The sequence below is a fragment of the Hyperoodon ampullatus genome (assembly GCF_949752795.1).
Source record: "Hyperoodon ampullatus genome assembly, chromosome: 1".
Classification (NCBI taxonomy): domain Eukaryota; kingdom Metazoa; phylum Chordata; class Mammalia; order Artiodactyla; family Ziphiidae; genus Hyperoodon; species Hyperoodon ampullatus.
In genome coordinates, this window is record NC_136914.1 from 182,969,686 (window position 1) to 183,244,578 (window position 274,893).

The window sequence follows — 274,893 nt, forward strand, 5'->3', positions numbered from 1 at the left end:
ACCTGCTATACTGGGTGTAGACTCCGCCTGGTAGGCCTCTGGCCGGCAAACCACTGTCTTTCCGGATGATCTCAGGGAGGCCGCTTGCGTGCTGGCCTTCGGTGCGCCAGCCGGTATCAGTCGGTGGAAGCGGGAGCTTGGGGAGTCCCTCGTGGGATGGGGTGGGGAGGTAAGAGGGCCTTTGGGCTGGGGCCTTGAACCATGAGTAACAGTTTTACAGACCGTGGACTTGGTGAGCAAGAAGAAGCAGCAAGAGAGAAAGCGCCTGGGCGGCGACCTTGCCTGGCTGTTTAAGGGATGCAGGGTCGCTTTCTGGAGCGTGGGTTCTGGAGAAGGTAGAGAAGGGAGGGGAGGCTGCACAGGCAGGTTGGGGCCAGACATCCCTTCCCCACGCGTGTGGAGGGACGCGATCCCAGAACACAGCTGCACGAGGACCCAGCAGCGGGGACCTGGGCCAGAGCCCCGCACAACCGCTGGGGCACTGCGTGGGGCCGGCCTCGGGCTCCCCCTGGCGGTGACGCCCCGCGGTGCGCCTCAGGGGTGACCCAACGTCTGGGCTAAAAAAGACCCTTTCCACATTTCCGTGTCCGCCTCTCCCCCCTCCTCACTCCGCCCCCACCAAGCGCGCCGGGCCGAGAACTCCCGTCTGAGGAGGCTCTGAGCCCGGGCACAGCCTTGCTGCAGACGCTCGGCTAAGCAGCCTCGTGTCTCTCCCGCCAGAGCCGGCCCCCGCGCCACACTTGTTCTGAACTGTAGGACGCCGAGCTCTTTGGAGGTGGGGGCAGGAAGGCGCCAATCCTTTGCTGAAATGGGCGCCTGGGGGGCGGGCGTGCGCCCACTCCTAATGAACTTCATCAAGGATTATCCCGGGAAATCCAGTCCAGGCCCCTGATGTGGGGAGACAAGGCCAGCGCCGAGGGAAAGCCGCGACTCTCTCAAGAGGGGCCACAGTTTCCTGTAAAATGGAGACAAGCAGCTTGAAATCCCACACACCAGGTGAGCACTTGCGTATGCGGGTCCCTCCCAGGCAGAGAAAAAAACAGCCTGACCGTCAAGCTCGCCCTCTTGGGGACTCGGGTGGAGGACGGATGTATCAGGGAGGGCTTCCTGGACAAGAAGGAAAGAATGTTGGAGTGAAGGGGAGTGTTGTGGGCAAAGGCTTGGAGGGCGAGTAAGAGTCGGGCAGGTCTGGGGAGATGGTGGGGGGTTGGTGCTCCGCGGTGGGGCATCTAGTGCTCCAGAGCAGGAGTCAGAAGGGAGACCTCAGACGGGCCCGAGGGAAGAGCCTCTAAGGTTCTAGCTGATATTTGAGTCCTCAGTGCTCTGGGGAGCCTCTTCAGGGTTCAAGTAGGGGACGTGGTCAGATTTTTTATACAAAAAAATCATTCTGGAAGGTGGTGGAGGACTGGTAGGAAACAAGGCAGAGGCAAGAAAAAGCCCCCCAATCAAGGAGAGAACCGGTGAGGCCTCTGTGAACTGCGGTTGTACCAGTGGGGCCTCGGGAAGAGCAACCCGTGGCAGAGTATTATGGGAGTGGGATCAGCTGGGCTGCGGGCAGTGGATAGTGATGGAGGAAGAGTCAGGTGTGCATCCCAGGCCCCTGGAGGTCTCCCCAAGTCCCCTCATGCTTCTCTGAGAGACGGTTACCACCTCTTAGGAAGCCCTGCCTCATGCCCCTCTCGGCCATAATATTCTTTGAGGCCAAGAGAATTGTGTTTTCTCATTACCCTTGGAGAACGACTATGAGCTCAGTGGGGGGAGAGACCCAAGCAGTCCCTGCCTTCATGGTGGTTTCAGAATGTATAGGTCACTCTCAGCAGGTTCATAGAGCCCTCAGCCCTGAATATGCAGAGAAGGCAAAACAGAGAAACCAAAAGAATAAAACAGAAAGACATAACACTGAAGTGGTTAACAAATTAGAAGGCAGACACTCTTAACTTAGTTGCTTTTTAGAGTCGAGGTTTTTTTTTTAATTGCGGTGTCAGTAAATACTCATTATAGAAAAGTTTGAAAGAACAAAATTATAAGAGGAAGAATATTCATATCCTTTCACTCAAACTTAACCACTTAGTTGAGTTTATCATTTAGAGTTTTCCTTTCTTCCTTATATAGTTTTCAAACTTCTAACACAATTGTGGTTAGATTGTCTTCACAACTTGCAGAGTGTCTTCTCACTTAAGAATATCTCTAAGGGATCTTTGTTTTGTTGCTTCCTTAATCCCCACCTACAGATTTCTTAAAGCTTTTAAATGGTATCATCTCATTCTATGTAGGATCTGAATATTAAAATGTTCTCACTTTCTTAAACCTCTAGTAACCAACAGGAATTGTGCTACTGAACACACAGAAGAGACTCTCTTTATACAATGCAAAAATGATTAGAAAAAAAGAATGATGACAGTTTGGCCATGACAACATCACCCAAGTTCTGCTTCCAGATGTCAGATAGACACTGATCTACTCCATGCAATTGATCTGAATGAATCTTCAATGTACATTATGATCAACTAATTGTTTCCATTGCTACCTTGCCATTTAATCTTGTTTTTAGCTGAAAATTCATCTTCAAAAGGACACATTATTTGCGATTCATAAGCTGCTTATAATAGCAAAAGGAGATACAGCACTCTTAGCTAATTTCTGGGTGAAATCCTTAACTAAGGGATTCTTCCCAAATGCTGAAGTATTTAGGCTTCTTCTTGGAAAGAAAAAAAGCAAAAAGAAACAATGTACTCCTAAAGAACTTAGGTTTAGTGTGTGTGTGTGTGTGTGTGTGTGTGTGTGTGTGGTGTGTTTTCCCTAATGTGGATCATAAATGATTATCTGTTTTCTTTATTTGGACCTCAGGTGTACAGAACTGGATTAATCACAACCCTTGGTCCATAACACAGTCTCATTTTGGCAAACTCTTTGTTTGGATATTTAATTTAGCTATTTTTATTTTACTTTTTGGCCATACCACACGTCATGCAGGATCTTAGTTCCCCAACCAGGGATTGAACCTGTGCCCCCGGTAGTGGAAGTGCAGAGTCTTAACCACTGGACCACAACAGAAGTCCCAATTTAGTTATTTTTAACATTGTGAAAAGCAAACTAAAAGCTAAGACCTTGACAAAAACTTATTTCTAACCATACAGTCTCTGCCTCCTTCACCCTCTCTCCGTTTCTGTAACTTCCAAAATTATTATGCTCAACCATGTTTCATTATTCCCTTGTTTTTCTTTTTATAGTTTTTTCCTGCATTTATATGTAATCCTTATATTTTTATTTTTTATTTTTATTTTTGAAGGGTATTTTAGTTTTATGAAAAGGCTATCATGCAGAATGGACCTTTTGGGACTTATTTTTTCACTTAGTCTCATCCACAACGTTATATATCTTTGTGGTTTATTCTGTTGTATATAACACTTCGTTGTTTTGCTTTTCAAAAATCTGTTCCCGTTGACGAGTTAAAAAAAAAACCAAAAAGAATATCTCTAAGGCATTTCCCATTATATAACAAACTTTCCCAGGTCACCTTAAATATCGCAGGGTTGAACAGGTCACCCCAATCCTGGCCTGCCAGGTTCAGCTTAATCCCTGACCCCTAAACTCCAGTAAATCTACAAATTATGAATTCAGTGCCACTTGGTTTACTTGTGTTTTGCATTATAACAGAAGTTAAGAAACCTGGCTTCCAAATGCTCATTAATCCTTGTTTTTTTCCTGGAAAAGATCTGGGCAACTCTAAGCACAGTGACTTAGAAACTACAGCAGTATAAATAACTTCCAGTGGAAGCAAGGATGAAGTATGGACTGAGGTTAGTTAATAAGATCGGGATAGTGTCCTGTATTATATGAAGTGTGTGGTTTAGAGATGGTGACCCTAGGGAATAATCAGTGCCATTCTAGGTTGTGTTCACATTGATCTCATAAGGAAGAACTGAGCTAGTGAGACATGGTTGGATAGAGACATTGTCTCATTATTTGAACTCCACCAAAAAGAAGAGTTTGCAGCATACTCTCAGTGGTTGACCCAGGAAAGGGAAGGAGGTATTTGTCATTATTCACACTGTGAATCACAGCTAGAAAGAGGGGCTCTGCTGACCTTTAAGGAAACCTTAGGAACAGGCCTTATGTTTTGAGCTCAGAGACCCAGGAGCACAAGTGTTCAACATCTTCCAGGAATTGGGCTCCATCATTGCCTGGGTCCTTGCTCTTCAGGGTGGGGTCTACAAACCTATTGGCATCACCTGGGAGCTTATTAGTAGCCCCTACCCAGATCTACTGAATCAGAATCTGTATTTAAAGAATCCCCAGGTGATATGCACATTCAGTTTGAGAAACACTGCTCTCTGTAACATCTAGAATCCTACAGCTTTTTTCCTTCAGAAAAATTAGACCCTGGGTAAGGCTGTCAATAAAAAGGATGTTTAAAGGGGACCAACTTTGTGGCTTAACTTTTTTTTTAATTGAAGTATGGTTGATATACAGTGTTGTGCTAGTTTTGGGTGTACAACAAAGTGATTGAGTTATATGTACATATACATATATCTTTTTTTTCAAATTATTTTCCCTTATAGATTATTACAAAGTGTTGAGTATACTTCCCTGTGCTATACAGGAGGTCCTTGTTGGTTATCTATTTTATATATAGTAGTGTGTATCTGTTAATCCCAAACTCCTAATTTATCCCTCCCTGCCCCCTTCCCCCATTCTCCTTTGGTAACCATAAGTGTGTTTTCTATGTGGGTCTATTTCTGTTTTGTCTGTAAGTTCATTTGTATATATTTTTTTAGATTCCACATATAAGCGATGTCATATGATATTTGTCTTTCCCTGTCTAGCTTACTTCACTTAGTATGATAATCTCTAGGTCCATCCATGTTGCTGCAGATGGCATTATTTCATTCATATATATGATGGAATATTGGATAAAGAGGTATTCTTTATACATTCATCTGTTGATGGACATTTAGGTTGCTTCCATGTCTTGGCTATTGTAAATAGTGCTGCCGTGAACATTGGGGTGCAAGTATCTTTTCGAATTATGGTTTTCTCTGGGTATATGCCCAGGAGTGGGATTGCAGGATCATAGGGTAGCTCTATTTTTAGTTTTTTAAGGGACCTCCACTGTCCTCCATAGTGGCTGCACCAATTTACATTCCCACGAACAGTGTAGGAGGGTTCCTTTTTCTATACGCCCTCTCCAGCATTTATTAGTTGTAGACTTTTTTATGATGACCTTTCAGACCGGTGTGAGGTGATACCTCATTGTGATTTTAATTTGTATTTCTCTAATAATTTGTGATGTGGAGCATCTTTTCTTGTGCATTTAGGCCACCTGTATGTCTTCTCTGGAGAAATGTCTATTTAGATCTTCTGTCCATTTTTTGATTGGGTTTTTTTTTTTTGATATTGAGCTGTAAGAGCTGTTTGTATATTTTGGAGATTAATCCCTTGTCGGTCTGATCATTCACAAATATTTTCTCCCATTCTGTAGGTTGTCTTTTTCCATTTTGTTTATGGTTTCCTTTGCTGTGCAAAAGCTTTTAAGTTTAATTAGGTCTCATTTATTTTTGTTTTTATTTCCATTACTCTAGGAGACAGATCCAAAAAGATATTGCTGTGATTTATGTCAGAGTATTCTGCCTATGTTTTCCTCTAGAAGTTTTATAGTATTTGGTCTTACATTTAGGTCTTTAATCCATTTTGGGTATATTTTTTTGTATGGTGTTAGAGAATGTTCTAATTTCATTCTTTTACGTGTAGCTGTCCCATTTTCCCAGCACCACTTATTGAAGACACTGTCTTTTCTCCACTGTATATTCTTGCCTCCTTTGTCACAGATTAATTGACCATAGGTGCATGGGTATATTTTTGGGCTTTCTATCCTGTTCCATTGATCTATATGTCTGTTTTTGTGCCAGTACCAGGGTGTTTTTATGACTGTAGTTGTTTGTACTGTAGTCTGAAGTCAGGGAGCCTGATTCCTCCAGCTCCGTTTCTCTTAAGATTGCTTTGGCTATTTGGGGTCTTTTGTGTTTCCATATAAATTATAATATTTTGTGTTCTAGTTCTGTGAAAAATGCCATTGATAATTTGATAGGGATTGCATTGAGTCTGTGGATTGCCTTGGGTAGTATAGTCATTTTGACAAAATTAATTCTTCTAATCCAAGAACATGGTGTATCTTTCCATCTGTGTCATTTTTTATTTTTTTCATCAGTGTCTCATAGTTTTCAGAGTACAGGTCTTTTGTCTCCTTATGTAGGTTTATTCTTAGGTATTTTATTCTTTTTGAAGCGAAGGTAAGTGGGATTGTTTCCTTAATTTCTCTTTCTGATCTTTTGTTGTTAATGTATGGAAATGCAACAGATTTCTGTGTATTAATTTTGTATCCTGTACCTTTACTGAATTCATTGATGAGGCCTAGTAGTTTTCTGGTAGCATCTTTAGGATTTCTATGTATTTTCTATAGTATCATGTCATCTGCAAACAGTGACAGTTTTACTTCTTCTTTTCCAATTTGGATTCCTCTTGTTTCTTTTTCTTCTCTGATTGGTATGGCTAGAACTTCCAAAACTATGTTGAATAAAAGTGGCGAGAGTGGACATCCTTGTCTTGTTCCTGATCTTAGAGGAGATGCTTTCAGCTTTTCACAGTTGAGAATGATGTTAGCTGTGGGTTTGTCATATGTGGCCTTTATTATGTTGAGGTATGTTCCCTCTGTGCTGACTTTCTGGAGAGTTTTTATCATAAATGGAGGTTGGATTTTTCAAAAGCTTTTTCTGCATCTATTGAGATGAGCATATGGTTTTTATTCTTCAATTTGTTAATGTGGTGTATCATGCTGATTGATTGGTGGATATTGAAAAATCCTTGTATCCCTGGGATAAATCCCACTTGATCATGGTGTATGATCCTTCTAATGTATTGTTGGATTCGGTTTGCTAGTATTTTGTTGAAGATTTTTGCATCTATGTTTATCAGTGATATTGACCTGTAATTTTCCTCTTCTGTGGTACCTTTGTCTGGTTTTTGTATCAGGGTGATGGTGGCATCATAGAGTGAGTTTGGAAGTGTTCCTTCCTCTGCAATTTTTTGGAATAGCTTCAGAAGGATAGGTGTTGACTCTTCTCTAAACATTTGATAGAATTTGCCTGTGAAGGCACCTGGTCCTGGACTTTTGTTTGTTGGGAGTTTTTTAATGACAGATTCCATTTCAGTACCTGTAATTGATCAGTTCATATTTATTTCTTCCTAGTTCAGTTTTGGGAGGTTGTACCTTTCTAAGAATTTGTCCATTTCTTCTAGATTGTCCATTTTATTGGCATATAGTTGGTTGTAGTAGTCTCTTATGGTCCTTTCTATTTCTGTGGTGTCCATTGTAACTTCTTTTTCATCTCTAATTTTATTGATTTGGGCTTTTTTAAAAAATTAAAAGCTGTACATGGGCTTTCTCTAGTTGCGGCAAGCGGGAGCTACTCTTCATTGCGGTGGCTTCTCTTGTTGTGGAGCATGGGCTCTAGGCACATGGGCTTCAGTAGTTGGGGCTTTGGGCTCTAGAGCGCAGTCTCAGTAGTTGTGGCACATGGGCTTAGTTGCTCCGCGGCATGTGGTATCTTCCCGGACCAAGGATCGAACCTATGTCCCCTGCACTGGCAGGTAGATTCTTATCCACTGCACCACCAGGGAAGTCCTCCCTTTCTTTTTCTTGATGAGTATGCCTAAAGGTTTATCAGTTTTGCTTATCTTTTCAAAGTACCAACTTTTAGTTTAATTGATCTTTTCTATTGTTTTCTTAGTCTTTATTTCTATTCTGATCTTTTTCATTTCTTTCTACTAACTTTGCGTTTTATTCGTTCTTCTTTCTTTAGTTGCTTTTGGTGTAAGGTTAGGTTGTTTATATGAAATTTTTCTTGTTTCTTGAGGTAAGCTTGTATCACTGTCAACTTCCCTCTTAGAACTGCCTTTGCCATGTCCCATAGGTTTTGGATCATCATGTTTTCATTTTCATTTGTCTCTAGGTATATTTTTAAATTTCCTCTTTTATTTCTTCAGTGATCCATTGGTTGCTTAGTAGCATATTGTTTAGTCTCCATGTGTTTGTGATTTTTGCAGTTTTTTTCTTGTGGTTGACTTCTGATCTCATAGGATTGTGGTTGGAAAGGATGCTTGATATGATTTCAGTTTTCTTAAATTTACTGAGGCTTGCTTTGTGGCCCTGCATCATGTGAGCTATCCTGGAAAATGTTCCATGTGCACTTGAAAAGAAAGTGCATATGCTGCTCTTAGATGGAATGCTCTGTAAATATCAATGAAGTCCATCTGGTCTGGTGTCTCTTTTAAGGCCTGTGTTTCCTTGTAGATTTTCCGTCTGGTTGATCTGTCCATTGATGTAACTGGGGTGTTAAAGTCCTCCACTATTTTGTGTTACTGTCAATTTCTCCTTTTATGGCTGTTAATATTTGCCTTATATATTGACGTGCTTCTGTGTTGGGTGCATATATATTTACAATTATTATGTCTTCTTCTTGGATTGATCCCTTGATAGTTATGTAGTGTCCTTCTTTGTCTTTTGTAACAGTCTTTGTTTAAAGTCTATTTTGTCTGATATGAGTATTGCTACTCCAGCTTTCTTTTGATTTCCATTTGCATGGAGTACCTTTTTCCATCCCCTCACTTTCAGTCTGTGTATGTCTCTTTTAGACAGCATATATACGGGTCTGTTTTTGTATCCATTCAGTCCATCTATGTCTTTTGGTTGGAGCATTTAATCCGTTTACATTTAAGATAATTATAGATATGTATGCCATTTGGTTGATTGTTTTGGGTTTTTTTTTTTTTTGTAGGTCTTTTTTCTTTCCTCTTTTGTTCTCTTGTGATTTGATGACTATCTTTAGTGTTGTGCTTGGATTCCTTTTTCTTTTTTGTGTATATATCTATTGTAGATTTTTGGCTTGTGGTTACCCTGAGGTTTTGATATAGCAGTCTATACGTAAACAAAATTGTTTTAACTTGCTGATCTCCTAATTTCAAATGCATTTTAAGTATCCTGCATTTGTACTTGCTTCCTTTCACAATTACTGGTTTTGATATCATATTTATGTGTGGATGTGATTTCCTACCTTTACTGTATGTTTGCCTTTACCAGTGAGCTTTCCCATTTCGTAATTTTCTTGTTTCTAGTTGTGGCCTTTTCTATTCTGCCTAGAGAAGTTCCTTTACCATTTGTTGTAAAGCTGGTATGGTGGTGCTGAATTCTTTTACCTTTTTCTTGCCTGTAAAACTTTTGATTTCTCTGTCAAATTTGAACAAGAGCCTTGCTGGATAGAGGATTCTTGGTTGTAGGTTTTTCCCTCATCACTTTAAATATATCATGCCACTCCCTTCTGGCCTACAGAGTTTCTGCTAAAAAAATCAGCTGATAGCCTTATAGGGATTCCCTTGTATGTTATTTGTTGCTTTTCCCTTATTGCTTTTAATATTTTCTCTTTATTTTTAATTTTGTCAACTTGATTACTATGTGTCTTGGTGTGTTCCTCCTTGGGTTACTCCTGTATGGGACTCTCTGCACTTTCCAGACTTGGGTGACTGTTTCCTTTCCCAGGTTAGGGAAGTTTTCAGCTATTATCTCTTAAACTATTTTCTCAGGCGCTCTCTCTCTCTCTCTTTTCCTTCTGGGACCCCTATAATGTGGATGTCATTTGTGATTGATGTTGTCCCAGAGGTCTCTTAAAATGTCCTCATTTCTTTTTTTTTTTCTTTTTTTTTTAAAGAAGATGTTGGGGGTAGGGGTTTATTAATTAGTTAATTTTGCTGTGTTGGGTCTTCGTTTCTGTGCGAGGGCTTTCTCTAGTTGTGGCAAGCGGGGGCCACTCTTCATCGCGGTGTGCAGGCCTTTCACTATTGCGGCCTCTCTCGTTGCGGAGCACAGGCTCCAGTTGCGCAGGCTCAGTAGTTGTGGCTCACGGGCCTAGTTGCTCCACGGCATGTGGGACCTTCCCATACCAGAGCTCGAACCTGTGTCCCCTGCATTAGCAGGCAGATTCTCAACCACTGCACCACCAGGGAAGCCCCCTCATTTCTTTTCATTCTTTTTTCTTTATTCTGTTCCTTGGCAGTGATTTCTACCGCTCTGTCTTCCAGCTCGTTCTTCTGCCTTATTTATTCTGCTATTGATTCCTTCTAGTGTATTCTTCATTTCACTTACTATATTCTTTACCTCTAGCTGTTCTTTATATTTTCTAACTATTTGTTGAAAACTTCTTGTAACTTCTCACTCTTTGCATCCATTCTTTTCCTGAGTTCTTGGATCATCTACGATCATTGCTCTGAACTCTTTCTCAGATAGATTTGCCTATCTCCACTTTACCTAGTTATTCTACTGGGGTTTTATCTTGTTTCTTTGTCTGGAACATATTCCTCTGCCATCTCGTCTTGTCTAAATTTCTGTTTGTATTTTTTTTTTAAGATTTTTTGTTGCTTTTGTTGTGGACCATTTTTAAAGTCTTTATTGAATTGTTATAGTATTACTTCTGTTTTATGGGGGTTTTTTGGCTGTGAAGCATGTGAGATCTTAGCTCCCCAACCACGGATGGAACCTGAACCCCCTTCATTAGAAGGTGAAGTCTTAACAACTGGACTGCTAGGGAAGTCCCACTGTTTGTATTTTTATGTATGCAGCAGGTTAGTTATGTTTCTCGACTTTAGAGAAGTGGTCTTCTGTAGGGGATTTCCTCTGTGTCCCAGCAGTACACTCCCCTCTCATCACACAAGGGCGAATGACCAGCTGATCCCAGGGGAATGTCTGACTTGTGTTTGCATATTCAGGTCCGCAGGCTGCAGTATTGTAGTTTTCTTGCTTCTGTTGTCTGCCCCCTGGTGGGTGAGCCTGGTTTAGAGGCTCGTGCAGCCTTCCTGGTAGGAGGACCCAGTGCCTGCCCACTGTTGGTCTTAGCTGGGTCTTGGCCATCTGGTGGGGCAGGGCTGTGTCAACTGCTGTGTCTAGAGGTTGCTGTGGGCTCAGGAAGTCCTTAGGCAGCCTGTCTGCTGGTGGGTGGGGCAGTGTTCCTGCCCTGTTGATTGTTTGGTCCCAGCACTGGAGCCACAGGCTGTTGGGTGGGGCCAGGTCTTGGTGCCAAAATGTCGGCCTCTAGGAGAGCTCACACTGATGAATACTCCCTGATACTTCTGCCACCAGGTCCTTGTGCCCAGAGTGAGTCACAGCAGCCCCTCGCCTCCCACAGAGACCCTCCAAGACCAGCAGGTAGGTCTGGCCCAGGCTCCCATGAAGTCACCACTCTTTCCCTGGGTCCCAGTGCACATGAGACCTCACGTTCACCCTCCAAGAGTGGAGTCTCTGCCTTCCCCAGTTCTGTGGAGTGCCTGCAATCAAGCCCTGCTGGCTTTCAAAGCCAAATGCTCTGGGGGCTCCTCCTGACAATGCTAGACCCTCAGGCTGTGGAACCTGACATGGGGCTCAGAACTCTGACTCCTGTGGGAGAACTTCTGCGATATTATTATTTTCCAGTTTGTGGGTCACCTCCTGGGGGCTTATGGGATTTGATTATATCGTGAGCACACACCTCCTATCATCTCATTATGGGATCTTCTTTATGTATTTGGATGTAGACTTTCTTTTTTTTGTTAGACTCCAGTCTTTTTTATCAATTGTTGTTCAGCAGTTAGTTGTAATTTTGGTGTGCTCATTAGAGGAGGTGAGCTCAAGGTCATTCTACTCCACCATCTTGTTCAGAAAGCTGTGGCTTAACTTTTGATTATTAAATAGATTAAATAAAAACATGACTGTATGTTCAAGAATTCCAATCTCTGGGAATGTCTTTCTTTTTCATCTTTCCAAGAGGCAATTATTTTTCTCCCAAGTGCTGCTGGGGAGTGTTCTCTACTGTGACTTTTCTGGGATTCCACAGAAATATAAAATGTGAGGGCTTTGCCTGAGTGTGATTCATAGGCAAGCCATGTCTCCTTAGGAAGGTTTGAATCATGTTTTCAATATACATTTTTAAAAACTTTTATTATTGTTAAGCATTTACGGCTGGCTCTGTTTCTTCTCGTCAGCTTCTCATCCTTTCAAGGTGATATCATGTACCAGACCCCAATTCAGAGAGAGGGGCCAGGCTGCAGTTGGAGGTGGACAGTCCCCCTGTTGAGGGCACGGCTGAAGAAACAAATCTCTGGAGAGGCTGAGGAACTGTGCTTTTAACTCCTTGGTAGTTAAGGATATACTGCACTTATTACCTCCAAACTTCTGGAAGCCCTGTCCTTTACCACAGTGCCCTATTGCTTTATCATAGGAGAAAAGCTATGATAAAGGAGGTGACTGAGGACTTAAGTCTAAGCCCCAGAACTGTTGCTGAGTCAGCTTGGTTAAGTCACAACCTCTAGAATATAAACTGTGGGAAGAAACAACCCAATGTGAAGTATTTTCTATGCCTAGGGAGTGGGATAAAGTTGTGCAGTGGTCTTACAAGATGCTATCTTTAGTCATTAAGATCCGATCACTTCTGCAGTGAATGGGTAGTAGATGTATGATGGCTTTTGCTTTGATGAATTATGGTTTTCTTTGCTGTTTCTGAGAATGTTGTAGCTTAGCTGTGTCTGAACACGAACACCAATTTACAAGGTACATGAGTCATCATGGAAGAGCCCCTTCCAGCATCCTTCTCCAAAGGGCCGGGCCAAGCCTGCAGCCAGACATTAGTCAGTGATTGTCAGAGACCCGCATGCAAAATGTAATGCCACCTGAATGTACTCTTGTTCTCTTTTTCCTGACGAGTAGATTCTCACGTCACTGAGACTCTACTGTGTGTCAGATAGTGTGCTAAGGACAGTGAACAGGACATGATCCCCTGCCCCCAAGAGGCTCACAGTCTGTACAGTGGAGACACATAAGCAAACAGGAAATTATGGCCCAGCGTGGATAAGCCACGTCTGGTGGAAAGTGCCAGGCCCAGAGCCTGAGAAGAGAGAAGTTAATGCTGGAGTTAGAGCTGGCATAAGATGAGTCAAGAGGAAGAAGAACAATGGAAATCTACAGTAAATAGTGAGGCACCTGTATCCTAAAGAAGAAAAATTAGCTCACAGAGGTCAAAAGGCGCCCCAGAGTCCCCTGTACACCAGAAGTGTTTTGCAGGGGGCTGGCCCTTACTATCAGGTTCAGGAGCAAGGGCTTCCAGATGCAAGAGAGGAGCTAGTGCGAGTCCTGGTTTCTGCTCCTAGCTTGGATGCTCTCTGCCTATTTTCTCAGACTCAGTTTCCCTATCTGAAAATAGGTTTAGAACAGATGATCTCTGCAAGCTTTCTTCTGGATGGGACATCCTATGTCTGCTTAATATTTGAAAGTAGTACAAAACTGCATCACCTCAAATGTTCACTGCAGGTTATCTCCCGGTATATGTTGTTGTATCACTTTATGATATAATTTAGTTTTGCTTGTGTACCCATTGTAAACAGCAGAGTACGAAGGGGGTGGATGTAAAAAAAAAAAAAAAAGAGGGCAAGCCAGAGAGAAAAACAAAAAAGAGAATGGATTGGGAGTGTGTGACTTGGGGTGGAAAATGACACCTCTTTTAACTCTTGACTACTTATCATGCCAAGGCAACCCAATACTGTCCTGGGATGGGCTGGATGAGGGCCACTCATCCTTCACAAATTTTATACTTCTTCCATCATCCTCAGTGTACAACATCTAAAACAAGGATGCGCATTAGTTAACTGGAATCTGATGAGGATGAACTCCAAGTCCCACTTCCACTGGATCTGAGCCACACTCACTAAGCAATGACACAAGACATGAAGCTTGTGGAGTGAGAATCGAGTGCATAAACAAGGCACTGGAATCTTGAAGGATCTCAGTGAAAGAAGCTGCCAGCCTCGTCACCTTAATAAAGCCAGCTAGACCAGGTGAGGGTGGGGGTGTGTGCATGTGTTTTTTCTCTAAGTATCTGTTTTGTTCCTTGAGTTAAAAAGCAACCAACAGCCTGTGTCTGTCTTAAAAATAAAGAGAACACCAACAATGAAAGACGTGCCAAAAAGAAAAAGAAGAGACAGTAGCATAAAAATCTATGAAGTGGTTGTGTAGATGGAGGAGCGGAAGCTGATGTCAGTGAGGGTGATGGGGAGGAATCCTCATTCAACAAATATTCAGAGTTTCACAGTTGGCTTTGCACTCACTGCTGGACACTCAGAGATGAAACAGTCAGTCACTGTCCTGCTAAAGCAGAAGGAGGAGACAGAGATAACACACAAGTAAGAACCAAACCCTGTGCTGTGAACGCTACATTCTTACCACTTGGAGTGTTGCCATGGACCAGCAGCAGCAGCAGCAGCAGCATCTGAGTGTTTGTTAGAAATGCACAGTCCTTGGCTCCAGAATCAGTATCTACATTTTAATAGGAATGCAAAAGTTTTAGAAGCACTGCTCTATGTGGTGAGGGGCTGTGGGTAGCATGGGGTTAGGAGGAGAAGGACTGACTGGCTTAGAAGGTCAGGGAAGGCTTCCCAGAGGAAGTGACATTTGTGCCAGATCTTTAAAGATGAGTAGGAACTTACTGTTTTGAAAAGAGGGGGAAGGAAATTCCTAGTAGAGGAAGCGGTAGGATGAAAAAGTAGCTGACTGAGAGGGGAGGCTGAACTGGAAACATAGGCTGGAATCTGACTTCGACAGTAAGTATCTGCCATATTAAGGAACTTATATTTCTTTGTTTCCTAAGCATGGAAATCGAGGAAGGAGGGAGAATATTCTCCAGGCACCATGCTGATATTTAATCAGTGGCAGGGTGTTCAGTGCACATTAGAGTTACTGATGACCTTGTTCACAGTGGAAATATGTTTTTGGGGATGACTAGTGATCTCCAGGTTTGCTCACCAAGGGTGGGAGTTTCCATGAATTTGAAAGGAAACAAAAGAAAATTTCAATCTAAGGGCACTTTTTTTTTTCTGAAAATTAATTTTTCTTAGAGGCAAAGTAGCAACTGTTTAATCTTTTAAACAACCTCATGAAAAGCCAAGGCAGATAGAGAATACCTGCCACACTTTAACTAAAACTCAGTTCTAACTCAGGATCAACGGTCTGGTGTTCTGATAACGACTGTTGATCAGTGTGCCAGATCAGCAGGATGTTGAATTTGCCCAGGATCCTGGCTCTGGGTGTGATTACCGTCGTCGTGCAGTCCTAGGCCTTCCTTTGTCTTCCAGCTGGCTGGATCCGTTCAGTGGTGAGCTAGAGAAACCCACAGGGCTTTTAAAAGTGGCAGAAAACATTTGTCCTACTCTACTATTATAATGATTATTGATTTCTTAAGTGGTCTTGTGTGTGTGAAATAAGACAGTGCATCAGATCTAGTATGGATAATTCAGGCACCTCTTACTTTTACAGATAAACTTGTCCTGGCACCTAAAGGTGCCTTATTGTATCAAAAGTCCTTGGGCCATTGGGACTATTAACTGGAGGGTAAAGTGTGTGAGAAGTAAAAAGCAGAGCATTAGCAGGGAGGAGAAAATCATGCTGCAGTGTGCAGAAGTGGGGGAAAAAAAGTGGAGGCTTCTATACCAGCACCCACTAGATGCTGGCACCATGATGAATGCTTTACAGCGCTCTCCTCTTATTCGTTCCATAGCCCTACAAGATAGCTGTCCTTGGCCCCAGTTTCAAAGGAGGAACCTGGGGCTCAGTGAAGGTGGTTGTTAGGATCCCACAGCCAGGATGCGCAGAGCTTGGATTCAAGTCTACATCAGACTTACTGTTGACCACAGTCCACTGCCCCCCACTTCCTGGAGTAGACTGCACTGTCACTCAGAAGTGTCTAATAGCCTGCAAGTTTGTCTAGCCTTCGGAAGATTGACCAGAACAGCAGAAGACACAAAATCCACATAGATAAGAGATTATTGAACAGTGATGGTTAAATTATATAAAATTTATAAATTATATAAGCATATATAATAATGATTGTTTTCCTTTAAAAAAGCTTCACTGTACAAGAGCCTCAGCATAGTTTTCACACATCCAGCTTTTTTTTTTTTTTTTTTTGGCTGCATTGGGTCTTTGTTGCTGCATGCGGGCTTTTCTCTAGTTGTGGAGAGCAGGGGCTACTCTTTGTTGCGGTGCTCGGGCTTCTCATTGTGGTGGCTTGTCTTGTTGCAGACCACGGGATCTAGGCACACGGGCTTCTGTAGTTGTGGCACGTGAGCTCAGTAGTTGTGGCTCGTGGGCTTTAGAGCGCAGGCTCAGTAGTTGTGGCACATGGGCTTAGTTGCTCCATGGCATGTAGGATCTTCCCAGACCAGGAATTGAACCCATGTCCCCCGCATAAGCAGGCAGATTCTTAACTACTGCACCACCAGGGAAGTTCCCACATCCAGCTTTTAAATGCACTTAAGATGATCTGTTTAGATGTTTAGTTTGTAGTTTTTCCAGAACACAGTTTCCATGTCTCCATTTTACAGATGAATGAGTATTTCACATAAAGGCAAATCTATGGATCCATTTGGTTCCTTGAGACACTGGTAATAGTAGATCAATGAGCATCTATCACTTATTTGTTAAAGATGCTGTGGATCTAAATCCTGGAAGAGAAACAATGAGGGACCCAGGTCCTGCTCTAAAGAGGTCTCTGTCCAGCAGGGAGATAAATCAAACAAGTGAAGAATTAAGTAAAAGAGAGGTTTTTTGGTTTGTTTAATGTTAGTGACAATAGGAAAAAATTAGAGAGATAAAGGTTTTACCAGCCTAAATAGTATTCAGATGATACTTACTATAAAGACTCAGAAAGGAGTTACGGGATAAGGTACAGAAAGGTTAGGCAAAGCTTTGCAAAGCCAAACTTGTCACTGAGTTTAAAAGGGAGATAAATGTTGAAATGAAAAAAGGTTGTATTTATTAAGCCCAAACAAAGGTATAGAGGGAGACGTATTTAGAGAAGAGTAAGTGGATTAATTTGAATTTGAAGAAACATTTGCAACAGGAGTACAGATTGTTAAATCAGAAGATGCAAACCGGAGCCAAACTATGAAGAAAGCCTTGAAAGACCTATGCAGCAATTCTACTGTCTCTAAGTATGGCAGCCACCAAAGGTTTTTGTATTTCCCCAAACCATCCCAGTTTACCCCTTAACCCATTCCTTAGTTTGTTTATCATCTTTAAGTGGGACATATCTGAGGGGGGGTTGTTTTCTCTCTTTTTTCTCTCTTTCCACATATCTAGAATATAATACCTTAAACTAAGGGGAGAAAAGGAAATATTATCAACAGTAACAATCTAAAGTTTTTTCTAAGACAAACTTTGTAGTAGCCTTCCATGAATAGATTTTTGTTCTTGTTTATGACTTTTCAGAATTACATTGATCTTTTCCTTAGGTTACCAAGATGTCTCAAGCATTGCATCTGTTTCATTTCGGATAACCTCTCTTTGCTTCCCTGTGTTGGATTTCTACGTTGCATCTGATGCTTCTGTCTGATTTTGTCACACAGATTCTTTCATATGAATCAAGAAATGTAGAGTTGACAACTATAAACCACATATATTTTGGATGGAAAATAAAATTATCATGTAACTAATTTTAAATGAGTCTTTGAGGTTTGGGATAACTGTAGGTTAACCTACAATTGCAGAATAACCTACAGTTATCCCAAAGGTTTTTGATCTGCTTGAAACTCTTCCTTCGTTTTCAACAGTTGGTGCTGGAACAACTGGATATCACCATGCAAAAAAAGAATTTGGATTCCCTAACTCACTCCATAGGCAAAAATTAACTCAAAATGAATCACAGACCTAAATGTAAGTGATATAACTATAAAACTCTTAGAACAAATCATAGGAGTAAATCTTTGTGATCTTGGGTTAAGCAGTTATTTCTTAGGTGCAACATCAAAAGCACAAATGATATTGCACAGCAAAGGAAACCATAAACAAGACCAAAAGATAACCCTCAGAATGGGAGAAAATATTTGCAAATGAAGCAACTGACAAAGGATTAATCTCCAAAATTTACAAGCAGCTCATGCAGCTCAATATCAAAAAAACAAACAACCCAATCCAAAAATGGGCAGAAGACCTAAATAGACATTTCTCCAAAGAAGATATACAGATTGCCAACAAACACATGAAAGAATGCTCAACATCATTAATCATTAGAGAAATGCAAATCAAAACTACAATGGGATATCATCTCACACCAGTTAGAATGGCCATCATCAAAAAATCTACAAACAACAAATGCTGGACAGGGTGTGGAGAAAAGGGAACCTTCTTGCACTGTTGTTGGGAATGTAAATTGATACAGCCACTATGGAGAACAGTATGGAGGTTCCTTTAAAAACTAAAAATAGAACTACCATACAACCCAGCAATCCCACTACTGGTCATATACCCTGAGAAAACCATAATTCAAAAAGTGTCATGTACCACAATGTTCATTGCAGCTCTATTTACAATAGCCAGGACATGGAAGCAACCTAAGTGCCCATCAACAGATGAATGGATAAAGAAGATGTGGCACATATATACAATGGAATATTACTCAGCCATAAAAAGGAACAAAATTGAGTTATTTGTAGTGAGGTGGATGGACGTAGAGTCTGTCATACAGAGTGAAGTAAGTCAGAAAGAGAAAAACAAATACCGTATGCTAACACATACATATGGAATCTAAGAAGAAAATAAAAATTTAAAAAAAGGTCATGAAGAACCTAGGGGTAAGACGGGAATAAAGATGCAGACCTACTAGAGAATGGACTTGAGGATATGGGGAGGGGGAAGGGTAAGCTGGGACAAAGTGAGAGAGTGGCATAGACATATATACACTACCAAACCTAAAATAGATAGCTAGTGGGAAGTAGCCACATAGCACAGGGAGATCAGCTAGGTGGTTTGTGACCACCTAGAGGGGTGGGATAAGGAGGGTGGGAGGGAGGGAGACGCAAGAGGGAAGAGATATGGGAACGTATGTATATGTATAACTGATTCACTTTGTTATAAAGCAGAAACTAACACACTGTTGTAAAGCAATTATACTCCAATGAAGATGTTAAAAAAAAAACCACAGAGGCTTCTCTGGTGGTGCAGTGGTTGAGAGTCCACCTGCCGATGCAGGAGACACAGGTTCGTGCCCCAGTCTGGGAAGATCCCACATGCCGCGTAGCGGCTGGGCCCATGAGCCATGGCCACTGAGCCTGCGCGTTCGGAGCCTGTGCTCCGCAACGGGAGAGGCCACAACAGTGAGAGGCCTGCGTACAGCAAAAAAAAAAAAAAAAAAAGAAAAAACAAATCACAGTGATATACCACTTCACACACACTAGAATAGCTATTACAAAAAAACAGTCAGGTTTTCACCATTGATTATGATGTTAGCTGTGGGTTTGTCACATATGGCCTTTATTATGTTGAGGTATGTTCCCTGTATGCCCACTTTCTGGAGAGTTTTTGTCATAAATGGATGTTGAGTTTTATCAAAAGCTTTTTCTGCATGTATTGAGATGATTATATGGTTTTTATTCTCCAGTTTGTTAATGTGGTGTATCACACTGATTGATTTAAGGATATTGAAAAATCCTTGCATCCTTGGGATAAACCCCACTTGATCATGGTGTATGATTCTTTTAATGTATTTTTGGATTCAGTTTGCTAGTATTTTGTTGAAGATTTTTGCATCTATGTTTGTCAGTGATACTGGCCTGTAATTTTTTTGTGTGTGTGAGTGGTATCTTTGTCTGGTTTTGGTATCAGGGCGATGGTGACCTCACAGAATGAGTTTGGAAGTGTTCCTTCCTCTGCAATTGTTTGGAATAGTTTCAGAAGGATGGGTATTGACTCTTCTCTAAATGTTTGATAGAATTTGCCTGTGAAGCCATCTGGTCCTGGACTTTTGTTTGTTGGGAGTTTTTTAATCACAAGTTCAATTTCAGTACTTGTAGTTGGTCTGTTCATATTTTCTATTTCTTCCTGGTTCAGTTTTGGGAGATTGTACCTTTCTAAGAATTTCTCCGTTTCTTCTAGGTTTTCCATTTTATTGGCATATAGTTGGTTGTAGTAGTCTCTTATGGTCCTTTGTATTTCTGTGGTGTCCGTTGTAACTTCTTCTTCATCTCTAATTTTATTGATTTGGGCTCTGTCCCTTTTTTTTCCCTTGATGAGTCTGCCTAAAGATTTATCAATTTTGTTTTTTTTCAGAGAACCAGCTTTTAGTTTCATTGATGTTTTCTATTGTTTTCTTAGTCTCTATTTCATTTATTTCTACTCAGATCTTTATGGTTTCTTTCCTTCTACTAACTTCGGGTTTTATTTGTTTTTCTTTGTCTTGTTACTTTAGGGATATGGTTAGGTTGTTTATTTGAGATTTTTCTTCTTTCCTGAGGCAAGTTTGTATCACTATCAACTTCCCTCTTAGAACTGCCTTTGCCATGTCCCATAGGTTTTGGATCATTGTGTTTTCATTTTCATTTGTCTCTTGGTGTTTTTTGCTTTCCTCTTTGATTTCTTCAGTGATCCATTGGTTATTTAGTAGCATATTATTTAGCCTCCATGTGTTTGTTTTTTGCAGTTGTTTTCTTGTAGTTGATTTCTAATCTCATAGTATTGTGGTCAGAAAAGATGCTTGATATGATTTCAGTTTTCTTAAATTTACTGAGGCTTACTATGTGGCCCAGTATGTGATCTATCCTGGAGAATGTTCCATGCACACTTGAAAAGAATGTATACTCTGCTGCTTTCAGATGGAATGCTCTCTAAATATCAGTGAAGTCCATCTGGTCTAGTGTGTCATTTAAGGTTTGTGTTTCCTTATTGGTTTTCTGTCTGGATGATCTGTCCATTGATATAAGTGGGGTGTTAAAGTCCCCCACTATTATTGTGTTACTTTCAATTTCTCCTTATGTTTGTTAACATGTGCCTTATATACTGACGTGCTTCTATGTTGGGTTCATATATATTTACAGTGATCATATCTTCTTCTTGGATTGACCCCTTGATCATCATGTGTTGTCCTTCTTTGCCTCTTGTAACAGTCTTTGTTTTAAAGTCTATTTTGTCTGATATGTGTATTGCTACTCCAGCTTTCTTTTGATTTCCATTTGCATGGAGTACCTTTTTCCTTCCCCACACTTTCAGTCTCTAGATCTGAAGTGGGTCTTTTGTAGACAATATACATATGTCTTGTTTTTGTATCGATTCAGCCAGTCTAGGTCTTTTGGATGGAGCATTTAATCCATTTATATTTAAGGTGATTATCAGTATGTGTGTTCTTATTGCCATTTTGTTAATTGTTTTGGATTTGTTTTTGAAAGTCTTTATTTTCCTTTCTTTTCTCTTTGTTCTTTTGTCTTCTGATTTTATGACTATCATTAATGTTGTATTTGGATTCCTTTTTCTTTTTGTGTGTATATCTATTACAGATTTTTGTTTGCAATTGCCATGAGGTTTGATATAGCAGACTATACATATACGTGATTGTTTTAAGTTGTTGATCTCTTAATTTCAAATGCATTTCAAATATCCTGCATTTGTACTCTCCTTCTCTCATGATTACTGGATTAGATATCATATATTACATCTAATTGTTTTTTTTTTTTTTTTTTTTTTTTTGCGGTACGCAGGCCTCTCACTGCCGTGGCCTCTCCCATTGCAGAGCACAGGCTCCGGACGCACAGGCTTAGCAGCCATGGCTCACGGGCCCAGCCACTCCGCAGCATGCGGGATCCTCCTGGACCAGGGCAAGAACCCCTGTCCCCTGCATTGGCAGGAGGACTCTCAACCACTGCGCCACCAGGGAAGCCCCGTCTAATTGTTTTGTGTATCCCTTAACTGCTTATTGTGGATATAGATGATTTTATTACTTTCATCTTTTGACCTTCCTACTAGTTTCTGTGTGGACAAAAAGCATTTCCTCTAAGATCAGGAACAAGACAAGGATGTCCACTATCACCACTTTTATTCAATATAGTTTTGGAAGTCTTAGGCACAGCAATCAGAGAAGAAAAAGAAATAAAAGGAATCCAAATTGGAAAAGAAGTAAAACTGTCACTGTTTGCAGAGTACATGATGCTATACTTAGAAAATCCTAAAGATGTTACCAGAACTTCTAGGTCTCATCAATGAATTCAGTAAAGATGCAGTATACAAAATTAATACACAGAAATCTGTTGCATTTCTATTAAAGATCTGAAAGAGAAATTAAGGGAATAATCCCATTTACCTTCACATCAAGAAGAATAAAATACCTAGGAATAAACCTACGTAAGGAGGCAAAAGATCTGTACTTTGAAAACTATAAGACACTAATGAAAGAAATTGAAGACAACACAAACAGATGGAAAGATATACTGTGTTCGTGGACTGTTAGAATCAACAGTGGTCAATGTTAAAATGACTATTCTACTCAAGGCAATCTACAGATAAAATGTTACGCCTATCAAATTACCAATGGCATTTTTCACAGAACTAGAACAAAAAATCTTAAATTTGTATGGAAACACAAAAGACCCTGAGTAACCAAAGCAGTCTCGAGAAAGAAAAATAGCGCTGGAGGAATCAGGCTTCCTGACTTCAGACTGTACTACAAAGCTACACTCATCAAAACAGTATGGTACTGGCATAAAAACAAATATAGATCAATGAACAGGATAGAAGTTCCAGAAATAATCCCACACACCTATGGTCAGTTAATTTACAACAAAGGTGACAAGAATACACAGTGGAAAAAAGACATTCTTTTCAGTAACTGGCGCTGGGGAAACTGGGCAGCTACATGTAAAAAAATGAAGTTAGAACATTCTCTAACACCATATACAAAAATAAACTCAAAATGTATTAAAGACCTAAATGTAAGAAAGGGTACTATAAAATTCCTAGAGGAAAACATAGGCAGAACACTCTTTGATACAGTTTGCAACAATACCTTTTAGGATCTGTCTCCTAGAGTAATGGAAATAAAAACAAAAGTAAACAAGGACCTAATTAAACTTAAAAGCTTTTTCACAGCAAGGGAAACCATAATCAAAACAAAAAGATAACGTACAGAATGGGAGAAAATATTTGCAAATGATATGACTGACAAAGGATTAATTTCCAAACTATACAAACAGCTCATACAGCTCAATATCAAAAAAACAACCCAATCAAAAAATGGGCAGAAGATCTAAATAGACATTTCTCCAAAGAAGACATACAGATGGCCAAAAGGCATATGAAAAGGTGCTCAACATCCCTTATCAGAGAAATTCAAATCAAAACCACAATGAGGTATCACCTCACACTGGTCAGCATCAACATCATTAAAAAGTCTACAAGTAACAAATGCTGAAGAAGGTGTGTAGAAAAAGGAACCCTTGTACACTGTTGGAGGGAATGTAAATTGGTGCAGCCACTATGGAGCAACAGTATGGAGGTTACTTAAAAAACTAAAAATAGAGTTACCATATGATCCAGTGATCTGCTCCTGAGCATATATCCAGAGAAAACTAATTCAGAAAGATACATGCACCCCAATGTTCATTGCAAGCAACCTAAATGTCCATCGACAAATGAATGGATAAAGAAGATGTGGTATATATACACAATGGAATATTACGCAGCCATAAAAAATAATGAAGTAATGCCATTTGCAGCAACATGAATGGACCTAGAGATTATCATACTGAGTGAAGTAAGCCAGACAGAGAAGGAAACATATCCATATGATATCACTTATGTGGAATCCAAAAAGTGGATTACACTTGTATCCAAAAAGTGGATACAAGTGAACTTATGTACAAAACAGAAATAGACCCACAGACATAGAATGCAAACTTATGGTTACCAAAGGGGAAAGGGTGGGATAAGGAGTTTGGGATCAACAATATACTGCTATATATAAAATAGATAACCAACAATGACCTACTGTTGCACAGGGAACTATACTTATTTTTTTGTAATAACCTATAAGGGAAAAGAATCTGAAAAAGAATACTTATGTATATATATGTATAACTGAATCACATTGCTGTATACCTGACACTAATACAACATTGTAAATCAACTATACTTCAATTAAAAAGAAAGTCAATAACAAGTGGTGAAGATATGGAGAAACTGAAATGCTCATACACTGCTGGTGGGATTTTAAAATGGTCAGCCACTTTGGAAAACAGTTTGGCATTTCCTCAAAATGTTAAACATAGAGTTGCCATACTATCCTGGAATTTCTTTCCTAGAAAAATTCTCCAAGAGAAATAAAAATATATGTTTATACAAAGACTTGAAGGTGAGTATTCATTGCAGCATTATTTACAATAGCCAAAATAGTGGAAACAACCCAAGTGTCCACCAACTGTTGAACAAATAAACAAAATATTGTATATCCTTACAGTGGAATATTATTCAGCCACGAGAGGGAAATAAGTACTATGCATGCTATACCATGGATGAACCTCAAAAATATTATGCACAGTTAAGGAAGCCAGACACAAAGACCACATATTTGGCCAAGAAGTTCATTTGGGTTTTTCATAAGATCTTAGGGAAAAACCCAAATGAACTTTTTGGCCAACTCAGTATATGATTTCATTGGTATGAATTGTCCAGAGAAGTCACTGATCTAGAGACAGGGCACTGGAAGTGAGAGTTGAGTACATGGTCATGATGTTTCCTTTGGGGTGATGGAAATATTTAAAATTAAATTGTGGTGATGGTTGCACACCTCTGTAAATATACTAAAAAATTATTGAAGTGTACACTTAAAACAGGTGAGTTTTACTGTATGTAAATTATATCTCAGGAAGCTGTTTTTTCAAAAATTGTCTTTCATTTCTCCTTTTCTCCCTTTTTTCCTCCTTTCCTGCTTTCTTTTCTTCCCTTTCTTACTTTTTCTTTTCTCCTTACTCTTTCCCCAACTCTTAAACACAGATGAGCATTTAAAACATTGATGTTCAGCAAGCATCCATGCTACTACTCCTCGGGTCATACATTGAATATTTCTAGCTGCTCAGAGGGCTCCCAACATACAAATGCCAGCTATCCTCACTTCTATGGGAGCCACTTTCTCACTTTTTAAAAAAATATTCTTAACACTGTGTGTTTATGACTCTATTTCTGGGTCTGTTCTCACAACCATGATGTTGAATGAAAGAAACCAGACACAGAAATATACATAATGTGTGAATAGCTGTATCTATACCTATCTATTTCAAAAACAAGCAAACATAACATTAAGTATTTAGGGATGCACACAGTGAAAGTGTCTTAGAGTTGATCTTTCTAGGGCAATTTTACATGGTAACCAGTGGGCCTTTTCGATGTGTAAATTCAAGCCTTAATTTATCTCTGGAAAGTTGTCTTGGATTATACTTTTAAATATTTGTTCTGTTCCTTTGTTTTGTTTTTCTTCTTCAGGGATTCCTAGTATATGTATGTTGGCTCTTCTTTGCCTATCTCCTGTTTAAACCATTTTCTCTCTGTCCTTTTATAGTATTTTCTTAATCTCATTTAAATTTTTTCTTTGTTATTTTCCTGCTTTTCTTTGATCGTCCTTATAAAATTTCTATTTGGTTGTATTCCCCTTTGGGCATTTAGAAATTTACTAGTCTTTATTTCTGATATGAGTTTATATTTTGCTTCCTTTCCATTCTTCAATCAACTCATGTTTTATTTCTTATTCCTTTGCCCATTTCTTTTTTTTAATTATTATTTTTTTATTAGTTTCTGCTTTATAACAAAGTGAATCAGTCATACATATACATCAGTTCCCACATCCCTTCTCTCATGCATCTCCCTCCCTCCCACCCTCCCCATCCCACCCCTCCAGGCGGTCACAAAGCACCGAGCTGATCTCCCTGTGCTCTGCGGCTGCTTCCCACTATCTATCTACCTTAGGTTTGGTGGTGTATATATGTCCATGCCTCTCTTTCGCTTTGTCACAGCTTACCCTTCCCCCTCCCCATATCCTCAAGTCCATTCTCAAGTAGGTCTGTGTCTTTATTCCCGTTTTACCCCTAGGTTCTTCATGACATTTTTTTTTAAATTCCATATATATGTGTTAGCATACAGTATTTGTCTTTCTCTTTCTGACTTACTTCACTCTGTATGACAGACTCTAGGTCTATCTACCTCATTACAAATAGCTCAATTTCGTTTCTTTTTTTTATGATTATTGCTATTTTATTTTATTTTATTTTATTTTAATTTTTTTATTAGTTTCTGCTTTATAACAAAGTGAATCAGTCATACATATACATCTGTTCCCATATCCCTTCCCTCATGCATCTCCCTCCCTCCCACCCTCCCCATCCCACTCATTTCTTTTTATGGCTGAGTAATATTCCATTGTATATATGTGCCACATCTTCTTTATCCATTCATCCGATGATGGACACTTAGGTTCTTTCCAGCTCCGGGCTATTGTGAATAGAGCTGCAATGAACATTTTGGTACATGTCTCTTTTTGAATTATGGTTTTCTCAGGGTATATGCCTAGTAGTGGGATTGCTGGGTCATATGGTAGTTCTATTTTTAGTTTTTTAAGGAACCTCCATACTGTTCTCCATAGTGGCTGTACCAATTCACATTCCCACCAGCAGTGCAAGAGTGTTCCCTTTTCTCCACACCCTCTCCAGCATTTATTGTTTCTAGATTTCTTGATGATGGCCATTCTGACTGGTGTGAGATGATATCTCATTGTAGTTTTGATTTGCATTTCTCTAATGATTAATGATGTTGAGCATTCTTTCATGTGTTTGTTGGCAGTCTGTATATCTTCTTTGGAGAAATGCCTATTTAAGTCTTCTGCCCATTTTTGGATTCGGTTGTTTGTTTTTTTGCTATTGAGCTGCATGAGCTGTTTATAAATTTTGGAGATTAATGCCTTGTCAGTTGCTTCATTTGCAAATATTTTCTCCCATTCTGTGGGTTGTCTTTTGGTCTTGTTTATGGTTTCCTTTGCTGTGCAAAAGCTTTGAAGTTTCATTAGGTCCCATTTGTTTATCCTTGTTTTTATTTCCATTTCTCTAGGAGGTAGGTCCAAAAGGATCTTGCTGTGATTTATGTCGTAGAGTGTTCTGCCTATGTTTTCCTCTAAGAGTTTGATAGTTTCTGGCCTTACATTTAGGTCTTTAATCCATTTTGAGCTTATTTTTGTGTATGGTGTTAGGGAATGATCTAATCTCATACTTTTACATGTCCCTGTCCAGTTTTCCCAGCACCACTTATTGAAGAGGCTGTCCTTTCTCCACTGTACATTCCTGCCTCCTTTATCAAAGATAAGGTGACCATATGTGCGTGGGTTTATCTCTGGGCTTTCTATCCTGTTCCATTGATCTATCTTTCTGTTTTTGTGCCAGTACCACACTGTCTTGATTACTGTAGCTTTGTAGTATAGTCTGAAGTCAGGGAGCCTGATTCCTCCAGCTCCGTTTTTCGTTCTCAAGATTGCTTTGGCTATTCGGGGTCTTTTGTTTTTCCAAACAAATTTTGAAATTTTTTGTTCTAGTTCTGTGAAAAATGCCAGTGGTAGTTTGATAGGGATTGCATTGAATCTGTAGATTGCTTTGGGTAGTAGAGTCATTTTCACAATATTGATTCTTCCAATCCAGGAGCATGGTATATCTCTCCATCTATTTGTGTCATCTTTAATTTCTTTCATCAGTGTCATAATTTTCTGCATACAGGTCTTTTGTCTCCTTAGGTAGGTTTATTCCTAGATATTTTATTCTTTTTGTTGCAGTGGTAAATGGGAGTGTTTTCTTGATTTCATTTTCAGATTTTTCATCATTAGTGTACAGGAATGCCAGAGATTTCTGTGCATTAATTTTGTATCCTGCTATTTTACCAAATTCATTGATTAGCTCTAGTAGTTTTCTGGTAGCATCTTTAGGATTCTCTATGTATAGTACCATGTCATCTGCAAACAGTGACAGCTTTACTTCTTCTTTTCCAATTTGGATTCCTTTTATTTCCTTTTCTTCTCTGATTGCTGTGGCTAAAACTTCCAAAACTACGTTGAATAAGAGTGGTGAGAGTGGGCAGCCTTGTCTTGTTCCTGATCTTAGTGGAAATGGTTTCAGTTTTTCACCATTGAGGACAATGTTGGCTGTGGGTTTGTCATATATGGCCTTTATTATGTTGAGGAAAGTTCCCTCTATGCCTACTTTCTGCAGGGTTTTTATCAGAAATGGGTGTTGAATTTTGTCGAAAGCTTTCTCTGCATCTATGGAGATGATCATATGGTTTTTCTCCTTCAATTTGTTAATATGGTGTATCACATTGATTGATTTGCGTATATTGAAGAATCCTTGCATTCCTGGAATAAACCCCACTTGATCATGGTGTATGATCCTTTTAATGTGCTGTTGGATTCTGTTTGCTAGTATTTTGTTGAGGATTTTTGCATCTATGTTCATCAGTGATATTGGCCTGTAGTTTTCTTTCTTTGTGACATCCTTGCCTGGTTTTGGTATCAAGGTGATGGTGGCCTCGTAGAATGAGTTTGGGAGTGTTCCTTCCTCTGAAATTGTTTGGAAGAGTTTGAGAAGGATGGGTGTTAGCTCTTCTCTAAATGTTTGATAGAATTCGCCTGTGAAGCCACCTGGTCCTGGGCTTTTGTTTGTTGGAAGATTTTGAATCACAGTTTCAATTTCAGTGCTTGTGATTGGTCTATTCATATTTTCTATTTCTTCCTGATTCAGTCTTGGCAGGTTGTGCATTTCTAAGAATTTGTCCATTTCTTCCAGGTTGTCCATTTTATTGGCATAGAGTTTCTTGTAGTAATCTCTCATGATCTTTTGTATTTCTGCAGTGTCAGTTGTTACTTCTCCTTTTTCATTTCTAATTGTATTGATTTGAGTCTTCTCCCTTTTTTTCTTGATGAGTTTGGCTAATGGTTTGTCAATTTTGTTTATCTTCTCAAAGAACCAGCTTTTAGTTTTATTGATCTTTGCTATCGTTTCCTTCATTTCTTTTTCATTTATTTCTGATCTGATCTTTATGATTTCTTTCCTTCTGCTAGCTTTGGGGTTTTTTTGTTCTTCTTTCTCTAATTGCTTTAGGTGCAGGGTCAGGTTGTTTACTCGAGATGTTTCCTGTTTCTTAAGGTGGGATTGTATTGCTATAAACTTCCCCCTTAGAACTGCTTTTGCTGCGTCCCATAGGTTTTGGTTCGTCGTGTCTCCATTGTCATTTGTTTCTAGGTATTTTTTAATTTCCTCTTTGATTTCTTCAGTGATCACTTCGTTATTGAGTAGTGTATTGTTTAGCCTCCATGTGTTTGTATTTTTTACAGATCTTTTCCTGTAATTGATGTCTAGTCTCATAGCATTGTGGTCGGAAAAGATACTTGATACAATTTCAATTTTCTTAAATTTACCAAGGCTTGATTTGTGACCCAAGATATGATCTATCCTGGAGAATGTTCCATGAGCACTTGAGAAAAATGTGTATTCTGTTGTTTTTGGATGGAATGTCCTATAAATATCAATTAAGTCCATCTTGTTTAATGTATCATTTAAAGCTTGTGTTTCCTTATTTATTTTCATTTTGGATGATCTGTCCATTGGTGAAAGTAGGGTGTTAAAGTCCCCTACTATGATTGTGTTACTGTCGATTTCCCCTTTTATGGCTGTTAGTATTTGCCTTATGTATTGAGGTGCTCCTATGTTGGGTGCATAAATATTTACAATTGTTATATCTTCTTCTTGGATCGATCCCTTTATCATTATGTAGTGTCCTTCTTTGTCTCTTCTAATAGTTTTTATTTTAAAGTCTATTTTGTCTGATATAAGAATTGCTACTCCAGCTTTCTTTTGATTTCCATTTGCATGGAATATCTTTTTCCATCCCCTTACTTTCAATCTGTATGTGTCCCTAGGTCTGAAGTGGGTCTCTTGTAGACAGCATATATATGGGTCTTGTTTTTGTATCCATTCAGCCAATCTGTGTTTTTTGGTGGGAGCATTTTGTCCATTTACATTTAAGGTAATTATCGATATGTATGTTCCTATTCCCATTTCCTTAATTGTTTTGGGTTCGTTATTGTAGGTATATTCCTTCTGTTGTGTTTCTTGCCTAGAGAAGTTCCTTTAGCATTTGTTGTAAAGCTGGTTTGGTGGTGCTGAACTCTCTCAGCTTTTGCTTGTCTGTAAACGTTTTAATTTCTCCATCAAATCTGAATGAGATCCTTGCTGGGTAGAGTAATCTTGGTTGCAGTTTTCTCTCCTTCATCACTTTAATTATGTCCTGCCACTCCCTTCTGGCTTGTAGAGTTTCTGCTGAGAGATCAGCTGTTAACCTTATGGGGATTCCCTTGTGTGTTATTTGTTGTTTTTCCCTTGCTGCTTTTAATATGATTTCTTTGTGTTTAATTTTTGACAGTTTGATTAATATGTGTCTTGGCATATTTCTCCTTGGATTTATTCTGTATGGGACTCTCTGTGCCTCCTGGACTTGATTAACTATTTCCTTTCCCATATTAGAGAAGTTTTCAACTATAATCTCTTCAAATATTTTCTCAGTCCCTTTCTTTTTCTCTTCTTCTTCTGGAACCCCTATAATTCGAATGTTGGTGCGTTTAATGTTGTCCCAGAGGTCTCTGAGACTGTCTTCTGTTCTTTTCATTCTTTTTTCTTTATTTTGCTCTGCAGCAGTTATTTCCACTATTTTATCTTCCACCTCACTTATCCGTTCTTCTGCCTCAGTTATTCTGCTATTGATCCCATCTAGAGTATTTTTCATTTCATTTATTGTGTTTTTAATTGATGCTTGATTCATCTTTAGTTCTTCTAGGTCCTTGTTAATAACTGTTTCTTGCATTTTGTCTATTCTATTTCCAAGATTTTGGATCTTGGAAATAGAATCTTGGATCATCTTTACTATCATTATTCTGAATTCTTTTTCAGGTAGACTGCCTATTACCTCTTCATTTGTTAGGTCTGGTAGGTTTTTATCTTGTTCCTTCACCTGCTGTGTGTTTTTCTGTCTTCTCATTTTGCTTATGTTACTGTGTTTGGGGTCTCCTTTTTGCAGGGTGCAGATTCGTAGTTCCCGTTGTTTTTGGTGTCTGTCCCCAGTGGCTAAGGTTGTTTCAGTAGGTTGTGTAGGCTTCCTGGTGGGGGGGACTAGTGCCTGTGTTCTGGTGGTTGAGGCTCGATCTTGTCTTTCTGGTGGACAGGTCCACGTCTGGTGGTGTGTTTTGGGGTGCCTGTGGCCTTATTATGTTTTTAGGCAGCCTCTCTGTTAATCGGTGGGGTTGAGTTCCTGCCTTGCTAGTTGCTTGGCATAGGGTGACCAGCACTGTAGTTTGCTGGTCGTTGACTGAAGCTGGGTGCTGGTGTTGAGATGGAGATCTCTGGGAGATTTTCACTGCTTGATATTATGTGGAACTGGGAGGTCTCTTGTGGACCCGTGTCCTGAAGTTGGCTCTCTCACTTCAGAGGCACAGCACTGACTCCTGGCTGCAGCACCAAGAGCCTTTCATCTACCTGGCTCAGAATAAAAGGGAGAAAAAGTAGAAAGAAAGAATTAGTAGAAGAAAGAAAGAGAGAGAGAAAGAAAGGAAGAAGGAAAGAAAGGAAGGAAGGAAGAAAGAAAGAAAGGAGGGAGGGAGGAAGGATGGAAAGAAAGAAAGAAGAGAGGGAGGAAGGAAAGAAAAAGAGTGAATTGAAGAAGGGAGGGAGGAAGGAAAGAAAGAAAGACAGGAGGGAGGGAGGGAGGAAGGAAAGAAAAAGAGTGAAAGGAAGAAGGGAGGGAGGAAGGAAAGAAAGAGAGGAGGGAGGGAGGGAGGAAGGAAAGAAAAAGTGAAAGGAAGAAGGGAGGGAGGGAGGAAGGAAAGAAAGAGAGAAAGAAGGAAAGGAGGGGTGGAGGGAGGGAGGGAGGAAGGGAAGGTAGGAAAAAAAGAAAGAGCAGGTAAAGTAAAGTAGAATAAACTATGAAATATAGTAGCGTTATTAAAATTAAAAAGTAATTATTGAAAAAAAAACGGATAGAACCCTGGGACATATGGTGGAAGCAAAGCTATACAGAGAGAATCTTACACAGAAGAATACACATACACATTCACAAAAAGAGAGCAGGGGGAAAAATCAAAAATCTTGCTCTCCAAGTCCACCTCCTCAATTTGGGATAATTCGTTGTAAAAAGAGGAAAAGGGTGAGAAGCCTGAAATCTTGCTAAGTCCACCTCCTTAATTTGGGATAATTCGTTGTAAAAAGAGGAAAAGGGGGGAGAGTCTTAAATCTTGTCCTCAAAGTCCACTTCCTCAATTTGGGGTGATTCGCTGTCCATTCATGCACTCCACAGACGCAGGGCACATCAAGTGGACCGTGGAGCTTTAACCCGCTGCCTCCGAGGCTGCACAGAGAGATTTCCCTGTCTCTTCTCTGCTCTCACAGCTCCCGGGTCTCAGCCTTGGACCTGGCCCCGCCTCTGCGCGTAGGTCGCCGGAGGGCGTCCGTTCTTCGCTCAGACAGGACGGGTTTAAAGGAGCCGCTGATTCGGGAGCTCTGGCTCACTCAGGCAGAGGGGAGGGAGGGGTGCGCAGTGTGGGGCGGGCCTGCGGCGTCAGAGGCCAGCGTGACGTTGCACCAGACCGAGGCGCTCCGTGCGGTTTCCCGGGCAAGCCGTCCCCGGGTCCCGGGACCCCGGCAGTGGCGGGGTGCACAGGCCCCCCGGAAGGCGGGGCGGACAGTGACCCGCGCTCGCACACAGGCCTCGCGGCGGCGGCAGCAGCAACCCCAGCGTCCCACGCCCGTCTCCAGGGTCCGCACCTTTAGCCGCGGCTCGCGCCCGTCTCCGGCGCTTCCCCAAGCAGCCCTCTTAATGCCCTCTCCTCGCGCACCAGGAAACAAAAGGGAAGAAAAAGTCTCTTGCCTCTTCGGCAGCTCCAGACCCTTTCCCCGGACTCTCTCCGGGCTAGCCGTGGTGCACTAACCCCTTCAGGCTCTCTTCCTGCCGCCAGCCCCAGTCCTCTCCCTGCGCTCCGACTGAAAGCCGATACCCGAGCCTCAGTTCCCAGCCCCGCCCGCCCCGGCAGACAAGCCTCTCGGGCTGGTGTGTGCCTGAGGGCACCGATCCTCTGTGCCGGAATCTGTCTGCTTTGCCCTCCACACCCCTGTTGCTGTGCTCTCCTCCGCTACCCCGAAGCTTTCCCCCTCCGCCACCTGCAGTCTCCGCCCGCGAAGGGGCTTGTAGTGTGTGGAAACCTTTCCTCCTTCACGGCTCCCTCCCACTGGTGCAGGTCCCGTCCCTATCCTTTTGTCTCTGTTTATTCTTTTTTCTTTTGCCCTACCCAGGTATGTGGGGAGTTTCTTGCCTTTTGGGGGGGTCTGAGGTCTTCTGTCAGCGTTCAGTAGGTGTTCTGTAGGAGTTGTTCCACGTGTAGATGAATTTCTGATGTATCTGTGGAGAGGAAGGTGATCTCCGTGTCTTACTCTTCCGCCATCTTCCTCCGGGGTTTCTGCCCATTTCTTTTAAGTTTTGAATTTTTGATCCAAGGTGTTTTTCAAATCTTTATGCACTTGTTTTAGGCTAATACAGATTGGACTGTTGTGTTACAGTTTTCTTCTGTTTTATGGTTTTAGGGAGGTTTTCATCAGCTGAAATGTTCTGAGTCCTCTTTTCTGTTTTCTTCTCATTTTAGCTTTTTATAGATTAAAACTACATATGTATGCATTCCATGAACAATATTGGTACATTTGGTGAGTTACAAAATTCACACTTTAGGGCTTCCCTGGTGGCGCAGTTGTTGAGAGTCCGCCTGCCGATGCAGGGGACATGGGTTCATGCCCCGGTCTGGGAAGATCCCACATGCTGCAGAGTGGCTGGGCCTGTGAGCCATGGCCACTGAGCCTGCGCGTCCAGAGCCTGTGCTCCGCAACGGGAGAGGCCACAACAGTGAGAGGCCCGCGTACCACAAAAAAAAAAAAAAAAAAAAATTCACACTTTAAGAATCCCCTCTCTCTCTTCTGGCAATGTAGCTAAGTGCATTTTCCTTAATAGACGGCTTGGGGGAAGGATATACATGTGAGGGGGAATTTTATGCATCCTTTGACTTTTTGTCTTTTTTCTCTTCTAAGGTGCTATGTTTCCCTCTCTTGTATATATATATTTTCCTTTTACCATCCAGGCTTCAAAAGTGATTCCTCCTCTTTTTTTCTAGCATTTTTTTGTGAGGATGTTCAAATATACAGAAAAGTTTAAGTAATTTTCCAGCCAACACACATATACTTATCACTTAGATTTTACAGCTAACATTTTACAGTTTTCACTTATCATATTGGTGAAACTATTCCTCTATCCATCCATTAATCCATTTTATTTTTGATGCATTTCAAGGTAAACTGTCCACCTTACTGCATTTCCCCTTAAATGCTTTATCATGAATATCATTAAATAGAACACAATATTTTTTTTACAATTGCTAACGTAAAATATACATACAAAGAAATGCACAAATATTTAGTACATATTTGCTAAGTTTTAATAATTGCATACATCTGTGTAACCCAAACTATTATCAAGATATAGAACACCACCAGCACCCTAGACAGTTTCCTTATTCCACTTCCCAGTAAATCCTCTACCCCATACTGACAGAGACAGCATCATTCTGATTTTTCCACCGTGGATTAGTTTTGCTTATTCTAGAATTTCATATTAATGAAACCATACAGTATGTATGTTTTTGTGTAGGCTTATTTCACTCAGCATGTTTTTTTTGTTTTTTGTTTTTTGTTTTGCGGTACGTGGGCCTCTCACTGTTGTGGCCTCTCCCGTTGCGGAGCACAGGCTCCGGACATGCAGGCTCCACGGCCATGGCTCATAGGCCCAGCCGCTCCGCGGCATGCGGGATCTTCCCAGACCAGGGCACGAACCCGTGTCCCCTGCATTGGCAGGCGGACTCCCAGCCACTGCGCCCCCAGGGAAGCCCCACTCAACATGCTTTTGAGATTCATCCATTGCTGTTTTTGTTTTGTCAGTAATTCATTCCTTTTTATTTCTGAGTAGTAGTCTGTTGTGTGAATATAGCAAAGATTGCTTATTTATTCTCATGGCCTTTTGTATTGTTTCCAATTTGAGGCTATTAGGAAAAAGCTGCTATGAACATTCTTGTGCATGTATTTTTGCATGCATGTGTTCCATTTCTGTTAGGTAAAGTGAGGTATGGAATTGATGAGACATAGGGTATCGAGCTTTACAGGAAACTGGCTGACCTTTATCCAAAGTAGTTGTACAATTTTACACTCCTATCAAAAATGTTAAAGGATTCTATTGGTCTGCAACATTGCCAAGATTTACTTTTGTCATCTTTTTAATTTTAGCCATTTGTAAGCCTTCTTTTATGAAGTTCAAAACTTCTGCCCAATTTCCTTGAGTTATTTCTCTTTATCCTATTGAGTTGTAGGAATTCATACGTTTTGGTACCATTCCTTTGTCAGATATAGGTTTGCAAACGTTTATTCCTAGTCTGTGGCTTACCTATTAAATTTATATATGTACCTTTGAAGAGCATAAACTTAACTGTGATAGTCTAATTAATCCATTTTATCTCTGATGCTTAATGTTTCCTTGACCTGCCTAGGAGATTTTTGCCTACATTCAAGTCATGAAGATATTCTAAGTTTTCCTTTAAAAGCTTTATGATTGTAACTTTTATGTTTAGATCTACAATCCATCTCAAGTTAAATTTTATGTATACTGGAGATAGGGGTTGATGTTCTTTCTTCTTTCCTATGGGCATCCAGTTAGTCCAACAATATCTGTTGGAAACCTTTCCTTTCCCCATTGGATTTTTCAGGCAACTTTGTTGAAAATCAAATGACAATATAAGTTAGGGGTCTGTTTCTGGCTCTCTATTCTGGTCCATTGATCTATTGCTTTATACTTATATACACTATATGTACTATATACTGTAGTATCAAACTGTCTTGATTTCTGTAATGTTCTAGTAACTCTTGAGATTGAGTAGTTAATTCCTTCAAGTGTATCTTTCTTCAACTTTACTTTGTATATTATAGGTTCTTTGCACCTCCACATACATTTTAGAATCAGCTGGTTAATTTCTGCAGTATGGCTGGTGGGATTTTCATTAGGATTATGTTGAATCTATGAATCAATTTGAGGAAAATGGATATCAACAATATTGAACCCTCCAACCCATGAGCATGGTATATCTCTCATATTATTTAGATCTCCTTTAGTTTCTCTCAGCAAGGATTTATGGGTTTTAGTGTACAGGTCTTTAGTTAATTTATTCCAAAGTAGTTTGTGTTTTTGTTGCTGTTGTTGTAAGTGCAGTTTTTAAAATTTCATTGCTAATTATTAGCTGCTGGTGCGTAAAACACAATTGAGTTTTTAAAATATTAATCTTACATACTATGACTGAAAAATTCACTCATTAATTTTGTTAGTTTTTTTGTAGATTCCTTAGGATTTTCTGTGTAAATAATCATGCCATTTGAAAATGGAAACAGATTTACTTTTTCCTTTCTGATCTTTATATCTTTCATTTCATTTTCTTGCCTTATTAGAATGGCTAGGACTTCCAGTTCCAATAGAAGTAGTATGAGTGAACAACTTTGCCTTGTTTCTGATCTTAGGGGGAAATATTAAATATTTCATCATTAATATGATATTAGTTGTACGTTATTTGGAGATGCCCTTGATCACTCTGAAGAAGTTTCCTGTATTCCTAGCTTGCTGAGAGTTTTTGTCATGGAAGGGTGTTGCTTTTCTTCCCCCTCCCTAAAAAATAATCCTTCTCTCCTAGAAGCAATGCCTTTCAAAGCTGCCACTTGAGTCCCATAAACCTTAATGTCCCTTCCTTTTGGTTATATTACTCTGATCTGTAAAACTGTTTTTCAGAATTTTAAATTATTTAACAGCTTCACTGACATGTAATTCACATACCATATAATTCACCCATTTAAATTGTTCAATTTAGTGGTTGTTAGTATATTCACAGACAAGTACAACCATTACCACAGACAATTTTAGAACATTTTCATCACCTTAAGAAGAAACATGATATACTTTAGCTATCACACTTATCCCTACATTCCTTGTCCCCAGCCCTAAGCAACAACTAATCTACTTTCTGTCTCCATAGATATCCCTATTCTGGACTTTCTCATGAATGAAACACAGTGTGGTCTTTTGTGACTTGCTTCTTTCTCTTAGCATAGTGTTTCCAAGGGTCATCTATACTGTAGCATATATCAGTACTCCATTCCTTTTAATGGCCACATAATATTTCATTGTATGAATATACCACATTTTGTTAATCCATTCATCCACTGATGGACATTGGGTTGTTTCTACCTTTTGACTATTGTGGATAATGCTGCTCTAAACATTCATGTAGAAATTTCTGTGTGGACATGTATTTTTACTTCTCTTGTTCTGTTTCCTAGAGTGGAATCCTGGGTGATATGGTAATCTTCTGTTTAATTGTTTGAGGAAATACCAGACTGTTTTCCTAAGTGTTGGGCTACTTTTACACTCCCACTGGCAGTGTATCAGAGTTCCAATTTCTCCACAACCTCACCAACAATTATTATCTGACTTTTCAATTCTAGTCATCCTACTGGGCACAAAGTGGTATCTCATTGTGATTTTGATTTGCATTTTCTTTATGACTAATGATGTTGAGCATTGTTTCATGTGCTTGTTTGCCACTTGTGTCTCTTCTTTGGAGAAATGTCTATTCAGATCATTTGCCCATTTTAAAAACTGCATTGGGGGAGGATCTTCAAGATGGTGGAAGAATAAGACGCGGAGATCACCTTCCTCCCCACAAATACATCAGAAATATATATGCATGTGGAACAACTCCTACAGAACACCTACTGAATGCTGGCAGAAGACCTCAGACCTCCCAAAAGGCAAGAAACTCCCCACATACCTGGGTAGGGCAAAAATACAAAAAACAGAGACAAAAGAATAGGCACGGGACCTGCACCAGTGGGAGGGAGCTGTGAAGGAGGAAAGGTTTCCACACACTGGGAAGCCCCTTCGTGGGCGGAGACTGCGGGAGGCGGAGGGGGGAAGCTTCAGAGCCATGGAGGAGAGCACAGCAACGGGTGCGGACAGCAAAGTGGAGAGATTCCCGCACAGAGGATCGGTGCCGACCAGCGCTCACCAGCCCAAGAGGCTTGTCTGCTCACCCGCCAGGACGGGTGGGGGCTGGGAGCTGAGGCTCGGGCTTCAGTCGGATCCCAGGGAGAGGACTGGGGTTGGCTGTGTGAACAGAGCCTGAAGGAGGCTAGTGCACCGCAGCTAGCTGGGAGGGGGTCCGGGAAAAAGTCTGGACCTGCCTAAGAGGCAAGAGATTTTTTCTTGCCTCTTTGTTTCCTGGTGCTGAGGAGAGGGGATTCAGAGCGCCACTTAAAGGAGCTCCAGGAATGGGCGTGAGCCGCGGCTATCAGCGTGGACCCCAGAGACAGGCATGAGACGCTAAGACTGCTGCTGCCACCACCAAGAAGCCTGTGTGCAAGCACAGGTCACTCTCCACACCTCCCCTCTCAGGAGCCTGTGCAGCCCACCACTGCCAGAGTCCCGTTATCCAGGGACAACTTCTCTGGGAGAATGCACAGCATGCCTCAGGCTGGAGCAACGTCACACCGGCCTCTGCCGCTGCAGGCTCACCCCGCATCCGTACCCCTCCCTCCCCCTGGCCTGAGTGAGCCAGAGTACCCGAATGAGCTGCTCCTTTAATCCCGTCCTGTCTGAGCGAAGAACAGACGCCCTCAGGGAACCTACATGCAGAGGTGGGTCCATATCCAAAGCTGAGCCCTGGGAGCTGTGCGAACAAAGAAGAGAAAGGGAAGTTTCTCCCAGCAGCCTCAGGAGCAGCAGATTAAATCTCCACAATGAACTTGATGTACCCTGCATCTGTGGAATACCTGAATAGACAACGAATCATCCCAAATTGAGGAGGTGATCTTTGGGAGCAATGATATATATATATTTTTCCCTTATTCTCTTTTTGTGAGTGCGTATGTGTATGCTTCTGTGTGTGATTTTGTCCATATAGCTTTGCTTTTACCACTTGTCCTAGGGTTCTGTCTGACCTTTTTTTTTATTACTTAAAAAATTGTTTTTTCTTAATAATTATTTTTTATTTTAATAACTTTATTTTATTTTATTTTATTTTATTTTATCTTATCTTCTTTCTTTCTTTCTTTTCTCCCTTTTATTCTGAGCCGTCTGGAGGACAGGCTCTTGGTGCTCCAGCCAGGCGTCAGGGCTCTGCCACTGAAGTGGGAGAACCAAGTTCAGGACACTGGTCCACAAGAGACCTCCCAGCTCCACATAATATCAAATGGCAAAACTCTCCCAGAGATCTCCATCTCAACGCCAAGACCCAGCTCAACTCAACAACCAGCAAGCTACAGTGCAGGACACCCTCTGCCAAAAAACTAGCAAGACAAGAACACAACCCCGTCCATTAGCACAGAGGCTGCCTAAAACCATAATAAGGCCACAGACACCCCAAAACAGACCACCAGACGTGGACCTGCCCACAAGAAAGACAAGATGCAGCCTCATCCACCAGAACACAGGTACAAGTCTCCTCCACCAGGAAGCCTACACAACCCACTGAACCAACCTTAGCCACTGGGGACAGACACCCAAAACAACAGAAACTACGAACCTGCAGTCTGCAAAAAGGAGACCCCAAACACAGTAGTTAAGCAAAATGAGAAGACATAGAAACACACAGCAGATGAAGGAGCAAGGCAAAAACCCACCAGACCTAACAAATGAAGAGGAAATAGGCAGTCTACCTGAAAAAGAATTCAGAATAATGATGGTAAAGTGATCCAAAATCTTGGAAATAGAATGGAGAAAATACAAGAAACATTTAACAAGGACCTCAAAGAACTAAAGAGCAAACAAACAATGATGAACAACCCAATAAATGAAATTAAAACTTCTCTAGAAGGAATCAATAGCAGAATAACTGAGGCAGAAGAATGGATAAGTGACCTGGAAGATAAAATAGTGGAAATAACTACTGCAGAGCAGAATAAAGTAAAAAGAATGAAAAGAATTGAGGACAGTCTCAGAGACCTCTGGGAAAACATTAAACGCAGCAACATTCGAATTATAGGGGTCCCAGAAGAAGAAGAAAAAAAGAAAGGGACTGAGAAAATACTTGAAGAGATTACAGTTGAAAACTTCCTTAATATGGGAAAAGAAATAGTTAATCAAGTCCAGGAAGCACAGAGAATCCCATACAGGATAAATCCAAGGAGAAACATGCCAAGACACATATTAATCAAACTATCAAAAATTAAATACAAAGAACAAATATTAAAAGCGGCAAGGGAAAAACAACAAATAACACATAAGGGAATCCCCATAAGGTTAACAGCTGATCTTTCAGCAGAAACTCTGCAAGCCAGAAGGGAGTGGCAGGACATATTTAAAGTGATGAAGGAGAAAAACCTATAACCAAGATTACCCAGCAAAGATCTCATTCAGATTTGATGGAGAAATTAAAAACTTTACAGACAATCAAAAGCTAAGAGAATTCAGCACCACCAAACCAGCTTTACAAGTGCTAAAGGAACTTCTCTAGGCAGGAAACACAAGAGAAGGAAAAGACCTACAATAATAAACACAAAACAATTAACAAGATGGTAATAGGAACATACATATTGATAATTACCTTAAAAGTAAGTGGATTAAATGCTCCAACTAAAAGACACAGACTGGCTGAATGGATACAAAAACAAGACCTGTATATATGCTGTCTACAAGAGACCCACTTCAGACCTAGGGACACATACAGACTGAAAGTGAGGGGATGGAAAAAGATATTCCATGCAAATGGAAATCAAAAGAAAGCTGGAGTAGCAATTCTCATATCAGACAAAATAGACTTTAAAACAAAGACTATTACAAGAGACAAAGAAGGACACTACATAATGATCAAGGGATCAATCCAAGAAGAAGATATAACAATTGTAAATATTTATGCACTCAACATAGGAGCACCTCAATACATAAGGCAAATACTAACAGCCATAAAAGGGGAAATCGACAGTAACACAATCATAGTAGCGGACTTTAACACCCACTTTCACCAATGGACTGATCATCCAAAATGAAAATAAATAAGGAAACACAAGCTTTAAATGATACATTAAACAAGATGGACTTAATTGATGTTTATAGGACATTCCGTCCAACAACAACAGAATACACATTCTTAAGTGCTCATGGAACATTCTCCAGGATAGATCATATCTTGGGTCACAAATCAAGCCTTGGTAAATTTAAGAAAATTGAAATTTTATCAAGTATCTTTTTCCGACCACAGTGCTATGAGACTAGATATCAATTATAGGGAAAAATCTGTAAGAAATACAAACACATGGAGGCTAAACAACACACTACTTAATAACCGAGAGATCACTGAAGAAATCAAAGAGGAAATCAAAGAATACATAGAAACAAATGACAGTGAAAACACAACGACCCAAAACCTATGGGACGCAGCAAAAGCAGTTCTAAGAGGGAAGTTTACAGCTATACAAGCCTACCTTAAGAAACAAGAAACATCTCAAATAAACAACCTAACCTTACACCTGAAGCAATTAGAGAAAGAAGAACAAAAAAACCCCAAAGTTAGCAGAAGGAAAGAAATCATAAAGATCAGATCAGAAATAAATGAAAAAGAAATGAAGGAAACTGTAGTAAAGATCAATAAAACTAAAAGCTGGTTCTTTGAGAACATAAACAAAATTGATAAACCATTAGCCAGACTCATCAAGAAAAAAAGGGAGAAGACTCAAATCAATAGAATTAGAAATGAAAAAGGAAAAGTAACAACTGACACTGCAGAAATACAAATGATCATGAGAGATTACTGCAAGCAACTCTATGCCAATAAAATGGACAACCTGGAAGAAATGGACAAATTCTTAGAAATGCACAATCTTCCGAGACTGAACCAGGAAGAAATAGAAAATATGAACAGACCAATCACAAGCACTGAAATTGAAACTGTGATTCAAAATCTTCCAACAAACAAAAGCCCAGGACCAGATGGCTTCACAGGCGAATTCTATCAAACGTTTAGAGAAGAGCTAACACCTATCCTTCTCAAACTCTTCCAAAATATAGCAGAGGGAGCAACACTCCCAAACTCATTCTACGAGGCCACCATCACTGTGCTACCAAAACCAGATAAAGATGTCACAAAGAAAGAAAACTACAGGCCAATATCACTGATGAACATAGATGCAAAAATCCTCAACAAAATGCTAGCAAACAGAACCCAACAGCACATTAAAAGGATCATACACCATGATCAAGTGGGGTTTATTCCAGGAATGCAAGGATTCTTCAATATACGCAAATCAATCAATGTGATACACCATATTAACAAATTGAAGGAGAAAAACCATTTGATCATCTCAATAGATGCAGAGAAAGCTTTCAACAAAATTCAACACCCATTTATGATAAAAACCCTGCAGAAAGTAGGCATAGAGGGAACTTTCCTCAACATAATAAAGGCCATATATGACAAACCCACAGCCGACATCATCCTCAATAGTGAAAAAACTGAAAGCATTTCCACTAAGATCAGGAACAAGACAAGGTTGCCCACTCTCACCACTCTTAAACATAGTTTTGGAAGTTTTAGCCAGAGCAATCAGAGAAGAAAAAGAAATAAAATGAATCCAAATTGAAAAAGAAGAAGTAAAGCTGTCACTGTTTGCAGATGACATGATACTATACATAGAGAATCCTAAAGATGCTACCAGAAAACTCCTAGAGCTAATCAATGAATTTGGTAAAGTAGCAGGATACAAAATTAATGCACAGAAATCTCTTGCATTCCTATACACTAATGATGAAAAATCTGAAAGTGAAATTAAGAAAACATTCCCATTTACCATTGTAACAACAAAAATAAAATATCTAGGAATAAACCTACCTAAGGAGACAAAAGACCTGTATGCAGAAAATTATAAGACACTGATGAAAGAAAGATGATGCAAATAGATGGAGCGATATACCACGTTCTTGGATTGGAAGAATCAATATTGTGAAAATGACTCTACTACCCAAAGCAATCTACAGATTCAGTGCAATCCCTATCAAACTACCACTGGCATTTTTTCACAGAACTAGAACAAAAAATTTCACAATTTGTATGGAAACATGAAAGACCCCGAGTAGCCAAAGCAATGTTGAGAAAGAAAAACGGAGCTGGAGGAATCAGGCTCCCTGACTTCAGACTATACTACAAAGCTATAGTAATCAAGACAGTGTGGTACTGGCACAAAAACAGAAATATACATCAATGGAACAGGATAGAAAGCCCAGAGATAAACCCATGCACATATGGTCACCTTATCTTTGATAAAGGAGGCAAGAATATACAGTGGAGAAAAGACAGTCTCTTCTATAAGTGGTGCTGGGAAAACTGGACAGCTACATGTAAAACAATGAAATTAGAACACTCTCTAACACCATACACAAAAATAAGCTCAAAATGGATTAAAGACCTAAATGTAAGGCCAGACACTACCAAACTCTTAGAGGAAAACATAGGCAGAACACTCTATGACATAAATCACAACAAGATCGTTTTTGACCCACCTCTTAGAGAAATGGAAATAAAAACAAAAATAAACAAATGGGACCTAATGAAACTTCAAAGCTTTTGCACAGTAAAGGAAACCATAAAAAAGATGAAAAGACAACCCTCAGAATGGGAGAAAATATTTGCAAATGAAGCAACTGACAAAGGATTAATCTCCAAAACATACAAGCAACTCATGCAGTTCAATGTCAAAAAAAAACCCAATCCAAAAATGGGCAGAAGACCTAAATAGACATTTCTCCAAAGAAGATATACAGATTGCCAACAAACACATGAAAGAATGCTCAACATCATTAATCATTAGAGAAATGCAAATCAAAACTACAATGGGATATCACCTCACACCAGTTAGAATGGCCATCATCAAAAAATCTACAAACAACAAATGCTGGACAGGGTGTGGAGAAAAGGGAACCTTCTTGCACTGTTGTTGGGAATGTAAATTGATACAGCCATTGTGGAGAACAGTATGGAGGTTCCTTTAAAAACTAAAAATAGAACTACCATATGACCCAGCAATCCCACTACTGGTCATATACCCTGAGAAAACCATAATTCAAAAAGTGTCATGTACCAAAATGTTCATTGCAGCTCTATTTACAATAGCCAGGACATGGAAGCAACCTAAGTGTCCATGAACAGATGAATGGATAAAGAAGATGTGGCACATATATCTCAGCCATAAAAAGGAACGAAACTGAGTTATTTCTAGTGAAGTGGATGGACCTAGAGACTGTCATACAGATTGAAGTAAGTCAGAAAGAGAAAACCAAATACCATATGCTAACACATATATCTGGAATCTAAAAAAAAAAGGTCAGAAGAACCTAGGGGCAAGATGGGAATAAAGATGCAGACCTACTAGAGAATGGAGTTGAGGATATGGGGAGGGTAAGCTGGGACAAAGTGAGAGAGTGGCATGGACATATATGCACTACCAAACGTAAAATAGATAGCTATTGGGAAGCAGCCGCATAGCACAGGGAGATCAGCTTGGTGCTTTGTGACCACCTAGACGGGTGGGATAGGGAGGGTCGGAGGGAGGGAGATACAAGAGGGAAGAGATATGGGGACATATGTATATGTATGACTGATTCACTTTTGTTATAAAGCAGAAAGTAACACACCATTGTAAAGCAATTATACTCTAATAAAGATGTTTAAAAGAAAAAAGAAAAAAACTGGATTTTTTAATAGTTATTTATGTATTCTAAATACAAATCCCTTGTTAGATATATGCAAAAATGTTCTCCCGTTTTGTGGGTTGTCTTTTCACTCTTGTTTCTTTTGAAACACAAACCTTTTAAATTTTTATAGAGTCCAACTTCCCTGTTTTTTCTTTTACCATTTTTACTTTTATTGCCATAGCTAAGAATCTCTTACCAAGTCCAAGGTCATGAAGAATTTTTTAATTTTATTTTTTATTGTGGTAAATTATACATAACATAAAATTTTAAACATTTTAAGTGGACTTTTCAGTGGCATTATGTACATCCACATTGTTGTACAACCATCACCATTACCCATCTCCAGAACTTTTTCATCAAACCAAACAGAAACTCTGTCCCCATTAAACAGTAACTCCCTATACTCCACTCCCCCATCCCTGGTAAACACTGTTCTACTTTTTGTCTCTATGCATTTAACTGTTCTAGGTACCTCAGATAGGTAGAATTTTACAATATGTGTCCTTTTTTATCTGGCTTATTTCACTTAGTATTATGTCTTCAAGCCTTATCTATGTTGTAGCATATATTAGAATTTCCTTATTTCTTAAAGCTGAATAATATTCCAGTGTATGCATATCACATTTTGTTGATCAGTTCATCTGTTGATAGATATTTGTGTTGTTTCTTCCTTTTGGCTATTTTGAATAATGCTGCTATGAACATTGTTGTACAAATAACTGTTTGAGTCCCAGGTTTCAAGTCTTTTGTATATATACCCAAAGTAGAATTGCTGGATCAAATGGTAAATCAATGTTTAATCTTTTGAGGAACTGCAAGGTCATCAGGATTTACATCTCCATTTTGTTCTTGGAGTTTTATAGTTTTGCTCTTACATTTAGGTCTTTGATCCATTTTCAGTTAACTTATATGTATACATGTTATGAGGTCAAGTTCTAATTTCATTCTTTTGCATGTGGCTATCCAGTTGTCCTATTACCATTTTTGAAAAGACTATTCTATCCCCACTGAATGGTGTTGGCAACCTTACAGAAAATCAGTTGACCACAGATGTATGAGTTTATTTCTAGACACACAATCTGTTACATTGATCTATATATCTATCCTGGTACTAGTTTTGAAACTGGGAAATGTGAGTCCTTTTACTTTATTCTCTATTTTCAGGATTATTTTGGCTCTTCTGGTTCCTTTGCAATACCATGTGAATTTTAGCATCACCTCATCATTTGTATAAAGAAGTCAGCTGGAGTTCTCTTAGGGATTGCACTGAATCTGGAGATCAGTTTGGGGAATACTGCTATCTTAACAATATTGTCTTTTGATCCTTTAAAGTGGGAAGCTTTTCCGTTTATTTAGATCTTCTTTAACTGCTTTCGACAATGCATTGTATTTTTCAGAGTATAAATTTTGCACTTCTTTTGTTAAATTTATTCCCAAGTACCTTATTGTTTTTGATGCTGTTATAAAAGAAATTCCTTTCATAATTTCATTTTCAAATAGACCATTGCAAGTGTATAGAAATACAGTTAATTTTTGTACATGATCTTGTATCCTGCAACCTTGCTGAACTCATTTCTTAGTTCTAAAAGTTGTCAGTGCGTTCCTTAGAATTTTCTGTTTACAGGATCATACCATCTGTGAATAGAAATACTTTCATTTCTTCCTTTCTAAACTAAATGTCTATTCCTTACTTTTCCTGTTTAATTGCCCAGGGTAGAACCTCGTGTACAATGTTGAATAGAAGTGGTGAAATCATAAATCCCTGTCTCCTTCTTGATCTTACGGGAAATGACACAGTCTTTCATCAAGTATGATGTTACCTGAGGGTTTTTTGTAGATGTTGAAGAAATTCCCTTGTATTTCTAGTTTGTTGAGTACTTTCAATCATGAAAGGATGTTCAATTTTGTCAAATGCTTTTTCTACATCTATTGAGATTATAAGGTGATTTTTGTTTTTATTCCATTGACATGATGCATTACATTAATTGATTTTCAGATGTTAACCAAACCTTGCATTCCTGGGATAAATCCCACTTTGTCAAGGTGTATAATTTATTTTATATGTTTGCTGAATTTAGTTTGCTAGTGTGTTCTAGAGGATTTTGCTTCCATATTCATAAGAGATATTGGTGTGAAGTTTTCTTGTACCGTCTTTGTCTACTCTTATTATTGGAATAATACTTGTTTCAGAAGGATTTGGGATGTTTTACTGCCTCTTCTATGTTTGGAAGACTTTGTGAAGAATTGGTTGGTATTAATTCTTGGCATGTTTGGTAGAATTTAGCAGTGAAGCCATATCAGCCTAGGCTTATCTTTGTGGTTAGTTTTCAAAAATTATCTATTCAGTATTTCTACTTGCTATAGGTCTATTCAGATTGTCTATTTCTTCTTGAGTCAGTTTCAGTAACTTGGGTCTTCCTAAGAATTTGTCCATTTCACCTAAGTTAGTTAATTTGTTGGCAAATAATTGTTCATGGTATTCCTTTATAATTATTTTTACATCTGTAAGATTAGTACGAATGTCCCTCTTTCTATTCCGATTCTAGTAATTTGATTCTTCTCTTTTCTTCTTTGTCAAACTACCTAAAGGTATATCAGTTATTTGACCTTTTCAAAGAGCCAGATTTTTGTTTCATTAATTATCTCTATTGCTTTCTGTTTGCTGTTTCATTTTTTCCTGCTCTAATCTTTATTGTTTCCTTTCTTCTATTTGTAGGTTTAATTTGTTCTGCTTTTTTCCAGTGTCTTAGGGTGGAAGGTTAAGTTATTGATTTGAGATCTTTCGTTTTCCTTAGTGTAGGCATTTACAGATACAAATTTTTCTCTAAGAACTGCTTTAGCTGCATCTCATAAGATTTGGTATATTGTGTCTTCATTTTTATTCATTGCAAAGTATTTTCTGATTTTCTGTTTGATTTCTTCTTTGACCCATTGGTTATTTAGGACCACTAATCATTAGAATATATATGTTAGAATATATATACATACACATACATATATATATTTCCATTCATATTTCTGTTCTTTGAATGATTACTCATGAAATTTTTAACATCCATATTAAACATTTATATTTAACAATGACTTATACCTCCACTTGAAAAATACAAGAATGTGAAAACATTATTTCTGATCACTTGCCTCTAAAATTCCATGCTATTATTACCCATTATTTTACTTTAGTCCTTATTTTTAACTTCATGAATTAGGTATTAATGTTTTTCTTGTTTTTAAAATTATATTTACATATACATGACTTTTATTTTTTCATCACTCTTCCTAAAGTATATCCTTTTAGAGTTTGCTTTAGTAAATGCTTGATATGATAAACACTTAATTTTTGTTTTACCTAAAAATGTCTTTATTTTCATTCTTGAAATGTGGTCAAGTGGGTTAACAACTATTCTTCCAGCATGTAAAGATGTTATTTCATAAATTTTATTCACTAATGTATTATTTTTATTAATTTCCAATGAATAAAAGTCACACAATATACAAAAATTTATGATTATAGTAATATAATTATATTTGTTATAATAACATTCTTATTTCATTAATTTTTTTTAACAGAGTATCACTCCTTTCTATTTTCCTGCTTTTAAGATTTGCTTTTAGTCTCTGCTTCAGTTTTGCAGTTTCACTCTGATGTTTTTAGGAAAGTATTTCATTAGTCCTAGAAAATGATCTTCAAGTATTGCCTTTGCCCCACTGTCCCTATTCTTTTCTGGGACTCCGATCAGACCCATTTAAATCTGAGTCTATCCTCCACTTCTCTTAGTTAGGTTTTTTTAAATTATTTATTTATTTATTTATTTATTTATTTATTTAACATCTTTATTGGAGTATAATTGCTTTACAATGGTGTGTTAGTTTCTGCTTTATAACAAAGTGAATCAGCTATACATATATCCCCATATCTCCTCCCTCTTGCGTCTCCCTCCCACCCTCCCTATCCCACCCCTCTAGGTGGTCACAAACCACCGAGCTGATTTCCCTGTGCTATGCGGCTGCTTCCCACTAGCTGTCTGTTTTACATTTGGTAGTATATATAAGTCCATGCCACTCTCTTTAGTTATTTTAAATTTAAACTTTTTCCATGTTAAAAAGAAAAATCTTTATTGTTTCCACCTTGTTCACAGCTTGGAAAAGTGTCTGGAGGAGTATTTAAACAACGGCCCTTGGGATGGGAGCAAAAGTTCAGGTGGAGTCCCTGACGCCAGGGGAATGTAAGAGTGCCCCTCAAGGGCCACTGAATTCAGGAGGCCTCTAGTCATGCTTGAGTGTGAGTCTTTCAAAGAGGTACTACCCGAGCCTGACCTGTAGAAGTTGATCAGGTGGAAGCACATCTTCTTGATGCGTTTCACTTCCTGCCTTAGGAAGTGGTGCTTTCAGAAGTCACAGACATGAGGAGCTGTGCTGTCAGAGCCCAGAGGATCCAGATCTATTAGGGCCAGCTTCAGTCCTCCTCTAAGGCATCCAAGGTGTAACCTGATTCATCTTGAGATGGCTTCTGTTTATCCTCAAAGAAGGCACCATCACTAAACTAGTTTTGCAAGGAGGCATTTGGTGCCATTGTGTTTCTACCTTGACAGCTTCCAGAAGTGGCACACACCCTTTAGAGGGCCACATTGTTGCAATTAAAATAGTAGCCCAGGGACTTCCCTTGTGGTGCAGTGGTTAAGAATCCGCCTGCCAATGCAGGGGACGTAGGTTTGATCCCTGGTCCAGGAACATCCCACATGCTGCGGAGCAACTAAGCCCATGCACCACAACTACTGAGCCTGCACTCCAGTGCCTGCGTGCCACAACTACTGAGCCTGCGTGCGCTAGAGCCCATGCGCTGCAACTACCAAGCCCGCACGCCTAGAGCCTGTGCTCTGCAACAAGAGAAGCCACTGCAATGAGAAGCCCATGTACCGCAGCGAAGAGTAGCCCCCACTCGCTGCAACTAGAGAAAGCCCATGCGCAGCAATGAAGACCCAACATGGCATAAATAAGAAAGAAAGAGAGAAAGAAAGAAGGAAAGAAAGAAAGAGAAAGGAAGAAAGGAAGAGAAATGAAGAAAGGAAGAGAAAGGAAGGAAGAAAGAAGCCCAGAGAGAGTCAGGTGTTAGAGATTCACAAATGCAGCTTCGCCAGATAGTGGATACTGAGTGGCCTTGGCCTTATGTGAATAATTCTGAAGGATCTGGGAGCTCTTGTTGGAGACAAGGCACTGGCCACAAAATACAGTGTTAGCTGGTCTTGGAGGCATGAGACATGAGCTGGTTCAGAGGTACTTTGGAGGCTGAGGTTGGACAGAACATTGAAGTGTGGTCAGAGCCTAGAAGGAGAATAGTCCTGGGTTATCTTCCATCCAAATACTGTTGAATCAAAAGACAGATCTGTGAAGGCTGTCAAATGAACCATCTCATTTAATTTTTATCCATTGACTTGCCTCTCTATATCTCACTTTGAGTAACTGCCAGATATAGCTGCCAATCTCAAACCTTCTCTTCAACTGTGTCTAATCCGCCATTTAACCAATTTTATTTTCCATTTCTTTTGGTTTTAGTTGATTCTTCTTCTAATCTGCCTAGTCATTCCCTTCTTTATTGGCCCAAAGTATAGTAATACAAGTTATAGTGCAATTTTTGGCACCCACCCTCAGGACAACCCTTTCTCTCCCCTTTGCTTACCATTTACTATTCCTAGATTTAGTTTTAATTCACTTGGGGGGAGGCTGAAGGGAGGGGGACTTTTCAAGAACAAAAAAATCCATAAAGATATGTTATATCTAGAGTATAGTTGGGTTTTTAAATTTTATTTTATTTATTTATTTTTGGCTGCATTGGGTCTTTGTTGCTGCGCGCGGGCTTTCTCTAGTTGTGGCGAGCGGGGGCTATTCTTCATTGTGGTGCACGGGCTTCTCATTGCGGTGGCTTCCCTTGTTGCGGAACACCGGCTCTAGGTGTGCAGGCTTCAGTAGTTGTGGCTTGCAGGCTCTGGAGCGCAGGCTCAGTAATTGTGGCACACAGGCTTAGTTGCTCCGCGGCATGTGGCATCTTCCCGGACCAGGGATTGAACCCATGTCCTCTGCACTGGCAGGCGGATTCTTAACCACTGCGCCACCAGGGAAGCCCTGGGGTTTTTTTAAAAATCATTTACTCTACCTTACTGATAGAAGTAGAATTCTCTGGGCCCCTTCATATCCTCAAGGACTGATAAACTCTTAAAATTCCAGTATATGGAGCAAATGTTTGTTGAATTTAGGCTTACTATTTAATAAAAGGAAGGGGGAGTTGGTATGTTCATAGACACATGAAGGTACAGAGAATTACATTCCAATAGACTAGTGAACAAGTCTCAAGACCTCCATCATCAACAAGAGGCCTGGAAATAGCAGATGTTCAACCCTAAACCTTGACACTAGGTACCTGAGTCCTATCAGTGGCACCCCATTGTTTTTAGACAGTGAAATCTTCAGTGCAGCTCAAAGCCATGCGAAGTCCGGCCCCACAATCAACTCATACTATTCTCTCTCTTTGCCTCCCCCCGCCTCCCTCCCCCTCTTTTAAAAGAGTTTATTTTTTAGAGAAATTTTGTCTTTACAGAAAGTTCACAAGATAGTATGTGTAGTTCCTAAACACTCCCTCTTCCCCAGAGTTTCCCCTATTCTTAACTTATTGTATTAGTGTGGTACATTTGTAACTGGTAAGTCAATATTGCTACTTATTTTTTTTAAATTAATTAATTAATTTTTGGCTGCATTGCGTCTTCATTGCTGTGAGCAGGCTTTCCCTAGTTGTGGCAAGAGGAGTCTACTCTTCGTTGTGGCGCGCAGGCTTCTCTTTGCAGTGGCTTCTCTTGTTGCAGAGCATGGGCTCTAGGCATGCGGGCTTCAGTAGTTGTGGCTCGCGGGCTCTAGAGTGCAGGCTCAGTAGTTGTGGCACATGGGCTTAGTTGCTCTGCGGCATGTGGGATCTTCCCAGACCAGGGCTCGAACCCATGTCCCCTGCATTGGCAGGCGTATTCTTAACCACTGCGCCACCAGGGAAGTCCCAGTATTGCTACTTATTATTAAAGTCCTTAGTTCACTTTGGTGTTCACTGCTTGTGTTGTACAGTTCTATGGGTTTTCACAAGTGCATAATGTCATGTATCTAACATTACATTATCATATAGTCTGATCACTCTAAAAATTCCATGCTCCAACTTTTCACTCCTTCCCCCATCTCTGTTCCCCACTCCAAACTCCTGGCAACCACTGCTCTTCTTACTATCTTTGTAGTTTTACCTTTTCCAGAAGTCATATAGTTAGAATCATACAATATGTAGCCTTTTCAGACTGACTTCTTTCACTTAGCAATGTGAATTTGAGGTTCTCCCATGTCTTTTTGTGGTTTGATATTTCATTTGTTTTTATCACTGAATAATATTCCAGTGTATGGATATTCCACAGTCTATTCACCGACCAGAGGAGCTCTTGATTGCTTCCAGTTTTGACAATCATAAATGAAGCCACTGTATATTTTCTGTGGACATAAGTTTTCATCTCACTTGGGTAAATATATAGGAATGTGATTGCTGGATCATATGATAAGATTAAGTTTACTTTTGTAAGAAACTACCAAACTGTCTTCCAAAGTGGCTGTACTATTTTCCATTTCTACTAGAAATGACTGAGAGTTCCTTTATTTCCATACCCTCGCCAACATTTGATATTGTTAGTGCTGCAGATTTTAACCATTCTAATACATGTGTAGCAGTTCTCTTGTCTATTTTTAAATTGGATTGTTATTGTTCAGTTTTTAAGAGTACTTCATACATTTTGGAATGTACAAGTCTTTTATCAAGTGTGTGTTTCACAAACATTTTCTTCCAGTCTGTAGCTTGCCTTTTCATTTCATTTATAGTGTCTTTTGCAGAGGAGGAGTTATTCGTTTTAACCTATTTTTTCTTTCATGGATGATGCTTTTGGTGTTGTATCTAAAAACTCATCACCTAGCCCAAGTCGCCTAGATTTTGGCTTGTGTTAGCCTCAAGAAATTTTAGTTTTGTGTTTTACATTTAGCCTATGACCTATTTTTAGTTAATTTTTGTGAAAGGTGTAAGGTCTGGATTAATTTTTTTGCATGTGGATGTCCAGTTTGAACATCTGTTGAAAAGGCTATCCTTTCTCCATTGAATGGCCTTTGCTCTTTTGCCAAAGATCAATTGGCTGTATTTATGTGGTTCTATCTCTGGGCTCTTTATTCTGTTCCATTGATCTGTTAGTCTATACTTTTGGCAATACCACACTGTCTTGATTACTGTAGTTTATAGTAAGACTTGAAGTCAGGTAATGTAAGCCTGCTGGTGGTGCTTTTCTTGTTTTGTATTATGTTGGCCATTCTGGGTCTTTTGCCTTTCCATATAAACTTTAGAATCAGTTTGTCTATATCCAAAAATAACTTGCTGGGATTTTGACTGAGATTGCATTGAAATCTATGGATCAATGCATATTGTGCCATCCTAACAATATTCATGAACATGGATTATGTCTCCATTCATTTAGATCATCTTTGATTTGTTTAATCAGTTTTGTAGTTTTCCTCAGATCCTGTACATATTTTGTGACATACCTAATGATTTTATTTTGGGGATATTAATGTAAATGTCATTATATTTTAAATTTCACATTCCAATTGTTTATTGCTGGTATATAGCAAAGGAATTGATTTTTTTAAATTTATTTATTTTATTTTTGGCTGCGTTGGGTATTCGTTGCTGTATGCGGGCTTTCTCTAATTGCGGTGAGCAGGGGCTACTCTTTGTTGCCGTGCATGGGCTTCTCATTGCGGTGGCTTGTTGCAGAGCACGGGCTCTAGGCACGCGAGCTTCAGTAGTTGTGGCACACAGGCTCAGTAGTTGTGGCTCGTGGGCTCTAGAGTGCAGGCTCAGTAGTTGTGGCTTGCGGGCCCTAGAGTGCAGGCTCAGTAGTTGTGGCACAAGGGCTTAGTTGCTCCATGGCATGTGGAATCTTCCCAGACCAGGGCTTGAACCCATGTCACCTGCACTGGCAGGCGGATTCTTAACCACTGCGCCACCAGGGAAGTCCCAAAGTAATTGATTTTTGTGTATTAACCTTGTATCCTGAAACCTTCATACAATGGCTTATTAGTTCAGGAGTTTTTTGTTCATCTTTGGGATTTTCTACAACAATAATCATGTAACTAGGAACAAAATCAGTTTTATTTCCTCCTTCCCAACCTACCTATGTACCTTTTACTGTTATACCACATTAGCTAGAACTTCCAGTATGATGTGGGATAGACGTAGTGAGAGATCCTTGCCTTGTTCCTGATCTTAGGAAGAAATCATCTAGTTTCTAAACATTGAGCACAGTGTTAACTGTAGACTTTTGTAGATTTTGTGTGTGTATGTCATGTTGAGGAAGTTCCCCTGTATTCTAGTTTGCTGAGTGTTTATCATGAATATGTCTTGGATTTTGTCAAATGCTTTTTCTGCATCTTTTGATATGATCATATGACTTCTTTAGCCTATTGCTATGATTACGTTAATTGAACCAGCCTTGCATACCTGGGATAAATCCCACTTGGTCATGGTGTATAATTTTTTTTACTATATTGCTGAATTCTATTTGCTAACACTTTGTTAAGAATCTTTCTATCTCTAATCATGAGAGAGATTGGTCTGCAGTTCTGTTTGTGTTTTTACTGTCTTTGGCTTTGGTATCAAGGTAATAAAACAAATGTGGACATTTTCCCTCCTCTTCTATTTCAGAAAGAGTTTTTATAGACATGTTAATTCTTCTTTAAACAGCTGGTAGAATTCTCCAATGAAACCATGTAGGTGTGAAGATTGCTTTGTGAGAGTTACAAAATTACAAACTCAATTTCCATAATAGTTATATGGTTATTCAAATTATACATTTTATATTTGATGAGTTATAGTAGTTTGTACTTTTTGAGGAATTGCTCCATATAATCAAAGTTGTCAGATATATGTGTAGAGTTGTTTGTGGTATTCCATTATTATATTTTTAATGTCTGCAGGGTCTATAGTAATATCCCTTATTTTATTTTTGATGTTAGTAACTTGTCTTCTCTATTTTTCCCTTTCAGTCTTGTGAGAGGTTTGTCAATTTGATTGAACATTTCAAAGCTTTTTGTTTCATTTGTGTTTCTCAATTAACTTTTTTCTATCCCATTCATTTCAGCTCTTTATTTTTGCATTCTGCTTGAGTTTATTTTGCTTTTTTCCCCCTAGTTTCTTGAGGTAGTAGCCTTGATTGATTTGCGATCTTTCCTCTTTTTAATTGAAATATAGTTGGTTTCAGGTGTACAGCAGTGGTTCAGATATATATATATATATAATTTTTTTTCAGATTATTTTCCCTTATTGGTTATTACAAAATATTGAGTATATTTCTCTGTGCTATACAGTAGGTCCTTGTTGGTTTTCTGTTTTATATACAGTAGTGTGTATATATTTTCATTTTCATTCTGTTAAACATATATCTTAAAATTTTCCTTGAGACTTAACCCATGAATTATTTAGAAGTGTGTTGTTTAGTTTCTAAGTGTTTGGAAATTTTCCTTTTAGCTTTCTGTTATTGATTTCTAATTGATTCCATTGTGGCCAGAGGACACATTTTATATTATTTCAATTCTTTTCAATTTGTTGAGGTTTGTTTTATAGCTTAGGAATGGTCTATCTTGGCATATATTCCCCAGGTACTTGAAAAGATTGTGCATTCCATCACTGTTGAGTGGAGTGTTTTTTAAGTGTTTAGATCATGTTGATTGATTGATGGGATGATGTTGAGTTCTATATCCTTGCCTTTTTTTTTTTTTTTTTTTGGCCACACCACATGGCTTGTGGGATCTCAGTTCACCGACCAGGGATTGAACCCGTGGCCTCAGCAGTGAAAGTGCAGAGTCCTAACAATTGGACCACCAGGGAATTCCCTTTGCTGATTTTCTATCAAATTGTTCTATCAGTTGTTGAGAGAGGGATGTTTAAGTCATTAACTATAATTTTATATTTGTCTGTTTCCATTCATTTCTGTCAGTTTTTGCTTCACATATTTTGCATCCTTATTACTTTGTACATAAAAATTTAAGATTACTGTCTTCTTAGTGGATTGACCCTTTTATCACTATGAAACATCCCTCCCTATCCCTAAATTTCTTGCTCTAAAGTCTACATTATTTGATACCAGTATAACCACTCCTGCTTTTGATTAATGTTTCAAAGTATATCTTTTATTCCATCCTTTCACTTTCAACCTCCCTTTATCATTATATTTGAAGTGAGTTTCTTACAGACAGCATATAGTTCATATAATTGGGTCATATTTTTAATGCACTGCCAATCTCTGTCTTTAATACTTAGTGTCTTGTTATTTAATGTAATTATGATGTATGCATATTTAAGTCTGCCATTATTTTTTATTTTCTGGTTCTCTATGTTTAACATTTTTCTGTTTTCCTGCCAATCTGTGGATTAATTGAACATTTTTTAAAATTCCATTTTGATGTATCTATCGCATTTTTGAGTGTACCTCTTTCTATAGCTTTCGGAGTGGTTGCTCTAGGTATTACCTTATAAATACATAATTTGTCACTGTCTACTGGTGTCAATATTTTACCAGTTTGAGCAAAGTATAAAAAACTTACCTCTCTTTATGCCCTTGACCCTCCCATTTATAATTGTCTTATTTCCTTTATATACATTGAAAACCACAATAGACAGCTATAATTTTTGCTTCAACAAACGTAATTTAGAAAACTCAAGAAAAATACAGTGTACTGTATCCATATTTTTACTCTTTCTGTTCTTCCTGATGTTTCAAGATTCCTTCTTTTATCATTTCCTTTCTGTTTCAAGAACTTCCTTTAGTCATTCTTTTAGGGCAGGTATGCTGGAAACAAGTTCTCTTAGTTTTCCTTCATCTGAGAATGCCTTGATTTTCCCCCTTCATCCCTGAAGCATATTTTTACTAGATATAGAATTCTGCGTTGGCAGTTCTTTTCTTTCAGAATTTGAAAAGTGTTGTGCCATTTCCTTCTGGCCTTCATTGTTCCTGATGAGAAACCAATTGTAATTTTCTTTTACACACATAAAATGAGAATTTATTAAGCCAAAGAATGGGCTTTATTTTTCATTTTCCCAAAACACTAAAATAGCACACGGCATAGTAATTTAGCACACAGTATAAACTAATATATGCAGTCAAATAATTCTGAAATTGGTTAAGTCTTACTTTGGGGCTGCTTAAAAACTTACACTCTTAAGTGCCTTTTATCAAAGTTATCAACACACAACAAAAGGAGTTAACCCAGAAAAAAATCTAAGTGTAAGAGATACCTTGACTCCTATAAACTGGAAACCTTCTATAAGGGAAATACTTGATTTGCCTCTCTATAACTGAGCAATGACAGATAGCCTCAAGCTCATTTTTATTTCAAATAACACTGCTAGGGTTCTTAATTAGAGAAAGGTTTATCTAAAGGTAAGGTTAATGTTGCAACTTTCACTGTAGGGCCTCCATTTATTGCATTTGAAGTGGAAGGAAAGGCATGTGAGAAGAGAAATCAAACTTTGTTGACCAAAATTATTCTACAAAATGCAGAAATGGTAACAGCTTAGCATCAACTCAGCCTGGCTCAGAGCAAGTACAGGGGGGTTGATTTTACAAATATCTACTTCCATTAGGTGGTCAGAGACAGTCTGGAGAGACAGTATCTGGGACCATAGCCCTTTAGAATGGGTGTTGAAGGCATATTAAAGGCTTCATGTTAAATCTTTAGGGCTTAATCTGATATTTATATAGGATATATCAATATTCTCCTTGAAATGGTTTCCCAATCCTGAATGTCTTTCAAGCACAATTTAAAAGTCAAAAATTTCCTTCCATATCAACCAGCTTTCCATGAATTTGAATTCCACTTACTTTAAGTCTATCTGGTCATACAAACCAAAGCAGGAGCTTCATGGCTGCATGGTTTGCATCCAGACTTAATGCAAAAGAAATTATTTAGGACAACTTTTAAAATTATCTTTATTGTTCTGCTTGTACCTTAATTATGACATAACAGATTTGCAAATTCAAAAGCTTGTAGAGCCAGTAATGCCAGTGTTACCTGCAGATCATTTGAGGTACTTTTTTTCACATGAAAGCATTTTCTTGTATTCTAGTGTTTGCTCTGAAAACATGAGCTTTGAATGGCTAGGGAAAACACATTTTGTCTCATCATTCAAGAATATTTGGGAATGTGCTGCAGCAGTGTAGACAGGATGGAATGCAAGCAAGACAGTTCCAACTCAGAGTCTAGCCTCTCCAGAAAAGCACTTGGTGGTTCATCCTCACAAATCCCCACTTCTGACCATTTTTGAGAGGATGGTAGTCCTGACTCCCCAGGCTCTCCTTTGTGGCTCTGTCCTCTGTGGCTCTCAGTGGCTGTGGGCCCTCCTCCCAGCCAGTGCCTCACCTGAGCTTCTCCAGTGCCACAGGACACCCCAGCAAAACACTCTTTTGCAGGAGCAAAGAACAGATCCAGTCTTCCTCTGAGCAGCTGCTGAAGCTGAATTTCTTCTTATTGATTCTTGCAAACATGGAAGTGCTTTGTTGCCATCGTGAAGCAAGAAGCTGACCTCACTCAGATCATTTTCATTTCCAATGTTAACTCCTCATTTTGTGAATTACCATTTACATCAACTGCAAGCTTATTCGTCCTGGAAGTTATATCTTATGGGCAAGGGCTCTCCTTCTGCGTTCTGTTAAGTCTATACAGTATTTTGTCTGAGTCATCACCTGCTCTCTTCTCTTCTGTGAGGCGGATGCTGAGAGTCCCTCATGCTAGGTGTTCTCTGATGCCCTGAGCCTAAGGACACGTCTGTCAGTCCGAGGAAGGCCTTCGATGGATCTCAGTATGAACCTGCATGTGGACTTTGAGCGTCACGGAAGCTATGATGAAGCCGTAGGGGAAGTTGATGCGCAACTACCAGGCCAGGTCTAAGACGAGCAGTATTTGGGTCAGCCCCTTGCAGAAGACCCTGTAGGAGCCGGTGGCGGCTGAGTGTAAGAGCCAGACAGCCCCACAGAGCTGCCGCCATATAGACCCACCACCGTGATGTCTCCTGGCCTCTGCCCTGGCAGGTAAGATGTCATTTCTGACTGCTTTCAATAATTTTTCTTTTTTGGTTCCAGAAGTTTGACTATGATGTGCTTTTGGTGTGGATTTTTTTTAGTTTATCCTGTTTGGAGTTCATTCAGCTTTTTGAATCTATAGGTTTTTATGTCTTTTGATAAATTTGGGAAATTTTTTTAGAAACTATTTCTTTGAACACTTCTTCATCCCACACCATCTTTCTCCTCTCTTCTGGAATTCCAATGATATGAATGTTATATCATATGTTATAGTCTCAGATTTTCCTGAGGCCCTATTTTTTATTATTTTTCAGTCTATTTTTATCAGTGTTCAAATTGGCTAATTTCTATGGTTCCATTTTCAAGTTCACTGATTCTTTACTCTATCCTCTTTATTCTGTTGTTGAGCTCATTCTTGGAGGGTTTTTTAAATTTCAGTTATTGTATGTTTTTAGCTTTAAAATTGGTTTTCTTATATATCCTACCTCTTTGTTGAGACTTTCTACTTCCTTGCTGAGACTTTTTCATTTATTTCAAGTGTTCATAATTGTTTGTTGAAGCATTTTTATGATGGCTGCTTTAAAATCCTCGTCAGGTAATTCTAACATTTGTGTCATCGCCGTATTGCTGTTTGTTGGTTGCCTTTTGTCACTCAAGTTCAGATCTTCCTGGTTCTTGGTATGATAAGTGATTTTTCATTCAAAGTGATTTTTCATTGAACATTTTGGATATTATGAGACTCTGGATCTCATTAAATCTTGTGTTTTATCAGGCCTCCTCTGATACCTGTTTTAGCTGGCCTCAGGTACTGCTCCAGCTGGGGAACAAGACACTGCCTCATTACAGCCAGATGGAGATGGATGTTCAGGTTCTCCTCTCTGCCTCAGTTGACACACACAGGGGAGGGCTCCTTATCACTGCTGGGTAGAAACTGGAGTTCAGGCTCCACTGTAGGCTATGCTGACATAATTCTGGCTAGGAAGGGGAGCACCCTGATGCTCTTCATGTATTCTCCATTGACAATGCAGAATGGTAGATGGAAGTGCATGAATGGCCTCAGTTCTGCTGAGAAGTGGGAAAAAGTTCTGTCAGTTAGGCTTCCTCTGACACTTCCTAGTGGAAGGGGCAGGGCACCTAACAGGAAATGGGAGAGGAGCCATGTTAGCCCAGGTGGAGATAGAAGTCCAGTGTTCGCATGTGTTCTCCACTCACAGTGCATTGAGAGAGACCCCCTTTACCACCTGACCTACTGGAGCATTTTGTTATAACCTGGAAAGGGTGAAAGTCTAGGCTGTATACATTATCTTTGCTTGTAGGGTCTTAGTTTTGTTGTTGTTGTTGTTGTTGTGTGTTTGGCTTGAATAGAGGGTTTATTACATAAAAGTTTCTGTCTTGTAGGCTGCCCCTTTCCTGGTCCGTTGGCTAAAGAGAGTAGGCTTTTCTTGGGCCTTTCTTTATCTGCACTCAGAATTTCCAGGTGGCTGCCTTTTCCAGTAATCACTATAGGATATACGACCAATAAAAAAATCCAGGGAACTTACCACTGTCTTGTTCTTTGGTTCCCAGGATTCCCCTAGCCAGTCTGCCTTCTCTCTTCCCCCTTTCAGAATTTTATATTTGTTTTATATGTCATGTTCATGGTTTTTAGCTGTACTTAGCAGGAAGAATAGGGAAATGTTTGTGTACTCCATCTTTTGGAATAAGAAGTCCTTTCTCTTTTATTTTAGTGTGATGATATTGTGGCATAGTCTTTAAAGACATATATTATGTCTGGGGTGAACTTCAAAAAATTGGGGTGGGTAATAGGTAGGAATATGGAGCAAACGAGATTAGCTATGAATTGATCATTGTTGAAGATGGGTGATAATACATATATGGAGGTTTATTATCCTACTTTTTTTGGTATATGTCTGAAATTCCCCTTAAAAAGAAAACCATTTCCTGACTACCCAGTCTAAGTCATGTTACAAGCTCTTGTCTGTGTTCTCCACTACAGTGTAAACTTGATAACAAGAACCCAGTCTATCTTGGTCACAATTACAGCTCCAAAGCTTAAAACTGACTGCTATATGGTTGGCATTCTAATTACCATGTTTCCTCAAATATAAGATTCCATAGATTATAAAATACATTTATTTTATGTACCATCAAAAAATACTGCAAATTAAATTATGATATACCACCAAGTTTTAGAAGTATTTGGATTTCAGATGCTACAATGTGAAAAAAATGTTTTAGAATTAATGAAATATGATATCTGTGGAATAAATGAATACTCTAAAATACTGCAAGGTCAAGATTCTGATGACGATGCTTCATACATGTTCAAGAGCAGATCAGGGTATATTTTTGAGAGTATTATCAATTCTACAGTGAGTATATTTCTTCCCAAATATTGAAATTTTTTATGCCCAACTTTATAGGTTCTTGTTACAAATCTTAATAGAAAATGCAACACTCTGCCATGGTCTCCCATCTTTTCACCACCAAGGACCCTTTTATTATTTTATCCCCAAGGTTCCCATATTTTGAAATATTTTGATGCCAAGTAAAATTTATTTTTTCCTTGATATCAAGTAAAAGCTAATTTTCATTTTTCACCTATTAAATGTATAGTATTCAAACTGAGGCAATATAATTCCAGCTAAAATAAGCGTGACCTTCTACCTACCCTGTGTGGACTCACCATAGGGAAAAGTAACATTTCTATTAGGAAATCTACTTTTTAGTGTCCAGTGCCACTTTCTCGGAATCCAAGAACCAGAGATGGCAGGCACTTGAAATGATAGGAATCAAGATGGCAAGAAGCCACATGCCAGCTCCTATATTAAGTCAAGAAAGGGCATTTAGGTAGCCCATCTTAACGTTTTTAGTTAGGCCATTTGTTTATGCAACTCTCCAACAGAGAAAGTTGTGTAAGGGCATTAAACACTCTGGTGAACTGACATGGTCCAGGGGCCTATTCGAATTTCTAAATTGTTAGCATAAAAATTCGTTTTTCTAGGTTGAATTGCAACACAGTAGTGCAAAGAAAATGATATTTGTGGGGTTTTTTGTATCACCCTCTCTCTGTGCCTCAGTTTAGATCTGAGTGCAGAGGACAAGTCATTCATCTTTGCATCCCTGAGCAGACAGTTCAATGGTTGCCCAGAGAAGGCACTTGTAAGTGTCTGTGAATATGTGAATGAATGGAAGGACGGTGGTCCTCAGAACCTTCAAGACATCTTCTTATTTGAGCTCTCTTGAGGGAAGATGGAAACTAGGAAAAGGAAATGAACAGGAAACGTGACCTCAGGAACCTGGCAAGGAAGAAAAACTAATGCAGCCTGAATTCTCTTTACCTTTGGAAAGTTCCTTATGCCCGTGACCGTTTCTACATGCCTAACACCTAATGTGGAATAACAAATCTATATGCAAAAACTTTAACCAAATACCTAAGACACACAATACATTTTTAAAATGAGAGCATGTGGCTTCCCTGGTGGTTGCAGTGGTTGGGAATCCGCCTGCCAATGCAGGGGACACAGGTTCGAGCCCTGGTCCAGGAAGATCCCACATGCCACGGAGCAACTAGGCCTGTGCACCAAAACTACTGAGCCTGTGCTCTAGAGCCCACGAGCCACAACTACTGAGCCCGCGTGCCACAACTACTGAAGCCCACGCACCTAGAACCTGTGCTCTGCAACAAGAGAAGCCACTGCAGTGAGAAGCCCGCACATTGCAACAAAGAGTAGCCCCTGCTCTCTGCAACTAGAGAAAGCCCGTCCGGAGCAATGAAGATCCAACGGAGTCAAAAATAAATAAGTTAAATAAATTTAAAAACAAATAAAATAAAATGAGAGTATGTATATTAGGTGGTACCAAGGGGATCAAAATTTCTTTATTCTCTTCCTAGAAAAATCATGTAAACATTAGCACAGATCTCTCCTTATCCCCAGGTTCAAAATCATCATGACCTGTTAGCCCTACATTTAAAATAAACAGGAAAAATAAAACCAGTTATCAGATGAACAGTTTTGGTTGTCTTCTTTGGGAAACCTTCCACTCTAAAGGCTCAGTAGATCTGTGTGAATCTGGTGAGGAGGGACTAAGGGGACTCCAATGGGCACAGAGAACAGCAGTGGGTCAGTGGATTCTGGCAGTTTGTTCTAATAAGTATCACATTAGGACCCACTTCCAGTCCCCAAAGGACAGGATTAAATATTCGGAGCTCACGTTCCAGGAATGGCTGGTCTTTCCCTTCCCTCCAGAAAAAGGACTGGGGCAGGTCCACAGGGTTGAGAGGAGGAAGGACACGCCTTCTTAACCTTTGTTTGTCTTTAAAGCAGACATCCTAGGATGCACTTCTTCCTTACATCAGAAAAAAGCCATGAATATGCAGCCACATGGATTGGAGAAGACAGAAGAAAACAGGTGAGAATCTATGCAATTGCTTCTCTTCCTGTTGAAGTGTTAAAGAATATAATCCAGTGACTTCTTTGTTCCATCATATTCTTGGAGTGGGGCAACTTAACGCTTGGTTTCCAAAGCAATATATTATTGGCTAAGTACCTGACATAGCAATCCTGGAGCTTGGTTAGATCTTCTTTTCAATCTCGCTTTCAAATACCTATCTTCTTGCCTTTAGTGTCACTTCAACCAGGAAGAAAAGAGGTAAGTCTCTCAGAGACCATTTAATATACCCCACTGATAACTAGTTATTCATGATGAAGAATAAGCTGTACTACGAACTTGGTAGAGAACAAGAGTGTCAGAACCTTTGCTCTGTCAGGTTACAAAGTAAGTCTCCTTTCATAATCAACTCCTGGAAGTTGAGATGGTATTCCCTAACATCTGGGCATCTGTTAGCCCATGGGTAAAATAGGCTAAAATATATAAAGCAATGAGCACAATCCCTAATGTACAGTAGTAGGTGCCCCATACATGTTTCTGTTCAACTAAAATAGTTGGCATTTATTAAGGACCAACTAAGTGCCAGACCCTATGTTCGTTGCTTTATATACAGTATTTCTTGGTAGGTGCTAATAACCCATTTTCTAAATGAGTTAAGTAAGGCTCATCAATTCAGTTTATCCAAAGAAGGTTAAAATGTTAGCTGGGGATACAGTTAGCATTTGAATCCAGCTGGTCTGATTTTAAATCTCACGCCCTTTCCATTAGTCCACATTGTTTCCTTAAACTGTTATTGTACATTTGAGTGAGCTAGATAGAAAGTGAAAAGCAAGTGAGTTATATTAAAAACCTAAGAATTCTAAACTGAAAATATCCTTTCATGCCTCAATAGATTAAAGAAGGGAAGGGTAAACAACATGTAATAAAAGAAACCCTAAATGAAAGAGAACAAAAAGGTGCTGTTAAATGTCTTAAAATAGATACAAATGTTAGTTCAATGTCTGACTTTGTCCCTCTTTTTACAGAGGGCCTTTAGGAACAAAGTAATCATGTTCTCTCCACCACGCTCCCCACCACAAAAAATGGACATTATTTCTCTCTATACATTCCACATGATTAAACCATCCCAATTCAAGAATGTACTGGAACAAAGAAGTAGCAGGTTTTTATTCCTGAAAACCCCTCAATAGAAGAAAGGCAGTCAGGAAGATGGCCTGGTCACCAACCTGTTCAGTACTAAGAGCTGAGTCTTAGATTCTGTATTCTGTAATATTAGGCTGGGGGTCTTCTTACCTGGACTCAGTGATTTCTCTACCACATGAACCTCCTAAACTGTTCATGCAACATTTTAAGAACTGTTTACTTAGTCTTGGGGCTAGATAAGAGGGAAAGAATACAGAGATAGATAAAAAGAAATGAAATATACCATGAATGCTTAACCAAAGCATGGAATGGGTTGGGAAGGAAAGAGAAGACTTTAGTACCAGTAGAAATAAAGCCAGACACCTTGGACTCAGAGATGATGAAAAATCTTTAAAAACTTCATCGGTGACAAGTGGCTGCCTTCAGGTGCCAAATTCCACTAACCTCTCAATCTCTATATAAACAAAAAGAGTTACAGATGCTGGCCAAGGCCCCATTTTTTCCCTGCCAATATTGATACGAGGTATGTGGACCATCTACTTAAAACTCCTTATTAATAGGATTTGACCACCAATAGCTTTCCCTGACAGTTGACTATAAACTAGAACTTCAACAGTATGGTTTAGAATTACTTTAGAAATATAAATAAGTGCTTTAGTGATTAAACTCTACTCTCAGTTAACACAGAATTGACATTGGCTTTAACTTCTGAGAGACATTTTTATGTTTGTTGCCCATTTTAAATGGACACAACTGTAAATAAAGGATTTTAAACAGAGCCCCTAATAAAGCCTAAACCTAATCATTTCCACAATTCCAGTTTTATTCAGATTTTTTTTTTTTTTTTTTTTTTTTTTTTTTTTTTTTTTTTTTGTGGTACGCGGGCCTCTCACTGTTGTGGCCTCTCCCGTTGCGGAGCACAGGCTCCGGATGCGCAGGCTCAGCAGCCATGGCTCACGGGCCCAGCCGCTCCGCGGCATATGGGATCCTCCCAGACCGGGGCACGAACCCGTATCCCCTGCATCGGCAGGCGGACTCTCAACCACTGCGCCACCAGGGAGGCCCTATTCAGATTTTATGTGCTTGCATGTAGACACACTTAAAGAACATATATTTTTATATATATATGAAATATAGATGATATGGGAGTTTGACAAATCATTTGTTAATGAAAATTTATTAACTATATAACCTTTGAGTACCAGAGAAACTTCACTATGTACAGATCACCATGAAGTTCCCAGTTTCTAAACTTTGGTTATATGAATATGCCTCAAGCACCAAGGAACAAACAATAATCCTAATTCAAAAACGAAATAAAGAAAAAAAAAAAAACCCAAGAAACAAAAGATCCTTCAAGTCTCTTGAATCTGTTTGTTTTTTAAACACCATTTGGGAAACTCTTTTATTCTACATTTCCTTCCATTTAGGTCAGTTTCCAAAAACAGTATCAATAAAAATTGATCGGGGAAAAAGGACAGACAAACCATTACAGATAAAGGTGATGTCACTAAATAACTTTCTGGAAATTATTCTGCCTTAAATACAAAACTTTTAATGTAGGGGATCTGCATTATGTAACATGTATGAAAAAAAAACCCAACTCTTAATTTTCAAAAATCAAAAACTCCAGCAATGCAATCATAACAAGAGTAGGAGGTGAAAGGCTCACAGGGAGATCTTTAGCACACCCAGTTAGTTAAACAGATTCTAGGATTTCACCTTCTTCCCTGGCATCTGCTAGCTGCAGAGGCAATTTGTATAATATACAGGCATCAAAAAAGAGACCTGACAGGCTGAGCACGAACTTTCATGAAATTTCACAAGAAATCTGATGGGCAAAAGAAAGAAAAATCAAAGAATGAAGACTGAAATAGAAAAAAATGGAAACAAAATATGTCTGAGTCTATGTTTGTGGAAGGGACTGCATCCTTGCCTACAAATGTGGATTATATACACATTTATATTAAGTCAGTTCATATGTTACACCTGACAATTCAGAAAGGATGTTTCTCATGAGAGGTGGAAGGAGGTTCTATTCACTTGGATCCTCAGGCCCCAGTCCTTTGTCCTGGCTGGTTGGTGGTCTCCGCATAAGACTCAACAGCATGGTATATGAATGGATAAAGCTTGATGTCTGGTCCAGGGGTGGAACAGTTTCTACATTCTTCATTGTAATATCGTAGCAACAGCTTATATACTTCTCCTGAAGAGTAGAAAGCCAGACCAATTTGCACATTAAGGTATGCAGATGGATAAAACTACTACAGAACACTTCAGTTTTATCTTAATCTAAATAATATGTGCTCACGTTTGGCTTTTGAAAATAGAGCACAAAGGCTTTACTTAAAAAAAAAAGCCTGGAAGGCTTTCCTGATATAAAGTTAAAAATTTTTAGAATACCTTAAACTACTTATTAGTCATTACAGCAGGCTATACATGGTACATCATCCATGCATTGTTTTGGGAGTTCGTGGCAACTCTAATTTTACATTTAGCTCCCATGATAGCAAGGCCTTTCAAGTCCAGCTGAAACAGTAGATGGAGGATGCTGGCATGTCTGATAAACATGACTCAGAGTGAGGCCGCTTAGGTTTTAACTTACCCGCCAATACCTTCCCTCTTTCAGTTTTCTATACACACAAAAGTAAAAAATGGACACTAACTCCGACGTCTTGGCCTTAAATTAATAAGCTGACATACTCATTCAAGACTGAGGATGCAAGTTTGCCAGAAAAAGATTCTGCAAGTGTTGCCCCTCTAAGACCTTGTCCCCCCATCAAAGTCACACTTCCATTTTTTCTTATCCACTATGATCTATCCAGATTTAGCAAGTGCTCCTCCTGGATGGTGTACAATCCATCTAGATACCAAGTGTCAAGACTATCCCCTACTTACCAACAGTCAGTTTCCTTTCAGTAAGGAACGTGTGCATGCTGTAAATGTCTCTCATCAATTCTGAGTCCCCAAAGGTGAAATAAACCACATCTCGCTCAGCTACAGCAGCTGCCAGTATCTGTATTAAGGCTGTAGCAAAGAGAAGAAACACAACTATATTATGACACTTCACATCAAGATACCTTCTGTTCTTTCAACCAGGTAAATTATAGCTGGTGTGTCATAGCTTTATCCTGGATTAAAGATTTATAAACCTAATATACACGTTATTAGCAATGGCAAATACAGGATGAATATAAATCATCTAGTTGTGTGACTTTCCAGACATGCTGCTGAGAATATCATCAAGCCACAGAATTCCCACGTAAGTAAGCACCTTTGTGGGAAAACAAAGGAAGGTGCATCTGAGGCAGCACAGTTAAGGCACTGAAGTGTGGTTTTTTTTTTTTTTTTTTTCACTTACACTAATCTGGAACTAAAATTTTTGTGTTTGCTTGCTTGATTTAATTATTTTATCTTATACATAGTCATTGTTTTTTTTCTGTCAAAGGAGTCTCTGTGATTTTCCGTGACCAATATACTTGGGAGGTTCTACTGTTCTCATTAACCCTACAGCAAGCAAGCATTCTCAAAAATGGGTTAGAGAAGACACCCTTATCCCTCCTGCACTCCCACCTCCACCCAATCACTACAGCATGGAGAGAATGTTACTGAAAACATTGGACAGTAACTCTGGTGTACTGGAAAAGGAAAATCATTGAGAACCACTGTCCCCACAAATCAGAGTTACAAATCACTCAGCCTGGAGTATATTTCCAAAAGTTAAATTCCTTTATAATCTTAATCTCAATAGACAAAATTTATTTATTTATTTATTTTTTTTTTTATTTTTTTTTTTTTGTGGTATGTGGGCCTCTCACTGTTGTGGCCTTTCCCGTTGCGGAGCACAGGCTCCGGACGCGCAGGCTCAGCGGCCATAGCCCACGGGCCCAGCCGCTCCGCGGCACGTGGGATCCTCCCAGACCGGGGTACGAACCCGCGTCCCCTGCATCGGCAGGCGGACTCTCAACCTCCGCGCCACCAGGGAAGCCCAAAATTTATTTTTTTTAATTATTTTTTAAAATAAATTTATTTATTCTATGTATTTTTGGCTGCATTGGGTCTTTGTCGCTACACGTGGGCTTTTCTCTAGTTGCAGAGAGCGGGGGCTACTCTGTTGCTATGTGCAGGCTTCTCACTGTGGTGGCTTCTCTTGTTGCGGAGCACGGGCTCTAGGCACGTGGGCTCAGTAGTTGTGGTGCAGGGGCTTAGTTGCTCCACGGCGTGTGGGATCTTCCTGGACCCAGGCTCCAACCCGTGTCCCCAGCATTGGCAGGCAGATTCTTAACCACTGCACCAGGGAAGCCTGACAAAATTTACTTTAAATAACAAAAATGAACAAAGGTACAATAAATGCCCTTTTGCTAGTAACATATCTTCCTTCATAAAAGAGGAGGTGGGAATCAAACTAAAACACTATGGAGGATAAATATAGTTTTGATTTTTTGAGAGCATGTTAATATTCTACATATTCAAAACAAAATTAAAACAGTAAGAATGGGAATGGGGAGGAACCTATAACTGAAAGCAAACTAAAACAAATGAGCCTAATTTTATTTCAAAAGAATAGCACTACAGGGAAAGGAAAAAGGAAAGGATGAAAGTAAGAACTAATCCAAGTAACTTATGAACACAATATTTGACTAATATGCCTTCAGTCTTGGGCAAGGAGGAAAGAATTGCAAACAATCCCCGAACTCTTTTTACTAGATTTGCTTACCATAGTAGTACAGGTGAAGCAATTCTGAAACTATTTTAAAATATATTTCAGGATTGAACAAATGAGTTAATTTGTTGATGTTGCTGGGAGCTGTAGTTCTCAGTATGGAAGAGGGAATAAACAAACACAGAATGGGAAAAGACAAAAAAGAACTCTGTGGTGATTGACAGATTGAAATGGAAGGCACTGGTATGTACTCATGACTTCTAAAATAGGTACATTTGTGTGTGTGTGAGTGAGTGAGGGGAGAGAGAGAGAGTGTGTGTGTGTGTGTGTGTGTGTGTGTGTGTGTGTGCATTTCTTAGTTTTGTCTGCTGAAAGGGCCAAAAAGAAGACATCTTAGTAGCAATGAGCACATCTAGTGCCCAGATCTTGGTCTCTAATACCATTCCACCTAAACAGAGTTGTATTCCTCAGGGAATACCTGATTCCATGGTCAGGACAGGAAAGGTACAAGATGAACCCAGAATGTTTTATTATACCAGAAAGTGAAGAAGTGCTCAAAAACAGGAAAATTGATGGATGTTTGTCACAAGGATATAGGAGCCAGTTTGAAGGAGCTCCTACTAGCCAAATCTGGACAAGCTAAGCACCAAAATATTATGTACGGTAATAACTTACAAATCACTAAAAAAATATAAATTCCTGAGTTCACAATGATAACATATAATAAATAGAGAGAAAGAAGGGCTTTTACTCACAGGAGAAAGCCAAAGACTAACTGGTTAAGTCGGGAGGGAGTGCTAGAACGAGATAATCCTCTTTTTGCAACCATCATGGTAAAGACTGGATCAGGCAAAGATCAATAAAGGATGCTAAACCTAAGGGAAATTCTGTCTCAAAGTGTCTTCCTACAGACTACTTAATTAACTACAAGAGAGGGAAAAAACTCTTCAACAGTGGAAAAATCAGATAACACCTTGACTGGGTGATCAAAATTAATATCACTATTGGGGTCAGATGACTACTAAGTGCCTCCAGACACTATCACCTACGTACTGCTCTGATCAAGAATGCATAATATAACCCTAATTATGAGGAAACAGCAGATAAACTCAAGGAATGTTGTATTCTTCAAACATGTCAATGTCATAAAAGAAAGACAAAGACTGTGGAAATACTCCAGATTCAAAAGGAGGCTCAAAGACATTAACTAAATGCAATACCTGAACCTGGACCCTGTATTGGAGGGCAAAATGGCTACAGCGGGTTTGATTAGGGCACCTGATAAAATTGCAACACAGATGAGAAGATAAAAATATTATATCAATGTACATTTATGAATTTATAACTGTAATGTGTTTATATAAGAGAATAGGAAAAACACACTGAAGTATTTAGGAAAGGGGGTATAATGTATGTAACTTAAGCTCAAATCGTTCAGAAAAAAATTGTATATAATACACAAGCATATATGTACATAAACATACACAGAGTTTAACTTTTTGTAAATTTGAAATTAAAAAATTATGTAGGAAGGAAAAATATTTTTAAGATGAACTAGTAAATTTGATATAGCTGAGTATCCCCAAATCTGGGAAACAATCTAAGACATTAGAATACATATGAGATTCTAAAATACCAAAGTATTTCCTAATTTCCAAACTAATATTTATTGAGTGTCCCCAACATGTGAGGTACCATGACTAGGCCTCATTAATTTTGGAGTGTTGAAAGTAATTTTCTCAAAATAGAGATACGTTTTAATTAAAACCACTCAACCAACTTGTACATACATTAAAGCTTCAGTGCACTCAATTTTAAAAGGTTCCTAATTAACCTAAACTACATATAAAAAGGGAAACCAATGAATCATCTTCTTCTTCTACCAAGAGGTATCATTTTTTTATCTTTTGGTTTGAATGAAATTTGGCTTTAAGTATTTCCTATTTAAGAGACAGAGAGGAGAGAGACCCAAAGAAAAGTCCTTTTAGTCCTACTTCCTCCTTACATACAGAAATATTAGATCACTAGTCATTTGCCATTTATAAAATAAAATATTAATAAAAACATTTAAAATGTATCTCCCTATAGAGTTTAAGTTTTAAATGCTTCACAGGCCATTTTGTCCCTGTGGATAGGCTCCTGGAGCTAAGCTTGACAGATCTACCAAAAAAGAGGCTGGATCCTAATAAGAGAACCAGTTCACATTACATTCTTGATTTCACATCCATTTCTGTTTGGGTACACATGGTAACAAAAGCTGGGACTGGAGACTGAAGACCTGAGCTCAGGCCTTGCCCTTCTGCTAGCTATCTAAGCTCTATTGGCTAAGTCACTTAACTCTCCTGCCTGCATTTTCCCCATCTGTGCAATGAAGAAGTTTAATCAGATGATCCCTAAAGACTCTTTCAGAGTATAATTCCATAATCTGTTATAATTTTTCTCCTTGCATTGGATGTTAGACTATAAATACACAAAGGAAATTTTCAGAAATTTAAATTAATCTTGACCTTAAATTCACCAGTAATCACTAACAAAAGATCATTTTAAACAGAACTGTCTTCAGACCTCACTACATCCCCAAGATCTTTGCAAATCTAGACAATTATGTCTCACAATTTAAGTGAACTCTCCTGTATCACAAGTTAGATGAGAATAAATCACAAATCTAATAGGGTGTATGGACTGACTCCAAGTATGATATAAAACCATCAAATTCTAACTTCAAGCACAACTAGGTGCCAAAATAATCACTTAAATTAACCTGCAGGGAGCTTGGTTTTAATTTTCTTTTTGGCATCAATGTTAAGCTGTGAAAATTCTTCAAATAAATATGAATAATGTCAAAAAACAATTCACAGTGTCCTCATGAGTAGAACCATGGATACTTTATACCACAGGTATGGTCTGAGGCCATTAGCATGTAACATTAGTAACAACTGCTAACACTGAGCTCTATATTGTAGCATGCTGAACGTTCTAGCAGCTTTTTTTAAAGGACAAACTAAAGATTCACAAGGATTAACTCAATCCTTACAAAAACTGAATAAATGTTAGTATTATTTCCATTTTGAAAATCAGGAAATAAAGGCACCAAAAGATTAATTAACCTGTCTAAGGTCACAGACCCAGAAAGTGGTGGAGCTGAAATTTCTATTTGTCAAATAGAAATTCATTAAGCTTATTTTATTTGCAAGTCACTTTTAGGTAGTGAAGGTAGGGAATGGGGATAGAAAAGAAAATGCACAGGACTGCATCAAGATAGCTTCAAATTATGGTAAACTAGCAATGGCATAATCTTTCACAAGTCAGATAACACAGTATGGAGAGGTACAAAAAATAAACACTGAGGATGTGCAATGAGAAACTGACAAAAACACAATAGAAAGAACTTTAGAGCACCATTTGATTCCTTCGGAAAGCAGGCAGACAAAACTAGAAAAATATAGGGTCTGATCTAATAGGTATAGAATCTAACAAAGTATAAATTCTATACCCTTCAGAGACATCTTTTCAAATGCCAACATAATATATACAACAATTATGTTAGGCCACAAGTAAAAGCTCAAAAAACTCTTAAAAAGTAGAGATAATTTTATCTATACTCTGATTACAATGCAATAAAATTAGAAATAAGAGATGAAACAAACATAATTTGCTTTAAAAACCATTTAGAAATGGTTTCAAGTTATCTCCTAAAAATCTCATGGGTGCCTGGTGGTATACTTAGGGGGCAGGAGCCCACTCAACAGTCTCTACTGAGATGGGATAAATAATGCTGCAAAAAAACAAAAAAAGCAAAAAACAGTGCTTCTACTCTAACAATGAGAAAAGGCCAAGTAATCTACAGAATCATAACTTTTCCTGAGTCTACCAGAGAGCTGAGTTTTCAGGGCAACCAAAGTACAACAAGCTCTACCAAGAAGAGACAAAACACATGAACTATTATCTTGAAAGAACACAGGAGAAAGAGGTAGCTACCACAGAAATGGGTGAGAAAAAAATTTTGAAAGCCAGGTGTGAACTGGAGGTGGGGTAGTGTCACTTTGGAATAGCCCCAGAAAGGAGAATTCACATTCACTCAAAAGCTCTTTTCCATGGGCCTCCAGAGGGTCCTCGGAAAGATGAGGGGCCAGGCAGGAGGACAGAGCCCCTTTGGTTCCACAAGCCTGCAGGAGGTAACTGGCTGCTGCTGAGGACAGGCATCAAGCCCCTCTTCCCTATGTCCCTTCTTTCCTACCCTCTGGCTCATAGGGCCATTGGCTGCCTGGGGCAGAAAGCTGTTAATCAATGTCTGTTGAATGAATGAATATATGAAAAATATTCTCTTACTAGTTGTTAGCATAACGTACAATGAAAGCCGTTCAAAATTAAATTGTTACAAATTGAAAAACTCATGCACAGTTAGGCAACAAGCATGTTAAAATATATTTAGCCTTATTTCTAATCAAAGAAATGTACGTTTAAGGGTTTATTATATGCCCATGTTCTCCCTCCATGAAGTTTTTTGTTTGCTTGTTTTAACTGTCCTTCCTCCCTTCTTTCTTATAGGGTAGAGATAGCATCTGATGGTTCAGATGAGTCTTCCTGAAACATTACTAAGACCTAGGGACAGATAAAGATGGCCAGTTCAGAGAAGTTAATATTGGCCCTGTCTTTCTCTGCTCTCAAAGGGTTTTTATTTACCAACTTTATTTAATCTATCAATACTTTGAACTGCACCATAGCTTCTGATTCTTCTCTGTGCACCCGCTCTGCCTCCCTAATGTTGGTTCATCAGTGAACATCTCTTTCTTAATGCTGTCTTCTCTTGGAAATTAATCTAAGATTTAAATGCTCCCTTGCTCATGTCTGCTATGTGGCTAATGAGAAAGTGGGCTTATAAAAGGGGTTTATACAGTTCTGACGGCTGACTTTTTCTTTTTATACAATCGGAATATAATTGACATATAGCATTATATTCATTTCAGGTGTACAACATAATGATTAGATATTTGTATGTATATATTGCAAAATTATCACCACAATAAATGTAGTTAACATCCACCACCACACATAGCTACATATTTTTTTGTGATGAGAACTTGCAAGATTTACTCTTTTAGCAACTTTCAAATATACAATACAGTATTATTAACTATAATCACCATGTTGCACATTACATCCCCACGATTTATTCATTTTATAACTGGAAGTCTGTACCTTTTGACCTCTTTCACACATTTTGTGCACTCTCCATCCTATACCTCTGGCAACCACTGATCTGTTCTGTGTATCTATGAGCTTTTTTTTTTTTAAGGTTCCACATATAAGTGAGATCCTATGGTATCTATCTCACTTAGCATCATTCTTTCAAGGTCATCCATGTTGTTGAGAACATTTTTAATAAGATTTTTAAAAATTACAAAAACAGTAACAGATTTGATGCAATCTCTATCAAAATATCAATGGCATTTTTCACAGAAATAAAATAATTCTAAAATTTGTATGGAAACACAAAAGACCCTGAATAGCCAAAGCAATTTTTGACAAAGAATAACAAAGCTGGACAAATCACACTCCCTGATTTCAAACTCTACTACAAAGCTACAGTAGTCAATACAGTATGGTACTGGAACAAAAACACACAGATCAATGGAACTGAATAGAGAGCCCAGAAATGAACCCATATTTATATGGGCAATTAATCTATAACAAAGGAGGCAAGAATACACAATGGGGAAAAGACAGCCTCTTCAATAAATGATGTTGGGAAAACTGGACAGCTACATGCAAAAGAATTAAACTGGACCACTTTCACATACCATATACAAAAATAAATTCAAAATGGATTAAAAGTAACACCTAAAACCACGAAACTTCTAGAAGAAAACATAGGCAGTATGCTCTTTGACATAAGTCTTAGCAATATTTTTTGGATATGTCTCCTGAGACAATGAAAACAGAAGCAAAAATCAACAAATGGAACTACAGTAAACAAAAAAGCTTTTGCACAGTGAAGGAAACCAACAAAACAAAAAGGGCCACCTACTGAATGGGACAAGATATTTGCAAATGATATATCCAAAAAGGGGTTAATATCCAAAATATATGAAGAACCCATACATCTCAACGCCAAAAAAACAAACAACCAGATTAAAAACTGGCCAGAGGACCTAGATAGACATTTTTCCAAAGAAGACATATAGATGGCCAAGAGGCACATGAAAATATGCTCAACATCACTAATCATCAGGGAAATGCAAGTCAAAACCACAATGAAATTGCACCTCACACCTTTCAGAATGGCTATTATCAAAAGACAACAAATAAGTGTTGGTGAGGATGTGGAGAAAAGGGAACCCTTGTGTACTGCTGATGAGAATATATATTGATGCAATATGTATGGAATATAGTATGAAGGTTCCTCAAAAAATTAAAACTAGAACTACCATACAATCCAGCAATTCCACTTCTGGGTATTTATCTGAAGAAAATTAAAACACTAATTAGGAAAGATATATGTACCCCTATGTTCACTGCAGCATTATTTACAATAGCAAGATATGGAAGCAATCTAAGTGCCCATCAATAGATAAGTGGATAAAGATGTGGTGTATATATACAACGAAATACTACTTGGCCATAAAAAAGAATGAAATCTTGCCATCTGCAACAACATGGATGGACCTAAAGGGTATTATGCTAAGTGGAATAGAAAGACAAATACTATATGATTTCACTTATGGGTGCAATCTAAAAACAAATCAAAATAAATGAACAAACATAACCAAACAGAAACAGAGTAATAGATACAGAGAACAAAGAGGTGGCTGCCAGAAGGGAGGGGGTAGGGAGGAGGAGAGAAATAGGTGAAGGGGAAGAGGTATAAACTTCCAGTTGCAAAATAAATGAGTCATGGGTATGAAATGTACAGTGTAGGGAATACAGTCAGTAATTACATAAGATCTTTGCATGGTGACAGAAGACAACTAGACTTATCATGGAGATCATTTTGAAATATACAGAAATATAGAATCACTATGTTGTATACCAGGAGCTAACGTAGTGTAAGTAGGTCAATTATACTTCAAAAACAAATAAACAAACAAACTCATAGGAAAATATGATCAGATTTCTGGCTATCAGAGGCAGGAGGTTGGGGGAAAGGGAATTAGATGAAGGTAGTCAAAAGGTACAAACCTCCAGTTATAAGATAAGTAAGTACTAGGAATGTAATGTACAACATGATAAAGATAATTAACACTGCTGTACATTATAAATGAAAGTTGCTAAGGGAGTAAAGCCTGAGAATTCTCATCACAAGGAAAAGTTTTTTTCTACTTTAATGTTGTATCTATATGAGATGATAGATGTTCACTAAACCTACTTGATATTCATTTCATGATGTATGTAAGTCAAATCATTATGTTGTACACCTTAAAATTATATAGTTCTGTATGTCAATTATATTTCAGTAAAGCTGGAAAAAACCAACAAAACAATATATGCTCACAACAGAAAAATAATCTCGATAATTGGGAAAATTACACAATGAGAATCTTGTGTATACTATACTACCCTTAATAGTCACCAGAGCAAGCAAAGCCGCAGTCTGAGAGAAAGGCTTTTATGCCATGAAGAAAAGAAACAAAATGAACACATTTATAAAGCTTCCCAAATTGTCCATCACAAATGACCAAGGCTTATGGTAGACTTGGTTTCTGGATTGATGATATGAATCTACTCATTTATTTTACTTAAGAGAAAAACAGAAAAAAGTGTCTGTCATAAGATCAATAAGCCCAGAGTGAAAAACAGGTTTCCTCAAACAAATTCAGGATGATAAAGAATTTCATAAAATAAAACCCAGAAATTCCTTCTTCTATAGACCTTCAAAACACCAAAACTGACAACATGTGGTTTTTGTTTTTGAATATGAAGAAAATATGGGTGAAAGCCTTTAGAATAAAGGAATAGAGAAGATTTTTCTAAGCATGCCACAAAAATGTAAACACATAAAACATAACTCCATGTGACAACAACTCAACAGGCTGAAATACATAAACCCTATGAGTATCCTTTGTAGTAAAATTATAATAGTACCTTCCTGGGTTCTGTGAGTCATTCTAATGAATTATCAAATTATCAACCCCTTAGAGGGGTTGGTTGTGGAAAACTCCCAAGACTGGTAGCCAGCTGATAAGAGGTGCAGGTGGACGGGGGGACACCCCCTCCCCAGACTTGCGGCTAGAGTCCGCAGTAGAGGCAGCCTTGTGGAGGATGGGTGTCCTTAACCCGAGGGTCTGTACTAACTCCAGGGAGTTAGGGTCAAGACTGTACTGTAGCACACCCAGCTCATGTCACCAGCTGGGTTGACAAAGAATAGTAACCATGCTAAGTAATAATATAATAATATTCTCTATAACTGACACTCCTGAGAGGAAAGCAAACGTCATAATACGGTAAACGACCAACAGCTTTGTTGATAGGTTTGTGATTTTTCTACTATAAACAATAAAGGGCAAGAAATGTTTATCCTTCTTGAGTACCCAAATGCCTCCTTATCTGTGCCATTCATGCAGCTCTCCCAAGCTATAGTCCCCCACACTGTGTACCTCTATTAAAGCACTCATTACTATGTGCTGCATTTGTCTATGCCTCTCTCCCATATGCTAGACTGTGAATTCCAAAGCAGGGACTACATCTTATTCACCTTTGTATTCTCAGAGCCTACCACAGTGCCTAGACAGTGGCAGATGTGCCGTAAGTTTGGTGAATGAACGAGTCAGTCATCAAATAGCTCTGTCCATAAAAAATCACTTCTGTAAAGGAACGTGCTTGAATGGGTGCTTTGGCTTGAAACTTCATAGTAATTTTGGCCTCTTCCCTCTCTTTATTCAACTAAATACTGTGTCTTATAGATCAGAGAGATAAGTGACCTCTGCAGGTAAATAGTAAATAAAAATACGGATTCCTTCATATACAATAAGAAAAAAAAGGATGGTGTCAAATATTCTTTTTCTCTTCTTTTAGATCTTTGTGGTTTGTGGTTAGAAATCCGGTTTGAAGGACTAACTTCTCCTTAGTCAAAATACTATTATCCTTCTTATAACAACTGATTCACTCACCTTTTAATCTAGCATCGCCCCCAAAGGCACCACAGCCCCAGTTTCCTGTAGCCACTGCAGAAAGATTCTCTGAAGAAACTCCAGGACGAAGAAATCCACAGTAAGCCTACAGGATGAAAGAAATATCAAAGCACGTGAATGACTAGACACTAACAGTATTTCTGACTGATGTACTAGGATCAGTATCCATTATCAAGCTTATGTTATCTCTCTCTCCTCTTTTTTTCCTAGGGGCCAAAGTACAGGGGAAAAAGAGAAAATCCTGGAATTACACAAGGAGAGGGTAAGAAATGATCAGTTCTATTATTTATTTGCTTTGATGCTGGGCAAATCAAAGCCCTTAAACCATTACAGGTCTCAGTTTCTTTTTCCAATTCAAACAAATATAAAGGAAAATATCAGAGATATTTTAAGAACTAATGGAATCCCAATCACAAACCACAAGGGACTAAAGGATAGAAAGGCATTTAAGACACTGTTTTATTTGAAAACTTTTGATTACCATTTTTTTCAGTAAGGTAAAGAGTTACTACTATTATGCTTCCTCACGACTCTCTCTCTCTGAATTATTGGGACTTAGATTAATAACTGTGATTAGCTTTTAAATGTGCTTCCTGCCACTGAAATGCTTAAACAACTATATATAAAATGAGCAAGTAACTATATATAAAAAGGATTCCTATACCTGGTTACAAGATAACCTTTAATATCCCTTCCAGCTCCAAGATTCTCTAGTTTCACAGCTCTGTTTTAAGTTAGAATATTTTAAAATTTGCCAGTAACCTGAGAAAAGTACAATATATCCTGAGGATGCTAAGTTTTAATTAAATGAACAGCTCATTTTGTATATGAGAAGACTGCAGTTTAAGGTCCCAGAGTTTCTGATTTCTATTTCTTTGCTGTCAGACAAGTTGGTCTTTCTGCCTCCAAAGGGTTCTTAGTTTTCTGAAACTATCAGACTATATTAAGAGGTTTAAAATAATAGCAAAGCAAATCTCCCCTGGGCTTTCTCAAGTACCAAAGCCTAAAATACAGCTTATTTATAATAGTAAATAAAATAGAAAGAATGACGTGTGACAAATGTTCCCAGAGAAAAACCAAGGATAAAGAAAGATGCTTCTATGAAACCCACACATAGAAATACTGTAAATTGCTCTCTGAAGTTGCTACAAGGGTATAAAAATGTATTTTATACCTGTCTGGGTGGATTAACAAGGCTATTCCTTCCACCCACTCCTAGGCTGTAAATCCTGACAGATATTAATTATAAGTTGGTACCAGACCATTACTCAACACTGTGGTACAGAGCTTACACTAGAATTCACAAATTACCTGTATAATCAGATGCATGGAGCATCTGAAAATCTCTTTCAGGTCAAAACTATCAAAGAGCTCAATTTTTTTGAGTAGGTTCTTGAAACATACAGTCTCTGCCTTTATGCCAACAAGGGGGTGAACAGACTTTCTGTCAGAATAGACATAACTTTGCCACTTGCTTTCCTGTCAAATTCTCCAAATATGCCTAGAAGAAGAGGAAGATTTCTTAGCCTCCTAGTGTGTGTCGCCTCTGTTTTATACCATCAGAATGGTTTTAGTTTCTTTCACACTGCTATCTCTACATATCTGGGCTAACTTTTCTTTAATGAGCAAAAACAGCTTAGTAAGACTAAGGCCTAACAACAGAGAATTTGAAATATTTAGATTATTTAGAAGCAAAATCTAACCAATTTTACTTTAAAAAAATCTATCTTGAAAAATGACCATAACAAAAAAAAAACTATAAAACTGAAATTAACCTGCATTTGGTGTTCTGATTAAGTAAAATAAAATGAAACTTTAAAAATGTAATCAGATAGAAATTAAATGATATAAAATACTTACATAGTAATTAGGTATAAAGAATAACTGTGATGATTAAATACAAAATTCTTTTTTTATTGAAGTATAATTGATTTACAATATTATATTAGTTTCAGGTGTACAGAGTGATTCAGTATTTTTACAGAATATACTCAATTAAAAGTTATTACAAGATAATGGCTGTAACTCCCTGTGCTATACAATATATCCTTGATGCTTATCTATTTTATACATAGTAGTTTGTATCTCTTAATCCCATACCCCTAATATGCCCCTCCCCGCCTTCCCTCTCCCCTTTGGTAACCACTAGTTTGTTTTCTGTATCTGTGAGACTGTTTCTGTTTTGCATATACATTCATTTGTATTATTTTTTAGATTCCACATGTAAGTGATATATAGTATTTGTCTTTCTCTGTCTAACTCATTTCACCAAGCATAATATTCTCTAGGTCCATCCACTTTGCTATAAAAGGCAGAATTTCATTCTTTTTTATGGCTGAGAAATATTTCATTGTATACATTATCCATTTGTCTATTGATGGGCAGGGCACTTGGGTTGCTTCCATATCTTGGCTACTGTTACAAGATTCTTTTATTCTGTTTGAACCAACCATTTCTCTATGATGGCCTAGTGGGATGGGATGGGGCGGCGGAGGGAGGGAGGACATTATATAATGTAAATACATTATACTGTTTGCTAAATTAATAATTTAACAATTTTTGTCCTAAAGAGTTGTTCATGACTTCCCTGGTGGTGTGGTGGTTAAGAATCCGCCTGCCAATGCAGGGGACACGGGTTCGAGCCCTGGTCTGGGAAGATCCCACATGCCGCGGAGCAACTAAGCCCGTGCACAACAACTACTGAGCCTGTGCTCTAGAGTCCGCGAGCTACAACTACTGAGACACGTGCCAAAACAACTGAAGCCCGCGTGCCTAGAGCCCATGCTCCACAACAAGAGAAGCCACCACGTTGAGAAGCCCACGCACTGCAACGAAGAGTAGCCCCTGCCCTCTGCAACTACAGAAAGCCTGCGTGCAGCAACAAAGACCCAACGCAGCCAAAAATAAAATAAATTAATTTAAAAAAAAGAGTTGTTTATATGAAATCAATCTACCGTAGTCGTCGTCTAACTTAAACTAATACATAGTTGGTATTGATAATGATTTTCTGATGTTTTAGAACACTGTGATTTCTTAAAAACAAACATAACATAAAAAGTTCCGTAAGAATCTTTTGGAAGAGAATAAAATAATATTAATTAAGACTCTTAAAATTATACTTAGATTCAGTAACAGTAATTTTATAAATTTCTTCTTTTGTAAATTTCTTTTATTTGATTAAATAACAACTGTACAAAGATGTTTACTACATTATACATAATAGAGAAAAACTTGGGACCACCTATTAATTCAAAAACAGTAGCTAAGTCCTAGTATATCAATCCAACCAATTTTATGGCCATTACACATATTATTATGGGGATTTCCCTGTCAGTCCAATGGTTAAGACTCTGTGCTTCCCCTGCAAGGGGCACTGGTTCAATCCCTGGTCAGGGAACTAAGATCCCTCATGCCATGTGGTGCAGCCAAAAATAGATAGATAGATAGATAGATAGATAAAAAAAGATCAAATTTATTTAAAAAAACATCATGAAGATTAGTAAGTATGAAAAATACAATTTATGGATAAATAAATACAATATTATAGGTAACTTTTGCACACATTTATATGAAAATTAGTATTCATGTGGAAAGACCTACAAAAATGAAAACAATTATTTGAAAGGTAAAATTATAGATGATTTTTTATCTTTCAAATAATTGTAACATTAGTAAATTGATTTTGCCTTTTTAAGATGCAATATAGGGACCTCCCTGGTGGCACAGTGGTTAAGAATCCGCCTGCTAATTCAGGGGGACACGGGTTTGAACCCTGGTCCAGGAAGACCCCACATGCCACAGAGCAACTAAGCCCACGCACCATAACTACTGAGCCTGTGCTCTAGAGCCCACGAGCCACAACTACTGAAGCCCGTGCACTGCAACAAAGAGTAGCCCCCGCTCGCCGCAACTACAGAAAAGCCCGCGCACAGCAACAAAGACCCAACGCAGCCAAAGATAAATTAAAAAAAAAAGTATAAATAAATAAAAGCTTTTTAAAAAGATGCAATATAAAATGAAAACACCATGTAGACCTTAGATTTCTCATATGTGAAATCAAAGATTAGATTAGGTTTCTCTATGGTTATCCTGATTCTATACATTGAGAAACTTAAGGGAGAGCTCATGAAAAATGATACATTTTGAACTAATATTCCTGAAAGGTAACACAGACTTCAAGAAAAGATTATAAATGATCAAATGTTGAGTTTCCTAGAAATATCAGCAGCAAGTATTGATCAGTTGTGTTAATCAAGCTTTGATTTAATAACAATCCCCTTCCAAATTTGGTGATAACAACAAAAAAAATCTGACTTGAATGAAATAAAACTTCTATTGCCAGGTTATTTAAAGACTCAGTCTTTTTCTATAAAGTATGTCTCATAAGGACTCTATATTGTACAAATAAATGTTTTTCAGTGTTGGTAATACTTACAACTAACTTAACCTATTCACATATACCAAGGCTTCACATCTTTAAAATTTCTGGTGTCTTTGAGGAGGGGAAACTGAAGGTTAGTGCTATCCAAGTAAACGTAGAGAGTATCAGTTAGCCATGGGCAATTTAAAAAGAGAAGATTTACTTATGTCCAGTGTTATCTTTTAAAAAGATCATATTTATAGATAATTTCTAAAAGTGAATGATCTAGCTCCTCCAGGAAAGTATTTGTGGGAATATAAATGTTATCATGAAAAAAAAGGGAACCTTTATGACTTCCCTAGTGGCGCAGTGGTTAAGAATCTGCCTGCCAATGCAGGCGACACGCTTTCGAGCCCTGGTCCAGGAAGATCCCACATGCCGCAGAGCAACTAAGCTCGTGCGCCACAACTACTGAGCCTGCGCTCTAGAGCCTGCAAGCCACAACTACTGAGCCCACGTGCCGCAACTTCTGAAGCCCATGCGCCTAGAGCCCATGCTCTGCAACAAGAGAAGCCACCGCAATGAGAAGCCCACGCACCGCAACGAAGAGTAGCCCCTGCTTGCTGCAACTAGATAGCCTGCGTGCAGCAACAAAGACCCAACGCAGCCAAAAATAAATAAATAAATACTTTTAAAAAAATGTTAAAAAAAAGGGAGCCTTTAAATGTGTGTTAATGTATGATAATGGTTAAATACATTTACTTTTCATATGCTTCTCTCCAAACTTTTCATGTATTTCTCTGCCATAACAAAATACCATGGACTGAGTGACTTAAATAATAGACATTAATTTTCTCACAGTTTTGGAGACTAGAAGTTCAAGATCAAGGTGTCAGCATGTTTGAATTCATTTGAGACCTTTCTCCTTGGCTTGCAGATGGTCACCTTCATGCTCTGCCCTCACATGATCTTTATTCTGTGGGCATGCACCCCTGATTTTTTTTTGTATGCCCTAATCTCCTCTTCTTATTCGGATACTAGTTAGATTGGATTAGGGCGCTCCCTGGCATCATTTTAACTTAATCACATCTCTATATATTCTGACCTACTCGGGTAAGGGCTTCAACATATGAATTGTGGGCAGGCGGGGGGGGGACCCATACCTACTGCTTATATAAATGTCTTCTAGTATCAGTGATCATGTGACAAATTCACATACACATCTGATGAAAAGCTAAATGTAAATCTTCTTATTCTACTTGATATGCTTGCTATGTAATGAAAACATCATGTGCTTGGAGACAACTGCTTTAAGTCAACAGTTTAGAACAGTGAAAGCAAGCTCACAATTAAAAGGTACCCAATATAATAAAAGATATTCCTCAGTAATATCAGGTAAAAGAGAAATTATATCTGTTGATATAGCAAAGAACAGTCTTTTTGGATAGCTTTTATGAGGAATTACTTAAAAGAAAATTGGAATATGTGTGTAAGTTGAACTTTGGAAAATAGCGCATTTACTCTTCAAACTTTTATGAGATTCCTTTGAGAACTTCAAACATTAAAATAACCTAATAAATTATATATTAAAAAACATGTTTAACAGTAAATTAGATTCTTGAATACATTAGAATATGATAATAAATGTAATTATATTTGAAATATCCACTAAGTTTTAAGTGTACTAAAGTCTTTCTGGATTATTTGGTTATTTTACTAACAATCTGAGAGGCAAGGCGGTTGAGCTGGGATATGCAGAACACCACAGAGAGGCCATTCCTGTGGTAAGACCCAGGGAAAAGATGTGAAGATGATATACTGAACGCCACACATGCCAATCCAAGGGCAGTCCCAGTCCACCTGCAATGGTACACCTAGTCTGCTGTCATTGCCAGAAGTCTGTGTAGGGATTGGCACATGGGTAGTCATGCAAAACCACAACCTCATTATCTTTATAATGAATTTCATGACCAAATCCTACTCATGGAAGTTAAAACAATGGTTTTCAGAACTGGGTCAGTCTTCTTGGCTGTGAGAGTAATTTGAGGAACTAAAGACATCAACTGTTTTGGTAAGGCCCTATCTATCTAGAGAATAGACTTAGAACACTATTGTATGACAGTTTATTTACTATGGTTAACAGTAGTAAAAATTTAAACTAACAATGGGTCTGGCTCATTTTTCTATTTCTGTAACACAATGAAAAAAAAAGAAAATGACTATAGGAGACAAAACTAAGTAGCACAGAAAACCACAGATTCCATCATAAATATGTCAAATTACCAAATAAATAAATAATTTACATGTCAGTCTTACCCATACTAGAACAATAGTGACTTGACTTTCATGTTTTATCTGTTTTAATCCTGATAAGCACACCTTGTAGCGAAAAATGTCATTGGGCAGGTCTGATAAAAACTTTCAGGGTTCATTCATTTCTATATGGTTTTACAATGATAATGTTCCAAAGCAACTAAATGTACTTGATGAGATAAATGCATGTGTGGGGCTTAATATCAAGCAACAGTCTATCTGGCATCAGTAATCAAACAATTACGAAATGGAAAGTACATCCTGTACAAGCTGACAGACCCATTAAATCAGGAGAACTGTGGGCAGACGTACTGACACTGCAAGAATTACCAGAAAGCATTAATTTCAGCATTAATAAAATGGCAGTAAATAGATGACAGCTGCCAGATGAACAAAGAAATAAGGTTACTGGCCTTGTTAAGCTCGCGCCTGATTTTCTCAGGCACAAACTGGTCGAGGTAGCGTCTGAAGTGAAGGGCATCGATGGCGACGATTTCAGTGCCGCGCCGCTGCCAGTCGTCCCTGGGGCAGGACAGATGGGGGAAAATGAGGAATGGGGAAAGGTACTCACAAAATAAAACCCTCACAAGGGTCAGGTTTCTGAGACTTTGGCAGGGTTAATACATCACGAACAAACCAGTGGGTATATATCTCAGCAAATCAGGAGGGTAGAAAAACACCATTTTATTTTTAAATTCCAAGGGATACATATTGTGGACTGCCAGGCATTAAACAGTAAAATGAAAAAATAGTATGTATTATATACAGACACATCATTAACAATGAATCTTCGAGGTTAAAAGATTTCGGGGGCGGGCTTCCCTGGTGGCGCAGTGGTTGAGAGTCCGCCTGCCGATGCAGGGGAAACGGGTTCGTGCCCCGTTCCGGGAAGACCCCACATGCCGTGGAGTGGCTGGGCCTGTGAGCCATGGCCGCTGAGCCTGTGCGTCCGGAGCCTGTGCTCCACAACGGGAGAAGCCACAACAGTGAGAAGCCCGCGTACCGCAAAAAAAAAAAAAAAAAAAAGATTTCGGGGGCAAACGAAAGGAATTTAGTTCTTTGTTTTCCTCCAATACTAAAGACATGGCCTTTGTATCTCAACAAGAGCTCATTCCTCCTTTGTTCTGAAAGAACTGCTCTAAGTCACTGAGTTTGTAACATGACCATTTATTGTCCAAAAACGAATCCCAAGAAGTTCTGTAAAAAAATGTGTAATAATTCAGTACAAAATTCTACCTACTGTGCTCAGTTGCTGACTGGGCAAAACTATTTTTAAAAAGGCAAAGAAATCAAAGCAGACGATAACAATTTGCCCAAGGAGACAGGAAAAACTGGCTGAGATGGTGATTCTGGAAATGTGAAATTCCAAATATTTCATCTCTTTACAAACATGCATATACTGATATGGCAGTCAACTTTTCACATTGAAGAGTACCCACAGAAACCTTCATGTTAGTCTGTAAATAATTATCAGGAATTAAACATTCACACAGATAATTGTTGCAACCACATATTTTAACCAAAACAAAGGGAAAGAGACTAGGGACTGGACTTGAGATATTACAAAGATAAGGTTGTTTGGCTACATGGGCAATAGCTGATTCTTTCTGCCACAATGGTTCTTTTGCATTGAAACACACATACATAGGCCACACACATTTTCTGTAAAAATTTACCTCTGGTAAACCAACTTAGTGGGAAAGCAAAAATGTCAAAGTGTAAAAATATATTTCAATAAACTAGGAGACTGCAGCAGCAAAATTCAACATAGGTTCTGCTATCAACTGTTTGTGGCATCAGGCAAATTGTCCCAGCATAGGTTTCCCCCACTTAACCTAATCTCACAGAAAAGGTAAGGATAACTAAATAAGCTGTTTAAAGGCTTTAAGCTCTAATTAGTTCGACCTTGGAAGTTAATCTCCACTGGCTGCTTACAATTAGCAGCTGAGCTGTGCCCTTCTTCTTGGTTTAGACATTTGGCTTTTCTCTGTTGTTCCCTTTGGCATATGGAGATGGTGATACTGTTTTAACTACTAATGAAACTGTGCTATTGAATTTAAGAAGAAAATTATATTTCTGAAATAAGAATAGATGGGAGACAGACTGTATCAGGGTCAAACCCACATTCCTTAGCTTTTGGTCACGAGATGCTAACGTCAGAAATGAACTCACCTTTCACTCCTGTCTTCATGGCTCCGGGCCCAACGGTATGTTTCGGCATAGCCTGTGTATTCACTGTACTGTTCAGTACCTGAAACAAATAATTTTTTTTCAGAAAAAATTTTTTTTCTTTTTGAATTTTATTTTATTTTTTTTATACAGCAGGTTCTTATTAGTTATTTGTTTTATACATCTTAGCGTATGTATGTCAATCCCAATCTCCCAATTCATCCCACCACCAATGCCCCCAGAAAAAAATTTCTTAAGAACTGCACCTTCTAAACAGTCTCTGTTAAGAAACAAACAAATAAAAAACCCCGCTGGTCTTAATGACTTGTTATTACTTCCCATAAAGAAAAAAACAATGCCTTCAAATGCCACCGCAATTATCATACAGTGAATCAATGTCCCAATCAACAAAGAAAACAAAATGTCTGTCACACTCATTTTTTTCTTTTATAAGGAGTACATAAAGATTGTGTTTTATAAAAGTCCACTGTCGGGCTTCCCTGGTGGCGCAGTGGTTGAGAGTCCGCCTGCCAATGCAGGGGACACGGGATTGTGCCCCGGTCCGGGAAGATCCCACATGCTGCGGAGCGGCTGGGCCCGTGAGCCATGGCTGCTGAGCCTGCGCGTCCAGAGCCTGTGCTCCGCAACGGGAGAGGCCACAACAGTGAGAGGCCCGCATACCGCAAAAAAAAAAAAAAAAAAAGTCCACTGTCTTCAATGTCAGTGATCAGATGGTTTTTTATTTGTGTTTTGAAAAAATAAATTTTACATAAAAACGTTCTCTAAGAAAAGTGTCAATAAAATTAAATTTAGGATTTGCCTATCAACAGGCAAGGTACCTCAAAGGAGTTTGTAAAACTAGGATATTATGCCTGAGAAGACAGGGAGGGAAAAAAGCATAATTAACATTCATCTGATGAGAAGATGTACCAAGCTTGGCATAAAACATAGATTTCTAATTCACTGGACCTGAACATATCAAAAGGGATGGTGTCAAAAGTGTTCTGTTTAACTAAGTAAATAAGCTCATTCCAACTCCTAGGGTCAACTCAATAATTACTTGACCTGATAAGAATCAACAAAACAGTAAAATCAAAAGCTGAAAACTTGAGCAAGATTATACTTTTCACATATTAAAAAAGGAAATAGAAACAAGACAACATTGAGAACTAAGATTAATAATATTTTTAGTACAGTTGACTCTCAAACAAATGGGTTTGAACTGCACGGGTTCCCTTACACTGTAGATTTTTTTCAATAGTAAATACTACAGTACTAGACAATCTGCAGTTGGTTGAATCCACAGAGGTGGTCCCCAGAGATGAAGGAAATATATATTCAAAGGGCTGACTGAAGTTATATACACATATAAGTTATATGCGAATTTTACGGTACTACTTTTCTCTTCAAAAGATACACTTCACTGGGATTCCTACCAAAATGAATAAACTGAATCTAGTTATGAAAAAACACTGGGCAAACCCCCCAAAAGAGATATTCTACCAAGTAACTGGCTTCAATGTTTTAAAAATATCAAGGTGAACAAACACAAGGTTGAGAAACTGTCCCAGTTTAAAGGATACATGACAAGTCTATTCAAGGTCTGATCCTGGACTGGACTGTAGACTGGGTGGGGGGAAAGCTACAAAAGATATAATTAGGATAATTGATAGAATATTGACTAGGGATTAGCTAATAGTATTTTATCAATGTTAAATTTCCTAATTTTGATTAACTATGCTGTGCTAATGTAAGAGAATGTCCTAGTTCTTAGGAAATATACAATAAAATATTTGGGGTAAAAGGGCAGAATGTCTCCAATATACTCCTAGTTCAGGAAAAGAAAATAGAGAAAGAATGATATAGCAGATGGGGCAGAAATGTAAACTGGTGAATCTGGGTGAAAATTATATGGAAATTCCTTGTATTATTCTTGCAACTTTTCTGGTAGATCTGAAAATTTGCATACATATACAAATATAAACATAGATATACAATATAAGTAAATATTAAATAAAGCTATGAAAAATACTATTCTATTTTTATAAATGATTAAAATATTCCATAATAAAAACTTAAAAGATTTAATCTCAATACTAGTTTCTAGTCTATTACTGAGCACACTGTTTCTTAAAAATAATTTTTCAAAATTTTAAATAATTTACAGTTTAATTACTATAAATTCACCTAGTATTTTGGGTAAGATAGTCTGCTACAAATCAAGAAAATAACTACAAAATTAATGTTGTTTCTGTCAGGCTTCCTTGACACTGTAAGTACAGTTGGTTGTTCCTTCTTTGTGCTCTGCAGTACTCTGCATACAGCATCAGCAGAGCAATTAACATATTAAATTGCAATCTGCAAATCAATTATATTTCTACACAGTATCAACGAGCAGTCAAAAACTGAAATTTTAAAACTACATTTACAATAACAAAAAATATGAAATACTTAGAGGTAAGTCTGAGAAAATGTAAAAGAAGTATACAATAAAAAGTATGTAATATGACTGAGAGAAATTAAATAAGACCTAAATAAATATAAAGATACCTCATTCATGTGTCAAAGACTAAATATTGTTAAGAAGTCAAGTTTTCCCACGGCTAATAGGCACACGAAAAGATGCTCAACATTGCTAATTATAAGAGAAATGCAAATCAAAACTACAATGAGGTACCACCTCACAATGGTCAGAATGGCCATCATTAAAAACGTCTACAAATAACAAATGCTGGAGAGGGTGTGGAAAAAAGAGAACCCTCTAACACTGTTGGTGGGAATGTAAACTGGTGCAGCCACTATGGAGAACAGTATGGAAGTTCCTCAAAAAAATAAAAATAGAGTTGCCATATGATCTAGCAATCCCACTCCTGGGCATATACCCAGACAAAACTATAATTCAAAACGATGTATGCACCCCTATGTTCATCGCAGCACTATTTACAATAGCCAAGACATGGAAACAACCAAAATGTCCATTGACAGATGAATGGATAAAGAAGATGTGATATGTATATATCGTCCATTTATATATAATGGACTATTACTCAGCCATCAAAAAGAATGATATAATGCCATTTGCAGCAACATGGATGGACCTAGAGATTATCATACTAAGTGAAGTAAGTCAGAGAAAGACAAATACTGTATGATATCACATATATGTGGAATCTAAAATATGACACAAATGAACATATCTACAAAACAGAAACAGACTCTATGGAGAACAGACTGTAGTTGTCAAGGGTAAGGGAGGGTAGAAGAGGGAAGGAATGGGAGTTTGGGATTAGCAGAGGCAAACTATTATATGTAGGATGGATAAACAACAAGGTCCTATTGTATAGCACAGGGAATTATATTCAATATCCTCTGACAAACCATAATGGAAAAGAATATGAAAATATGTGTGTGTGTGTGTGTGTGTGTATATAACTGAGTCACTTTGCTGTACAGAAGAAATTAATACAACATTGTAAATCAACTATACTTCAATACAATTGTTTAAAAAAGTCATCTTCCCAAATTGATCTATAGATTCAAAACAATCTTAATTAAAATTCAGCAAGCTTTTCTGTAGATATTGACAAACTCATTCTAAAATTCAACAAACAACTCTGAAGAAGAACAAAGTTAGAGGACTCACTCTGCCTGATTTCAAGAATTATTATAAAGCTACAGTAATCAAACCAGAAAGAACCAAAAAAACCAAAACCCAAATTAATAAATTGGACTTCAAAATTAGAAACTTCTGTTTTTCAAAAGTCATTGTTAAGATAATGAAAAGACATACTTCATATGTCTGATAAAAGACTTACCTAAAATATATAAAGCACTTCCAAACTCAAGAATAAAAAAACAAACAACCCAATTAAAACATAGGCAAAAAGATGGCTTCATGAGCATAGCCATATGTCAAAACTTACCTAATTGCACACTTTCAATATATACGGTTTGTTGTATGTCAATTATACCTCAATAATCTGATTCCTTCACTAGACTGACAGCTTCTCAAGGGCAGGGATTATATATTATTAACATGTGTGCCTACATTAGCATCTTGTAATGCAAAAATATAGAAGCAGTTGAGTAAGTACTTGCTGCATAAACATAATTAAGGACCGAAACAGGAAGAACACTGAGGTTAAAATAATGAGAAATACTTAATACAGAAATACTTAATACAGAAATACTTAATCTGGACTAAGTATTATATAATTGACATATTAAAAAATTCATTTACAAAGACAGTGTGGCATGGCAAAAAGAGCATCACACTGAGATTAAGAGTCACGAGGAACCCAAAGTGAATCCTTAAGTAACCAAATCTCACTGGACTTCATCTCAACGTCTAAAAATTAGGCTTGTCAATAATTCTTATATTGTTTACCTCATAGAATAGCTTAGAAAACCAAATAAGACGAGTTTAAAATCCTTCAATACCATACACAGGTTGGTATTGGTGTCATCAGACTTAACTTTGTAAGGGAGTAGAGAAACCAAAGATATATGACTCTATTTATGTGGGGTTTAAAAGATATGTGGTCTACTGGCCTGACTGGGAATAAAGACAGCCGGGAATAATCCTGTTCTTTTGCTTTTTGCCCTGCAGTGAACAAGCCTCATTTTCCCTGTTTATTATTATTATTATTAATAATAACAATAATAACGCCTACTCTGATCTCTTAATTATGAAAATAAACACCTCTTCTGTCTTTTGAAAAGTGGTTGAAAGATATAAAATATCAATGATCAACTTCTATTTCAAATTAGGATGTTTTTTGTCTTCTTTCCTAACAGAAACAAGGTTAGGTTTATTTCCTTCAGGTTTGGGAAATCAAAAATGCACATACAGATGCTTTTGCTCTAAAATTAAATCCTGAGTTTTCTAAGTAAACATCTTTCAAAATTATGTTGTTCTGAAAAACAAATGCCCTTAGCTTGCTTTAAATTTAAATTTACTGATAAACTTTTCTGAAAATGCAAAGGTGAACAGTGATAACAGCAAAGAAGAGACAGAAGACAATGACCGTTGTGGTAGCTCTCTCTAGGGATATAGCCTTAAGACTTCATACTCAAAGGCAAACCTTCACCTAAGTTAAAAACTTTTAAGGAACCCATTTAAATCTTTTCAAGAGCTCATTACAACCTTATGAGTTCTTAGACTTTATAGTAGTAAGAAAAATTCTTATTTTCTTTTACTAGTAATGAAAGTTTAGGATGAACACAGCAAAACATATTTGGAGATTAAAGAAATTCTACTTACTAATGGGTTATGCCCTTAGAAAGAAGATTTATACAAAAACCATCTACCCCACTTTTATTAGTATCATTAAAACAGTGGTGATGATGCAGCAGAAAAAAACACTCTGGCCTTTCATTCCCATGATTAATAAAAATTAAGAAAAGCCAAACTCCAACTTTATTTGGATCTTTCCCAATGAGCTGGTGTCAGTTAGTAAGCACTGGGCTGTTGTTGTAGTGATGGGCACCTCTAGTGTTGTTAACTCTATGAAAAATACCAGTACTATAAGCAATGGTGTCTGCTTTTGTCTTTTCTATCAGTTCTGCTGACACTCACAAAAGATTTAAGGACCTGTGGTGTTTGGGACGATTTGATTCACTAGAGGGCAGGTTTTATATTAAATGTGTCAACATTCTGCTCAGTAAGTTTCATGTCTAGGCATCTGCTTTATGTTCTCACCACACAGAAACAACAAAATAATCTCCCAGCACCACAATAACACCTTTTAGCATTGAAGCTTTTACTGGACGTTGTGAAGGAACACGAGAGAGGGGAAAAAGGGGAAAGATTGGAGCTTTAATTCTTTTCCTCAATCTATACTTACTGAAAGGTTTTAACTCATGACTGCTCCAGGGAGGATCACAGCAAGTAGAGGGATAACACTGTTTGGATAAAAGTATTTGCCTGTTTGCATGACCTGTTTCATATTCATTTAAAAGTCTGATACCAACCAGATGCCCCACAATGATGATAAATTTAATTTATTTCCAATTTCTCAAACTCTTCTACAGATTCAGGCAGCACAGCCACAGCCATTAGCTCACTGAGCCTGGGTGAATCATTGAAGGAATGGAATTGATCAGGCAGATAGACTGCAGTGCATAGTTAAGAGTCTCCTAAGAAGGGAGATGGCAGAAATCCAACATCAAATAGATGATGAAATGGCCATTTCCATTAAGGAAACATCACATCACAGATATTAATTAGGAGGCACTATAATAGAGTTAAGTGGATATGGGGAAAAATGCTGAGTTAAAAGTCACCCCGGGTGTCCTTAGCCTGAGGTAATTACAGGTGTGAAGGTGAGTCATGGATCTGCAACTTTCCATCTATTTTACAATGGCTGCAGGTAAGTTAGAGACCAGATATAACTCCAGAGTGATGATGCTTTTTTAGATTGGGGACAAACTATGCTTAAAAAAGAAAAAAAGTCCAATGTTTTCCTTTTACTATTCCCAAGGAAATTACATTCTTTATTTACAGAAACATTAATGGGAGATGACAAGGGACTACTTCCCTAGTACAACAGAAGTGAAGCAAATGAAACAAATTAGCTTTGAGTTAAAATGCCCTGCATTCTACCAACTTTTTTATTTCAAGAATGTAAATTCATCCTAAAAAATTGATGGGATTTTTTGTTCTCAGTCTTCTTCAAATCTAGCTTAACCGCTAAAAATTAAAACTCTTTTAAAGTATTATTTGAGGGGCTTCCCTGGTGGCACAGTGGTTGAGAGTCTGCCTGCCGATGCAGGGGACACGGGTTCGTGCCCTGGTCCAGGAAGATCCCACATGCCACGGAGCGGCTGGGCCCGTGAGCCATGGCCGCTGAGCCTGCGCGTCCGGAGCCTTTGCTCCGCAACGGCAGAGGCCACAGTGGTGAGAGGCCCGCGCACCACAAAAAAAAAAAAAAAAAAAAAAAAAAAAAGTATTATTTGATACACCCAAATGCTGGAGACGGTCACATTCCAGAACTTCAGTGCTCTCTAAAACAGTCTGAGATCAATATTCAAAGTATTCATTTGCCCAACAATGGATTTATGACAGTTTAATTTTTTTGTTCTGTAATTCCTTATACTCTTTTCTCCCCTAACAACTTCTAACTACACCCTTCTTATCTGCATACATAATAAACAACAAATGCAGATAGACAACCAATATGTGAGTTGAGACAATGCTGAGAATAAAAGGGTTTTATCTTTCTATTTCAGTACAGTTTGGATCACAACCTCAGAATTCTGGATGAAATACTTCAGGTTATTAACTTCAAAGAGCTGCAGTTCTATCAAAGAAGAAATTCCTTTGCTGAAGTTCTAAACTTCCTACATAAACTCAAACAACAATTTTTATTTTTTGCCTTATCTCACCAAAACAGCAGAATCAAAAGGATATTATAAGAAATAATATAGGATTATCTAAAAGATGTGGAATAACTCCTTGAAAGCCCTTTTATCCACAAGCACTTACAAAAGATACAGACACATCAACAAAAACAATGGAGTAAAAATCTCAGAGCACTCTTTCTTCCATAAAAATAATGAGAACACTGGCAAAACTTGTAAGAATCATCTTTTTCTGAACTGTGGGAATTAACCAAAGGCTTGCAGCAGTCTGAGGAGTGTTTATTAAAGAAAAATTGGCTAAATATTGGTAAACACAGTGATTTGTATAGTGTTTTAACTTGCCCTGTTCCTATTCCACTTTCCCAAGCTCCGTCGTAGCCTTAGAAACCAACAGCCTGTAATCAAAACAGCCTGGTTGCCACCAGAGGGGGCAGAGAAGGGTTGAAGCTCCTTCAAAGCCCCATTCTCAGAGAACTGTAATCATCTGACCTGTCTGGTAGTTAGTTCCCTGGAAGACCTCACTCACAAGGCTGTCTTTATTTGACCAGACTTGGACTTTGTCCAGGGTGAAAAGCCTAATTCCCAGGGGTGTTTGTTGAAAACAATTATAGTCAATTGTTTAACAGTGTAGCTGCCTGAGGCATTAGATTACAGTTGGGGTAAATAGGCTAACCAAAAAGCTTCAGAGGAAAAGCTAAGGAATGAGAAGTACTTACGGGACTTTGAAAAGTTCTAAGTATCCTTGGGAATCTAGACGTCTACACACATGCCCATAGCTGTACACAGGCTCAAGAAAGATCTGAGAAGGTCCTAACCTCTCCCCTCACTCTGATCTTGAGGCTCTGTGTAAGCAGGAAGGAAGTGTCAACTGCCTGGTGGAGTGTTGAGGGTAAGCCCCAACATATAGTCAGAGCCCTTTGGCAAAGACTGACTTACTGACTCTAGGCATTTAAGAAAATCTCTGTCCAATCATTAGGTAACTACTAATCTAACCAAGCAGAGACTTTAGTGGCTACACATGAAAAAGAATACAGTCTTCACAGAACTAGATTAGGAAAGTCACTAAACAAACAGCAACAAAAACATACTCTGGGAAAAGGAGAAAATCTGATTTCAAGAGTTGCCCCATTTAAAATGTCCAGTTTTCAACAAAAAAATTGAGACATGCAAAGAAACGAGAAAGTAGGGTCCATACTCAGGGAAAAAAAGTATTCATTAGTAACTGACCCACCCTGAGGAACCCAGATGTTGGACTTACTAAACAGAAACTTTAAGTCAGCTGTTTTACATCCATTAAAAAAAATTAAAGCAAATTATATCTAAAGAACTAAATGAAAATATGAGAATAATGCCTCACAAATAGAGAATCTCAATAGAGATAAAAATTATTTTTAAAAAGAATCAAATAGAAATTCTATAGTTGAAAAGCATAATAACTGGAATAAAAATTTCACTGAGGGGATTAAAAAGCAGATTAGAGCAGACAGAAGAATCAGTGAACCTAACGATAGGTCAGTGGAAATTATCCAGTCTGAGAAACAAAAAGAATGAAGAAAAAAGAACAGAGCTTCAGAGACCAATGGACATCACCAAATGTACCAACACATGCATAACAGGAGTCTCAGAAGGAGAGAAGAGAAAGGGACAGAAAGAATACTTGAAGAAATAATGGCCAAAAATTTACCAAATGTATCTAAACATTCAAGACATTCAATGAACCCAAACAGGATAAAGTTAAAGAGATCCACACCTATACACATCATAAACAGTTGAAAGACAAAGAGGGAATCCTGAAAGCAAAACATAAGGGACAAAATTTAGATGTTCTCCTGAAGGTTGCCTACAAATGTATCTGAGATGTGTGGTCTCAGAGTCTTAATTCTGTCATGTACCTCTTTGGACATAAATTAGTTGAGTTATACATTTGATAAAACTAACAGAGGATGGTTTTCATCCCATTGTAATCTTTGAAAATAACAATCAACCAAATTCTCCTACACTTAGCCTGTTAGTCTCCTATACTAATCTCAAAGTGGCAACAGATTCAAAGGAGAAATAAGAAATCCTCCTTTGCAGAAAGAAAAAAACATCAGCAATTGATGGTTGATTACGGCTTTTATATGGGAATGTTTTGTTTTGTTTTGTTTTGTTTTGTTGGGTATGTTCTTTTAGGTACCTGAATAAAAGGCTTAACTTCCCTACAGTGGCTGATTAAGAGTTTCTTAAGAGTTATGAGTTAATCATCAATTTTTTTTGGGTAGCTTATACACAAGAAAATACTGTGACATAGTGATATTGCAATCTAAAGAAACTTAAGGGAAAATAAATGTAAATCTTGATTAATAGGCCTAAAGTATAAATCTGACTATGTTTCCTTCTCTCCTCCTCCCATAATAACTTAAATCAAAGAGAGGCACTAAGATAATCACACTTTTTCTCTTAGGATTAGAAATTAGAATAAACATAAGGCTACTGATTTATTTCCCTTCTATAAAGCTCACTGTTTTACTGACTCTCTCCAAACACTGTAACTGTTTTTTATACTTACATAGTGTGTTCATGCTGAAGTACAACAAATCACTTTGGAAATATAATGGAAGAATAATAATAGGATACATGCTCAAAGACATATCACTATCTTCTTTTTAAGGACACCATATCATAAAATTTCAAACTGGAGAGTAGTTTAATCATTTTTTACCCTTGTTCCTCAGATAAAGATACCAAGAAAGAAAAAGTGGGGATAAAATGTCTTACTCAAGATTATGAAAATGAAACTGTAACAATTTAATAAGAACAAGTATAAATTAATGAATTAAAATATTGGGACTAATGCCCACGGTAGAGAAAAGCTACTATCTGAGTGGCCTCTCGTCTTCATGATAGATCATCACAGATGGGGAACACTACCCCATTGTCCAGACTTCTCAAAACTAACCTGTGATGATAAGACATTCATTGTGATCCAGCACCTCAGTGAAGAGCCGTGAAACAATCAACTCAGGGTTGATTAAAAAGCGGATTTCTTCTTGTACAAGTCCTGCACTGGTTACACCACCTCCAACAAAACGGTTTGCAAAATCCACCTATTTGGGAAAATGTGGCATGTTAAATGACAATTTAAAATACCTACATATATAATAAAGAAGTATACTCCCTCTAAGCTCTGATCTTCCTTTCCTTTCCCACATAAATCAATCCCCAAATTAGTGATCTTCCCAGGGAGAACAGATTGTGGTTGACTGCACCCTTTCCACCTCACTGCAGTTAACATCTCTGAATATTTCTTTGGATTCCAAAATGTTAGAAGGAACATGGAAAATAGAGCTTTTAGGCAAAAGCCTCAATGTAATTATATGGACTCTTGTTTATAAACCTTACCTGTGCTCCGAGGGCCACAAATCAAGGGAGGTTTTTATCTGGAAAGGTTTCAAGATCACTTCTCCACCACTCTCTACTCCATTTCCATTTATGTACTTCATATGACTTCAATATAATTATACAGGCATACCTCATTTTATTGCACTTTGCTTTACTGCACTTCACAGATATTGCATTTTTTACAAATTGAATGTTAATGGCAACCCTGCATCTAGCAAGGCTATTGGTGCCATTTTTCCAATACCATTTTCTCACTTTGTGTCTCTGTGTCATATTTTGGTAATTCTTGCGATATTTCAAACCCTCGACCAGCAAAAAAAATTCCGACCTGAAGGCTCAGATGATGGTTGGCATTTTTTTAGCAATAAAGTACTTTTTAATTAAGGCATGACATTTTCTTAGACATAATGCTATTGGACACTTAAAAGACTACAGTATAGTATAAACATAACTTTTATATGCACTGGGAAACCAAAAAAATTCATGTGACTTGCTTTTTTGCAATGGTCTGGAAACAAACGCATGGTATCTCCAAACTATATAGCCTGTACCTTTCTTATATAATATAGAAATCAAACACTTGTCCTTAAAGGTTTGAAAAGTTTAGGATTTAACCTTTTTGGTAACTTTTTTCTTTTGTGAAAGAATAAAGGGATGAAAATTTCTTCCTTCTAAATTCAACTGCAAACCCGAAACTGCAAAAACATTACAAACTTTAAAAAAAAAAAATACACCTAAGGGGAAGAAAAATGAAGACAAAAAAATCTAGTTTAACAACATTCAATAAATTAATATTTCCAATTTAGTTTAAAACTATATGTAAGTTTTCTATGGAGTACTATGATGGTGGCATCCCCAAGCTCCTATTGATAAAAGTGAGTTACACAATCCTCAAGAGAAAGCAAACTCAACTTGCCAGAATTATTTGTTTGTCTTAAACTTACTATGCACTCCAATGTGTCCAACAGTATGCTAGGCTCTATGGAGCAATATGTAAGAAACAGTTTCTGACTTTGTCTTAGATTTTTCTATTTGGGGAGTTAGATTACACACATACACACAACTTGTGTACACATGCAGTCATACACAACCCCCTCCCGCCCCCTGCCAGAATTTAGTAAGTAACGTAAGAGAGGCTTCTATACTATTTAGGAAAAACACAATCCTGTGTCTCTTCTTTACTCTCACACTACTACCACACTCTCGACACTTCTGACACCAGATGTGTGGATTTTCCACACATCAAGCAATTCTGCAATACCAGCTAGGTGTCCTACAATCCAGTTCAGTTCTGACACTGTCTACCTGGAGTTAGTGAAAAATCCCACAGGCTAAGGATTCAGTCCTACAAGACTGCCCCAGTTCAGATGACAATCTCAAGTCCCAGGTTGTCACCTGTACTTCTAGTTGACCAGCTATAAATTGGGGTTCCCATGACCCCACCCAGGGCTTGATGATTTGCTAGACCAGCTCAAAGAATTCAGGGTAACACTTACGTACATTTACTGATTTATTAAAAAGGATGTAAGAAAGGATACAGATGAACAGCCAGATGCAGAGACACACAGGGCAAGGTATGTGGGAAGGGGCACAGAGCTTCCACGCCCTTTCCAAACAAGTCATCTCCCAGCACCTCCGCATGTTCACCAACCCCAAAGCTCTCCAAATCCTATACTTCTGAAATTTTTATGGAAGCTTCATCACATTCTCATGACCGATCATTAACTGAGTCTCCAGTCCCTCCCCCCTTTCCCAGAGGATGGGAGGTGGGGCAGAAAGTTCCAAACTTCTAATCATGGCTTAGTCTTTCTGGTGACCATCCCCATCCTGAAGCTACCCAGGAGCCCACCAAGAGCTGCATCATTAGAACAAAAGACATGCCTATCACTCAGGAAATTCCAAGGGGTTTAGGAGCTCTGAGTCAGGAATTGGGGTCAAAGACCAAATATTAGAACAAAAGATGCTCCTAGTGCTCTTACCACTCAGGAGATTACAAGGGTTTTAGGAGCTCTGTGCCAAGAACAGGTTGTAGAGACTAATATATATATTTCCTATTATTTCATATATACTTTCAGACTATTGTCAAGTATGATATTTCGTAAAACTTGTTTGTGATCTCTAAAGCAATTATAAGAAATGGTAATGTGAAGCCTGTTTTACAAAAGAGTAAAACAAGAATATGAATCTTTTGACACGTAAAAATATTATATGTGAAAAGAGAGAAATTAATAGAAGATAAAGTAGTCTTCTTTCACTACAGAAGAACTTAGAAAATACTGAAAAATATGACTGGACAAGTTCTTGAAATGAGTTACCAAAGTGAATCATTTGGGTTTATATTCTGGCATAATAAATCAACACTAAAACTTTAGCTTATATAGAAAAATAATTTTGGTTAAACTAGTCCACTGATTAGAAATAGTTACCTACTACATATGAAGTCTTTATACATTGGGTGATTTATAGCTTAAATTGTTCAATTAAACAAGTATTGATGAAATATTATGCTGTGAACCATGGAATACAAAGATGAATAAGATGTGGTTTCTGGTTTCATAGCATTTACAGTCTAGATGAGAGTGAGGCACATAAGTAGAATGATAAGATGATTATTAGAGAACCTATTAGGATGTATTTGATGCTTTTCAAATAATACAATTAACTAAAATTGGCACATGGGGAGGATACGGGAGCATTACAAAAGGATGTGGCATTCAATTGAGATTTTGCTGACAATCAGGCTAAGGGAATAGCTGCAAAAGGACACAGGAAAAACCAATGTAAAGAGCTGTATGAGGAGAGTGGTAAGCAGATTCCTCATGCCTGTCTGCAGTGTACAGTATGTGGAGAGTTAAAGTTGGTAATGAGCTGGTCTGGGGTCCAAGAAATTTTTACTTAATTCTGAGGATTCTGGGAAAGATTCTCTGAAGAAAAGGAACAAATGTATCTGTGTTTTAGGAAGATAATTCAGACTAAAGTTTAAAGAATGAACTGGAAAAGTAAAAGCAGAAAGGCTGGCTAGGTAAATACTGAATAGTTTAGACAAGCACTACTAGGGCCTCAAATAAGTCAGTGGGGAAAGAAGTGAGACCCAGCAAGGAAATAAAATGGGCAGCTCTTGAAAACTGAGAGACTGGCTAAGTATCATGGTATTCGGAATACAAATGAGAAACAAAGAAGGCCTGAGATCAGCTAAACTTAATTGTTACTGGAACAAGATACATAACTAAATTTAAAAGATAAGCTCTATCTAATCTATGTACTACTTGGAAATGATAAATGAAATACATTCAATGTGCATGCTACTGTTCATTCTTTGAATAAAAGGCCAACATTTATTACTTAAAAGGTATGCACAGAAACAAATACACTAACTCAATATGCCTCTGAAAGCAGGGGTCTTTTAGAAAATCAGTTTCTACTGCTTAAAAAAGTTCTTAATAAAAGGCTTTCTATTGCAGGTAAGAAACCTGTTCCAGTACATGAAAACAAGCATATGAGTGCTTCCTTATTTTTAGCCATTTTCTAACTCACTTTACTTTAAAGCTACTTGTTCAGCTTACTCAGTTCTGAATTATAACTTGATGAAAAGAGAGAAATGATAACACTCCTTAGAGAGGTTTTGTTGTTGTTGCCACTCAGCATAATGTAATTTATATGCTACACAAGGAGATTTGGAGCACTGCAATACAATATTCCCTATCTCCTGGGGATACCTGGCATGGGTAGAGAGAAAAATAAACAGAAGCCTTTATGGTATTCTTTTAATCTACTGAGGTTTCACATTTCATCTATAATATATTCCAGGGAAGTGGGGAGAATCTCAACCTTGAATGTTGTTGAATAACTCCTTGCTGAATTGTACTGTAATGAAAGGTCAGCATTCCTGTGGTGCTAACCACCAGTAGCTTTGTTTATTTCATGTGTATTACGCTTCCCTCAGTTAATCCAAGATGTTAATGTAGGAAACAACCTTGTCAAGATGGAAATGTGGGGGAAAAAGTGATAGTCATTCGAAACAAATTTTAGCCTTATTTCAAAATTATTGTTTTAAATAGAAGAAAAAGGACTTGTTAAATATAAATATTAAAAAAATTTAAGTACAGGACAAATATTAATTCAGTTATCCTAATTATTTTTGTCTATAATTTTAATCACTGGGAGGTGATTTAAAACAAAACATGGTTTGCCTCTTTGAAAATTTTAAATACAAATATGTCTAAATAAAAGGCCATTCTAAAACAAATGTAGGCACTTAGAGCATACGTATATAATAACTAGCCAAATGCAAATCAGTCTAGTCATTTTATAATAAAAATTGTTATTCACACAAATAGTCCATTATCAGGCAACTGCTTTATTTAACTTCTGAACCTATATAAGCATTTAGTAATGATCTAAGAAAAAAATCAGCTAGTCTCAGTATAAACAAGATGGTGTACAAGCTTCTTTCAAAGAAAATTAGGATTACAATGCTCTTCTAAATAGGAACACAAAACACTAACATTTCGTCTCTGATTAGTGATTTTTTTTAAAAAGATCACTATAAAGCAAAAGGAAAGCACATGTTCAGGTTAGGTGTTATAACAAGTTAAAGCTAGATACAGTGTTTTATTTGTTAACTCCTTTTTCCAAAATATTTTTTTTTTACATAATGGCAGGAACACAGATTAATAACAAAGATTGCAGATGGACAAAATTACTTGCTCTAAAACAGGGAAGAGTTGGCAAGTATATTTGGCTCATGTGCCTAAAACTATTACACATGGGAGAGAGATGTTTTAGATGTCTGCCTCCTAGACCTAAACAAAGTTGGTGACAGAAAAACATCTCAAGCTGGTCATTTTTTAGGGCAGAGCAAGAGCCTTTAAAGAAAGAGAACAAAACTGCCTGGTGACAGCTTGTCAAGATCATACCCTGGGAACTTCCCCCACTGTCAATCTACAAGCTATATCTGAACCATGAGGCCTGATGTTGTCCAGATCTTGGATTTTCTGTCAAAGGCTTTTTAAAGAGGCACACGTAAGAAACAGAGAACGTACATCGGCAGATAAAAGTATTACCAAGCCTGTCAAGGTGATCTGTTCGGTGTTTTTTCCATTCTGCTATTATGCTTCATTGCATTAAATCAGCTTAGAAGATAAATAAACAGCTTTTCATATTTCCTTTGCTGTCGGAAGCTTGACAACAGACAGTCGTCCCTTCCCCCCATGCCCTCACTGCTGTAATTCTCCTACCTGTAGCATGCCTTGACCATTTCCTTCTATGGTACCTTCGTAAGTGACATGCAATCGAGTCAGGAGTTTTTCACATCTACGATTTAAAAAGATATTTCCTTATTTATTTTTTTAATGGTAAGTATTTCACTACAGAAAAGTCTGAAAATACAGATTAAGTATAAAAGAAAAATTGACACTATTCCAAATCTCAAAAGTCAGAAACAGATGCTTATTTACTCAACATTCTTGGGATAGTCTCCCCCAATTTTTCTTATTCAAATATAAAAATACACATATTTAAATTAAAATGGGATAACATACTGTTTTAAAAATTGTTTTGCCCCTACAAAATATCAGTTTCTCCTCTTTTTTAAAACATATTTTATACAATTTTTAAAGGTTACTTTCCATTTACAGTTATTATAAAATACGGGCTACACTCCCCATGTTGTACAATACATCCTTGAGCCTATATAACACCCAACAGTGTGTACCTCCCACTGCTCCACACCCACCACCACCGGTAACCACCCGTTTGTTCCCTGTATCTGTGAGTATCCTTCTTGTTATACCCAGTAGTTTGTTGTACTTTTTAGATTCCACATGTAAGTGATATCATACAGTCTTTCTCTGACTTCTTTCACTTAGCATAATGCCCTCCCAGTCCATCCATGTTGATGTAAATGGCAAAATTTTGTTCTTTTTTTATGGCCGAGTAGTATTCCACTGTACATATATACCACATCTTCTTTATCCATTCATCTGTTGATGGACACTTAGGTTGCTTCCATATCTTGGCAACTATAAATAATGCTGCCAAGAACACTGGGGTGCATGTATCTTTTCGAATTATTTTTCAGATATATGCCCAGGAGTGGAATTACTGGGTCATATGGTAGTTCTATTTTCAGTTTTTTGAGAAACTCCATATTGTTTTCCATAGTGGCTGCACCAGTTTAAGTTTCTCCTCTTTAAAAGTTGAAAAACTTCTCAAAATATTTTAAAAAATTAAGATCTATGAAATTTTATTATTATGCTAGAGTTGGCAACCTAAGGAAAAATATAGAAAAATTTTACAAAAAAGTATATATGATTCTCAGAGGGGCTCTATTTTCACTAGTTTGGAAACCGTATATGTGTGTGGGGTGTCTTGATGAAAATACATGCTACAGAAATCCTGATCTATGTATTTTTATATTAATAAAATTGATAGGTAAGTCTAGTACCTGTAAGTCACAATTATTTTCTTTCCTTTTCATAAACCATGGTCACTGAGGTGTTTATGGGGTTCAGATAAACTACCCCCAAATTTGGCATCTTGGCATAGTGAATATTTTAAGCTGAAGAAGTTTGAGAAAATGGCAGAAGCAGAAAGGTCACTCTGACCTCCTCACCCTCTCCCCCTTCTTACCTGAAACAAGCCATAAAACCCTCACATGAGGGACCCTACCTATACCTGGAGGAAAGGAGAATTATTATCTCTGAAGACAAAAAGATGCCAAGAAGAATTCCAACAACCAGAACTTGCTGTTTCCCCCAGTTTACTTCAATCACCTCATACTCTTTTACATATCACATTCCTCCATGACTGTCTATTCTTCATCAAACCTAGCATAAAAGTACATAGATCTGTTTCTTTGGGTCTTCATTTCCTCATAAAGGCTCCTTATCATGCAAAACTTATATAAAATAAATTTGTATGCTTTTCTCCTGTTAATCTTTCTCAGTTTAATTTTCATACCCAGCCAGGGACCCTAAGAGGATTGAGGAAAAACTTTTTCCTGCCCTAGCGTTTACCTGCTTAAATCATATTAAAAAAACAATTCCTGGGCGCGGACGACGACGGCGGCGCTGGGGCCGCGGCGCGGTCTCGAGGGGGCAGTCCCCGAGGGGATGGCTTCGCCCCGTCTGCGCTGGGCACCCGAGAGCATTGGGATGCTGTCTATAAGAGAGAACTGCAAACTTTCCAAGAATATGGAGATACAGGAGAAATCTGGTTTGGAGAAGAGAGTATGACTCGACTAATAAGGTGGATGCAGAAACACAAGATTCCATTGGATGCTTCAGTGCTTGATATTGGAACTGGAAATGGTGTTTTCCTGGTTGAACTTGTTGGTACTATTAGTATTCATGTGTTAGAACCAAATTTAAAAATGAAATTAAGAAAAAAATCTTGCAATTGAGGATACTAGCTATCTAAATCCAAAGCAGTAAAGCAGTCGTACCACTTACCTTGAGAAGTCACATGGTACAAAAGGGAGGCTGCATGGGCTATGAGAAAGCACTAAATGAGAAGCCAGGGGACCTGAGTCCTAGTCTTGGCCCTTCTTGCTATTGTCTCAACCTTGAACAAGCCACTTTTTTTTACGGACTTCAGTTCTTTCCTAAAGATTTTGACTAGGTGATTTCTGTTGGTTTCTTCTAGCTCAAAACTCTGGAAATCTGTATGTATAAAAGGAAGATGATTTTTTTTTACATTTCCAGTAGGACATATATCCCTTTTCTTAGGTGAGCATATGGTTTTTGAAGAGTGTTTTGCATATGGTTTGAAAAGAGCATTTTGTCCATGGAACTGAGTTTTGGTACAAGTTCTACTACTAGCTAAACCATCACTGTTAATGCCTGTAGTGTATCATTGCTCTGCCGACTGCTGTGGAGGAGGTGTAAGACTTAGGCTTCATCCTAGATGGTTTTACTGTTTCAGTTTGTAAGGTTATATACGTAACAGTGAAACTTGCTAAGTGACTACCACCTGTCAAGCCTTGTGGTAGGCACTGGCAGTATGAAAATTTAGACCTTGTGCTTGAGTTGTTCACAGTACAATAGAGGATAGACTGACACAGACATAAATAGCTAATGCTGTAGCTTGGTGTATGCAATAATAGATATACTGAGTATAGGAAAGGGAGTGATTTGGGGAAGAGGGGTAAGAAGGGTCTTAGAGGAGCTAATATCCAAGTTGGGTGGAAATTGTGTTGAGTGTGGGTAGAGTGTAAAGAGGGAGAGAATTTCAAGAAGTGGAAACATTATCTAAAGTCATGAAGGTTCTGGCCCTATAAATAATTTGGTAAATTAGAATATAAAGTGCATGTGTGAGATAGACAGAGATGAGGTTTAGATTAAAGGTAGGAGCCATATCATATGCCATGCCTAAGAGCTTAGATTTTACTCTAAGTCTATGGGGAGCCATTAAAATGTTTGAAGCAGTGAAATGTGATTAGAAAAAATTGTAATAAATTTTTTTGAAACGAGGTGCAGCATAAGTACATTAAAGTGTGCAAACCAAAAGAAAAAAATTCCTTTTTATTAATAGCAGTTGATGATGACATTTTTCCTTAGATTTTTTCTCCTGATTACTTACTGAATAAGAATAAATAAATTATAATAAATGTAACAGATAGTAAACCCCTAACTTATACAGAGTGGCATGAATTTTTGGAGGGAGGGGAATTATATATTTTTTAAAACAATTATATTAAAAAAAATTTAGCTGGGAAGCACTATTTATTTATTGGGATTTGCTTTTATCCTGGTATCAATGAGTCCAAATACATTTCTGGTAAAGCTCCAGTCCAACAGACTGACCTTACTCAGAAGGTAAAATAATTCAGTACAGATTCTGTTCTAAAAGCTTCATTTGTATTAATTTATTTAATCTTCACAACATCCCTATTACTATCTCCTTTTACAGATGGGAAAATAAAGCACAAAAAGCATTTAAGTAAACTGTCCAAGACTAGTAAATGAAGCAACAAAGATTTGAACCCAGAAAGCCTAAGGTAATGGCTTAAGCTCCTAACCAGTAAGCTATGCTTTTAGAAAAATTACTTTCTAAATCTCTTGGAGAAAGTTAGTACCATAAGTTTGATTTTTTTAACTTCCCTTTTTTGCAAAATCCTACTTCCTAGCTATTTTATTCCAAGGGAGACTACCTGTGAGGATACTATTGAAAAGATAAAGAAGCATGATCCAGAAGTCTCATCTGCTGTCAACTATTCTCTGTGACTGTAGTTGTCGCCTTATAGTACACTTCTCAAAATTATGAAATTGCTAGAAACAATTTTTTTAAAATAAGCATCCTCCAACTTCCTAATAGGTTTCCCCTTCTGGCCCCAGCAAATTCTTCATACCACTGCCCCAGGAATCAAAGACAGATTATTCTGGTTCTCTGTGATTAACTAAGCTTGGCTAAGGTATTTATTGATAGTCACAGGGTTAACTATAATGCCAGAATCTTGAAACTCAGAAAAGCCTCTAACTTCCTGGCATCCATTTAGTCCCTTACTCTTGGGAATACCAACAATCCTCATCTCTTCTTCATCCTCTCTCTTTAAATGAACACATGTTTCTGGTTCTGTGGAATCTGGGAGATGGACTTTAATTGCATTCTGCAACTCACTTAAGAAGCAGCTAAAACAAAAAAGAGATCAATGAAATTAAAAAAAAAGTATGAAAAATTTCAAGTTAAATTCTGCCTATCTAGGTTAAGGGGAATATCTTGATCTTATTTAAAGAGCAAAATTATCTTACTGACACAGCAGCCTCACCAATCTCTGCATTTTGACCTATCCCTTCTCTCCCAGATGGTGTACAAATAGGTGTCCTTTCACATTAGTGCCAAATGAATGCCAGATGCAGAGTAGAGATCCTGAGCTGAATTAAAAACAATCCCTCTGAATTATCTATAAAATCTACACAAAAGCAACATGAACAAAAACATCTGTGTTCCTATTAGAGACTAATAGAAGAGCTAAGAAAAGCAGCCTTCTGTACTCTAGTCTGGGCAGATAACATAGCAGATTGTTACTTTAGTTCTAGGCACCATATTTTTTTTTTTTTTTTTTTTTTTTATTGCGGTACGCGGGCCTCTCACTGTTGTGGCCTCTCCCGTTGCGGAGCACAGGCTCTGGACGCGCAGGCTCAGCAGCCATGGCTCACGGGCCCAGCCGCTCCGCGGCATGTGGGATCTTCCTGGACCGGGGCACGAACCTGTGTCCCCTGCATCAGCAGGCGGACTCTCAACCACTGCGCCACCAGGGAAGCCCCTAGGCACCATATTTTAAGAGGGACCAATGGCCTAGGGTACATCAACAGCAGAGTTAAAGGGTTTACAATCCATATTATATGTGAAACAGAAGAAATGAGTAGTTTAGTATGGACCTGTGTGTATACTGTTAGAGGTGGGGGTGGATCAAGAAGGCATTAAAATACATGAAGGAGGGTCAAATGTTAAAGAAAATTAGTTTTATTTATTGTAGTTCCAGAAGGAAGAACGAGGAATGGGATTTGGCAGGGTGAGGAGATTTTTGGAAGACAGACTTTTTTTAGTAAATGAAAGTATTAGACAATAACACAAGCAGCCAACAGTGGGATAGACTGCGGCCAAACAGTGAATTTCCCATCACCAGGGCTGCCTAGTCTCCATCTGTTATAGGTATTACAGAGCTGATTAATTTTAGTAGGCAGCTGGACCAGATGACTTCCTGGGGTCCCTTTAATTTCTAATATGCCATGATTCTGAAATGCTGTACATGTTTCTCTTCCTTTCTGACTCAATTTTGTTCTTGTTTTTGTATTTCTTTTGGTTGCTTAACCTTTTATCCGCTTCCCTCTGCTAATAATCATCTCAGCCATGGAGTCAGCCTCTTAAAGTAAGTTTGTTTTTCTTTCACCTCACAAATAAACATCTTTGATGGATGAAAACACAGGAAAGCCATCTAAGCATAGTGTGCTTTCTCAAGTTAATTCCTTTAAGAGTGAGTCCCTTTCATCACTAATTCTAAACAAAACAATTACAAACTATGATAAAAATTATTAGAAAGCGAAAATGAAGAGGCACTGATTAACATGAATGCACATCCAAAATATGCATTTAGCATGTTTAATCATGTCCTCACATGCACTGAAAAAGTAGATACATTCTTCTCTAAGTGCTTTGGGGATTTGTTCCAGGTTAGAAAATGTGTTGACTATTTCAAGGCACTAAATGAACTTACATATCTGAATAAACTCAGATTGCTTATTATTCTCCTCAGTATTTGCAGGTAAATAAGAAAAAACCCTAGTAAATTAGCAACTTCCACAAAATTGCCAATAGTACATGTTGACAGCCAAACTTCAAAACTCTTGTCACTCAGACAAATACTAAGTAATTACGATTTACATTTTAGTTTAGTTAAAAAGAAACTTCCTAATCTTGTCCTCCAGAAAGCAAAGCAATAAAATACAAATATTAACCATAAAACCAAGGGTAAGGAGGAACATTAAATATTGGTGTTTAATGTTAGTGTCTTCACACAGAAAATTCCTAAATTCTTAATAGGACTTTGTTTCAGAAGACAAAACTAAGGCAAAAGAGTAGAAGTGAAAGGGTTGCAGACTGATTCAAAAGGCATGACCTTTTTAACAATGAGAGCTATCAATTGATCATTTTAAGAAACTCCCTGGTACTAGGGCAATTAGGAGGTTGGGAAACCATCTTTTCAGGGGCTGTAAAATACAATCATCTCATGGTAAAAGAGTCCTTCTAATTCTAAGATTCCAGGATTATTTACATTATTACCTTTCCCACTCTGGAAAATCTTCAAGACTCTGCCTTGTAAATGTCACCAACCCAGTAGGTTCTACAAAAGCAATAAAAGAGAAACACACCCAAAATAAGTATTGAGTTTGAAAAGATTATATATATTCAGTAAAAGAATAGGTCTAACACTGGCTGTAAAGCTAATCAGGGAAAACCAAGCTTGGTGCTGGAATACAACAGAAGATTGATTTAAAATAATATTATCCTTACAATAGGAATTATTTCTACAAAATAGTAAATAAGCCCTCCCTAAGACACAAAACTATACAGAAAACAGCACGACAGTAGGATGTGCATGCTGGTACTTTTTGGTTAAGTTTTCCAAACTGAATATACTTTTAAAAAATCCTTGGGGGAAAAAAAGATGCATAATGGATATAGTTTATACAACAAAGACAAACTAAATTTTAATTTGTAAATTCCTCAACAAAAAAGCCTTAACCCTACACCTAAAGACTGGTAAATGTATACACATTTATGTGTTTTATAATAAAATAATATGTCTAAGATTAAAAAAGAAAATTGTTGGCATGTCTTTTGAGGTTGACACAGCTAAACCGAGGGCTTAGACGATATGCAGGTGCTCTATTTAAAGGCACCTTTGCCAGAAGGAGGAATTACTGTATTCTAAGAGGTTAGAGAAGAATGATGACATAGTTTTCAAGGAGCAATAGATATGAGAGGATCAAAATGCAGTAAATTTTAGAGGAGAAGATTCTTTTTTGTTAGATTTACTTTCTTTTTTTTTAAATAGTGGCAAAAGCAAAAAATAAATCATCTGGCCAAAAGAAATTTGTTTGATTCAAATCAAAGAACAAACTAAAAAGGCCAGGCCATTTCTGTTTTCTTCTGTTTAAAAAAAAAAAATGTTCTTAAGCAGAGAGAGCTATGTCAGGAACTATTAGTGATAATGGTGGTAGAGTCCCAGTGAAAGCTTGGCAATCATTTCATTCCTTCGCATGATTCCACATTTCTCTGCTCTCAGTCACAAGCAGCGACAATCCAAAAATCATATGGAGTAGTTACAGTAGAAAACAGAATTTTGTTAACATGAGTTACAAAATATTCTTTAGATGTCTAACTTTCTTTAAGACAAATGGATAGCATAGTTAAAATTCACAAGTCAAATAATTCAAACACTAGAGAAGCAATTCTATTAATAGGAAACTAATGTCTGTGTCATCATTCAATAATTTAGCAGAAAAGTAAGAACATTAAATGTCTCTCATATATACTAGGAGAGACCAAGAGAAATTAAAAAATGAAAATTTCTGGCAAAGCAAGAGAAAAGGAAGAAGAACATGGCTCTTTAGATATAATTAATAACAAAAAAAAAAACCCCTTGAGAATATGCCTACTAACTTTCTTCCATAAAAAGGCACCTTTCACACCAGAATAGGTTATTTTGGTTAATCAAATATTTCCTTTAATAAAATCACAATATATACTGCATATGAGTCATCACTTTTTTTTAAGAACACCCAAATATTTTTTTAATCTTTTATTTATTTTTAATTTTTTCACCACACTGTACAGCATGTGGGATCTTAGTTCCCTGACTAGGGATTGAACCCACACCCCCTGCATTGGAAGTGCAGAGTCTTAACCACTGGACCGCCAGGGAAGTCCCAAGCCATCACTTTTTAAATATTCCATTTATAAGATAGTTTTATCTAAAATTATATTGAAAATAATTCAGAAAGTTCTTTAAAATCTTTCAGTCTCAAGAGCCTCACTACAAATATAAAATATATACTGACATCCTTGAAAAGGTGGTCCTGATGAAATTATATTTTATCAATTCTAAAAAGCATATTTTTCACGTATTAAGTTTCTGAAACTAGGACATATCTCACATAGTCAAAGGTATCTAGCCATTGCTATTGGTCTGCATTAAAGCTGAATTTTTCCAGAGATGTGCATCTGATTCTACCATCATCTGGGGCCACCACCAACCTGAAATCAGTCTGAATTAAATCTTCCATTGTAGGCTTCTGTGGATCACACTGGTAATATGACTTCAGACCTCAGACTTGCGGCTTGTGGTTCAAATTCTGAGGGACGATTTTGTGGGCGCCCTCTCTACCTAGGTTGACACTTGCAGTTTCTTTGTTGTCCCCTTTCTGCATGGCCAAGTTAATTTCTCACTTACTCTTAGACTAAAGGCACAGACTTCTGGTATACCAGCTTTGTAAGAGATATCTCCTACAACTCCCCATCCTGAGTGTTTTTTCCTTTGTAGTGGTACCTAACATAATGAAACTTCTTACCATATATCATGTCCTAGAGTTGATGAAATATGGTACTTTAAATAGGTTTCTATAGTTTCTATTCAGTAGACTCTAGAACTTTCTATAGAAAGTAATTATTAAATTGCAAACCTCTTTTATTCTATTTAGTATTTCCTCCTTAAGCCTGTAGCTTTACATCCTAAAAACCTATAGCATGTCTTACTATATTTCTACAAAGAACCAAATTACCATGTACAGTGAAAAAGTCAGAAAATAAAATGTCTAATTACAATTTATTTGTTCAGCCTAATTCCCAATACTTATGATGATTTAGGGACTTCCCTGGTGGTCCAGTGGTTAAGACTACATGCTCCCAATGCAGGGGCCCAGTGTTCGATGCTGGTCAGGGAACTAGATCCCGCATGCTGCAACTAAAGATCCTGCATGCCACAACTAAAGATCCCGCATGCCACAACCAAAGATCCTGCATGCCACAACTAAAGATCCCGCATGCCACAACCAAAGATCCTGCATGACATAACCAAAGATCCCACGTGCTGCAACTAAAGACCCAGAGCAGCCAAATAAACAAATATTTTTAAAAAATATGTATGATGATTTATAAATTTCTAGTTAAAAAAACAAAATTTTAGCTTTTTCTCTCAAAGTGTTTAAAATCCTAAAATTTGGAAAGGCAAGCTGGCTTTTAGAGCAGACATGCAGGATTTGACTTAACGGACACAAAAGTAAACCCTGAATTACTTAGAAACAGTAATGGAACTCATTCTATTTAGATTTAGAATAGCAAAAAATATACTCATCTTTCTAACAAATTAGTACAAATTCTAATTAGATTTCATGTCTCATAAGCCCCAGTGAGCCTTCACTTTCCTTACTATTTCATTCAGTACAGAGCACAAAACAAAAAATGATAAGCTAAGAAATAACTCCCTGCATGCTGCAACAAAGATCCACGTGCCACAACTAAGACCCGACGCAGCCAAATAAACAAAAACAAACAAAAAACAAAACAGGAAAAAAAAAGAAATAGCCCTCTATCAAAAGAAGCCTATGAATTTTCCCCTTAAATTATCAAAATCCTGATCATTGATTTCTTTTCCCCAAATTTGAACAATGTCCAATAGCAATACATTCAAAAGGAAAAGAATGCCAAGTACACTAGGATGTGAGATTACTTACTAAGGGAAGGATATGAGAAAAATGACCTTAAAATAATTCAGTGATATATTTTAAGACAAACCCACAACTTGGACAACCAGAACTGAAAAGAACTCATTTCACTTGACCTGTTCTACTTAGCAAAAGCAAACTTTTGAGATGTCTGGTTTCCTTTATAATTGATTTGCAGGAAAGGCTACTCATGATAATAGCTAACATTTATTAAGCATGTAACTTCTGATTTAATAGTTACAACTACCCTATGAGGTAAGTTATCATTATTCTTTTATTTTACAGATGAAGAAACTGAGGCTTAGAGATGTTAAGAAACTTGTCTGTGGGTCTGTGATCACCCAGCTCCTAGGATAAGGGTGGCAACACCCATCTATTATTAGCTGGTCACTACCAGCATTGGCTAGACATTTACCACTACTGCCTCAGGTGCTATGATTAGCCTCTGGGAAAAGAAGATGGCTGAGGTACAACAGAGGAAGAAAGACATGTAAACTCTAAGTACAAATACTGTTTTATAAGAATTCTACAAAGGGCATAAAGGAGGCACAAAAGAGAGGGGTGAGTAGGAAGGCAATGAATTGGTTAACCTCTGCAAATAAACTAATTGTAATAGTCAATGTTTCTTTAAATAAAGAATACCTAAAATGTATCTCCTAGTCAATATACTTTCTTTTGAAAGTATTAATTTACTATTTTTATTCATGAACATCCATCAGCGTATGTAACGCTAGTCTAATTTCAGAGTATATAAAAGCCACACACATTCATAGCACACATTTACATATACACACAACAAATGCATAAAATCTAGATATTGAATTATTATTGTTTTAATGTGGTTTGGGCAGGAAAGTGTACTTTAAACACAAAATGTTTTTGACCTGTCTGAACTGTCCCCCTCAGTGACAAAAATTACAGTAAGAATGAAAGGAATGTACTTTTCTCTGTGACTCTTCTAAAGTAGCAGAAGAGTGTTTTAAGCTTCTCTGGTTTCCTTGATGAACGTCCTTCAAATAACCTGAAAGAGATCGAAAATAAAAGAGGGTAAGGATGATTCTAAATGACTTAATGATTCACAGAAAACTAAATCTATACTGCTACCAAGTAATAAAAGAAGTAATTCTTCCAGAAGGCAATTCTGTAATGACAGAAAACTGGGAAACTGTTTGGATTCAAACAGCATCTGGAGAGGACTGAGACCAACTAGAACCAGGCTTCTTCAAAGTTGTTCATGTCAGATGGCACTCTCTACTAACAACCACGTTCCTCTTTCTGTGGGGCACCATCTGGTCCCCCAAAGTCAATTAGGCCAGTGAGTTAATGCTTGATCATGGCAAATACTATATATAATTCATAATATTACCAGGTAGTTAAATGATTGAACGAAAATGGTATCTGAAAAAAAATCCACATGACTGTTTGGGAGTGGGGTGCGGCTAGGACAACAACAAGCAGGTATGACAAGATACTGGCGGACTGACCAATCCTTGGTGATTAAACACATATACCCTTCGTAAGGTAACCAAAACAATGCCTACCCTTTGTCATCCAGTTTCCAGCAACCTGGACTTGCACTACTTAATTTAGTTTTCTTTGAAATGACATGGCATTGTTATTGGTAACACATAATGCAATTTACCCTGAGGAAAGAAAAGCAAGGCTTTGAAAGCATATGACCTGAGTAAGTAGTTCACCAAAAGATTTCTAACACAAAAGCATGCTTTCAGGCACAAGATCTAGCTTTACAAAAGCATTTAAAAATTGCAAAGAAATTCTGTGGCTATAAACAATGAAGTATTAGTCATCTGCTTCTAGTCATATATTCTTGCTCTAAAACCAGAAACCCTTCAAGTAAAAGTCCACTTTAATAAGTGCTGAAATGGGTAAAAATTTTCATGATTAGAAAATCAAGCTTATGCAACTGTGCAGAGAGGGAAAAGTTAATTCTATGAGAAAATCCTATTGAGCAAATGAAATGAATTAGGAAAAGGGAAGGAAATGTAGATTTCAAATGATCCTGTTTCCAATGATCTGAAATTCTTTATTCAGGGTCAATTTCTGAGAAAACAATTTACATGAATACTTATTTCCTGAAAAGAATGCTAATTGTCAGAAAGCATTTTAACAAAATCTGAAATCTAATTAATGTTTAAAAGTAGTCTGAGTGCCTATGTGAAAATTTTTTCTCATCTAAAAAACTGTATTTTCTAAAATGTTTATAACAAATACTCTTAAAATCCAGCTGCCTGCTGAAAGAAAGAATCTTTGAGAACACAGGTTTCAGTTCGGTTTCTTCTGCAAAATGTCAGCCAGAATAGAGCTTGTTTAAATCAAAATGACCGTCAAAATGAAGAAGCCACTTGGCAGTTTAATTAAACATCCTGTATCAAATAAATATGATTTACCGAATGAATACCTTGGGATCCATTGCAAAATCCCTTTCTAGGTTTACTACTTAGTAGAGGGAATCAGGATAAATACAAAGGCAGCTATCACCTTTTTTTAGAGATGAACTGATGTACTTACTATACAACTCAATTAAGGGGAAAAAGTTCCTCTTCCGTAGAACTGTTGCATAATGAGTGAAAATGGCTATTGCCCTTAAGAAATAATTCCCCCAAACGTAAAAAGCATCCCTAGCTTCAGCATGTGATCATTTATTTATAAAATCACACAAAAGTTAACATATTTAATAACCATGATGGCAAATTATTAACCTTAGGAGACTCCTGGGACTACATATTTATTACCTTAGCAATATGGACCTTCCTGGAAAGATTATATGTCTGTTATTATCACTCACTACAAATGAGCACTACTGTTTATTTTACAGGTCCAAATCTTATAGGTACAAATCAAGCAGAATCTCAATGCATTCTCTTTCTTCATTGCTCCAAGTCTAATTTCAAGTCACTATGCAACCAAATATGCTTTCCATCTTCCTGATGGAGAGTGTGTGTGGGGTGGCGTCTGGGACACAACAGGGAGGTAGAAAATAAGGCAAGATGAAGCAGGTTTAAAACCTTTGCATCAATTCTCAGATTTCGCTTTGTAAAATTTTAAAGTACCACGAATAGCCACCTAAATAAAATGAGTTATTCTGGTATGGAAGCAAGTGAAAATAACATAAAAACACAGGCAATCTGCATGAGAGAAAGCCACAAGAGTGATGTACTATCTGAAGGACAGCGTTTGGGGTGGCGGCGGGGGAAGGGGTGGTGGTGGTGGGGAGATAGACAAAGGGACTGAGGACAGAGCCCAAGAAAGGAAGAGACAGAAAGATGGGGCTGGAAAGACAGAGAGAAGAGAAAGAGAAGACAGAAGGAGGGTATGAGAGACAGAAACTCGCAGAGAAAGACACTCAGAGAGACGAACAGAAAAAGACAGAGACTCAGAGAGAATAAGACCTTCTCATAATAATCAAGCACCATCCAATTTTTTTTTAACCCCTCAACACCATTTTTTGTTGTTGTTGTTAATATAGATTTTCAAGTCCTGGGTATTTTTTTTTTTTGGCCGTGCTGCACGGCATGTGGGATCTGTTTCAAGACCATGGATCAAACCTGCACCCCCTGCAGTAGAAGCATGGAGTCTTAACCACTGGACCGCCAGGGAAGTCCCTGGATCCCTGGGTATGTATATTTGAAGGCATATTTTGAGTCAGCAGGCGTGCATGTAAACATGCACATAAACTAGGCCATAATAACCCCTCCACATGTAGGGGAGACATTTTAGCATTTAACCGAATGATAATTACAGATTATTAAAGAAAATAAACAGAAAAAGCCAGTTGGGCAACCTCACTCTTGTTCTAAACAAAACTTTTATTTTCAAGGGAATAAGTCAATCAAGGGTCAGCTACTTATTAACTGGTGTTTTTCTTTCCATACATATAAAGAGAAACATAGTTTAATAAAATCTTTCCCTGAATGGAATATTGATAACATTACCAGAATTGGATTCTAGACACACACATACTCCCATGTGAGTTCAAGTTAAGGATTAATCCTATTAGTATACAGTAAATCAAACCTAAAGCACTATAACCTCCACTTTAAAGTGGAAGCAAATGATAATCCGGAACCCAGCCAGAAAGTCATTCTTGGCTTTTCTGTGAAGCACTGTGCCATATGGCCCTGACAGCATTTTCAATCCACGGAACAGACAGATGTAAAAGCCTCCTGGGCTGACCACTGCTGCAACCCACAATTAATCTCTGACCATCAGTTTCTAAGCAATCTCAGAAGCATCGATGCTAATCACATTGGAAGCCTTTATAAGAATGTTTAGGCCCAGAAAGGCAAGCAGGGGAAAAGGTCAGGGGTATTTAACATAACTAAGCAGGGCTGGAAGAACACAACGATAAATAAAAAAGGGAAGACTTATTCAATTTATTGACGTCAGCTTGCCACCACAAACTCTTACCATTTTTCTTATTCAATCAACTGGCTAGCCTTTTGAGACTAAATACACTCACACACACACACACAACTCCTAACTGGCAGAAACTATAATCATAAACAGCAATTATGCAAAAGAAAACATGACAACAACAAAATGCTCCATAATCTGCTTACCAAATGGCTCATCAAATTAGGTAGTTGATCTTTCATAAACCACACGAAAAAGGGGAACTATTGGTTGTTTTTCATTTCTGGAGTACACACAGAGCATTTTGCTCTTGAGAGGAAGTGAGACATAACGAAACAGCAATGAGTTTGAACAGAAGACAGTGTTCAAGTCCCACTTCTGCTACAGGTCATTTACTCTCACTGAACCTATTAGTATAGAAGCTTCCCAACTAGAAACTTCCAGAGATAGAATCAAAGTGAGCTGCCAATAGACAGCATCAATGATCGCGAATAGTTGCGGTTGTTGGCTGTTTTCGGCTTATGAAAACACATTCATCTCACTGAGAGACAAGTGCAGACATCCTGACTGCTGAGGATTCCCTAAAACAATTGTGGAAACTACCACAGGTTTCACCTGCCTTAATTAATTTTCAGTGTTCTGGTGACCAAAAGAACATCCATCAGCCAGGAAGACAAGAGCATGCCTGGTTTCAAATCTTCAACAGACCTACCTACTTAAACTTTTATTTGGTAAAAATGCTACCGGGATATTGCAAGCTTAAATCCCTCATGGTCATTCTGGACTGGAAATAATTCTTACAGATCAAGGATTATCTCTAGGGATAATTCTAATTTCCGACTACCTATGATGTAAAAAACTATTAATCTGATTCATTCAAAAAGAGGCTATAGGGCTTCCCTGGTGGCGCAGGGGTTAAGAATCCGCCTGCCAACGCAGCAGACACGGGTTTGAACCCTGGTCCAGGAAGATCCCACATGCCGCGGAGCGACTAAGCCCGTGTGCCACAACTACTGAGCCTGCGCTCTAGAGCCCGTGAGCCACAACTACTGAGCCCACGTGCCACAACTACTGAAGCCCATGCTCTGCAACAAGAGAAGCTACCGCAATGAGAAGCCTGCTCACTGCAACGAAGAGTAGCCCCCGCTTGCTCCAACCAGAGAAAAGCCCGCACACAGCAACGAAGACCCAACACAGCCAAAGATAGATAAATAAACAAAATTATTTATTTATTTATTTATTTTAAAAAGAGTCCACTGATATGATGCACCGAAAAGGACACAAAATCAGTTCTCTGCTATTTCTGTCAAAAATTCAGTGACCTCCATTTGTGAAAAAAATGTCAGTCAAAACCAGACTGAAGAACATACTACAAAATAACTGACGAGTAGTCTTCAAAAGTATCAAAGTCATGAAAGAAAAGGTAAAACGAAATAAAAGGGTAGAGGAGACTTAGAAAACTACAGTGTCCCTCCTTACCTGTAGGAAATCCAAGACTCCCCGGTGGCTGCCTAAAACCTCGGACAATATGGAACCCTATGTATACTATGTTTTTCCCTATAGATATATACCTAATGATAAAGTTTAATTTATAAATTAGGCAAAGTAAGACATTAACAACAATAACTAATAATAAAGTAGAACAATTATACTAATATACTGTAATAAAAGTTATGTGAATGTGGTCTCTAGCTTTCAAAATATCCTATTGTACATATTTAATGCCTTTTCCATCTTAACTAAGCACTTATCACACATATTGGCCATAACTTGTGCAGTTTGAGGTGTAACAGCAAAACTACCATTAATTTCTTTTCCTTCTTCTTAATTCCATGGACAGAAGCACTTCACAGCTTTTCTTTGTCATATCCCAACTGCCATCATCACTACTCCTCTGCTTGGGGTCCATTATTAAGTAAAATAAGGGTTACTTGAACACAAGCACTGTGATGCCTCAATAGCTGATCTGATAACCAAGATAGGCTACTAAGTGACTAACAGGTGGGATACGCTGGACAAAGGGATGATTCATGTCCTGGATGGGAAGGAGTGGGACAGTACAAGATTCCATCATGCTACTCAGAATGGTGTGCAATTTAAAACTTACAAATTGTTTGGAATTCTCCATTTAATATTTTCAGACTGTGGTTGACTGTAGGTAACTGAAACCATGGAAAGCGAGCCACAGATAAGAAGGGACTACTGTAGGGGCTTCCCTGGTGGTGTAGTGGATAAGACTCCACGCTCCCAGTGCAGTGGGCCCAGGTTCAATACCTGGTCAGGGAACTAGATCCCACATGCATGCCGCAACTAAGAGTATGCATGCCACAACCAAGAAGCCCACATGCCACAACTAAGGAGACCATGTGCTGCAACTAAGGAGCCTGCCTGTTGCAACTAACACCCCACACAACCAAATAAATAAATAAATATAAAAAATTTTAAAAATAAATTAAATAAATGGTCTTTAAAAAAAAAAGAGGGGACTACTGTAAACACAGTGTGGGATACTGGGAGGATTCTGGATCAGAAAAATACAGTACAAAAACTCTTGGAATTCAAATAAGGTCTGTAGTTCAGTTAACAGTATTATACCAATGTTGATTTCCTGGTTTTGATAACTTTACTATGGTTACAAAGTATGGTTACATAGTAATATTAACATAAGGGGAAGTTAGGAGAGTTGTATTCAAGAACTCTCAGTACTATTTCTGCAACTTTTTTACACATCTAAAATTCATTAGAAATAAAGTTTTTAACGAGACAACATTAAAAAGGTAAACTAAAATAAGTGGCATTACCATACCCATCAACTTTGAACACAAAAACAGAATGGCAAACAGAACTTTGTCAACTTTGAGCAAAGTCATGTGACTTTGCTCCATCACTACATCTCCTTCTCTGTACCCTGTCCACACTGCCCCACCCCTCAGAGGCAGGAGATGGGGATTAGAGGAAGGTAATGGAGGAGGACATTACACACAGTCTACTGGGAAAGAGGAGCATATACTGGAACAATTTTCTGAAGGCCCGCTCCTGACATTAGAGGAAAAACCCCTCACATTTTACTCACAGATCCCATAAAGATAATTCTCAGGTGAAAAACAGAGATGGGGGGGTGGAGGGTGGGGTTGGAAGGAGGGAAAAAACAATATTCATTTGCCAAGAAGATTTTACAATGTTTTTGTTTGTGTAAATAATGGAGAAAGTAATAATGTGGGAAAATAGCTAGAATCTAAAACTTTATCAACCTTCATAATACGTTACTTTAATCAAATAATTTAAACATTATTTTGTCTTTTAAAAAATATTAGATTAATAAATTAATCACGTCTATAAAAAGTCAAAGTCAACTTTCACTTTTGCTTTTTGTCTTAAGAACTGTATTTTCAAGTCTCATAAGACAGTCAGTCTCATGACTCTAAACTCACTCTTCACAGAAAGGAGTACTCGTACTCCAGCTTTAACATTATTTCAGCATACAAAGAATATAATGTACAACAAATGTTCTGTGACTAAATAATCACACCGAACAGGCATAAGGAATTCAGGGCACTTAGAGGAGGAGGACAACCTGACAGGGTGGAAAGAACATGTGCCTTGGAGTAAGACAGACCTGAGACTAAACATTAGCTCTGTGACTTACTGGCTCCTGGACCCAAAGCAAGTTTTGTTAACCATGAACTTTAATTATCTTGCCTGCAAAACAGCAAAAATGTCACTTAACTCACTGTATTGTAAAGATTAAATTAGATAATTGTACATAAAATGTTTGGCAAATCACTCAATGCCAACCTTCTCCATTTTAATGTTAAAAAGGTGTTCGCTGAAAACATACCGATTGAAGTTAATATCTGGATAACTAGAATACTCCGATTTCATCTTAGCATTGCGCCGTGGAAACGTGCAGAAGAAAGCATTAGCTAAAAGACTAGCAATCTGTTCCTGTGACATTGTGATGGAATGATTCATCTTCTGTTTCAGGAGCGGTATTGGCTGATAGAGGAAACACAAATACAGACAAGAAGAGCAATAATTAGTTTAGCAATTTCAAAAGCAGAGGCACCAAATTGCATTTGCTAAATTAAGGTAGGAATAATTTCAGGCCACTCTTGAATCCTTAAATCAGCAATAGTGTTGAAGTCAAGAGCAGTTCATCAAGGATGATTGGGAAAATGTACTTGTTTGACAAAGTGCAGATTTCTAATCAATAATAATGATAGCGAGAGAACACAAAACATTACTGGTATTAGTGAAAAACGAGATTCCTTTAGCAAGTAAGAAATAAAAACACATTACACATGTAATGAAAAATTAAAACAAAGGATGGAACAGAAATATGTAATGTTGAGTTTAGCTACTACTGCATATGCTAAATTTTGTTCTCACTTATATTAAAGATTATTGGACAGAGCAATTTTTCTATTTCAGTCCCAAAGAAAATGATCTAAGGAAAATAATTCAATAAATAAGTCTTTTCCTTCTAATTTTGAATCACACTTCTCATTGACAATTTATAAGACCCAAATCTAATTTTATTAAAGCAATTAATGGAACATGTGTACACAGACTTATTTATGTATAACCTGTAAGAATACAGGCATTTCCTACATAATCATTTCAAGTCAAGGAAGATGCAGGACGTTTCTCCCTCAAGTTTTTTACATCTGAAATGTCTTCAAGTTATACCAAACCCAAATTGACTAACCTTTTATTTTTAGTATATTCCACAGGACCTGAGTATTGTGTTCAGTGAGTTTTATTCTATTTTAAATGTTTAAACTGTATGTTTTTAAAGACATGCTGGGAAAGCCAAAGACCAACTGCCAACTTACATCAGTTGTTAAATTTCAAAATGCTCCAACATAAAATTTAGAGACGCTTTTCCTATTCCCTTTAATAAGACCCACAACTAAGAATCCTGGATATCTACTTTAATTCAAAACAGTCTGCATAGAGAACTGTCCTGATCATATCTCAGGAATCAACACTCAAAACGAAACTGAGGAAAGGCAGGCAAGACAAATCAACTATAACAATTAGCTTTTCTCTAAGTAACAGAAAACATACATCATTGCTAGAATAAGAGTTTGCTAGAAAAAGAAAATGCTAAACTTACAGTTCAACTATTTGCCTTGGGAAAATACAAAAGTAAACAAACAGGAAGTATCAAGAATTTATTTTCATTAGGGTATCCAAAATTCTCTCCTTTTAGGCCTTAGCAAACACCAGTTCTAAGAAAGAAGCAATAGAGAGCTCACATTGATCTTCATTTTCCTTCCTATACATTTATTTACAGCCCAGCCATGAGTCTAGAAAAGGTGACAAAGTATCAATGGCTTAAAGCACACTGTTCCTTGGTTTTAGTAAGAAATGAGTTTTTAACTACCATTTACCAGGTTATCCACAAAAATGATTTTAGGCTTAATGGACTTTAAACACAAACATTTCTTGTTTCCCAAATAACTAAATAAGTATAATTTAAAATATAATAAGTTATTTTTTCTCCTGGTGAGGAGAAATGCCTGAAAGTTAATACTTGGGGAAAACTAGAGGATGTAAATCTTATCATCGAGTACTCAGCTAGGTAAAATAAGACAATGGTTAATATGAATGAAGACCTCTCATCAGAAAGAGAAATTAAGGAAACAATCCCACTCACCCTTGCAACAAAAAGAATAAAATACCTAGGAATAAACCCACCTAGGGAGGTAAAAGACCTGTACTCAGAAAACTATAAGACACTGATGAAAGAAATCAAAGATGACACAAACAGATGGAGAGATATACCGTGTTCTTAGATTGGAAGAATCAATATTGTGAAAATGACCATACCGAAAGCAATCTACAGATTCAATGCAATCCCTATCAAATTACCAATGGCAATTTTTACAGAACTTGAACAAAAAAATCTTAAAATTTGTATGGAGACACAAAAGACCCCTAATAGCCAAAGCAATCTTGAGGAAAAAATATGGAGCTGGAGGAATCAGACTCCCTGACTTCAGACTACACTACAAAGCTACAGTAATCAAGACAATATGGTACTGGCACAAAAACAGAAATATAGATCAATGGAACAGGATAGAGAACCCAGAGGTAAACCCACTCACCTATGGTCAACTAATCTATGACAAAGGAGGCAAGGATATACAATGGAGAAAAGAGGGTCTCTTCAATAAGTGGTGCTAGGAAAACTGGACAGCTACATGTAAAAGAATGAAATTAGAACACTCCCTAACACCATACACAAAAATAAACTCAAAATGGATTTGAGACCTAAATGTAAGACCGGACACTATAAAACTCTTAGAGGAAAACATTGGAAGAACACTCTTTGACATAAATCACAGCAAGATCTTTTTTGATCCACCTCCTAGAGTAATGGAAATAAAAACAAAACAAAAAAAAACAAATGGGACCTAATGAAACTTCAAAGCTTTTGCACAGTAAAGGAAACCATAAACAAGATGAAAAGACAACACTCAGAATGGGAGAAAATATTTGCAAACGAATCAACAGACAAAGGATTAATCTCCAAAATATATAAACAGCTCATGCGGCTCAATATTAAAGAAACAAACAACCCAATCCAAAAATGGGCAGAAGACCTAAATAGACATTTCTCCAAAGAAGACATACAGATGGCCAAGAAGCACATGAAAACCTGCTCAACATCACTAATTATTCGAGAAATGCAAATCCAAACTACAAGGAGGCATCACCTCACACCAGTCAGAATAGGCATCTTCAGAAAATCTAAAAACGACAAATGCTGGAGAGGGTGTGGAGAAAAGGGAACCCTCTTGTGCTGTTGGTGAGAATGTAAACTGATACAGCCACTATGGAGAACAATATGGAGGTTCCTTAAAAAACCAAAAATAGAATTACCATATGGCCCAGCAATCCCACTACTGGGCATATACCCTGAGAAAACCATAATTCAAAAAGACACATGCACCCCAATGTTCATTGCAGCACTATTTACAATAGTCAGGTCATGGAAGCAACCTAAATGCCCGTTGACAGACGAATGGATAAGAAGATGTGGTAAATATATACAGTGGAATATTAGCCATAAAAAGGAACGAAATTGGGTCATCTGTGGAGATGTGGATGGACCTAGAGACTGTCATACAGAGTGAAGTAAGTCAGAAAGAGGAAAACAAACATCATATATTAATGTGTATATGTGGAATCTAGAAAAATGGCACAGATGAACCAGTTTGCAAGGCAGAAATAGAGACACAAATGTAGCAAACAAACGTAGGGACACCTGGGGGGAAAGGAGTGGGAGGGTGGGATCAACTGGGAGATTGGGATTGACATATATACACTAATATGTATAAAATAGATAACTAATAAGGACCTGCTGTATAAAAAATTAATTAATTTAAAAAAGCATGAATGAAGATCTTTCAAAAAGTTCATGTCCAAAATTTGTTTCCTTTAATTTTTTTTTTTTTTTTTTTGCAGTACACGGGCCTCTCACTGTTGTGGCGTCTCGTTGCGGAGCACAGGCTCCGGACGTGCAGGCTCAGCGGCCATGGCTCACGGGCCTAGCCGCTCCACGGCACGTGGGATCTTCCGGGACCGGGGCACAAACCCGTGTCCCCTGCATCGGCAGATGGACTCTCAACCACTGTGCCACCAGGGAAGCCCCCTTTAATTTAATTTTTATAAATCTAAAATTTACCTTTTAGATTTGGCCTAGAGAACATTAATATGATAAATCATTAAATAATAACATATGCAATTTAACTTGCCAAAGATATATTTCGATAACAAATTGAAATGTTAACTTTCACAGCAGAGTTTTACCTTTTAGTCGAGGGCAGAGGACAAAATTAAAATGTTCTCCCATTAGTACACTAATGGGAGGACAAAGTTGTTTTAAGCCAGGAAAAAGAGATGGGCGCCGTGAATCTGATTTTGGTTCCACCCACTGACTTGTTATAGATTACAAACTTGGGTGCTTTTGAATACACATCTCATTAAGTACAACAGGGAAACCTTCTCTATAAAGCATGAAAGGAAGAGAAGAGGAAAAAGTGATTCCTATCTAAAGGCTATATTCGGTTAATTATGAACTACAGTGAATTAAAAAAGCATTTAATTAAGCACTATGTTAGACCTGGGGACACAAAGATGATCCCCCTTCAGGGAGAATATAATCTAGGGGAGGAGACATATAAAAACATAAATTACAAAATAATGTGCTACTAAGTATGATTCGAGTGCTACAGGAGTGATAAACTTTGGCTGGGAGAGGTAGGAAAGGCTTCACAAGGGGCAGAACCTAAGAGGTAGTGAGAAATTTTACTACATAAGGAAAAAAGCAAGGAGAAAAAGAGAAAAGAATGAACATGAAACATAAGCAAGCAAATAACTTCCAAAATAAACAACAAGAAGTTGAGTTTTAAAACATTTTCTCTGCCCAGTAGAAAAACTTATTTCAGACACAATGAATTAATGAGGTGAAATTACAGTTACCTAAAATTGGAAATATCACAGTACAATGCTAACAAATATGGCACACGGAAAAACATTAGTGGTTCTCAGCATTTGGACTCAGGCATTCAGACACGGCTTTTGGTTGCTCCAATGACCATGCTTGTGTTTTTTGTGCTGTTCCAATGACAGACTGCAATGTGTGGGACCATCCTACACATTCAGAAATTGCTCTGCCCCAAATGTCCCTAGGGCCCCTGTGGATCAACAGTGTTAGGAGAAACTTGGCTAGCATCCATGCAGCCAGGGGGCTGGCCCTAGAAATAAATGACAGAGGCGAATTCAAGCTACTGTTGTGAGAAACACAGGAAAAAGATTATGAAGAACAAACCAACAACCTCTTATAATTACATCTACAAATTCTTTGATACTCTCCCCCCTTGAGAGGCAGAGTCTAATTAGCCTCTCCTTGAGTATGAGCTAGATTTATTGACTAAATTCTAATGCAGAGAAAGAATAGTGAAAGCGATAGTGTGTGCCTTCAGAAACGAGGTCAAAAAGGCACTGGCCTCTTCCTGTCTCTCTCCTTTGGGTGGTTTTTTCTGGGGAAGTTAGCAACCATGTCACGAGGATACCCCAACAGCCTACAGAGAGCCCCACAGCAAGGAGCTGAGGCATTCTGCCAGCAGCCATGTGAGTGAGCCAACTGAGAAGTGGCTCCTCCAGCTTCAGTCAAACCTTCAGATGACTGCAGCCCTGGCCAACACCCTGACTGCAACCACAAGAGAGATCCCGAGCCAGAACCAGTCAGCTAAGCTGCTCCCAAATTCCCAACAGAAACTGAGATAATAAATGTTTCCTGTTTTAAACCACTAAATTTTGAGGTAGTTTGTTATGTAGCAATAAATAATACACTCCCACACAAAACAAAATAATACCAGATTCTTTCTTTTATTTTTAAAAGTTAAGAATGTATCATGAACTCATTTCTTATACAATACACTACTTTGGGGGAGAGGGGAGGAAGGAGTAGGTATTAAGCCATTTTGAAGATAAAATGTTCTAAATCCATTAGTATGCTTCGAAATAATAACTATCCTTTTTTGAAAGTCAGAGATTGTTTTAAAAAAAGAGAAAAAGAAGTATGAGTAAGCAAACATCAACACTGTAAACTGAAGCTCAGAAATTGAATGCTGCATTTTTAATGTCCACTCGCAGTGTTCTCTGTAGCCTCTAACCTTTTCCTTAGTATAGCAAAATCATCATACTCTGGCAAAAACTGTTTCCCATCTCTCTGTTTGACCTTGACAATTAGAGTTTAAATGAAATTCAACTGTGAGTCTCAAGAAAGTTACTGAGGAAGAAGTTATTTCCACCAACCTGGGTGCAAATATTTGGCAGACAGAGTGCAACTTTCACCATATCAGGCAAAATGGACTGATATAAGTGTTGAGCTTCTGCTTCTTCTAGTACCTGAAAACCAATAAAATGTTATCAGTGAATAATAACCAATGAACAAATATTTGTTATTAAATTACATATCTGCTTTATATAGGACCCCATAAGAAGGCATATTATCAGCATCATTGAACACATGCACAAGTACAACAGGTGAAGTAAGGAACTTACAAATTCATTTCCAAATGTATGTAATTCATCTAAATGCCCTCTGAAAATGAATCGAGTATCCCAAATATGAAATATCTATCATATCACATTCACAACTAAATAAATGCTTGCATACGAAAAACAGTACCTTCTGACCTCGGTTACACCAACTAAAAACTATTAGACCACCAAGAACTCTCTCAGAAGCCCTCAAGCTTTTACAGTCGGTAATTTAAAGAAATCACCATAAAAGCCACCCTAATCATTTCAGAGCATATTATATGTGTCAAATCCAACCTACTGGGTAGTAAACAATGAAGTTCCAGGTGACTTACAATTTCCTTTTCTAGGCACCTTTAGGAAGTTAAAACCATGATTCCCATATCATAATTTGAAGTACAAGAAAGACGACATTCATGGCCTATTTCTGTCTTTTGTAATTTCCCATCTCTTCAATGCTTTAGAAATTACTTTAGGCCATTTAATCCAATTTCTCTCTAAACATCAAAGTATTTCTTTTAAAATACTGAAAATGAAAACACTCTTAATCTAGAGATTCTATATATACAGTCAGGATTAAAGTAAATCATGTATCTATCTGAAATCACATCTGAACTAGATAGATGAGGTCTCAGTTATAATCCAGTCTGATTCTGTCATTATTAAACAGAAAAGAAAACTGAAGCCAAGGAGGTTACCTGATTATCCTAGACTGGAAATGTCAATTAGCAACTAAATCAGAACTAGAACCCAAGTATTCTGGCCTATACTCCACAGCTCTCCCCACTTCTCTATGTGACCAATGTTTGGGATTGATGAGGATACAGACTCTTTACAAATATCTATAGATTCCCTTTGCTATCAGGAGCTAAGCTGAAATAAAGGAATATCCATTTGTCTATCTACAGCTGGGCACAGAATGTGTATAAATAGAAAAAGTAGCAAGATAATTTACATTCACTCTGGTTTTACAAGAAAGTTCTAACACTAAGAATTTTCTTTATACCAAAGCTCTAAAATCCAAACCTATGCCCACCTCCCTCTTTAAATTAGGAAAATGGGAAAATTGATATTCAGAATGAACAGAAAGATATTTGCAATTCAGAGAGTGTGGGATCCAATTAATCATAGGTATATAAAAAACAAGCAAGTGAAGAACACAAGACAATTATTAATTCTGGGGAAAAAAAGTTGTACAAGAGTAGAAAAGGAATCAGATCTCAGATATGAACAGTGTTTTTACCATCCTACTAAAAAACCAGAATACTGATCTAATTGAAATGAATATGATATCTATAGTGGAAATGTGGGGAAACATAAATAAGGCTGTTAGTGGTGACAGGGTTAAGTAAACAATAGCTAAATCCTAATCTTCTATAATGGGAAGTTAACACACTAAAAAATAAATAAATAAAGGCTAAAAGGTTCAAAGCCTCTTTAATGCTAATAAAAAGAAAAAGTAAATTTAAAAAAATCATACACAGAAGGCATTCTGCTATTTTAGAATTTTATTGTATATATTAAAGATACTTGCTTTCCTGTGCCTGAAAATGCATAAAACATATTAATGTATTTATTTAAGATATTCAAATTCTTATTCATAATTTATCTTTTTGTTTTTTAAAACATTTTATTTTGAAATAATTACAGATTCACAGAAAGCTGCAAAAATAATATATGGAGGTCCGGTTTACCCCTCACCAAGTTTCCCTTAAAGGTTACATTTCAGATTAACCATAACACAATATCAAAACCAGGAAATTAATATTGGTATAGTATGTGTGTATTGTTCTATGCTATTTTATCACATACATTTGTGTAACCAAAATCAAGATGCAGAAGTGTCCCACTATAACAAAAGTCTCTTTTGTGCTACTAATTTATAGTCACACCCTCCTTCCAACCATCCCTAAGCCCTAGAAAGCACCAATCTGTTTTCCATCTCTGTAATTCTGTTGTTATACAAATGGAATCATATGGTATGTGTCCTTTTAAGATAGACTTTTTTTTCACCCAGTGTAACGTCTTTGACATCTATTCAAGTTCATGCATGTATCAACAGTTAATTCCTACTGCTGAGTAGTATTCCATAGTATGAATATACCACAGTTTGTTTAACCATTTACCTACTGAGGGGCATTTTGGTTGTTTCAAGTTTTTGGCTATTACAAACAAAGCTGCCTTTTACTTTCAACCTGCCTATACTGTTATGCCTGAAATAATTTCTTGCAAGCAGCATATAATGTGTCAGGTTTTTTTAATCTACTCTGTAAATCGCTGTCTTTTAATTGGTGAACTTTGACATTTACATTTAATCATTGATAAGTTAGAACATATTCATTTTTAATTTTCTCTTCCTTTTACCTGTTTTCTTTTCCTTCATTCCTATGGGTTACTTGAACATATTTTAGAATTCCATTTTTATTTATCTAAAGTATATTTGAACACCTCTCTTGGAACAGATTTTTTTTTAATTGGCTGCTCTAGGCATTCGTTATATATAACTTATCACTGTTTCCTGGTGTCAACATTTCACATGTTGCAGTAAAGTATAGAAACTTTACCTTTAAGGCTCTTTACCCACCCCCATTATAATTTTCTTTAATATTTCTCCACATACATTGAGAACCACATTTGATAGTGTTATAATGTGTGAAAATAGTGAAACAGAAAATGTCAAACACTATTTAGAATACTCAAGAAGAAAAGTCTACTATATTTTTACTCTTTCTACTGTTCTTTCTTCTCTCCTGGTGTTCCAAGATTCCATTTTATCATTTCCTTTCTGTTTCAAGAAATTCCTTTAGACATTCTTTTAGGATAGGTCTATTAATGACAAATTCTCTTCCTTTCCTTCATCTGAGAATGTCACCGTTTCTCCTACAGTCCTGAAGGATATTTTCAATGGATATACACTTCTCTGTTGACAGTTCTTTTCTCTTACTCCTTCAAAAATATTATGTCACTTCTTTCTGGCTTCCATATTTTCTGATGAGAAATCCAACAACATTCAAACTGTTTCTCCCCTATAGGCAATGTGTTATTTCTTTCTGGATGCTTTCAAAATTTTTTTCTTTGCCTTTAATTTGAGGAAGTTTGACTATGATATGTCTTGGTATGGATTTCTTTGGGTTTATCCTGTAAGAGATTTGCTCAGCTTCTTGATGTCTTCTGTCAAATTTGGGAAATTTTCAGCTATTATTTCTAGTTTTCAGCTGCTATTTTTTGTTGTTGAGTATTTTTTCATCCTTGCCCCTTTTCTCCTCTCCCTCCAGTACTAAAAAGGCATGACTGTTAAATATTTTTAATAGTTCCATAGGTCCCTACACTTTTATAAATTTTAATGTTTCTTGGATGTAATGTTTGCTTGTTTGACCAGTACAACCAGTATAGGAAATTTAGGAATTTAATTCAGATTTTCAAGCCAATATAAACCCTAAAATTATATATACTAGACCATTATGCTATTATTATTTTCTACATTATAAGAAAATCTGAAAGGAAATATATAGTCACTTTTAGACCAAAATTATTAAACCATTCTAACTTTTCTGAGTCACCTCAGAAAACAATGACATAAAAGTTTATTTTCTTTCTGCTGTTCAGACTAATTCCTTTGTTCTTCTTCAAGTTCTCCAATTCTTTCTTCTGTCACTCCCACTCCCCATTGAGCCCATGCATTGCATTAAAAAAAAAATCAGGTATTGTATTTTTCATTTCTAAAATTTCCATTTGGTTCTTCTTTATAGCTTCTATTTCTTTGCTGGGACTGTCTATTTTTCATTTGTTTCAAGGAGCTGTAATTGCTTACTGAAGCCTTTTTATGACGGCTGCTTTAAAGCCCTTGTTAGATAATTCTAACATCTGTGTTATCTCAGGGTTGGTATCTATTGATTGTCTTCACATTTCAGCTGAGATTTTCCTGGTTCTTTGTGGAGCGATTTTTTATTGAAACCTGGATTTTATGTTATGAGACTTTGGATCTTATTTAAATCTTGTTTTAGCAGGTCTTCTGTGACACAGGAAGGGAGAGCTGCCTCATTACTACCAGTCAGGAGTGAAAATTCTACTGTCCTTGTTGACTCCCAGGGCAGGGAGGGGGAAAGGCATCTTGATACCTTTGGGTTGGTGTGTGGGGGTGGGGGGCGGGTGCAGAGGATGAAAGTTCAGGCTCCCCACCAGGCCTCCGCTGATACCACCCAGGTGCCATATTTTTCCAACAGCCCCACAGACCCTAGCTGGTCAGTCTTTTCTCCACCTTTCAGAGTCTTCTTATTCTTTTATAGTGTCCTGGGTTTTCAGCTGTATTTAGTAGGAGGGATAAGGAGAAGTGTCTATCCAAACATTTTTAACCTAAAGACATTTAACCTTAAGTGTCTAAATAGGCTGACAGCTTCTTCTCCTTTGGGTACCTGTCCTTGTCTTTTAAAATTGACATACAAGTAGCTGCTGCCATGCTCTGCTGACCGTCACAAGCTTTAAAATATCACTTATTTATCTGATGAAGCATTATTGCACTGGATTTCTGTCAACGCTTCAGACCTATGTCTAATGTAGCTTTGAAAACACTAAAGAGAAGATATAAAATATCGTTTGAGAACATAACCAACCCAACTACCATTTGAGATGGAATGCATAATTTAAAAAACTAGTATAATCTTATGCCCTCTCATATATTATTAGCATCTTTAAGCAAATCTTACCTTTTACAAATTATTTACTACTATATTAATCTGCACAATTTATTAATCTATACAATGCAAACCAAGGCATTAGTATTAAAACGTTTTTAAAATGTAAATCATTGCCTAACTTCAAGGGAAGAAGAGCCTTAAATAATAAATATTTATTTATAATATATCATATATTATTTATAACGATGATGATGATTATAAGGAAATTAAGCATTTACATGATGATTAAATTCTCCCTGCCCTCTATTGGAGGGTCTGCATAATTATATATGGCAAGTGTTTGTGTGTGTGTGCATGTGTGTACAAACCATCCTTTTATTCTCATCCCAAAAGTTGATTATGTACATGTTTCACTCAGAACTGATACAAAGGTTTTCCAAATTATAATGCTATTTTACCCATTTCCTCTCTTTAGACTATAGAGTTGTTCATCCATTCAACTAACCAGTAAATTTAAGTATCTATTATATGCCAGACACTGTGCCAGGACTGACGACAGAACTGTAAACAATAACAGACATGATCACTGACCTCATGAATCTCAAAGCAGAAAGTCCTATCTATGCTCTTTCTGTGATCCCCTCAATATATCAGCCTTCACCTTAAAGGATAGTAATTATTGCAATTTCATCACAGTGGTCATGGAGAAGCTATCTTTCTTCCTTAGCAGATGGAAGCATTAACAAACTACTAAAATAGAGCAACTTAATTTGTCAAATGTCAAAACATGATGAATGATTTAAATATCTAGAAGCGTACATATAGAAAAGAGATTTTTACTTATTTCTTCTTTCTTACAGTACTTAATCAACTAAAACTAAATCTGTGAACTGTGCTCTAATACTAAAGGCATATTCATGCATGACTAAGTACAATGCCTGGCACACAGACAGTACTAAATAAATAATACTACTGAACTTTGAATGGGGAAGTGAAATCTGTAGCTGGTAAAATCAGAAAACTAATGATATTTTAATAAAGGAGAAAATTTCCATAGATCTACTTCTTCAAAGAGTTCATAGGAAACAGCTTTTTAATCAGTCACAAATCAACAAATATAATAAACACTTCAAGTCACTCCATGTTATCTATTGATGTAAACCTAGGTAGATCCTAGTAAAAATTTTAAAAGTTACTAATACACTTCTTTAATAACAAATTTCAAAAAAGTTTATACAAAAGGTCTAGAACATTAAATTTTATGAAACAATTTTTTAATATAAAACATATATCATCCCCAAATCTAAACAGACAAGGTGAAAAACCTCATAGTCCTATGATCCTAAAGTTAATATAACCATTTAAGTGTTTGTTACACTTAGGCATTTGTTTTCCTTCTCACACAGAAAAAAATTACTTAAAATCACGTTACTCTAACAATTCTGTATAATTTTTTCATTAGACAAAAGAATTTTCCACTTTGCTGTATAGTCTTCATAAACATCACTAGCAACAAAATGTTTTTTAAAAGTCATGTATTTTCACTGTAGCAAATTAACATAAACAAAAAGAAAATAAACACCACCCACAAACCCACTATCAATATATATACTGTTAACATTTTGGCATATATCCTTCCAGTCTGTATTTTGTTTTCATTTACATAGTGGACATTTTCCCATGTAAATAAATATAATCCTATATCACCATTTTCAATAGCTGAGTATTATTAACAATTTGGACACACCACACCTTATTTCCCTACCTAATTCTGTTATGATAGATTTACAGGTTGTTGCCAATTTTCCACTCTTAAAATTACCATTGCAATGAATATCCTTGTACATACATCTTTCTGCAACTATTTGAATATCTCTATAAGTGAAAGTGCTATATCAAAAAGCATAGGCTTTTTTTTTTTTTAAGGTTTTTAATACATGCTATCTAATCACCTTCCAGAAAGGTTCTATCAATTTATATTCTGGTGCTATATATGAAAGTACTCAACTCCATACCTTACTAATACTGTGAATTCTCATATTCTTGTTTTATACACAATTTGATAGACTAAATTGACACCACTATTATTTTATGTTTATTTAATTACTAATGACGTTGAACTTTTTATCCCCAGGTATACAAACTCCTCTGTGATGAGCCTTAACCCTTCTTTTCTATTAATTTTTAAGTAATACATGGATACATTCTTGCCTTAAAAATGTCAAACCATTCAGATGAAGTCAAAGCTCTTCTTAACCACAAATCCCCAATTCCAAACTACTTCTCAGACAAACAGATGCTTGTCTCCTTCCCAAACTACTTCTAAGCATTTCTACAGATGTGCATACAGAAATTTAGCTTTCTGTTACATTAATTTTTAAACTAAATGGTATATTATATTTTTTTGCAACTTGTTTTTTGCCTTAAGAGAAAGCCTTAGAAGTCTTTCCACATAAATAGAATGATAAATGCTATACAGTATTTTCCACAGTATGGATATACAATTTTAACCATTCCTTATTGATGGCAATTAACTTTCCCAGCATTATGAAAAATTTCAAAAATACAGCAAAGCTAAAATAACTATACACTGAACACCCATAAACTCAAGGTTTCTACAGTTAACATTTTACTCTATTTATTTTTGTCGCATATCTATCCATCCATCAATCCATTTTTTTTAATGCATTTTGAAGTAAGTTGGGGGCATCAGTACATTTCACCCTGACCACTTCAGCCTCCATATAAATATAATTTAACATTTGTTTACAGGTTTTTTCATTTTGAGGTAAAATTTACATTCAATGAAATGAACTAACCCTAAGTGTACCATTCAATGACATTTTACAAATGCATACACCTGCATAAACTAAATCCCTATCAAGATACAGGATATTATTATAGTATCACCCTAGAAGGTTCCCTCATGCCCCTTCCCAGGCAACTTTCCCACATTTGAGAGACTACCACTGTTCTAAATTTTCTTCTACCATAGATTAGTTTTGTCTCTTGTAAAACTTCATATATTGGAAACAGGTGACATGTATTGTATTGTGTAAGGCTTTTTTTTTTCCCCTCAGCACTGTGCTTTTGAGATGCATCTATGTTGTGTGTATCAGTGACTTTGTTCCCTTCTATTATTTTATTCTATTGTATAATTATACCACAATTTGTTTATTCATTCTCTTGTTGACAGACAACTGCACTATTTCCAGGATTTGGCTATTATAAGTAAAGCTGCTATAAACATTCTTCTATAAACACAGGATTTTTTTGTGTACACATATATTAATTTCTCTTGGGTAGGTTTAGAAAGGAAATGAAATGCATAGGTCATAGAGCAGGTATATGTTTAGTTTTCTAAAGAACTGTGAGACCTTTTTCCAACGTGGTAGTACCATTTTACAAACCCAACAACAAAGTATGAGAGTTCCAGTTGCTCCACATCTCCAACTACATCTATTCATTTTAGTTTTAGCCCTTCTAGTGCCTGTGCACTAATACCTCATTCTAGTTTTAACTGGCATTTCCCCAATGACCAATGACACTGAGAATTTTTTAATGTGCTAATTGGTCATTTGTATAACTTTCTTTGTGACCTGTCTTTTAAACTCTTTTGTTTAATTTTTTTTAACGGGGTGGTTTGTCTTATTTTTAAATTGAGTTCTTTATATATTCTAAACATAAATCCTTTGTCAGATAAATATATATGCTTTGCAAATATTTTCTCCTTGTCTTTAGCTTGTCTATTCATTTTCTTAATGTCTTTTGATAAGTATTTATTAATTTTTTTCTTTTATGCTTAATGCTTTCTGTGTCCTAAGAAATCTTTGCCTATCCTTAAGTCACAAAGATGCTTTCTTCTAGAATCTTTATGGTTTTAGCTTTTGCATTTAGTTATTTTCTATGTATGCTGTATACAAAGAGTTGAAGTTCATTTTTTTTCCCCATAAAGAAACCCAGTTTTCCCAGCACCGTTTGTTGAAAGATGCTTCTTTCCCCCATCGATTGCTTTGGCAACTTTGTTGAAAATCAAATGATTGTATAAGTATGGGTCTATTTCTGGGTTTTATGGGTTTTCTAGTGCTCAATTTGATTCTTATGCCAGGACCACACTATATTAGTTTCCTTGGGCTGCTGTAACTATCACAAACTGGGTGGCTTAGAAAAACAAAGATTCATTCTCTCACAGTTCTGGAGGCTAGAATTCTGAAACCAAGGTGCTAACAGAGTCATGTTCCCTCTGAAGGCTCTCAGAAAGAATTCTTCCTTGCCTCTCCCAAGCTTCTGGTGCCTATGGGCAATCCTTGGAATTCCTTGGCTTTCAGAAGCTTTCAACAAATAGTGGCTACTATTATGGTGATGATGCATATTGTACCCTCTGCCTTGTTTAACCTTTTACTACAGTTAAACCACTAATTATGTGTCAAGACTAAGTTCACATCTCCTAGGGAAGCCTCCCTTGACTTTCCTAATTCCTTCTTCCTCATGTGACTCTATTTCACATGCACATACCTGTAGTATAGCACTTATAATGGTTTATTATAATTACTTATTTACATGTTCTTCTCCTCTCCTTCTCTAATCTGTGACACTGCAAAAGCAAGGACTGTATTTTATACATCTTGTATTCTAGTACCAAGCATAATATTTAGTACTCATTATTATTTGCTGAATAGAGTTGATGAAAATTTTAAAATTACATTTTATCCTGCAAGCATCCCTGCAAAACAGAAAGCAGAAGGACATCTGGAGAAACTGAAGCTCAAAGAAGGTAAAGCCAATTTCCCACATTCAAACTTAATGGCATACATCGGGACTAGATGCCAGGACTTTTCTTCCCAGATTCACAAGGAAGGGTATTTTAGAGAATGGAGCACTTGGCCAAGAAACTGGAATGGAATAATAAGGATAATTTGAACTCTGTTTACCTTACAGAGTTAGGAACACTCAGCTATAACCGTGTTTTATGAATTCTAAAGCCCCATATATAAATGCAAAGTATTATTATCTACTGGGCCAGTAATTTATGACCTCTCTGGAGCCTCCTCTTTCTTTCAACACCCCCCATATCAATTAACTGCCAGTCCTACTGATTGACCCAGCAGGGCGTCACATATTCATTACCTCCTCTTAATCACTACTAAACTACCCTGACTCAGCCCCTCATCCAGTCTCACCAAGATTACTACAGTAATCTAACTGTTGCCCTGCCCACCTTCAGTTTTAGCTCAAGTACACCCTGAGTGTGTCCCTGTTCCACTTGAAAGCTTTCAATGGCTTTTCCTTGCCTTTTCAGTACAGCACAAATCCTTCAATTAATAACCAAGCTATCTGGCCCTAGATGCTTATCTAGTCTTATTTAGGCCTCTCTCTGTCTCTCAAACTACCTTCTGTGCATTTTACATACTAGACATTTCAGCAATTTACTCTTCTCTAGCACCTACCTGTGCTTCCACAAATACAATCTGTGCTACGCCCGGAATATCTTTCCTACTCTAAAACTTACCTAACCTTTTAATGTCTTAAACAATACACTGCTTCAAAGTCTATCCAAATGGACTCACCAGCTAGAAGGTAACTCTTCCTTCCTCTTATAATTTTTTTTTCTTTTTTTTTTTTTTGCGGTACGCAGGCCTCTCACTGTTGTGGCCTCTCCCGCCGCAGAGCACAGGCCCCGGACGCGCAGGCTCAGCGGCCATGGCTCACGGGCCTAGCCGCTCCACGGTACGTGGGATCCTCCCGGACCGGGGCAGGAACCCGTGTCCCCTGCATCGGCAGGCGGACTCTCAACCACTGCACCACCAGGGAAGCCCTCTTCCTCTTATAATTTAATTGTCTGTTTTTTCACAAGACACTTAAGACTTCCTGCTTTATGTTGTAGTTATTTATGGACATGCATTCTAGAGTTTACTAGAAGTTCCTTTCATACAAGATTGACATTGATTCACTATGCTAGAACATACTCATATGTAATGTTCTCAATAAAAATATTTGTTAAATTAACTGACACTTTCTACCACAGCTAGGTAATTTTACCAAGCTCTCCCTCTTCCTTCTCTCTACTGCCTATCAGAATCTCCCTGGACAGGTTTTTGATTTTTTTTTTTTTTTTTTTTTTTAGTAAATTAAACTGTATATGAACTGAGTTTTCTATAATACACCTAAAAAAATTACTGGAACTACCTCCAGAGCTTCCCAAGTTCGAGAGACAGGTTCATGTTACAAAGATTAAAAAGAAAGAACATAAGTCAGAATTATTAAGATCTTTCAGATCCACCTCTTCTTCAGACATGTTTTTAGACTACAAAAATTAAACATTAGAGGAAAAAAATAATTATAGCACTAAGTTATGTAAGGATAAAAAAATCAACTGGAGAAGGTGAATGTTTCTAACATTTACTTGTGCACGATTCAGGCTGACACTTTGAAGAGAAGAATGTGACAGCTTACAAGAAAACAAACTCACTCATTCCCCTTAATTTCTGAAAGCTCATGCAAGTCTGACAAGCCAACCACAGGGTGATCTCTCATGTGTATCACCCATGACAATTATGGCTTTAATAAAAATGTTCTCCAAATTTTAATAAAGTCCAATTGATTTTCAGGAAATAGCCAGTCTAATATTTTCATATTTAAGAAGGCACATTTCACAAATTAGTGAGCTAATTTCTGGACTTAAATAAGACTTCCAAAAATTTTACATTACGGCAACAAAAGAGGTACAAAATGAATATGGTGGTGAGGGCAAGGTGATGTGCTGAGAAGCCACCTTGTCTCTCTATTGTCCCTTGGTTTGGTTTTCTCTTCAAACAGCTATTAAGAGCTTCCTAAGTAATTTTCAAAATGCTATGACTCAAACCTGAGAAGCACTGATAAAGATCACTACTCATTATAAGCATTTGAAATGATCTGTTTTAAGGATAATACAAAAGATCCTTTGAAGTATTTGCCCTGTAACTTACACTAGAAATAATCTGTATTTGTCATTAAATTAACAGTTGTTTAATATGGGATAAATCAGGTTTCTATACACTTCCTTTTTCTCCCCATCAATGGGTGCCAGCAGGAGTAAAAGAGTGCCAAGCATTAGGATCTCCTTTTATTCTTTTCTTCCCCACCCCCCGACCCCGGGGAATGAAGGACTTATTATTACTTGCAGCAAGTAAGGAGAACATCGGGATCTTTCCCAAAGCAGTGTCTCTAGAATCAAAGAGATTCTTAACCTCCAATCCCATAGCCAAACTCTTATTAGCCAGTAAAGGGAAGAGGAAGTAAGGATGAAGTGAGAAAGAGCCCTTCGGCAGGTCACCTCAACTCCACTTCCACTCTCCCAATCCTTGTTCGGTTTCTCAGGACAGAACTATGAACTAGTTTCTCACTTCAGGAAACAAGCCATTAGTGGCTTAAAATTCACAGACTTTTGTAGATGGGTGTGGAAATTTCACCATCATATACTCCAAAACCCAAAAAAGTGACAACTAATTTGGGAACACAATCACTTTAGGAAGAACACCATCATCCAGTTCTTGAAACAAAATATGCCTCCAATCAAAACCAGTCACACTATTTCCTATACAAATTTCATTAGATTAAACATGAAGAACAAAATTGTGTAGGTTTATGACACATGAAGGAAGCTCTTCTCTAAACAGTAATCATTATCTTTTTTCATGCTAATAATAAAATGCACAAATTATTTTTGCCTTAGAAGGATAAAACATAATAACACACCCTCATTATCCTCTGTCTCCTAGAAGAATTTACTACTCAATACCGTTATGGTAAATGATTATTCTTTAGGGAATGATCTCAGACTAGCAGAAGATGCTCTGATAGGTCTTTCTCATCTCTCACTCCTATTACTGTATGACTACATGGCCATAACTATCAATCACTCTAGCAAACAGCACCAAACCACAATGCTATTACACACAAGCCAACAGATATTTTCAATACGATATAGTCACACTATTATCCATCTTTTATAGACAGGCAATCAAACTCAGCATGACAAGATTTCAGAGAAATAGCTAATGGTTAATGGAAGTTTTCTAGTCCTCGAAGCAAAATGGACTTAATTTGTCTAAGAAATATAAGTGAACAATAACTTCATTCTTTTACTATAGTTAACAGTTTTAAATTTAATAAAAATATTTCTGAACTGTAAGAAATACTTTAAAATTACTTATTTTTACTTTTACCTAATTTTTAAGATAGTTCAATGACAGCTTCTCGTACTCACACCACTAGGAAAGTAATTTGCCATGCGAATCAAGTAATGTGCATACCTACATATTATAACGCTTAATTCTTAATTTAATTCTTAAATTATCCAGTATGAATAGTCAATATTATAGTCCAAACTTCACTCTTATTAATAAGGCTGAAACAAACATATTTCCCAAAGGTTTGAGGGCACCCCCTGGTGGCAGACTTTTGGGAGGGGGAAAAAACCCCACAAATACCATTACAATGAAAATATCTTTTTAAGAAATTGACCAAGTTCTACTCAGCAACTCAATTATTACAGGTAACATCCAATCTAGAAAAAATTCAAAATGTGATCAAAGAATGTTGGGAAATCTCTGAAGTTCCCTGTGAGGAGATCTGACCAGTAGCAGCTCCTAGGTAGCAGGACTAGCAAGATGTCTGATGCAGAAGAAGCCTTAGAGATGATCTCGTCCAGGGCAGAACAGAACTTTCTACACTGTCCAAGACGGTAGCCACCTGCCACATGTGTTGACTGAGCATGTGAAATGTGGCCTGTGTGACTGAGCAACTGCATTTCAAATTTTATTTCATTTTAATTAATTTCCATGTAAATAGCCACATATCGCTATTGGCTTATTGTCTGGACAACACAAGTCTAGTCCTACTCTTTACTCCACTCCAATGAAATAGAAATAGTCACCAGAGCAATCCAAGGAAGAGCCAAAGGTTCCCAGACACATGTACAGCTGGATGGTGCAAATACATATAATTAGACCTGCACCATTTTGTTTAGGGATTCTTAAATGCACCTAATTTTATTCCATTGCATTGGATTACTTTTTGGTAACTGCAATTCATTTGAAAATACAGATGAGTTTGAAAATGGTAAAATATCCCTTTTGAAATAATTTTTGGCTTTATAGCCTATAAAAACTGAAGACATGTGACGACTGGTACACCATTTAGCTACATCAAATATAACGGATTACGAGCTCAGGTTCAATCTATCATCTGGGGCATTCATTCTTTTCTCACATACAGAGAATAAAAAGGTAAACGAGCCCCTGAACTGTGAATTAGCTAAGCTCAGGAATCCAAGAAAGAGAACAGCCCAATTGATCCAGCCTCTACTTTATACTTAACTCAAGTTAGGCATATTGTTAGTAGTATGTTGACATTCAGTTCAAGCATATATTGAGTGTCCACTTTGCCCAGGATGTCATATTGAGCACTGTGAGGAATAAACACAAAGGTAAACAACGCAAAGCAAGGTCTCTGTCCTCCAGAAACTTACTACTTTTTAGGGTAAAAATGCCATATAAACAGACATAAGGGTTATGTGTACATGACTCATCTTTTCTACCAACTGCCAATCTCAAATGGTCAACTGTCACTTTACACAAATAATTCCTAAATCTTTCAGTAAGAGACTGTGGCTTAAGACCCACATTTCTGTGTGCTGATCTACTCTCCTTAAGTATACTGAAGTTAGTTCAAGAAATACTTACTGAGCACCAGCCATAAGCTAGAAAACACTAAGATGCCCTGGAGAGGTTCAGCCTCATGAAGGATGCAGACATTTTATAGAAAGATCATGCATTATGTAGCAAGTGCATGGAGGCAGGCACAGTACTACTGTGAGCACAGAGTGGAGTCTTTAGTAGAGGCTGGGAGGACAGAAAAGAGTTCCCAGAGGAGATAAAGACTGAGCTAAGTCTGGAAGGATGGATTAAGAACAAGCCAACAGCATGCCAGAGAACCATAAGGAATTCAGTCATTAGAATATCAGGTGTGGAGAAGCTCAGTATCAAGAAGTGATGCTGGAGAAATGGGTAGAGGCAAGGCCAGGGAATACCATAAACATCATCCAATAGAACTGAAAATAGATGAGGTGCCACATAGGGTTTGAAGATATATGCTTCAGATAGCTCACTGTGGGTGAGCAGCATGAAGGATGGATTTGAAGGGAGTGCCACTGAACATGGGGGTCAGCTGGATGACTGTTGCAATATACCATCTGAGTTATGATGACAGCATGGATTAGACAACAGAAATAGAGGTGAGCCTCAAGAAGTGTTTAGGAAGTAAAATTATTATGTCTTAATATAAGAAGCTGACAGAGAGAAGGAGCTTAAGATAAAGATTTGAGTGTGCCCAAGTGGTATTTAAAGCTCCTGGCACTATGTTAAGTGCCAAGGAGTAACTAGATTTAAAAGGTAGACTACAGTTGACCCTTGAACAACACAGGAGTTAGAGGCACCGACCCTCCATACAGCCGAAAACCTGCATATAATTTATACTTGGCCCTGTGTATCCACGGTTCCCCCATATCCATGGTTCTGGAATAGTACCTGTCCCTCAACTTTTTACCTTGCCTGAAGGAGTTTTTCCTCTTGGCAATTCTTCCTTCTCAAGTAGAACCTGTTAGAATGAAGAGGAGGAGCTGTTATTCTCCTCAGCCCCCACCGCTAATTCCTTCAGATTCAACGAACTGTGGATCGCCCAGCACTGTAGTACTTACTATTGAAAAAAACACACATATCAGTGGACCCATGCAGTTCAAACCCATGTTGTTCAAGGGTCAAATGTGCAGGTACCAGGCTGGGCAGGAAAAGATAGGAAGGCAGGAAAAAGCCAATAGATTACAACTGTTTTGCAAGGTGTGTTCCATGGGACATTAGCTACGAGGGGTATCATAAGCCATTACACAGAAGGGGGCTTTGTTTATAAATAAGTTTGGGGAAAATGTTTAGTTAACCAAAACTAAACAGATTTCTTCACTATAAGACTCCTCAGAACTATTCCCAGTAGGAGGACATAACGTGTAGCAAACTAACTTGACCATTCAACCCTTTATTTAAAAGTATTAGAACAACACAACCTGGAAAACAGTGGCCCAAAAGAAAAGGGATGGAAGCAGTAGCCTTAAAAACAGGAAGTGCTATAGGAATAAGTGAGTAGAAAACTAGCAGGCTATGGTAGGAAAGAAATGCAGAACTAATGATGTTAGAGAAGGAACTGGCCCAGGGCATAACCAGATCCAATTTGTGATCATAAGTTAATACAGTAGAGAGTTTCACATACAGGTTTGAGTCAGACTAGTTCATAGGTCATCAACATGATTACCAACCGAACAAAGGCTGTTGGATGTTGGTAGGTACCCTCCCTAAGTCAGTGCTTTTAATGATGCCAGATCTAAGGCCATAGGCCACTAAAGCCACCTTTTTTAAAGAGGATTTTTCCCAGGCTCCTCTTCTTTCTACTTATAATTCAAATCTTTGACCTTTTCAGGCCTCCCTAGATTTAGTTAATTGGTTTCTAGGACCATTCTGTCCCTTAACTGAATCATTTCCAGCTGATCTAATGTCTGGGCAGTATGTTTGACTGACTCAGTTCCTCTCTAGGTGCTAAATCAAAGGCTAGCTCTGATGGCATGCACCACAGGGCACAGATAAGAGGAGACCCACCTCAGCCCAGCTCTACAGGTATCAGCCTGGGTTTTCACAGATCTAGGTCATGGCCAAACGATTCAACAATGGACAGGAATCAGCAGTGGGGGCTGAGGAGAAAAACAACTCCTCCTCTTCATTCCAGCAAGTTCTACTTGAGAAGGAAAAACTGCCAATAGGAAAAGCTCCTTTAGCCAAGGTAAAAAGTTGAGGAACAGGCACTCTTCAAGGAGAGGTTTGAGAAAGATGGTACAGTAGAGCAGTTCTCAAACTTTCACATCTATCAGAATTAGCTAGGGGATTGTTAAAGCAAAGATGGCTGGGCCTCACCCCCAGAGTTTCTAATTTGCAAGGTTCAGGGTAGGGCAGGAGAATTTATATTCCTAACAAGTTCCCAGGTGATACTGCTGGTTCAGGGACCAAACCTCGAAAACCACTGCAGAAGAGCAGGGTTTCCTGATCTAGGAACTACTGACCTTTTGGGTTGCATAATTCTTTGTTACCGGGAGTGTCATCCTGTTCATTGTAGGATGTTTAGTGGCATCCATGCCCTCTACCCACCAGAAGCCAGTAGCACCTCCCCCCAGCTGTGAGAATGAAAAATGTCTCCAGACCTTGCCAAAGGTCCCCTGGGAAGCAGAATAACTCACAGATGAGAACTACCACAACAGATTATAGTCGTTAAGAGTAAGACTCTGGAGTGACTGGCACCTGGGTTGAAATCCTGCCTTCATCACTTGAACAAATGACTTAAACTCTCTAAGCCTTGAATTTTTAGTTGTTCATTTGTAAAATACAGTGTCTATATAATGGGGTATTTGTGAGAATCAAATGAGATAAAATATTCTGCTTACACTGTACTTAGTACATAGTAAAGCTGTCAATAATAAGCACCACCACTGTCTCTACCACAGATAACCAAGTAGGATGTCACATCAAACACTCAGGAGATTATCTACAAGGTGAACTTTGTAGAAGGGGTAAGTCCAGGAGGAGACAGGGTTAAGCCTGGAATGGATAAGGGTTTGCATGTGACGTGAAGATAAAATGGTCTGCAGCTTAAGCAGTTGGCTTAAGGAAAAAGGAAAGGGTTGAAAAGGGAGCCAAAAGTCAACCATGGGGAAAGAGGCTATTTATACGGCTGCTCAACCCAGTGTACTGCGACAGTAAGTACTTTTAAATTCCACTCCCAATGGAAGAAGATGCTCTGGTTCTATAGATAGAATGTTTTGTCCCCCCAAAATTCGTATGCTGAAACCTATTCCTCCAATGTGGTAGTATTTGGAGGTGGGGCGGGGCCTTGGGGTGATTAGGTTATGAAGGTGAGGCCATCTTAAATGGGATTGAGTGCCCTTATAAAAGAGACCTCAGAGAGCTTTCTTGCTCCTTCTACCTTGTGAGGACTCAGCAAGAAGACAGCCATCTATGAATCAGGAAGCAGGTCCTCACCAGACACTGAATCTGCCAATACCTTGATCTTGAACTTGCCAGCGTCCAGAAATGTGAGAAATAAATCAACCACCCAGTCTATTCTGTTAAAACAGCCTGAATGGATTAAGACACCTTGTTTATATCTGAGCTGGGCTTCCCAGGGCTAAGGCAGATTAGACCAATAGCATAGCTTGGGAGTGCATTTGAAAATATTCCACATTACACTATGCTGGAAATGGTTCTTCTTGCAGAAAATGTTTTTGTAGTGCTTTTCATGTAATCAAAGAGCAACTGAGGCAACAAGGTACCATGCCACTCAGCTTACTAAAAACTTCTTTAACACTGTAAAGAATAATTGCTCAGACAGCTTAGAATCTGACTGCCCTGTGCAGTTAATCATTACTTGTCATTACCATAGCAATAAATCATGGATAAGTATTTTTCACAATTAGTACCAAAAGTAAAATGTGGAAAGAGCTATTGGCTCAGTCCTCTAAGATGCAGCCACCAGGCGGCTACCATGGCACTAATGGTGTACCACTCCCTGCATCACGAGGACAATGGACCTATTCAATGGACCTATTTAGTCTTTACTACCGAGTTTACTGCACTGTTTATACAGGCTACACATGGAAACAGTATATAAATTTGAAAAACAGATTTATATTGTTTTCATTTCCTCTTACTATTTTTATCTTCAGGTAATATATACTACGAAAATCCTTCTAGTGTTAAATATGAGATCTTACATGTGGTTAAAAGTGTTACGAGGAGCTTAACCAAAAGGAATACAGAATTTATTTTTAATGACTAGGAGTATAAGATGAGTAAATAACCTGAGAAGTAATCTAACAGGAATTATAAATCAAGGCATGGTGTCAAATTGCATTAAAAAAAGAAAACAGCTCAGAGCTAGTTGATAGAGATATAAATCACAGGAGAGATTAGAACATGAAATTATTATCACCCCTCCAACAGAGTAGATTTCTAGATAATGAAATCAATGACACAGCAACAGTTAAAAGTAATGGCTTCCATAGCTATTTGAACAGAGTAGGTAGGGTTGCAGTTACAGGACATTAATATACTAGATTAATTTCATTATTAGAATACAGGAGGAATTCTACTAAATAAATTTTCACTTTTGGATGTCTATAATTTCCATCCTCCTTGTCCTCCACACACGTAAATACAACACAGTGTTTCACAAACACATAGTAACAACTCTAATTTCATCAATGATCTAGTGCATAGAGGGCTCAACTAAAACTAATTATCCATTATACCTCAGCAAGTTTATAAAGCAAGGTGCCTAGTTCCAATTGGAGCAATTAATTCTATGAGAGGTGCACTATTTAAAATAAATCATGAATGAGACCCTCAACATATGCTCCAACCCAAAGGATACATTAACCAAACCAAGGAGGAAGTCCACATACTTCATACAAATCTAAAATTTAATATTTTGCTGACTCTGATGAGCTTTCTTTTGGCTCCTACAGTTCTCATGAATTAAATTAAGTCAAGCTGTAAAAGTAATGCAGACCTTATTGATTCTAGAGACTGTGAGTCACTAAGGGAAGAAGTCCAAAAAGGTTAAATTTCCACTGAACTCCAAATCAGAGGTTCAAAAGCTAGAGGAATAAAGGCACTAGCTGTAGTCCAGTGAAACATTCAAGGCTGCTTTCATTTGAATAGGAATTTGTTACAGGCTCTTTATGACAAAAATAACAAGGATACTTTAAATCTTTTAAGTTTTGAAAAAAGGTCCAGAAATAGATTCGTTACGAAGAATTCCACTTGGAACTGGAAGCTAAGGAGTAATGTGTTTATATACATTCAGAAACTTACTTCTGCACTATTAAAAAAAAAAGGCTATTGTGAAAGCCCACAATTTTTACTGGTTATTGGTTAATGACATTTGTTCTGATTTGAAACAGTGGTTAACAACATGTTGCCTTACCTCAGCTTTTCCAAAACTAGTCTAAAAAACACTAATGTTCCATGAAACGTTTATAGAGATTGTGGTGGGGGGTGGGTGGGGGTAGGGGTGAGGGAATGGAGAGAGAAAAAAGAAAAAAATCCTCTAATATTTTTGTTCTAAAATTTTTTTCTTATATATATGTGTATATACATATTTTTTGGCTGCATTGGGTCTTCGTTGCTGTGCATGGGCCTTCTCTAGTTGCTGCAAGCAGGGGCTACTCTTCGTTGTGGTGTGCAGGCTTCTTCTGTGGTGCGCAAGGACTTCAGTAGCTGTGGTACGTGGCTCAGTAGTTGTGGCTTGCCTGCTCTAGAGCACAGGCTCAGTAGTTGTGGCGCACGGGCTTAGTTGCTCCGTGGCATGTGGGATCTTCCTGGACCAGGGACCGAACCCGTGTCCCCTGCATTGGCAGGCGGATCCTTAACCACTGTGGTTAAGAGCACCTAGAGCCTGCACACCTAGAGCCCATGCCACACAACAAGAGAAGCTACCGCAGTGAGAAGCCAGTGCACCGCAGCAAAGAGTAGCCCCCGCTCACCTCAACTAGAGAAAAGCCCAGATACAGCAACGAAGACCTACTGCAGCCAAAAATAAAATAAACAAAATAAATAAATTTTAAAAAATATTTTAACATACAAAAAAGTACTAAGTACATTCGATATAGTTATTATTAGATAAGCTGCCCATAATAGTATGGCACGCACCAGGAGGCCAGGAAGTCTGAAAGACACCACTTATGTATGAACGCACATATGATGCCCAAGTGATGCATAAACATACAACTATTGCGTTTTACGCTATTTAATGACAGGTGACTTACACTATGATTTCTGCCTAATAATTTCAATATATTATATTTTAACTTTTTATCCCATAATAAAGATATGAGTCAAAACAATTCCTTCTAGCCATTACTTTATATACACGAGATAACTTTCTTGGTAATCTATTTTAATACAAGCTTATATTTGTTTTCCCTGAGTTTCTACTGTTGTTCTGTCAATAATGATAATTTTTAAGGTTTCTCATGGTCACATGAGTTCAAAAATGTCATTTTAGTTAACCATGGCTATAACAGCACACGTCTCAATTTCTGGGACAAAGAATTCTGATAAACCTGTTTTTTAAAGGTAAAACTACACAAAAAGAACTCTGAAGGAAAAGATGACTTAGCATAATAGTTTGCTCCACTTAGTGCACATCCTTCAAAACTCAATACGACACCTATTTACCTTTTAAAATTAAGTACTACATAAGCAAGAATGCAAGTTCATTATGGATAGATTTACACATCCTCATTTACAGGAAAAGAGGCTTTACACAACCTTCCTCTGACAAGTCATAGGACACGAGCAGACAGGACAATACATACTCAATATTTTAATAACTACAGCAAAGGCAAGAGATGCACAATTACTGAGTTGCCATAAAGAATTTACTGTGTACGTATGACTTGAGGTATAAACTTCATGTTGTATTTATTTAAAAAAAATAGTGGCTTCCAAAGAGGGATATATTTCTAGCCTAATGACAACAACAAAACCTTTGAACTTTAAAGTTTAAATTTTTCCATTTTTTTATTTTAAATGACCTCCCATTCCAGTACTCCTATCTCTCACTCTCCACTTTTAGCAATCACAGATGTAAAAACAACAACAACAACAACAAAAAAACCCCCTGATTTTGGTACTTATGGAAGCCTTTATGGATAAACTAACTAACATAAGTGAGGAAATAAGAGACCTATTCATTCCTATCTTTTCTATTCCAGACGTAAAACTAAACATGGAAAGGAAGATGAAACAGTCACCAAAAACCTTAGGTTTCTTTTCAACAACTATTCCATTTACTGAAAAGGTTCACTATACAAACCAATTTTAGAATTTAAAGTTCTGGCCTAATGAATAATTATAAGGCAAACATCCATTTTTTAACTAGCATCCAAGTCCAGAAATAGAAGCCAGAATCACAGAAACATAAGTAACCGCTCTTAACATACGCCATCCCTACACCCCTCTTCCATCACTATGGCCATAATGTGCTATGTAAATTTCACAAGTTAATTCACTGAGAATGAAAAGAAATAGTGCCACAGTTGTTCTAAGAGGGAAGTATTTAAAATATGTCTAAAATGTATTAATAGAGAAACTTTATTAATATATAGGACATTTTGTTAAACTTTCCTGTGAAAAATGTCAGCAATAAGTATATCGATTCAGTTAGAATACGAATTATAGAAGTGTTTGAATTTAATTTTGTGGAACACCACCCAGGAGGGCCATAAAACACAGATTATTTGTTCCTAGCACTTCCAACAGCTGGCAGGGAGGAAAACTAATATTAGCATTCAAGATGCAAAAAACACTAAATAACGGCCATTTCAACTCAGTAGCACCTAAATATTTAACTATGAATTACAAAATAACAGGTTGATTTCTGTGATCTTTGCTGGTCTCTGAAAAATTTTTTTAAAAAGCTTAGGCAGTACTCCTTGCTTTTATCCTAAATAAGGATGCTCAAAGGATTACCAGGATTCTGGGTCTCTTACTTCTTGCTCTAAATACTAGCATTTAGGTAATAACTGTAACATGGAACCACACTAAATGACTGTTGATATTAACACCTCCTGTTCTAAAGTAGTATGGGTTACAAAACCTATTACTCACAGAACCAGCCAAAGCAAGGTTTTAAGGAGATAAATGTTAACAGCCCCAAAATCAACTTAACTGTAAAATATTAAAATTGATATGATGTTAAATTTAAACTTCATTTTTTTCCTTAGCAAAACAAGTTACTCAGAGCTGGGTGTGACATTTAAGTAAAGAATTCCCAAACACTGTTAATAAGCAACATTTAAGAGCCCTTTTAAAAGAAGCATTCTTACTCCAAAATGTGGACACAGACAATGCAAAGCAAATAGAATTCATTTATAATTTAAAACCTAGCCAAACAACTGCTTCCCTTGCACTAAAGATCTCTTTTTACTCCTGCAATCCCACCACATATGTATCTAATACTTACTTCTCAATAACCCCTGTAATCCTGGGCAATGTTATCCCTGTGGGCTGTGACATGGTAAAGTTCTATATTAATACCTTTGGAGATTTGAAGGACAGAAAAACACACAACTGTATTAAATATCCAAGGTCTACTGTTAAGTACATTGACAATGTACGAACAGACAGTCATAGGGAAGAACACCCTTAAATCTCTAGACGTGCTTTACACAAAGAGACTTCCTTAAATCTCTAACACTGGAATGGCTAAGCAAATGACATATCATTTGATGGAATATTATGCAACCATTAAGACTAAAATGATAAAGCTATGTAACACAGCTTTATAATATATCATAAAATATTTAAAATATACTTTTATATCTAGATATAACTATAAAAAATAGAGAGAGACAAAAACTTGAAGAAAACAATAAGAAATGAATATTTGGTACAATTGTGAGGACTCCCCCAACCCTCCCGTATGTTTACAAAGTAAATAAAAATCAGAAGGTCAAAAATGCAATGACTCCTCTCTCTAGAGAACTGTAAAACTATCATCAGCACCTTGGTAATCACCTCATATTTATGATCTACACTAAACACACCAAAACTTGCTATATATTACTCTTACAGGAATGTTTCTGGGCAAGGTCACCAGATAAAAGGGAAACAAGGTCCTGTCTGAGTAGAGTGATTAAGAAGAGAGGAAAAGACGACCACTTTACCTCATAGCAAGGTGACAGGGGTATTTTAACCAATGGCATGTTTTACTGCCATCACAAGGTATCAAATGTACCTACCCAAATTAACAACTGTAACTAGTTTAAGGCATGAAAATTACAAAACGCAAATAGACCATCTATATACTATAACTTAAGTGACAAAGATTTTATCAGTTTGGTCAACTTTTCATTGCATCAAAAATTACAACTGTTTAAAAGTGAAAGACATCTAGATACAAAGATATTCTGACATAGCCATAAGGCTTCCATTATTTTATGCCTACCTTTAAACATCATATGGTTCAAAAGCTCAATAAGGTAACCCTGAAATTGACTGGTCCTGCCTCAAGATGCAGAATTAGTATGGATTCTATTAATATGATTATAGAAATTACCCTTCACAGCTAACTTTTTTCAGAAATTAATAAGCTGACCCTAAAATTCACATGAAAGCACAAAAGATCCCAAACTGCCAAAACAAATTGGAAAAAGAACAAAGCTGGAGGACTCATACTTCTCAATTTAAAACTTACTACAAAGCTACAGTAGTCAAGATTGTGTGGAAGTGGCATAAAGGCAGACATATAGAGTGGTGGAATAGAATTGAGAGGCCAGAAATAAACCCTCACATGTATGGTCAATTGGTTTTTGCAGGGTGCCAAGACATTTCAATAGGGATAGAAGTCTTTTCCACAAATGGTGCTGGGACAACCTGATATCCATCCATATAAAAAATAATGAAATCAGACCTCTATCTCACATCATATGTGAAAATTAACACAGAATGGCTACTCACAAGCAAAAAAATAAAACTTGACCCCTAATTCACACCATATACAAAAATCAATTCAAAATAAGTCATGAACCTAAAAGTAAGAGCTAAAACCATAAAATTCTTAGAAGAAAACACAGGAGTAAATGTTTGCAACCTTGGATTAGCTTCTTAGATATGACACCAAAAATAGAAAAAATTAATTTAGGCTTTATCAAAATTAAAAACTTTTGTGCTTCCCAAGACACCACCAGACGTACAGAATGGACTTGAGGACATGGGGAAGGGGAAGGGTAAACTAGGACGAAGTGAGAGTGGCAATATATACTACTAAATGTAAAATAGCTAGTGGGAAGCAGCTGCACAGCACAGGGAGATCAGCTCAGTGCTTTGTGACCACCTAGAGGGGTGGGATAGGGAGGGTGGGAGGGAGGGAGATGCAAGAGGGAAGAGATAGGGAAACATATGTATATGTATAACTGATTCACTTTGTTATAAAGCAGAAACTAACACACCATTGTAAAGCAATTTTACTCCAATAAAGATGTTAAAAAAATTTTTTTTAATTAAAAAAAAAAAGCCATCTGACAGGCAAAGACTTTAAAGCCTGACAATATCAACCAAGCATTGGCCAGGGTGTGAAAAATAAAGTACAACTAACTATCTTGGAGAGTTCTTTGTCGATACCTGGGGAACCTCCAACATGCCTGCCCTACCCTGCAGCCTATCACAAGGGCACAAAGACAGCCATAGGTTGTGTCCATCACAGCACTGCTTGTGACAGCAAAACATTAGAAACTCCCCAACATCCAGCAGTACGGGCACAGGAAGGTAAGCTATTCATACAAGGAATCTAATCAGCATTAAAATGAGACAATTCTGTGTATATTCAGAATCGTTAGATCCCAATGACATACTGCTGAGTAAAAATAAAGCAAGTTACAGAATATTATGTACACTATGATACCATATTCCATCATTTGAAATGCAGAAAACACTGCTATCTCTTGTTAATGGATATGTAGTTAAAATGTAGAAAAAAAAATAACTGCCAAATCAGATGCCACACTTAGGACAACGCTGCCTTCAATGAAGGAGAAAGGGAAAAGAACTTGCAGAGAGAAACAAAGGAGGTTTTAACTATATATATTATTTTTCATTAAAATATTTGGCAGAAATATATCATATCATGATGTTTAAATGTATTAACTCTAGAAGGTGAGTGATAAAAATGGCCAGGTATCAGGCACTGATCTATGCTTTGCATACATCACATCATTTAACCCTCACTACAACTCTCTAAGGGAGATGTACTATTTACCCCCATTTCCCAATGGGGAAACTGATGCACTGAGAGGATGCCTCAGGTTACCCACCCAGGATCCAAACCCAGGCCATGTGGACCCCTATCTGTGCTCCTATCTCTGTGGAATGGACGTGGAGGCACATTGCAAATCTTCCTGATGTTTATGTATGTTCAAACAATGTAATTACAGAAGAAGAGGGAGAAGTGCTACAAGAAAGAGATCTCCAAAGCCCCTGTGTGATGGTTCATTTTGTTTCAACCTGGTTGGGCCACAGTGGCCAGATATTTGATCAGACGTTATCCTGGATGTTTCTGTGAGGATGTTTTACATTTAAATCAATGGATGAGATTTACATTTAAATCAATGGACTCTTAGTAAGGCAGACTGCCCTCCATAAGGTGGATGGGCCTCATCCAATCAGTTGAAGGCCTGGATAGAATGAAAGGCTGACCTACCTCAGCAAAAGAGAATTCTGCCAGCAGGCTGCCTTTGGACATCATCTGCAACATCAGCTCATCCCTGGGTCTCCAGCCTGCCAGCCCATCCTGCAGATTTTAGACTTGCCAGCCCCCCATAATTGTGTGAACCAATTCCTCCTTAAAATCGTCCTCTCTCTCTCCCCCACATATATATATAGATGATAGATAGATATAGATAGATAAATATCTCTCTCTCCCATTGGTGCTGTTTCCCTGACTAATTATTAGTCAGTCTCTAATTACAGAGAAAATGAGCGGCAAGTAGGAAGGGAGGGTGTGTGCAGAGGGACATCAGACTGTGATCGCAGGCAATAGGGGAAGGAACACTAATTGGGTTACACTGTCCTACCAGGGACAAACTATGTCACTTTGGCCAAGAAAGTTCATTTCTAAATCATAACTACTCATTTACGATAGGAATGATAATTATTGTCTTATTTATCTCACAGTTATTTATCTGAAAAAAAGACCAGAGAGGGAAAGGCCACAATTAAAAAAAACATAGGACATGTTTAAAGTTCAATAATTATTCTCTATCAGGTAAGTTAAAGTTGTGTAATATTGAAAATATTTCAATTCAAAACGTTTCCATTTCAAAAATTACTTTCAGTTTCTAGTATTAGTAAATGAATCATATATAACATGGATAATTAAACTGTGGGCAGCAAAATCAAATTATAAAAAAACTTTTAAACAGATTGTATATTAAAGTATCATTCTTTGGGAAGGCTTACTTACCTAGCAAAAGTATACTGGCAGTTTCTTCTAAAACTAAAAATACATTTATCAAACAATTCAACAATCGCTCTCTTGGGGATTTATCCCAGTGAAATAAAAACTTATGTTTATGCAAACAACTGTATACGAAAGTTCACAGCAGCTTTAGTTCTAACAGCTAAAAACTAGAAACAACTCAAATGTCCTGAAATGCATTTACAGTGAAATTATGATACATCAATCTCACAGAACACTACTCAGCAATAAAAAGGAACCAAAAGGCAATATGAAAAGGTTACAAACTATAACCTTTCTGAAGTAACAATATTATGCACAGGGAGAACAGATTAGTGGTTGCCAGAAGTTAGGAAGGAGTTTGTGTGGCTATAATGGGCAGCACCAGTGAGCACTGTGGTGATGGAACAGTTCTGTATCTTGACTGTGGTGGTGGTTACATGAAGACACAGTTACATAACTACACACACAAATGAGTACAGGTATAACTGGTAAAATCTAAATAAGGTCTAGTGTCAGTTTTCTAGTTTTGATATTGTATTATACTTATTTAAGCAATCAACATTGGGGGAGATAGGATGAAGTGCGCACGGGACCTTCCCTGTACATTTCTTTACAATTTCTTGTGAATCTATCATTATATCAAAATAAAGTGTTTTTTTTTTAAGAGGTATACTGCCAGTTTTTCAAAATGGATGATACCTATTCTTCTAACAGTACTATGAAAGTGGTATTCTTACCCATTGCTGATAGCATACTAAACTGCTACAGTCCCTTGAGGAAAAATGATTTTACAGCATAAATCCAGGGCCATAAAAGTTTTGTGCCTTTTGACCTAGCCATCTAACTTCTGGGAATCACCTAAAGAAACAATATTAAATTTGGGAAAACATATACATGTATTTATTCACATACATTATAAAGATGTTACTACAGTGTAATTGAGAAGGGAGTAAAACTTATGCAACCTAAATGTCTGAGAATATGGGAATCATTAAATTCTCAAAATCTAGACATGAAATACTATGCAGCCATTTTATAATACTGAAAATGGTACAACAATACAACAGAAAATGCATATCATGAGAGACTAAAGCAAAATTCAAAATTAGCTGCATATAAAATAACAGGAAATATTTCTCACAAAAATAAAAGATGATAATGGTGTTAGTGTGACAGAATTATACATATTTTTCTCAAACTTTTCCATTAGAGTTGTCATATTAGTTTCACAGTTTAAGAAATAAGCATACTTCTACCTTATCCCAGAAATCAACCAAAGCTGTAAAGTCCCATTTCTTAGAATATGCCACATTGTATTTCAGAATAGCATCCTATGGAAAAAGCATAAACAAAATGTCATGATATAGTAAAGTGAATTATCTATGAACAGCCTGTCTCCTTTATGAACTATTTCCAGTGTATTTCTTAATGTTGGGCAAGCTTCTCCTACCATTAGCTACTCCACATCAGTAACTATGAACAAAAAGAGCGCATACTAATTTATCATTCACTTAAGAAAAATGAGATTAGAAAGCTCAAGTAACAGGGGGAAAAACATAAGTACTCTAAAACATGCTCTGTAAACAGAGGCGATATAATCCAACTGGACAAAAATTGGATCTTAGGGATAAAAAAAGTAAATTTCTTTTTTGTTTGTTTTAATAAGGATCTTTTATTTAAGTAGTCAAATCCAACTTCAGAAGAGAGTAGAGTTCTACCTAAATGGGTGTCCAGTGGGTTTTCCTTTGAATGGAGGGTTGTTTTTTTTTTTTTAATTTTTATTCCGAGAAAATAGACTTTAGAGAGTAGTAGAAACTTACTATCACCCTTACTCAGTTTTACTGGACTTTGTCCCGAACTTAAAGCTGAAGGAGTTGATTAAGTCACCATCTGGGTCCAAATTGGGTCCCCTTTACTGGGAAAGAAGACAAACAAGTTCAAGCAGTACCCCCTTCTGGCTTTGGGGGTAGCCTGGGGAAGAAACCTGAATACACTTTCTTTTTAAAAAAGTAAATATTGTAGTGACTTTGGTCTTCAACAGGGTCACACTACATGTACAGATACACTGCACATCAGCATTAAGATTTCATTAGGAGAGTAAATTAGGAAAAAATATCTAAAAAGGCTCCCTGGGGAAGAGAGCAATAATGAAAAAAAGTGAGAAACATTAGCTTAAAGCCTAAATGGTCTTTTTTCCTTTACTATTAGCTATTTTTATAAGCTACATAAATGGTTATCTTTCCCCATTAGTCCATGTGAAGTACGTATTTTGTAAAAAGTTAGACTAGTGCGCCATCTACTGGTGTAATTTTCAACTGTCTGAACAGGCAGTACTTCCTGGTTACCAGAGTGGGGTAGGCATACAACAATCCATTAGTTATGCAAAAAGAACAATTATTTACAATTATATTTTATCTCATCCTTTAAAATTTCTATTTTTATTATCTTTTATAATATATATTAAATTACTAAAGTAATAAATACATAGAATTTATAAAGAACCATTTATGACTGTAATACACACCCCCAAATTTTTTTTACTGAAGGCATATTAAGTCTGAAAGACACTGTGTTAGATTATTACTATAAACCTTCCAAATTTCCTCAGAATTGATGAAGTCTTAAAAAATTAACACTCTGCCAAAGAGCTTCCTGAAAAAATACTTCATGCCACATAAATTATTACCAAGCAGCTAGGTTAAATAATGAGCCAACAAAATGTCTTGTATCTACTTGGAATAAGAAGATGCCCAAGTTCTGGGGCTTCCCTGGTAGCGCAGTGGTTGAGAATCTGCCCCCCAATGCAGGGGGCACGGGTTCAAGCCCTGGTCTGGGAAGATCCCACATGCCGCAGAGCAACTAAGCCCATGCACCACAACTACTGAGCCTGTGCTCTAGAGCCTGCGAGCCACAACTACTGAGCCCACGTGCCACAAGTACTGAAGCCCGTGCACCTAGAGCCTGTGCTCTGCAATGAGAGAAGCCACCGCAATGAGAAGCCCACGCACCGCAAGAAAGAATAGCCCCCACTCGCCGCAACTAGAGAAAGCCCGCATGCAGCAACGAAGACCGAATGCAGCCAAAAATAAATAAAAAATAAATAAATTTATTAAAAAAAATAGCAATGTCTATCAACGGGTGAATGGACAAACAATGCTTATACTGGAAAAAGCTACTGATACATTCAACAACACGGATGACTCTCAAAGATATTCACCTAAGTGTAAGAAGCCAGACACGTTAGCATACATAACACATCATTCCATTCATATAAAATGTAAACCGATCTATAGTTTAAAAAAAAAAGGAAAAAGAAGAAGCAGATCAATAGTTGCCTGGGGTCAATACAGAAAGAGGAAACTGACTGCAAATGAGTAAGAAGAATCTTTGCAGGGTGACAGGAATGTTCTGTATCTTTTCTGTAGTGGGGGCTTCAAGTGTATATGCAAATGTCAAACCTCATCAAATTACATTCTTTAAAAGGATGTACTTTCTTATATGTAAGTTATTCCTCAAAGTTGGTAAGGAAAAACATTCTAAATAGCATTTATGCGCTAATTCTTTAATGGAGTTGTGTAATTAGCATTAACTCCTAACTAATATTTACTTTTACTTCAGTCTTCAAGTCTCAGAAGTAGTCCACCATGAGATCTCCTATCACCAGAAAAGCTGGATGCTACTCTATACAGTATTCTTAGCTGAGTGACTTTTTTTCAGTTCATAATTCATAATAAGCACAATGAGTTAAAGCAGAAAGAAGTCCATTCTTTACAAAATACCAGACACATCATTCATAGAAATATTACAGTGTAGATCAATTTTTGAGGACACTGTTCCTTTTTTACATTTTTAACATCTCTAATCCCTCTTAATTCAACATCAAATGGCATAAACACAGCAAAAATATTATTATATTCAATAAGAAGGATTTAATGTTTCCCCCTCCCTCTCGTAGTGTTCTTTCAGCAAAGGAAACAATTACCATAAACAGAAGAAAATCTCAGTGGATTACTGTTCTGTTGAATCTACCATAAAATAAACAAGAAAGGGAAATTCAGATTAAAGCAATTACCCCTTCCTAAGGTAATCATGGCACACTAAGGAATTGCTAACAGAGGCAAGCAGCAATGTAATTTAGAACACTATGATTATTCTGCATTTGTGTTTAAAGAAAAAATATGTAAATTCTTAAATAATCCTGTTTGTAAGGCCATAAAGGCCCTAAGTCAGTGTTTTTCAAATGGAGTCTGGATAGTATTCTTGATTGGCCTGCTTGTGTTTGTGAGTATATAATTGTGGTTTTGGAATGAATACAAAGGCCAAAAAACAACACACTGTAGAAATGAAAGCTGGTACTTCAAATACATAAAAATGGTGGAGAGAGAGAGCGATCCTAAGATGCACTGCAGTATAGGAATGCCAAAGTCATAAAAACCTGGACCAAAGTGGTCACCATCATACTTATTCGTAAGCTGATGTTCTGCGTACGGATCCCATCTTTGCCTCTACCAACATCCACCAACTGTTTGTGATTGGTTAAAAAAAAAAAAGTAGTAAATACAAAACAAAGAATGTTTTCTTTATACAGTATTTTTTTTAAGTTGCTCAGCATACTATTTTAAGGCTCAGATCAGTGTTTAAAAATCTGTGCAAAAAGGAAATGCTGATTACAAATTGTTTTGACTGTGATGATGAACACAACTCAAACCATGGGTCATAATGCTTAAAATGGAAAAACATTAAATTGATGTAGCTGGATACTATAAAGAGTTTATATTTAGCTTTACGTTTGTACATACGTAATTAAAATATTAACAATAAGTAAAGTCTGGCAGACCCTGAGAATTTCTCCCATTTAAAAGAAGTAATTACAAGACTGAGAAACACTGTCCCTAAGAAATAAAATTTTCAAAATATATTATGGTACAACTTATCACTGTTTTTCATGTTAAGGAAAAAAAGAGCTAAGGGAAAAAAAAGGAGCTACAGGAAAGGTATAGAAAGTTTAAGAATAACTTGTAAGTATGTAACAGGGAAGAGCCAAATCTGACTACCTGTTGGATCTGTTTCTTTTATTTTAACCTTTGCTTTCCAGCTGCTTTTGTTCACTAAAAGGATACTGTCTATACATAATGGCTGGCTCAGGGAACCGTGCCCCTCTGCCTGAATGTTAAACCAAAGTGCCTTTGTTCAGGGAAGCATCCTGACCCTGTCCACCTGTGAATGTCTGCAAGAAAGAAGAAATTAACACATCTCCTCCCCGAGGCTGGCCATTCCAGGGGATATCTGCAAAACTTATGGCCTTTTTACTATACTTCCTCATCTCCTCCCCCTCTCTGTACTATAAAAGAAACTGACATCCAAATCCCGATAAGATGGTTTTTTTGGAGACATTAGTCTGCCATCTTCTTGGTCTGCCGGCTTTCCGAATAATTCCAAATAAAGTCATATTCCTTGCCTCAACACCTGTCTTCTGATTTATTTGCCTGTCATAAGGCGAGCAGAGTGAGCCTGGACTCGTTAACAATAAATAAATGAAAAAAACAGTATTAAACCTGAGAAAATGTACACAACAAATTAAGTCTCTCAAAGAAAATGAAACCCATTTTCACAGAAGTATAAAAAAATCTGTTTATGGTTATAAAAACTTTAAAAGTTTATATAAGGCTATAGTGCCAAAAATAAACATATACTCTCACTCATATTTTAAATATTAGAAAAAACAATCTAATGGTTGCCCTTACAGTCTTGAATGAAATATTTTTTAAATCAAAAATTGAATTATTGCCGAAATATAAGATTAATAAATTATGAAACTGCTAGAAGCTATATTAAGAGCAATAAAAAGTAGAATGCTTAATGTATACTTTAATCATTAGGAAACCCAGCTTCCCTTCGGGCAAACAATGCTGAAGTCATAATTCTTCCCTGATTTACTTTTAAAGACATTTCAGAAGTATGATAATTCCAAAACAAAAAATAAAAGAGAAGCCAGGACCAAAGGAAACTGGATGGGGAATCAAGAAACAGAAGTCTTATTCCTGGTTCTCCAAATAATTCTTTGTGGCTCCAGGCAAGTCATTTACAACTCTCAATTCTTCTACTCATTTCCTAGTGATGGAGTGTAAACCAAGAATGTCTCTAAAGAGAGTTCCTCAGGAAGCAAGCACTTACCATATAAATAATGCTGTTACCTGAGTCTATTAAAGATCAAAAACTTTCTCTGAGGGAGGACACCAGGGCCCACCTCTAAGAACTACATGTAAGAGACAAGAATAGCAAAAGAACACACCTTCAGGTTTTGGGGTCGACTGAATTTGTTGAGAAGTGCAGTCTGAATGAGCTCCCACCGGCTCCCTGCTGTTCGCTCACCATTCTTTAAGGAAAAGAAAAACATGAGGAAACTATTCCAAGTTCTTTTACATGGTAGAATCAGAAGTCAAAGAGCAAGTATTAAAATACCTTTCAGAGACTAAAAGAACATCAGTTCTGTTCAGTTTTGTTCTTACCTCATCTTCCACAGGGTACAAGTTTTGTTCTGAACAAGGCATCTTAACATGCTTGTTGTCCCACAAATCTTTAAAATGTGTTGGGAAAGGTTTAGGAACTTCTCCTGCTCGCAGAAGATCTACCTGAAATACAAGAAAACTGTAAGTGCATAAAAACTAGGCATATCTCTTATACAAAATAATCCAAAGAAAGCAGCCAAAGCAAATGTTATAAAATACAGAACAGCTCCTAGGCAAGAAATCTCATGTCTTTTTCAGTTGTTCCCACTCCTTACCTCCAGTTAATCAGTTTCCAAGTCACCATGTCCTGGGCATTCTATCTTCATCCCATCCAGCCCCCACCGCCACCCCCATCCTCAATATTCATTGCCTGAATTTCTGGTAACAGCTTTCTATCCCTCTCCCTAACTCCAACTACTCCCAGACACATTGATCCCCCATAAAACCCTTATCCCCACTTGGGAATAACAGTATGTTTCTAAAGTATCCCCAAGCTTCTAATCCTATAATGGCTCCCCTCTGCCTATACTTTGATTCTAAATGATTCCAGTTTTTAACATCCTCTCTTACTGCAAACACTATCTGGGTAAACATCTATTCTGACCTTCAAGACTCAGCTCAATCTTCATTTCCTCGAAGAAGTCTTTAAAAACTTTCTAATAGGCAGTAAGTGTATTCTCTCTTGTTTTATTAGATCATTATCATACTAGAGCACACTTTTTCCCTTCCCCCACTAGCCTCTAAACTTCTTGAGAATAGTAATTATATTAACTTTGTATTTTGAATATTTACAACAGAGCCTGACACGTGTGTTTCTAATACGTATAAGTGTTTACATACATACAGTTGACCCTTGAACAACACGGGTTTGAACTGCATGGGTCCACTTATACAACGATCTTTTTCAATGAATACGTACTACAGTACCACACAATCAGCAGTTGATTGAATCTGTGGTTGTGGAACCTCGGTAGAGGGCCAACTGTAAAGTTATACTTGGATTTTGGACTGCCCAGAGGGTCGGCACCCCTAACCCTCGAGTTGTTCAAGGGTCAACTGTATATGTAAATATACACATATATGTATATGTATGTATGTGTGTATATGTATGCATATATATACACATGCTACTTATAATAAGCATTAAGTAAATGTTTGAGGAAAAAGATACAACAAAATAGCTTTACATTTTGCCTAATCTGGACATTTCATATAAATGGAATCATACAAAATGTGACCTTTTGTGCCGGGCCTCCCACTTAGCATAATGTTTTCAAGGTTCATCCATGCTATAGCATAAATCAGAATTTCACTGTAGATCATCAAATAATCACATAAATAAATATAAAATTTCAACTGTAAGATGGTATAAATGAGAGGTTCATAGTGTCATAAGAACCTTCCTAGATAATTTTAACTTATCTGGTAAGCTTAGGGAAGGCTTCAAGGAAGTAGCAATTGAGCTCAACTCCAAAGGATAAAAAGAAGTAGGAAAAGGCGGAAGAAACGAGAAAAGGGAACAGCCTTGAAAAGGGAAAGCTGCTGTCAAATAGGCAGCTTCCTTAAAAGTCTGCAACCCAAGATAAATAAATTTATAGGCCATTTATACAGATAACCATTAAAACCATGAGTGTGTATAAGACTACCCCGAGAGAGAAGGAGAAGAGAACCTATGAAAAAGCTTTGGGGAACTCCAACGACGTTTAAGGGCCACATATAGAAAAAAAGCTAAAAGGAACATAAGAAGTGGCTTAAGGAGGTAGGAAGAAAATCACGATTATATGGTGTCAAGGAATCCAAAGGATGAGAATATTCCAAGGAGGAAAGAATAAAGAATGGTCAAAAGTGGCTGAGTCATCAATCATGCCAAAAGTATTTTCACCTCCATATGAGGATCCCAAAAGTGATTCTGTAAAGATGTTCCATGTAATCTGAGGTGACAAAAACAGGTACCAGTAGAGGTTCACACATAGGGGAACATATATATAAGGATATGCTTTGGATGTCTGTCTGTCTAAATGTGTGTGTGCGTGTGTGTAGTGCATGCACCTACATGTGTTTGCCTTATGTGTGTACATGTTGGTGTGTGAATGTGTGTGTGCATGCGTGCGTTTACAGATAATCAAGCACTGACTATTATGTCCATGCAATTTCAGATTGCCTTACATTTCTAACGCTAAATATCAGCTTTACTTTATTACTTCACATTCTGTAACTATTAATATCTGGCATCTTAGAAATGTAACTAAGGACTGTCTATTTAATAACTAACTATTAATTATACATATATCATATTACCATATTCAGAAAAAAGAATCTAGAAGAAAATACACCAAATTGTTAAACTCTGGGAATAGGACTGAGAGACACTTGGGTTTTCTGAGGTATACACTTTCACATAACAGTTGTTTTTTTTTTTTTCCCATTGAGCCTATATTACTTTTGTAATAAAATAAAACTTTTATAAATTCATTGGATGTCTAACAATAAATAAACAGTAGTTACAGAGATTAGGTAATGATGGTATAAGATGCTTCAGGTTTCCTTTGTGGGTAGTGGGAGAGAGGAAGCAGGAAAAGTCAAAATATCACTTACTTCCCCCGATCAACCTTTTCTCCAAATCTTCACCATTAACATCTTGTCAGTCATCCAAGTCTTTTCTTAATTTTACACACATTATCAATGGCTCCTTTTCCCTTATCACCCATACTTAAGAATTCACCATGTCCTATCAATATTACCTCAAAACAATGCAACCGTTTATTCTTTTTTATTCCCACGGTTATTACCCCATCTCAGTTATTTCCAAACTTTTAAAAATAGCAAAACTCTTTTTTTCCCTAAGAAATCTGATACAAAATCATTATATTTAAACATAAGCTATTTAAATAAATATAATTTTTACAGTAACTTTACATATTCTAACATCAATAGCAATGAGGTTACTTTAAGGACTATAAAATCTGAAATCAGGAGTTAGGAGATGACAGCTAAAGCTTACATCAACCTACTATTTATATCTCTTATCCAGTATTAAGAAAATCCTATTCACACACCAAAATAGTTGCAAATGGTAACCTTTTTTAACTGATATTTTGATGCTTAAGGAAATTCTTCAAACAGCAGTGGCAAGAGAACCTTGATTCTATGATCTGCATAAAAATGAGTTCTCTTGGTAAAATCTGCTGGTTAAAATATGGTATTAAGCATGTTAAAATTTGAGTGCAGTTGTTAGTTCTTTTACTACAGGTTTTTCATAGCTAAAAATATAATTTAGAAAAGAAACGAGAGTCAATTTCAAAAGAACCCCTGAACCACTTCCATGCAGCACAATTTGATAATTACTGTTTCTTTACTTTCCATCTCTTATCTGAGCTCTTACATTACCTTCCCCTGTTTCCAATGTATCTTCACTTCAGTTTTCCTTACCTATACCTGTCTGATCAATCTTGCTATACACACAGTACAACTATTGTCTACACAGACATTTTAATGAGTTCCAATTCCTACAGACTCAAGTCCAGTTCCTGGCACCTGAAGCCCTCTACAATATGGACCCAATCCACTCTTCAAGTCTTCTCTTCCACCATTTCCCATCCAAATTCTCAGTTCTAGCAAATCAATTGTTTTTCATTTCTAAAACAAATAGTTTTTAACTACACAGCCTTTGCCTATACAGATTATGTATCTGTCTGGAATTCCCTTGCCTTACTAAATGAACTCCACCTCAGAAATTTCTGCTCATCTTTAGGAGCTCAGTCAAACCCCACCACCCTGCTCAATGTTGCTGCTACCTATGTTAATAAATTCTATACTTCAAAATATTTAATCACATGTAGACTAAGTTGTACAAGAAAAGGGATTTTTTTTAAGTAGCCCCTGTGAAATCTAATACAGCATCTGACTAATAAATGGGATGAATATTTAATCCTCTATGGGGTATTTTTGCTTTTTGTTTTGGCCACGCCACACGGCTTGTAGGATCTTAGTTCCCTGACCAGGGATCAAACCCAGGCCCACAGCGGTGAAAGCGCTGAGTCCTAACCATCCTAACCACTGGACCACCAGAGAGTTCCCAAGAGATGAATATTTAAAACTATTCTATGAGTGGTAGAAATCTTCTAAAATTGGATTATGGTGATGGTTGCCTAAGTCTGTAAATTAACTAAATATGGGCTTCCCTGGTGGCACAGTGGTTAAGAATCTGCCTGCCAATGCAGGAGGGACAGGGGTTCGAGCCCTGGTCTGGGAAGATCCCACATGCTGCGGAGCAACTAAACCCATGCACCAAAACTACTGAGCCTGAGCTCTAGAGCCCACGAGTCACAACTACTGAGCTCCTGTGCCACAACTACTAGAGCCCGCGCACCTAGAGCCCGTGCTCCGCAACAAGAGAAGCCACCGCAATGAGAAGCCTGAGCACCACAACAAAGAGTAGTTCCCGCTCACTGCAACTAGAGAAAGTCCATGCGAAGCAACAAAGACCCAATGCAGCCAAAAATAAATAAATAAATAAAATTTTTAAATTAACTAAATATCACTGAATTGAGTACTTAAAATGGGTTAATTTTATATACCTCAATAAAGTTGTTGTTGTTGTTGTTTTTTTAAAAAAAAAAAAGAACCCATGGACAGTGTGAAAGAGGTTACCAGGGGTTAGTTAGGTATGGGAAGTTATTGTTTAGTAGGCAGAGTTTCTGTGTGGGAAGATGAAAAATTTCTGGAAATGAATAGCGGTAATGGTTGCACAACATTGTGAATGGACTGAATGACAATGAAACGTACACTTAAAAATGGTTAAGATGGTATATGTATAACCACAATTTTTTAAAATAAGGTTTGTTTTTAAAATGTTGAGTTTGAGACACCTGTGGGACAGTGATGGAGATGTCTAGAAGAATCTAAAGCTCAGAAAAGAGGGTAAAACTGAAGGATGATTTGAGGATATTGAACCACATACAACTTTGAATTTTAGTACCTAATGTGTAGCGGGTACTCAATAAATATTGTCAATTGAATTTTTTTTTTAATCTAATAAATTTTCTTAAAAATACAGAAAAATTCAATTTTCGCACCAGCTAACAATGATTCATCTTATGGATTTGTTAAGTACCGTGTTAAGTAAGCTATCGTTATATTTCTCCATCCTGTAGAATTCTCAGTACTTTATTTGTTTTTTTTTTTTTTTTTTTTTTTTTTTTTTTTTTTTGCGGTAGGCGGGCCTCTCACTGTTGTGGCCTCTCCCCTTGCGGAGCACAGGCTCCGGAGCGCAGGCTCAGCAGCCATGGCTCACGGGTCTAGCCGCTCTGCGGCATGTGGGATCTTCCCAGACCGGGGCACGAACCCGTGTCTCCTGCATCGGCAGGCGGACTCTCAACCACTGCGCCACCAGGGAAGCCCCTCAGTACTTTATATATGCAGAAAAGAGAAGCACTTTCTATGCTTCCGTCTGTTTTTCACATTTATAAGTATCAGAATAAATTAAGACTTAGCATCTTCTCTCTTTTAGGTAAGAGGTAACACCTACCCGAACAGTCACTGTGTGATTGGCAGATGGTCTCAATGGAGGCAGCCGAATCCCACACCTTGGCATTCTTCTCATCTCCTCAATAGGAGTTCCAAGCCATTTCTTATCTGGAGAAAGGTGAGGTGGAATGTATTTAGGGATCTTCCTTTCTGTTCTTTGATGTTTGATTTCACATTGTTCTTTTCTAAGATCAAAACAAATGTATTCAGTCACAAACCACTTACCGTTTAAATTTACTTAGATACACAAGTGAAAAAACTTACCCAGAATGTTATTGTTTAAAATGTGCCAAACTTGCTCTTTCTCCTTAGTATTTAGGAAAAAAACAAAACAAAACAACAAAAAAACCTTATAAGGTTTACAGTAAAACCCAAGAGCTTATTTTTAATAGTCTGTGGAAGGAATTTCCAAACACACGTAAACCACCTTCTGAAAAAAGGGACCATGTAAAACTATGTACACTGCCAAATGAGTCATGATTCACAGTATCAGCTACTTCTCAGGACTCTAGACAGTAATTTTCAATGAAGTGAACTTACTATGGCACGCTTGCCATAAAGATCGCAAAAATTACGGAGTAGGCTTTAAGATATCATATGAGATGATTGCATAAATAAATAAAATTTTTACATTTACATTTTTTTTGTAATCAGACCGGGATTTAAATCCCAGCTTTACTACCCACAAGTTACATAATTTCAGTGAATTCTCTAACCCAAATCTCAATTTTCTCATTTGTGAAGTGAGTACAATAACACCTGCCTGCCTGTTACAGCATTAGAGAAGGTGCATGTACAATGGCCTAAGAAAACAGCAGTTACTATCATATTTATGTTCTAGTAATTCCCATAAATCTCAGAAGGAAGTTCATGAAACTAAAGTCTGATTATTTACCTCTTGTTTTCTGTTTCTGGGATTTTTAGAATTTAACATTTTGAACCTAGGTTTAAATTTAGCATAAACAGTTAACAAGAAAGACAACTATTTCTTTGCTTCAGTGTAAACCACAACTTTGTTAACCCCCCCCCCCTTACAAAATTATAAAACATCTTACACTATTGAAGATACTCTTGATGGCAAAAATTACCTTTTGTCCTCTGCTTTCGGCATTCTCATGAAATGATCTGTGATTTTAGAATCCTTTTTCCCATGTTGCTTAGAATTTCTGCACTCTACATTCAGGCTAGAAGTACTTCCAGGTAGTTTGACATTTAAATCATTCATTCCAGCGCGACTCTCTCCTTCAAATTGGAAATGTAATCGAATCTCACCTCCCTTAGCAGAGGACCGTTTCCTCAATTCAGTGTCAGCTTCTCTTACTTGGAACCTTGAAGGTTTATTTGCTGTTTGGGCAGAACTATCTTCCTGTTCATCAAAACCTGGACTTGTCTCTTCATCTGCTTCTGAGTCCTGACAACTATTTTTGGAATTATCTACATCCATTGGTGACTCGGGTTCACTTTCTTTCTCAAATGCAGGAGAATTTCCTAGGCTACTTTCTTGTCTACTCAATTTGTTGGCATTTTTCAGTCCAGTACCAACATCCTCAGAGCCGATATCTGACAAGGGGCTCTCTGGCACCACGTCTGTCTCTTCCTGCTGACACCCTGCACAGTCTTCAGTGGGATGGCAAGCCTTGCTGCACTTCTGGTGGCTTCTGGCTTCTACACCCTGTTCATCTTCTGTTGTCTGTTTTGCATTCGCAAGCTTTATAGTTGTCAAAAATTGTTGATTATCTCTACTGTCCTCACTATTTGTGTTGCTGTGATCATCATTTTGGGGTGACTGATCAATGTTAGCATTACTGAACTGCTCTGGTACCAGAGTTACTATTGCAGGTTCACTTTCCAAAAGCCGCTCTGAATGTTTCCCTTCCTTTTGCCACTTACAGATAGCTGCAGTCTGATGCTGGTTCAAATATTGTGTACTTTTTTCAACTGGTGATTTAGCAAAACCTAGCTGAGAAACATTTTCTAATTTTTCCATGTTATGTTGATAAAAGTTATCTTTCTGCACAGAACTCATCATGGATTCTTCTCTTGTATTGTTGTTTTCTTTACTATGCAAACTACAAAAGAAGAGAAAGAATGATACAACAGAACTTATGATACAACAGAAAGAATTTATGATGCAAAAAAATCACTTACCTGAACACATTCCTACAATGTCACAGCATTAATTAAACTACTTGTGATTACCTGAGCATACAGCATGCTCTTTCATGGGTCCATGTCTTTGCGCATATGCCTATAATGCCCTTTCCCCAGTTGTGTGCCTGGCAAACACCTGCCACAGTGCAGTGTTAAACTTCACTCACCTCCTGTGCAGTCTTTCCCGTAAAGGTAAAGCTGACGGTTTTATATGCTAACCACCACTGTACCTTGTTTAAACCTTTACTGTTGCATTGATCACACCATATAATCATCATGTGTTTTGGGGTCTGTCAGCATCACTACACTATACGTATCTCAAAGACAGAGACTATTCCTCTTTCATCTCTGTATCTCAAGTATATTGGACCAGCCCTGGCACATAAGAGACTCTAAAAAATTATTATTTATTAAATGAAATGTAGATAAAGAAAAATGGGAAAGCAAAAAGAAAACAGCATGAAGCACAATAAAACATCCATATATCATGTTATTCACTTCTCTATATAGGCATGGTTCTTTACCTTTCGGATTCAGCTGTCTTGAGTCCTTTCGTGTCCATCCAACTGGTAATAGTCTTCTGTTTGAAAACTGTAAAAAAAAAAAAAAAATTAATGTATGTGCATGCATACCTTCAAAGAGAAAATACCTACAGCAGCATATATGCATGTAAGGCATTATGACAGGTTCTGTGGTTTAAACAACGATTAATCACTCCTTCCCCACTCAGGCAATGGGAGATAATACATTTGGCATAGAAGAGAAAGTGACCAGACCCTAAAAGAATTGGTATGGCCTAATGGATGAGAGTATATGCTCTGAAATCAGATTACCTAGATCCAAATCCTGGCTCTTCTACTGGATTCCTGTATGATTTTGTGAAGAGCCATTTCTCTGTGTCTCTGATTCCTTATTAGTAAACATGTAAATTAATAGTATCTCTCCTGGGGTTATTGTGAGGTTTAAATTAAATAATAACCATTGCAAAGTGTTTAGGGCACTATCTGATACATATTCAGTAAATATTAGTTCTTAATTATCATTAGTATCAAAAAAGACGCTGAGGGAGTTCCCTGGTGGTCTAGTGATTAGGATTTGGTGTTTTCACTGCCATGGCCCAGGTTTAATCCCTGGTTGGGGAACTGAGACCCTGCAATCTGTGTGGCACGGCCAAAATAATAATGATAATAAATTAAAAAAATAAAATAAATTAAAAAGATCCTGATAAGAAATTAAGATATTTCTGAGGAAAAGACTACTTTAGGGAACTGAAGTAAATGGGATCATCTGATAAGTAGTGCTTGAATTGTGTCTTGAAGAATAAACATGTCATCACATAAAGGGAAAATCAGAAGCAACGGAACCAATGGCAGAAAAATATAAAGAAAGCAACAGAAAATATGGCTTAAAAGTCAGCTAGGACCATATCATAGAGATCCCTGAATAACCACAAAGAGAGGTACAAAAAAGTGTCAAAAGTCACACTCAGAGTTATAATGCCAGAGTTCAAATCTAGGAGGCTCCAAGTCAGGCAGGATACATAGCCTGGAGGGCAGATGTGAAGGGGCAAGAAAGGAACAGCCTGTCAGTAGAAGCCATTGAGGAAGGTATTGGTCTAGGTCAGTGGTTCCCAAACCATCTGAATCATCAGGAGGCTGACAACAAATGGATCCAAGGGCCACACCTAGACCTTCTGAATCAAAATCTATATGTGATGATGGAGGTATGAGGGAAGCTGGAATCTGTATTTTTTTTTCAAAAAATGATTTTGTTGATCAGCAAGGTTGAAGAACTATTGGTCAAGATCTAAAAATAGCCCTTGTAAGGACAGAGAATAAAAAGTTGAGAAGTGAGAGTCATTACAGACTTCACAACGATAGGAGAAATTAAAGGTGACACTAAGCTTTAATGCTTGAGACTTGAAAGATGATGACAACATTAAATAGAAATGTAGAATATAAAAGAACTGGATTTAGGGGAAAAATATGATTGGGTCAATACTGAACACACGAAATCTGAAATGCCAAAAAGATAACTAGACAGAAATGAACAGCAGACAGTAGCAAAAGTAGAATTGATGGTTTAGTAAGGGACATGTAACATAAATAAATTCAAACCACAATTTATATAAACATTAGAAATTTAAGCATGCTTTCAAAATTTAATGTACTGCATATGGATTACATGTATATAACATTTTAGTATAAGAAAATCTTGAACATTCTCAACTACTGTCTAAACTGCAATGTAAGAATCTAGGTACCTTAGGTCATAAACTCCTCTTATTTACCTATGTCCCCTCAAACACCATAACATGAGATGCCATCCCAAATATAAGAAAACCAACAATTTATTTACCACTGCATTTGAGTGCCATATAATTTATACTTTCCACAATATCTTTTATTAGCATTTTTAAAATCATTTCTTTCACAAAAAATTATATATACATTTGATATTTCTTATTAAACACCACTACTTTCATGACTTTATTAAGTTACTACTTCTAGAGCAAATCAGGCTTCAGAGAAAAAATTAGATTCAGTCACAAGGGAGTAAGAGGATGATCCACTTGGTTCTGAGACTTTTTCTACAGTTCCATCTTCTCTATTTCATTTCCTTATATCAAACACAGCAAGTATAGAAAATCCTCAAAGTACAAATCAGCAATGAGCCAAAAAATTCATTTTGGGGGTCAGTGTAGAATTTAAAATACCTTTTTCCATAAATGTAAAGATTCAGTGGTATGCAATGGCTAGGTTCCTATAACACACATGAAGCATGGCACTATGATGACAAGTCTACAGAACCTAAAGAGTGCATGCATCATTTCCTAAAAAACTAGGAAGAGTTGTTCCAGTGCAGTTGAAGGAGAGGTCTCCCTCCTGCAGCTCTGACGTGAGAATGTGTTCTCTCTCTAGCTTCAGGCTTCCTATCATAATTCCTGAAGCCTGAGAACAGGGTGAAGGAGGAGAAGCAAGAGGTGAGGAACTGACATTTCCTGCTAATAAAATGGTCTTCAGTCCTTCTCATGGCCCCAGAGAAAGGACAGCCTACTTCTCTTTCCAATACCACTACTTCTGTCTTCAAAAGGTTTCTTTCACAACACATCACAGGACTGTATCAGTTGTACCCCTCTTGGTCCTGACGTAAGCATAAAATGATGTGTCCTGGGTTCTGGGGAATTTCTTTTAACTGGAAGTAATCACAGCAAACAAAAAGGGAGGCAATAGAAGGTGATGAAATATCAATAGATACGAGATCTGGAGTCAAACAAAATCCTGGGCTGAGCTCTTTGCTCAGTCACTTACTAGCATGTACTTCCATTTCTTTAAGCCTTTATTTCTTCACCTGCAAAATGGGGTTAACAATACCTATTTCCAAGGCTTATGTGGATCAATGAGAGAAAATATTGTGCCAGTCTCACAAAGCAGAAACTCAACAAAGGTATTCTCTACCAACACTTCCACCCAATCTCATTTTTCACTGAGATCAGTAGTTCTCCAACTTTACTGTAACTGCACACCATTTACATAATTTCATAAGTAACCTCACTCAGTAACCAGCAAATTTCAATGAGCAAATCATTCAATTAGGTGCTAGAGATACCAGCAAAAGGCACAAAATGCAGTAAAATTCACCTGCATTTAAAGGAACACCCAGACCTTCACAAAAAGCCTCTTTCCTCCAGCAGCAGCAAGATAAGGCATGGGAAGGAAGGGTGTGGTGAGACCTAAGAGCAATGGACAGTGGGAGAGTTTTGAGGTGAGGAAAGAGGTTCGAAGGTGCTTTTGACAGCACTGAGGCTGAAAGAATGATAAGGGGGATGGGGGACAAGGCAGCTCCAGTCTCCCACCCACCCACCACTGACCTACACTCGGATCATCCCTGGAGCGAGGAGAGAAACTCTAGGTAGTTATAACAGGCAGAAAAGGGGAGCTCCTACAGCAACACAAGTGGATAAACCATTCACCATCAGAGTGTGAATAGCATGCTGAGTTCTACCTATATGCAGATTTGCACATTTCAATCAGTATAAGAAATGTGCCCAGGAAGATAAATAACACAAAATTTAAAGATACTGAATATCCATTTCCCTATCTCACTTCTCCTATGATAACTATATATATACATTTTAAATACCAAGTTCCTAAAAGAATTCCAAAATCTCAAACAATAGATTTTGACACAAGTTTAGATTTTGAACATTTTGTTAATTGGTGTCCTGTGCCAGGTATACAGAAAACATTTACACACATGCACAAGTACAGCCCAAGTATTAATTCACTCCCTCTTCTGCAGAAAATTAGGAGATCCAATTAGTGAGGACTGACAGCACCCCCAACTCACTCCTTCTCCTTTACATGCAGATAAAGTTAATAGGACCACAAATTAGGCTGTCACAGAAGTCAGATACAGTACTTGGAGGTCACCCTTAGTTCCTCTCCCCTCCACTCTCCTTCAACAAATTCTCTGAAATCTACATCCTAAATCTTAAACCCATCCCTTCCTCCCCATTTCAAAATAGCACCAATATTAAAAGAACAGTTACATCACTCACTGGGCAACTGCACTTGTTTCCTGCAACTGGTCTCCTTGTCTACAGTCTTGACTTTCTCTAACCCAGCATTTCACAAACTACAAATGACCAACATTTTTTAATGAAATAATACAGACAACAAGATAATGCGGCATACATTGTAAAGTATTATTTCATGAAACATTTGTTATAAATATGACCTATTTACCAGGAGACAGAGAGAGAGAGAGATTGCTTACTTTGTGTACCAGATGAAATTTATACTGTGGGTTGCAGTCAGAAAGGTCCAAAGATCACTGCCTAAGCCATCTTTTCTAAAATATTAACCAAATGATATCGCTTTTCTTACAAGCTTTTTAGTGGCTCCCCGTTAACCACAGATCAAGTCCAAACTCCTTGAAATGGCACTTGAGTTTGTCCATAAATAAGCTCTTGCTCCCCTTCCCAGCCTCAGCTGAGTCTTGTCATTCTGGCCTCCTGTCAAGCCACCTTTTGTACATGCTGCTCCCTCTGCCTATATAATTTTTTCTTTCCTTGGTTTATACAGCAAATCCTGCTCATCCTTCAATACTAAGTGCAGGTCTGCCCCTCATTGCCTCTAAGTCCTGAGAGAACTAAGTGTACACCATTCATCAGAGGACTTCCTAACCTGTGCCCATTCTCTTATACTGCTGACCAACACATCCTTTTTGAAATGCTCCCGTCCTTGCATGACACAACAAAAGCAGGCTTTCCTCCTACTTCTCTGCCTGCTTCTCTTCAGTCTACTCTTACATGGTGGTGTCTGTCCTAGGTCGCCTTTATTTTCACTACATGCTTTATACTAATCTACTACCATCGTTATCAATTATGGTGTATGTGACAATAACTCCCAAACCTGTATTTCCAGCACAGATATATTTCTTATGCGGTACAAACCCACATAACCCATTCCCTCCTAAATCCATCCACTTTTCCCCTTTCCTACCTACTGCCTGCAACCAACTATTAACCATCATTATCTCCCATCTAGACTAACTCCTTAACTATCTTGGGCCTGCACTTCTGCTCCCTTTCAATCTATTCTTCATTTTCCACACACCAGCCACAAGGACCTTTAAAGTATATATTTTAAAATATACATATATTTAAAAATATATATCCAATCAAGTCACTCCCCTACTGAAATCCTTTAATAGTTTCACATTGCCCTTAGAAATAAAGTTCAAAACCCTTAGCATTGCCCAGTATGATCTGATCTTTGCCTACCTCTCTGCAACCTCATCTCTCACTACGCTCCCCTGCTGACAATATGAATCAGCTGCACTTTGGAATCACTTCATTAACTTCTCTTCATCTAGCTAACTCATCACTCTTCAGTCCTCGGAATAAGGTTCTTATCTTCTGGCTGGGAGATTATCTTTGAGCCCACAAACTGGATTAGGTACAGCTGACTTCTACCATAACGCTCTGTTCCTTCATGAATTGGAACACCCATTACCCTTTATTATGTTAACTTCCCTAACTGTCTATCTATCCTGATAGATTTTAGGGTCTGAAGACAGAGACCAAGTTACTTTTGTTCAACACTGTACACCAGAAACAAGCATAATGCAAGCTAAGAATAATAGCTCTGTACCCAGGGACTTAGAATGTAAACTGAGATAAGCTGTGATTTTCCTTGCAGCTTTCTTTCCATCTAGAGGCTGAAGCGTCACATACACAATTAAACCTCCTTAACGACTAAGGCAATTTCTCAGTCAAACCCGAAGAAAGCAAACAAGTGGAGTATCCTACCACTTCCCTCCCTGTGAGTGACTACTCAACAGGGTTTCTCACACCACCAATCGCCACGGGAAAAATCCGGCCCCATTCTCCAACTAGTAGCCTTGGTGGCTCAGCAAGGGGACCTCAGAGTTCAGAGTGGTGCACACAAGACCAGAAAAGGGGGGGGGGGTGCTGGAGTCCCTGGCTCCTCAGAGACCAAGAAAAGGTTTGGGCCGAGGCGAAGGACAAAGAGCTTTATTTCCCCCACGTACCAAGCGAGGTGGCGCTGCCTCTGTGTGGTCCCGCCCGCCCCGGGACGCAGCCTGACGAGGACGGCGGGACCCTGAACTGCACCGGAGCGTCCTTGGGATCGAGGACGCGCCTCTGCCTGCCGGGGAAGCTCCGGGCGTCCGAGGCGGCCGGCGGAGAAGTTGCAGCGGCGCCCCAGCGGGGTCGCTTGGTGCAGGGCTCACAGCCGGGGCCCGCACTCATGCTGGGACCCGCAGCGCACAGTCCCCGGGCTAGCCCGGGCGGAGAGCCTCATTCACTAACCCTGGGAGGGACGGACTGCGCCTCCTTCTCGGCGCCTCCCGACACCATGCCCTCTCTGCCGCTGCCTGCTTCTGCAGCTGCTGCTCTGCCGGCCTCCCGAGCCAGACCCTATCCAGTCGCCTGCCTTCCCTCTTCCACAGGAACCCCACCTTCCTCAAGATGCGCCGCTTTGATTCTAGCTTCGTTCACTTTCCCACCACCGGAAAGCTGCCGTCAGGCGCTTCCGGCTTCCGGGTCGTACGCTGTCGCAAAGCGGAAGTGCGAGGTTCCGCGGGCGCCGGCGCCCGGAAGGTCAGTGTGTGAAGGAGGTGGTGGTTACGCGGGTCTCCCCACTATTCCAGAGGAGAAACGGCCGAGCACGCGATCTCGGCCTGAGACGGGGAGAAGCAGACGGGCAGTTTGCTGCGATACCATGGAGGGCGGCGGCGGAAGCGGCAACAAAACCACTGGGGGGTTGGCCGGCTTTTTCGGAGCCGGTGGAGCAGGCTATTCGCACGCGGATTTGGCCGGAGTCCCGCGTAAGTATTGGGCCTAGCTCACGAACATTTCTGACTGGTTCTTGCGGCCACGCTACACATGCGATGTGCCCTGTTCTCTCTTTGTTTTTTTTTTTTTTGCTGGTGGTCACAAGCTTCAGTAACAGTGGTGGGGTTAGTGTGTCTGAGCGGCCGCTCTTTCAGCACGGAACGAGCGTTTGGAGCCATGGATTCCGAGAAGCTCTCTGTGGTTGACCTGGACCCAGGAGATGTTGCATGTTTTCTTCCTTTTATATTCAAGCTTCGTGTCTTATCGTTCCTCCCACAAATTCCTTGTGTGTTGGGCTGTGTGCTTGGCCCTAAGTGCAGAAGAGTGCCCAGTTTTGCAAGTAAATGCATTCCACGTATCGAGCCCATACATAACTTTTTAGCACAAAGTCACATTTTAAACCACGAAGTAGCCGTCAAGGTAAAACACTCATTACTAATGCATACACGAGAGAAAGAAATACGTCTCGAGACAACTGGAGGAACTTGGAAGAGAACTTTTTATAGACATGAAGAAAGAAGCCGATAAGAATTTTAGGAAAGGAATTATTCAAGATCTAGGGTGCCGAAGCACGAATACCCTGCCTGTGCCCTCTCCTAAGTAGTGTGAATACGTATTCCAGATCTTTGGAACTTTCTAACTGTGATATTCAACTGGATGAACAGAACTTGGAGTTAAAGTTAGTGGGAAGTTGGTGAAGGATAAGCGCTTCATAAAACTGATTTCTCTTGAGAATCTTTGTACTATTTCTTTAGGTCTCTTATGCTCAAAAAGAAAAACGCCCTTTAAAGTTCCTAGTGTCACCTGTGTCAGAACTGCATCTAGGACTTCCCTGGTCGCGCAGTGGTTGAGAATCCGTCTGCCACAACTACTGAAGCCTGCGAGCCCGTGCTCCGCAACGAGAAGCCACCGCGATGAGAAGCCCGCACATCGCAACAAAGAGTAGCCCCCCTCTTCACAACTAGAGAAAGCCTGCGTGCAGCAACGAAGACCCAGTGCGGCCAAAAATAAATAATAGATAAATTTAGTTTAAAAAAAACTGAATCTAGAACATAGTTTGTATGTAATAAGTTATAGGATATGACTGTATGTAGTTTGTATATTAGTCTCAGGACCTTTGAGTTTTGGAGCACAAAGGGCACTGCCTTAATGTGACGAAGCATTGTTACGTTCATTAAGATTTGAAGGTAAATTAAGAGATCAAGAGGTGAACACCATTCACTGAGTACTTGAGATGGACTTTTCTGGGTGCAGGACTACAGCAGTTAAATTTTAAAAGATGAGTGCTGTTTTCACGGAGCTTACATCCTGTTGAAGTGAGCCAAGTAACATAAGTAAAAAATATTTCAGTTAGTGATAAGTGTGTAAAGGCAATAAAAGGATCCTGAGATGGTGATGGGAGCCGAAGCCATTTAAGAATGGTCCAGGGAAAGCAACTCAGGGGTGTTGACCTTTGAGCTGTGACCTGAATACAGTACAAATGCCTGGGGGGAGGCAAATGTTTGAGGATCAGCTGTTAGGCCATTGTATCTACAGAGCTATTGGTTTGGTGGGAGATAATGAGATTAGAAGGGCAAGGAATGGCAGCTAAGGTAGTGTTGTGTAAGCCTTTTGTAAGGAGTTTGGATTTGGTTACAGGTGTAAATGGAAGCCATTAAGGCTGATTTCCTTTTCTTAAAAAAAATCACTTTAATTGCCATTTAGAAAGTGAATTGGAGGGACTAGAGCAAGTAAGGAGTCCGGTTAGGTAGGAGATAGTTACTACAGTCTCCGTGAGATTTAGTGGTTGGCCTAGGGTGGTAGCAATAAAGATGGTAAGTAACACAATTCAGGATAGATATTGGATATAGAACTAATAGGACATTGAATTGATGAAAAGATCAGAGTCCTGGGTAATGGATAGGTTTGTGAACAATCAGCTGAGATACAAAAGGATCCAAAGATTAAATTTAAAATGTGAGAAAGTTGATTTTCCTTGATAGATTTTTCTATCTTCAAAGGTAGTAGAATTCCAGTCTGGCCCTATGAGAGTGCCCATTTCTTTTGCCCTGACCCCTTCCTTCTGGTGATGACCTAAGAATTCTCTACCCTGTAAATCAAATCTGTCAACAACTGTCAACACTAAGATCTGAAGGAATTGCCTTAGAATATTTATACACAACACATAACCCAAACAATGTTTTTCTCATAAAATTGATTGGTCTCTGGTCAATTTTATTTTGTAATCTGTATAGTTGTCAAGCATTTTTGTAGTAAAGTAGAAAGAAATCAGCACTATTATTGATCTGGGCTATGCTTCCTGCTACTTTGATTATTTGATCCACATCACTGCCAATATCTTGTAGATATGAGATCCTGAGACACCAGTGCAAGATTGAGGGCACCAGGAAGAGGCAACCTCTAAACTGCCAGACAGGAAGGATAAGACTAAGAAAGTGGTAGAAAAATTCACATTCATTGAGCCTGTGCATCAAAATTGCAAAACACACAAAACGAGCAAAATTAATGCTAAATGAAATAACTTTTTAAAATTTTATTGCAATATAATGCTTTGTTTTCTCTCTAGTAACTGGTATGAACCCTCTGTCTCCTTATTTAAATGTGGATCCACGGTATCTCGTGCAGGTAAGATTAAGACTAGTCCTTTTATTATTTTACTAATTTGGTCCTTTATCTTACCATTTAAAAAAATAACCCCAAGTACCTATGTTGACTTGATCTGTGATATGTGCATCTGGAGGCACCAAGTCTCTGGTCTTCGTTCACCCTTTTTTCCCTCACAAACTCTGGGGATTTGGCTTGCATCTCTTCCTGATACTAGTTTTTTTTTGCAATTTTTATTTTGTATTTATTTATTATTTATTTATGGCTGTGTTGGGTCTTCGTTTCTGTGCGAGGGCTTTCTCTAGTTGTGGCAAGCAGGGGCCACTCTTCATCGCGGTGCGCGGGCCTCTCACTATCGCGGCCTCTCTTGTTGTGGAGCACAGGCTCCAGACGCGCAGGCTCAGTAATTGTGGCTCACGGGCCCAGTTGCTCCGCGCCATGTGGGATCTTCCCAGACCAGGGCTCGAACCTGTGTCCTCTGCGTTGGCAGGCAGATTCTCAACCACTGCGCCACCAGGGAAGCCCCCTGATACTAGTTGATTAAAGGATTTTGGGGTTTGGTTGTTTTTTTCCATTTTTTAAAGTTGTGATAAAATACACTAACAAAATATACTATCTCTAACTGTACAGTTCAGTGGTATTTAATGCATTCCTAATATTGTAGCATCACCACCTACCAGCTCCATGCTTTTCATCTTGTAAAACTGAAACTCTACACCCATTAAGCAATAACTCCTTTTTCCACCCTCCCCCCAGCTCCTGGCAACCCTTCTGCTTTCTGTCTGATTTTTGAATACTCTTAAGTACCTCAAATAACTGGAATCATACAGTATTTATTTTTCTGTGACTGGTTTGGTTCATTTAGCATAATGTCCTCAAGGCTCATCTGTATTGTAGTGTGTGTCAGAATCTCCTTCCTTTTTAAAGCTAGATAATATTCCATTGAATAATATTCCATTTTGCTTATCTGTCCAATGGACACTTGGATTGCTTCCATGTTTTAGCTATCGTGAATAGTGCTGCTGTGAACTTTGGTGTATAAATATCTCTTCCGGACTCTCATTTCAATTCTTTTGATTATATATCCAAAAGTAGAATTGCTGGATCATATATGGTAATTGTATTTTTAATTTTTTGAGGAACTGCCATACTGTTTTCCACGGCAGCTGTACCATTTTACATTCCCACCAACAGTGCACAAGGGTTCCAGTTTCTTCACATTCTCACCAACACTTGTTGTTATCTGGGTTTTTTTGGTAATAGCTATTCTAATGAGTGTGAAGTGGCAACTCATTATAGTTTTGAGTCGTATTTCCCTAATGATTAGCCATGTTGAGCAACTTTTCATGTGCTTCTTGGCCGTTTGTGTATTTTCTTTGGAAAGATGTCTATTCAAGTCCTTTGTCCAGTTTTGAATCAGTTCATTTGGTTTTTTGTTGTTGAATTTTAGGAGTTCTCTATAGATTCTAATTATTAACCCCTTATCAGATACGTGATTTGCAATTATTTTCTCCCATTCTGTGGGTTGCCTTTTTACTCTGTTGTCTTTTGGTGCACAAAAGTTTTAAATTTTCATGAAGGCCAGTATTTGTATTTTTTCTTTTGTTGCCTTTGCCTTTGGTGTCATATCCAAGAAATCATTGCCAAATCCATTGTCACAAAGCTTTTCCCCTGTGTTTTCTTCTAAGAGTTTTACAGTTTTACGTCTTACGTTTAGGTCTTTGATCCATTTTGAGTTAATTTTTGTATATGGTGTTAGGTAAAGGTCCAACTTCACTCTTTTTCATGTGTATATACAGTTTTCACAGTACTGTTTGCTGAAAAGACTGTCTTTTCCCCTTGGAGTGGTCTTGGCATTCTTGCCAGAAATCGTTTGACCATATGTACAAGGGTTTATTTCTGGGCTCCCTCTTCCATTTCATTGGTCTACATCGTAGTACCACACTGTTTTGATTATTGTAGCTTTGGTAAGTTTTGAAATTCGCAAGTGTGAGTCCTCCAGAATTGTTCTTTTTCAAGATTATTTTAGCTATTTGGGGTTTGTTGAAATTCCATATGAATTTTGAGATGGGTTCTTCTATTTCTGCAAAAATGTCAATTCCTATTTTGATAGGAATTGTATTGAATCTATAGACTGTTTTGGGTAATACTGACATCATAACAGTATTAAGTCTCTGATCCATAAATATGGGATATGTTTTCATTTCTTTATGTCTTTTTAAGTTACTTCCAGCAAGTTTTGTAGTTTTCTTGTACAAGACTTTTACCTCCTTGGTTAAATTAATTTCTAAGTATTTTATTCTTTTTGATTCTATTGTAAATAGAATCTTTTTGATTCTATTGTAAGTGGAATTGTTTTCATCATTTCCTTTTCAGATTGTTCATTGTTAGTTTGTAGACGTGCATCTGATTTTTTGCGTTGACTTTGTATCCTGCTACTCTGCTGAATTCACTTATTAGTTGTAACAGGGTTTTTTTGGTGCAGTCTTTAGGATTTTCTACATATAAGATTACCTGTGAAAAAAGAAAATTTTATTTCTTTCTAGTTTGGATGCCTTTTATTTCTTCTTGCCTAATTGCTCCAACTAGAACGTCTAATACTGTGTTGAATAGAAGTGGCAAAAAAAACGGGCATCCTTTGCTTTGTTCCTGATCTTAGAGGAAAAGCTTTCAGTCTTTCATCTTTGGGTATGGTATTTGCTGTGGGTTTTTCATATATGGCTTTTATTATGTTGAGGTAGTTTCCTTCTGTTCCTAGTTTGTTGAGTGTTTTTATCAATGAAAGTATGTTGGATTTTGTCAAATACTATTTCTGCATCAATTGAGGTGATCATGTGGGGTTTTTTCCCTTCATTCTGTTAATATGATCTATTACATTGATAGTTTTCATTTGTTGGAACATCCTGCATCCCAGGAATAAATCCCACTTGGTCATGATGTATGACCCTTTTAATATGCTGTGGGATTTGGTTTCCTAGAGTTTTGTTGAAGATTTTGCATCATTGATCATAAGGGGTATTGGTCTGTAGTTTTCTTTTCTTGTAGTGTCTTTGTCTGGCTTTGGTATGATAATGCTGGCCTCATACAAAGAGTTATGAAGTGTTCCAAGTATTCCCTGCACTTCAGTTTTTTGGAAAAGTTTGAGAAGAATTGGTGTTAGTCCTTTTTTTTTTTTTTTTTTTTGGCTGTGCTGCCACACAGCTTTTGGGATCTCAGTTCCCTGACTAGGGATTGAACTGGGCCACAGCAGTGAATGCCCAGAATCCTAAGCACTAGGCCACCAGGGAACCCCCAGATTGGTGTTAGTTTTTTTGGTGGTACACGGGCCTCTCACTGTTGTGGCCTCTCCCATTGCGGAGTGCAGGCTCAGCGGCCGTGGCTCACGGGCCCAGCCACTCCGCGGCATGTGGGATCTTCCCGGACCAGGGCACGAACCCGTGACCCCTGCATCGGCAGGCGGACTCTCAACCACTGCGCCACCAGGGAAGCCCGGTGTTAGTTCTTTAAATGTTTGGTAAAATTTACCAGTGAAGCCATGAGATCCAGGGCTTTGGGGCTTTTTGGCTTTTTCTTTGTTGTGAGTTTTTTTATAAGTGATTCAGTCTCCTTACTAGTATGGGTCTCTTCTGATATTCTGTTTCTTGATGAGTTTTGTTTCTAGGAATTTGTACATTTCATCAAGGGCATCCAGTTTGTTGGCATACAGTTGTTAATAACATTTTCTTATAATCCTTTTTAATTCTGTAGAATCAGTAGTGATGTCCTCACTTTTATTTCTGATTCTAGTAATTTATTTCATTTATCCCTGCTCTAATCTTTAATATGTCCTTCCTTCTGCTAGCTTTGGGTTTAGTTTCTTCTTTTTCTAGTTCCTTAAGTTGTAAAGTTAGATTTTTGATTTGAGATCTTTCTTATTTTTTAATGTGGGCATTTATAGCTATAAATGTCCCGCTTAGCACCACTGAGTTTCACAAGTTTTGGTATGTTGTGTTTCTTTTTTGCTCATCTCTTAAGTATTTTCTAATTTCCCTTGTGATTTCTTCCTTGATCCATGGATTATTTAAAGAGGTGTTTTTTTTTAATTTCCACGAATTTGTGAATTTTCCAGTTTTACTTCTGTTATTGATTTCTAACTCATCCCATTGTGGTTGGAAAAGGTGCTTCGTATTGTGTCTTTTAAAAGCTATTGAGACTTAACTTGTGGCCTAACATATGGTCTATCCTAAAAAATGACTTCTGTGCACTTGAGAAAAATGTGTACATTGTTGGGTAGAGTGTTTTGCATATGTCTGTTAGATCTAGTTGACTTAATGTGTTAACTCCTCTACTTCCTTATTTTCTGTCTGGTTATAACAGTTTCTATTCATTATTGAGAGTGGAATTTTGAAATCACCAACTGTTACTGTAGAACTTTCTAGTCTTCCCTTTAATTCCATCACTTTTGCCTAATATATTTTGATGGTCTGTTACTAGGTAAGTAAATGTTTATAATTGTTACATTTTCTTGCTATGTTGATAATTTTATTGATATAATGTTCTTCTTTGTCTCTTGTAACCTTTTTTTGCTGTAAAGTCTATATTTTCTGATGTTAGTATAGCCACCCTGCTCTTTTTTGGTTATTATTTGTGTGGAATATCTTTTTCCATACTTTCACTTTCAATCTTTGTGTCTTTGGCTGTAAAGTGAATCTGTTGTAGACAGCATATAAATGGATCATGTTTTTTAGTCCATTGTGCTAATCTCTGTCTTTTGGCCTAGAGAGTTGAATCCATTTATATTTAAAGTGTTTACTGATAAGGAGAGATTTCTGGCATTTTGCTATTCATTTTCTATAAGCCTTTTAGCTTTTTTGTCCCTCCCTTCCTGCATTAATATCTTCGTTTGTGTTTATTTGATTTTTTTGTAGGGAATTGTTTAAATTCCTTTCTCATAACCTTTTTTTAAAATGTATTCTTTAGCTGTTTTCTAAAGTTATAACACTAATTTGAATTTATACCAGTTTAACTTCAGTAACATACAAAAATGCTGCTCCTTTACCAGCTGTCCCTGCCCCTCTCAATTGTTGATGTCACAAAATTATATCTTTATACATCATGTGGTCAAAAACATCTAATAATTCTTTTAAATGCTTTAAACTTTTTGTAGAAAACAAAGGTGGAGTCAAAAGCATAAGTTACAGTAATACTTTTATAATTGTCCATGTATTTGCCTTTATTAATATCTTTATCCCTTCATAAGGCTTTGAGTTACTGTCTAGTGTCCTTTCATTTTACTTTGTAGGAGTCCCTTGATCATATCTTGCAGGGCAGGTCTAGTGGTCATGAACTCTCTCAGCTTTTGTTCATCTGGGAATTTCTTAATATCTCCTTCACTTTTGAAGGACAGTTTTGCTGAATATGGGGTTCTTGGTGGACAGTTTTTTCTTTTAGCACTTCAAATATGTCAGCACACTGTCTAGTGGCCTCCAAAGTTTCTCTTGAGAAATCGGCTGTTAATCTTATTGAGGATCCTTGTATGTGATAAGTTGCTTCTCTCTTGCTGCTTTCAAGATTCTCTCTTTGTCTTTAGCTTTCGAAAGTTTGATTTTAACATGTCTCAGTATGGGTGTCTTTGAATGTATCTTACTTGGTGTTTATTGAGCTTCTTGAATGTTCATATGCATCTCTTTCATCAAATTTGGCGAGTTTTCAGCCATTGTTTCTTCAAACATTCTCTTTCTCTCCTTCTATAACTCATGGTCTGTATGTTAGTCTGCTTTGTGGTATCCCACATAGCCCTTAGGCTCTGTTCACTTCTGTTCAATCATTTTTCCTCCTTTTCCTAAGACTCAATAATTTCTATTCTGTATTCAAGTTCGGTGAATACACCCAGAACTTGAAACACCCAGAATTTACATATCTATGTATAATAAATATATTTAGACACTGAATTTTTCAGAGTTTGCTTATCATTGCCCAACAGACCATTTCTGTGTGATGAGAGTACGTGGGCTTGTTTATTGTACAGTTTTTGGTAAGAACGTGTGCGCAAGCCAGAAATCAAAAATCAGTGCAGAGGTACAGTTTTCCTAATCAGGAATGCATTTACCAAAGGTCAGTATTTTGCCAAAGGGATGTTTACTTGTTAGTGTTTTTTGCTAAGTGTGTGTGCTATCCTTCAGGGGCTCATTTTAACCATTTTTGTATGGAAAGTTTGGCAAAAATGTATTTGTTCATCATAAAAAAGTGGATTGTATTGTGAAATCAATCCTATATTGTGCTCTTACAGTAGCACTTCTCAACCTAGGATTCTTGGCTGACCTTCAGGGGGTTCATACCAAATTTTGTGTATGCATTTACTAGAAGGTGGATCTAGTAAGCTTTCTAAGATTATCAAAGGAATATATGCCCTGCAAACAACTAGTTAAGAATTGTTAAGGAGGTGATTTTTGCCCTTGTGTAAGTGATCCAAACTGTTGTACTTTTATAGTTTCTGCTCATTTTTTATGATCATTGGTCTTACATATAGTAAAATGGTGCTGGATAAATAGTAGCTACAGAGTGAAAGTTATTTTCTCCTTCCAGACTGGTATTCTGTTATCTCTCATAGCTTTCAGTTTACCTTTCTCTAGAGATGGCCTTCCTAAACTTTCAAATTTATCATGAAGGCAAATTTCCTATAATCTATCAAACTTACATTAAGATGCAAAGTTCTGGGCAAGAATCTCTCCTAAGAACTAATGAGCATAACTATATATGTTGTATATTTCATTTCATTTTGATTTACATGTTCCTTTTGTTGCAGAAAGTTTTACTTTTGTTTGACTAAGTATAGTTGAGTTTTAGTTAATTTACGGATTTACATTCTGTGAAAAACTCCTTTGAAAAATTAAACACTTTGCAAGTACTATGTCTTAAGGGGAGCTCAACTTGGTTTTCATTGTTATCCCTGTAGGATACAGATGAGTTTATTTTACCAACTGGAGCTAATAAAACCCGGGGCAGATTTGAACTGGCCTTCTTTACCATTGGAGGATGTTGTATGACAGGTTGGTATTTATATATGTTTTTTTAAGTATCCTCAGTCCAAGTAGTCAGAGGTGCTTAAAAGCAAAGGCAATTAAAATATCACCTTCAGGGTTGTTTTTTTGAAAATCATTATTTACATTTTTCTTATTATTAAACAAAAATGAAAAAGAATCAGAAGTATAGTTGTTCTTTAATATATAGATGATTATTTGAATGAATTGTTATTATGATTTGCCAGGGGCTGCATTTGGGGCAATGAATGGTCTACGGCTAGGACTGAAGGAAACCCAGAACATGGCCTGGTCCAAACCAAGAAATGTACAGTAAGTCTCATGTAATGATGTAGTGATGTTTGAATATTAATCTCTACTTTGTTGGCTTGATGAGCACACCTTGAGATTACAGTTGTTTAGAGTATTGGTATACTTTTTGGTCAGTTTTTTTTTTTTTTCCTGTGTTTTGTTTTGTTTTTCCCTTATTCAAAATAAAAGGAATTTAGGAATTAAGTCCTGGGTCTGAGCTTTTAGATGGAGTGATTTTTGAGTCAGTGTCCCTCAGTCAGCTGGTGCTATCCTAACCTAACTTCTCAGCTACACCTGTTCCATTTTGCAGGCCTATATAACATGCTTTTCAAATTGTTGAATTACTAGTACATTATTTGGATTGTTCAGGGGTGTGCAAAACCATAGGACATCATAAGTGAAGAAATAAGCACATAAGAGTAATTGCTAACTCTGCCGACATTTGACTTGAGCTCTCATTGACTTCACTCTCCTTTTCTTAAGTGCAAAGGTGCAGAAAATTTAAATGAAATCCCTAGAACTTAGAGGTGGTTCCAAAAGGAGTAAGACAATGTTCTCTTAGGAAACTGAAGTTTGCAAAGAAGGGAAAGTGCAATTAAGGTCAGAAAGTGTATATAACATGTATCTTCACCCTGCTTAAGGAATAAACATGACCAGTTCCTGTTGCTGTTCCCTAAATAATATATTGTTTAGTTTTTCATGTTTTTATGCTTCATATGAGTGGAATCACCCAGTATGTGTTCTTCAGTGGCTCGTGGTTTTTATTTTAGGACCCTTTAAGCTCCATTTTCCTTCTATGTTTCTTAGCCAGCAGATGGCAGCAGTGTGTTAGAATCGGACCTTGGGAAACCTGAAGGCCTGTCAAGTTTTTCATATTTCTACTACTGTATGGATCACTGCCCTTGCTTTACAAGCTCAGATCCTTGAATATTTTTGTATTTATATTCTTAATATTTGTTCTTTACTCCAATTTTTTTTTACTTTTTGTATTATGGATAATTTTGAATCTATACAAAAGTAGACAAAGTAGTACAGTGAACATCTATGAACTATAACGCAAGCTCAACAACCATCAACCAGCACCAGGACCAGTTATGTCCCACCTCCTTCTTCCCTTCCATATTATTTTGAAACAAATCCCCAGCATCATATTACTGAACACCAATTTGAAAGTGGAAGTTCTCTTAGAAAAGATAATCTTTGTTTCTTAAAACCATCATAGTTACTAATTTTGGGGGAGAGTCAAATTGATTTGCATTTCTGAAGTCAGATTTTTTAAATCTTACTTACCATTTTTTAGTATAATAATTCTCATCTTTCAAATAGAGAGACAGCATTTTAAAAATGGAAAGGTAATTGGGTTTCAGGCCAGACAAATCTATGTAGTTTCAAAGCCCAGTTCCATTGCTTACTGTTTTGGGATCTTGGGTAAGTTTCCTTACTTTCTGCCTTTAATCTATTGAGAGAGGGTTAAAGTGGGAAGTAGGCAAGGGCCCAGTTAAGTGGACGTATGTTGCCCGATCACATTCCAAAGGACTTTGGCAATTTGCAGTGCCACCAGCAATACAGTAATGAAAATTAATAGTTTTAGATGCTTGTTATAAATGAAAAACAATTAAGTGCTAAACTTAATATATTAGTAAATATGTACCATAATTAGATTAATTAAATGTGTAACATAATATTTGTAATCATTACTAATTTTTTAAATCCTTTAAAAGTAACACAGATTTTTGTTATTACTGAGCATTAATTTAAATGAGTGCTTTAATTAAATGAGTTCTTTTACTGTTTGTTGTTGTGATTCTATAATCTCCAGCAGTAGTCAGCTGTCAGGACAGAACCATTCCTGTGACAGTGTTACACTGCTGGGAGAGCAGTGTTCTGTCTTCTTCCTCCAGTTGCCTCCGTCACTGTTCTGGTGACGTCTGGCACTGGATGAGGGCAGCGCTGTGCTTCCTTGAGAGTGTGCTAAGCATTCACTTTGGCTGCTTAGTTCTAGTCTGGGAGCAGACACAGAGTGCACTTTCTTCATGTATTCTAGTTGGATGACTTTTTCCTTTGAGTATTTGTCTTTAATTTTGCTTTATATTCCATGATATTCCACACTCTGATTCTACTTAACTTTCTAAGTATGCATATTACCCCCCACACATAAGAAACTTAATTATAAGCTAGTTTGTCTGTTATGTCATTTTTTTTTTAACATAGATCAGTTTCTTGTAAACTTCTTTATAAAATACATTCCAGGATATCATTCAAACCTTTTATATATTTAATAGTTTTACACATTTAATAATTAGAATTTTCTTTACTTGTTGCCCAAAAATGTTGGAGTTTTTAATCTAATCTTCATTTATATTTATATAAAGTAAAAGCTATCCTAATTGAATTCTGAGGAGGTGTTAAGTTTTAAAATTAAGAAAACTTTGTGTATTGCGTTTATACATTTAAAATTGCTATTATTGTGGTTTTTCTAAATACTAAAGGAATACTGGTTCTAAATACAGATTCTATCTCTTTCTGCCCTGGTAGGATCTTGAATATGGTGACCAGGCAAGGGGCACTTTGGGCTAATACTCTAGGTTCTCTGGGTAAGTAGATATCTCACTTTTTAATAAATTATTATTACTGCGAAGAAAGAATGTACATGTATTATGAACAGTTTGATCAACTAAAATCCTGGTCCTGGGATGTTAAAAATTATGTTTAAATCCACTCTGGTGAGTAGTATAGATACTACTTAGGAGAAGACCATAAACTGTATAACAAAAGAATCCCAGCTGCTAATATCATTGTGAAATACGTTCATTTCTAAATGCTTTAAGCCCTGCATACTCTCCTGTCTCAGCAAGACACCAAATAAAATCATGTTTTAACTAAATGCAATTAAAATAATTTAGGTTCAAGGCAAATGGTTTTGTTTGTTAGGAGAGGTTCAAGATCCTGTAGTAAGATATGATAGATTAATCCAGCCGTCCTGATGTTTTCCTAATAGACCATTCATCATTCTATTTACCTAATTAGATTTCCCAGACTTAATTGCCAGAATTGTAATAGGGCCTTTGTAGACATTGAAAACATTTGCAGTTCTAAGGAAGGGATAATTTAGTAGTACTTAGGACCAAATGCTTTCATACTGTAATGTTTATGAATGATTGACTCTTTTGATTACTCATGACTTATAATAAGCCTACTTATGGCACTTATGCCCTAATCCAAAGTTTACTTTATTTGAAAGTCTGAAAATCTTTTACTTGTGGCAGATTAAGTAAGAGAAAATGTAGGCATCTTGTTGAAAAAATAGGAAAAGCCTCTGTGTAACAGAGTGAGATCCTAGCCTTGTCATGGGCTTTGGAAGCAGTACATTTTCACACTGTAATAGCAAATGGCTGCTTCCATATGCTGCCCATGACCCCAGTGCCCTTCCACCAAGTACAGTCACCCTCCTTTGTACCTGTGTGCCCAGAGTAATCAGTCGTGCTGGTCTCCCCAGGACTTTCTCAGTTGTAGCACTTCAAGTCCATGTTCCAGGAAACCCTCAATTCTGGGCAGACTGGGGGTGGCCAGTCACCCTGTATGTTTCCCTTGTAATGTGACCAGTCACAATGTTCTGCTCAAGTTTAGTTTCAGTTAAATAAATTGAAATGGGAAGAAGAACCCTTATAGAAGAATAAAAACATCACAGCAGAGGAGTTGTAAGGCTGAGTTTGGTATAATTTTGAGGGGTCAAATGTGGCTATAATTTTGAGAAAGGGTAAGGAGAAGGGTTAATGCATTCATGGCTAATCAGTCTTTACAGGCATAAGAGAATGGTAGTTTGGGGGAAGATCTTGTTAAAACTAAATAGTGCTAGTGTTAGGGTTTTTACATGTGCAGGAACCAGATCTCACATTTCTGGAAGTCATGTTTTTCTTAGAATAGAAATACATGTGTTTTGTTTTTGTTTCTAAACCCAAACTACAGCTGTTACTAATAAAATGGAAGTGAAAATTAAAGATATTCTTCCTGGGACTCCCCAGTAGTACTTTCCATAAATAGCTAATAAATTTCTTCTGAATCTCTCCAAACATTTTCTTGCATATCCAGAGTCATACACACATGTGCCTGCTTTACATATTAGTGAATAGAGCTCTTCCTGCGTTTTAAGTGAGTACATAGTATTCCATTACGTAGAAAGTCTCTTTCTGGATCAGTCCCCTCTTGAAGGTCATTTTATTTGTTGCTAGGCCTTTTTTATTACAAACAGTGTTCCAGTGATCATTGTTTATATGTCTGTGAATACTTATAATGCCTGTAGAATACATTTATCTAAATATAATTGCCACACTGACTTTCAGTTTACTTTTTTATTACTGATCAGTTCCATTTCCCCTATAGCTTTGCTCTATAGTGCATTTGGTGTCATCATTGAAAAAACACGAGGTGCAGAAGATGACCTCAACACAGTAGCAGCTGGAACCATGACGGGCATGTTGTATAAATGTACAGGTAGGTACTATTAAATGGTGAAGCTGTCTCTTAATATAGTTGAAGTATGCTTTTTATCCATACTGTAGTTTAAAAGGAAACGTTATACTTTTTTTTTGTAGTATAATGTTCTCTGCCATCTCGTGGTTTGGGATTTCGGTTTTTATTTTTTGTAAAATACACATAACATAAAATTGACCATCCGAACCGTTTAAGTGTACAGTTCAATAATGTTAAGTATGTTTACATTGTTGTGCAGCTAATCTCCAGAACTTTTCTTCATCTTGCAAAACTGAAACCCTATACCCATTAAACAAGAACTCTGCATTTCCCCCTTCTAAAGCCCCTGGCAACCACCATTCTACTTTCTATATCTGAATTTGACTACTTTAGGTACCTCACGTAAGTGGAATCATGTAGTATTTTTCTTTTTGTGACTGGCTTTTTTCATTTAGCATAATGACCTCAAGGTTTATCCATGTTGTAGCATGTGTTAGAATTTCCTTCCTTTTTAAGGCTGAATAATACCCCATTGTATGTATGTCCCACCCACGTTTTGTTTATTCATTCATCTGTCAACGGACACTTGTGTTTCTTCCACTTTGGCTACTGTGCATAATGCTGTTATGAACATGGGTGGACTAAATACTGTTCAGTTTTGGAAAAAAAAAAAAATCAAAACCCTGAGAGTTGAGTCAAAATTAACTGGATGAAGATCAAATATCAAATTCTCCTCTAAGATGGAAAAGAAATTAACATTCACTGAGTTACGATTACACTCTCAGCAATAATCAGTTAATATAACTTGTTTTATTTAAAACTTTGTGAAGTGATAATCATCACACCCCAATTTTATAGATGAGTATGGTATTAAGATGATCTTTCTTAAAAGATCATATAACTAGTGACAGCCCCAGATTTTTCTCACATTTCTGTTTTAAATTGCCTAAACTACATATGTTCTATACTCAAGCCTCTGAAAAGTACTTTTATTTGATTGCTTTATTATGCTTTTAGACACTTAACTGAGTGATTTCGTTTTTATGTAATTCCTCTATCACAAATATCAAGTAGTATTTTGGCCTCATTTTCCTGGAAAGAAATAAGAGAAGTCTCAACAGAATTGTAAAATCCAAAATTTCCTGATATAACTGAGAGTAAGAGGCTTTTTTAATTTTGAAAATGGATCACATTGGGAATTTTCTTCTTAAGAGCTCGCAATACTTTCTGCAACACGTGCGTGTGCTTACACACATCAACAGAGCTGCCAGGTAGAATAAGACAGTAAATACCTTTTATGTCCATGAAAGTGTTACCTTGGCATAGAAGAACCTTGTTAAAAACCTAAAAATACTTCCACATTGAAAATCTTTGGGATCAGACAAAGGAATTGAAAACCCTAATTGGCACCACAAGGGTGGCACTCAGCCATCAAGAGTTTAGTTGGCCCAAACTATGCTTATTAAAAATCAAATTAAAATTTAAAAAACAGTAGATTTCACACGAAAGTCTGGAAATTTTAGCTTCTTTTGAACAAATGGAAGGCACTAAGCTCACATTATGTGTGGTGGCAGATGGCTGGAGCTGAGGTTGAGGAGCAGCTACCCCAGTGGATGGCACTGAAGCTCCAGCTCAGTTCCCACCAATCCCAGTTTTCTTGCTCAGGGTAAGCCATTATGGCATTTCCTGTGTCGAGGGCAGCCCTGAGTATAAAAATGTACTGAATTACCATCTCATTTAAGACATATTACACGTATTTTAAAGATAAAAAGGGAAAGGCTGAATACTTGGTATTATCCAGAAAAGGAGAGCCTAGCTTTCTGTTTCCAGAACTTCCTTGCGGGAGTAGCATTTATAACACCACCTGGGACACCTCCAACATCAATTATGGAAGAATAGGCTCTTGGCTCAGAAGAGAAAGGGCAAAAAAGAATATTCATTAATTCTATGTCAGGTGACAAGTAGATTTCAGTTTCCACTGCAATTGGGAAACATAGAAGAGGTAAATAATCTGCTGACCCAGAATTCCAACATTGGTTCGTAGTTCCTGGCTGAACAATTTAACTCAGCGCATCAAAATTGCTCTAACAAAGGCAAATCGGTGTCTTATTGATTTCTGGTTTACACTCTACTTAAGACAGAGCACAGAATTATGAGTTTTGTGTGGCAGGAATATTTGTAAAACTTATAGATTCAAGGATTTAGAAAAGAGTTTAGGCACACTTTAGTCTAGAATCAGCATAAACCATTGAGGAAAGAAGTTTACATTTAGAGAATGGTTAATTCCTGTTGACCTAAAATCTTTCCAATCCCCAGTTTACGCTTCTAAAATAGGGATTTTTTTTTTTAAAGGAAGGAGTTTAGAATGAAAGCAATATGATTCAATTTAGGTATGGAAGCTACTTTTGTAGAAAGAAAAACCATGAGGGAAAATACATGAGAAGGTGGGTAGTTGTCAGACCAAAAAGAGGCTAAAGGAATAATTCTGATGGTGTGGCTTTACTTCAGATCTAATGCTTTATTTAATGAACTCTGTAAATATTTTTCAGAGGGTGTGAAATGTCATTATTAGGTTTCCTATACCACGTGAAAATCTAATGACCAGTATTTTACCAGAATGAGAACAGCTGTAGTTTTGCTATCATGCGTAAGTTGAGGAATGTTGAAGAGACCTGATCACTTATCTTCAGGAAACAAGGCCTCAGAAACCCAAAAATATGGGTGCCCCTTTCCCCCTCGCAGAAAATTCCTTACCTGTTAATCCTGTGCCTCCCATGAGAAAGTCACCTTATAAAAGCAAGCTAAGTAAAAGTAAGAAGATAAACAAATACAGTTCTTCAAATTAAGCAATTATCAGGGTTATTGTTAAAAGGTACTACTTCTCAATGAATGCCAGGCCTTCAAAATTAAACTTCATATGCCACAAACAGCCTCTTGATGACTTCTTTATTTCTGTTACTGGCATCAACATTCTTCCAAAGAGCTAACTGCCATAATGTATAAAACATTTCAACAAATCACTTAAACCAACAACCCGGTAAAAAGTGGAGTAAGGATATGACAAAGCCCTTCAGGAGGAAAGACAAACGACCACTAAACAGTTGAAGTTTGCTCACAAGCAATCAGGGAAAAGCAAAATAAAACATTAAGGTAATATTTTTCACAACCTGGCTTTTAAAAAGTGATGGTAGATGATGCTTATTGGCAAAGGTAAGCAAGTACTTTAAGAGCAATGTTGGCATTAGTTATTACTATTTTAAATATGTAGATCCTTTGCTCAAGTCATCTAATTTTCAGCAATTTATCCCACAGCACACAAAGGCATACATGCAAAACTGTATGTACCAAGGTGTTTTAAGACACCCTTCAAGGAAAAGGTGATATCTGACCAAAGATGGACAGATGAGGGAGCGTGAAGTGGATGTCTGGAGGGTGCAGTTTAGGTAACAGCAAGAACAAAGGCCCTGAAGTGGGAGTTAAAAGGCAATGGGAGGGCTTCCCTGGTGGCGCAGTGGTTGAGAGTCCGCCTGCCGATGCAGGGGACACGGGTTCGTGCCCCGGTCCGGGAAGATCCCACATGCCGTGGAGTGGCTGGGCCCGTGAGCCATGGCCACTGAGCCTGCGTGTCCGGAGCCTGTGCTCCGCAACGGGAGAGGCCACAACAGCGAGAGGAAAGAAAGGCAATAGGAGAGTAATAGAATCTGGAGTGATAAAAGTGGGAAGGGACCAAATCATATAGATGATAGAACTTCATAGGCCAGTGTAAAGACTTGGCTTACCTGGACTTTAATTCTTACCATCTAAGTACTAGGGCATTTCCATTTACTTACAAGCCTTAAATTGTTTATTGTAACTTCCAGAGAGTTAAACTTTCACCCTTCTCCTGAGTACATAGTTTACACCAGGAGATGTTAAGTCAGGGTTTCCAAATCCTCTAAAACTTACATAAGGTTCTCAGAGGGGTCTGGGACACTCCCTACCACCTGCAGAAAAACAGCCACCGAAAGACTAGTTCTAAAAGGACACTGTAACATGGGGGCTCAAAAATAGCTGGGATATTTTAGTGAGTTTGGTCCTGCATGGAAGCGCTGGCATTGCAAGGAAGGACTGGATGGGGCAGTGGTTCGGGAAGCCCAGGAAAGCCCAGAAGTGCAGTTCAAAGTCCCACCTACTGCTTCCACTCTGTTACAAAACCAAGAAAGAAAAAACAAGAAGCAGGAAGCAGGCCTAATCACCTTTGATTTCTGCCTTTCTTTCTCTGTCCCCTCATTCCATCAGTTATGAAGTTTACCACATGCATCACCTGAGAGCTGAGGCCCTTATCACAAGCCCTGAACTTCTCTAACAGTATTTTCCGTTGACCATTTTGACATTAGACTTCTACCTCCAGTCTCTTACCTACTTACTATTTCTAGCTTAATCTTCCTCAAGGAAGGTTCTAATTCTAATACTCCCTACCCAGGAGCCTGTGATGATGACACACTTCCTTTCTATCTTAATTCAAATTTCTCACCCTAGCCTTCCATGTTCTAATCTTAACCTATCTTCCCAGCCTTTTCTCCCACAGCTTTCTCATGCATGTCGTATGATCAAACAGATAAATTTGAAATCCAGTCCATCCTTAAGGCCCAGCTCAATTGTTAGTACCCCTTTCAAGAAATTTCCCTGATAATCTCCTTTCTCTATGCTGGAGGCAATTTGGTATGCTGAAAAAAACAGTGGGCTTTGGAGTCAGACTGAGTTTGACTAGCACTGGATCCCTAAATAAATGTGTACATAGGAGAATAACTTGTCTGAATTTGAGTTTCTTTGTCTATAAAACAAGGGTGACTATTCCCTTCAGAGAGTTGTAAATGAGATAACATATAAACCTTTCTGCCATAAGCATATTTTGTACAATTCTTACAAGACTTGACACAGTTTTCCTAGTAGGAAATCAATAGACAATATCTAGTATTGAAATACCAAGAAGTAGCAAGATAAAGATGTTCTTTAGAAACATGCAGGTAAAAAGCAAAGAATTAAAGTAGTTGCTTTTGGGAACTGGGAATTAGGGTAAGAATGATGAGTACACCAGACTGTTGTGCATCACTAAAATCTTGTACTATCTTGACTTCTAAAATTATCTATATGGACTACTTTGATAATAAAAATTAAAATGAGCAAAGATGTATCAATGTAATAAAATTAAATTAGGCATTAGATTGGGAAGGGGAGGAGGGAATTGTTGTTTAATGGGCACAGAGTTTTGGTTTTGTAAGATGAAAAAAGTTCTCTGGAGATGGATGATGGTAGCCCAATGCCAGTGTACTTAATGCTACTGAGCTGTACACTTAATAATGGTAAATTTTATGTTATGTGTATTTTATCACAGTTTTAAAGAATAGTTTTAACAAAAAAATTTAAGTAGTACAAACATTTGTTGAATGGAATTTGTAGCCCCCTCTGTATGTAAGGCTGTTCCTCTAAAGCAAGGGCCATAGCCTCCTGCTGGCCAGATACCTGTCTCTTCACTGAATGTATTTTACATGTTTAAATAGTTAACATTTTTAATGGTTATATAAGTACCTACATAGCCTTTGCACTCTCAAAGCCTAAAATATTTACTTTCTGGCCATTTCAAGAAAAATGTGCTGACCCTTGTGCTAAAATAGTTACCAGTTCAGTGTGTTAGCTCTGCCAGTGATCAGCTCTATACCCCATAAACCAGGCGTTTAAATATTCTGGGCCTCATTTTCCCACGTTTAGAAGAGGTGATATTTGCCCTTTCTGGAAGAGTTGTATAAGTATCCAAAAGATAGAAGATAAAACTGTGACACACAAGTCTCATGTTTGTTCTGCTTTATAGAGATTAACCATTGGCCTCATTTGGTTACTCTGTGTTCAAAGCAAGTTTATTTGCTAATCGACTTCCTGTGTTCAGTTGGGCAAAAGTTGTTTTATTACAGAAAGCCTAAAGCCAAGGCTGTCAAACTTTTAACAGATCAACCAGCTGGAAAACCCTGAAATTAATGGAAAGAATTAAAACTAAAACATGTAATAAAAGGCTACCCTTGAGTCAGGGTTACTGTGATTATTAGTAAATCAAGCACTTAACGTATATTTGGTGTCTTACTAGAAACAACTTTTTTCTAGTCTTCAGAGAAGTAACATAATTGATTTGAACTTAGTTTGTTTCATTTTGGTCAGAAAGTAGGCGGCTTTCTAGGGGATAAATTTTTCTTGAGGGATACAGTGTGCCACTTATGTCCCCAGAATCTTAAATCCTTATAGTTCCCAATTTCATTATTACCCCTAGTACCTATATCCAGGGAGGCTTGCTATCTGATAGATGAGTAGTGTGAAGATCCTTCTAAAATGGCCAAGTAGAAACCATGTTCCTAGGACACTCAAAGCAAAAGGCCAACTGAAAGTAACAGTTTGCAGCCAATTCCAAACCAGTGGGCAGACTTCAGAGTCCTGTGGACTTCTAATCGGCCAAAGGTCCAGGGGAGTTAGTCTGAAGTTGAATGTATGGTCCCAGGAAATGGTGTCTGCGAAATTATTGTGCTTTCAATTACCTCCCCTATATCATTTTTCTAATTTTTCAACCACACTGAATACAGTTGCAAATTCAACTGTCATGCCTAGTCTGTGTGGCAAGATATAAAGAGATGATGTAGACTTCTAGGAGATATCTCCCATTTACTTTGATTAATTTTTTTTTATGTTTCTGATCCTCCTTCCCACATATTTGACAGCTGTTTACAGATGATGCCTGCAGTTTCTGTTTGGGTCTGTTTAAGAGATAATTAGGGCACTTCATAGTTGAAGCTTAAGCAGGTCAGCTATCTTAAGTCTTCAGGCTAGAGAGCCTCCTAGAGGGAGTGGCCCTTTAATTTATCATCTGAAGCCATCTGGCAAGACATTCATTGCAGAAAGGGTTGGTCTGAAGCATTCTAACTCAGCAGTGTCATGAATTTCACGGAATTTACTGGCTCGTAGCTAAAGAGCCTATAATAAGGTATAACCACTGGACCTTTGCCTTCCTAACATGTGACTTGGAACAAATACTCCATAGGTACAATATAGGCTACGCCTGAAGTTTGTGATCCCTACTTATTTGATATTCTCTTACAGTTTCACTATTTCTTAAAAGCTTCTTTGGGTACCCCCATTCCTCTTATTAGACTTGGGGACTATTTTCAAGTAACTGACTGAAACATTTTTGTTTCTGCATTTCAAATGAAAATATCTATTCCTAATCTTTTTCCACATGAAAAATTGTTCTTTTGTTGTTAAGCAGAAACAGTTCAAAGTCTAATCCTTGAATGTTTTTCAACTAGTATGATGATAAGTGCCTCACTGCTCATTAGTTGAGATTTTCTGACACATCAAGGTAGGAATAGGCAACAGGGGAGTTGGTGCTTCATCAGCATCTAACTCAAAGCTTGATTATAGCCATCTTATCACCATTCTGTCTTGAGTCTTCAAAGTTAATATTTAGAGGACCTGTGCAGAGTCCAAAGGCTGTTAATACTGTTTTCAAAGAGGGTGTCACTGTGTTTACATACAGCCTTACATCAGTTGACAGTGCCAGTTAAGTTCTTCATTTATTTATTTGGTTGTGCCGGGTCTTCGTTGCAGCAGGCAGGCTCCTTAGTTACAGCCAGCGGGCTGCTCCTTAGTTATGGCTTACCGGCTTCTTAGTTGCAGTATGCATGTGGGATCTAGTTCCTTCACCAGGGATCGAACCTGGGCCCCCTGCATTGGGAGCTTGGAGTCTTAACCATTGTGCTACCAGGGAAGTCCCAAGTTCTAAATGATATCACTAGCAGGGAATTACTGATCTGGCTGCGACTTCAATGATAAGCATAAGATCTTGTCCAGAAGTGTTCTAGGATCAAGTCAGATTGAGAAAAGTCAAGAAATTATGCTGATGATCTTAGATACAAATTGTGAAATTAAAAGTGAAAAAAACATTGTGAATATGAAAGTATAGTTTATGTATTAAACAAGTGATTTAGGGAATCTCTCTCTCCTGAACTTCAGTCTTGGTTTCTTTTATTACTTTTACAGCTTATTCTCCTGTTTGGGATGGAATCTGCATAAACATGAATGGAGTGTCTCAGCTTTAGGAAACTCTTAGTTAACCCTGTGATGCTATGACAGTATGCAATACAAGGCTGTTATTTTCTTGTTTTTCCTCTGCAGGTGGTCTTCGAGGGGTGGCACGAGGCGGCCTGGCAGGACTAACCCTTACGAGCCTCTACGCAGTATATAATAACTGGGAGCACATGAGAGGCTCCTTGCTCCAACAGTCTCTCTGAAGAGTACTAGCTGGTGAACGGAGGACACTTTAGTAGTCATCCAGATCAATTTATAAGTCAGTCTGGAGTCATTTACTCTTTTACCTGCAACTAGTTTGAAAAAGGAGATTCCAGTTTGCTGTGATGAAGATCATGGATGGTTGACCAGGACTGGCACTCCTTCCAGCCATTAATGAGTTGAAGCCAAAACCCTTTGGTGGCTGAGTAATGTGGCTCTCTTCTTTAAAGAAGATCTTGCACCTGTTTTTTCTCCTACCCCCTGAACTGGAAAACCACTTACTCCCAGAATTCAGGTCATGCTTGTCAATGCTGTATCACCACATTTGTTCATTTAATAATCCAAGACTGTAATACTGCCCTGTATTCCCAATAAAGGGTAAAAACAGAACCAAAGTCATAACTCCAACATAAAACATAGTGGGTGTCTCCAAAGTTACTCTTGGCATTTGTTTCTGCCCTTCTAGGCTAAAACATGTTTTCATGTTTGTGTTGAAATGAAGGGCTACTGGCAGCATTAGCAACTAGGTTAAAATTTTTCTCCAATAGAGTTGACACTACACAACCTCAAGATATTTCAGATTAACCGTTATACCATTAGTGTACTGTGCTAGAACAATCTGCAACAATCGTGATTCTGTACGTGTTAACTCATCTTACTGGGGATAATTCGAAAAAGTGATGACGTAGACACAAGCTGTAAGTTTTTAGGAAGCCTTGGGAAAGCAAGCTAAAGAAAATAAGGACAAGTTATTTAATTTCTGAGTTTGTCTTCTCATCTTTGAAATGAAGTTAAACAAGATTGCACTGCACGTTATACATATACATAATGAATACTAAACAACTGGTGGCTATTGTGATTGATTAGAGAAAGTAAAGGGCCTTTCTGAATGCATCTAGTTAGAAGGAATTTGGCAGAAAAGCACTGAACTTCAGCTGAAGTCCTCTAGTTTAAAAAAAAAAAAGAAAAAGTTTAATATCTTACCTGCAACAGCAGATTAAAAATTAAAAGTAGATTATGAAGAGTGTATAAGAAAGACAAAATGGAAGTTAGTAATAACCTATTTGCTAATTCAAGAATCATAAAATACATTGATATTTAAGTGAATATAAAAACACTTTTTATGTTCAAGTGTTTCTCAACTGTATTCCTAACCAAAGGATATCGCATTCATATAATTTTATGACAAGGTGTTTTACAAATCACAGGACAACTATATGGCTGTTATGCTTTTAATGGAGGGAGGCACAAAATCCATCAGTGCAGAAGAATGTTTTACACTCATTAGCACAGTGATTGTTAATTTAGGGATACACAATGTGTTAAACCTCAAAAACTACAAAGTTTCCTGCAACCTAAGATAATGGAAAGGCTCCGTAAGTTTTTACCCACCACCTTTAAAGTTCTAAATGGTATTGGGGAACTAAAAGATAATAGGCTCGTTTCAGCTGTGGGTCAAGAATTCTAATGAAGTTGTATGGCAATGACACTGGGAATGTGAAGTTTTCCCAAAAGGGCTTTCTAGATGACCACATCACAAACTTTAAAAGTATTTCCAATAACATAGGCAAGTTGAGTGGCTTAATAGTGTGAAAGCCTGGAAAGCAGCTAAGATGTCTCATCTTACAGAATTTTAAAACATGGTATAAATACCATTTCTCTCCTACAGAGAAACTTTTTAAAGCATGGACATAACTTTAGGGATGCTAAGGAAACATCAATACTTTTCATAAAGCTTCAATAAACACCCCAAGGCACAGTGTTCAAAACGGCCTATTCACTAAAATGTCACTGCGTTATAAGCTATAGGTATGCTATGCTTGCAGTGAGAGGACATTTAATTTATGCCTAGTTAAAAGCACCAGGTATCCAGTTCAGCCTCCATTTACACAGGATGCACCAGTAACATTTAGGATAGTGAATAGTTCAAGTACTACATTTCCAACATGTCTTGCCTTTTGCTTTTTGATTAGTCAGCACTGGGGCTCTTCTGCCTGTAGTTCTTCAGAATATATTGAAAGAGGCTAGGATTACCCTGAATATAGTCTTCAAGCAATATGGAGCCCTTCTGAAAGAGCTGTCTAGATACTTCAATAATAACATTTAGAGAAGGGAATAAAGATAAAACTTGAAATAGTTGAGTTTGTTTCAAAAAAAAAATAATGTAGAATCTGGCATGTAAGCTAAAATGTTTTGTAATTAATGTCAAAAATTGCTAAGATTGTTAATACATGTTTTGGTAAGAAAAAACCACTATATTGGCAAGGTTAATTATTTGTGTGAAATAATACTGTACATTAATTAAACAGAAGAATTCACCGTTAATGGAAGAAAACCCACAAGAAGGGGAAGCATCCAAAGAAGGGCAATCAAAAGGTTAGGTAAGTTTACTAGTTTCAGAATACATCAACACACCGTGATTATAAAACTATTTCATTTTTAAAACTACAGTGCTTTAATGTACCTCTAATAACAACCCAAACTAAGGAGCCGTGGAGGCTTATGAAAAAGACCTACCCACAACGATGCTGTGTTTCTAGTGTAGGGGTGAATTAATACTTCTGTAAGAAGGAACTGAATCACCTCAACATCAACAAACAGCCTTTTTCTTTTACACAGTAACTCATAATTTGATGTAATATTTCTCTTCACTAGTTCAAAATTAGGCAGAAAAGGAAGTACATCAGACCCAGAAACGCAATGATTTGGCAAGCCGCAGTTACTCAGCTCATGGATTTGTGCTAATCTGCAGAAAATTTGCTTGACTCTAGTACTCCATTCCTTCACATCTGTAAAGAAAAGCCCATAGATAAGAAGTCACTTCACTGCAGGATAAAAAGCAAGTTTCTTCCCACCCCGAAGCTCTCACTTCTCAATAAGCTACTACAATCCACACAGGCTCCAAAAATTCTCCCAACAGCTACATCATCTTGAAAGGTCACTTTCAAGTATGTCCTCGTTACTTCATGGAGCAAGTTCAAGTGAAATACATGAAATTTTTGTGATCTTTTTCCCACTTCACCTAACATAGAAACTATTAATAGGAATACAGTTCAGTGGGCAAAGTATGAATTCATATATAAGGCAAAATATCTTTGAGCAGCTAAAACTAATATTTGCACTAGTGGCATGTACCCACCTGTAGAGGAGTTCGATACAACCATTTTTCTTTATCAACTTTAAGCTGCATACAGGCAAAGAGATCACAAACTGCTGGGAGACCGTAACGGTCTGGGGGAAAGCTGTGTTCCTCCTGTAGGGGCGAATTAAGTAATACTTCCTGCAAGAAGACAAAAGGTGGATTGCTACGTGACAACTGGGAGGCGTGAGACCAACAATTCATCTTCAAATAGTGTAGTGTCTATAAAGAATGATGTAAATGTTGGGCACTCTAATAATGAGCAAAGGGGACAACTATTTTCTCTACCCCTAATCTTTTCCATAAGTAGCAATAAAATAGGCCAGATGGGGATTTGGGGCCTAGAAAATGCACAGAAATTTCAGTCTGAATAATCATAAATCCTCCATTCTGTTGCTAACATGGCACCAAAATTAATACTTAAGCCATATTTAACAGTTAAGATATTTAAGGATCTGGCCCATTTGCAAGGTTTGGGATTAAGAAAGTAAAAATGTATTAAATATACTTCAAAAGGTGCTATTTTAATGTGTTGTGCTCACCTTGGCCTTTCGAAGTAGCCATTTGTCTTCTCCTGAGGATAACTGGCTAAGATTTCCTGTCTTCTTTCCTGGCAAGACCCAGTCAGCTGTGTTAAAGGGACACCAGGAAGTGGCCAAGTGGCTTGTAAGCTTTGGTATGCCAGCTCTGTCCTCTCTAAGAGGCACTTCCTTGGGACATTCTTCTTTGCATGAGGGGGTAATAAGCCACTCTGACAAGGGACTGTTCCTTATGACTTGGAAGGAATCAGCAATTCTAGAAGAAGCCATTGCCTTTGGTGACTTAGCTTGTTCTGTTGCCTCTCTTCTGGATGGACAGAGCCACATATTCAGGGAATCTTTATGTTTCTCAGGTTCAGGTTTTGGTTCCACAGGCATACCATTTTTATCCTTTCCTTCTTTCTTCAGAAGCCATTTACACAGAGCTTCCTTCTCACAATTTTCATCACACACACACTCTGCAAAGCTTGTACAGGGCTCATTGGCTTTGCAGACCTCCTCTACTTTATATGGGTCTTGATGATTCTGGACAAGCCAATCCTCAGTAATCACGCTGGGAGTGGACAAGGGTTTCTTGGCCTCCAAGTGGTCATTCAGGCACTTCAGATTGCCCAGGTTCTCAATCTCCACACCTTTGGGCTGGTTACCCTGACAATTGGTACAGGAATCAGGCTTGACAAGCCAATCATTCACACTATAGGACTCCTGGAACACCTGGAACAAGAGCTTAAACTTCTCACTGGTTTCACAGCTGCCATTCCCAGGCTTCTCAAGCTTATGGGATTCCTGGGGAGTCACCAGCCAATCAGAAAGCTCCATCTCATCTTGATCAAGAAGCTCTAGATCTCCAACCTTTTCAATTTCAGTGGAGTAAGAACTGGTAGTAGAATGGCTGTTACACTTCTGGTAACTTGGTTTTTCAGAAACTTCTTGTTGCTGACTCTTGTGGAGCCAATTTTCCAAGCCCTTTAGGTTACCCCAGACTTTACTGAAGAAATTGCAGGCTCTGGCAGAAGTCTACATAAGAAGTACACAATATTAGTTTGCGAGAATATTATGACTGCTTTGGGATTCGACGATAAGACTTCTACTTACATTTACCACACTGCCCAATGTTTCTAAATTTAAGTATATACATAGCCAAAAGGGATGGGATTTCTCTATTAAGATATTAAAATATATGGTTACATTAAAACTTAATTTTCTGCAGTTTTAAAATAAACAAGGCAAACTAGGAGGAAGCATTTGTAGCAGTTTATAGAAAAGAGACTAGTACTTCTATATGTGACTTTATGAATAAAGAAGACAAAAATGAGCCATGGATATGATGAGACAAGTCATCAAAGAAGGCTAATAAACATGAAAAATACTCAACCTCCTTAGTAATCTAAGAAACTGAAAACAAAAGTTTTTACTGTTACTTTGTGTCAAATTCAGAGAAATAAACTTGTAAATGACTACCACTATTAGAGAAGTTTCAGGGAAGCAGGTCTCTTCAATACTCTGCTGGTGGGAATATAAACTGGTATCAACTTCCTGCAAAGCCTAATTGGCAATCTGTAGCAAAAGTCTAAAATGGTCTGCAGAACTATAATCTAGGAATGCCATGTCTAAGAATTTATTCCTAAAGAACTAATCAAGAATGTACGCAAATAATTAGCTCCTGGACATGCAGAGGAAATGTATTTATATTCAGAAAAACTGAAGTTTAGAGCCAATCAATGAAATATTATATACTGTGAAGGATTTTATGGAAGAAATTAAATGACAGGGAAATATATTCATGCTCTATTAGTAAAAAAAAATCTGCTAGCCAAAACAAAAGTTACAGAATGATTTTTTTTTAAAGTATATGTATGCATAAACAAAAATGTTACAGTGGTTGTTTCTGCATGTGGGATTATGGGCTTGTATTTCTTTGCACAGTTTTTTCCTAAGTTTTTTATCTACAGTGTAGAGGTGTCACTATTGTAATAAAAAGTTATTAAAAGATATATGTTTCCCAGACTAGAACTAAAAACCAAACAAAGACATACACTATCAGTTAATAACTAGCCCCATCTATTACTTCATCTATCTCAGAAACAATAAAGGCAGCAACAAACCTGACTATTCTCCAAGGTCTGCTTTTGGGTGAGCCAGTCCTGCAGATTGGTACTGGGTATGTAAGGAGCCTGGCGACTGCTGGCAGGTTTGCTTCCAAGGAGCCATTCGCTGAGAGGGACAGCTGTGGTGCTGGATGCTGATTTCTGCTAATCACATAATACTTTGCTGCTTAACAAGGCAATGTCAAATGCAGTAGAAAGTTTGCCAGAAAAGCAGGAGACCCAAGTTCTCTAATTTTGGCTTGGTGCTGACCCTGCACAAGTCAAATGACTTCCCTAAGCCTCCATTTTCACAATTACAAAACAAGGAGTATAGCTGATCTTCAGGGTTCTTCTCAACTCAAAACTTCTAGGATCCTGGGCTTCCCTGGTGGCGCAGTGGTTGAGAGTCCGCCTGCCGATGCAGGGGACACGGGTTCGTGCCCCAGTCTGGGAAGATCCCACATGCCGCAGAGCAGCTGGGCCCGTGAGCCATGGCCGCTGAGCCTGCGCGTCCGGAGCCTGTGCTCCGCAATGGGAGAGGCCACAACAGTGAGAGGCCCTAGGATCCTATATTCACATTGCCTTTAGAAGTAAATCACCTCTGTGGATGATAAAGAGAAGAATCCCTAAGAGAGAACCAACCCAATCAGAGCTAATGATAATTCCTATGAACTAACTGATAATTACTTTCTTACTCAACACCTCTAAAACCTCTAAATTTCTGACATTCAGTCTCAAGGGAAGCATTTAATTGCATAAACTAATTTATTACCACTGGTGCCTATTTACAAATAAATGGTAGCCAAAAAAAAAAAAAGTGATATAATCAAAACCCAAAAGAAATATAAGCCAAGTAATAACTCAGTTACAAGAAACAAAATGACATTTTACCTGCTCTGGCAATGTGATATAGCCTCTTTTCTCCAGGAAGGGCCCAATATTTGATGAACTAGCATGAGCCATCAGGTGCTCAGGAATTTGCTATAAGATAAAAGCAAATTAATCATGTTTACTAATGTTATGCTTTCATACCAAAAAAGTGAAATTGTAATCCCTAAATTTCAAAAGTATTAAGCAAAGTGTTACATTTCACTAGAATAAATATTCTTTACACTAAATTCACTGACCTATGAAGTAGTTATAAAATCTGAGAGTTCCCTATCTATTGTACTACACAACTATCTTCATGTAAGAAACCTTCACCAGAATTGGTAGTATTACTACTTTTAACAAGACCCAAATGAGACCATATTTGACTCTATATTAAAGACCATTCAAGTCATAAATTTCATAAGAAAGAAGTCAAAGGTATTTAAAGAGATACAAGATGAATTCTAGAGATGATCAATGAGTCAATACCACATTCCAAGCACTACCAGCCTAATGCTCTATAAATTTAATCAGAAAATGAAATTTCTGAAGCTTATCAAATTCTCAAGAAAGCCACTATTCACAGTGAAAATGTGTTATTTTTAAGACCACCTGTGAGGCCACAGACCTGAGAAGCTCACTATGAACCTTCTGAGATGAACACTACTCACAATGGTCTTAAGAGACCCAAACGTGGTGATTGCCTGGCGCAGGGCAGTTATATCGGCTTCAAAGAGTAGAACAGTCGAATCTTCAGGTTTGAGGGTCAAACTGCCCAGTCTGGAGAAAAAAAAAAAAAAAAACTGTCTATTTTAAAGAAACATCTATTTCAAATTCATCCAAAATAAAAACCAAATTGTGAGTTATTTTAAATGATTGTACTTTTCTAAGAAACTCAACCAAAGATAGAGGACTTAACCATGTACCACCAAGTATGATATTAAATATATAAAGCAGGACGATCTTATCCAAGGAACAGAGACATCAAGTTAAATCCAAATCATGCAATGAGTTACAAAGTGACTCTTTTTTAATACACCGAAGTCAAAGAGCCAAAGTCAAAACAAGCAAAAAGGGTCTTTACCTCTCCAGGCACACGGAGACTTGATTGGCTAGATCTTTGTTCTGGGTGCACTCCAGCTGATGAATAAGACAATTGAACTGACCCAGCAACTGTAAGAAAAATGAAACCATCTAGCCACAATGATACTAAAAGCACCAAGTGTATCCAAGTTAACAAATAGCAAATAGCACTTGAGATTAAATTTTTATCTGATCTGTATTAATGCTGCATTACGGGAAAAAGTCTCTGAAAACCAGAAACCATATTCAAACCAATCATGGCCTTGCAGTCATCTTACCCAGTAGAGCTGTTGGGCCTGCTGCTGTAGCGTCTCCTCTTTAAGCTGATAGATAAGATCTACCTGTTCATACAGCCACACCTCACGGCTTCGAAGACATTCCAGGTGACGACTTATGCAGCTGTGAATCTGGGCTTTGACCTAGAAAACATATATATGTTAGCTTCACTAGTGCTATAAGCTCAAAGAATGGTGTTTCCCACAGAATGGTGAGGTCCCTAAACTTCTGGGGGTCACAAATCCTTTTGATTATCCAATGATTTATGGAGTGTCTCCCCAGAAAAATGCACATTCAAAATTTTGCCTATAATTTCAGCGTTGAGTCCTGAATCCCATCCATGGAACCACCAAAGCCCCATGGACCTAGTTTAAGAATCCCAGCCATAAATGCGTATCTAAGCTCCAAAATCCTCCTTCAATACTCCTTCTTCTAAAAGGATCAGGTTTATTTTGGGTGTCCTAAAGGAGTCAAGAGAAAATACAAGGATATGTCATGCAATACTGATGCCCCTAAGTTTTCCACATAATTTGAAAACCTATAGTTTTACAAATTCATCAGTGGAAGAAGACAAGAATATTAACTTAATAACTAGCCCTTACCTCTTTTCTCACCCTACAAATGAGCAACACATTTACAGTAGGCCAATTTAGTAAAGAGATGTGTCACTACATGTCAACAGCCAGAAGACCATTAGGGTAGACAGTTTATGTAAAATTATAACCTAAATGTCTCTGGAAGCATAAAGAATGATTCAAAAGAGGGATAAGTATAAAAATTCTAAGGAAGAAAATCATAACAGCTATAAATTATCCAGGAGAATCCACATAAGAAACTATATATATATTTTTTTGCGGTACGCGGGCCTCTCACTGTTGCAGCCTCTCCCGTTGTGGAGCACAGGCTCCAGACACACAGACTCAGCGGCCATGGCTCACGGGCCTAGCCACTTCGTGGCATGTGGTATCTTCCCAGACCGGGGCACGAACCCATGTCCCCTGCATCAGCAGGTGGATTCTCAACCACTGCGCCACCAGGGAAGCCCCAAGAAACTATATTTTAAAACACCTTTTTCTGGATAGTAAAGTGGTATTTCAAAGTCATGTAACACTTGGTCTACCCACTCACCAGCAGAACACTACTAGGCCAACAGAAGGAACAGATTTCGTTCTGGCTAGCTCTAACAATTAAGTCATTTATAGAACCATGCCACCACCAAAACCATGCCAATACCAAATTAACAGATGGTAGGGGACATGCTGAAGTGCCATCCTTTATGCATTAAGAACACAACTGACCAGTTCAATAAGCTGAGCTCATTCACTTTGTTACTTTTTAGCGGATGGCAGTGCTTGGCACAGGGACCATACACAGAAGCAATCAAAAATGCACGCTGGGGCTTCCCTGATGGTGCAGTGGTTGAGGGTTTGCCTGCCGATGCAGGGGACACAGGTTGGTGCCCCAGTCCGGGAAGATCCCACATGCCGTGGGGCGGCTGGGCCCGTGAGCCATGGGCGCTGAGCCTGCGCGTCCGGAGCCTGTGTTCCACAACGGGAGAGGCCACAACAGTGAGAGGCCCGCGTACCGCAAAAAAAAAAAAAAAAAAAAATGCACGCTGGACTGAATTCTCTAAGGTGGTGCAGGAGTTTCCAGACTCTTCTAACATCTGTTTTATTTTCCCTTTGGAATCAAAGGCACCAACATTTCAGGCAGACCATGCAAGGCATGGGGTAAAACTTTTGGGTTTGGAGAAGCCAATCCCTTCGCCATGCTCTAACCAGCCCTGTAATAAGAGTTCAGACAAGGGAAGAGAAAAGCACGTCACACCTCTCGCAAGTTATCTTTAATTTGCTGTTCAGCCCGGAGAACTCCACCAATAGCAAGCTCCAAGTCCCTCCGTGCATCACAACACCTCAAATGGGGTTCTTTATTACTGGAGCAGCCACTCTGGTCCTGTGAGGTACTCATTCTGCTCCCTGTTCCTTTAAAAGAAAAAAAAGAAGAAGAACAATCCAAATTGCACCATAATTACAACCAAAAACCACGCTGCAATCATCCCCCAAATGATTATTCCAACCAGCTCCCAGTTACTAATTACTTAGATTACTTCTGACATAGGACTTGGTACATAGTATACCCTTAATAAATATTACCTCCTCTTCCCCACCCACCACTACTGTGTTCCTGCCCAAAAATCCTATGCATCTACTTTAGTTACACTTTACATGGGAACAGATATTTCTGAAAAAATACACTAAATTGCCTGAATTGGTAGGGCATATAGCCTCCACAGAGTTAAAAGAACACTAGATTGTTTCTATTTACATACCTGAAGTCATAGGGGGGATGTGTTCTCGTTTTACAGATTTAGAGCTGAAGACTAAAAGGTCTAGAAGGACCCATAATTACTTTGGAAAGAAGCTGCAAACCAATAACCTAATACACAGAGTTTAGAACATTGTTTAGATCTGGCATTAACCTAAATTTATTGGGAGGATTAAATTTTTTATTCCCCCCTTTTTTATTTAGAAAGAACTCAGGGATGCCTTCATAGCTAGGAAGCTCTCAGGAATGTAAATCCGACAAAATAATTTCATGGGATTCTGCTATAAGGGAGGTACTTAGAGAAACTGGTGTGGGAAACTACAGAGAGTTTTCTAATAAGCATAGGAGAAGAAACAGAAGTGGAAAAATACCACATAACCCAAGATATAATCATATGAGACTGGGACAGAAGACTGTCAGAAAAGCAATGAAGCAAAGCTTGACAAAAACTGCTGGAAGAACAGTCTGATGTCTATCTTGGATAGATGTAGAATCAGAGATGGTTTATAAATACTTACAAAAAGAAAGCAGTGATCACAGTAGCCCAGCATGGATCCACTAAGCCCTGTGACACCAAAATTATTTCCTTCTTGGGTAGTTTTACTAAACTGGCCAGTCAACGTAATCCTTTAGACACGATATATTTGGACAATAGTAAGACTTGTGACAAGGTTGTATACCATCTCTGTGGACAAAGTGAACATGGGCAAAACAGGCCAACTAAATTGAATCATAAAATTATTTTTTACAAAGTACTCAAAGGATAATGAATTGAAACCAGTCTGTTAAGTATTTAGAGGTATGCCCCTGTTTTCCCCAATTACTCAACTGTTTTCCCTAATTGCCTGGATGAAAACACAGAAGGCAGACATTAAAGTTGGAGATAACACGGGGCTGTTACAAAAACAGATTCCAAACAATCTCTACATAGCTGTTAAATCTTATAAAACAAAAATGTAGATTTTTTTTTACTTGAACGGGGGAGGGCAAAGTGGAAGAGAATAAATGTAAAAAAGGATGGAGATTTTTAATTGAAAGCAAGCTCTATATGAGTTAGCAGTGTGCTGGATCTCAGGGGAAAATTACTTACATGCTATCTGACTACATTTACCAAAAGTATAGCGTTTGCCACTAATCAGTTCCATGTTTATTAGACTGATTTTGAAATTTCTTTCTGACTAACAAACTTCAGAAAGAGGCATTTAGAAAAAAAAAGAAAGGGGCCTCAAAACCACGAAAACTTTCTCCAGGAAGGGAAGCTGTTTAGTCTAGATAAGAGAAGTCTCTGGGAGGACAAGATCACTATTCTGGAATACTTGGAGGCCTGTCAAATAGAATTAGACCTGTTCAGAATGACCCAAAGGAGCAGAGGAGGATTAACAGGAGATATCTGAGGCAACATATAAAAGAACTTCCTAACAGTCCTGAAGGAAACAACCTCCTCAGAGAAGCAAGCCAGCTTTTGGCTGAACAGCAGTCTACACAGTGCAAATGGCTGACTGCTCATCCGAGACACAGGGAACTCTGGCCTACACTGCATCTTTAAGCCGAGGTTTAGGGCCAGGTGGCTAGCTAGAAGCTGAAACGGGCGAACACTGTGATTCCCCACCCTCAGAAATAAGACAGCAGGAGGAAGAAGCCCAGTAGGCTTTCTTTTGACCATCTCAGCAGAAAATTCACATTCAGGAACTAGAGTTCCTGAAAGATTCAGGAAATTTTCTAACTTCCCCCTGCTATTTTGTTGCCACAGTGTTTCCCCATAATGATCTCTAAAATGGAAGGGCTTCATTAACTGGATTCGACAGGAATCCCCTTGGAGATTGTTTTCCAACCCTTGAAACACCAGCTGCACCTACTTTGCTACCTTCTTTCTCACACTGTAAGCTGCCCTGTTTTAAGCACACCATTAGTGTGCACTTAGTGCACACTGTAGGAAATTTGAACAATACCTGCATAACGAGTGAAATGCTGGCTCATATTCAGAGAGTGGAATGTCACCTCATTACCACAAGTTGCTTCACTTTTCACTTAAGTTACTTATATGCAAAGCATGTTTAGCTGTCTTTCAAATGTATTAACCAACTTTCACCTGTGCCATATTTCCCATTCTCAGGTCCTCACCATGTGTGTGCAATGCCACAATGCCTGGCACAGTGTAAAACTTAAACAATAACATTAAGTCAAAATGTTGCTTCACAATGTCAAAAACCCTAGAACTCTAGATCTCGTGGGAGACAAATTCAAATGCATACAGTGCTGACTTAGAGAAGTCTTCTCAAGTCCATCACAAATACTATACAACTGCCTAACAAGACTAGAATATGGCAAAAGTACACAAATTGGACTTTCCCCTTATCAGCTATGGATAGAAAAGAGAATGAGATTTAAAAGTTACAAAATTGATTTCCCCCACATATTTATCCCTTGTTTTCAAATTAAAGTGAGTGTTATCCTTCAAAACAGTAACCTTGTTAGAGTAGGGGTCTTTAAAGCCATTAAGAAAACCTGTTTCATTCCTTTACGGCCAGCCCCAGGGATGTCTGTCCCTTCGCTGCCCTTGGCTCTGACCCTCCTCCTCCCTGTGGAGCAGTCAAGGGGCAGTCAGCTTCCATAGCTTAAATCCCAAGAAAGAAGTTGTGCAAAGGTTTGCCTTCTTGTACTGCAGTGAGGAGAGAGCCCTCAGAGCTGAAATCAAGAACTCCACCACATGGGTGAATTCAAACCACAATAAGGTGAAGCCTGAGCTAGCTTTATGAAATGTCCCATCCAAAGAGACGTGTATGAGTTATCTAGCTCATATGGTCAATTTCAAAAATTCACCATTCCTTTCAGGTTGGAGAGCCAATGTAGCAAGCATGATGTTTAAGAGATTACTATGAGGCCTGACAAACCAGAATTCCAGCTCCATCTGCAACCTTCAGACCCATGAGCGAGTTAACTTCTCTGGACCTCCGTTTCCTCTAGAAAAATGTGGACGATGACAGTAGCTACGAAGTGCTGCAATGAAGTTAAAGTGAGACAGTACCTGCCTTTAGGCACTTAACCCAGGCCCTGCACACTGCACTTTTTAACGCTTTGGTTGTTTTTGGTTAGCTGGATTATGGGGACCTTAAGAATCTCCACCTATGGACTATATAGAAAGCAGCACTGAAGCTAGAAAAGGCTTTGAAGTGAGGAGGCCCTGACTTAGAATCATTTAGCCATTAATCAATGCTATGACCTTGGACCATCTGCCCTTTTTGAACCTAATGTCCTAATTAAATAAGTGAGGATAACAATACTTACCTCATAGACTTAGGGGTGAGGATGTGGTACTTGTTTAATAAATATAGCTCCCCATATACTCTCTCACTATAAAACACAGCAAAAGGCAAGTTGTTTTTATGGCAAAAACTCAGCAGTCTAAACTCTCTAATACATACCAAGTGTACACACACTTTTGCCTGTTTTCTTACCTGTAAAAAGATTAGACCAAATCAGCTCTAATTCTAAAATCCAGAGCAATGAAAGACTACTAAAAATGTCTTTTTCTCTTCACCTTTATAATCCAAACTACTGCCCTACCACCTTCAACAGAGGATGGCCTTAAATGTGTATTTTTTTTTTTTTTTGAGACAAGTTAAAAGTTTAAGTGCTTTCTAAAACTTCCCTGCCTCTAGGGTTCCTTCCTGTTCTAGGTTTTGGAGGAGGAGAGAGATCGAGGGGGAAACACACACATCCCTCAAACAAATGAATAAGGCTCCAGGAAAACCTGGAGCTTTCCTCAAAGAAGAGTTCCACAAACTATATATGCCATATTTGCACAATGCTTTGCACAAATCTAGTTATGAAATCCAAAGATCATGGAACCAGAATTGAGCAACTAAACCACAAATGAAGCTAAGTCCTTATAATATGGTTTAACCATAAAATTTCCAAAGAGCCATAACCCTCTTGTGACCGACACAAACCACAATTTAAAGTTGGAAAAGGGCCTCCCTGGTGGCGCAGTGGTTGAGAGTCCGCCTGCCGATGCAGGGGATGCGGGTTCGTGCCCCGGTCTGGGAGGATCCCATATGCCGCGGAGCGGCTGGGCCCGTGAGCCATGGCTGCTGAGCCTGCGCATCCGGAGCCTGTGCTCCGCAACGGGAGAGGCCACAACAGTGAGAGGCCCGCGTACCACAAAAAAAAAAAAAATAAAGTTGGAAAAACCTTAGCCATCTCTTTAGTAGACTACTCTCATTATAAAGATGAAGCCACAAAGCCCCAGAGAGTTTAAATGACCCATCCACAGCCATTACATGCAGATTTGGGTTTAGAACTAGGGTTCCTAGGGTCTAGTCCTGGATTCTCTCCCTCTGACCAGCTTGTTCTTCCTTTAGGGTATTATCACCCATAAATTCTTTTTATTTGCCAACACTAAAGATTAAAATTAACAGTCCAATGGGTTACTAATGGAACATCTTCCATTAAGAATCTCAGTCCATTCTCATAGTCCTCAATAAATTATAACAATTTTTCAGAACCGTCTTCCTTAGATAATGCTAACAAAAATAAACAGCAAATCATGATAGACTCAGAATAATCAAAACACTTCCAAGATGAAGGACAGGAGCAAGAGCCCTGGGTTCTGATCTCACATCTTATCACAACCATTCCGCATTCCATTCCTCTGTCTGAATGAAGGCTTATATCATTTCTAACTGCACCTTCCAGGTCTCACTGCTTGTCCCCCCTTCCCAAATGGCCCTCCTCTCCAAAAAAGGCGTCCACTTTTCACTTATTTTCCTAGCATCTAAATCATTGTGAAAAGACCAAGTCCTTAAAAAACAGACCCATAAGATACTTACTATGTTCTATGAATTACTAAATTCGAAACACTAACTGCCCATTTGGTTATCTTCGATAAGACAATATATATCAGAACACCTGTACAAATTTTCAGGAAAAAAAATTATAGTAATAGTCCGCATGCAATTTTACCTTGAGACATTTCTTAACATGTTCTTTCTTCTTACTGTCAGTTTTAAAAAACAAAAGGTTTTTTTATATCACAATTCATTAACTCAAAGGTTATCTATACGTATCTTATCCTAACCCTTTAATTCTTTAATAGTTTCTGAAATTCAAGATCTGATTCTTCGTAATTTTTTAAAAAAACCATGTAAATAAAGGTTAATTCCTGAAGAAACAAACAAAATAAGGTAATAAATTCACGATAGCACATTTTAAGATCGTTTAACACTTCAGACCTTACTGCGCTCAGATCTACTTTTATACATGTAACTACGAGCAATCAATTCCAGCACTTCAACTTTCCGAAGCAGTAACTGAAAACTGACCATAATATTGGTCATTACCATCTAATGCCAAGTAAAGCGTTTCTAGTTCAAAAGCAACAGTGACTCATGCGACTTTCCAGGTTCCCCAACACTTTCTAGGAGCACAGTCGCCCTAAGAAGCCTGGGTCCCGTCCTCCCTGGAAGCCGCAGCCGCCCGTTCACGCTCTGCTTACGAGCGGGCACGAGCACCGCTCATGCGTACCCGTCCGCAGGGCCTGTTCCCAGCCCAAGGGGAGCCCACCCCGAGGGCTCCCGCTGCGGCCCTGCGCTGCCAGACGTATCTCCTTGCAAGCCAGGTCCCCGCCGTGCGAGCTGCCCGTCAAGCAGAACGCTGCTTTATCCGCGACCAGGGTGACAAAGGTTACCTGAACCCTCATGCCGCGCCCCGCCCCCCCGCCTGGCAGCGCCCCACGGGCGGGCGGGAGCGCGCACGTCGGCGCCGGGGTGGGGCCGGAGGCTCCGCCCACCCGGGCGGCTCGCGAGACCCTCCAGCTGCCAGAGGACCCTCCGCAGCCTCCCGCAAGGTTCCCGCGTGGCTCCAAGCAGCTTGGGCTCCCGGCTGGACGCCACCATCCCCGCCCGACCGCTCAGAGCGAAGCCAGCTCGCAGAGCCCCGAGGGACGCCAGGGGCTCCTCTCCAGCCTCTCCTCGGCCCACCTGCTCCAGCGATTAGCCTGTGCCCACCCCGATCCGCGCCCCAAATCGTCAAGACGTCTTTGATTTAAGGATTTTGCTGCTAATCACTACAAAGAAATAACAAACGTGGGTTAGTCAGAAGGCTTCCGGAGTTATTACTGGAATGTTCCTGGCCAGTAGCTCCTGACTCCCTCTGAGATTACCACTGTCAGCCTGAGGTTCAAGCTCCGGCTTTTGTTTCAGGCTCTGACATCTCACTTCTGTGACATACCTCTACCTATACCCCAGCGTCCCTCTGTCTCTCTCTCAAACACACTCCCACACGGCTTCAATCCAGTGCTGCATTTAACACTCATGGATGCTTCTCATTCAACAAGCTGACTGAGCACCAACCAGATGCCAAGCTCTATTCTAGGTGCTGGGAATACAATAGTGAAATGAAAGCTCCACCAGGACAGACAATAATACAAAGTAGTTAAGAGGATGAACTCTGGAGCTAGACCGTTTCCATACAAAACCTGGCTCTGCCACTTAGATGCGGTGTAACCTCAGGCAAGTCACTTAACCAATCTGTGCCTCAGTTTCCCCATCTGTAAAATGAGGACAATAATAATGGGCCCAACTCAATGAGAATTACATGAATTAATATACAAAAAAATGTTTAAGACAGTACCTGGCACATAGTTAAGTACTTCCTGTCTGATGATTATCACGCTCATGGTACTCTACTTTGATGCCCTTTTCTCCGAAAATAATCCTCAAAGTCTGCATATCCCATCAGGCCAGAGACAGAATTCTATACAGCCTTGTCATTCCCTTCAATTTTTTTAATGTAAAATACTTACTCTCATCTATGCATATGAAGCTATTTTCATAAACAGTAAGAGTAAAGCAAAACCACTTGACAAAAAGCAAAGGCCAGTGGACACTGAAGACTATCACCCTCAATTAAGCATCCCTCAGATTTCAGATGAATAGAGTTTATGGAAGTGCCTGCTTTATCTGTGTTGCACAGTTTCTGGGATCCCACTTCAGACATTCACTACCAAAAATAATGAGAAAACAACTTATCTCTGAATTCAAATTTTCTTCATTGGGGAACATATTTTGTGAAGATACATACCTCTGAATGATGTAAGTTAAAATTTGATAGCCCTTTGTATTTATACTTTAAGTCAATGGCTAGAAGAAAGGAATTCTCAGTCTGTAAAAATATGACTAATGTCAAGAATTTTCACCTCTCTTTTATATGCCACTAAAAAATAAATACAGTAGGAACTTTGTGGACCATCACCTACATAACCAGTGGTCTCTATGCCCTCTCTAAAGGATCCTGGCCAATGCCTCAGCACACTAAATGCTGCAGCTCTTCTTCACTTGAACTTACACAGTTACTGAGAGTCAGTGTTATTCTGTTTATGACAGCTTTAGTTGTTACTATAATGATGTGATTTACTAAAGAGTATATAAATATAAAAAGACCGGGGAGAGAAAAAATCATGAAAATCTACAAGAATTCTGCATTCAGACTTTGCAGGCACCTCTTTACTCCCTTAAGCTTTGTTATTTGCCCTGGCATATTTATGAAATGTTTAAGTTCTAAAGGGGAAAAAGTCATAAGGCATTTTACCTCTCTTATGTTTCAAGATTTCTACGGTGTCTCACAACAAGAGAACCATCTATTTCCTGGTAGATTAGTAGGTCATCTCATCTAAAGAGAGCATAAACTATAACTCTCTAATGGTTCCCCCCCCTGCCTACAGGATAAAGTCCAAATTTCTTTAATAAATAAAGTTCTCTGTCTTCTGGCTTCAGCCTGACTCTCCTGCTGTCTCCCCAGAGCAGCGCCCACACCGTGATCTTCCAAACAGCAGTTCCATACATAGACCAGGCTGGTTTGCCTTGTACAGCTTGGCTCTCCCAGCTCTCTCTGCCAGCAAAGCCAGTTCCTCCCCTTCTCCCACCTGTCTGCTTTTCTGACTATGCTTAAGTCACCAACACTATTAAGCCTTTCCTGACCAAGCATCCCATTCCTCAATAGTTTTGACCTAGAGAGTTAACTGCTGCCTCCTCTGGGCTCACTGTAATCTGTATAAGTTTCCAGCATGACACCTGTAACACATGTTATCCTTACTGTTACATGTCTGCCTCCTTAGCCTGAGAGGTCCCCAAGAGAAGGGACCACATATTATTTGGCTTTGTACATCCTAGTGCTGAACAGACTGGCTGCTATCGGTATCATGGCATTACCAACCCCCCTTTACATTCTATGTGCTCTATTGAATTGACATAAAGAGAATGGTGTCCCTGGAGTTGTGCAGTGCTGTAGCCCTCAACTCAACAGAGGCTTAATACATGTTTGATAAATGGATGGATGAATAAATGATAAATGAATGCTCAATTTCAGACCAGCCACAATAACTATGGTAGAATTCTGCTTCAAACGTAAGTAATCAACTTGATGTCCCACTAAGGCCTGCATTAATTCAGGAGGGAAATGTTTCAGAAGTGGAATGTTTCTACCATAACTATTACTTTTTGTTCTCTTTCGAACAAGACAAAACTAGCAAGGATATTGCTACAGAAACTATGATTCCAGGATAGGCACTGATAAAATGTGTCTTTCCTGATGCCAAGCCCATCAAAGCCCAGCTATATAGATTCACAAGCACCAGCTGATTTGTGAGTTAAAGGGGAAACATTACTGTATTTACAGTCAACTCTGGATTTTTTTCTCTGATTTTGCAGTACCACAGAAATTCCAGCTGACATCACAGAAGTTTGGTAAGCTTTCAGAAGTAGGGCTGTGCCCTATCTTCAACTTGAAACTTCCCGCAATATAGCCAAGGTTAGGAAAACATGTTATTTATCCACCATCACAGTAATAATATCATTTTATCCCTGATTTTATATGGTAAACACCTTGCATTTTTCCCCACAGAAGTAAGCAAGTTATAAAATATTTTCCCTCCTCTAAAGCCTGGGGGACTAGAAAATATGCCAAAATAAAACTCGAAATATACCTGAGATCATGTTCTTATGAAATCTGTAATTGTCCAAGTATTAAAAGACCTACCTTCTTGTCTATGAGCAACTGACAAGCAAAAAGCCTTTCAACCTATGTTGCCAGTTACTCACTCCTTCACTGAACCAAATTGTTACATTTGTAAAGGACTCAAGGCAATGCTAGATAAGAGGAATATTTAGCACCCAAACATACTCCTTCCCTCAAAAAGAACATCTTGATTCCACTGCATAATTGAGCCAAGCAAAATCAGGGATGACGACTTGGAATAAGAATGGCTAAGTGAGTTAGAATGAGCATTCATGTCAGTAGTAAAAAAAAAAGCACCCTCAAGATAACTTTTTGTTCACTTGCCAGTGAATCTATTTAATTCAGAGTAAGGATGACTTGCTAGAATTTGAGGTATGGTCGGCTAGGTGGGAAGTTTACAAATTATGACTGTAATGTTATGATTTAACAAGCAAAGAAGACAAGCTGAGAAGGACTCTATGGCAGCTCCTCTAACTGACAAGCATAGATAGAAACACTATTAAAACAATTCACCAGAGCAAAAGTTGTCAACTTGGCCTCCTTATCAGCTTAGGCCATCTACATTGTTTACATCTTGTATGTCATAACAATGTATTTAGACATACCTATACTGGAAATAAAGCCAAAGTGAAAACCTGGAGCAAAATTTTAGGAGGGCCAAAAAGCAGCAGGAAGAATAATAAAACTGCCATGGAAATCTATAGTTCCTTCATGAAATGAACTTAATCCAGTATATACATATTGGTTGGTCCCTTATCATAATCACTTTAGACTTGCAACCTAACTAGTAAGTATACAGAGACACTGAATTCACTGATTTCAGTAACACTCATAAGGTGCTCTCTGACCCAGAAGCACATTCCACTGTGTATCCTGCATAGTGAACGGTCTTCATTCTCTGAGGCTGGAGCTGCTCCTCCAGCATGCCTCAGGGCCCTTGCATTTATCCTCTAGATATCGTGCCCACTCCTCTTCCTTAGTGTCATCTTCCTCACTACCCTATGTAAAATAAGTCTTCCTTCCACACACTCCCCCTTAATATATTTTATTTTTAAATTATCTCCATAGTATTTATCTGTATCTGACACGTAGAAACCATTTATTTTCTGATCCCACTTCAGAAAACACACTAGAAGATATACGTTCCACACAGGCAGGGACTTTGTCTTTTTGTTCACTGTTATACAATAGATGTTCAATAAATATTCGCTGGAAGAAAGGATTCAGGGACTTCCCTGGTGGCGCAGTGGTTAAGAATCCGCCTGCCAATGTAGGGGACATGGGTTCAAGCCCTGGTCCGGGAAGATCCCACATGCCACGGAGCAACTAAGCCCGTGCACCACAACTACTGAGCCTGCACTCTAGAGCCCGTGAGCCACAACTACTGAGCCCCCGTGCCACAACAACTGAAGCCCACGCAACTAGAGCCTGTGCTCCATGACAAGAGAAGCCACCGCAATGAGAAGCATGGGCACAGCAACAAAAGAGTAGCCCCAGCTCGCTGCAACTAGAGAAAGCCTACGTGCAGCAACAAAAGACCCAACGTAGCCAAAAATAAAAAAAATAAAAAAAAAAAAAGAATGGCTTCGGTAAGTATTTAATATATCTATGTGCCAAGACTTTTATTTTTACACATTATCTCATTTAGTCCTCAGAAAACTTTAAGGTACGTACGCACTATCAACACAATTTATTTATTTTAACATATTTATTGGAGTATAATTGCTTTACAATGTTGTTAGTTTCTGCTGTATAACAAAGTGAATCAGCTATATGTATACATATATCCCCATATCCCCTCCCTCTTGCATCTCCCTCTCACCCTCCCTATCCCACCCCTCTAGGTGGTCACAAAGCACCGAGCTGATCTCCCTGTGCTATGCAGCTACTTCCCACTAGCTATCTATTTTTACATTTGGTAGTGTCTATATGTCAATGCTACTCTCTCACTTCGTCCCAGCTTACCCATCCCCCTCTCCATGTCCTTAAGTCCATACCCTACGTCTGCATCACTATTCCCGTCTTCTTGCCCCTAGGTTCATCAGAACTTTTTTTTTTTTTTTTAGATTCCATATATATGTGTTAGCATACTGTATTTGTTTTTCTCTTTCTGACTTACTTCACTCTGTATGACAGACTCTAGGTCCATCCACCTCACTACAAATAACTCTATATCATTTCTTTTCATGGCTGAGTAATATTCCATTGTATATATGTGCCACATCTTCTTTATCCATTCATCTGTCGATGGACACTTAGGTTGCTTCCATGTCCTGGCTATTGTAAACAGTGCTGCAATGAACACTGTGGTACATGTCTCTTTTTGAACTATGGTTTTCTCACGGTATATGTCAGTAGTGGGATTGCTGGGTCATATGGTAGCTCTATTTGTAGTTTTTTAAGGAACCTCCATACTGTTCTCCATAGTGGCTGTATCAATTTACATTCCCACCAATAGTGAAAGAGGGTTCCCTTTCCTCCACACCCTCTCCAGCATTTATTGTTTGTAGATTTCTTGATGATGGCCATTCTGACTGGTGTGAGGTAATACCTCATTGTGGTTTTGACTTGCATTTCTCTAATGATTAGTGATGTATCAACACAATTTTAAAAACAGAGAAACTAAGGCTTGACAAGGTTAGATATATTACCTACAGTCACAGGATTCCAAGTAAAAGAACCAAGATTTAATGCCAGATGAGTCTAAGGTCTCCAACCACACAATGTATGTTGAAGGGATCATTTAGGTGTCAAGATTTTATTATCTCTTTTTATTCATTCAACAAATATTTATTGAGTGTCTAAGCTGACACATACTGTGATAGTCCCCAAGGACACAATGGTAAACTTGCCATCTAGAGGAAAATTTGTGCCATTGAGTCACCGAAAACTAAGAAAATAAGGAAACTTTGAAAGAGACTGTGATTTAGAAGTCCATCAGCAGCAAACACTGCTCTGAATGCCTTCCAGTATGCCAACACTTACTCTAGGAGGGAAATGATCATAAAACACTAGCCAGGAAGCTAGTGGGGGAGGGATATGTATCAGAATCGCCTGTGCAGTTTTATGAAGCCCCTACACAGGCTCCTGAGATTCTGGCACAGCTGAACCAACTGAATCTTAATAAAATGTGGGTGGGGTGGGGAAACCTATATAATTCTAAAATAAGATACCTCCTCCCTCTTTGAGAATCACATCTTACTTTCCCTGCAGAGCTCACCAGGCTTCTCCACTTTTGAAAGACCTCTTTGCCCAAAAGTAATAATTGTAGAAGTTTATTTAAACACAAAATACAGTTATCATAAAACTTTAGACCACTAGGTTTTCCCTGGGGACCCAAGGACAATAGAAAAGGAGGAAGGAATATTAAAATGTAAGAAATGTTACCGTGCTAGACTTTACATATACCATCTCACTTACTTAACAAATCTGCAAGCTAGCAAACCGTCAAAGAGCAAACCAAGTGACTTGCCTCAAAGGTACATGCACCACACCCCCCAACCTCCATTGCAGCATTTGGGTGTGTCTTCCTCAAAGGCTCTGAGGTTCTTTAAAGTTCAGAAATGTCACATTAGTACCCCTGTGCAGAAATGAGCCAGCTATGATTACCTGCCCCGTTCTCACCCAGGAAGTAACTCAATAGTCCCTACAGCCATATTTCCATATTACCAAGTAGGCGGTTCAAATAGTTATGCTATGGTGAACCTTACCCTGATTAGAAAACAACACAAAATGGTATGGTGAAAAAAGCTCTGCCTTTGGGGTCAGACACTAGCACTCCGCCTTCTGCCATTCTTGATAGCATCACCCCTGTTACATCACGTGACACTTAAGACTATATGATCATTGTTGCTCCTGCCACAAGAATTTAGTTCCATGAAAATAAGGGCTGTGCCCATTTTCTTTCATCGCTATATCCTCAACATCCTGAACATATAGGCACTGAATTAAATAATTGTTGGTGGAATGAGTCAATGAACTAGCAAGCCTCGCTTTTCTCATCTGTAAAAAGGAGATAATGGAACTACCTCTCGGGACTGTTGGGAGAACTACAAGCACTTTACGGTAAGTGACGCTGTGTCGGCGGTTAGAGGGCCGGAAAAAACGTTATCTTCTTCGCGTTTCCACCCAACAGGCTAGGAATGTATATACTCTGGGCCCGTTCGGGAAAACAGGCCCCTCCTTGCTCCAAGTGACCTCGGCAACAGGGAGCAAAAACTTGGAGCTGTCACAGCCGGGGCCGGGGGGCGGGCGGGCAGACACCGTTGGTGGTCCCCAAGCCAGAGTGTCTAAGGACGAAGAAGGGAGAACAGGCCGGACAGGGAGAAAGAGGTGGCCCTCAGGCCGAGAGTCTAGGGCCAGAGAGAGGAGGGCAGGCCCAGGCCGGCGGGTAGGCAGGAGGAGGCCGCCCTCGAGGCAAGCGGGTCGAGGGAGAGGCCGGCCTCGAAAGGCAGGCCCAGACAGGCCCGGTCCGGTCCGGTACGCGGCCATGGCGCCCCAGACCGACCCGCGGCGTTGAGAGAGGGAGGAGGCACGCCCGCCCCGCTGGCCCTCCCGGTTCTTACCACCTCCGAGTGCAGCTCCCGGCGTTCTGAGGAGACCTTCGCGTACAGAGGCACTGCCCGACACAAGCCAAGGGCCGAAAAGGCAGACTTCTCGCGAGAACACAACCTTCCTCCCACTCCTCTTACCATGTTTGACAGTCTCGCGAGATCTCAAGTCGAGTCGGCCGAAGGTCCTTGCCTACCCTCCAGAGGGCGAGAGTGCCGGCGCACAAGTTTACCTGGGACGCAGATCAGGGTCCTTTCGCTGTTTAGGAATAAATAAGGTTAAAGGAAAGAAACATTTGTCGAAGGCAAGCTCTGTAACGAGGACTATCCTAAGTGATTCTCTCACACCACATGTCCTCACAAGGCAGATATTATTTAGGCTTAACGTACAGATGAAAAAATAAAAGTCAGAACACACAAAGGACAAAGTATGATTCCATACATATGAGGTACCTACAACAGCCATATTTATAGAGACAGAAAATAGAATGGTGGTTGCCGCAGACTTGGGGAAGGGAAGTTATTGTTTAATGAGTACAGAGTTTCAGTTTGGGATGATGGGAAGTTCTGGATATGGGTGGTGGTGATGGTCGCACAGCAATGGGAGTATACTAAATGCCGCTCAATTGTTCACAAAAATGGTTAAAATGATAAATTTTGTTATGTATATCTTGCCACAATTTTTTTTAATTCAGTAAATAAATAAATGTCAGAGCCCAGGTTCCAAATTACACCATCTGACTTCAAAGCATTTTCTTGTTGGCACCATATCACACACCACACAGTTTTCTGCCCTCCACATTCCACCACTCTGTACCTCCCCTCACATTTTGGCATTAATTATCCACACTGGAATTTTATTTAGTTGTTTGTTTATTACCAGATGTTAAAATAAGAATCTTTCTTAGTTCTGACAGAGGTCCCCAATACTAGCTGCTAACTGCTCCCCAGATTTCCCATCTAAGTAGGATTTGCAAAGGAAATGATTGTAATTGGGCTTTATGCATCTCATCCAAGAATAACAAGGGGCAGGGCTATCTCAGCAGACAGCAACAGGAAACGTAGGTTCAGATGCAGAAGCTAAAAGGGCTCTCATGGCCTATTAGGAGCGGAGCTGTGGAGAAAGAGGAGCTGTAGGGAATATCAGAAAGGCCCACAAAAGCCTCATGAGGAAGTAAATCATCTTAAACACTGCCACAGGCAGACGGAGCCAAGATGGCATCATACTGTCCCTCATTCTCTCTTCAATTCAGAGGCAGATTCTGGATTGAGACTTTTTTTGTAACTAAAAGTGACCAAGACACTTTTTTATTATCTTAGGGTGACCCAAATCTAGGACCTGTCTAGATTGCTCAACTAGTCCACATAGTATGTTTGCACAGGTGGGGTTAGGGGGCAGAGGGGAAATAAAGCTCTTTACTGATTGCCCATGGATTGGAAGGCTCTTTGCTTGTTTGTGATCTGTCACGTACACACACACCCAACTCTAAGCCCCAAGAAAGCAGGGACCTGATCTCTCTGGTTCACTACTGTATCCCCAGGCCCAGAGCACTGCCAGGCACTCAGTAAGGACCTGTTGACTGAACAAATGTTCTGTAACACAGAAACAGCAAGAGATGATCAGCATTGTCACCGTTTTAAGTCCCTAAGTTTTGAGTACTGATACTGTAGCCCTGCACCCAAGCCATTCCCCATCTACAGGGCAGGACTCCTGGCCTCTTAACACCCCACTGGGCTGCAAGTGGGCTTAGAGGCACTTCTTCCAAGCTATCCTGCTCTAACTTGCTCTAACCTCAGGCAAACACAGATTTATATGAGGGACACAGCAGATACTCTCTGAAGAACAGGAAGGAAGGATAAACATGAAAAACTCAAAGAAAATAAAGGATCTGATTTCATCTTTAAGACACATTTATATTATGAATTTTTCAACAGATAGTGGGACACTGGGGCAGCAGAGCACAGATCTATCAGAAGCAAGAGAAGCAGCAGTGCTCCCCTGAGTAAGGGATGCACAATGATCTATGGGAGTGGAGGGAAAATAACTTTTATTCATATTTATTTTTGCCTCCTTTAAATGTTTACATGCTTTGTAATGTGTGTATTATCAATGCATACATAATTTATAAACTAAAAGTATACACATATTCAAGTGTTTGCTCAAAACATATTTGACTGATAGGTGGGGTTACACAATCACAGACTATTAGAGGCCATAGGAGAATGACGCCTGGCCTGGGAGAACCTGGGCGCCCCCAGCAGCCTGGGAACTCCGGGCCCATGAGAAGAACATTATAACACCCATCCACTGACAGCACAAGTCTTTTCTGGGTCCTCCTGTTCCACCGCTACATAGGTGCAGGTCTCCTTGTTGAAGATTATCTGGCACTTGTTTGTGTCATAATCCACAGGTACAGCAGCACTGTCACTGAGGCAAGAACAAGGCCTGTTAGAAGGAATAGGATGTCCAGCCTCCCCAGGGCCAGCTTTGTGCTGGAAGCAGCCCGCACTCCAGGTGTCTGGGGTGCCCCTCACCTATTTAAGGTCATCTCTTGTCTGGGAACCCCAAAATGCCACCTTCAGGAATCTGCACCCATATATATATAGGACCTAGACTATGAACACAGACCATCCCTGACATTGTTGCTAAATTCCATCCCGCTCACACAGTACCACAGCAACTTCCAACAGGCCCAGAGGCAGGTCTGGACTCCTCTGAGGCCAGGCAGCTTGCTTCAGCCTGGCTCTTCTTGTCCTCCCTGCTCAAGAAGTAGCCAGCAGTACTGCTGCTTGAATGTGGGAAGGGAATAGTTTTCCCAAGCCTGGCATAGAGGCTTGTTAAGCCAAGAGCTGGCTCAGCCAACAGAAATGGGTCACTCCAGGCAGGGACCATGGAGCCCTGGGAAAAGCTGATGAAAACTGGAAACAATCTCCCCGGGGAAAATCCACCCACACATTCAAGGGTGCCAACAATTTTAGGGCTCATTGCCCTCTTGAAACCCAACTGTAAACCCCAGATTTAAATTGCCCATCCCCAAGGTGTACACAGAACAGCCATCCCCAGGGCCATTTGTGACAATGTTTCCTTCCACAAGGTGACCCTTGACTTATTTTAACAAAAGAGGACATTTCAATCCTCTTCCCAAAGGGTGATCTGGAAACCAAAGGTAAGACTGGAAGAAGTTTTGCCCAAGGCACCTGGGGTAGGTGGCCTGGGTAGTGGGGAGGCCAGAGCAGCCTGGGCCACCAACTTCAGCCTCAACTGCCACTAAGCAGCTTCAGATCTGGACAACGGCCCCTAGGGCAGGGGTCCCCGACGCCCGGGGCCAAGGACCAGTATTGGTCCACGGCCTGTTAGGAACCGGGCCACACAGCAGGAGGTGAGCGGTGGGCGAGTGAGCGAAGCTTCATCTGTGGCTCCCCATTGCTTGCATTACCACCTGAACCATCCCCCACCACCCCGCCGCCCCCACCATGGAAAAATTGTCTTTCACAAAACCGGTCCCTGGTGCTAAAAAGGTTGGGGACCACTGCCTTAGAGAGTGCAATGGGTTAAAAAATTCTCCTAGAGAAAATTTAATCAAAACGTGTATTTTGCTATCACAAAAAAAAAGTTCAGGAGGGCTTCCCTGGTGGCGCAGTGGTTGAGAGTCCGCCTGCTGATGCAGGGGACGCGGGTTCGTGCCCCGGTCTGGGAAGATCCCACATGCCGCGGAGCGGCTGGGCCCAGAGGCCACAACAGTGAGAGGCCCACGTACCGCAAAAAAAAAAAAAAAGTTCATGAGAGAAATTTCATAGGCGGCGAGATAATTATAGGGGAAAGGAGTTGGCGGCTCTGAGCAGGAGAGAAAATATGCCCCTTTCCTCCACGTGGAGCGCTGTGCTAAGTGGGATAGGCAACGTGGCAGGAAAGAGGGAAGGGGCTCTGTGGGCCCTGACTCGGAGTCAGTTACTGTCCCAGGCTTGAGGGACACATAACTGGCATAGAGAAGGCATTAAATCTGTTTTAAGTTAATGAATTTATATGCAGAATCTCATTTAACTAATTAATTTATTTTTTTGGCCACACTCGTGGCTTGCGGGATCTTAGTTCCCCAACCAGAGATTGAACCCAGACACTCAGCAGCGAAAGCACCGAGTCCTAACCACTGGACTGCCAGGAGCCCCCTCATTTAATTATCATCTCCACCTGATGATCCCTATTTTACAGTGAGGAAACTGAGGCTCAGAGAGATTAAGAAACTTATACAGGGCACACAACTGGTATACAAAGGAATGGAGATTCAGACTCAGTTACTTTGGCTCCAGCACCGAGCCTCTTCCCACTTCACTGTTTTCCACACTAGGTCCACAGGACCCCTAGAAGAGCGTCATATTGATGTGGCTGTGATGATGCATCACTGAGTGGGGTGGGAGGGTGTCAAATTCAGTTGATAAGGGTGCTTTGGCCAATCTGGAGGTGCACTCTGATGTCAGAGAGGAAGAGCTCACTAGGCCTTAACCTTGCTGATACAATTGCACTCCAGAATCACATTGACACTCTGATACAAAGACAATATCAAATTTCAGGAGCACAAAATCAAGGTTCAGTTGTAATACGCAGTGACCCAGCCAAGCCTATATCTGCAAACCTGCTTCGGGCAGCCAGACATGCAGTCTCTGGATCTGATATTCCTCTTGTTCCATTTAGCACTTAGCATGGGGCACGCTCAACAAATGTATTCAGAACTTTCCAGATACTTAAACTTCAGTAGCATTCAGATGTTCTAAGTCAAGTGCTTGTTCTTCTACTTCCTGGTGGTATGGTAAGACTCTCTGAGGCACTTGTTAAAATTCAAATTGCATGGCCTCCTATAAATTCTGATTTGGTAGGTTTGGGGGTGGGCCCCAGGAATCTGTATTTCATCAAGCCTCTCAGAGGAGTCTGTGATCAGGCAAGTTTGGGAAACACTACTTTATGCCAATGCTTCTATCATCAAAGCCACTCCTGTTCTTGCAAAACACTATAGGGCCAAGGCTGATGTGAAGACATCAGATGGATGGGGGGGTGGGGGAGTGGAGGTGGAGTGGCTGATTTGGATGTAACTATGGAGGAAACAGGGCCATGCTGCAGATATTCTGTTTTATTGGCCCAAGTACCAGAACTTTGGAGTCCACAGTAACCCAGCAGAAAACATCTGCACGACCTTTGGGCTGACGTGAGTTAAACTTGAGCAGTGAAGCAACTTCAGGTTTAGAGTTTAGGTTCACTACAGATCATCCTTTACTCCCCACATCCATTCCCTCTGCCTGTGTTCAGAGCCACTCCTGTTCCTGCAAATTGTCACGGTCCAAGCAAGACTGAATTGAAAACCAGCTCACTTCTAGAATAGCTTCAGACTACTGGGTACACTATCCTGTCTTCAGCAACCCATATGGATTTAGATATTTAATAATGAAGGTTATTTATCAAGATTCAAAAACAACTTAAAAGAAATAAGACTGAGGTAGAAGCAACCCATTAACAGATGTATGGATAAACAAAATGTGAGATATATAATATATATAATTTAATATATTTAATATAATTTTTTTTTTTACTTTTTAGGGCTGAATAATGTTCACTGTATATACAGTGAACATTATTCAGCCCTAAAAAGGAAGGAAATTCTAAGACATGCTACAACATGGGTGATTCTAGAGGATGTTACAGTGATATAAGCCAGTGTAGGGGTTCAGGACAAGCCTCCCCTAAATGTGCCACTTTTGCATGAGGATTATTCTGAGCTAAAGGCAACAGACACCTTGCAGGTTCAAGAGAAACTACTGCCCCACTAACTACCTAGGTAGTATTAAATTGAGGATTCTTCCCAGAGAAGAGTTATTACCAGAGATAAATTTTATTTAAGTGACCCCGTTTATATGTCACGGTAAACATCTAATTACCAAACATATACTCTTATTCTTATCATCCTGTAAATGACTCTCCTGCCCTTGGAAGCCCCAAGCCCCTATCCCATTCCTTAGCTCAGGATGGCACATATACCTCATTTTACCTGCCTTTAGGTTTCTCTCTCTAAACCTCTCATGTATGTGGGTTTCCCGTATATATAAAATTAAATTTGACTTTTTTCCTGTTAATCTGTCTCATGTCAATTGAATTCTTAACCAGAAGAACCTAGAATGGTGGAGGAAAGTTTTCTTCCTTCCCAATACCAGTCATAAAAGGACAAATACTGTACAATTCCACTTAGGGTTGTCGAATTCATAGAAACAGAGAGTAGATGGTGGTTGCCAGGAGCTGGGGGGAGGAGGAGATGGGGTGTTATTGTTTAATGGATAGGAGTTTCAGTTGGGAAGATGAAAAATTTCTGGAGATGGATGGTGGAGACGGTTGTACAAAATTGTGAATGTACTTAATGCCACTGAACATAACTTTTTAAATGGTTAGGGACTTCCCTGGTGGTCCAGTGGTTAAGACCCTGCACTCTCAATGCAGGGGGCACAGGTTCAATCCTTGATCAGGAAACTAAGATCCCACATGCCACACGGTGAAGCCAAAAAACCCAAACAAACAAACAAAAACCAAAAAAGTGGATAAAATTCTAAATTTTATGTTATGTATATTTTATCACAGTTTTAAAAAAAGGAAAAAAAAGAAAGGAAAAGAAATAGGACTGAAAACTAAACCCCCTTCGGGATATGATTTTGAAAGAGGGAGTAGCTGTTCCTCAGACAGCACAGCAGCTGCCTCCGCCTCTCAGCCCTGTTGGCTTGAGACTTACGTGTTGCAACAGTTAATTCCACCTCGGTCACAAGTACACTCCTCACAGTTCTCAGTGTTCCACTTTGAGTTCAGCGGGTGCATGACTCCATCGAGATCCTTGCATTCTAAAATAATACATGTGGTATCATCAGCACGGTCCCAAAGTCATGCACCCAGAACAAGGCTTGTAGGACACTGGGGCCAGCCCATGCCCTCTGCACACCACCCAGAGAGGGAGAATCTCAGTGACTTTAAAGGCATATAAGAAATGTGCTCAGGTGTTCACTTGTGGCTAAATTCCAGTACTATCCAACTCATGCCACTGATCATGTTTTCTTACAGCAAGATTAAATCTATCCAGAGTTTGTTTCAGAACAGACATTTCAAGAAAATATAAGCCCCTCTCTCTTTAATCAGAGAGCTATTATGAGCCTAGGGGTACTTAGGGTGAATTTTTTTCTGCTTTATTATGTCTGGATAAACGCCTCATTTCTCCTCTTCCCTTTGCTTTGCTTTTCCACCCCCAATGCACATGTGAAACATCTTGGGCATTAAAAAAAAAAATCTATGCCTGGGTCCCAACCCAGAACCATGAAATCAGAATCTCTGGACATGGGGTCCAGGCTGCCATATTTTTTAGAAAGCTCCCCCAACAGGTTCAAATGTTCAACCAAGAATGAGAACCACTGCTCTAGATCCATGGTGGTCCATATGTACTTGAGGGACGAGCAACATCAGCACCACCTGAGGCCATGAGACATGAAGACTCTCAGTCCACTCCATGCACACAGAATCAGAATCCATACTTTAACAAGATTCCCAGAGGGTTTGCATGCACATTTAGAGTTTGAGAAGTACTAGAATAATCAATGACTCTTAACCCTAACTGCATGTAGGAGTCAATCAAGAAGCTTCTAAATGTGTAGCTCCTATCCCAGTGATTCTGATTTACCTGGTCTTGAATGGAAACCATCTGAGCATTAGTAAGCTTCAAAAGCCCTCCAGGCAATTCTCGTATAGCTAAGATTGAGAACCACTATCCTATTCAAATGGCAAGCTGAAGTCCCTCATTTTACTCCATTTATGTATCTGCCCTAACCTTCTATCTCATGTAGATTTAAGGGCATTCATGTGCCAACAGGTTATATCTACCAAGATGCAGTCAAATAACATTGAAAAGCCAGGACTTACTATTAGGTGTAGAGTTCTGATTAGATATGATATAGCACTGGGCATTGCATAAAGTCACGAAGGTGGCTAAAACCACGAGGCTACCCAGAAGAGCATTCTGTAATGTAAAGAAGGGTCAGGGAAGAAGAATGAATGAATTCAGTTGTAATCATTGACTGCGTATCCTGTATGGAGGTCCCTGCTAGGCTCTGACAAGTGGTTTGAAGGTAGAGCTTCTACCTTCAGAGAATCTAGCAGAGGAACAAGATCTATATAAGTTACTAAAATAAACTGGGGAAAAAGCAAAATGTGAGTGAAAAGTCATAGAGCAATAAGGTTAGTGTTCTATTTTATTACAGAGGAGGTTCAGGAAACCCTTGTGGATAAGAGATTTTTAGCTATTTGCAGAGCATGTATAATTTAAAGGACAGAAATGAGGGAGTGAGAAGAGTTTCAGGAAGATAATAAAACATTGACAAAGATACGGAGACAAAGAAAACGCAATTGGAGACTTGCTGGAGCTAACTGGGTTAATTAGAGTTCTTAGACCACAAGGGAGAGAACTTCATTTTCCAGATGATAAAGGCATCGTTGATGGCTGATGAACATATCAGCTCCTCTATGCTGATACTGGATCTGTAGGACAAAGGAAAGTATCAAGCTGCTCTTGTCATCATTTTGAGATGAGCGAGCAAAACATAGAAACAAACTTTATGGTGGGGATTTCCAAGAACCTTTTAAAAAGGAAGATGTGGTGAGACAGTCTTTGGGACGGTGTGATAAGCGGGTCTCACCTGCTCATTTGCAGCTGTTTCCTTCAAATGGGATGCGGTGTTACAGCACAGTGGTTGCTGGGCAGGTACCACCTGGCTTTGAATTCCAGCTCAGCCCACAACTAGCCATGTGAATATCTAACCATTCTAAGCCTCAGTTACCTGCTCTGTAAAGTGGAGATAAAAAGAGTCCTGTGGGAGATCTAGAGAGTGAACTAGCAGTTACCAATGGGGAGAGGGAATGGGAGAGGGGCAATACAGGGGTAGGGGAGTAAGAGGTACAAACTATTAGGTATAAAATAAGCTACAAGGTTATATTATACAACATGAGGAATATAGCCAATATTTTATAATAACTATAAATGGAGTATAACCTTTAAGATTGTGAACCACTAAACTGTATACCTGTAACATATAATATTGTACAGCAACTATACTTTAATTTAAAAAGATAATCCTGTGGGGAGGATGGAGCGATGCATGTAATATGCATGATGAATGAGACATGTGCTACACACACACTCTCCTAGACCCAGATTTTGACACCACCCCCCTGCAAAACACATACACAATTTTGTGGTGAGTAAAGCAAATAGCAGGATAAACTTTTGGGAGGAAGTCATGGAATTCATAAAAACATGTTCCAAGCAATGATTAATTAATGTGGCAATATGAAGACAATTTGGAAAATGGTTACAAAGCAAAGTAATATGATACTGTGATTTTAAAAAAATATTGAATCTAAAAAAAGATGTGGTGAGAGTACTTATTCTGTAAGATGTCTAAAATTAATTATGAGCTGATGCTACTTGAAGTAGTGTGTTACTGATATAAGAATAGAAAGACAAATAAAGGGAACAAAATAGAAAACCCAGAAAAAATATATATTTATTTATAAATAAATATATATATAAATTTACTATAAAATAAACTTAGTCTTTGAAATCTGTAGAGAATGATTATTCAATAAATGGTATTAGAACAAGCGGTGAACTATTTGAGGAAGAAATGAAGTTAATTTTCTACTTTAGTTCCCACAATAAAATACATTCTAAAAGGATTCAAAGGTTACATTTTTACAATAAGATCATAAACTAATCACAGAAATATAGGCAAATATCTTATTCTAAGCATAAAAGGAAAAGAAAAGAAATAGATTTGAATATGTAAAATTTGTAAGTCATAAACAAAATTAAAAAGCAAATTTGGAGAACAACATCAATGTATGAAGAGTTTCTACATATCAACAGGAAAAAGAGAAGAATCCTTAGTTGAAAAATGATAAAACAGAATCAAAATGGGACGGCAAGAATAATTATTTAAGTTCTAATACCCAAAGGGAAATAGAGGCATATATGGGAAGTAAAATGCACAAGAATGGGGACTTCCCTGGTGGCGCAGTGGTTAGGAATCCTTCTGCCAATGCAGGGGACAGGGGTTTGATCTCTGCTCCAGGAAGATCCCATATGCCGAGGAGCAACTTAAGCCCATGTGCCACAACTACTGAGCCCACGTGTTGCAACTAATGAAGCCTGTGCACCTAGAGCCCGTGCTCCACAGCAAGAGAAGCCGCTGCAATGAGAAGCCGGCACACCAAAGAGTATACCGCAACAAAGAGTAGCCCCCGCTCACAACTAGAGAAAGCCCGAGTGCAGCAATGAAGACCCAACGCAGCCCAAAAAAATAAAATAAATTTAAAAAATTGGGCTTCCCTGGTGGCGCAGTGGTTGAGAGTCCGCCTGCTATAGACTGAACGGGCCTTTATTTATTTATTTTAGACTTTCACACACACACACACACACACACACACACACACACACACACACGCACAGTGGTAGAAAAAAAGAGAACATGGAGATAAGCAAAAGAAATTCTGTGAAAAAATAATTTTTTTTTTTGGCCATGCCATGAGGCATGTGGGATATTAGTTCCCCGACCAGGGATCAAACCCAGACCCTTGGCAATGAGAGTGCAGAGTCCTAACCACTGGACCGCCAAGGAATTCCCTCTGTGAAGTTTTTAGAAAAAATTCTGTGGTTGTCCTGTCAAAGAGAGCTACTGTCAACATTTTGGAGGCTTTCCTTTAAGAGCTTTCTAGGTATATTTTCATTTAGGAAAGGAAAAATCATAAGCACTTTTTTCCACAATAGAACATTGTACATAATACTATACATAGGCTATAGAACGTTGTTATATAATCTGCTTTTCTCATTTAGCAATGCTATGAGCATCTTTGCATATCAATAAATATAGGTCTGATCACTATTTTAATGTCTACATTTTATTTTATGGAATGGCTGGGCTCTCATTTACTTAATTAACCTCCTCTTGTTGAACACTCAGGTTGTTTCTGACTTTTTTAAAAATTAGGAACACCAAACTAGGAATTTTATCCTTTAGATAAAAATTTCCCCACACTTACGTTACTTTACTTAGGGCATATTTATAAAGGTAGAAATTCTGGGTTGGAGGTATTATTATTTTATTATTTGCTAATCTGAAAGGTGGGAAATGTTACTTTGTTTTAATTTTCGCTGATAATCGGCAAGATTGGACATTTTTGGTATATTTATTTGCTGTATTTCTGCTTTTGTGGGTAGCCCATTCACTTGTAATTTTACCTATTTTTCTGTTTTGATGGTATTTATATATTTTTTCTGAATGAGTAAATAGGCTCTTAATATATTAAAGATATTAATCTTCAACTGTCACAAATGTTACAAATATTTTCCTCACTTTTTCATAGTCAGAACACTGCCTCTGGAGATTGAACTAAGGAATGAGACATTTTCCTCATTTCTAATTTTACCTTTAAAGTGATATTTTGACATATAGAGATTTTAAACTTTTTACTTAGATCTATCAAGTATTTACTATACAGTTTCTGCTTTTATTTATGTATGATTAATAACTAGAAAGGTCATGAGGACTCTTTTGGGGGTGTACCACATTTGAGAACATTTTACTTTTAAATAGATAACACCTGTATCTGATAAAAACATTATTTTAAAAAAACACTCTTTCACTTGTCTCCCAGTCGCTCAGTTCCTCTAGCTAGAACTCCTGGTTATTACCGATTTCTTAAATATCCATCTTCCTAGAGATGGTCTATACATACACGTGTGTGTGCACATGCATTTTGGAACACCATTCATAGCATATTGCACACACTGTCCTGCATTTTGCTTTTTCAAAAAGCAAAGTGCTGTATTCTTTTTAATACCTGCCTAATATCCTACAGTCTGGCTGTAGGATACCCAGTCTCCTATTGATGAGATGGCTATTTAAGTTGCTTCCAAGTTTTGCTTTTACTAACCATGCTGCTACAAATCTGCCTCTGAGCCCCATTCCCATTAAAAACAAAAAACAAAAAAAACCCTTTTTTATCTTTAAATAATTTAAGACTCAGAAGAAGTTGCAAAAGTAGTACAGAGAGTTTCTGTGTATCATCAGGCAGCTTCTGCCAATGATAACATCTTAAATAACCATGGAACATTTTCAAACCCACAAGAAATTGACATTGGTACAATGTACAATACTAAAACTAAACTATAACTTTATTCTGATTTTATCAGTTTTTATATGCACTTTTTGGTGTGTCCAGTTCCCATTTAACATCATTCCACTTGGCTTTCTGGGCCTTTTCTACCCATGTTACTTTCGAAGCTGGGTGGGGTAAGTGGAGGCACCCTGACACACATGACATCTCACACTGGCTTTGTCACTTGCCCAAAGTAACACTAGACATTGCCTAACCTCTTCATAATTGACAATCTCCACTAGATGGCTTTTATAAAGGTCTTCAATACATTTTCTATTTATTTCTCTCTCTCTGTGTGTGTGTGTCTGGTATAGTAGGAAAAGTCAAGGATTCATACCACTTTAAAAATATTTTACAAATTTGATCCATACCTTTCCCTGTAAAAGTGGAAATGATAAAATACAAACAAATATAACAGATTGGTCCAAGGGAAAAAAGATTTCAACTAGGCCAATGACTGAACAGCTGCCTGGGTGTGTGATCCTGGGCAACAAACTTGAAAGGAGTGGCACAAGCTTCATAGTGCTTGAACGTATCGCTTAGGGAAGCTTAGGATCATGGGCTCTGCAGGCAGACAGACCAGGCCTGTGATCCGGATTCCAAAATGTTTACTATGTGATCTTGGGCAAGTTACTTTACCTCTCTGTGATTAACCCTTCATCGAAAATGGGGATTATAATAGCACCTACTCTGTCGAGTTGTTCTGAAAATTAAATGAGGTAAAAGTACTAAAAGTGGGGCTTCCCTGGTGGCGCAGTGGTTGAGAGTCCGCCTGCAGATGCAGGGGACACGGGTTCGTGTCCCGGTCCGGGAGGATCCCACATGCCGCAGAGCGGCTGAGCCCGTGAGCCATGGCCGCTGAGCCTGCACATCCGGAGCCTGTGCTCCACAATGGGAGAGGCCACAACAGTGAGAGGCCCGCGTACCGCAAAAAAAAAAAAAAAAAAAAAAAAAAGTACTGAAAGTAAAGTCAGATCAGGTCACTCCTCCAGCAGCTTCTCATCCTGCTCAGAGTCCAGGCTGGAGTCCTTCAGGGCCTGTCAGCTCCTCCATGACCCTCGCCCCTCGCCCCTCTGGCCTTGTCTTCCCTACAGGCCACTCCCAGGCTCCATTCTGCTGGCCTCACCCTCCTTGCTAACCCCCAGACGCCTACAGATCTTTGCCCAAATGTTACCTTCTTAGGAGGTCCTTCCCTGAGCGAATACAGACCATCTCACCCATAGGCCTGTCCTCACACTCCCCTCCTCCCCACCTTCCCTGCTTTATTTCTCTGCGAGGCACTGATCATTGCCCCACCTAAGACATAGTTACCTGTTTGTCATTGTCTGCCTCCCCCAGAGAGAATATCAGCTCCTTTACAGCTGACACTTTAACTCTTTTGTTCATGGCTTTATTCCCAACACTCAGAAAAGTGCCCGGCACAGAGTAGGGGCTCAACAATACATGTTGAGGGATTGAATAACAAAAAAGTGCTTTCACAATTCCTGACACCCAGCACGTCCTCTATAAATGGAGCCACAGCTGTGCTGCTGCTGTTGTATAAACCGAGAACGGTGATAAACAGCCACCGGGCCTGCCATGAGATTTAAATTAAACCATGTATGTGGAAGGGGTTGTAGAAACCGTAAAGTGCTATGCAAATAGGGGGGTGAGAGTTTTTATTACAAGGCTGTTTACTGATAAGCCTTTTACTCATTAGAGACTCTGTTCATTGTTTGGACTGATCCTTGGGTCTCAACAGAGCTCACAGCCTGTCAGAGAATAACCACATACAGATTAGTTTGTCCCCAACAGTGTGCAAAGCTTCTGCTTCATGTTCTGCCTGTCCACCTTGCCGTCATAAACACTTGGCGAAGGGCATGCCTGCTCTCCACCTTGCCCCAGGAATGTGTGTCAGCCTCTTTCTCCACCCAAGTCACTACTGGCCTCTGGGGGCATTTGCCATGCCATCCCAGGCTCCAACTATCCAGAGAGAAAATATTTCATTACTCTCCTTTGAAATGGATCTTCAAGGCAAGGAGTGTTGTGCCAGCATATTTAATATTGCTGTAGTTAAAAAGGACAATGTGAAACACTGTCGGGGAAGCTGGCTTGCTTGGCAGACAGGTCTTATGGGGAGTAATGTCCTGCTGGGGTTGCAGTGTTCTAGGCTGTGAAGCTCTGCAGAGAAAGTTGGGTCTCTGGACAAACCCATTGCATGTTCTGATCTGTGAACCCACATGCTTGTACCAAACTCCCAAGAAGCCCATATACGAATGCTGACCTAACAAGGTCCGTTTATCACACTGGGCAGCACAAAAGGGAAAAGGAACTACACGTGTGGGGAGGCTGCCCTGTGGCAACACTCCAGTGGCCCAGTCAGAGGGGTTCCCTGTGAGGTCTCTAAGTATCCCCACTCTGCAGATGAGGACAGAAGGCCCTCTCACTATCCCACAGCTTGTAAACGGGAGTACCTGGAATGGAACTCAGATCTGCTGGCTCCCAACCTCACTCTCTCCTGTATCTCACTGCATCTGTTGGCCACAGTCTCTTCCTTTAGAAAATGCAGCCTGGGGAGCTGGTGAGTGCAGAATAAGAGCAAGGAGATTTAGTGTAGAGGCTAAGACAGAAGTAGGCTCTAATCCAAGTTCTGTCTCCAAAACATGGGGCAAATTTCTTAACATCTCTGATCCTTATTTTCCTCATTTATTAAGTAGGTATGATGATCTCCACCTCAAAGGATTGGCCTGAAAAAATAATGAGCAATGTGTCTGAAGTGTTCAACCCAGTGCCAGATAAAGGGTGATGTCATCTTTTTTGTTATGGAAGTATAATTAATGTACAATATTATGTTAGTTTCAGGTGTACAACATAGTAATTCAACATTTAAATACATTATAAAACAATCACCACAATAAGTCTAGTAACCATCTGTCTCCATACAGTTATTAGTTTTATTGACATATTCCTTATGTTGTATATTACATCCCTTTGATTTATTTATTTTATAACTGAAAGTTTGTACTTCTTAATCCCTTTCACCTGTTTCATCCAAGCCCCCACCTCCCTTCCCTCTGGTAACCACTGGTCTTTTCTCTGCATCTATGAGTCTGTTTTCTTTTTCTTTGTTCATTTGTTTTGCGTTTTCATATGTTCCACATATAAGTGAAATAATATGGTATTGGTCTTTCCCTGACTTATTTCACTTAGCGTAATACCCTCTAGATCCATCCATGTTGTTGCAAATGGCAAGATTTCATTCTTTTTCATGGCTGAGTAATATTCCATCATATACCACATCTTTTTTATCCATTCATCTATCAATGGACACTTAGGTTGCTTCCATATCTTGGCTATTGTAAATAATGCAGCAATGAACAGAGAGGTGTATATATCTTTTTGAGTTAATGTTTTCATTTTCTTCAGGTAAATACTCAGAAGTGGAATTATGGGATTGTATGGTAGTTCTATTTTTAATTTTTGGGGGAACCTCCACACTCTTCTCCATAGTCACTGCACCAATTTACATTTCCACCAACAGTGCACAAGGGTTTCCTTTTCTCCACATCCTCATCGATGCTTCTTATATGTTGCCTTTATGATGATAGCCATTCCGACAGGTGTAAGGTGATTTCTCATTGTGGTTTTGATTTGCATTTCCCTGATGATTAGTTGAGCCTCTTTTCGTGTGGCTGTTGGCATCTGTATGTCTTCTTTGGAAGCTTTTGCACGGCGAAGGAAACCATCAACAAAACAAAAAGGCAACCTACTGAATGGGAGAAGATAGGTGCAAACAATACATCCTATAATGGTTAATGTCCAAAATATATAAAGATCTTAAGCCACTCAATTACAAAAAAACAAACAATCTGATTTAAAAATGGGCAGAGGATCTGAGTAGACATTTTTCCAAAGAAGACATACAAGTGGCCAACAGACACATGTCATAATTTTTAATAATGGCTGGTGCCACCAAGCAACAGCAGCTTGCTGCATCTTTCTCCCCTGGGAATCTGGTGGCCAACGCCTTCTCTACTCTGGGAAGCGTCAGTGATGCCCCTCCCAGTTCTGTCTCTGTAATGTCCCATATGCCTTAAGCTGGGGATGGTACCACGAGCCACAAGCATGAAGCCACACTTTACTGGGAACTCACCCATCCCATCATGTGGTCTGTAGCTGGTGATTCTGGAGAAGAGAAGAGATGGAAGCAGCTACCTTCTATAGGTGGGTGATCTCTGTACACATAGGCTTTTACTTGCTAATTTCCTCTCAGAGGTAGCCTCAACTTCACATTTTATGAGATACCTCATTATAGTGAAATCTCATTATATGTGCTGGGTAAACACCTTTTCTGTGAGGTAAAAACCTTACTTCCCTATAGTTTGGTGCTTTTCTGTAACTTCACAGATGGGCCTTTGAGAAAAGGTGGGTAAAGTATTGGCACATGCAAGAGTTTTGATGTATTTGTTTGATAAATATTGGCTGAGTGCCTGTTTAATGTCTTCTGACTGTACAGCAAACATTTTAAGTCTCAATCCAGGATTATCTTATTTTCAGAGATACAGGTTTCCTTAACTTAACCCAGGGGGATTCATGTTTGCCAAACTGATAAATGGCTGGGGACTTCCCTGATGGCTCAGTAGTTAGGAATCAGCCTGCCAATGCAGGGGGCACGGGTTTGAGCCCTGGTCCGGGAAGATCCCACGTGCCACGGAGCAACTGAGCCCGTGCGCCACAACTGCTGAGACTGCGCTCTAGAGCCCGCAAGCCACAGCTACTGAAACCCATGTGCCTAGAGCCCGTGCTCTGCAACAAGAGAAGCCAGCGCAACGAGAAGCCCGCGCACTGCAACAAAGAGTAGCCCCCGCTTGCCACAACGAAAGCCCGCGTGCAGCAACAAAGACCCAACACAGCCAAAAATAAATAAATAAGAAATTGATAGATGGCTGGCCTTTTAAATAAATTAACATAGATTCCTGCCTGGAATGGGAGAGAGATGTTGCAAAAAGAAAAAAAAAAGCAACCATTGCTGGCTCTTTATGGGTATCCCAGTCGATTTTACAAGTGAGCCTTTAAAATGTTTCATTGTAACAAACTGCATTATATCTGTTAAACAGAAACTGTTGTAATGAGCAGAACTAGAGGGACCCTCTAAGGATTGTGTGCTTTGACTTTATGGACAAGGACTGAGACTGGGGGAGTCCAGTGACTAGCTAGTGAATTGCAGAGCTCAATGTCAGAGGGAGACGGCTAGAGTCTCAGGCAGCAGAGCAAAGGACAGATGAAGAATGAAAGTGGGTCACCTCAGGTCTATCTGAAGCATAGAAATAATAGGACCAGCCTGCTTATCTCCCAGGGTGATCGTGAAGACTGAGGGAATTGACAGATGGCAAGGAACAAATATAAAACACCCTACAAACTAGGCTTTTCTTGCTATAATCATAGCAAAGAATGTTCAGGACTTCCTGATGGACAACTATTGGTCTAATTTTTAATCTCTTGGGATGAGCCATCTTTGAAGTGGGAAATATTGCTTTGCCAGCAGAAGCTCAGTCCTGCTGACATTTGATTGAGCAGGTGGTAATGGGAGAGAATATGCCATCCTCTATCACCACCTAAAACCTGATAGGCTGTTTTAAGATGGCCTTGGGAAACCAGGCTTTGAAATAGAGTCTCCATAATAGACATTGTTCCTGTAGATAATTTCTCATGGAGCCTATACAGCCAGAGAAGAATGATCAAGGCACATTTCCTGCTCAGTCTCAGCCACATTCTTGTGTCTTCTAAGTTGCTTTTTCTGGGAATTTGGGCTACTGTGGTAAGAGGTGTGACCTCATCTGACTGCAGCTTGCGATACAAAGGAGGGTGGACTCCAGTGAGATGTCAGCCAGAGTGAGGTCCTCAGCACCCCACCTTCCACTGCGCCCAACCTGGCCCCACCTGGGGATCAGCCTTACAAGGCCCAAGCCCCAGATCTGCCCCACGGGCTGCTCAGCGTCCATAGAATCATACAGCCCTCCGTTGAGGCTGCTGCAGGGTGGGCTGCCCAGGATCAGGGTGGCCCCCACTCACCAGTCTTCAAGCTGATTACTTGTCTCCCATCTGTCACCCCTCCAATCCTTCTCCAGAGCCTTTCCAAATTGTTTGCACTTCTCTTAAACCTCCCACCCACCTGTGCCTCCTTCACACCCAGAAGATAATCTCACTTCTTATCTCACAGGTAACAGAGGTGAGAGCTGCTGCACCCACCCTTACACATTGACCTGCACCTTCTCCTAGTCCTTCTCCTTTCCTTCCAGGTCCCTTTTCTGTACCACACTTGCCATCTATATTCCACCCCCCAACAGACACACGCCTTCCCAGGGACTTCCTTCAGCCTCCCTGGTGACAGGCAGGCTTGAAGAGTCAGATGGAAATGTATCCAGCATGCGAGAATTGCCGAGTTCCCAGCCAGGGAAAGCGTGATCCTCACCAAAGAGCCATCCTCCCCTGAAGGCCCACCCAGCCGCCTGTCAGTTTTTCACTGTAGAGTCTGATACCTCACGGCAGTTTCTGCATTAGCCAGGATACTGTCAGAAGTGTTAGAAAAATGAACTCAAGTGAACATAGGCAATGTTTTGGGTTCATGCGTTCAGTCCAGAGCTGAACTAGTTTCTGGATTTAGGGGCTCAGACTATGTCAGACCTTGTGATAGAGTTTTTACTCTCCAGAAACCAGAAAGATGGAGGCCAATGATAGTCCATGTATTAATTTATGCCAAAATAATATTTCCATTTATTTCAATACGATAAGATGAATTCACTGCCGTATGCCAAAAGATGCAGCACAGGGTCTTTTACAATATCAGAGATGCTGTAGGGTGAACCCCTAACACTGGGCAAGGGTGGCAGTGGGACAGAAATTCTGTAGTTCCAAGGAAAACTTACAGTGACACTGGGAAGCCACAAGTAGAACAGCAAGAATGTCACAGGTGTGGGTTTCCTGAGCCATCCTGGTTCACTGTAAATGCCATCAGCCACATCTACCCTAGGTAAGTGTTGAAAGAATGTGCTCGAAACTGACAAGCCAGGGCACCAGGAAAATTGCTGGTGAATAATTTTTTTTTTCTGTAAGGCAATTGGAATGCTTACCTAGAAGAGTGTGAAAACAACAGAAACAAATGAAACACTGAAATAGAGCTAAAGCAAACATGTCTGGGATTAACCACTGAGAACCTGAGAAGAAAAACCAGGTTTTGTTCCAGAGAAAGGGGAGACCCAGGCATCCTCAAGGAGGCTCAGAAGTCTCATTTGTCAAGTGGATTAAAGGCTATTTGGTCAATGATCATGTGTTTACAGCTTAGAATGACTGTGCGAAGAACCCAGGAACCACTGCCTCCCTGACCTTGATGGGGGCTGTGCAAAGACTGCACCCTTTGTCAAGCTGATGCTTGCCTTCTTTTGAAGATAAGACGATGACAATAAGACTCTGTGGACAGATAGTCTGTTTCTTATTTCAGGATGGTAAGCAAAACGTTGAGCAACCAGCATGACTAACCACTGACCCACCAGTACAGTTGCCAGCAATGTGTCTGGGGGACCCTGCTCTGCCAGGTGTTACCTCTTCTATTTCTGTGTCTGGTGAGGTGTAGAGGGGTCAGGATACTCAGTATGGTGAGTGGAGGCACTCAGGGGTCTCAGGGCAGTGGCCACTGATCCGCCAGGACACCTGAACTGATGCCCACCAGCATTGCCAGCCCCGATGCTCTCTCATCATAGAGCACCTGCAAAGTAAATGTGGCCCCCAGAATCAGAGAAGAAAGTCAGCCAGCAACACTCACAGTCTCACTATGAGCAGAGTCTTCCGGAACCACCTGAGGATTGAGGGCTAAGAGGTAGGAACAGAGCAGTAGCCAACACATCAGGCCTCTTATGACTGCTTACATGCATTCCCTCATTGAGTTTTCACTGCAACACTACAAAACAGGCACTCTCACTCCCATTTTACTAGTGGCACAATTGAGGTTTAGAGGGATGGAGAAATCTATCTGGGTTTTTCAGGTGGTGAGAGGAGGCTGGATTTGTACCCAGGCCTGCTGACTCAAAACCTGTGCTCCTTTTTTTTAAAATTATTTTTTAAACCATTTTTTAAAATTGAAATATAATTTACAATGTTGTGTTAGTTTCAGGTGTACAGCAAAGTGATTCTGAAAAAGAATCTGATTTCTTGTTCAGATTCTTTTCCATTATACGTTATTATAAGATGTTGAGTATAGTTCCACGTGCCATGCAGTAGGTCCTTGTTGTTTACCTATTTTATACATAGTAGTGTGTGTATGTTAGTCCCAAACTCCTAATTTATCCCTCTCCCCTTTCCCCTTTGGTAACCATAAGTTTGTTTTCTATGTCTGTGAGTCTATTTCTGTCTTGTAAATAAGTTCATTTGCATCATTTGTTTTTAGATTCCACATATAACTGTCCTCCTTTTATGGACAGATGTTACATCCCTCACACACCTGCCTGAAGGGCCTGAAGCAGCTGGATTCAAGCAAAAAGAACTAAGCACCATTGAACCAGAGCACCAGGATGGCAGCTGCCACCTGGATGGGGTTTTCGGGCCAGGGGTGTCCACTGCTCTCCTCCTTTCCCTTCCTCCTCTCTTGACGATGAGTTTGAGCCTCCTGTGACCTTTGGCATCAGGAAATTCCAATAGATGCTAACCAGCCTAACAATTTAGGCCAGGGTTAACAACCCACATGTTTTTGTTTTTATTTTTCAAAGCACCCTTCTTTATAGGCATTCACTAGAAAAATAAGTGTCTCTCAGACATGGTTAACTAACATTTGCCACGGAGGCAAAGGAGTAAAGGAGCGTACAGCTAATTCAGTATGTGACTTTGGGCAAACTGATCACTTTCCCCAGGTCTGGGATTCCTCTTTGGCAACTGAGGGAGAGCCCTCTCTAGGAGCGGCAAGCTCAAATGCTTCAGGGGCAAATCAGGCAATGTATCCAAGTGAAGTGGGTGTGGTGTTTAGATATTAAACACGAGGTAAGAAGAGCCTTCACTGTGAGTAACTTTACCTTCTCTATTTCTCATGAAATGTGTTATCACTTCCAGTCTGTTTTGCTTTATCTCAGTTCTGACAGAGACATATGTATAACAAGTAAGAGGGAACTGGGCGAGTGTGATGATAAGTGACTGCTGACACCCAGCCCAGTTTGGGGAGACAATAGGGATGGTGGGCTTCGTACTGGCCCAGGGAGTGTTAGTAACCCATGTCCAAAGGGCCAGCAGAACTACACACTAGCTAACTGTTTTAAAACCTCCGTTATACCAGACAAGTAGGAAATCCATGTTTTATGTGAAGTCTCCCGATTGTTAAATAATGGCCAAGATGCAGTTGTTTTAAAATACCATCCAGGCTAAATAAAATGTTGGTGGGTTAAATCCCACTTAGGAGGTTTCGAGTTTGTGACCTCACTCCTAGATAATATCTAAGGGTCTGTCTGCCTGGATTCTTTAGAAAGTAGAGAAAAAACGTTCATGTTAACATTTTGCTGGGAATACAATTCTAGGGAACCAAGAATGAGGGGAAATTAAAGTGAGGCAGGGAAGGAGGGAGTGAGGTAATGAGGTGGCCACAGCTTTGCCACAATGAAGCTGATTTCTCTGTCTTGTGGGACATCTTCAGAATCTGTATGGGGAATTCCCTGGCAATCCAGTGGTTAGGACTCTGTGCTGTCATGGCTGAGGGCCTGGGTTCAATCTCTGGTTGGGGAACTAAGATCCCACAAGCCGCATGGTGCAGCCAAAAAAATAAAATTAAAAAAATAAAGAAAAAAAGAGAATCTGTATGAAAGTCTTTTGCCTTGGAAGTTTTGAGTAGAGGAGGCATGGAAGAGGGTGAGCAACATATCTGCTGGTTTCCTCCCATTTCCTCGCTCACTGGTCAAAGTCCACACATATTGGAGTTAATTCTAGATTTAACTTATGGCTGCAACAACCATCTGCCCAGCAGCCACTGGGGAGGCCAGAGCCTCTGTGGGTAAACTCTTGCACCAATGGATTCTCACAGAAGTTAGGCTCCTACCCTCCCACAGAGATTGGGAGATGGAGACCCCATTCTTCTGGATGATTACATTTCAAAGGGATAGCTCCCAGGTCCTTGAGAAATAAATTCCTGGGTTACAGAAGATGCATCTCAGTGAGACAGAGAAAGGATTCACAATTTACTTTAGTTTTCTAAAGTAAATGCTCTAAGAAAAGGCAGGTCAGGAGCCTGTAATCAGGTAGTGCCTGGAACAAACAGTAAATTCTTTTGGCAGCATTGAGCTTTGTCAGGGAGGAACTTAAGGGGGCCAGGGTCACCATTCCAGGCATGCAGACTTATCAGAAACTATGCTAGTGTTTGTTCAAGTGTCTTGGTGTGGGACTGGACAAAATTGTTTGTGCTGAGAGTCTCAGGTTCTCATAGGTCACGACTGGAGGCTAGTCAAGAAGAGGGCTCAGAGGTAGCTGACTAAAGTTTGGTCAGGGAGAGAGTCTGTCATGATAAAGCCACAGTAATCAAGACAGTGTGGTAGTAGCATAAGGAGAGACATATAGATCAATGAAATCGAATTGAGAGTTCAGAAATAACCCCTACATATGTGGTCAATTGATTTTGACATCTAGCAAATGTTGACTAAGCTCTGATCGCAAACCAAGCATGGCACTACTTCCTGGGATTATTGAGATACTTAATATATGGCCTCTCTTGGGTAACTCTGTTTTGTGAAGAGTAGATTTTTTTGTTAAGGGATATAACAGAAATATAAGGAAAGTACCAAGCAGCTATCAATCTACTTTCAGTTTTCCCACTTATAAAATGAGGAGTTTGGACAAAATCATTGTTCTAAAACTTTAAAGTGCATAAGAATCACTTAAGGAATCTCTAAAAATACATATTCCTAGGACCCAACCCTGGAGAGTCTAATCTCATAGGTCTGGGGTCCAGGAATCTGCATTTTTAGCTAGACACCTCACTTGATTCTGATGCAGGAGGCCCAAGGAGCACATGTCAGAAATATTGGCCTGAAATCTCTTTGATTTCTGATATTTTCTGATACTACTATTATTTGTAAATGACACCACAGGCAATAACCATACAACCTTAAAAGTGCATACATTTACCCTTTGGATATATTGTCAGAAGTATGTCCAAAATATAAGAACTAAAGTAATAATTGTAGCACCGTTTCTATTAGAAAGAGAGAGAATCTAATTACTCACATATAGAGAACTAGTTAAATAATCTTTCATAATCGTTACAAAAGACGACTACACAGTTGTTTTAAAAAATGAGGTAGTTATTTATCACTGATATAAAAAGAACTCCAAGTATACTTTTAAGAGTGAAAAGCAAGATGCAAAACACTGTGTGTGGCAAATTATAGCCATAACTATATCCATCCTTCTGCAAAGTAATCTTGTCTCCACACCATCAAGAGTAAAGTCTTTTCCCCCCTCCCCCTGAATCTGGGCTGGTTAAGCAACTTGCTTAGTCAGTGGAATATGACCGCTGGAACAGTCTTGGACTTCCAAGGCTGGGTCATAAGAAACTGGGCAGCTTCTGTCTTAGTCTGTTAAAATGTTCACTCTTGAGATGCTCTTTCTCGGAACCCACTAGCCATCCCATGAGAAGCCCAAGCCTCATGAAGAGATCATATGCCAACATTCCCTTCTGTCAACTTAGTTGAGTTCCCAGGGGACTGAGTCTGCATGTCCAGCCCAGATCATCTGGGCTGACCTCCACTGCTATCTGATTGTAGCTGCATGAATGACCACCCCCTCAAGAGGGAACCCCTCAGCTGAGCTCAGTTAACCCACAGAATTGGGAGCGATAATAACATTGTCATTTTAAGCACTAACTTTTGGAGTAGTTTGTTACACAGCAACAGATAACTGTAACACTGTGTATAATTCGATCCTATTTGCATACTTTTAAAAGATAAGGATTTAATGTGCTAATATACACATAAGAACATTTCTGGGAGTATCTCCAAGATAACCCCCCACCCCCACAGTGTCCCCTGTTTCAGGAAGTGGGGCCACTCAGTTGTGTAGGCCAAAGTACTTCAGCCCATTCTAGCCTCCTTTTGTTCTTTACCTTCCACATTCAATTCACAGGTAATCTCTGCTCACTCTATTTTCAGAATGTATCGCAAATCCAACCTCTTCTCAAAGCCTAAGCCAAGGCCCCATAATCTTTGACCTGAGCTACAGTAATAGCCTCAAAACTGACCTCTGTGCTTCCACTCTCATCGTTAGCTGATTATTGTGCACATAGCACCAGAATGGACATTTAAGACATATATGATCAGTCAGTCACTTCTTTGATCCAGCCCTCCAATGGCTCTCCAATACACGCAGAGTGGTGTCCAAAGTACTTATCTTGTTCTGTTTGAGCTGGCCCTCAGCTTGCTCTCCAGTCTCAGCTCCTACCACTTGTCCCCCTGATTACTCTGATCTGGCCACTTTGGCCTTCTTGCTATTCCTCAAACCAAGAAACCCCTCACATCTGAATTTTGCACTTGTGCTCTCCCTTTCTAGAATGATCTTCCCCCAGGTACTCTTAGGTTCACTCCTTCACTGCAGGTCATAGCTCAGAATAATCCTCTACTCTCGACACTCTCTTTTCTTCCATGCTGCTTTTTATTCATGGCATTTACCACTACCTGATACTCTTTTATGTATTAGCTTGTTTATCACCTCCCTTGTCCACAAAAGTGCAAGCACCATGAGGCAGAGACTTGACATATCTTGCTCACCAGTGTTTCCCAGCACCCAGAACAGTGCTCAGCACATAGTAGGTGCCCCACAAGTATTTTTTTTCTGGTACGCGGGCCTCTCACTATTGTGGCCTCTTCCACTGCGGAGCACAGGCTCCGGACGCGCAGGCTCAGCGGCCATGGCTCACGGGCCCAGCCGCTCTGCGGCATGTAGGATCCTCCCAGACCGGGGCACGAACCTGTGTCCCCTGCAGCGGCAGGCGGACTCTCAACCCCTGCGCCACCAGGGAAGCCCTCAACAAGTATTTTTAAATGGATGAATATCAACAGCTGTTACTTTTGGGGTGAAGCATTGGAACAGTGAGGGGTGGAGCTTTACTTTTCATTTTATACTTTCTGTACCATCTGAATTTTTCTAATCTCATGCATATATTACTTTTTAAAACTTTTATCATCTTTTTAAAAAATAAATTATTTAATTTATTTATTTTTGGCTGTGTTGGGTCTTTGTTGCTGCATGTGGGCTTTCTCTAGTTGCAGTGAGCGGGGGCTACACCTCGTTGCGGTGCGGTGAGCGGGCTTCTTATTGCTGTAGCTTCTCTTGTTGTGGAGAGCTGGCTCTAGGCTTGCGGGCTTCAGAAGTTGTGGCACGCAGGCTCAGTAGTTGTGGCGCATGGGCTTAGTTGCTCCCCGGCATATGGGATCTTCCTGGATCAGGGCTCAAACCCATGTCCCCTGCATTGGCAGGCGGATTCTTAACCACTGCACCACCAGGGAAGCCCTCCCTCCCACATTACTTTTAAAAAACAACAGTATGGGTTATTGGGAAGTAGGATTTGGGATTAAATTATTTTCTTTGCATATTTTAATACTTTTAAGAATGTCAGTACACAGTATTTCAAAAAATGAGGTAGAGGGCCTGCAATTTAAATGCCATCTTCCCTCTTTCCAACAAAGTTCCTATAAGCAGAACTTTTTGGAGAAGAATACTAGAGCCTAGGTAAGTGTTAGGGGTCCTAGATGTGGGAATGGAATAATAGTGTTGAGGTATAATTAAAGCTCCCTGCTGTCTTTTGCTTTTGAGATGGCCAAAAGTATTTTAATTTGTATTAAGGCTCATTGTAAACTCCTGTAGAAGGAAGAAACACAGGGTCAGCTGTTTGCAAATAGTGGGAAATCATAGTGAGGGCAGGGATTATACTATTGGAAAACAGAAGGGACTAATTTTAGACAGGTATTATAGACTGAACGTTTGTGCCACCCTCCCCAACATTGAAGCCCTGTCCCCCAGTGTGATCCTCTCTTAAGGATGTGTCTGGCAGTTTCCACCAAATACAAGCTTTTGTATGTCAAAAGCTGGGAAACTTTTAATACCAAATGCCTTTAACAAGAATATAAAAGCAAATGGACACACATAAAATCAAGGATGTGCATCTTTGTTTAAGCAAGAGTACTCAAGGAGATCCAGGGGGAGGTTCGCAAGTCTTAAGCAACATAAGGAAGAATTTTGAGTGTAGAAAGGGGACTTGGGAGAGAATTTCAAGCTTGTGAAGCAATTGGCTAACTTAAATAGCAACGATAGTTAAATATATACTGTGTTTTATGGTTTCCTTTTTATTGCCTTTTTGTTTGAGTTCTGTAGTCCAATTATACTTATTCTGCAGATGGGCTGTTGAGTGACCTTTAAAGGTGCCTAGCCAATTAGGGACTCAAATCCAGTTCTAAATTTTTCCAAAATTAGATCTCCTCAAATCCCATCCTGCCTCTCATCTGATATATTCAAGCACATGGAGATCCCTTTCCCTCATGCTGTTTGTTTATTTTTAACATTAAACCTTTATTTTTCTTATTATTTTCTTTTTATTGAAGTATAATTGATTTACAACAGGTGTACAAGCATATGATTCAGTACTTTTACAGATTATACACCATTAAAAGTTATTACAAGGTAATGGTTACAATATATCATTGTTGTTTATGTATCTTATACATAGTAGTTTGTATCTCTTAATCCCATACCCCTAATTTGTCCCTCCCCCCTTCCCTCTCCCCTTTGGTAACCACTAGTTTGTTTTCTACATCTGTGAGTTTGTTTCTGTTTGCATATATATTTATTTGTATTATTTTTGAGATTCCACCTATAAATGATATCATAAACTATTTGTCTTTGACTTATTTCGCTAAGCACAGAATTCTCTAGGTCCATCCATGTTGCTGCAAAAGGCAGAATTTCATTCTTTTTATGGCTGAGTAATATTCCATTGTGTGTATGTGTATATATATATATACCACATCTTCTTTATCCATTCATCTGTTGAAGGGCATGTAAGTTGCTTCTGTATCTTGACTATTGTAAATAGTGCTGCTATGAACACTGGGGTGCACGCATTTTTTCAAATTAGTGTTTTCGTTTTTTTCAGATATATTTCTAGGAGTGGAATTGTGGGATCATATGATAATTTTATTTTTAGTTTTTTGAGGAACCTCCATACTGTTTTCCACCGTGGCTGCACCAATCTACATTTCCACCAACAGTGTAGGAGGGTTCCCTTTTCTCCACATCCTGGCCAACATTTGTTATTTGTACACTTTTTGATAATGGCCATTCTGACAGGTGTGAGGTGATAGATCACTGTGGTTTTGATTCCCTCATACTGTTTAAAGTGATGCCTCAGATCTCACCATACAGAAATGAAGATGTCACAGTCACTAGAATCACTAGAATTAAGCCAACACTCCTGAGGTTTGGGATGGACACTGAGAAACTATCCATAAAATTCTGGCAGAAGTGAAAATGGTATTAGATTTATTATGTATTTATAAACGTATTTATTGTACAATAAACATACCTAGGTTGAGATGAAGTTTGAGGATATGGCCTCCTTTTCTCTCCAGTTAACCTCACACTGTTTGATCAGCACACATGCCACCTTCCGTGCTGCTTAGTAAGGTTCTTCTCTTTCCCTTTGGGCCCAGGTGCTCTGTTCTACAAGCCCAAACTCACATCCCATCACAGGATCTAATCCCTTATTGCTTTACCCAGTCATCTTTGTTTGCCTTTGTGTCCCTTTCCACCTGCTACACTACCAGAAAAGAAAAATTAAAAGTAAATAAAGATATTTCTTTATCTGGTTTGCTCTGAGGTCAAAAGGAGGAGAGACTAAGGTAGATAAATAATGATAATATTTAAGGTCGATAAACATGAAGTCTTGATTATGTCTCCCAAATCAACTGTACAATGATGGGCTGGGTATTGACAAACATTAATCAATGAGGCTTGCCCCTTCTTCCCTCCCTACTCTACTTTCTGGTATCCCTGGGCTGAGAGTGGGATGCTTTCTGCGGTAATTCAAAAAGAAGTGACTCAACATTCAACTTTTAATTTCAAAATAGACTTTCATAGCCCATGACAGAGACAACAGCTTTAGGAGAAAAAGGCTTTGTGGGCATCAACAAATTTAATTCTTAGCCTGAACACTAGGCACAGAAAATACCTAACAGCCACCCAGACTAGATGAAGATCCCATAGGCCTGGGGAAAAGAGAGAGTTGGAGAGGGGAGGAATAGAGTGAGTCATGGATCCCTGATATGAATATATAGATGTGGCTAGATATGGGTCCTTTTTTTAAAATTAATTAATTTAATTTTGGCTTCATTGGGTCTTGGTTGCTGCACCAGGCTTTCTCTAGTTGCAGCAAGTGGGGCTACTCTTCATTGCAGTGCACAGGCTTCTCACTGCAGTGGCTTCTCTTGTGGAGCATGGGCTCTAGGCACGTGGGCTTCAGTAGTTGTGGTGTGTGGGCTCAGTAGTCGTGGCTCGTGGGCTCAGTAGTTGTGGCTCACGGGCTCTAGAGTGCAGGTTCAGTAGTTGTGGTGCACGGGCTTTGTTGCTCCGTGGCATGTGGGATCTTCCCGGACTAGGACTCGAACCCATGTCCCCTGCACTGGCAGGCGGATTCTTAACCACTGCTCCACCAGGGAAGCCCTAGATATGGGTCCTTGAATGGGACTTCTGTGTCATACTCATTACTCCACCTATGGTGGGCAGCAGAGGAAAGGGCATAGGCAGCAGAGGCCCCAGATAAGTGGGAGGGTCCTGGAGTGGGAAAGGAGAGCTGTGCTCATTTCTCATGGGGCCCAGGGAGAACCAGCGAGGTCTTGAAACATCCCCACAGTGTGGCACTTGGTGACAGCTGTGGGGTGCAGCACAAGCTGCTCTGTCTCCTGGGCTCCTGGAGTGGTGAGGCCGCATATTTAAAAGTGTCCCGTGCCCTATGAGAGGCCATTGGGCCTGCAAGAGCCCTGCATTGAGGACAAGCAGAACTCTGAGTGTGTAGAGGGATACTTTTGGCAACATTTCCAGATGGGTTTTCGTGTTCTGTAAGTCCTGTTGCCTGGAGGCCTCCCACCCATTGAGTCAGGGAAGAGGCGGGTGCCAACTTGAACAGAGAGGTCATTGTTCTGCTTTGGCCCTCAACACTGGCTTCTGTTTCGAGTTCCTACCAAGACAATTATCCTGAAGACCAGACTTGGTTCAGAAAGAAATTCAAAGATCCTTAAGATTAAAATAGGATACATCTAGGTTTATGTCTGTTGTCCCCCATAATTAAGAAGGCTCCCTTTTGGCCTTTCTGGAGTGGAAAGGAAATGGAAATGTTGTAAATTTGTATTATGCTGGTGGCTGCATGACTCCACACATTTGTCAAAACTCATCCAATTAGACATTTAAAATAGGTAAATTTTTATTGTAAATTTTACCTCACAACTGATTTTTAAAAAAGACACAGGATGCTGAAACCAGTGAATGGAAGTGTAATGAAAGACAGAATATTATACCATCTCAAAATTGCTTATTAATTACAAAAGGGAAAAACAGTAATTTTCAATGCAGACTAAGTGATACCACTCTAACCAAGTAACCAAAGTTAATTGCCAATGATGGGGTAAAAATGAGCTTCCTGCTACCATGCCCTAGGACATTTTGGAGTTCCTGCCAAAATGCATAACATAAGCTAATCACAAAGAAACATCAGACAAACGTATTCTACAAAATAACTGGCTCATAATCTTCAAAAATACCAAGGCCATGAAAAAATGAAGAAAGGGTGAGAAGCTGTTTCAGATTAAAGGCAACTAAAGAAATATGACAACAAAATGCAATCTTTGATCCTGGACTTGAATCTGGAATACTGGGACAATTGCTAAATTTCAAATATGGACTGTGGATTAGGTAACATTATTTTGTCAATGTTAAGTTTCCTGATTTTGATAAATGTACTGAGGTTATATTTAATAAAAAGGTCCTTGTTCTCAGAAAATTCACATAATCATTCATGGATAAAGGGGCATGATATGCAAATTACTCTCAGATTACTAAAAAAAAGTGTGTGTGTGTGTGTGTGTGTGTGTAGAAAGAGACAGAGACAGAGAGAAGAAATGATGACACAAATGGGATGAAATATTAATAGCTGGGGTGAATCTGAGTGAAGGGTTATCATAACTTTTTTGAGCTATTCTATAACTTTTCTGTAAATGTGAAACTATGTCAAAATAAAAAGTTTTAAAAAGTGTCTTCTTAATGGTCAATAAGCACTTGAAAAGATGCTCAACATCATTTTCATTAGGGAAATCAAAGTCTCTGAGATACCATTTCACACCCACTAAGACAGCAATAATCAAAAAGACAGATAATAGCAAGTATTACCAAAGATGAGGATGTTTAGGTTTTTCCTTAAAAATCCAAACATGGAGTTATCATTTAACCTAGCAATTCCACTCCTAGGTACATGTCCAGGAGAATTAAAAACAGGTATCAAATACATACTTGTACCTGAATGTTTATAGCAGCATTACTCACAATAGCCAAAAGGTGGAAACAGCCCATATGTCCATGAATGGATAAACAAAATGTGGTATATCCATACAATGAAATATAAATAAAAAGCATTAAGTGTTGATACATGTTAAATATGGATGAACTATGAAAACATTATGCTAAGTGAAAAAAGCCAGTCCAAAAGACCACATATTTTGAAACTTATTACAAAGCTAAGGTAATCAAGACAGTGTGCTACTGGCATAAGGATTGTTGTATAAATCAATGGAAAAGAATTGAGAATCCAGAAATGGACTCTTGGATTTATCGTCAATTGATTTTCCACAAGGGTGCCAAGAAAATTCAATAGGGAAATAATTGTCTTTTCAATAAGTAATATTGGGACAACTGGATAGTCATATGCAAAGGAAAGAAATAAAAACCTACATCACACCATACACAAAAATTAACCCAAAATGGATCACAAGTCTAAATGTAAGAAGTAAAACTATAAAACTCTTGGAAGAAACCATAGGAGTAAATTTCTATGGCCTTGGTTTTGGCAAAGCCTCTTAGATATGACACTGAGAGCATAAGAGGCAAAAGAAAAAATAGCCAAATTGGACTTCATCAAAATTAAAAATTTGGGGGGCTTCCCTGGTGGCGCAGTGGTTGAGAGTCCGCCTGCTGATGCAGGGGACACGGGTTCGTGCCCCAGTCCAGGAGGATCCCACGTGCCGTGGAGTGGCTAGGCCCGTGAGCCATGGCCTCTGAGCCTGCGCGTCTGGAGCCTGTGCTCCGCAATGGGAGAGGCCACAACAGTGACAGGCCCCCGTACTGCAAAAAAAATAAAATAAAAATAAAAATTTTGTGTTTCAAATGATACCATCAAGAAAGTGAAAAGACAGCCCATGGTGGGACTTCCCTGGCGGTCCAGTGGTTAAGACTCTGTGTGGGACCGATCCCTGGTTGGGGAACTAAGATCCCACATGCTGCAGTGCATGGCCAAAAAAAAAAAAAAAAAAGCCTGTAGAATAGGAGGAAATATTTGCTAATTATCTATATGTTAAGGGACTTGTATCCAGGATACATGAAGAACTCCAACAACTGAGCAGTAAAAATTCAAATAACAATTAAAAATGAGCAAATAACTTAAACCAACATTTCAAAGAAGACATGCAACTGGCCAATAAGCACATGAAAATACGCTCAACATCAACAGTCAATAGTCAACATCAAATGCAAATCAAAACCACAATGAGATACTAGGATGGCTAAATCAAAAAGATAGACAATAACACGTGTTGATAAGAATGTGGAAAAACTGGAACCCTCATACATTGCTAGTTTGAAAGTAAAATGGTGTAGCTGCTTTGGAAAATAGTTTAGCATTTCCTCAAATGCTAAATATAGAATTGTTATATGACTCAGCAATTCCACTCCTAGGTACATACCCAAAAGAATTGAAAATAGGTACTCAGACAAATACTTCTACACAAATGTTCATAGCAGCATTATTCTCAAGAGTCAAAAAGCAGAAACAACTCCAATGTCCATCAACTGTTGAATGGAAAAGAAGATGTGGCATATACATTCAATAAAATATAATCAGGCAATAAAAAGGAATGGATTACTTATCCATGTAATGAGGCTGAACCTTCAAAACATGCTCATTGAAAGAAGCCAGTCACAAAAGACCATATATTATATGATTCCATTTATATAAAATATCTAAAATAAGCAAAATTATAGAGACAGAAAATAGGTTAGTGGTTGCTAGGGGGTGGGAGAATGGAGGAGAGAGGAACGATAACCAAGGGGTATGGGGTTCGTCTTTGAGGGTTCTAAAATTCTAAATATTTCTGAAACTGATTGTGGTGATAGTTGGACGACACTGAATATACTAAAAACCAGTGAACTGTACAGTTTAAAATGGTGAATTTTGTGGTATTTGAATTATATCTCAATAAAGTTTTTATTAAGAATTAATTCTACCAAGGACTAAAAAGACAACTTGAATAAATGGAAAGGCATGTTCTGTTCTTGTATAGGAACATTCAAAATCATGAAGATGTCAATTCTTCCTAAGTTGGTCTATAACTCTATTTTTAAAATATCTTCAGGATATTTTTGGTACTAAATGATTCTAATGTTCATTTGGGAAAAGAAACAAGCAACAGTAGCTCAAATAATTCTGAAAAAAGAACAAGAAGGGACTTACAGAGGTAAAAAGAGAGTATAATAAAATAATCAGATATTTGGGCAAGCAAAGTTGAAACAGATTGTATACTGAGTTGGGAATCAGCCTTGCTGCAGTGCTGGCCAAGTAGGCTTGTGCCAGCTTTTGGGTCCCTAGGTGTTTGAGTCACTCAAGGGTAATTTTTTATGTTGAACCATATGAAATACTTGTCTTTGACCTACAAAAATATCAGTTTCAACTTAATATGGTTTAACTTAGTATTTGGAATGAAAAAATGAGGGAAAAATCACAGCAGGGAATCTGAGTCAAAGTCTTTTGCCAGTGGCCAAAAACAAGGAAACCAAGTATCACACCAGGATTAAGGGCCTTAAAACTGGTCCCCAACTCAGAGATACAACTCATGATTGGTAGCTGATGCAATTGAACTGGAGCAGGCCAGGCATGAAGTGAGCAAAGTCCCAAGGAACAGCTACAGATTCTTAAAAGAGATATGTTTTCCCTTCTGGATTTCTAAAATTTTTAAATAACAAAATTTTTTAAAGTTTTTAATTAAAATGTATAAAATAAATTTCTCATGTGGAACTTTACATGGCAGATACTAATTGATGTAATGTATAACAATTTTGCAGCACAGATAGAAGTGAATCTTGCATAACACCTTCAATTATTACAGGGGAAAGAATATGGGTTTTGTTTTTAGGAAGACCTGGGTTTAAATCCCAACTCTATTCACTATTTAGGGGATCCAGAGAAATTGTTTAATCTCTCAGAAAATAGAGATGATAAAATCTTCATCACAAGTTTGTTGTGAAGAAACATTAGATAAAATACAAAACTAACAGTATCTGGCATATAAGAGAGGCTGTTTCCTTTTCTCATGTCAGCATACCCTCTTCACTTTTTTTCCCCTGATACATCAGACTCCTGCTGCAAAAAGGATTTCACTCTCAAGGTGTAACATTTAGCAAGGAGACTGTTTACAAAGGTGCAGGTGGGTTACAGGAGGTGATGTTCCCAGAGACTGCCAGTAACAGGGCAGCTTTCTCACCCCTAGGCTTGAGTAAGGGGTGGGAACTGTTACCAAAATCTGGGGAGAGCTGTATCCATGAGAGGGCTCCCAACAGAAGGCTTTTCTTTCTTTTTATTTATTTATTTATTTATTTATTTTATTTACTTTTGGCTGCGTTGGGTCTTCGTTGCTGCACGCGGGTTGTGGCGAGGGGGGGCTACTCTTCGTTGCAGTGCATGGGCTTCTCATCATGGTGGCTTCTCTTGTTGCGGAGCACAGGCTCTAGGCACATGGGCTCAGTAGTTGTGACTTGCAGGCTCTAGAGCGCAGGCTCAGTAGTGTGGCACATGGTCTTAGTTGCTCTGTGGCATGTGGGATCTTCCCGGACCAGGGCTCGAACCCATTCCTTGCATTCGCAGGCGGATTCCTAACCACTGCACCACCAGGGAAGCCCCCAGAAGCCTTTTCAAAAGAAACAGAACTATGGCAGGGAAGGAGCCACAGTCATAAGTTTAAGTCTTTGGTCCATTTTGAGTTTGTTTTTTTTTTTTCTTGGCCACATCATGCAGAATCCTGATTCCCTGACCAGGGATCAAACCCACGCCCTGGGCAGTGGAAGCATGGAGTCTTAACCACTGGACTGCCAGGGAAGTCCCTTGAGTTATTTTTTGTATATGGTGTAAAGTAAGGGTTCAACTTCATTCTTTTGCATGTATTCAGTTTTCCTAATACCAAATGGCAGTTTTCCCAATACCAAAAGACTGTTCGTTCCTCATTGAATGGTTTTGACACCCTTGTTAAAAATCAGTTGACCATATATGTGAGGGTTCATTTCTGGGCTCTCTATTCTATTCTATTGGTCTATACCTCTGTCCTTATGCCAATACCATGCTATTCTGATTACTGTAGCTTTGTACTAAGTTTTGAAATCAACAGGTATGAGTCCTCTAACTTTGTTCTTCTTTTTCAAGATTGTTTTGCCTTTGTGGTGTCCCTTGAGATTCCATATGAATCTTAGGATGGGTTTTTCTATTTCTACAAAAAAGGTCATTGCAATTTTGATAGGGATTGCTTTGAGTCTGTAGATTGCTTTGGGTAGTATTGTTATCTTAGCAATATTAAGTCTTCCGATCCATGTACATAGAATACATTTCCATTTACCTATGTCTTCCATAATTTCTTTCAACAATTTTGTGTAGTTTTTAGTGTACAAGTCTTTTGTAGTTTTTTCATGTACAAGACTTTAATGAAATTTATTTTGAAGTATTTTATTCTACTTCACATTATTGTAAATTGCATTGTTTTCTTTCTTTTTTTAAAAAATTATTTATTTATTTATTTTTGGCTGTGTTGGGTCTTCGTTGCTGTGCATGGGCTTTCTCTAGTTGCAGTGAGCAGGGGCTACTCTTCGGTGCAGTGTGTGGGCTTCTCATTGTTGTGGCTTCTTTTGTTGAGGAGTATGGGCTCTAGGTGCACAGGCTTCAGTAGTTGTGGCACGTGGGCTCAGTAGTTGTGGCTTGCGGGCTCTAGAGCTCAGGCTCAGTAGTTGTGGCACATGGGCTTAGTTGCTCTGCAGCATGTGGGATCTTCCCGGGGCTCGAACCTGTGTCCCCTGCATTGGCAGGTGGATTCTTAACCACTGAACCACCAGGGAAGCCCCTGCATTGTTTTCTTAATTCCTTTTGTATTGCTCATTGTTAGTATATAGAAATGCAACTGACTTATGATGTGTGTTCATTTTCTATCCTGCCACTTTGCTAAATTTGCTTAATAACTGTAACAGTTATTCTGTACAATCCTTAGGGTTTTCTACTTTAGAGAAGGAAAAAGTTTTTCCTCAACCCTCTTGGGTTTCAATTAAACTAACAAAAACAGATTAACAGGAGAAAAGCATATATAAATTCATTTAGTATAAGTTTTATGTGATACAGGAGATTTTATAAGGAAATAAATACCCAAAGAAACAGTTAGACTTGAGTATATTTATACTAGGTTTAATCAAGAGTGGACAGTCATGGAGGAAAAGGATAGTTTAAGGCATATGAGGTAATTGTAGTAAACTGGAGGAAACTTAGCAAGGCCTCTTTGTTAGGATTCTTCCTGTCATCCTTTGGTCTTCAGAGATTAAGATACTCTTTTCTCCAGGTATAGGAAGGGCAAATTTGAGAGTTTTATGATCTGTTTCAGGGGAGAAGGGCAAGGGGGTAAAGGTCTGAGTGACCTTGCTTCTGCTGTTTTCTCAAAATCCTTCAGCTTCCATATGCCACAGTGCCATATTTTGGGGTAGTGTATCCAGAACCCCATCACTATATATAAGGTCATGTCATCTGCAGAGATAGTTTTACGTCTTCCTTTCCATTTTGGATGCCTTTTATTTCTTTTTATTGCCTAATTACTCTGTCTAGAACTTCTATTATTATGGTGAACAGAAGTGGCAAGAGTGGATATGCTTGTCTTGTTCCTGATCTTGGGGGAAAGCTTTCAGTGTTTCATCATTGAGTATGATTTTAGCTGTGAGTTTTTCATGCATGACCTTTATTATGTTAAGGACACACATTCTTCTTGAGTGTTTTCTATGTGCCAAGCATTTCTAAGTGCTCTGCATGTATTATCTCATTAATTGTACATAACCCTGTGAAATAGGGATTATTGTCCTTTTTTCAGATGAGAAAACTGAGGCACAAAAAATTTGTTCTCTCCATAAGTGAAGTTTTTGCATGTAGTTTTTATTCTTACACAAAGCATGTTGTGTTTTTATTAAAATAGTGAGTTATTAGGATATATTAAGCATTAATTCTAAAACAAATTTTGTAGCATCACGAATCACACTATATTGTGAATTTAGATCACACAATCATTTATTAGGTGGTGGTTTACTGCAGTCCAGTGCTAAGCTCATGATTACTCTGTACTCTGAGTACTTAGTACACAATTGTGCACTGTTGTGGTTCTTAAATACTCATTGCTTTATCAGTATTTATTAATCGTCTAATATATGCAAAAATGATAATTTTTTTCCAGATAAAACAGTATTATCACTTTGCAACATAAGATAGTTCAGTTAAATTGTCTAAGAATTCACCATTGCTTAGTTGTTAAGAACCAGCACCCTGGAGCCAGATGGTGTGGATTCAAGTACTGGCTCTATTATTTGTGAGCTGTGTGACCTTGAGCAAGTTATTTACCCTCCCTGTGCCTCAGTTTCTTTACCTTAAAATGAGGAGTAATGCAGACAAACCTAAATTTTGTACAATGGGGACATTCTACAAAATGACTGGCCAGTACTTTCCAAAAGTATCAAGGTCATGAAAGGAAAATTAAAAAAATAACAAGACTAAGGAACCATCCCAGATTAAAGGAGACTAAAGAGACACAACAACCGAATGCAATGTGAGCTGTTAGGTGGGATGCTGGGGCAGGAAAAGGCATTAGAGGGACAAATAATAGTTGGCTATATGAATATACCAGCTCTCTCCTTCCCCCCAGAGAGAGAGAATTCTGAGGTGTTTTGTGGTGCCTTCCAAAGACTCCCTACGGGAGAAGGCTCCAGTCACTCACTGTGATAGCTTGATTCTTAATACGTCCTTTATTGGCTGCTGCCTTCCATTCTCTGTTTCCTCACTCCCTGCCCAGTGTTCACTCTACCTCCCCAATAAACTACCTGCTCTAAAGTCCTTGTTGCAAGGTCAGCTCCTAAGGGAATTGAAACTAGGACATTTCATTCCACTGATATAAAGCACAAAAATAGCTAGAATTAATCTATGCTATTAGAAGTCTGGGTAGAGCTGGATGGGGACAGATGTGGGGCTCCTGGGGTGTTTGTAATATTCTGTTTCTTGATCTAAGTACTGGTTATATGACTTTGTTCCATTTGTGAAAATTAGCTGAGCTGTATAGCTACAATAGGTGCTCTTTTCTGTAGGTATATTATAATCCCCCCCAAAAAAACAATAATAATTCTGTTAGTTTTGGCAGAGTGTTTTTGTTTTTTGTTTTTTTTTTCAGTGAAGGAATGGTAAAAATTCTTACTCATTGGCTTGGCAATGAACACAGGGATAATACATTTATATTAGCTAAAACAACAAATCTTTTTTTTTTTTTTTTTTTTTTGTGTGTGATACACGGGCCTCTCACTGCTGTGGCCTCTCCCGTTGCGGAGCACAGGCTCCGGACGCACAGGCTCAGCGGCCATGGCTCACGGGCCCAGCCACTCTGTTGCATGTGGGATCTTCCCGGACCGGGGCACGAACCCTCGTCCCCTGCATCGGCAGGCGGACCCTCAACCACTGCGCCACCAGGGAAGCCCAACAAATCATTTTTATAATTATTTTTCTGGTTCACATATGGTCAGTAAATGAGAAGAAGCAAAGGCCAAAGAGATGAGAACTTGGGCCCGGATGGCAAAGGAGAAGACAAGAAAAAGAAGATAAAGATGGCATAGTATTCACAGATCAAGAAAGAGATAAAAGGAAGCAAGAGACAACAAAAAAAGATAGAAACACAGATGTTTTTATCTCCATAGGGTCAGAATAGGTTATAAAGCTTCCTCTCCAGGAAGACAAATATCATGTGATGTCAATTAAATGCGGAATATAAAATCAAAGACAAAACCAAGCAAGCAAACAACACTCCTCCTCAAAATGAGCTCGGACATACAGAGAACAGATTGGTGGTTGCCACAGGCGGAGGGTGGGGGGTGTGAGAAATGGGTGAAGGAGGTCAAAAGGTACAGACTTCCAGTTATAAAATAAATAAATCATGGGGATGTAATTTACAGCATGGTGACTATAATTAATAATACTTATTTTATATTTGAAGGTTGCCAAGAGAGTAATCTTAAAAGTTCTCATCACAAGGAAAAAATCTGTAACTATGTGTAGTGACGGATGTTAAGCTGGCCTGCTGTGGTGATCCATTTTGCAATATACACGAATATCAAATCATTATGTTGTACACCTGAAACTAATATAATGTGATATGTCGATTATGCCTCAAACAATTATTTTATTTTATTTTTAGTTTTTTTTCCATGAAAAAAATTTAATGATTAAAAACATATATAGATTGGAAGAATATTCGACTAGGAGGAGGAATCATAAAGAGCAGTTGAAAAAATTAAAGGACAGCTTTAAACACACCAACTGAAACAGCATTTATAATTGGCCAAATTATTCCTTTAGCATTCTTTTAGCCAAATAAAAATAAAACTTACAGATGGATAATTGAGGTTCACTAACATTAGGTAGGATCAAAGTTCAAGCTAAAAATTAACCCTATATTTGGTTGCAGAGAAATGTGAAATTTACCTATGGCAATTTTCTACTGATGCCAAATTAAAAAGCATGAGTCGACATCTTTATAACAAACGGTTTGACAGATATTTTCTTGGCTTTAAAATGTTTTTTGATATATGCATAGAAATGTAATGAGGATAAGAATAGTCTTCTGTATTATCTGAACAGTTCATAAGGCCTTTGTCACTGTTAGTCACCTTAGATGTGAATATCTGCAGGGCCATTAAATTAAAGCTGGCCAAAAAAGTTTACAAAGTGCTACTGTTTCCAACGGATGAGATCCTCAGTTTTCTGGATTTTCTGGATGATGATTATTTTCAGTTCTTTTTTCTGGCGATATATACAGGAAGTTACAGCAGATATATAAAGGGAAGATCAGAAGCCTGCTGTCCAAGTTCATCACTACTTGTTCCTGGTCCTTTTGAAGTGTAAGTATTTGATAGCCAGTTGTTCTACTACATATTAGTTTTCCACTACTATCAAAAGAAGCCAAACGTAATCTAAATGCTATGCTCCTTCGAGGTTGTAAACTGACAGTTCCACTACATGGCTGATTCAATGTATTGTGTTTGAAAATGATATATCGATTGGTGTAAGTTACAAGCAGGTCAAAGCTGAAGTTAAAACCTGTCCACCGCCAGCAGTATTCACCATCTTTGGCAAGCTTTCTACCACACCTCATGCTATTTCCCTCTAGCTCTTCTTTATTGATTTCTTGAGGCCCCACCTCACTGTCTTGTTCTGCCCGGAGCATAGCAAACCACTGCTGTTTATACACAGAACATAGCCATTCTGAAGGTACTAGAGAATCTTGTTCGATAATTCCCGCGGAGGCCAAATCACTGATAATATACTGTAACCTTAAATGTCTGAATACTGACACAGATGGTTTTCCTTGCTCAGTTTCAAGGAAGGTCATACCTTCATAATCTTTTCTCCTCTTAGAAAACCAGACATCTGTTTCAGTCAAAAGCTGGTTTGAAGATCCATTCCAGGAAGGCACAAGTTGAAGGAACATCCACTTTTTTTTTCTTGGTATAAAGCCCTTTACACTTTCTTCTTTCTCCCTGAACCAGCACAAATAAAATAAGGTGTACTGCTCAGAGAGGTGGTTTGATCATTTTGATCACTCCATTTCTAAAAGATAGTATTTCATATGAATTTTAACAAAAGGATATATCTACAAAACATGTTACTTCACTACCTCTACTTTTAACATACTTTGTGCACTTCTAAACATCTAGAAAGACTAGATGTTTCAAATAAGGACTTAAGTTTGTCCACTATATACACAGTAGTGTTGAATAAACTGCACACATGTAACAATGGTTAGATCTGAAAGTGTCTTCTACGTAGGAACATTCTAATCTAGAACACTTCGTTTCTCCCAGTACCTCCTTTCTGCCATCCATCCAACACTGGGCAAGGACAGGCACAGGTGTCACTTAGATGTGATTTACAATTTCACTTCCAAAGGCCCTTTTCAGAAGACGGCCTTTCAATGAATTTTAACACAAAGTGTACAAAATGTGTTAGTTTACTAACTCTACTTTTGTCATACATGGCAACCTCTTTAATATCTAGAGACTAGATATTATAAAATTGGGACCCATTGGTCCAGTATATACAAAATATATACAGTAAAGTTAAACAAAATGCATGTAACATATAGAGCAATGGATAAGTTGAAATGTTCTAGTACCTGCTAGCAAAACATCTTTTGCAACCTTTCCCTCCCACCTCCCTAAACCCAATGAACAAGCAGAGAGTATACTGTTCAGAGAGGAGGTTTAACAATTCCATTTCCAAAGACAGTATTTCCCATCAGTTTTTAAAAGCTATTTACAAGAAGCATTATTCTACTAAAACTACTTTTAAATACATCGAGCACTTCCAAACATCTAGAAAGAATAGATATTTCATATAAGAGCTTACTTGTCCACTATGTACACAGCACTGTTAAATAAAATTGCACACATGTAACAATGGTTATAATCTGAGGTATCTTCTTCTAAATATGACCATTTTGGGCTGAACCATTTCCTCCCTCACTTCCTTCTCTCCACCGCCAATCCAGTGGACAAGTACATGCATGTGTAATGCTTAGAGGTGGTTGAACAAATTCATATCCAAAAGGCATTTACAGAAGACAAGCATTCCTATGAATTTCAATAAAGTATACAAAATGTGCTAATTTTACTACTTTGTCATACACTGGCAACCTAGACTAGATGTTGCAAAACTAGGACTCAATTTGTCCATTATATACACTATATACACAGCAAAACAAAATGAACATACAAAAAATGGTTTTGTCTGAAAATGTCCAGGTATGAACACACTAGCATATTACCTTTTGCAATTCTTTCCCTCCCTCCTCCAAACCACTGAACAAGTATAAACAATAGTATACTGCTCAGAGAGGTGGTTTAACATTTAACATTCCCAAAGACTACTTCCTGTGAATTTTAGCAAAAAGATATTTACAAAGTGATATTTTACTACCTCTACATTTAACATACATTGGGCACTTCTAAACATCTAGATGGACTAGATGTTTCAAATAAGGACTTAATTTGTCCACTATATACAGAGCAGTACTGAATGAACTGCACACATGTAACAGTTACAATCTGAGAGTGTCTTCAAAATACCAGCATTCTAGCCATTCTAAGACCAACCCCCTTCTCTCTCTCCCCCCTCCACCAACCCAGAGGGCTATCATGCTCAAATTTTCAGAAGACAATCTTTCCTAGAAATTTTAACAAAAAATGTACAAAATGTATTATTTACTAACTCTATTTTTGTCATACACTGGCAACCTCTTTAACATCTAGAAAGACTAGGTGTTGTAAATTAGGACTCATTTGTCCATTATATACACTATATACACAGCAAAGTGAAACAAAATGCAGGAACATAAAAAAGACAATGGTTAATCTTGCCTCAGTATAAACACACTGGCACAGAGCTCTTTGCACTTCCTTCTCCTCCCCCCGACCTTGAACCAGTGCACAAACAAACACAGTGCATACTGCGTACTGTTCAAAAAGGTGGTTTGGCCACCCCTGACCCCCCAAAACAACATTTCATACGAATTTTAACAAAAAGATATTTACAAAATGTCTTTTTACTACCTCTACTTTGAACATATATCAGGCACTTTAGAACATCTAGAAAGACGAGATATTTCAAAAAAGTACTTATTGTCAACTACATATACAGTAGTAAGGAGTCAAATGCACATACAAAACAATGATTCTAATATGCAAATGTCTTCTAACTGTGACCAGTCTGGCACAGAACCTTTTCTTCCTCCTCAACGTCTTGCATTCCATGTCCTCTAACCCACTGAACAAACGTGGACCTCTGTGGCTCCTGATGTCCTCCTCTAGAGGTGGTCAAACAACTCCATTTCGAAAAGTCATTTCCAGAAGACATTTCTTTTCTACGGTTTTTTTTAAAGAAACAAATGGGCATTTACAAGACATGTGACTTTAACTCTATCATACGTCGGCAACCTCTTCACATCTAGGCCTATATGTAGCGAAAAGTTTTCTTTCGAAAGGTTGGGGGGAAAGTTGAGAGCAGCTTTTTCATATTATATACACAGGCCTTCTATAAACGGCCAGTAAATCTTCCCAAAGGGTGGCTGGCACTTCCTATTGGCCGCATGTGGTACGTTATTCTACCATTTCTATCTTCCGACATCGAGGTCTTGGTAGAACGACGACCAACCGCCCGATGACCCGCGAACGTTCCAACCGTCGTCGACCGGGGCTCCGCTCACCTTCCGGGCCCGTTAAGGCCTTTGTCCGTCGTTGTCCGGACGAGGTGAGGTCTCGTTCAACTGGGGCAGAGAGGTCACCTCAGGTCCCGGATCCGCGCGGGCTCCAAGGCCTAAGGGTGGCTGAGCTGGCGTCCCCGTAGATGCCCCTTCCCGGGCCCTCGAGGCTCTAACGGCCCTCCGCGGCTTTCCAGTGGCCGCCATTCTTCTCGCCCTGACACGCCCGACGCCCAAAGGCGCCACATCCTCGGTGGCCTGCCGGGGGCTTCGCCTAACCCCTGCAGCGTGGGGTCAAGAGACCCGGCGGTGGGCGGGATCTGGGCTCCGAGGGGCCGCCGCCATTAGGTCGCGGAGGTGGGGGTGGAGGAGCAGTTCGTTGCTGCTTCCAGGCTCGGGCCCTGTCAGTTGGCGGCTGCGGCGAGGGCTCTGGGGCTCGGCAAGACGCAGCCTGAGCCTGTCCCGGGGGCCCCCCAGTTCACCTGCCGACCAGAGGCCGGAGGGTCTGGAGGGCCCCGGGCTAGAAGGCCGTGATCCGCTTCTTACCGCGCTCTCTGCCGGAACTGACTTGGCAGTTCTCTTTGCTGGCTAGAGAAGAGAGGTACCGGGGAACATCCACTTTTTAAGGGCTGTGTATACATCCATCTCCACTTGCATCACAAATAAGTTAGAGGAACCAATGAGTTGTTTCATGACATTTATACTGAGTTCTCTAAGAAGTTCAACATCCTGGTGAGTCATCAGATTGTTTAGAAGCCATTCAAGGCACTTTTTCTTTACAGAATCCAGTCCATAGGTCCCTGCTGATGTGTAATAGCCACATACGGTTTTCACATTAACTGTTTCCTTCATTGTCTCACCACACTGCTGTATTAAACCATCCAACTGCAGCATACAAGCTGCTGCCAAAATGGCAATAACTCGACTGGGCTTTATTAAGACATCATCTTGATACAACGACCCAAATGCCACCTGCAGTGCTTCTATATCAATACTCTGGTCTGGAATCTCCAGTTCAATAATATTCATGGTGGACTCCTTCCATGAACCACTGAACATACTAGAAAAGTAGCCAGATTGACATAAATATATTTTGTGTAAGTTCCACTCCTCTCCTAGAGCACAAATCTTAATGTCACTGTTTTCACCATTTAAAAATAATGTTTGATAAACATATTTGGATGTACTCTTCAACTTTTTCCTTTGAGGGGTGTTTAAGAGTCGCTGCTGCTCGTCCCCTTCCTCCTCATCCTCGTCTGTCTCGGAATCGGGGTGACAGTAGCAGAAGGCCCCCCTGCTCCGCTTGCGCTTACGGCTGCCCAGACAGTAACAGAAGCCATGGGCGGCCACGTCGCCCCCACTCTCCGGCCTCCGGGCCGAGCCCCCAGCCCCAGAACCCGGATCCTGCTGGGCTCGGGCTCGCCCCGGGTGGCTCAGCACTCGGCTGCTCAGAGAGCCCATGGGTCACGGCTCGCAGAGACTTCAGGGAGCGCAGCTCAGGGAGCCCAACAAAAACGGCCTCCCGCCATGGCCCGCGCCTCTACGTAGCCCGTGTGCCTACACTGCTACCTTCTCACGAGCAACCGCGACCGTTCCGTTGGACGCTACCGCCTCCATCCTCCGTCACGCCCTCCGCGTCTCGCCGCGCAGCGCGCGCGGACCTCAGGACCTTGCCCCCTGACTTTAGCAATCACAATTTTTTTAAAAGACTCCTTTCCAAAGCTTAGAAGCACAGACATTCATAAAATGACCTCTATTTCTTACATTCAACAAAGAAAAATCCCTAAACTCTTTTCTTACATTCAATAAAGAAAAATTTCATTGAAGAAAACTGCAGAGTCAGTCCCAGTTACAAAGGAAGTTCATCTCTTTTCGAAGCATCACGTTACCATCCTGTGGCCTTTTGCCAGAGGACTCAAGATTTATAGCCAAGGCAGAAAGGATATTTCCCACTGGCACCTGCCTGGTGGTTTAAGTGTTAAACCTAAGCCTCAGAGGAGAAAGTCCCCATTCTTGTTGCAGATTCTAATGAAAGACAAGGAGGGAGATATCTGAACCAGCTCTGTGAATTTTATTTTAGGTTGGACTGAGCAACAATATGCATATCAAAAAACAAGCAGATTGGCCTTCCCTGGTGGTGCAGTGGTTAAGAATCTGGCTGCCAATGCAGGGGACACGGGTTCGATCTCTGGCCCAGGAATATCCCACAAGTTGTGGAACAACTAAGCCCGTGAGCCACAACTACTGAGCCTGCGCTCTAGAGCCCATGAGCCGCAACTACTGAGCCCATGTGCCACAACTACTGAAGCCCATTTGCCTACAGCCCGTGCTCTGCAACAAGAGAAGCCACGACAACGAGAAGCCCGCGCACCGCAACGAAGAATAGCCCCCCCCACCACAACTAGAGAAAGCCCGTGCACAGCAACAAAGACCCAATAGAGCCAAAAATAAACACAAATAAATTTATTAAAAAACAAAAAACCAAGCAGATTATCATGAGATTTCGAATTATTTGTCAGCTACTCCTTTAAGGTCCTCCCTACAGACATTAACCCTCCTTTTTTTTTAAACAGGAGATTCCAGGTTGACATATATTTAAGTTAAATTGAACTCTTTAGTGCACTGACACTAAAACATTATTGCAATACATTGTAAAAACAAGTTCAAATGTCATAGCATGTGCATGAGTGCACACACACACACAAACCTACTTTGAGCCTGTGTCTGATATTTTCTACTCTCCTAAGTAAAGAACAAAACTTCTGCTGAGATTTTTTAAAAAGTGTAATTTAGGGATTTAAGATTATGCAATAAAAACAGTCTGAAAGTTACTCCCCTCCATGCTGTATCCTTATAAATGATACAACATATATAAGAAATAAATCGTTGACTTCATGTCTGGGCTTGAAGTCATGAAGGGGGATTGCTTGAGCGTACAGAAACAAACAATGTGGCCCCCCAAAGAAAGAAATTGATATGAAACCATGGGAGAAGCCAAGCCCCCAGGTAACCTAAGTTTACATCCACATAGGAATTCTGCTGAATCCTGAATCAGGTGGGAGAATTCTAAACCAGAAAATTAGTGTACAGTCAAGAAGTGCTAGTGTCCGAGGAATGCCACTGCCATGGAAGATAGATAAAAAACTATCTAAAAACTAGCAAATGGAAGATCTTATATATGATCAATAGATCAATTAAAACAAATTCATTTAGTATCTTCAGCAACATAAAGCAAAATAAAACCAAAGAATTATGAAAAAGAACCAATTAGAAATCTTGAAAATTAAAGCCCAAATTGTTGAAAAGAAAAACCTCAAAAGATAGTCTGAGTAACAGAACAGACGCACTGTGTGAATTAGCAAGCTGGGGATTAAGTTTACGGGGTTTTACAGAATAGAACAAAGAAATAAAGAAGATGAGAAAGTTTAGAGACATAAAGAATGGATAAGGACATTCTACCTTTCATTTAGGAATTCCAGAGGGAGAATATAGAGAGAAAGGAGGAGGTAGTATTTAATCAATGGCTAAGCATTCCCCAGAAGTGAAGAAAGCTAAGAAATTTCAGAACATCAAAATAAAGGAAAAAAATGCTAAAAGTTACCACAGCAGAAAGAGAATTTAACTTTAAAGAAATAAGGATCATATTTTTGTTGTAAATTTCATTAGCAACACACCAAGAAAACAATGAGATGATATCTTCAATGAGCTGTTGGAAAATAACTGTCATTTTAGAATCCTACACTCAGCTACAGTATCACTTTAAAGCACAGGCGAAAGGAAGGCATATTTTAAGTATTCAGCATTTAAGAACCAACAGATTCTCACTGAAAGAACTACTTAAGATGTACTCCTACATACAAAAAAGGCTGAAGGAATACAGAGGAAAAAGCAGTATGAAAAAAAAGTAATCTTAGCCAAGTAATCTTACACAATTCAGTCAATCCTATAGTTTAAGACTAAATTAGTATTAATTGCCAAGCATGTTTAAAACAATTTAGAATTAGAATTCTGGATGATATGAACAGGGGAGTTGGAGAGAAGGGAAACAGCAGAAGGAAGTGAAAATGTCTTGTCCTGTTTAGGAAGAGTATATACATACTGATTACCTTTAGATTTTGTTAGGCAAGTATAACTTTATGTGTGGGTATAAAAAATTAAGAGTAACCATTAGAAAAAAAGCAATGGAATGTATAAATTTCACACCAACAGAGGAAAAGAAATGGAACAAAGAAAATTCAATCAACCCAACAGAAATCAGGAATAGGGAGAAAAAAGAAACAAAGAGACCACAGGAAATAGAAAACACAAAGTAAGGTAATATGGTTAAATCCAAACAAATGATTGACTATAATAGGAAAAAAGATTTAAGTGAATAAAAAATGGGAGATTCACGTGAAAACATCATTCGAGGAAAATTAAAATTGCCAATAAGCTTAAGAAAAGATGTTCAATCTCACCAGTTAACAAGGAAATACAAATATATGGCATTGAGATGCCATCTTTACTGACCAGATTGGCAAATACTTTTAATTTTGGTAATAGCACGTGTTAGTTAGGAAGTGGGGCAAGCAGTTACCCTCATAGCCCACCATTGGGAGTGTATATTGGCACAATCTGGAGAACAATTTATCATCTCTACTAAAACCAAAACATTTGCATACAGGTGCAAGGAATTTAGTCAAGGATATTCTAGCAGCATGGCTTATAACAATGAGATATTGGAAAGAACTTAAATGTTTCCCATAATTGGGAGAACAACTAAATAAGCCATAGCATGTTCATACTGCAGAATACTTTGCAGTCATTAAAAAGAATAATTTAGATTTATTTGTGATAATATGGACAGGCATATTGTGAATATTTAAAAATACACAGAATGAAGGTACAGAATTAGTTTATACATGTAAAACCACATAAATAAATACTGTGTGTGTAGATAGATAGACAGACAGACACATGTACAAAAACACCTAGAAAAAGCTATGAAGGCTTAAACATCAGACTCAGAGTTAAGATCGCCTCTGAGTGGATGAGATGAGATGAAGAGTGGAGTGAGTGGTGTGTGTTGGCTTGTGGCAAGAGTTTGGGGTGGGGTAGATGCAAGGGCTTTAGTCTTCTTTGTAAAGTCTGATTTTACTTTCAAAGAAATATTTGTGTGTTATTTGTTGAATGAGTTTGCTTTCAGTTTTTTTCCCCCCTCTGGATGTGCCTGCCTTTGCACAAATGGCAGATTTGCTAACCTAGGCTATCTAGGCATTCAGGGAACAGGCTGAGTAGGCACAAGTGGTTTACCAACCCTTGCACAACAGGATTTATGACCTCTCTTCTCCCTCCCTTCTACCCCACAGTACCCCCTAGATGCTGGAATCTTAAGGAAGGAAACGGGGCTGCCATATCCAGCTGTGGACTAAGGATGGTAGCCCCCACTCTTGAATAAGCAGGTTACCAGCACCCCGCTAAGTGAAGCTGTGTGTTTGTGTGTGTGTGTGTGTGTACGCGCACGTGTATGCTGGGAAGTCATCTTTTACGTAAGTACGCTGGAAAAATTATACTTCACATAAGGTTTCAGGGACACAATGAACGGTACAGCTTCTAAACTATTAAAGCTTTTTTGTGACCTCCCTTGAGCTATCCACTTTCTGAACTCTAATGTGTAACATCAAGAAAAGGAGGTGGGCTTCCCTGGTGGCGCAGTGGTTGAGAGTCCGCCTGCCGATACAGGTGACGCGGGTTCGTGCCACAGTCCGGGAAGATCCCACGTGCCACGGAGCAGCTGGGCCCGTGAGCCATGGCCGCTGAGCCTGTGCGTCCGGAGCCTGTGCTCCGCAACGGGAGAGGCCACAACAGTGAGAGGCCCACGTACCGCAAAAAAAAAAAAAAAAAAAAAAAAAAAAAAAAAAAAAAAAAAGGAGGAACCTTCTCCTCTTTGGCAATGAGAAGTTGGAAACACAGCCAGAACAGCTCTTTATGTCAGTGATGAGTCTCAGGCTTATGCATTTTGCTATTTTAAACTTCTCCCTTATTTCAAACCAACTGCTTATGAATCTTTCCATTTGGCAACCTGGAAATGTTTAATTAGAGCTCTTCTATAACGATGTTGTTGTAGAAGTAAAATACTTAGGACAACATCAAAAACAGTTCTTTCTGGTTCTCCAAATTCCACACTGCAAAGTCCAGTGTGTTTCCTCTCTGACCCCCACGGCCCTCAGAACTTTCTCTATACTCTGAAACCCCAGTAGTAAGTTATAATCTGCAGGATCCATTTGGAATTTACAATATTGAATTCCTATAGTATTGCCAATTGTATTGTACCACTGGTTCCTTCTATCTTTCTGTTTCTTTCTCTCCTTTGAAGTTCCTAATGCAGTGGTTGATTGGTTACTTGATTGATTAGAATCTGGAAGTAGCTGGTGTATAATCATCATTAATGCTTGGTTCCCTGAGCTAGCGTTGGCTAGGTGCCTGGGACAATGTCTGGGCAGAACCCTCATCTTCTCCCCTGTGGTCCATTAGCCCAGGATGTTGCAAGGAAATTGTGGGGAGTCCTGCTGAGTCTGAGCCTCCCTAAAGCCAACAGTCCAAGAGAGGGCTACTTCAGTTTCTAAGCCTAAGCACTTTTCTTCCATTAGCACCCAAGGAGTTTGGCCCCAATACACCCCGCTCCCACCAAGGATCCACTTCATAATTTGTGGGGCCCAGTTCCCTGCCTCCATGCGGGCCTCCAGAAGCAAGTCCTGGCCTCTCTCCACTACGACAGCTCTTTCTTAGTCATTTTCCATATGACACAGAGACACACTGGCTGTCAAGGTTGGCATCATGGAGCTGCACTGCTCACCAGGGGACACTTAGTCTGGCTCTTTATCCCAACATACTTTAATTTCAGAAGCCTAGGCATCACCTGGGAGCTTGTCAGAAATGCAGTGTCTCAGGCCCCATCTCAGACCTATTCATTTACAATCTGCTTTTTAACAAGATCCCTGGCAGACACCTGGGCACAGAAACTCAGATTAAGCTCAGAGAAGCTCAGATTAAGGCTCTAGGCCTGGGATCTCCCCTGATACAGTTGACTTCACAAATACCATGGCAGGAAACTCCTCTAGGATTTTCACTGGTTGACAGTTTTAATCATGTAAGTGTAGCAAGAGAATGACCAGTATGACAGGTAGATTTATCTGAATTCTCAGGCATCGTTATTGCAGTGCAAGATTTCTTTAACATGAACAAATTCAATACAAAGCATGACTCAAAAACATTTGAAGGAATACTAGTAAAGAGAGTAAGATTGAACACACAGGAAGGGGAGTTCAAAACAGCACCATCCCGGGAGAAGCAGGAAAGGCTCAATCAGGAACATAGTGGTCACTGGCCTTGGGCAAAAGGGGGGATGACTTTTCCAGAGACTGAAAGAAAGGAGTGGAGGCAGCATGTAGCCTGCTGTTTCTGTTTGCCTAGCATCCCTTCTTCCTGCTTTTGGTAACAGTCCCAACTTTTTGTTTGGGGACCACTTCTGTCCATTCTATGTGGTCTTGGTAGAAAAGCCAATTAGGGGAGTGGGAATATGACCCAAGGGAAGCTAATGAGATTCTATTTATCTCAGGAATGTGAAACTCAGAGGAGAAAACCAAGAAGAGAAATGACTGGAACTGAGTCCTTCTAGTGGCAGGGGCTCAGAGGAGACTGCCCTAGGTTCCTCTGCTTTATGCTCTTCCCAAGACCAGTGTCTGCTTGCTTTCCTTAAGTTCTGTGCGCTTTGCAATATCTTTCCCCCAAATTCTGGTTTGTTTGCCAGTCAAATTATGTTGTGTGCAAAGAAAGAACTGTATGAGATACAGAAGGTGTAGACATAGAAACATTTTAAGTTGAGGTGAGAAGTCTGTTTTCTCTGGCAGAGGCAAATAGGATGGATACTTTGAACCACATGGTAAAGTTATGGAAGGGATCTAATCAAGGATAAGTACATAGAGCAAGTATAAGTAAAAGGACTGCCAGTCAGTGCTGAGGGGCCAGCTAAGTTTGCAGAATATGAAATCGCAGTGATTTCCTTGAGTAACTAGGTGTAGGAAAGGAGAAAGGGCATAGTTGGACTGATTCAAAGCTAGGAGTTAGCAGAGACCATGTGTCAGAAACATAAGGTGGGGATATGAAAGGGCTGTCAAGAGAAGGTGAAGGCTAATATCATGGGCTGCAGGCAGGACAAGCAAGGAAATGAAGCTAAGAGGGCGAAATGGGGAGGAGGGGCACTGCGAGACTGAGGCTTGGGTTAGTTGAGAACAGACCAGGGAATAAGAGAGAGACTTGGAAGTTTAAGAGGCTGCTCTGTTGCAGTCCAGATTTAAAAGTCAGAAAGTTTCAGCTGCTAAGGTCCAGGGTGTGGGTAATCCACGGACTTTGAGAGTTGGAATGTAGATTAAGGTTATTAAGGCACATTGAGGCCAGGGTCATCCACATGGCCACTGAAGTTGACCATGATGATGTTATATAAGATGCAAGTTTGGTAACTGGCTCACCTAAATTATACCAACCAAGTTCTTAAGTGGTTTTATTTAAAAATATTTTAAATGAATGTATGGGAATGGCCAGGAGGTTGGTAGACTGCAATTTAAAAATGAAGTTCCTTCAAGAAACTACTAGCTATAGAGTAACATAATGGCTAATGGTGCGGGTTCCTGTCTCTGCTCCTTTACTGGCTGTCTAACCCTGAGTAAGTTACTTATCCTCCCTGTGCCTCAGTTTCCTCAACTATAAAATGAGCATAAGACTACCCGCCTCACAACGTCATTGTGAGAATTAAATGAATTAACATGTATAAGGTGGTAAATGCTGAGCACTTCATAAATGTTAGGTATTGTTATTAAAGAGGAGACTTTATAAATAAACTATAATATCATGTGATACTCTATGATGAATATTTGTACAAGCATGTAGAAAATAACTGAGGGAGGCACTTAAAGCTATCCTTGGGATAAACAGGGAAGTCTTCAGTAAAGAGACAGAAGCAAAAACAAAACAAAGTCCAAGAGTTTGATAAACAAAGGGCATAGGGGAAGTGGTAGGATCTATGTTCAATGCTCACAGTATGACAGGCACCGTGCTATTTTACAAATATTATCACATTTAACACAACATCCCTGCAAGACATGTAACTTCCTTTCACTGAGGGAAACTCACAGGGATTAAATAACTTGGGCACACAGGAATGGAAAGGGTATTGGACAGCATACAAAGGGTATCTAATACAAAGGGAAAAATAACAAACCACTACTCTTACCCAAAAATCCTATTCAAATGGAACTTTGGAATCACAGTTCTGAGCTTATTGGGCCCCCGGCCTAAAGAGTCCCATTCAAGGATATCCATATACTGGTTTGTCTTCCGCTCCACTCAGTCCAGGTCCCAACAGCGAATAGCCCAACTAGTGCCTAACTAGCCTAACTAGCCTAACTAATAGCCTAACTAGCCTAAATTGGAATCTTCATTTTAAAAAGCAAGTTGGTCGGGAAGAAGAAGAACTCTGCAG

The 274,893-nt window shown here is 38.7% G+C and overlaps 4 protein-coding genes and 2 pseudogenes across 6 annotated transcripts; 2 read left to right on the top strand and 4 right to left on the bottom strand.

Annotated features, from left to right (window-relative positions):
• Positions 1-57,832: 57,832 nt before the first annotated feature.
• LOC307058294 (protein FAM220A-like) lies at positions 57,833-58,868 on the bottom strand (annotated as a pseudogene). Its single transcript has 2 exons — positions 58,691-58,868; positions 57,833-58,581 (listed from the first exon to the last, which is right to left on the bottom strand). The product of its transcript is annotated as a protein FAM220A-like (transcript).
• Positions 58,869-66,488: 7,620 nt separating this feature from the next.
• PARG (poly(ADP-ribose) glycohydrolase) lies at positions 66,489-175,371 on the bottom strand (the record flags this gene model as incomplete). Its single annotated transcript, XM_079717639.1, has 18 exons — positions 174,941-175,371; positions 168,907-168,973; positions 167,320-168,300; positions 166,233-166,416; positions 160,706-160,828; positions 160,489-160,572; positions 155,453-155,527; positions 127,243-127,335; positions 121,250-121,407; positions 113,979-114,058; positions 109,595-109,655; positions 103,051-103,126; positions 97,371-97,518; positions 87,074-87,152; positions 85,315-85,423; positions 78,208-78,313; positions 67,336-67,464; positions 66,489-66,643 (listed from the first exon to the last, which is right to left on the bottom strand). The coding sequence occupies exons 1-18, from the start codon at positions 175,158-175,160 to the stop codon at positions 66,489-66,491; spliced, it is 2,928 nt and encodes a 975-aa protein (XP_079573765.1). The 5' UTR covers positions 175,161-175,371.
• On the top strand, positions 104,856-105,544 carry LOC307069530 (EEF1A lysine methyltransferase 2-like; annotated as a pseudogene). Its single transcript has 2 exons — positions 104,856-105,147; positions 105,458-105,544. The product of its transcript is annotated as an EEF1A lysine methyltransferase 2-like (transcript).
• Positions 175,372-175,632: 261 nt separating the features above from the next.
• LOC307053617 (mitochondrial import inner membrane translocase subunit Tim23) lies at positions 175,633-198,836 on the top strand (the record flags this gene model as incomplete). Its single annotated transcript, XM_079705097.1, has 7 exons — positions 175,633-175,738; positions 178,312-178,370; positions 185,284-185,377; positions 185,596-185,680; positions 188,195-188,253; positions 190,040-190,150; positions 198,323-198,836. The coding sequence occupies 7 exons, from the start codon at positions 175,633-175,635 to the stop codon at positions 198,436-198,438; spliced, it is 630 nt and encodes a 209-aa protein (XP_079561223.1). The 3' UTR covers positions 198,439-198,836.
• Positions 198,837-200,545: 1,709 nt separating this feature from the next.
• NCOA4 (nuclear receptor coactivator 4) lies at positions 200,546-208,398 on the bottom strand (the record flags this gene model as incomplete). The annotated part of the gene is made up of 9 exons (XM_079700562.1): positions 200,546-201,225; positions 201,576-201,716; positions 202,118-203,131; positions 204,220-204,360; positions 205,093-205,182; positions 205,743-205,851; positions 206,156-206,244; positions 206,433-206,573; positions 208,258-208,398. 9 exons carry the CDS (start codon positions 208,396-208,398, stop codon positions 201,220-201,222), a joined length of 1,872 nt encoding a protein of 623 aa, XP_079556688.1. The 3' UTR covers positions 200,546-201,219.
• A 53,477-nt stretch (positions 208,399-261,875) lies between these two features.
• LOC307060197 (germ cell-less protein-like 1) lies at positions 261,876-266,837 on the bottom strand (the record flags this gene model as incomplete). Its single annotated transcript, XM_079714616.1, has 2 exons — positions 261,876-262,623; positions 265,996-266,837. The coding sequence occupies 2 exons, from the start codon at positions 266,835-266,837 to the stop codon at positions 261,876-261,878; spliced, it is 1,590 nt and encodes a 529-aa protein (XP_079570742.1).
• Between the last annotated feature and the right edge of the window lie 8,056 nt (positions 266,838-274,893).